The 232330-nt window shown below is 36.3% G+C and overlaps 3 protein-coding genes across 17 annotated transcripts; 1 reads left to right on the top strand and 2 right to left on the bottom strand.

The window, feature by feature from the left end:
* Nucleotides 1-40149: 40149 nt before the first annotated feature.
* On the top strand, nt 40150-156631 carry LOC121295037 (SH3 and multiple ankyrin repeat domains protein 2-like). Its single transcript, XM_041219324.1, has 24 exons — nt 40150-40224; nt 51983-52211; nt 55424-55627; nt 55996-56067; nt 57558-57666; nt 61290-61441; nt 62915-63082; nt 66387-66503; nt 69011-69088; nt 76749-76815; nt 87193-87526; nt 94151-94308; nt 95174-95287; nt 106980-107055; nt 113608-113690; nt 115323-115447; nt 133811-133946; nt 135263-135343; nt 135691-135699; nt 138354-138374; nt 140459-140589; nt 143243-143354; nt 145100-147488; nt 155565-156631. Exons 2-24 carry the CDS (start codon nt 52008-52010, stop codon nt 156118-156120), a joined length of 5496 nt encoding a protein of 1831 aa, XP_041075258.1. The 5' UTR covers nt 40150-40224; nt 51983-52007; the 3' UTR covers nt 156121-156631.
* A 6689-nt stretch (nt 156632-163320) lies between these two features.
* On the bottom strand, nt 163321-181331 carry LOC121294676 (src substrate cortactin-like). 4 transcript variants are annotated; one of them, XM_041218644.1, is made up of 16 exons: nt 181222-181331; nt 179516-179599; nt 178931-179004; nt 178503-178632; nt 175405-175515; nt 175128-175182; nt 174167-174277; nt 173528-173638; nt 172614-172724; nt 169692-169747; nt 169471-169540; nt 168956-169104; nt 167253-167357; nt 166482-166650; nt 165697-165768; nt 163321-165089 (listed from the first exon to the last, which is right to left on the bottom strand). In XM_041218644.1, exons 2-16 carry the CDS (start codon nt 179597-179599, stop codon nt 164953-164955), a joined length of 1545 nt encoding a protein of 514 aa, XP_041074578.1. In that variant the 5' UTR covers nt 181222-181331; the 3' UTR covers nt 163321-164952. The 4 variants fall into 4 exon arrangements, with proteins under 4 accessions (XP_041074578.1, XP_041074581.1, XP_041074579.1 ...); XM_041218647.1 differs by lacking the exon at nt 173528-173638; XM_041218645.1 differs by lacking the exon at nt 172614-172724 and having other exon boundaries at nt 181222-181330.
* A 1655-nt stretch (nt 181332-182986) lies between these two features.
* On the bottom strand, nt 182987-217089 carry LOC121294574 (liprin-alpha-1-like). Of its 12 annotated transcripts, none has more exons than XM_041218383.1 (32): nt 216227-217088; nt 215103-215366; nt 204934-205035; nt 204352-204516; nt 203070-203144; nt 202182-202286; nt 201467-201688; nt 201060-201206; nt 200263-200397; nt 199072-199155; nt 198695-198826; nt 198138-198200; nt 197896-197978; nt 197641-197788; nt 196798-197021; nt 196308-196530; nt 194929-194958; nt 194444-194571; nt 193958-194124; nt 193595-193688; nt 193179-193190; nt 191940-192021; nt 191506-191706; nt 190479-190541; nt 189785-189811; nt 188704-188879; nt 187679-187776; nt 186907-187082; nt 186501-186569; nt 186161-186326; nt 185669-185739; nt 182987-184526 (listed from the first exon to the last, which is right to left on the bottom strand). In XM_041218383.1, exons 2-31 carry the CDS (start codon nt 215364-215366, stop codon nt 185681-185683), a joined length of 3720 nt encoding a protein of 1239 aa, XP_041074317.1. In that variant the 5' UTR covers nt 216227-217088; the 3' UTR covers nt 182987-184526; nt 185669-185680. The 12 variants fall into 12 exon arrangements, with proteins under 12 accessions (XP_041074317.1, XP_041074318.1, XP_041074319.1 ...); XM_041218384.1 differs by having other exon boundaries at nt 193595-193685; XM_041218385.1 differs by having other exon boundaries at nt 196798-197015.
* Nucleotides 217090-232330: the final 15241 nt, after the last annotated feature.

The following is a 232330-nucleotide window of genomic DNA, read 5'->3' as shown; positions in this document are numbered from 1 at the left end:
CTTCTGGCTTCATATATATGTGCAAAACCTGCATTCGTTTTAGCTGTCATGCAATTATGTAGAAAGTAATGTATTGTTTCCTAATCAATTCACAGTGAATTAAAATACATCATAATGCTATGATGCCAGTTAAATAATTGCCTGCTGAGGTTCTAAACTGTACCGTAACCAATACATTATCACTCAGCACACACAAATAAATCCTTTAACTGTATTTGGCAGAAGGGAGTGCTGTTTATATATTCCTCATGAATTTGTGTGTCCCACTGCTATTCTCCTGGGATCCTAGGAAATGCTGCTGGATCAGCCTGACTGAGTCCCACAGCTACCCCACTTACTGCTTATTTACAGGCATGGAGATGCATGAAAGTGACAAGCAATTGCAACTGATGCTTATTCAGTTTTAAATTTGTCTAAATAAAACCAAGCTCTCCTCAAAAGATCGCATCTCATTGTGGCCAAAGCAGTACATCAAACAAACAATCTGATTCCCAAGCCTGTCTTCACACTGGACTTTCTTTTGGATTATTATTTTACTAGACCAATTCAATTTTGGTACAGTATGTTTCAAGGTCTGATCACATTACTGAAATGCCAGGGATGAATTCTTGCCTCCTTTAAGATACCATTGCTTTCCTTTGATGACACCTTGGGTGATTAAAACATGTAGCCTGTATTGCACACCGCCTATTTTATTTCATTACCAGCATTTCCATTCCTGGGACTGGATCAGTCTCCCAAATATCCCATTATAGTTCACAGTTAATGCAAGTATAGATGCGCAACACCATAATAGACCGTAGATCAGATTTAAAAATGAACACACATAGACACACCGTATATATATATTTTAAAATGACACATGCTTTTTAAAAATACATTTTCAGGTAAAAGAGAACATAGCATAGTTAGCAAAAAATGCTCAAGTTCTTTTAGCTCTCTTATGTTCCCTCCATTACAGGACCTCATAGCCATTCTGCATGCATTACGTTCTTTACTTATACAGCTGTGGCCAAAAGTCTTTCATAGAATTTACTAATTTTGCTACACAAAGTCGGATGAAACCTGTTGAATAATGATATGTTAACATACTGAATTGCATCCTGCTTTGTAGTTTCCCAAATACTTAATGAAAAACTGACAAATTGAAAAAAGTGACATTTTGAAATCTAACTACTAAATACTATACTACTGTTGTGGCTTCCAGTACTCTTTTGTGATATGATTTTGTAGTTTCTTTGATAACATGGTGTTAAATAAAACATCTTGATTATGTTCATATTTTCATTTTTTATTTATTTTTTATGATGTCTCAATTCTAAAATTCTAGGTGATGCAAAACTTTTGGCCATGACTCTATATAGATCTAAAACTGCTGTTATTACTGCTTAGTTATTGGTCATTACATCCATGTTACAACAGTGGAAAGCACATATTGTCTCTTTCAGAACTGTTTTCACAAAGATTTGAGAAACATTTTGGATCAATATCAGTGGTGCCTTGGAAGATTCAACAAATCCCTGCAGAATATTGTGTTATTGTGTATTCTGCATGGTTCTCCTTCAATTTTCAAGCAGGTCAATGTGTATTTATCTCCACCTAAACATCTCTGATCTATTCGTTTGACCTCTGGTTTGTTTCGCAGCTGGGGCAGCGCTGTGATTCGACACTTATACCCTCTAAACACACACACACACACACACACACACACACACACACACACACACACACACACACACACACCAGGTGTCTAGCACAATTATGTTTTTTAGGTCATTTAGTCTCACAGGCCCACTGGAAATCTGATAACAATTCCCTTATATAGTAGTGTGTCTGAGACATGAGATTGATTCCTTTGATTGATAAATGACAAAAAAGATTAAAGCAAGCCAAGATTAGTTCATATCTATAATACCATATTAAGTGTATTTATAAAAAAATACAGGAACAGTGGCAGTGACATCCTAGCTGTCACCAGAGGCTATAGAAATGAATCACAGACATTTCCCAATAACTGTTATTATGACTTTCAACCCAGACTCATGACTGGGCTAGGAGAAAGCATGCTCCTGTTTGTGAGCCATGGACTGGATGTCATTCATTCATTCAATCTATTTCTCATTACTGTTGCAGGCAGCAGAACCAGCTCTGTACTGTGTCTTATTATGTTTGAGTTGGACACTAGCATTGTGCATTGATCTGGCAAGAATCATTCTCCTCCCATCTCTTTTAATCTAACTCACTTTAGCTTGGTTTTCACCTCTCTGTAAACCGATGTGTAAATAGCAGCAATTCTTTAAGCAGCCACAAGATGGCAAAGTTGAACCGTGAAGAAAAACGATGCTCTTACAATATCTGAACTGGGTACTAAGCAGTGAGAGCAAGTAAACCAAATTGAATATTTACTGGAGTATGTCCTAAAATCCCACCTCCTTCGGTTCAACCAGTCCTATAGCGGTACCCCCAAGATTAGGATTTTGATCATCTACAACTGAAATTGTTATATTGTGTCTTAATTCGCTCAAAATGGAAACAGATAGGCAGCTGTAACCTTTGTCTTCATCATTTTAGTTTTTACTTTGCCAAATAGCTGCCTAAATGACAGCATCTGACACCCTACAAATCAGCACACATCATTTTACACTTTCTACAGGCTCCATAAAATATCCCACAGATGGGTTTTAGACAGATACACGCTCTCATGATGCTGGAAACAGCTGCTGAATCTAAGGTAGGATGAATTTATATTAATGTGCTGGTTTCAATAATCACAAGGGATGGTTAGGGTAACCGAACAAAGATATGCAATACCTTGGTAGAGGGCATGACTGTTTAGTTCAATGTTAAAATATTTAAACTGCCCAGTGAGTGGCATGTATAGTGTTAGATGAGCCACAGTCTATTTCAAAGATTGGAACCAGAAACAAGACCAATGCAATCTAGGCCAGAAAGAAGATCCTTTAGCTAATGTTCACCAATATTTTGTGCAGCTCCTAACCAGATTTGTATGCTTTAGCCAAGAACAAAAGGGTCCATCTGGTCACACTTATGAAAAAGCAAACATTTATTTTCAAATATATTGAAAAATATATATTTGTGAATCTATATATTTAAAATGCATGACACATAATATATAAACCTTAAATATAATAAATATTGAAAATATCTATTCTTTCTGCATGGGTTATTGGAGTGCAGCATTATTTCAATATATTTATTTTTATATTTATAATTCAATATTTCATGTGTGCATGAGTAAAGTACATCATGCAAACTGCAATGTACTGAAAACACCCCACAAGCCAATGGAAAAGGGTCATACTAACACCAGGTAGCTCTCTTATTGTTAACATGAGAAGGAATGTGGGGGCTGTGGTGATGTCCATCATTCATATGCCACTTTACCACATTGACCTCTTCACCACTGTCTGGGCTTGCTGTCTATTCAAAGTCAAAATAATAAATATTTGTTACGTGGAATGAGGTTGGACTCCTGTCAGCAATGTTTTTCATATTAAAACACATTTTATTATTATGTGTCTGCAAAATATACTTAAGCTGTTCTGTTTAAAAATGCCACTGCTTCTGTTTTGGTTTTGGCATTCTAACACTAATTGAGTCAGTGCGACATTCACTTTTTTTAGCTTTTAATGGGAAATTACTAGAATGAAAGCACTGTAAATAAATATAGAATGCCATGTACTAGTGTTGATTTCACCTTTTAATGATAAAAATAGTGGTGTTTAGAGACAGATAAGAAATAGAGAATATGCAGAAGAGCTCTATTATTCTATTGCTTTTTATAGTATTAGTCTCTCCGTATGAATGTTGTTTTCAAGTAAGGTTTGTGTATGCCAAATAAAAAATTAAAAAAATTAAAAGTAAGCAACAAAGTTGCTGGTTTTTTATTCCCATGCTGCTCACTTGGTGTGTCAGTAAGCAAAAAAATATATAAAAATATCCGCTGGAATGGTGAACATATTGATGTTTCAGCTGAGATGCATAATACCTGTGTTAAGAGAATGTTATTTACTCATTGATTTTTTGCAGCAGTAGCATCATGATCATATTAATTAGCTTAATCATGAAATATTATACTTTCTATTCTTGATCCCAGTAAACCACTCCTCTACTAATTAATATTGTGTCAGACAACGGCACTTTCCAGTCCCTAGTGCTACCATCCCAATATCTCTGAATTTCCATCATATATGGCATTCCATGTGTCCTTCAGGAGTTCAATCCAACTCTTCTCACCCAAGTTTCCAATTATAGGCTGCAGATGTATTTCACTGGGCATTGCAGAGAACATTTTTCTTGTGCCTGCTCGAAGTGCACTTCAAGGGTATGATATCAAACTTAGTCCTGCAGCTGCTGCTGACCCACTTTCTGTTCATAAAGATCCAAAGGCAAATGAAGGTGAAAACATCAGGGAGGAGGGCGTCGTGATTAATTGGCTTTCTCTACCTGTCCCAAGAAACCAGGGGCAGAAACAAAACTGGGCCACATCTCTCTCTCTCTCTCTCTCTCTCTCTCTCTCTCTCTCTCTCTCTCTCTCTCTCTCTCTCTCTCTCTCTCTCTTTCTCACTCTTGCACTCTCAGAATAGTGAAGCCACCTGGCTCCTCTGTTTGAAACTCTGCCATCATGCATCTAACATATTTAGAGAAGTTATTTAACAATGCCACATGCAAATGATTAGTAATAGGGTCAACCTAATTTTGCATAAGGAGATTCCTTCACTATATTACCCCATTATACTCTATTCATAAAGCCGACAGTTTAAGGGTCTAAGCACCTACTTATATAGCATATTCTTCCTCTCAATCCAGCTCATTAGTTTGAAGGACTGGCACAGGGGAGGCATGCATTTAGTTTAACGTAATATGTATTTTCAGAAGACTTGTGGTCTTGCATCAAGTACATGTACTGATTTATTTGAAAGGTTTCTCTCACTGAGACTTACACTGTGTGATCCAGCTTTAACATCCCTAGTCAGGAGATCCCAGAACAGTATGTTCAAAAGTTCAAGGCTCGATACATTTCTTTTTCTAACAGACTTACAAGCGAGTGGTCACTCTGATCCTTACAGATAATGTCTTCTTTAAGTCTTCATGTTTCTCTAGCATCCAAAGGAAAGCAAAGGTTTCACATTAGCTAATATATGCGGTTTAATTATTACCTATTTTATTATATGGTGCTAAGATACAACTGATTTTCACCTCACTGAAGATCAAAACACCTAGAAAGCCCAGTCATGGCAAGCAGTTTCCCAGTTTTATACAGTACAGAGAAAGACTAAATCTGTACTTGTATATGTCACTCTATTAGTTCAAACTAGTTCTTTTCTCACTTCTTACTTTTTATCAGACTTACATGATTCAGTATATTTGGTCTGTCTCCTTGCCAGGGTAAGACCTAGCACTATTTTCAGCTCTGGCCACACCTGCATGATAAGTTTATTTATTTATTTATGTATTTATTTATTTACTCTTTTACAATTCATTACTAGAGATATGGGGATAAGCAGCTGTAGTTCTGGTTCGCATGGTGATTTTGTTTTTCAAAACAAGCAGGATTTCTGGAAATTTTGAACAGGGAGCCAGAGACCCTAGAGCACCCATGTACTGTAAGGTTTGCATAAATTTGTGGAGGAATTCTCATTTCAGTTACAGATACTTTAACGATGAATGCATCCTTGCAATGGACTGGATGTAATGTAGCTGCTCCTCTTGGGACAGTGGTTTTGTCCTGCACATTGTAACTTAGCCCAGTACAGTAAGGCATTACCATATAATTAACTTTCAATGACAATACATATCATTTACCATTAGTACTGACACCTATTCAGTGATGCAATGTATCTTTGATTCTGGTGAAACTAAATAAATTTAAACGTATTTTATCTGAAATGTTGCTATCATAATCTTTGGAATGAAGCAAGTTTTTCTTTTAACCTTAAACAAACTTTTAAAGTCCATTTCTCTCTTTTTTTCCTTTTGCTAAATTTTAAATGTCACATCACTCACATTTTATTACTGACAATGCATTCCATTCCATTAGCCTTAGGATGGGGTGCAATCAGGGAAGTGCAGTGAAATACAATCCCTTGCTTTAGTTTTATTTATTTTTTGTTTAATACTTAATACTAATTAATACTTAATACTCTTCATTGTTTTATCAGCTGTTACAGACTATCAATCTGCACAAACTATAACAACTTAATTTTTTTTGTTATTGTTTTTAAAATTAAAGCTTTATATATACATCACACTGTACCTTTTGTAAAATGCCATAGTAAGTTTCAATGAAATGGTTTGTGTATGTGGTGGATTGTCCATGTGTAGTAAATATGGGAATATCCACTCCACCAAGACATTGCACCAGGAATATGAACGTACTTCCACACTGCCTGAGTGCTTTTGATTGTTTGATACGTTGAACAATGCTATGTCACATATAGCACTTACAGGATAGTCCTCGTTTCGTTCTCAAGATCATGGCTGTGGAAGCACTGGCAAGGGAACAGAAGCAAATGATACGGACCTCAGTCCAACAGGGACTGAGCAATCATCTCAAATCTGGAGCAGTTAAAGATAGGGCTTTGAAGCTCTGTGCCACCAGTTTATATTTTACTGCAAAGCCCTCAAAAGATGGTTTATTTATTAATTACATTTGCGTTTGGAGCAGGTTTTCTTTAATTAACATGTCATTTCAGGTCTAGGCAATATTGGGAGGGTGTAATAGATCTAACCTAGTTAAATAATGAGTATTTTTTTTAACAAAGTACAACAGTGTATGTGTTCTAATTCCTGTTGCCATACCATATTTTGTAACCTTCGGAATCCAGATAGGCTTGTTGTGGTTGGTATCTTTCATGAGTTTGACTGATTATTCACAATGCAGATTTATTCCTACCCTCACAAGTTACCCATTTAGGTTTATTTATCCCACTGGCAGTCTGCTTAGCTTGTTATCTTGAGCTTCTTATTATAATGATGGTTAAATTATTATTTTATTATTTTTGCTGCCTTCGGATGTTATCGGTCAGTTATTTGGGTGTCACTGTCTGTCAAGTGGGGTTTTGTAGTTTAATTAGAAACCTTGTATTGTCTTAGATTCTGGGTTATCCAGCAACACTACATTAAGTGACTCTAATTACTGTGTAGTTACATAGTTACTCAATAAACACACATGTACTTACACAAAATTACAATCTACTTATATGTACAATCTACAATTTATTTGCATAATTGTATCAGAAAATATCAGAAAATTGCAAAAAGATGTACATTGTAACAATGCCTAATAACATTGTAATTATGTGTAAGTACACATGTATTTGTAATTTAACCCTAATATCTGCTATTAACTGCTGTGTTGTTGTTACTATTTCATGTATTATGCATTTTTTCACTGTATTTCATGTATTATGCATTTTTCACTGTATTGTATTATGCTTTTTTTTTTTTTACTGTATAGCATGTATTATGCATTTCTCTGTATATAAAGTATTGTGGATTTTCTTGTTACTGCATCTTGTAAAGCACTTCGTGATGGTGGTCAGCTATGAAAGGTGCTATATAAAATAAAGCTTGATTGATTGATTGATTGATTGATTGCTTTCAATGACAGATGTATTTAATGTGTATCTGCTGCACCAGTAACGCTATAAGCAGTATTTGCCTTCAATAGCCTTATTGTGGGGAAAATGTTTCATTTCACTACCATTCACTGTTTTCTAGAGTAGCATGGATTTACAAAAGGTTTTGATGACCTCTGTGCCATGGAATCAATTTTCATGGAAGAGGAGTAAAGAGAATGTAAAGTATAGGGACATATCAGCATTTCAAATAAAGGAGACAGTGACACTTTGAAATAATAAAACACACAAATCCACATGAGTTTCATTTTATGAAGCCATGGTTATTATTTTCAAGCTAAAATCAGGAGAAATCACTTTGAATGTGTTGAAGCGGTGTAGAAGTTATTCAAATGTGATGAGACCTAAATCTATAAAAATCTGGAACATTATCGTTACATGTTATGTCTTATACTGATTATAATCAGAGGTGTTGGCCACAAAAAGTATCCTCATTAATGATTGAAAAGTGTGTAAGTTTATCATTGTTTAGGCATGCGAGAGCAAGCGCAGTGTGCTGCATACCACTTTTTACCATGTACTTGAAAATGACACTACACCAGTATCTTTACCACTATAATTATACAAATATTCTTAGTATCATGTTTTTATCTTTTCTTAACCTGTTTGGTTTGTTGCCATGAAGTTAACCTGCCTCTGAATATCTGATGATTTAAGCAATATGTTAAGTCTGTTTCTGTACACTACTAAGTATGTTTTTCAGCACAGAAGTATCCATGGAAACATGCAATTATAGCAGATTGGATCCATCTACACAAACACTTGTGCAACATCATCCCAGAAGCACTGCCTGTTTACCTACACAGTTGTGTTTATGTACATGCACAGTTAATATACAATGAACTGTGTTTAAAAGGGCAGGCAAATCACATTGGATTTAGAATGGCTTAACATGCACATGACTTACTGTATGTGGCTCATCTATAATAACTATAAGGTATACTTATATAATATGTTGGTTGCAATAAGTCATATTATTTTTTTGGATGTGAGACTGATCCTCTCAAGTCTGAGCACCAGATCAAAAGACAGCTGCTAACAATGTTTTTGTGTCACACTACAAACAGAAGGGGAGCAGAAGAAATGTGTCAGGAGGCGCACCAGAGATTTCATATTGATTCCTTTTTCCAGGGAGCCTTTCTAGCAAATTGCCAAAATACAAAGTATTAAGCATCCATGTAGATATATATATATTTTTTAAATGTCCTGAATATGTTTTTTTCTGCACACATTGGCGATTTGGCAGAAGTCAAGGATACATTAAGGAAACATGCTTGTTTAATGGAGTCTAAAAAGTTCCTTTGAAATACTGTCATGATGCCAGAACAGTAGATTGTTATTTTGTATAACTGACGGATCCCCTACCCTTGCATTCCAGCCATTAAGAATTGGATGAGTTATACTACAATAAAAGCAAGAAATATGTTAGGTTTAAAACCAGAGGTAATAATAGTACAGGCTTATGAATAGCAAACTGTGGATGCAAGTCATCAATGTTCTTGATTTGCTCAAGACCCTGATGTTGAGAATGCCTTGCTTTTGTGGTTTAAAAATGTGATCAGAATGGGACATGCGAGTTTCAATTTGCAGTTCATTTGAATGCATACTTTTTAAAAGTTCACTTACAGCTGTATTTTCAATAAAACGCATATTACTTTACATTGATCTGTAATTGCAATTTGATTCCAGTGTTCTGTAACTTCAATAACAACTCAAGGTATTCATTGGCTTTCGATTCCTGACAATACGACTTACTGATAAGACGAAAAATGTTGCTGATCCCTTGAAATTCTAGAATTGACTGCACTTAGATTTAACTCTAATCCCATTAGAAGTGCAATCGAATACCAAATTTCATTCATACTCAGATGAGCTGCAAATTCTCCCAGCAAGAAAGTAACTGATTCAACTACAAAAGACAAAATAAAAAATAGAGACAAGCTGAGTGAGGTAATGCAGGTTTGAAGAGTTTTAGAACACCTTTTTGTTTTTCTCAGAAGTCGCTATATGTTATACTGTGAATTGCTGTATGGGCTCAAACTTCTTATGGAAGAATGGAATAAAATGTGATTAAGAAAAAATACAAAAGCCTACAGATACAGTTGTCTTTGCTAAAATAATGGTATGTTTGTATGTTATTGCTAATATTACCTCTTTTATATTGCTGGTGGTAATATGTTATGATGTCCAAGAAATAAGAAATAACACAGTCTACTTTATACTTCTTAGTTAACAGCAAAAGGCCAATGGTGGCAGGCTGGCGAGTGGATAGAGGCCCAGAGACAGACTGCAGTTCAAAAACAAACAAATAAAGCAAAAACAAAACTTGTATGTTATTGCTAATATTACCTCTTTTATATTGCTGGTGGTAATATGTTATGATGTCCAAGAAATAAGAAATAACACAGTCTACTTTATACTTCTTAGTTAACAGCAAAAGGCCAATGAGACGCTTAGACCATTTAATGGTGTTGCATAGTCATGCTACTAAGCTCTTTGTTATTCTGTTAATCCTTGTGAACGCAACAATGACGAGGAATGTTTCTGCATATTCGGATTAATAAGCTCAGACCTCTGAGCAATTATCAGCAGGGGGTTCGGAAACAGAACGACAGAAACGGAAGACCCTAAAGCAATTTGACAAACGAATTCAGAGAGTGTGATATAATAGAAAGCTGGTTATGCAAAGCAGTGATGAACACAAAAGAATTTCTTTAACAATGCTTATTGCCAGTAACTTTATAAGGAACTGCCTTTCAAAACCTCAAGCAAATCCAACGAACTTGACTGGATTAATAGGAGAAAGCTTGGAGCATGTTCCAAGAGAAGAAGTGTGCTCTCACTTCATCTAGCAAGAAAACATGAGCAGCTTACATACTGCCAGGCAGCGGAAAGTGCAGTTCCACACTCACTGTGCAGGGTGCACAATCAAGTGGAATAGCTGCTGCTACCATGGAGTGTGGGAGGGTAACAGAGGTGACAGAAGGAGTCAAGCATTCCTGTGATGACATCTACACAGCTGTCCTTTGAGTGTTGTTTCCATAGAGGTAGTGTTTATCATGTTGGACAATTAAAAATGAAAAAAATTAGTCAATTGAAACGTTGAGTTTGTTCTCTAAACATTACTCCTTTATGTGGCTCTGTATCCCAGAAGATTTAGACATCTACTGTGCAGTAATTCTTGGCGAATATAGAATTTATTGAATGTTTGATTTATTTTAACTCTTTTACCATCTGTCTGAAAAGTATTGTCCTTGAGTAATTGGCAATTTGTAGATAATTCACAAATTGGCTTTTATTTGTAGACTAGGATTCCATTAATTCAATCAGAACAAAATGAACAAACTTAACAGCTGCAACCCATATGTGTTATCCATCATACTACCATGGGACACTGTTCAAAGTGTTTCCATGGCAACAGATATTCTCATAGCCCATTAAATCTGTCTAAAACCATACAAAATCCCGGTCTGAGTGGCTGACTGTACTCTTTGAATTCTCTCATACATGGAAACTCCACAAACACTCCACAAAGAGTAACGCACAGTTTCAGGAAATGGTCAATCCATCAAACAAAATGTGCTCTCCAGTTCACAATTCAGTGATATCCTCCCAGAATCTCCAGCCCCTTAACAGTGAACTTGGAAGTAGCATTTAGACTTTAAGATTCTGTAAAATGTCCTATGAGCAGTTTTAACACATGATAACACTATTAATACCATGCCAGTAGTCCTTGCTGAACAAGTTGCACTTGTGTTTAATCAAGTTAATAGAGAATGTTCTCATGTGGCCATGTAAGCAAACCATTCTGGAAACAGGGAAAACTGAAATCCATAGAACAGCTACCGATGCAGCACCATGACCGTTTACACTGGAAATACCCTTACTAGCTATTTCCATGTACAGTATTGCACTTGTTTTTATAAACTACAAAGTGTACTTGATTTTCTTTGCAGCCGCTTTCAAGCTTTGATTGCTACTAATATCCAAAAATACTTTCACTCAACTCCCAAGAAAGATGTCTTTTTAGGTGTTGGGATTGATTTGCAATTTAAATACAATGGCGTTGCAAGAACACAGCTGCTTTAATATCTATTTCCTAGCTATTCCCATCTTTCTGCTAGGAGCAATGATGTAAAGCAATGCCCAAGGAAGAATGAAGCTGTTCATTTTTCACACTGTCCCAGGAGAGCAAGAAGAAACATGTTTGCATTATATCCAAAAAGAAAGGAGATGTAAACTGGGTGCTCTAAAGGCCAGAGGAATTAAAAATCACAGCAAACCCCTATTGACCCATTTAAAGATCCTCTTATAAAACACTATTCTATTTCAACATTACAAGGACACATTACAAAATCAAAGCTTCATGACATGACATGTCTTATTCATGTCTTAGTAACATGTTCTACATTTCAAGATCACTTTTAAAGCTCGTGAAAGACAATAGGGTATTGCTGCAGGAATCAGCTTATCACCCTTTCCAGCAAACAGTTGTCTCAGCACCCAAACATTCATGTTGACGTATTGTGGAAGACATATTAAGTAGACTCTGGTACTGCAGCAATACCCCTTTCAGGAAGGAGACTACCTTATACTTTATATTATATACTGAAATAATTTTACAGTGCAGTACACTGTACATGCGGCACCCCCACACATAAATTAGCTTGCAGATAAGCGGAGAGGGAAGCCATGGGCAGGGGAGCAGGATAACTGCCTTCCCCATTATACAAAGCCAAAAAGTAGGTGCAGGTTAGGGAGGAGAAGGCGAACTCTGGTGCACAGCAGGGATGCAATGGATGGAAGTAAGATATAAATGCCTCCCTTGCCGATCACTGAATATATTTGTTATTGAAAGACAAATAAGATACTAGCTATTCTACTGACGATTTGTTTTAGGAATTGGAAGTGCCTGAACCACCACTTTGATTAATGGAGCTGATCTGTTCAATGTTGGCTTAGAATGTGCAAAATTTCTATCTTAAATATGTAAAAACAGATTTTAAAGGTGTTAAAGGAGTATTGCATGATCTTTGACAGTAGGTTGCTTTTTGTAACCACAAATATGTTTTTTATGCTTACCAATGCAAACAAACTCTCACTGTGAAGTAGTTTGGGATCATTGCATTCACTGCCTGTGTAAGATTTGCTTATAATCACCTGGAGAATATATTGCCATGTCTCTGATATGCAATTCCTCATTGCTGTCAAAAAGCAGTACATGTTATGTTGCTGCTATAGTCATATAGTCATATATATATATATATTCTCAAACTGTGTCATGTAAGCATTGTATGTGTCGCCAGCATCAAAAAGAGTTGTGTAAAAGTCATCTGATAGTAGTGGAACAGGTAAGCGAGGCACACGCGTGTGTAATTTACGGCACAGCATATCATGATCAATGCATTTTTAGTTATGATTATTGCACCTTTTTTTAAACCATGTTACCAAAACTTTATATTGCATGCAAATAATAAGAGTCAGAAATCTGGTCACATATTGGATATGTCTTTCACAAGCCTATCTTTAGGGCTGACATATTAAATAGCTTTCAGCTAGTGGGAAATGTATGATAAATCTGATTACTGGCGGCAATGTGGAGCAATATTTGTTTAGATTCAATTAACACACCACTGGTTGTTTGTGCTAGAGTACTGCACTTGGGTCTTAATGGAAAAGATATTGAACAACCAGCTCATTGCATATTCATATTAAAAACTGATTAATTATTTACATAATTATTTAAAATTACATTTAGTGATACTGATACAGAAAGGCCAGGAATCCTGTCTATAACAACAGTGTGACACAGGATTTATTAACAAGTGTCATACACCATTTCCATTAGCATAATTGTTATATGTCACTGATGGTCATAATGAAGGGATTTCCACTGTACTGTGCTTTCAAATCTGCAAAGATATGTTAATATTATACTAGAACGCATCATATTTTTATATGTGAAAGAGAGAAGACACATATTGCACATTCCTTGCAATGTCTTCGTTGCATCTGCACGTCACTTGCCTATACAAGCAAAGCAGTGCGGGTAAATAACAAAATGCGGTTCTGTGGCATATTAATTCTTTCAGTCATTATCTTAAACCTGTATGTTAAAACATGGGAGATCACACTGGATCCTCACAGGGCTCCCAGGTCTGAGGTAGGGTATATAAAATATAGTTCCTTCTTCAGCGCGACAGAAATAATTGAGGACTAAAAGGGTTAAACACAAATGAACACTATGTATTTATTTATTTATTTATGTGTATATATATGTTTTTTCCCCCAGATAAGGTAACTACATTATGCTATCATTGTATCTAAGGATTTCCATTACAAGAGAGTAGATGTTAAAAACGTCATGCTGATATATATATATATATATATATATATATATATATATATATATATATATATATATATATATATATATATATTCTATCTATCAAAACAAAATTTGTTTTGGCGAAAAGGGGATCTCTTGTAAAAACAAATTAAACATTTAAACGATCATCCACTCAAAATCGTTTTAGTCACTTTTAAATAGTGTATGACTGTTGACATTGGTCAGTAGTGTTAACCTGTAAGCCTGGTTTGTAATCCAAAAAAGCAATAGTCACTTTATACACAAGTCTATAATGAAAAGAACAAGAAAAAGAGCAATATAGCCCTTTCCATTTAATTGTCATGGTTCAGTGTTCAATCTTCTGCTGGTCCTCTACACACAATGCATACATGACTTTCAGTGTACCCTTTTCAAAGGCTTTCACTAGCTCTTTCTTGATTCAGATCCATTAATCGTAAACCTAAATGGTATCCTGAGCCACTGCACCCAACACTGCCATAAAGCAGAGAAGATATTGTTTGAATGTTCATGCAAGCATATGTTGTAATGTAATATATCAGTAGAGGAATTGTGTTTTTGTAGTGAACACAGAGGCAATTCAGCTTTTGGAGATGTGATTATAAAGCCATTTCAGTCAATGAGAGTTGGAATTTTCAATACATACCGGTAATTCTTATACTGGCCCACCACCAGCTGCTTTTCTAATGCACTATTGATTGATCAAGCTTTTACAAGCAAAATTTAATGGAGTTCTGATATTACAAGTTAATCAGACTTAAAGTTAAAGAGATCACCTTTCTCGATATTTATCTGTACACTCAGTAACACCCTTTCTCTTCCATCATAAATGGGGTGTTTTACTATGCTAGTGATAAAAAACATATAATAAAACCATTAATAATACATGACAATCTACAAAAAGAGTTACAACTTTCAGAGAATGATTAGGGATGTAAGCTAATTGTGTATATGCATTGTAGCAAGTGGGGTTTAAAGTCTTTTTTAGCTCCACTTTAAAGATAGCTTAATATAATACAAACATAGCTACAACCATGGGATTCTCTGGAGAGGAGCCTAAGATACAATTTTCTAAGAGATCTGTGACAAGACATGTCTAAAATGTGCATGAGGAAGCTCAAATAGCTTTATATGAGACCACACCATACGATGCGAAAAGTAGGTCATGAACCATTTTCTGCATGTAAGCACCAACATCTTTCAGATTCCCTTTGTCAAACTCAATTTCTCTCTCATCTGTGGATTTTGTTATCATGTTACAGTATGCTATATATGCAATCCGTTGCTTGCATTGCCAATGGCAAGACACAGAGATACTATGTAAACACTATCATTTCCCACACTTTTCACTCTCTTGAGAAACAAATACATTTTAATGCAAAGTAATCCCTAGAATGTTCACATGAACAACATTTTTTTTTTCTTCTCACTTTTGAAGTGTTTGCCCCAATGTCATCCCAAGGCATCTCCAATTAATTTTCTGTCTTGAGACTTTATCAAAGTATTTGCTTAAGGGCAATAATATGAGATTATCTGGTACACAGGTATGACAATGTCAGAACAACTAAATTAGACATATTTAAAAAAAAAAAAAAACACCACTAAAATCCATTGACCTTCCTTTTTTATAGGAGCAAGACTGATAAAACTGACATCAAAGAAAGTTTCTAAAATAAATTCCAAATGAGTGAGAAAGATTGGGTGGGGCCAGGGTCTGTTCTTCAATAACATCTGGTAAAGAGAGATAAAGAGAAAATTGTCATAGCTGATTCATGCAAGAGAATGATTGTGTAATTCAAAGAAATATCAAAGAGGATCTATTGTTTATCAGGATGTTCCACATGTGCATGATACAAGCCTTTCCATCTTTCTAGTCTCCTGTCAATTCTATACATGTTCAATAAAGAATAGGACTTAATGGCCATGACACGTTCTGAACATTTTATATAAAACTAACAAAAGATGAATTACAAATATCTTATCACAACAATCACAGTGAAGAATCACACAAAATATAAAGGGACAGCATGAACAGCATTTGTTTTGTTTTGTTTGATGTGAAGACCGTGTTTCTATTACATTTTTCAGAATGCATTAGGGATGTTAGTACTTGTAAGTGCTCTGCAGCTTTAATTATCACATTGTAACTGGTGATGCGCTTGTTCCATCCTGTTGTCATGGCAAAGTAGCCTTGACGGTGTCCCGGAATCAACGGCAGCTGTTTTAAGTACTTATTACAAAACACGCTATTTCTTTGCTCTCATAACACTATGTGGCACAATGCAGTATAGTGTAAATACAATATAACATTATTTATTTATTTATTTATTTATAACTACTGTTTACTAGTAATATCTTGGTGCATCTTTGGGCCACAGATTAAGTCCTCCTTCAAGATAAGTCCAAAATCAATCCAAAAAACACTGCACACCCACATATACTTCTACACCTAAGCACAACCTCAGTAAATAATTAGTTTGCAAGTAAAACAAATATTTAAAATTACAATTTTATTTTTGGCAGGATACTTACATGACGATTAATGATTAAAATGGAAACAATTCACTTTAAAATTTTTTTTTTTTTTTTTGAGGATCATGCTTAAATATGTATGGATAGAAAAGATATATTAAAGATAATGAATTAGTTATTTTGATAATTACACATTGTATATGTAACACATTAAGAAAACATATTGATAATGTTAAAAAGTCATGTTCAACATAATACTGAACAATCATAATAATCAATTATAATCACAACAAGCTGGTTTCTGCTGGTGAGATCTTAATTGTAACTTGTGTTATTTACATGTGAGAGGATCCCAGCTATTATAGAATAACTAGGTACAATACAGATAAGCAACCAAAAGAACTAGCTGTTTCAGTAGAACTATCTGTCATGGCACATATGTGTTATTTTAGTGAATCAAATTAATTAATAATTATGATTTTAGAGGGTAAAAATGTAATAAATATCAACAGGGATTAACCGTTATCCAATGTGAAAGGCAACAGACCCAGTTGCAACACCCCGTGAATAATTCTGTTTTTCTTTGGAAACTAAGAATTTCCTTGGGCTCTCATTTGTCATAGAATGGTTAGCTGAAATAATAAATCTAATGCATGCCTTCATGGAGAGTTATCTGTTTCAACTGGGATGTAAATATTGCATGCTGTGCCAAGGGATAATCGCAAAAAAACCCAATCTGCTGCTAGGCTATACATTAATGTTACCATTCAGAGAAGATTCTACGTTGCTATGGAAAGGGTATTCATTTTGCATCAGTTGATTTTTGACTTCACTGGGGTAACACCATTACAGCAGAGTTTTGTGGCACATCCATATCTCTGAATATATTAGCAGCCCTGTGAATCCTGCATTAAAAGGAATTACCTTGAGTGTTACATGCATAATGGATATGAGACATGAACTGAGACTCCATACAGTTGTGGATTTCCCACCGTTGATCAAAGTCTGGTGATCTAGGTCAGTTATTCAGAAATTTAATTATTTGTGCATTTGAATAAAAAATAGTGGTAGTAGGTAGTGCAATTATAATGACAACACATTTTTTATGCAAAATGCAACATCCCCTTACATAGGCATAAAGTACAAGTAGGCTGTTTTTGATTTTCAATATTTTAATTTGGATGATTTTTTTTTATACCACTGTAAGGGTAACACAAAACAAATTAAGCAATTCAATTGGTCATTGTTGTTAATATTGGCTCTTATTTTATTAATTTTTTTATGAATGAGAGGGAAGAGCTCACATTAGTTCTGCTTCATAATGTTATATAGCCTCCAGGTGCCATTGTCTGCAATAGAAAAATTGGTATGAATGTAAATAAATGTGAATGAAAAGCGATAATGGATTCAGAAAACATCCCTATGAAAAAAAAAAAAAAACACTTAAAAAAAAACTGGTTACAATCCAGATGAGTTTAGGGTCACAGGGGTCATTTGCAGGCTCTCGATTGAATGGATTTGGTGGGTTGTGTTCATATCTAGCTTGCTGTCTTGCCTCAGGCTGGTTGATATCTATGAACATTCTGTGCACTGTGCTCCTACAGGAGACTGCCGTCCAAACTCAAACACCCTGATTAAATGAATGCCGTAGTCTGGTCCCTACGCTGGACCTGGCTGCATTCAGCCTTCCATTGATGAATGCAGCCTGATTCTTCCACCGTAACGAAGGATGGATGTCCCGTCTCCCGTGGCTTCCTGTGAGCAAGAACAGGCCATGAATGACTTTGAGACCATAATAGATATGAAAATAAATGTGATTTCCCTGTAGGCTCCATTGTGAGATGAAAAAAGCAAACAAAAAACACATTGATCTTTTTCCAAGTGGAATATGTATTTTTTTCACCTATGTTCCTGTGCTAAATAGATTTTCTAAATGCTAGAAATCTACCAGAAATAGAAATACCTGAGATACCAAATCCAACCTTTAGAGAGCCTGACAATGAGGAAAAATGGTGAAGGTTATCTTTCTGATAAAGTGAATGTTAAGAACAATTTATTAAACAGGTAACAAGAATTGTATATAATGACCAATAATGGTCATTTTAGTTTTTTTTTTTTTTTTTTTTTTTTAAATTTATGATCCATTTAATTAATAATGAATTAACCTCATAGGCTGGAAATAGACAAAATAATAATAATACAAAAGTGTAGTTTTCTTGGCGGATGCAACATATGCATTTTTTCACTCTGAATTATTTTATTTAAAATACACGATGCAGATTACCTATTTTCCAGCATTAAAAATAAAACTCGATGAACAGATACAGCAGTGTGAATTACCAATACATAAGACATAATCATACATTATAGCCTTACAGTTATATGTGAAAATGAGACTGCTTTGATTATGTTTAATTCCATTCTGTTTGATTGATTTTATTTCCCCAAAATGTAGTGATTTAAAGATGTTTTTAAAAACCTCAAGGATTGTGCTGCATTTCTGCAAGAAAATAATAATAACAACAATAATAATAATAATAATAATAATAATAATAATAATAATAATAATAATAATAATAATAATAATAATAATAATTCACATTTACAACCACGTGGAAACTGAACTCGTTTTCCTGGTACAGATCTTACAGTGTGGCGATTTTCATTACTAAGCAGTAATATAATTACGTTTTCTTAATGAGTGCACCTGGCAATTTTTGATTGCATTTTCCATTGTCCCTCGAGCGCATCGTCCCACTATTAATCTTTTTTTTTTTCATATTTATAATGTCCTCCTAAATAACGACCTGGATAGAAAAAAATAACGCATAATTAGTTATATTAGTGGCACCAATACTTTTTCTGTTCTCATGCGTAAAAACTACCCTACCAAGTACAAGACTGAACTTTATTTACAGTATTGTCTTTGTTTAAAGCTATATATTTATTCATATGTTGTACAATAATACACTGTAGCAATACAGATTTCAATAAATTATAGCCAGTCTAAATGATCTGCTTAGTTATGCAGTAGTGCTGAGAACTGTACAGTCTGCACACATGTAGTAAAACAGCGGCCCCTCCTTCTACTGCATGTACTGTCAAGGTAGAGTCCGTCAGTTGTCAGGTGCGCGTTCACACAGCGTTGGGTGTCTGTTACTGCATATTGAGTTTCCAAGTGCTCTGGAGTTGTCTCCCTCCGAGACAGCTGATTATATTCGCTGTTCTCCACCGTCTTGTGTTAGAGCACCGTGGTGTTCACAGGAAGTTACACGGTTTCATTGGTGGCTCCCGGTTTTCTGCACGAAGTTGTCAGTACTGCATGGTGTTTTATATGTAGATATGATGTTCCATAGTATTTGAGTGATTTGATGAGGCAGTGAAGGTAAGTGTCCTCCAAGTACCTATGTACTATATAGGAATAAATGCATGTTAATCTATCATTCTGTGAATGCTTGTTACGCTTTTGTTAAGAACAGCCATCTGCATCTTTATCAAAAGAATAGTGCACTATATTGTGCACTTACTCATTTTTCCCTTTTTCTTAACGTTTGCCACTGCGTAATGCTATGTACATTACTCCAAAATGTAATATTTTATAGTACATTTATTATGTAAAAACTTAAGACGTTTTACATGCCTGGCATGTATTTTCACTTTGCACAAAAATACGTAAGGATGTTCCTATCGAGAACAAATTGTTTTTGGTTTTTGATTTTCAAGTTTTGACAGGATGCAAACAAACACGTGCGCGCTGAAATGCAAAGCGTTTTGGCTTAAAACTTCTGTTAAAGGAGTACATGTTTTCTTTTTTATTAAACATGTAGGCTCTATAAAGGTTTGTTTTGTAGTACAGTACTGTATGTTTTGCTTAAGCTCTAACAGAGCTTGAAAATGCCAGCTATGCGTACTGCTGCAAGTATATCGAGGTTTTCCTTAAACAAATTGGGACTCCTATACCTCGTTTCCACTGGCACATGCGACCCATGAGGACGCGGTACGGTGGTTCTCCATTGGCTATTTGTCTAGCGGAGAGAACCAAACTGTGAAACTATAGCCTCACAAGACAATCCAAGTGACAGTCCCTTTTCAGGTGGGGAGGAAATGTGCTTGCCAACAGCAAAAACTACTTTGTGGGATAAACACAAAGGAATGGCACCAGGGTCTTAATTATTTTAGCGTGAACCTGACCATGATCACTGCAGGCTTACAACACATGGGGTGCAGGGTGTGGTATTTTAAGATTGTAGATAGAGTAAGCAAAAACACAAAAGTGTAGTGTGTGTTATTCTAGTTTTTTTCTGTGCAACAGACAGTGAATGAATGAAAATGTTTCGGCGCAGCTTGTGCAATGGTTTCAGAGATACAATTACAGATAGCTATTACGAAAGTGATGGGTGATTATGGCACAGCTGTACAGCTGCACTATGTGGTGCATTAATGTATGTGATGTTGGTGACTAGTACAAATGATGTACAGTACATTTTAGGATTAAAAAAAAAACAGTACTCCACCATGAATGCCTATTATGGGTAACAAGTGATTTTATCCAGTGATGCCAATCATTGTGCAGTGTCCGAAAGACAAATACTTGCAGTTAAACAGTACCTTGTTCTAGCAGTTTATTATCCTGATTAAATATCGAGCACTGACAGATTTCACTCAGTATGACAAGAAGGACAAAGTCTTAGCGATTATTCTTGTTAAGGACCATGAGTATTATACATCCTGAGGGATGCAATGCAGAATTGCAGCTAGCTTATAAAGTGCTTTGTAATCACTTGTTGATCTTAAATTGAAGCGAGGCACTGCTTTCAGTGACCATTCTTTGGGATTTCCCACTGGTTGCGGTGGTAGTTTCATTAACAGTTTTGTGGCTGTCTGTATACAGTTGAGACATTGGCAAGTAATACATGAGTACATGGGTTGCCTTTTTAACACTGTTGCCATATTCACAAGGCTGATGTAAAGAAAATGTTGGTGGCATCAAGGGAATATTAAGCAGTACAGAACAGATACTCAGGTTTATGTATTTAAAGGTGTGTCATATTGAGAACACAAAACATTTCAGTGGTTTATACTGTAGGTTATAAGATCATGCATGATGTATTCCTCCACATTTTACACTTTGTATGGACATAAAAAATATCTGTAATGGTATTGCATTAAGAGTTGTTGGGGAATTCTCATTCATGCTTTTACTCTGTCCTCGCTTGCACTTTAAACTAGATTAATTGCCCTTGCTGATCTGGTAGGCAAAATTATTAATACAGTAACGCTTTATATTAGAGATAAAGAATTATTACATTTCAGTTGATTGATGACTGGGTTGACAGTTGTGCCTTCCCATTTTTGGCTGGCATGTGCATTTTAATAGCAATACAAAATGTAATTTCTTAAGTGAAAACAAGAAAGAAAGACGATCGAGACCAGGCAAGATAGAAACACCAATTCAATAGACCTGCTATGACAGTCCCCACTTTTCAACCACATTGGGTCATTCCCGCTTCAAGACCAAGGGGATTGTTCAACTCTTAACTAGTAACTACATCAAGAATACAAACCTTGGAGCTAATGCCATTAGACCAATATTGGCTTTCATGTAGCATTAGGACACAATTAGGAAATATTGAAAGATGTGCATTTCATTTTATGGGGGTGGTAATAAGACCACCATTGCATAGTAGTTCAAGCAATTCTAGATTTACTATGAGCTTAACCAGTCAATATTAAACACGCAATGGATCGATAATCAATTTAAGTCTTATTTATTTAAAGTGATTTTAGGTGACACTGGTTTCCATGTGAATGTTATTTGTTCAATACATAATCTACAGGCCTAATTACAATTATATGTTGTTGGCATAAATAAATTGTGAAGCATTGGACAGTATAATGAAGAAAGGACATTCTTTAATGTGTAGTACATCTCAATAAAAAATGTCGCAACGTGTGCATAGCAGGGATGGAAGTACTACTTCTGTTGCATAGCAGTTTCACCCATTCCAGCTTTTAATACAAGCTTCATTAGCCACAGTGTTTAAGGAATAATCTTGGGTGTGTTCTATTAAACACATAGTAAAGCCAGAAATTGATTAAATAGCAATGGAAGCCTTATTTCCATCCCCGCATAGTTATGGTGTTTGCCAATTTTACAGTTTGCTGTGCCATATTTTTAGATAAAATAATGTTAAATACAGTATAATCTGCAGCCCATTTTGTTAGGGATGCTTTATACCATGTATATTTTCCATATGTTACATCTGTTAAAAGCCTATTATGTGTGTTCTGTGTGATTTTATATTGTTGTCACTGCTTATATCTATGTTTGCTATTTTACTAACTATTCCAGCTTCTGAAAAGACTCCTCAATGCTGGTTGTGTGGAGCCCAGTGCTTTATCTATGGGTTTTCAGTGCTATGCTAATATGCTTTCTCACCTCGCCTCTTTTTAACTGCACAATGATAAATGGCGCTGAAGACTGCTGAAGGTAATAAAGGAAAAAAAATAGATTTTGAAACCGTAGAGACTACACTTTTAGAAAGGATAAAGTGACAAACAGATCCTATTAAATCGAATGCTGGGCCTCAGGACCAACATATACAGTACCACAAATGAATACACTGAGGAAAGAGGTGAGATATGAACCCATGACCCTTTTGCTGCAAATAGAGACCTCGATTTTTACCTGAGGCACTAGTGAAATTGGTTCTCCTAGCTCAATCTGTAGTATTGACCATATTTTCATAGATAATATAATTCTAATGCTAATGAGTTGTTTTTATGTTCCAGACAAAAGGAAATCATTTCATGGCAAAGTATGCAAGCAGGCACAATCAAAGTGTGCATTAGATAACATTTTATCCAGTCAAGACAGATTTAGGAGTTTTAAATAGTGTTGTATTGGTAGGAGATGATGCATATGCTCCAATATGTTTGGCTTTGTTTTCTGGGCTCCTGAGTGGTGCATCCAATAAAGGTGCTCTGCACGGAGTGCAGGATGTGCCCTATAGCCTGTTCAAATCTGAAGACACAGATAATATTTGGGCATACTAAATTGGGTAATAAACAGGCCAAAAAATTGGCAACAACTAAATTTATAAAAAAAGATGGAAACTTCCTTACATTTGAACTATAACTCTAAACAACATTTTTACAATACTGGCAGCATCATGCTCCAGGCTTTCATTCCAGTCTTAAGTCTTCAAGTGGCCTCAAAATGCATAAGACTGCATTAACTTTACATTAAATTACATTAACTAATTTTCCCTCAACTATAAATATATGTGTAACATGGAAAAGGCTGGTTACGAACCGGCGACACTGCACGCCGCGAGCAAGTGTCTCGGTCACAATGCAAAAGAGCCGGGCTTGTCTGCATTCTTGGATTATAAAGCTTTTAACCTCGTCTCATCTCACTGATGGGGGACAAAGTGTCTAACAGCAGTGTATCACACAACACTGGTTTGAGAATAGCAATACCATATGTACCAGCCAGAGTTGCTTACCTAGTTTCTTCCCAATCTACTGTAGTTCTGGTCACAGGACAAAGGCTTGTTTTGGCAAAACACAGCTTGACCCACATAGAATGGCAGCATGTTTGTCATTGATGCTCTTCAGCATTTGGAACAAGCTCCCCATGTACACCAGAGAAGAATAATCCATTACTGCAGTACTTTAAACCTACTTCTGGATATTCACAAGAGGAATATTGTACATGCAGTTGCCTTTAAAGCAAACTAGGAATAAGGAGATTTAGTTATAATCATTATTTCCATTGTGAGTTCTGTGTTTGAACTATCCTAATATGGTTGCTTGTTTACAGTGGATCTTTAATGAGTTTAAAATTAAAATGCCTAGGTTACTGAAAATCATAATAACAATGTATATTCTAGTAAGAGTTGTGATTGCAATTATGGGGTTTAATTGCCAGTAAACTGCCAGTCATGAATGTGTGACTGTTTTGCATCGTTACAAACGTAGGAATTTAATTTGTCTTAATAATAATAATGCCCAATGGTGAAAATCAATACTATTCATGTTTTTAATTCTTATTTTTTACAACAATCTGAAAAGCTAATGCACATTTCAACAATTTTTTTTTTTTTGCCAACCTTTTCTGTTTTAAGATTTGTATTCAAGTAATTATGAAATTCTAATTAGCCATGTTAATATCACATTGTAATATTTTACAATGTGCCTGAGGATGACATGTATTTGTAGCTAAGCTAGCTTTTTCAACTGAATCTATGAAACAATAAACAGTACATATACTTTGAATTCATGATAATTATGCACATATTAGTAGTTGGGCTAATTGATTTAACTGGACCAGTTGGGCATTATTATTATATTGCAAGGGAAATGCATCCTTTAAAATAGGTTAAAAAAGCAGTTCAGTGAAATCAATTTTAACAATTATTTGTTGACATGACACTTTAATAGATGCTTTACAATGTAGTGAAAAATTATTAATTGTACAGCGAGAGACTAACCGGTTGTGCCAGGGTCTCCCAGAAAAGTAAATAGCTAGAAGTGTTTTCCATCATAAATCTTTGTTTCAGATGCTGAGTACTAGAGGAAAGGTATCACAAATTGTGGACTGAATATTGCCCAGGATTGCGTAATGGCTCATTAGCATATTAATTAGGCCAAATTCTCACATCTTTGATGATAGAGTCAAACACACTTGCGATCCTGAGAGTAAATTATTTCAAGCAGGCGTCAGATAGCGCTACAGTTTGATAAATCAGTCCTAAAATATCTAGGGCGACTGTACATATGTTTTGATGCTTGATCATGTCTGGGTTTGGGCTATCTATACTGCTGTATGCAATGACTGTTTGAGTTTACTTCAATGGACAACCAAAACTATCTGGTCATATATTGTACTGCATACCAGATACACCAATGCCCTGTTACACTATTTATTTATTTATTTATCTATCTATCTATCTATCTATCTATTTATTTATTTATTTTTGTATTCATTTAGGTTATTTAAAATCCTGTGCAAATCTGGGTAAACCGCATTTGCATTTTATTGTCTAATTATTGAAAACTGAACGGAAGTTTTATTTGAATATGTCATTTAACATCATCTTTCAAAATAATTTTAAAATAATGAGTCAATGCTGCGCACAGCGAGGAACTCCACAATGTTTTCTTTCAGTAGTCCTGGAGATGTGAGTAAACCCCAGAGGTTGTTGTACTTCGAGAGAGATAATGATGTTTGGCTTTCTGTAGTGTGAGAAAACAGTGTTGTTTTGGATGTGTCAAGCGAATAAAAAGTACTTAAGTAGTATTGCTGAGCACGTAGCATAGTACCTAATCCTGGTCATGTTCTGATTTACAGTATTTGCTTGACACTATCTAGTCAGGGTTAATTCATTAAGGAAATCTTAAAACAGGCTTCCTTAGTAAAAACTGATGTTATTAACTCCACCAGCAATTTTGCAAATAAGCTCAGTGGGGAGAAATCTAGCAGCCCTCATTCATACTTGAAAAAGCAAAACTGAACTGAGGGATGATTGATGGCTTGCAGCATGATATCAGCTAATTGTGGATCTCCTCACACTAATATGCCAGTCACAATATTCCAGTCTCATATCTATTTATTCTGACCCTCGCACAATCTCATAAAGATTCCAAAGAAATGCGATACAATTCCCATAAAAGCTTTTGTGATACAAAAGGTTTTATCCAAACTCTTTTGGTGGCAGAGATTGAAATAACAAATAGTATTGAACAGGCTTATACTATATATGACAACATGACATTTGTTAGGGTAACCCACTGTTTGGGATAATAATGTCTTGGGTAATTGAGAGGATCACTGGCTTTAGGCTTCAATTGAGGAACTCATGCAGAGTACTGACACTATACCAAATGGACAACACTGAATGAGCTGCATTAATTGGCATTGGCTCTAAAGAGCATGGGTGGATGGATGAATAGATCGTTGGATGAAAGCTTATCTGTTTATAATAATAAAAAAGAAGGCAAAAGCCTGACAATTTCACCGGAGCTGTAAAAGACCCTCAATTGAACTCAGAAAGTGAATGAGAATTGCACATCAATATGTTATTACAATTCAAGGAATCATAGTAAAGAAAGCCATACCACTGTAAGATGCATGTCTTTAAAAAAAAAAAAAAAAAAAAAAAAAAAAAAATATATATATATATATATACTGGTAAAATGCTTATTTTTTGTAATGTGCAGTTACTGTATTTGTTGTTGGGTTTATTTATTGGTTGTAAATACATCTTACTACAGTGCTTCATTTCACTTTGCACCAGATGATAACCTCTAGGTCTGGGCTGTATTCCAAAATAACGTTGTGATTATCACATGCCATGTCTTGGATCTTTTTCTGTGTCAGCGCTGCAGACAGTTTGGGGATAATACTGCCATATTGTGCTGGACATTATTTCCCAGTAATTCTACAAGGGAGTAATGATGCTTTAACAGTTAACACATAATGGCATTTAAGTGGATGGAAATTGTGTGATTAGTTTACCTTGTTGTTTGTACCATTGCCTTGCTGATTGTATTTTGGTTGAAGGTGGTACGCAAAAGGTCCAAAGTGTTTGAAGCTTGATTTACCCACCCCTTAAAGTCATACAATGTTTTACATAAATAGTGATTGTGGAGGATTGTGGAGGACTTTCTAAGCTGCATGGAAACCCAGCTGCTGTTAGCCTCTTGGCCTAGTCAGTTAAAGCGCCTTGAAATATCATATTGAAGTATTGCACCTTGCCTACATATTGATACAGTATTTGGGCTCTTGCTTGCTAGGCTTTGTGAGATGATTGTCCAATAGATATTTGAGGGTGAATGGAGAGTTAATGCTAGCATAGTTGGCTGATTGAAGTACTGTGAATTTTTACCCTAAGGGAAGTCTTTTAGCTCTGGATAAGTGCTGCGGCTGTCCCTCCCCTTGATCTGTGTTTGACAAGGACAATTTGGAAGCCTGAGTGATTCTTTTTCCCCCCAGGATTTCTGGATTCAAGAAAGTAAACATTCTTAATGCAATGCGGTTATTTGGGAGGTTCAAATACACTGTGTTGTATTTTGAGTATACGCAGCTCCCCTCTGTAGCATGGCGTTGCAGTTGTCCAGCGCCATCTCCACCAGATGTTTTTATACTGATGGACACTCGGTCAAGACCCGTCCACCTGCTGATTGAGGACCAGCACAGCCAATCACTTGCTGCCCTTCCCCTCAACCAAGCCTAGCACGCAGCAAGTCTCAATCGAGCGCCCGTCTGTAAACAATAATTTAATCACACAATAAACCCATTTTCACATACAAGTTACATCTACACTAATTCCCACCTGTGCAGGGCAATCGCCCTGATGCACCGTGTTAAAAAAATATACCGGCAGTACTCTTATAAAGTAAGGTTTATGTTACTGATTGCTTCTGGCAATGGAAATGGAAGTGTGGCAAAGTCTAAAAGCATGCAAGGACAATGCAGGCACTAGAATAATGGTAGCTACAAAGTTAGCTGGAGTTTACAATCCAGCAGCTTGTCATGTTCTGCAAAGTATTTAAACCATAGCCCTTAAAATGCTTCTGATTTACATATAGCAGTGAACCACATGTACAAAGATGACTTCCATTAATATGTTATTTTGTTCTTTCCTTGATGTTTTGTGCTCTGACGTCAGCTTCTACAGTCCTTGGATTTTAATATATTAGTCAGGGACCAGAAATGCTGTGACTTCAATTACTTGACACTGCAGTGCAATTTGGCTGTAAGCTTATTAAAATCGCATCTTAGGATTTCAGTTGGTATCTTGAAATAGGTTTACTCTATTGAAGTAATTAACTGTAGCTATCTCTAATTATCCCACACACCTCATTGACAGGGCGTTCTTGTTTTCACGGTAAAATTGGTCACAAAGTCCCAGAGTGGCTCATCCAATTTAAGTGCTGTCACTGGGAGCACAGGAGGAGTCATACAGCTTGGACAGCGACAGTTCGTGTCCAGGCTGTGCAAGGAGGCCAAACTTTACTGGGGACTCCGAAGGGGGCTCTGATGCTCCCGGGGTGGAGGATGGGAAACCATCAGCGACTCCTTCTCCTCATTGTGCAACAGCAAACCCTACTGGCCAGACACCAAGCAGAGTGGATAAAAAGCAGGGCTGATCTCTGTTTTCTGTTATCGGTAGCCCACCCACCTCTATTCTGGATTGCTGAGCTTAAAAGCGATTCTGACTTTAGGCTTGTGAGATCGAAGGATGCTCACACGCCCTCAGAATGTTTGTACTGTGTGGGGACTCGCTGGGGTGAGGATAAACATAAAAAAACATAAAAAACATAATTGGACATTCCAAATTGAGAGAAAAATAAATAAAAATAATAATTGGTCACACTAAATTAAAAAAAGGTCAAGATATGTCACGATTAAACACAATATTTATTAATGCAGAATAAAAAATGTGTTGTCCCATTCAAAGTTTATTGTAAACCAGTTTAAAAGTTATGATGTTGTGCTATTAGGATTAAATTAAAATATGTTTAAAAGCCAGTTATGAAATGAGTGTGATTCATACAATATACATTTTTCCTACACAACAACTTTAGAGTTGTATTTTAGACTGAGCGGTTATTGCTTGCCAGAAGTGGGACAAAAGAAGTATACAGTACAAAGGACTTGCAGACAAGTATCAAACAGGTGAGGCTGAAGAGTATTTTTACGCCTCATTTCATGCATTGTTGATGATGTTATACCATGTGAAAAATTACCTCTTTATTGAAATTCATTAAACCACCTGATGATTCTTTGTATTTCTGGGGCATGTGAGGTATATTTGTGTAATAACTTGATGTCAGCATTAAAACAGGTTCCAGGGTGACAGAGAACTTGGGAGCTGGGAGAGAGCTGGGACACACAATGAGATTGAAGGATAAGTATAAGGCCCATTTTTACCCCATGGTTTCAAAATGCCAACTGATAGTTCACATAACCTTTATTCTAAAGTTAAATGCTGGTTATAATTGGGTGTTTAACATGTTATTGTTCTTTTTATTGTGATTTAATGATAACTTAAAGAGTTAAATTCAACGTTAATATAAAGTTAACAGTCAGGACACTAATACTGTAGTAAATTGCACAATTTAGTTATTTTGCAACCCTGGCGTAAGTTACAATTCTTAAACACGGTGAGCCTTTGGTAATCAATAGACAAAATCCTCCACTTTATATCCATAACAGCAGAGCAGCAATTATTTTGAACCATTGCAGTAACCTCAGGAGCATTTTCTCAAATGACTCCTCTTATAACTGAGGTTTAGGCCGCTAATCTTCTTGATCAAGTATTTCAGCAGATAAAAGAGATAGCAATATAAAGTAAATGGTGCACAAAGGACTCACTACTGGAAATAGTTTATTTCATCCTTACAAGTAAGGGTTGAAGTATTCACAGTTATTAGATACAGAAGCTTTTTGCCATCCATCCTATGACCCAGAGCAAATTTAATGTTTTAGCTTACAGTAATCTCTCGTCACTAACGTGGGAGAACAATCTAAATGGGCCATTTTATCTCATATCCTGCTTCTGGCAAGGGCGGAAAAGATCAGGGAGCAATCAGTCTTGGTTTCTTTTCCCATCTCCATAGTCCTGATTTTAAAGACCTTAATCTGTTGCAAATATGAGTCCTTATCAAACCTCTGTATGTAAGATCAAATTGCACAAGAGGGGCACACTATTAAAATCCAATCCATTGCAATCCAGTCCAATGCAATACAATACAATACAATACAATACAATACAATACAATACAATACAATACAATACAATACAATACAATACAATACATTACAATACAATACAAATGTATTTTTATATAGCACCACTCACGTAAAGGCATCCCAGAGTGCTGTACAAAATTAAAAACAAAGTAAAATAGCTTGTGCATACAATAGACTCCAGTTATAATAAATTATTTTAAAGCAGATTAAGAAAAAAAAGTATGTTTTCAATTTAGATTTAAAAGAATCCTGTGTTTTGGCCTTCCTAGAGTTCCTCAACCGAGGAGCACAACAGCGAAAAGATCTGGATGCAACCTTTAAAATGTTTCTAAGCTTAACTCCAGGTCAGGTTTCTCATTATATCTGGATAGCTAAACGGTGATTGACACCCTTGCAAATTCAGAGCAGATGATCTTTTTATTATGTGACAAGAGCAGAGTCCAGAATATACCATTAAACGGTGAGCTAAGCTTGTGTCAGAGATGGAGAGGTTTAGAATAACATAAGACCATTTATTTAGATTAATGTCAGGCTAAGCATGTTTCTCTTTAAAAAAATAAGCAGTGTGATAAATGGTTCTTGAAAGCAAGTGTGTGAAATTGTAATGGAATACAGTATGATGATGATGATGTTTCTTTTGTTCGTTATTGAATCGTTTAACTCCACAGTATACAGTAAATTGCATCCACCAAGTACCAACTTACACTCAAAGTCATTCATTTTAAATGTATTTCAGAAATGTTATCAGTTACATAAAATGAAAAGCTTTGTGCACAAACAAAACAGATTTTATCAGTGCCACAAAGATGACAGCATCTTTGAAACTTTCCAATATGTGATAAAATAAATCTTTGTACAGTCGGTACACAATCTTGCAGCAGTTGACATCTTATCAAAAGCCCAATTTGGGTGGTATACAAAAAACTGGATTAAAAATGTATGCATGTCTGAGACCTTTCCTGGAGTGCCAAAACACGCAGATGAGACATCATCACTTGCACAAAAATCCACAGAGCACCTACTGCTGTTGTTTTAGTGCAGTTGTAATACACACCCCCCCCCCCCCCCCCCCCACACACACACACACACACACACAGTTGCTGTGCATTAACTAACCAAACTGAATTAATAACCAAACTGGCTACTTGTTCTGAACAGGAGTAACTAGTGCGGTTGTCGCTGCCTTTTGCAACTGAAGTGTGTGTACTTAAACTGTATTAAGAGCAAAAGGTGAACTCGCAGCCGCATCTAGGCTGTGTGTGTACGAGGCCTAAGAGAATCAATTCAGTAACAAACACATCTAGTTCCAGACTTGCTGAATAGATGACAAACCGGGGAATAACATCTATCATTTAGTTAGAGAAATAAAGGACTCAAAAGAACATTTACGATAAATACTACATGTTTTTTTTTTTTTTTTTTTTTTATAACCCCCTTTATGCTTTATTGAAACAGGTTGATGTAACAATGCTGAAGAAGGTTTAAAGTAAACTTTCAAAAAGCCCATTTAAATATACTGTACAATGTTAATTGCAAATTGAGCAATCTACTTACTAATAGGTTTACATTTTGTCTTACTATCTGCTGTTCTCACTACACTACTAACAGAGAGCTCGAAAAACACACATATTGAACAAGATTGCCCAGATGGAACATTTGAATGGAAACAGATATGAGCTCCATACAAGTCCTTTGGGGAGAGGCTGGATTCCCGTATAAATGAAGCAATGCATTATTTATGAGGGTAACATATTGAGAATATAATTGCTGTTTGTACAGTTTCAGCTAATTTTAAAACATTCTTGTGTATTGCTACACATTTCTCATTAGGTTTGGCTTTAACTGGAAACATATTATTCTGTGTAGCCCTTTAGTGTACATTTTCTAAATAATTTATAGTGAAATTGAAATCATAAACATGTGTTTACCTTTTTAGTTATTACTGGAAATAAATACATTTTGCATAACAAAAAAAATGTTGCATATTTTAACACATATTAAAGTATTGTAGCGGAACCGGGATGGCTACAGTATTTTGAAAAAGGGCAAACATCTGCTGTTATTCTAACAACAGTGTTCTCTTGGGATATAAGGTCCTGGTTCATTAAAAATGAATGGCTAAAATCAAAGTTAGATCATTTTAAAATGTGTTCAGTTGCTACAATAGTCTGGATAGATTGAACCTTCTTGGAGCTTCCAGATGTACATGAACATACACTAAGGTTTATTCACAGGACACCTGATGCTTGAAAAATATAAGTATTGTTAGTTTTTTTTTTATATAGTGGGCCTAAGCAAATGTTAGTGTAAAGGCACTGTAAAAGAAGTCTCTTAGATTTTCTTTTTGGTTTGAAGGAATACATCGCCAGGGATTTTTTTTTCACTCCCCAACAGCAAATGCAGTGAAAGAAGAGAGAGAGACACATAATAAACACATTTAACAATTCAGCAATTCAGTGCTTTGCATTTGTCATGGGACTTCTTTTTGCTTTTCAATAAACATTTAGATGGCACACAAATACATTGCGTACACCTACACATGTTATGAGTTACACAACATTGGTTTGAATAACTGTCTGTGAAATTATGCATGAACATGTTATAAGATACATCAAGTAGTATCAACCAAAACTTGAACAACATCCCTAATCTACTTATTTGATACACCAAAAGACATTCCTACATAGTTTGGGCCATGCATTTCAAGATATTGAAGTTAGGAATGCTTATAAATTTCACCATAAACCGTCCTCACAAGAACCAGACAACTCAATACTGTATTTCTCATAGGTCTCAAACACTCTGGTTGAAACTTTCTCATGTTGTAACGAGACAGGAATTTTCTCTTGTAAATTGGAGACTGGAAATCAGCTTTGAGAGTATCTGTATTTAAGAGAACTAGGAAACTCTTCGGAGTTTGCAACTTTGTAATTGTATATTCCATTTTTCCATATAATTGTATTCCATTTTCTACACTGTATTTCAAAATTAAACTTCAATTATTGTTAGATATTGCTGGTTTCTTTACCTTCAAAATTAACATTTATAAGCCTACTTCTTACAGAGTAAGTAGCGGGGTTCCAAAAAATATAGCATTACATGTCCCCACGTGTTGCTTCAACTATATAAATAGCGTACCTGTAATTTTTCTTTTCATTGTTCACATCCTGACAACTTTTTACACTAATAGCTTGAAAGTCTGTTTCAAAGCTCTTTTCAAAATGGCTGCTTTAGTGCACTGGGGTTTGAGATCTGCCCTTTAAATCACAACAAGTGCTCTGGCTTTTCTGTTCCGTACCACATCATGGATCGTTATTGCTGTGTTACCTGTTTGACAATGTGGGCAATAATTCTTACACTGCCAGAGCTTTGAAACAGACTTCAAAGTTATAAGTGTAAAATGTTGTCAGAATTTTAACAATTAACAGAAAGATGACAGGTAGGTTATTTAAATGGAACCCTGCTGCTTACTCTTTGAAAGGTGTCCACACCGGACATAACGTGGAGCCACCTCCTTGCACAGTGCTCTGTGTTACCGCTGACCCCTGCTCATACTGGAGGCAGCAAGGGGAAAGAGTGGTCTGTTATGACATCACATGTGGTTGTATTGAACATAGGATTCACGAGCAGCATAGATGATAGAATCATCTATTTTTTTTATATATATATATTTTAAAGGAAGTAGTTGTTTTGACAGACTACTTTGGTAACCTGTACTATGTAATTACATGTATTAGAAAATGGACTCTCTTTTTTTTAATATTTAGTAAAATAGATATATATTTTTAAAACTGGGTTAATTTAACATAAAAGAAAACTGGATGTAAGTACAGCCTTTTCACCTTTATAGTATCTAAATCAGAATTGGGTAAACGCATTCAGTATTACACCAACATTAGAAATAAGAAACTGTTTATGCACTTCAAAAATCTAAGTTAGGACATGACTTCTAAACATCTGTATGTGGCATTCAGTTTGTTAGTGTCTAACTAATATGCACTGGGAGTGCTGTACCAAAAAAATTGCAAATAGGCCAGAACAAACTGACCTAAAAATCTACTTCTTACAAAATAGTACATGTATGTAATTATTGTGATATTCGGGGGAGCACTATTTTTTATACTTACTTGTGCTGTGCAAACCTGAATATTTTAACCATGTAATGTTTCTCATAAAGTATATTTCTGTATTCAAAGTTGTTTCAATCTGTGAAACAAACTGTGTATTGTGAAGCAAATGTATTTTGTCAATGTATTTGACTCCTTGATCATTAATGTGTCGTTGTGAGTTGCGACTTCTTAACAGGGAAAAGTACATAGCCTATGGACATCTTATTTAAACATCCTGGTTGGAACTTGTATGCTTTTGCAAATGTGTTGTATTTCAACTACTAGTATAAACTACTTCAGATGCTGACTGTATGTTTGCAGCATTTTTCTCAAGCAAAATCTAATGGTACTGTACTTGGACCTGTGACCTAAGATGCTACCATATTGTGTCATAGCGTGGTACTGTATTAAGATCTGCCACTGTTTAGATCATTAAAATAGACCCCTGGAACCGTGTTTTTCAATAAATCATTCATTGCCCTTTGCAGAGTCTATGCAGTGCTCTAAAAGGCAAAAGTAACTGATTAATTGGCATACTTAAAATCTGTCTGGGAATGCATGCCTTTGCCACATCCCCGGTAGCAATCAGGAATGTGGGTCACTCATTTTTCATGTTCTCTTTGACTGTACCCAAGGGAATTAAAATAACTAGCATATTGTTGCTACTTTGGTGAGCTGCAAAAGGGGGTGTCTTTGACACTAAATGAAAAGTGATTGTAATTGTGTTACAGCGTATCACTAAAGGTGTCACGGAATGAATTAGTGAATTGGTGTCTTTGTATTCCGGTCATTTAATGGCTATAATGAGGCTAAAAGTTGGTCATATATATTAAAACACAATGAATCAAAATTCTCAGGTGTGATCCTTAACCTTAAAATACTTTTTCGTACTTGATAGCTCTGCAGGTTTAGGCTCCTTCTCTTGTCCTGCCACTGGAGTGATTAATACTGTAGATCGCACTTGAAGTTTTCTGATTCAGTGCACTTTGATATGAGTTTGGATATTTGGATAATGGTAGGTCCCTCTATTGCTTCACATGGGGGGGGGGGGGGGGGTGTTTCGTTCCTTCTGCCCCAATGTTAACTAGGAAAATAAATTTAAAAAATATACAATTTATACTTCCCAACAGTTTTTGAAGTTGCTGTACTCAGTATATCTATTCCTGTAAAGGCATTCTCAAATGTAATTTTCTTTTTGAAGCAGACATGGACTGAACGTGCACTCTGCTGCTTTTATGGATCATAGAAATGCAAAGGTTTGGGTAGAACAGACCTTTGTAGAAATGTTGTCCTTATAACAGAACTGAGAATGAAGGCAAATGGAGATGCAATGGCCGGTCATTATACTGAAATCAAAACTAGACACACTCTATGTGCCCTCTAGAAAGATACACCCAGAGTATTATGTGAAACACGCTTTGGAGTTTAAGTTTCTGGATTGAAAAACAAAATGTGTACAATTACTAAACTGTTCAGCAGTGTGTTGTTTGTAAGCACGCTAGATTTAAGTGCAATTTAAATAATGTAAAGCAGATACAATCCAGAAATACTGGAAGTTAAAAAAAAAATTGGTTGTATGTTAACGGCTCGAGTTGACACTTCTATTCTACATGCAACAGAGCACTTTAAAATTAAAAATGAAGAAACTCACTGGGATGAAGAAGGAATTAATCAAAACAGAAGCTTCTGCCACACCGCCCAGAGAAGGACCTTTCTTAAAATAGCATTTAGATGTCTTTAGGGAGGGCCTGTCTAAAAGCGACACTTCTTGCTCCATATCTTCCTGACTTGATGTTCAACCTTAGTTTATGATTTATAAACATTACAGTATGAATAATATACAGTTACTGGCTGCATGAAACTATTAATCTTCCTCTGGTTAAACAAGACAACACCATATGCCAAAGAACGATGCAATGTAAGAATTAAGGAAGGCAGCTGGGATTTTAATTACTGACAACTGTCTATAATTAAGACATTTGTTTTTAATGTAACAGCCAAAGCTTGCTATTCAGAAATATATACATTTTTGTACTCCTGTAATGGCAAGATCCAAAATGTTCTTATTTCTTTTCTGGCAATTTGCCTTTGCGCTTTCCTTCAATAGGGGCACTCAGTCTGTAAGAGGAGTATACTAGCCTGTGTGTGTATGTGTGTGTGTGTGTGTGTGTGTGTGTGTGTGTGTGTGTGTGTGTGTGTGTGTGTGTGTGTGTGTGTGTGTCGTGAGTTAATTTGATTTATCTGCATAATTAAAAAGAATAGCTAGGGATTTAGGTAGGTAGGCAGATTGATAATCTTCCCTTTATAATATTACTATTGCTTTATTGAAATTGCTTTTCATAGTTTCTTAACATTTATTTAGAGCAGACCATATTATTCTATAGCAGTTGTCCGTGAATTGTTTCTAAGTAAGCAACACCATGTATTTTTCTTAAAATATATAAGACATTCAGCCTTGATGCCACATTTCCATCCACATCATTAAACTAATCATATAATGTGTCTTTACTGTGTTTTACTGTGGTTTTTACCATTCTTCAGCACATTCTGTTGTTTGCCATACCTGGCTGTGCTTCACCATACCCCCACTACACTCTGACTATGCGTTTGCTAAAGTTTGCTATGTATTTGCTAAGGTATACTTTAGTAAACTCTTACAAGAGATATACAGTACAGGTTATTCCTGGGGAAATAGTGCTGAGAATCTCTGTTGGCTTTAAGACTTTTTAGCTTCATTTTCTGTTTTGTCCTTCAGGCTGTGACTGTCGACTTCTGGTCTTCATCCTTTTGGTCTATATACTATTCTATTATTCTATTATTCCTGTCGACACAGCCGACAGTGAGGTAAATACTCGATGGTCACAGTTGATTCAATGTGGCAGGTCCCTTCTGTTTGTAATGCACATTGTAGCTTTATTGCACCAGGAACATCTGCACTCCCTAATGTTAAAACACAACTTGTATGGTAAATTGCCTTTGCCTTCTGTTCATTCTAATTAGGTGTACAGTAGAGCTGTACAGTAGGTGTACAATAAGAAGCATATTGTCCACAACAGCAGATTAATTTTAGACATCAGTGAGGATTTTCAGCAGTCAAGAATATATTTTCTTAATCAAAAACAAACTGCTCAATATGGGTCTTACAAAATAAAGTTTCCTGTGTGTGGTATATATATATATATATATATATATATATATATATATATATATATATATATATACATTATAGAAATGAAAATAATGTACAGTTTCTATCGCGCTTGTCTTTTCAGCACCCTGGAGAGCAGCTAGAAGTGAGCACATTAGAAACTTAGGGGTAGATGTACTAAAGTGTTGCTTTTGTCGCAATCGTTGCAAAGCACATACAAACCAATCGGAAGAGTAGAGTGAAATTTACTGAACAAATGCAACGCTGTTAGCAACATTTTAATTAATGCTTTGCAGCCGCAGTTCTTATTTGCGCTTTAGCCTGGGTGGAGATAATGAGGGATAAAAAATATAGCAATGAGATGGACTAAAGCTGTGGGCAATTGCGACACTTACAATTGCATCAATTTGTTAAGAACTTTTGAAAGCATGTTTTAAACATGCTGACATTTCCCAGCCCGCTTTTTCTCGTCTGTTGCCAGTTGTGTTCAACGTATTTTTGAGTTCAAGTACTTCATTTTCACTAAAGTCAGGGTGAACTTACAAGCCTTGAAAACAAATTTCAGCCCAATGTAGAGAGACTAAAAAGTCAGCTCCCAACAAGGCTATCAGTGGTTGCTTTCCCTCAGTTTCATGGTATGTTATTCATCCTTTATGGAAACCACTATTTCAGAATAAGCAGGTACATGTGGAGCTGTTTGGGTGAAATTAAAGAACATAGAAGGGTAGAATCTGTGTTCCCAGTTATGGAAAAGGGGGGGGGGGGGTCAAAGTTATATAAAACATCAACAGAAGTAGAGTGCCATTGTTGCATTTTACACTAGTGGACATAATTATTCTGTAAATGGTCTAAACTAGTAGTCCAATATGTTAGAAGAGAGTGTGAACTTTAATCTGCCTGGAAATTGGGTGGCGCAGGGAAGAGGCAGAGCAGCTCCTGGTGGGCAGCCCTTGGTGGGTCACGGCGCAAGTAAGCTACGGCTTGAGGCGCCCCCTGCCGGTGGAGGTGGTGGAGTCAGAGGCAGCTCCTGCTGCTCTCCCCTGCCGGTGGAGGTGGCGGAGGCATAGGCAGCTCCTGCTGCTACGGCGCCTGCTGGTGGAGGTGGCGGAGGCAGAGCAGCTCCTGCTGCTCTGAAGGCCCTGCCGGTGGGGTTGGCGGAGGCAGAGGCAGCTCCTGCTTCTCTACTCCTGCCGGTGGAGGTGGTAGAGGCATGTAAATATATGATAATTGAAGCCTTACTTCTAATAAGTGAACATTATTTAAATTTAAAAAATGCGATGAATGAAAAACCGAACTACAGGACAGGAATTGTCTGATTATTCTCTGTTAATTGTGATTTATTCTCTATTCTGTAAAAAAAATACTTTTTTTTTTTTTTTTTTTACTGAAATCGCTATCATTTAAAATATGTTTAATGTTCATACATCACACGGACCATTACAGCTAAATATGAATAGTCTTCCAATGCAGCTATTCTATCTTAATTAATAAAATATCATTTGAACCACTTTCTCTTACATTTGGTTGACAGTAAGGCTGTGTTTTACCATCTACTATCTGTAACTATTGTTGGGTGGGTTGAATTTGAGGTCCAATGGCTGAATGCATAATTTCACCTGCCTATAATAAACCCCACAGCCAATCAGGTAGAGCAGTCCTTATTCCACATTTCTCCAAATGGAAACATACATTTCAAGTGGCCCAAGGGACCCGAATGTTACCAAAACACACAATTAACAACCATTGCTATGGACATTACTGCTTAATTGAAATCCACACCAAGAGTGGGATTGCTTTGATTTATACATTCAGTTTGATGCTCCAGGATTGACACAGTTAGTGTCATACTTTACTGTACTGCATTCAATATCATTTAAAACGACACTGTTTGTCAATGACAGGCTGTCAGAAATTCAGCAAAATTGTCAGATTATGTTGTTGAAGAGTAGTTTGACGGATGCCTAAATGTTTACATAAATTCAATAGTAAAAAGAAGCTGGTGCCTTAGTGATGAATAAATATGTAAATGGTCTTCATTCTTTCTCTTTTCAGTGGATTTAGTGGGTGGTTTAATTTGATAACCCCCCCCCCCCTGCTAAATTCTTTATATCCCCTTCTGAGCACAGTTATCGGGCCTATTAACCCTAGCAATGACCAATCATTCATGCTTCAATACCCAGGTTTCCAAGACGACCCCAGTAGATCAGCACATAGCTGGTGTTCCTTCTCCTCAGGATTTAATAGTATGGCTGAAGAGACAAGCAGCACCCGAATGAAATTTGAAGTGTAGGTTTTGTTCTTGAGGCTTTCTCATGAATACTGCTTAATGTATACCTATAATTCCTGTGATATGGATGATTTTAAACATAGAAAATGCAGTATGTTTGTCAGGGGTTTGGCTATAGTTGAATGACCCCTTTCTTTCTGTAAAACATAGCTTAAGCAACACACAGGGGAATGTCTTGCAGTTACTTCTGTTTTTAGTTTTGACACAACATAGCCTGCAACTCTCAGTGCAAGTCAGTACAGAAGATTGTAAATGTAAATGTGAGAAGAGGGAGTGTCTGACAATGCCAGGTTATGTTGATTGGTGATGATGTCATTCTTCTATTTTTGTTTTCCTTGTTTTACTTTTGACAGGAAGCTGATATGAAGTTGTTTGTGTTCAAGTAATCTGAAGACAACGTCTATCGTCTACAGATTTTGTAAGTACATGTGTGATTATTATTATTATTATTGTTATAAAATATGTCATTAATAAGAGCTTGAAATTATGTATTGTTATGTTTGTGATTACCGTATTGGTTGTTTAATCCTTTGTGTGATCTTCGCTTTCTTTCAATTGGAATTCTAGAACTAGAATTTGGAGTTATGAATTATAAAAAAAAAAAAAAAAACTCTGTCTAAACTGTATCAAATTTAACCCCTGCATGTATTTACAGTGGTTTTCTGTACTTTGCAAAATATAGGTGTTGTCACAAAATGACAACTACCATGATGACTACCAGGTTTGAATAGAAGAATGACACTGAACAGATTCATTCAGCCTCTTTATCAAATGTAGGGATAGCTGTCATTTTCGTCTTACAAATAAGACAAAGAAGTGTGAACCCTAACCTGAATATATATATGTGTGTGTGTGTGTGTGTGTGTGTGTGTGTGTGTGTGTGTGTGTGTGTGTGTGTATATATATATATATATATATATATATATATATATATATTAAAAGCCTGTTTTTTGATTAATTCCTTTACAACACCTTACTTAGTTCTTCAAATAATCCTTTTTCTTGCTGTTTTAGATTCCATTGAGTGTTTAGAAATGGCTCTGATTACAGATTACAGACTAGAGAGATCACTAACTTATTCATAAATGTAGCAGAATAATTTTGGTAAAACCCAACTGGAAGCATATAAAAAAAAAAAACTATTATCCAAGGTTTCAGGCTCTACCATTTGTAATTTATGAAAGAAAATATACAGGAGGAAAAGGTCTAGTGCTATTTATGTATTTATTTACTTTACCTTACATACTGCAGTTAAACTGCATTTTGATCCTGTGTTCAAGCACCACACTTTAATTGACCACCCCCCAATTAGAATACTGCATACTACAAAGTGCAGTAAAAAATACCTTCCCTGCTCCATTCCACAACAATGCTCCAGAAGCTTTATATTTTAAAACCAGTAGCAATCACTGTCAAGTGCTTCTTGTCAGGAAAGAAGAGATGCATTTCCAGTAAACATTTACACAGTGTTCCTGTGCTACTACTTGTTGAACGGTATACATTCCACAGTACAGGGAACAAGGAAATGCTCTCTGAATTCCATGCTACAGTGGTTCTGCAAGTACAGTATGGCCTTTTTATTGGTGTCATTGCACTTTTGTCTACATTTACCTAAATTTCATTAACAGCCTCGGTCACCAATAGGTGATATGTTGACATAGAAAAGTAGGAATAGTGATTATCAAGAAGATATCTTGAATACTTTGAAAAATATGACCTCTCAAACATGGCACCTTTTCAGTGTCCAATCATGGGCACCCTTAAAGGCCCACAACTTAAAAAAAACACTTCTAGTTACTTCCATATGCGATATCAGATGAATGTAAGGGTGAGGTGGGGACCACTGGTCCATGTGTCATGGAATTACCCAGTTATAATGTATACACTATAACTAAAATACTCTGCTGCTTTCCAGCAACCAGTATGTTGCAGCTAAATTTTATAATCCCTGGAAAATATGTTAACTCTTTGCGGTCCTATGTCGGACCAGGGCCGACATTACAATTTCCCCTTTCCGGTCCGATGTCAGACCCTGTCCGACATCATCAAAAAGACATCAAGCACAGGTCTCTAGTTGTTTTTTCTCCTGAAAAAACAGAGAAAACCTTTCATTGGCCGAGTGAGAACGACAGGAGCCGAATGAGTCTGAACAAAAAAGGGGCGTATCTAAGCAATACACATAGCCCCTGCACCACAGAGATAACACGGACACAAACAAAAGAGATAACTGCTTCCGCATCCAGCACTCAAAGAATATCACAGACATTTGCAGAGTAATAAAATAGTGATCACATCGCATTATTGAGGAGTTTGGTGATAAAATGAGTGATCAGGAGAGGATTTATCAGTATGCACGACTATGAAGAGGTATGTGAAAAATACAGTGAACAAGGGGTAGGGCTTGGCTGGAGATGCATTACAGATATCCTTTTGCTGTGCAGGGCCTTTTAAACCTGTTTTACTCTGAAAAAAAAAATGTAAGCAGAGCATGGAAAATAAACAGCGCGTGTGAAAATAAATTGGACCTGACGCGCCCGACAAGCGCTGAATAAATGGGCCGCTAAGGGTTAAATACATAAACATAAACTTGAAACACATCAACATGTTTTTAAATAGTTTAAACAGACCTGTAAGGTTGTTTTTTTTTTTTACATGCCAATAATTATGTTATAATTTGGTAGCAGTCTCCTATGTATAAGACAACCAAAACTTGAACAGCTCTTTGTCGCTAGGCCTGACAGTCACTTGATGGATCTAATCCTTTCCTGTTAAATGGGGTTGGTTTTGTTCTGATTTTTTGACATCCTCCTGTGGTGCTGAGCTTAAGGTACTATAGAGACAAACCTTTGGAAGAAGACCAGTTTAATATTTTAAGCTAAGTTACTTTGCAGCAGTGATTAATGGGGTATTCTGTTCATTTTTAATCATACTCGTTGCTAGAAACTTTACATATTTTAAGGAGTGAAGAAAGAGATAAAGCTGCCTTTATCTAAACAAACAGGTCAGTATAATGCACTCTTATCAAAGTCACTACAATGCAGTAGCTGGAGCTGAAGGTGGAAATCATTATTTTATTGCCTTAGAGCAAAGTGAGCCTTCACAAGCTATGTTGTATCTAATTAGATTTTGTGTTTCTTAATGAGTGCACGCTGACTCATGTCTAATCAAAGGCAAGCCTTGGGTTATGTTTACTATGGACCAATTGTTTCAACAAACACTATTATGCCCAATCCTGTATAATGCACTCATATTATATGCAGAAGATGAACTGTATACAATCAATAGCTTAAAAAAAAAAAAAAAAGTTTAACAGTGGTTCATTATTTAAAAGTTTTTTTTCTGTTACTAGGGCAAAAGTTCAGGAGCAAAGAACCATTTGACCACAAGATATTATTTTGAGTTAATGTTCTACGTTTCATTATACAAATCATATTTACACTTCTGTGTGTGGAAAAAGTTCTCTGCAAAAATTGCACGTATATGTTTTTTTCTTTTTTTTTTTAGGTGGTTCATAGAGATGTTTTTCAGTGAACATGTCATCTTGTATAGAAGCACTTTCATATATATTTTTGTTTGTGTTGTTATTGTAATTTTAGTCTTTACTGTGCTCCTTATTTTAAGTAAGCTGCTCAAAAATAATTCCTCACAGCCAAGGAGCCATCTGAAGGGAAAGATTTGATGAAAGTACCAGCTGTTACATTTCATTAGAATGAGGTTTTGTGAAATTTCAAGGATGAATTAGTTGTCTGGTGATACAGTAATTGAACATGCAAAATCAAGTGCGGGGCTGTTTGATAATAGATTGCTAAATGGAAAGCCTGCAGACTTATTGCAAAAGGTAGCAGATTTTAGCAGTACAAATTGAAGTTTTATTTATTTTTTTGTCTGTATGCTACTGTTAGGAATGTGTTGCTATATCGTACTGGGACCTGTCCATTCTGCTACAAACTCACTTTTTTTTTTTTTACATTTATTCTTCAACTGATTTTTATTCATATTGAAAATCCCTAAACTAGGCTATTTAACTTACGTGAAGGTTTGTTTTTAAGAGTTTAATAATAGAAAGTGGAACATCCATTGCTATTGTGTTGCTAGGCAATCAGCTGCAAAAAAATAAATAAATAAATAAATGAAACTTGGAGTCTTAAAACTTTTATGTTTGTCTCTAGACACTAGAGAATTGAAACTGGACTTAATCCATTGTAGCTAGGGAGATAAATTGATAAAGTTTTCACATTATGTTAAGGTATTCCTCTCTCTCTTTAGAGGTGAACTACTGTGTTTGTTACGATGTGGATTACACTTTTGGGTAACAACCCTAAAAAGAGCCTTTTGCATTAAAAAAATGGTAGGGAGCTTTTTAGATAAGGCCTGTATTTTCTATCCCTCATAAGAGGTGAACATTGTGTGCATCTGAAAAATGCCATCCCTTGACCTGGTTCTTATACTCCCATCAATGCATTAGCCCCACTCAAGTTCTAAAAGCATACTTTTCATCCCACATCTCCAAGCAGCTAGTGGGGGCCAGTTATTTAAATTGTGGTGTGCTTTTGGTTCCAGACCATTACAAATCCAAGTTCAAAAACTGAAAGGTTAATCTTCTCATTAGCAAAAGGATACCCGTTATTCTCTCCACTTTCTTGTTTTTGTAAAGACTGTTGTATTGGTTAAGGGGTGCTCTTTATTATTTTCAATTGATACAGAATTGGAGTTGTAATTTTCGTAAAAAAAAAAAAAAAAAAAATAGAAAATAGAATTAAAAAAGTATACCCCTAAGCATACCCCTCTGGATTCTCAATTTATCAGTTAGCTGACTGAATGTACTGTTACACCTTCATGAAATACCTAATTAACTTGCAGCGGCATTAGTATGTTTACTGAAGAAAAGACTTTGTAATAGTTCTGACGTGTTTAGTGTGCCCTTTTTTAAAATTGGTATGACCTATTTTGGATTTATCTTGTAGTTGCTACTGACAACATATAACGTTTGCCACTCAACAGCTCAATACTGCCTTCCTTCCATCAGCCTTCTTCTGCTGAGTCAAGCAACTCACATTTATGATCATAGTTCTACTGTCACTGTTTCCATCAGCAGCAAATGATTCAATCTGCTCTCAGAAATTTAGTCAGTCCCTGATATGAATTCAGATCGCACCAAGTCACAGAAATGACAGTAACATTTGCAGTAATTATTGCAAACAAAGACATATTACAACTGAATACATTTCTGCTGTTTCCTGAAAACGAATTAGACAATTTTAACTATAGCAGCAGGGATGGATAGTCGTTTCACCCATTCAGGTTTTACTACCAGTTTGATAAGACACAGCATATAGGTAACAAGCTCAGGTGTATCTTGTAAAACTAGGAATGGATCCAAACCGCTTGAGCAATGGGAGTGTTATTTCCCATCCCTGGCAAAGATACCAATCAATAGCGTTGTATTCTAATGAATTAAGAAACAAGCAAAAAACCAAAAAAAGATTCTCAGGTCAATAAAAGCGGGACCAGTAAAAATGTTTATAAAGCTGCAAATAAACTGTTACTCTCAGGTGAAGTCCTCAGAGTTGCTTTACTTTTGTTCACAGAAACTCCCATTCCTTGTTGTCAAAAAAAAACAAAAAAAAACTAAAGCTGCTTAATGTTAGTTTTCAAGCTAGTAACTTTTAACCTTTTTAATCAACATTTTTTGACTACTGTAGAACAAGAAAGATCTTTGATTGCAATATTTGAACTCTTGTGGGGGGAAAGCTATTGTGCTCACTATGTTTGTTCAGCTTACAGTGCTTTATAATGTTAAATGTACAAATGGAATTTCTACTTAGCGGTCTGTCCAGAATCTCGGAAAGTTCTTGCTGCAGGGTTCTTACCCTTTCTGATGAATCGCATCACTCAAGGTTCATTTAAGGTTATTATGAACAGTAAGTGAGTAAGCAAATACTGTGCATTAAAATTGTTTATTCGGTTGGAGTGTTGCTGTGTCAGTGAAAGGCAAATAGGGAAGGAAAAGCGTTTTTTGGGTTGGTTTTTTTTGCTACATAGTGGTAAATGTGACATGTTTTTTTATCAGCTTGACAATGTCTATTTGCATGAATGCGCTAAGTTATGAATAATATAAATTGTCAGTTATGAGAGCAGTCTAAGAAAGGGCCTATATATACAAATATATATTCATAGCCCAAGTCATGACTAAACAGCTTTTTTTCTGTTATATTTTGGCCATGTCATTATAATTTGCTGGGCTCAGTATACTGTACCTTGAGTTTGGAGTTTACACAAAAACGTGTCTTAAATTCTTTGTTGAGGATATAGTGGCTGTCTGCTTTATTTCTTGCCACTCGAGTCTGCATTTTATGCATTTTTTTTCAGACAGATAACGTATTTCTAATGTATAATGTATTTCTATCTATGACATTTCATCCACAGAGATCCACAACTGTGACTGGCTTTGTACGCATGTCTTTTCACTTTTATTGACCTCTTCAGACACTCATGCCATTTAAATCTAATCTCTGTCAAATGGATGGCTTTTTTTCCTCAAGATTCACTTTGTATGTGTCTTTCCTGCACTTGAATAACTATTTTTTTTTTTGTACAGCAAAGGTCACAACATTGTGAAGAAGCTGATTAAATCTGACTCACCATCTTGTTTTGGACTGCCTTTGTAAGAAGGTAAACAGCAGTGTGTGAAAATCTAGTCAGGAGATACAGCAGTTTTAAATTCTGCAAACAGGTCAAAACATTTAAAGGTTACAATTTTTAAACTGCAATGATATAACAACAGGACTTGAAAGGGCAGCTCACTTACATTCTAGAGCCAAATTTAATTCAAAAGCACATTATCAACATTGTGCCATTGTCCTGTCTCTTGAATGTCAATTTAAATAAAAACGAATATGGTGCTGTATGTCTCTATATGATACTTAAAGTTACAGGAATTAGACATACCATTACGACAAAGATTGTTTGTGTGTATTAGCCCTTAAAAACCTACTGCTGCATATGTTATTGTCTTACGAATAAGACTGTAGGCTGTAATTGGTCAATCGTGTAAGTCACACTGTTTATTTCTGTTTTTGTTTGAGTGACATTTTCTTGTGTCAAAATGAAATGTTTATAAATCAGGACACAGCAGACATTATGATTTCATTTGTTGTTAAATATTGACAAATCATAAATACGTAAGAAAAGTGTTTAGAAATAGTTAAAGCTGTGTTGTTATTTGTTTTATTCAGCCTTCTGCGTTGTTCCATACGTTAGCCTTTAACTTAATGACAGTTTTACTGTAGCTGAAACCGACTTGCTTACAACTCTTATTTCTTTGAGAGAAACACTGGTTCTGTTACTACAGAGCATCAAAGAAGGTTTTACAGAATGTGACATCTTCTGGGTTTTCAAATGGATTGCTACTAGCTAATTAAAGGAAATCAACATGGGCCCAAAGCCTTCTTAAATATGTAAAAAAAACTACATATAAGCTTTTGATCCCATTAAACCAATTGCACAATGTATTTAACCTTACATTTTGATATCTGTAATATTGGTAGCATTTTTCTGTCTAGGAAAAATGGCATTTAGAGAGACATGATAAGGCTAGATATCATACCTGACCCTTGTCCACTGAGTTTTAGGTCAGTGTCATTTCCATTCTGTTGTCAGGTTACGTTGGGTGACTATTTACAAGTGTTATGGGGTAACATTTTGAAGGTGTGTTAGTGCTGGAAAGATTACATTGATATTGTGTGGTCCAGTGGTTAAAGAAACAGGCTTTTAACTAGGAGGTCCCTGGTTCAAATCCTGGCTTAGCCACTGTCTTATTGTGTGACCTTGAGCAAGTCAGCTAACCTTCCTTGTGCTCTGTCTTTTGGATAAGATGTTGTTGTAAGTGAATCTGCAGCTGATGCATAGTTCACACACCCTAGTCTTGTATCTTGTAAAGCACTTAGTGATGGTGATACACTATGAAAGACACTATACAAAGATGATTATTATTATTAGTCTATTGTTAGACACAGACCTATTCTTATCCTGCTGGTAAGTTTAGAAACAAAAACTAAAGGTTTGACTGCTTTATAGTACAGTACTCAGTTGGTGAAGTATTTTAATTTGAAGTCTTACGCTTCTGTCCCATTATTTCTATGGATCCCTGCGGTTAATATTTCCGTTTGACAGCCCTGCTATGGATGTTGGCAGGTTGAGAGGTTTTTTAAGTAATAGCAGGCTGTCAATCCTAAATAATACATGCATGCTGAATGACAGCGAAGTGTAGTTACAGTTAAACACTTATGTTAATAACTTGGTGGATACATTTTCATTTAAGGGCTGTCAAAGTGGCTGGCTATCCAAGTGAGTTACCTTGTGTTTAGATGAACAATGCTAAAGTTGCCTGGAAAAGCACTGTGTAAAATTATATGACCTATAGTTTAAGTCTGGCTATATCAGCCAATCGGTAGTCAAACGATTTGTCTCCCCAGGAAATGGCGCCACTGTGTGGTGTGCAGCCGCGGAGGAGTGCTGAATGGCATCGTAGCTGTTTCATTTGGCCATATCGGAGCCTTGTGATTCCTGTGACATACTGGTATTACCAAAAGAAAAAAACAAATACATGCATACATAAATTTCTACACTGCTGTGCAAAAGTCTTAGACATGTTGTATTTTTCTACTCTGATGCATTATAAGCATTACTCAAAGTATCCACTAGTGTTTTATACTATTATAACAACCTTGACTTGCATAAAGAAGGAAAAACATTCAGTGAAATAGCTTGCATCACTCGATTTTCAAGGTGTGGTATCCGAAGCATAATCAACAAGTACAGAGAAACATTGTCTGTAATTGACATACCCAGGACTGGAAGACCCAAAAGATGTCTAACAAGGATGAGATAATATCCTTAAGAAACAGAAGGAAGGCAAGCATTGAATTGACAACAGAAATGGCAAAAGGCACAGGTGTCATCGTCCATCAAGTCAACAGTGCAAAGGTCACTCATGAAATCAGTACTTAAAGGATGTGTTGCAGTAAGAATACCTCTGTTAAGAAAGGGACAATTCTTCCCCTTCATTGTCTGATTTTAATGGTGTTCTTGTACCTGTGCTGTGGACACGGAAGACGGTCAAGACAACAGGGTAAGTTGCTGAACAGAAGAAAGAATAAGATAAGGAAAGGTATATATATATATATATATATATATATATATATATATATATATATATATATATATATATAATATCCTATATATATATATATATGATTATATCGTATTATATATAGATATATTCGTATAATATAATTGGAACTGCACCTCTTATGTGTGCATCAGACTTTCGGGAAAAATGCAACATGTCTTAAGACTTTTGCAAGGCAGTGTACATACATACATACTGTACATTCATACATGTATACATACAATCAGGATAATAAAAACAAAATGAACCCATCCTTTTCTTTTACATGGTGTAGTTATAGACTTACTGTGTTGCCACAAATAACACATTTAAACAATCAATTCAGATTAAGACATAGTTTAAATTTTTCTCAAAAAAATGCACTCATTTATTTTAGTATTTCTATATACTGGTACTGTGTAACTGCTGTCTATTATTCTCCCCATTGTTATGCAGCGTTGAGCATGACCTACTTTTCTTGCCTGCCATGACATAGATATAATAAAAACCTTTTGAGTTCCAGAAACTCAACAACTGACTATAGTTTTTACAATTTGATAATTGGGAACAATTGTTACACCTGGAATCCCACCTTAACTTGAGTCTTCACTGTACAATGAGCTCAGATGAATTCCCCAGCACACCACACAGACCACACAGACATGCCTTTAAAGGTGAGTGGTTTGGGTAGTGGTGACTGCTGGTACAGCTATCTGAACACATGCATTAGCTGAATCAGACCAAGAACAGTTTAATACTTAAGAAATATGTTTTCCAAAAAAAAAAAAAAAATGTCCAAAAAGAAGTGATGGTTTAATGTATGGGCTAATTAATTTTGTTAAAAAAATAAAAATAGAAAAATAAAAAATTCTGAAAACACAAAAACTTAAATATTTAAGAATGAATGGAATATCTAATCAGCTTTCTGACTCTATTAGTTACCCAACAGAACATATGCCAATTGAAAATGTGTCAGATAACATCAGCATTCTTGGCTCTTCAAGTCAGAGCTATAATGTATTATTCAGAAGCTGGGATTAAGCTCTGGAAATGAGGCGGTGATAATTCTCTTTCATTAAAATTATTTCAATCTTTCACTTGGACATGTATTGCTGTAAAGGATGAGATCTTAAATTCTTATGATAGGATAATATGAAAAGTCCAGTTGAAGCTGGTTGCATCTCCTGCCATCTGAACCTGAGGAATTATATTTGACCGTTTGCATGTGTTTCTGAGGATTAAAAGGGTCTTGTCCTTCACGTACTTTAAGTGTATCAGTTTCTGTAGTAGGGAAGAATGTATTAGTTTTATAGCAGAGCTATTTATTCAATTACCTTCATTTTCTGTTTGTTGTGGAGATCAACATCTTTACTGTCAAGGTTGCTGCATTAGCTCAGCATTTTCTGGGAGAAACAGGGATATTTATATTAAATATTTGGTTCTCGGTATGATATTCTGGCAGCATCCTCCTAAGCCTCCTTCACCAGTAAAGAATGTCATTTTTTCCCCCTCAACTGGCAGAATGAAAGAAAACCAATGAACGGTAATACTTCCAAACAGTGGCTGCCAATTCACATGTTCACAATGCACTCTCTCTATTAAAAGAAGCTAATCATCTATTTCAGTAAACATTCTTAAGGATAGACCTGTAATGGCTGAGAACTGAGATGGAAGGTTGCCACCGTGTGGCTAACCCCAAATATATGATACTTGAAGCCTGAGGAGCACTCACTTGGGTAAGCCTTTGGATACAGTAATTTGAATCATAATGTAGCTGAAATCTGAGCCCCTCTTTACCTTTGAGAGCTCCTTACTTTTGGTACACTTGTTGACAGCTAAATAAACATCTAGCCACTTAGTTGCATCTGACTCTGTTACACAAAGGTTTCAAGCACACTGTATGTTTGCTTATTTTCTTCTTATCAAAAAAAAGAAAGGAAATTAATAGGTGTGAGTGCAAGAGAAAATGTGTTTCAAACACTGATTCTGCCTTTTTTGGGAGAATATATAATGGCTTTTTTATCTGTTTGTTTCTGTTTTTGTACAGTTTAGTATGTTCTGCCTGAAATAGACTGGATACCCCATTTATATGATCTAACTGTTCTGCATTATGACCCCAGTCATGTTCACACATTTCTGCCAGAAAATTACAGTAAAATTGAGTAGTTGTATCATTCTTAAGATTACAGTGTTTATGCGTTTATTCTGTATTCTGTGTCATTAAAAAAAAAAAAAAAAAAAAAAAAAAAATTATAGTGGCATTCTCAAACAATCCTGCACGTGCTGTCAAGTCACCCACTGACACATATTTCATTTCACGTTCAAGCGTGTTGAGGCTGTTACCTGTCAGAATACATGGCAAGGCTTTCAATAGCCCATTGTCATAGGAACAATCTTTTTTTTGGTGAGGTGTTTCATGAAGAAGTGAAATACATTGGGAATGATGTCACATTTTTGCAGCATGACTGTCGTCAAACCAAATGTAATTAAACAAGGGAACCAATTTCCACTCAGCAGTAGTCTAAAGTAAAGCTATGATTTTTTTCTTGGTAAATTTTATTTCAGGGCTTGTTTTTTGTGATGTGGGTAATCAAATTAGGATCAAGAGGTGGAGGATCAAATGCCCTCTGCAGCATCTTTTTATTTGCCTCTGTCAGTTTTTATTGTTCAAGTGATTTTGTGAGCTCTTCTGAATTACTTACATACGTATGCTAAATTACAAATCCAGTCCAATATTAACTCCCAGAATAAAAACTGACAATCAATCGAGAATGTACATATGCTGTCAACAGTAAAGTTCTAATCACATTGAATGTTCCTGATAGTCGCCACTTAATAACACAAATGATACTTCGGTGATATAAAACCTAAAATAATTTTCAAATGGAGGTAGTGCAAAAAATTAGTTAAAATAGTTTTTCTTTCTTCTTTTTTCCAAAACCCTTTTTTTCCCCCTGCAAAGTGATACTATCTGTATCGTTTTTTCTTTGCGCTCATTCTCTAACAGCTTGATTCAGCCAGAAAATCTGAATATGCCCCGAAGTCCAACGTCAAGTGAAGATGAGATGGCACAGAGCTTTTCCGACTCTTCAATGGAATCAGAATCTGACAGCGCCAAAGAAGAAACCATCTATGAGACTATAAAAGCCACCACTGAGAAGCCAGTTAACAGAATGGAAGACATACAGAACAACACTCTGGTCATCCGCATTATCATGCCTGATCTACAGCAGACGGTAAGAGTGTGATATTTAAAGGAACAGTTAGCAGGTCCAAAAGCAAGCTTTGTACTGATAGGGCAAATAAACCGGTGTCTACTGTATGCGCATGGTTAGAAAAGAAGCAGGTCAGAGGCTAGCTTTTTAAAATACCTTCACATTTTATAGGAGAGTAAGGTTGAGGGAGGTTTTTGAGTACCCATATTTGCCACAATAATATTTTAATATCATTCTAAAACCTGTTTCTAAAATCATTTTAGTCAAAAAGAGGGTTCATAATAAGTTAATAAGTATTACTGTGGGCATTTTTAAGTTTAAATGTGTTAATTACATTTTAAAATAATGTCACAAAACTATAAATAAATCATTTATTTTAATTTTTTTACTTGTGTTTTATTGTGTAACACATTTACACAGATGCTGTAATTGTAACTAAAGTATCCTAACATCTGCAGTGAATAATTTTTCTCCAAGGTCACATCTAGAAAGTGTTGGTGAAGGAGAGGTTTGCCTCATAGAGTAGCTCAAGATTGGTGTTCCTGTCACATGCAGGTGCATCTGCATACATTGTAAACTGTGTCCTTAACTTTATGTAGATCTATCTCTGTTTAGTTAAATGGAATAGTCCCCAGGATATTTGAGCATGCCCATCACGATTAGCTAATTTCAAAAAGGGTTACATCTTGAACCGTATTCAATTTATTTATTACACATGCTGATTGCCAACTAATGCATCTGGCATTGACAAATAAACAGCGTTACTTGATATATTGGTGTAGAAAGGCCAGCTGCACAGCTGAACATTATGGAACCGGATGATGAATGTTTGAAAAGATTAGCATCTGATTATTTTCAAATTGTTTTTAAACACTCACACAGCCATGCATTCTCACATTTATAATTATTCAAAACTAAGTGGTTTTTCAGTGGTTTATGTATAGTGTTGTCACTCACAGCTGCCTAGATTATGTTTGCAACTTAATATTGTGTGTAATCTGTCAGTAGCAGTTAGCAGGGAAATGAGAGAGAAATGTAAACTGATATATTGAGAGTAAATAAGTTCCCACAGACACAGAAACATTGTGCCAGTCCATATTTTTTCAACTTTCCAACCTAAAACCGTATCTCACACAACTCGACATTGTGTAAAAGGATTGTGATTGGGTTGGTTACACTGAAACATCAGTGAATCAGCAGATGACAATGGGGTTTCTAATTCAAAGTTATACAGTGACATCGACGTGTAAACATTTCTGTAACCTAAGCAAAGGATAGACCTCATACCCAGTCTGTAAGTGTCTGCGTGGCCTTTGTTGTGTGCCTTAACTGGACTGCCAAGGCTAATGTAGTTCTCCCTGTGGGTCCTGGCCAAGATTGACAACAGCACGATTCACATTGCATTCATATGACAGCTTACATTTTCAACAAAGTGTAAGACACAGGAGAGTTTTTGAATAGCAACTAATGTATTACTGAACAATAAACAACACTTCAAGTTTCAGTGCTTAACTGTTCTTAACACAGAGATGCAGTAAATGATATGGATTAAATACACCACTTGTCTTCTATGAAATATTACAGTATAATGTTAAAACATTACAGTGTTTGCCAACTGTAAAACTAAAATACAAAGAACCTTAAAGCTGTACTTTTGTGTGCTCCTTCACCATACTGTACATCATTTCAATTAACCGTGCAACACTGCAGCTAAATGGGTTTCACAGTACATCGGTTGCAAGTAAAATGTTCTACATTTTTACGTATGTGTTAGGGAACACTAATTGTTTAATTATGTAATTAAATCATATGGTTAATGCATCATTTCATGACAGAGTTTCTGCTTATTCAAGTGAAAATACTGTTTAATAGGCAGTTTTTCAGGTGAAAAATAGACTGAACAGAAATCTGGCAAACACATTACCACCTGTTCCAATCAAACTATCCCGGAAAAACCGGTGTATTAGCCACAACAGTGTTCAAACAGGTTTTAGCAATAGAAAAATCAAATCTATGCACTGGCTTTCCTATGCAGTCTTCCAGGTTTTAAGTGCACCTCATAATTGTGGGAGCAACATAAGATCAGTGCTGACAGATAAGTACCTGCAGTACAGGAGTTGTAGAACATGCAAATACATGCAAGTACAGACATGCAGTGGGTTATTTACGAATGCATCTGGATATTGAGTGCGCAAATAGCCCACCCGAGGCTCCCCCTTTTAAATATTTTTTGTTCAGGTAAAATATTGACCTTTAATTTTGCTTGTAATTCATTTATGTCAAGATGCAAGTAATTCTTGCAATATGAATAGACAACAATAGTTATGAATAGAAAACTTAATGCATTTGAGGCCATCATTTGTACAAAAAAGCTTTCTAATGTAGATGCAGTGCTGCATCACTTTGTTTTGTGCAAGAATGAACAACGTCTTAGGAAGTGTTCAGTTTTCATAATACATTTTTCAGAATGGTAAATGGTAGTCAAACTAAGTCTATGGTGGTACTTTTTAAAATGTTATCATATCTATCGTGGGCTAGCGATTTACAAAATGTATTCATTGTGAACTGTTTTCTTGTTAACACTTCCACGTTGAGCTAGCTATAATGTGATTTCATGTCATGATCTGTTAATGGCACACATTTTTCAGAATACGTTTCAAGATTCATTTTATCATGATTGTGCTTTACTTTCTAACTCTAATCAACACAGGTCTGGTGAGTTTTTGGGTTAGGTCATTAGGGACAATGTGGGTGCGTTATTTCTGCACAAGCAGCAGTAGATACAATGGTAGGTTTAAAACACGCTGAACAAGTGTAAAAGAATAAACCTTTTGGGTATATAGCCTTTATCAAGCCTGAAAAAACAATGCATCTAGTCTGTAAAAATAGTGAATAGAAATGTGAGAAAAAAAAAAAGTTATATTTCAAATAGCAGGGCTAATGAGCTGCAGTTAGTTTTTTTTAAGGTCCACACAATTATACTTACCCACACTAAACTTCTTTACAAATACTGAAAATTAGTTTTATCAGTTGTTATTCAGGAACCCAATCAGATGTATTGCAATGGGCTTTGTAAAGACATATCCATGCAGCAACAGCTATTTATATATATATATATATATATATATATATATATATATATATATATATATATATATATATATATATATATATATATATATATAGACTTTGCAAAAGTCACTGTCTGTTAACATTTGCTCTGTGTTGAACAGAAATGTATGAGGTTTAACCCTGATGCTACAGTGTGGGTTGCTAAGCAACGGATCCTCTGCACGCTGAACCAGAGTTTAAAGGATGTCCTGAACTACGGTCTGTTTCAACCTGCCAGCAACGGACGAGATGGGAAGTTCTTGGATGAGGAACGTCTCCTTAGAGAATACCCACAACCAATCAGCAAAGGAGTCCCATCTTTAGAGGTAAGGGTTCGTGGTAATTCTGCTCTCTTTAAAAGTTAAATATTGTTATTTGTAAAATGTTGAGGTGTTGATGGAATTGAATGAAAACAATTATTCTGTTAGTTATTTTAAATGGACCCTTTGTCAGAATTATAGTACTAATGTTACAGGGTGAAGGCTGGGTGTCTTGGTTTTAGAGCTTTCAACCTAATTTCACAGACAGCAGACATAATCTATAATGGCAGTGAAAACTGTCCATTACACTAATATGTTAGTATTTTTTCTTCATTATGATATACTGTACATCCTGGTATAGCCATGGCCTTTTTTATGGCATCGTTCTGTTCCTTTTGAAAATATGCTAATCACCTTTATTTTTTCTGATTTAGTTCCGTTACAAGACGAGAGTCTACAAGCAAGCAAATATTGACGAGAAACAATTTGCCAAACTGCACACAAAGGTTGCTAAACTTTTCAAAGTTCATTCTGTTTTATTTTTTATCATGCGTTAGAATGCTGGTAGCAATCCACTGATTCAAAAGAGAGACAAGAACAGAGCTATTGCATTCAGGACAGCAAGCAGGAGCTTAATTCAATATCAGGTACATTAGCATCAAAACTAATGTGCTAAGGCTTTGTAATTAAGCCCCAACACGCATCACGTTCTCCAAAATTGTTTTGGCAAAGCTTACAGAATGGGATGCATCATGCAGTCTTTCATCAAGACCCTTTCACCAGCTGATAAATACAAATCATCTTTTAATTTAGAAAATTGTGAAGGAAGATACTGCCAACAGCGCTGAGTTGTAATCATAGAGCAGAAATAGGTAGAGAAGGAGGACGTGCTAAATCGGTGTTAGATACAGGAACACACTCTTAACTTGCCTTAACCAATTCATTCCTGGACACAAGGAGCAAAATTAACATATTAATTGAAATTATTATCTCAGTGTGTATACAGAACGAGATTAGTTTGTTCCAATTAAATTCAATAATTTGTTTGCAAAAACGCCATGCAAATATAGTAAACAATCTCTGAGCTTGCTATTAATTAATTATTTAAACAATGTTATCAACCTCTCACAATAACTGCAAGTTTAAGTTGAAGTTTCTATCTAATGAACAGGATTTGTGTGTGTGTGTGTGTGTGTGTGATCTCAATATCATTGCATCTGGGGATTATATATATTTTTTAAACCTACAGTATTAGGTGAACGTCTCGTACTAGCGTCTGATGGTCAGGGATGCGTTACACCAAGGTCATGTCACATGAGTGCAGTTGACATTACCGGGTTATATGTTACAGGGCCCAATTAAAGGTACTGTGGCAAGAGTGGATTTAACACACAAATTTGAAGGTACTTGGCTCAAGCTGGCCCAGTGTGGTGGTTGTTTCACATTACAGTATAAATGATTGAAGCTCAAACTTTCCAATACTCTGAAATAGCTTTCACGGTCTGACTCACAGCCAAAACACCTTGGGTTCCTGTGGGTGTCATCAGACAACATGACAAACTTGACATATACAGTAAAATAACGGTGAAGTTGTATGGCCCTGTGTTTCTGTTAGTGCTTGAAATATTTCATAAAGCTGCATTAAACTGCAACCTGATGTCTTTAAAACCACATTGCCATGCTTGTTTAGGAAATGTGATTTAAATATGCAAAACAATAATAATTTTGCAATGAATGGAAATTTCAAGAGTTTCTAGCCCATCATGACACCACCTTACCAAGGTGAAAACGTGGCCTAAAGCAGCATTGAGGCACTTCCACTTGTATCATCCTGGGATCCAGCCTCTAATCTGTTTTAAAATGGCCTGAGATTCAAAAGGAGAATTTGTTCCTGGAATATTTGTAATCAACTCTGCATGTTGTTGTGGAGAAGCTGCTGAAAACCTTCAGGCACAGCGCACTTACCCATTTTTCTTTTTATCTTTATCTTTTGTAGGCCAACTTAAGAAAATTTATGGACCACATACATCATTGCCAGATAGATAAAATTATCAAGATGCTTGAAAGAGGACTGGACCCTAACTACCATGACCCAGAAACTGGTGGTACAAAAAGATTAGTTATTATTATTATTATTATTATTATTATTATTATTATTATTATTATTATTATTATTATTTGTTATTTATTTGTCCTCCAATTTGAAATGTTCAGTTATGTTTTTTCCTCACCACAGTGAGTCCCCACACAGCACAGACGTTCTGAGTGCACATGAGCATCCTCCGATCTCACAAGCCTAAACCCAGAATCGCTTTTACACCGAGTAATCCAGAGCAGAAGTGGATGGGCTACCGATCCCAGAAGACAGAGATCAGCCCTGCTTCTTACCCATTCTGAATATGCTGTGTCTGGCTAGTAGGGTTCGTGCGTGATGAGGAGAAGCAATCTGTCAGCGCCATCGCTTTAACTGGATGAGCCACTATAAAATTACTACTACTACTACTACAGAGTCCCCAGTGGGAGGCCCTGTACTCCCTAGAGTCCCTAGAGGAGCTGGGAACCTGTGACGGAGGGTGCTGCACAGAGCATTCGCGTCAGTAGCGATCCTGCATCACTTTTCCGACTCGGACGCCGCACGCCCTTTCTGCGGACAGTCCGGGTCGGTGGATCACATTTATTTTCTGTGAGCCTCCTCCAGAAGAACCTCCTGCTGCAGTTCTGACTGCATTTTTCACCCACTCTTTTTTATTTCCGGGCATCCTGTTCATGACTCCTGGTGAATCTGCTCCTTTGCTCTTGGTAAACTTGCAATTTACAAAACCAGGAAGCGCAAGATCATCGGGGGTGTTCGGGGACCTGATCCCTGGTTAATTTTGAGCATGCCCATGCAGAGTCTGCTGGTCACATGATGACCTTTGTTGACCAGTGGGCTCTAAATGGCAGGCTCTGTACCATCGATTTTGGATCTATTTTACAACTGAACATTTAATTTACAGTCCTTTACTGGTTATTTTTGTTAAATTTGGTAATTGCCTGCCTTTGTTAGCACCCTCCTTTTGAGAATTTCTTTTTTCTCCAACTGTCACTCGACAGCTGGAGTAGTCCTCTAAAGGGTAATTAAATAGGACTACTACTACTACTACTACATTGATTTTTCTGAATTAAACTACAGAATAAAGAAAACTATCCTAATGTATGTACTGTAAGAAATACATCAGTAAGAAATACCTCAGAATAAATGTGGCATTTCTAATATCCTCTAAGGTCAGTGTGTTGCAGGGGGACAGGTTAATGGTTAAACTCTAGTGTACCAGTTGTACTTGGAGGTTATACATGATTCTGAGAGCTGCATTGAGGCCACAGAGGTACGTTAAACTTCTAGGTCCCCAGGATGTGGTGAAATAATTAAAAGCAAACCAGAAAAATAATGCATTTATTTAAGATTATCCAATTATCCAGATAATTTGTACACATGCACATAAGGTGCTCTTCAATCCTATAAATTTCTTTGCTGTATTTCATTGCAAATTAAAAAATTATACAAGCACAAAATAAAAAAGTTATTTTATGGCTAGTCTACATATATAGTTAGGGAAACAATACGCGTTCCAAGTGATCTAGCCCACATTCACTGGAGGGGTATAACAAGTTAATGGTCCAGAAAATTTGAATTTGCTGGCATTCATACACTTATTAGCTTTTTTCCAAATTTTACAAAAGGTTCTGCTGCCTAATGAACACAGCTTTGACACAGTATGGATTATTAAATTAACAGGGAGATCAACTGAACTTTGCTTATTTGTTGATGTAAATGGGATGCTCTGAGTGGGTGTCCACAGAAAAAGCCTCCCTTTGTGTCCGTCCTGAAATTCTGAAGTTCAGTCCATTAATATACCGTAATGTATTGTTGCATGCAGTCAGGCTGTGTTAAGCATGAGAGACAGCAGAGGGAGAAAGGGGGAAGGCAGCTGGTACACTTCAAAACAAATACAGGCAACACAAATAGAAAACTCCAGGCTCCTGTACTCATGCACTGAAATTCTAATGCACCTGAACAGCTGAATGCGCAGTTAACTGCTGGGAGGAATGGAACAGATGTTTGGAAAAGTAACAAGTACAACTGATTCATATGCCAGTTAAATCTGTATGTTTTTTTGGGTCAAGAACAGACTTGTATTTGAACAGTAATTAAATGCCAGATAAGTTGTTAGAAAAGAAACACAGTATCATAATTCAACCAGAAGGTATGAATTTCAAATGACAATGGCTGCTTGTCGGAGCACACTGTTTCTTCATCTTCAGTTGGTTTCCTTATCAATGTTTTCGATAGCTTTTATTTAAAAAAGAACTGAGGGTAGGACTTTGACTTTTTTGTGGCCCCACTACATCCAGTTAGGCTTTACTGTGCCATATCTGTATGAAACTGGAGAGCTTCATTATTTTAGTGTTGTCAATCCGTTAAGTACCGCATTCCTTTGAATTTAAGACGCAGCACAAATTTCCTACCTTCAATTTGAGGAAAAAATAAAACATAAAATAAAGATGCATTGACAAAGATACAGCCTCAATTATGCATATAAGAAAACGACGTATGGAGTCAGTTTGCAGCCGTCTGCTGTCACACAGAGCATTACAGTTATGCGTTGCTTCTCATTTCCAGTCGTGATCACTCGCACCTGTTTTTCTCCCATTTTGTGAACTGTGGTATTTAAAAAAAAAAAAAATGTGGTCACATAAAACCCTACGGAGCTTTAAAAAAAAAAAATATATATATATATATATATATATATATATATATATATATATATATATATATATATATATCAAAATCAATCAAGTTAGAACCGATTGGCTTTTGTTGGGTGTTGTCAGGTTTGGGTATGATGAAGTTCCTCTCCAACTGCAACTACAAGTTGAATTCACTGTGGGATCCCTTCTGCAGTGACACCCTTAGGGAAGACTGTCGAAAATTAAATATTCGACTATCTGGTTAAATCAGGGACGTAATAAATGCAGTAATCAAAATCGACAGGGCGGAAATTTATGACAAACCAGATGATTTAGTTGGGTACCGATGGGAGCTTCATCTTTTCAGCAGTGCTAATTCCTCAATAAAACAAGAAGTTGGAAAGCTTGTTGTGAATTTTGAAGCTTAGACCATTATCATCAGTTAATGCAGATGGTGGTATTTTGGCATGTCCTCTATTAGTTTATTCCAGAAACATTATTGTTTTGGAATGTAATTTTTGTATGCAGACTGTATAAGTGAAGTGACTATCTTTAATTATGTGTACTGTAAATCTAAACAGTAAACTATGACCATAGATTTGACTACTTAACATGGAATGAATATGGGAAACTAAATCCACATGAATTAACAGGACTTAATTCAAAATTAATGACTTCAGAACTCAGAGGAAGTGTAAAAGATATTCATGTGTTATTTCAGTCAGAATTCACTATTAATTTGTGTCCATTATTTTAAAGTGTTACCGTATGTTGTGTAAAGGATTGATTTTAAATGGAATTATTTTTTAAATGGGCAATTTTGGAATTTAAACTTTTGGTTTTACATCGGTTTCTGGCTTCAGATATGTATTACCTTCATAGAATAAATGCTATCCACGAAAACTCAAGCTGAAGGGTTCAAAATATTGATATTTCTTTATTCTATAGACATTACACAAAGAAATTATTCTAATCATGTCATCTTTTTTTCTCTGTGTAGAAACTCCACTGACCTTTGCAGCTCATCTTGACAACACGGTAGAAGTCATAAAAGCTTTGAAAAACGGAGGAGCTCATTTAGACTTTAGAGCTAGAGATGGAATGACAGCTCTGCATAAAGCTGCTAAGTCAAAGAATCAAGTGGCTCTTACAGTAAGTTGAGTATTTTTATGGAAACTAGATTTCAGCAAGTTTAGCTAACTCTGTTGTTTAATGCCTCTACCAAGTTGCTCCTTAAATCCTGTTAGAGCGGCACAAACCCTTATGCCAAGCCATGAGCAAGGAATAATTCTGAAACTGAGTCCTCTAATTAAACTATTCAAAACTCAAACAAAAGCAATTCAATCATTTCCACGTACAAACACCTGGATTCGTGTTCCCGTCAGGGTTGAATATGTTTTTTTGTTGTGTTGTTAGTCAGTAAGTTAGCTGATTATGCTGTACTTGCGAGTGTGTCTGATGTCCTGTGAATGTGTTCTAAGTGAGATCATTGTGCATGTTGAAACATGCTGTCTGCTCAATACCAGCCATAATGAATTAAACTGTTTTAATTTCTCAAATTGGTGTTTTTAACATGGTTCTGCGATGGACAGAGCACAACCAAAACACAGCAAATGCACTAATTGCATTAACAGGCTGATCTTAAAACCAATGGGTACACTTTCTTGCAGGCTAATAATATTGGTTAATGTTAGAGATCTAAGATAAAAACAACTTTCCTAATTATACTGTGTGTGTATGTAACATGCGACAAAAGTGGATCAAAAGTTGTAAAATGCTTTTTGAAAATTAACCTGTAAGAGTCATCACATATGCCTTTGACCTTCATTTATATATAATCTGAGTGACTTAAAATAGGAGTGCATAAAAAATAGGACCAGTGTAGCGAGTTTCAAGTTACAATAAGATAGAAGATTAACTAGATGAGCCAATTATGTGTCAAAGCTTTAAACATTTAAACGCTACAGTGATTTGCAAACTTGCATACTGCTTGTCTTATAGCTTTTCTAAATGCAGTGATTTGAAACTAAATACCCTCTCAATTAAAAAACAATTTGCAAATTAGCCTCATTTGCAAGCAATCCAAGCGACTAGAGCTTTGATAATGGGCTCAAAAGTATTGTGGCATGACAACTCATGGCACTAGGAAGATTTGAAAATGGTGCAGAAATACTGGGTATTTGAAAAATGCAAAGGATTGATTGGGGAAGCTGGAAGTAGCAAGCTACAGTATATATCCTGGACCTCTTGAGCAGTTAAATCCGAACATTAGCGTGTCTGGGCTGTCTCCAGAGACACACATCAAGTTTAAGCTTAAAATAAGTACGTAAAATACAATAAAATCTGTATTCATTTTCAAATCTGATTAGCAGATGGTACTGCATGCCAAAGATCCATAATAAAAAATTAGGGACTATTTCGCTTTACCCACTTCCCCATTTAGAGCTATCATATATCTTTCATTGATAAGGTAGGTGCAGCTAGTTTCTGTTTCTGGGATTAGTTGAATAGGTCTTGCATACTCGTATCTTGCTTTTCAATATGCTGGTGTGATATTCAGGATATAAAATGCTGTTAATTTAAGACCGGTAATCATCTTTCTTTCTTTTTTGTTGTTTGTTTTAGACACTTTTAGAATTGGGAGCTTCCCCAGACTACAAAGACAGCCGTGGGCTTACTGCTTTGTACCACACTGCCATGGTAGGGGGGGACCCTTATTGCTGTGAGTTACTGCTGCACGAACACACCACTATTAGCTGCAAGGATGAGAATGGATGGCAGGAAATCCACCAGGTAAAGTAGACAACTATGAACATATAACAATTTGAATGTAACCTCGCCTGGATGTATCAGATTAAGTTCTGTAACAAGCACTGGAAAACTGTGTATTGTTTGCATCTTCAAGTTGACTGTTAAGAAAAGCAAGATTGTATTGTATGTGAAACTATGCTGTCTGGCCAATCAATACTGCACTCAGAGAATGAGGTGCAGCTAAATTATATTGTTGACGAATGCCATAATTGGCCCCGTAGGAGATTGATAATAAGATGTTTCCAGAAAAAAAAAAAAAGTTTGAAAGTAAATAAAAAAGGTGGTCAATAATATGTTATGGCAATTACATCTTGGACTTGTAGGGAAAATGTGTAGGATACATTAAGGGAGAAAATTATAACTTTCTAAACAAGGATAAAAGCAGTATCAGAGTACAAAGGAAGATGAATTATGATCTTTTCTGCAGAAGATAAATTGATGAATAAAATGAAAAATTATGTAATTCTGCATGTGAAAATGGAATGCTGACACCATGCTTGAGATTACTTCCATCCACTGCTTTGGCTGTCCTAGGAAGTCATTATTGGTAGTAATTAGTGCAATGATAAAGGGTTTATGTTTCATCATTCTGTCACATTCTCACAGGAAACAAATCCTTGGTTTTAAATCAATGTCTGTGTCTATTCTACTCTGGAGTCTGAGCTGATCTCAGAAGTTAAGCCACAGCTAAAGGGGGTCACGATGGTGCTGGGGGTAGGATCTAGGTGGCCTATTAGATGTTAAATGTAGGTCTTGTTAACTCTGGACTGGAAATACCATGACACTCTTTCAGTGAAGAAGCAGTGGTAATAATACCACTTTAAATGAGAAAATAATGCATTATTTGTTGGTGTTCTGTCACTTAAATAGTACCGTACACAGGAGTAACAGCCTTATTAAATGATAGCCTACTTTCAAAATTGAGTTCCACAAAATAATGTCAATTTTATATTCTCTCAGTGATATCATAACTTGTTCATCTTAGCTGCAAAGTTACATTATTAAAGAAGAGTGCTGAAGCATAGTATTTTTAAGTTTAGCATTATTATACTCTAAATTGGTGCACATTTTGAAATCAAGTTTGCTATTTAGCTTTTAATAATGATTTTTATTTAATTTTTGTAGGTAATTATCTTTTGCTACAATTCATGGCACAGCAACAACATATTAAGTTACTGCAACTGTAGTGGAATAAAGCAAGCCCTGTAGGATTCTGTACAGAGTAATTCTTTCTTTATTGATGTGTTTGTTTATTTTACATCCGGTGATATTTATTGCTTGTTGCAGAAAGATCATTTATTTATGATTAGAACAGTAATAAAAAGAGCTAGTTATAGTTCTAACCATGCAACAAAGCATAACAGTACAGATCATGCCATAGTAACCAGCATGAAAAGAAAAGATCCTTCATTGTTGCCTAAGGCACATCAGACACAATTGAGGCTCATAATGTTCTTCTTCTCTCCAGAGCTTTACAGTATCTCACTGCACTCCATGTGTTTTAAAGCGCATGCAAAATCAATTACAAAGAAACATAGCCATTGAAATACAGTAACTTGTTATAACACACAGAGCACGAAAAAGCCCTAACTTCAAGTGCAAAGTGGAGGAGCGTGCACTGTGTGTATGTGTGTAGTGTGGATGCATGAATGTATGTATTACAGTATGCATGCCCAACTGATATCAGTCCTTTTACCAGTTTCAAATGAATGGTCAGAAACTAAAGTATGGGTTAACTATTGTAGTATTAGTCTTCCCATTAAGAATGACTTTTTAAATGCTGTAATAGAGCTACAGTTTATATAATATGAATTGTCATTACTAGTTGCCCTTTTGGCAGTCCTTGAACTTGTAAATGCCAGTCAGTCGGTAACTAATTGAATGCTGTAAATGCTGTGTGAGGAAGCAGGGAGATACTGGAGCTGTGTAATATAATAGCAATTAGAAAGACAGTCTGAAGTGTGTTCTGGTGACAGAAAAGTTTACGCTCTGTGCTGAATGGTATCTCAAGCATTGCAAGGACTTATAATAATGGAGTATTGAGTCTGTAATGGACTATTTAACATCGCCATTGTTAATTGAAGTAGCGCTTTTTACAAGTCAAGCTGTGGCAAAAAAGCGTCTGAAATGACAGACAGCCATGTGTTTTGCAAAGAGTTGTCTGTATGTATCATGCTGTTGTAAAGTGCTGAGGAATGTTCATATTGTATGAGTGTTACTGGAAAGAGAAACTCGTCTACAAAAGAAATGCTACCTATTTTGTTTCAGACTCAGTAGAAGGTGATATTGTACAGTATTCAAAAACCAATTAAAGGAGAGTATTAGTATCTGGTTGGATAAATCCTATGGCGCAGCAACTGCAATTGTTTTACAATCGGTAGAGTTTATCTTTAAGTGTTAATTCCATCGAATAAAGGTAACGTACTGTGTTGCAACACACATGTCTCTGTTCTGTTATTTTTTTCCTCTTCCTCACACAACATAATTGCAAACTGCTACTGTTTTACTGTCTTTAAGTAAAAGTCAATTGCAACATACATATATTTATCTTTACACAGTACTCCAAAGCCAGTTAGCCAGTTCACCAGTTCACCTTTGACTGCCTGTTGTGTAAGATATCTGCCATCTAGTGGACATCTGTAATATTTCAACAGCAGGAAACCTAATAAAGCTAAATACACCCGCAGCTGAAATAAAACATCAAGTGCCTGTTTCACAAAGCACTCATAGGCAACTACTAAATCCAGATTGATTCTATAGAAGTTAACCCTAATCACACTTTCATCACACAAAATAGCCTGTTGTATTTACATAGTCATCCCTGTAGTATTCTGTTCTGTGCATGTAAAATAATTGCCAAATTGCCCTTGTTCTAGAAGGTTTTTTTTTTTTTTATTGTTAGTTACCACAAAAACTCCTCTCTTAATAATCATAGAATATTTTCATAATTTAATGAGCATCCCTCTGGGGACAAGCGACTGCAGTTGCCTAGCAACCTAAAGCACAATCCTTGCATGTTTCTGTGGCATGGGGGAGGCCCGTCCCTCTACTGTTGAAATTCTGAAAGTGCAGATTTTCAAATTCAGTCAAGTTACAGTTGGCCTAAATTAGTTCAGAAACTTGTGGAAGAGCGCTCCGCAATTAAGTTATTTTCTTTTGTTTTTTAATCCGGTAGAATTGCTAATCAGGTCGTTTTGGTGTGTAACTGAAAGCATTAATGATGGTAATGGATGTCAGCATGCTTGAACAATGTGAGTGGCATCTAATATGAATCTCTTTCTCACAGGCATGTCGTTATGGGCACGATCAACACCTGGAGCATCTGCTGTTTTACGGGGCTGATATGAGTGTTCAGAACGCATCTGGAAACACCGCTCTGCACGTCTGTGCACTTTACAATCAGGTGAGAGGCGAGCCCCCAAATCGAAATAAATATGCAGCGACCAGTGAATAAAACAGATGAAACCCGAGACTCTTCTTTTCCCGATAGTAATTATGAAATGTATTTTTGAATCATTTGCCTGGTTGATCAGTACTACCTGATGGAGATGTTAATTGGAGCAATAGTTACAGTGTGATGATTAACTGAAATGCATTTGACCCTTTGCTCACAATGTAACAGTTAAATAATGCACAGTGTAGTTGCAGTGTATTTACTGTACCTGTGTTTTGAAGTATATCTGAGATTTCCAATGTATTGTGTGGACTTTCCAATTCTTTTTGCTTTTCCCTTGCATGTTCTTATGTTCATGTGTGGGCAGTACATTCCACTGTAAGTGTGGGTGGATGCATTTAATTAGATGGTGTCAGCTTATACTGTAGACGATCACACACTGTAAGCTTTCAACCATGAGCATTATGATTTCCTACTAAAATGTAAGGCAAAATGGTTTGAAAACGTAGGTTAAAATCTATTTAAATGCTAAAACGACCATCAATAACTGTTTTGTTTTATGTAATAGGGAACATTACATTTATCAGTAATGGGTGTTTACTGGAACCCTGTAAGTCTTGCTGTTAAAATTATCATTAAATTTAGCAGTAAATGTTTCAGAAGCAGCTGTGTTATTTGAATTACTCCTCTATACTGACTGCTCTGAACTAAAGCTTATCTGTGGAGTGATGGCTGAAGAATCTAATTACTCACTCCACTGGTAATGCTGCTAACCCAGGGGTTAAAGTGCTCCAGAACATATGTCAGGAAAAAAGACATGAACATGTCAAACGACAATGGGCTTTACATATTAAATGTTTATGTTCTGGCTCAAAACCCATTGAAGCAAGTACTAACCCAAAGTTAGTAATGTAATGGTTGATTGTCTAGACCTACCATCCTCCCTTGGTCACAAAACCAAAACACAAATTATCAGTCTCTGCTTGTGAATGTTCAGGGCTGTAAGAAAAGGGTGTTCAGCCACATGTCGGACTGACTGTGCCACCCTTGTCTGAATTTGAGTTTTAAATTCAAACTAATTTTAAAGGAAATCAAGAAAATCAAAGGTTAGCCTTTTGATTAGAATATCATTGTGTTACGCATCTGTAAAAAAAAAAAAAAAAAAAAAAAAAATCCACCTTAAAGGCTTCAGACAGAGATGTTAAGTGATACTGCAGATTGATTTCAGTTATCTATTGGATTTATGGTTGCTAAGTAACGTGTGTTCCAGTGGAAAAAACTAAAATGTTGTTCAGTGTGATTCAGTCTGGCAATGCACAATAACACCAATTGTGACTTTTTTTCTTTAATGAAACATTATTAGCTTCAAATTACATTTGCATATATATATGTATAGTGAGACAAGGAGCAAAGAAAGGGTAGTTCTGTGGAACACAGGACTACACCTCCCAGAACGACACAGGCTGAAAAACGCTAAGTCGATTACTGTTTAATGACAATTGTTAATTTTTTTTTTTTTTGTAATTATCCCCTGCTAAATTAAAGCCAGGTGCAGGGTATTTAAAGAGAACTGGGCTGCTGGTATGTGTACAGCTGTACTTATAGAAGAAAGGTAGTGTGAAACATTTTGTTTGAGTGTGCTGTGTAAAACAATATTAATGCTGTTCAGAAATGTGCTTTTAGGCCTTTGTTTATGTAATGTAGTGATGACACTTGTACAAGAGTGAAAAGTTTTCCACTCAGCTTTCCACTGATAGCTGCTTCTTAAAGCATGTTCAGTAGGGGTGGGAGGTTGCTAGTATTGTTTGAAGCAATTTTGGCTTCGCACATTTGTTACAATCATTAGGGCAGTGTCTTGTAGTTTGTTGATCAGATTCTCTGTATTCAGCACGTCTGGCTACAGGAAAATTGTCCTGGGCTCATTCTTGCTTACCCTCCCATGCTTTATGACATGTATTGCACCCCAGCTTTTCAGATGAGAATTAACGTATATTACCTGAGTTCTTTTTTGCAGAAGAGCTGATTCTGGTAACTAACAGTAGCAACCTCTTAATTTCACTTGCTTTAAGCATATACAGTACCATAACAACACTATATTTAAAAGATTTAAATGGAGCTGAGCTCTTCTTTCTATCGGTGCTTTGAAATCTAATTTGCTGTGTATGGTTTTAAAGGAGCAAGAAGAGAAACTGGTTATAAAAAAGCGCAGACTGAGCAGTTGCAGCAGCAACAGCAGCATGGTGTGATTTTAAGTGTTCATTCGTGGGTGGGATGATGAATCTAGAAGTAGGTGTTGCAGTGCTAACATAACAGATTTACCCAAGATTGTGATGTAGTCCTGGTTCTGTTCAGTAAGGTGATTGCCATGCAGGCTATACTGCAGGTGTATTGCAGCTGAGAAGCTGAAACAAACACCACCCTTAGTAAGGAAAAGGGGAGATGAGAGTGGGGGTGGTAGTGGAGGCTGCCAAAGATAACATTTGTTACCAACCTCCAATACTGTTTCTCATTCACAGGATAACTGTGCAAGAGTCCTTCTGTTCCGTGGAGCCAACAAGGAGATTAAGAACTACAACAGCCAAACCCCATTCCAGGTACTGTAACTGTTTTTTTTTTTTTTTTCTTGTCTATATGTTTAAAAAAAAAAAATAATTAAATGTAAGAGGAGACAGGAATGAAATGCAGTAAATGACTCATTTTGCTTTTGAAGTTGTTAAATAATTTGTTTAGGCTTGATAGCAGTTTTAACTGAAAGTAACAGGTTGAAATTCTCTTTGACCTTGGGAAGAAATCTGAAACTAACTGCCCGAGGGTGGGAGATGCTGCTTTATCTATCCAGGACAAGCAGTACTGTCTCTGGTTCTCTGCTTTTGGTGCTGTAACCCCTTCAGTACCGAGTACATTTTATCTCTAAGCTATGGTGTAACACTCACTAACTTTCTGCATCTATTTCTTCATAAATATTACTAAAGGTAAATCTGTCTTTTTATATTAATTAATATGCATATTATTTTAATATCAAGAAAAAAAAATATTCATTGTTACCCATAGGGGGCGAACCAGGATGTTTTGAATTATTATTGTTTTATTATTATTTGGCCAGATTTCTTAACTACTGTAGCATCTTTGATTTTTTTCTTTCATATTGCAGGATGCGATTGCAATGGACAGCTAAACAAATAGTTTGAGGGTTCAGGTGCTATGCAAACTGGAAGTAACTTTTTAAATGTTCAATCTGCTTATATGACATCCTGTATATTTTTCACTCTGAATAAACCTTCCATAATACTTGTGTGCAACAATACAAGCACAGATTGGTCTAGTTACACCTATTATATTCTTTATATGAGTTATGCCCAAGGAAAATAGTTATCAAGGTATAATATATCCTACCAGTATCATGTATATATCTCATATAATTATATATCGATATATATATATATATTCTATATATATAGAAATGGTGATACACACACACACACACACACACACACACACACACACACACACACACACACACACACACACTATGATTTCATTTTTTGTTATGGAACAACTGAATGTCCATGTGGTAAAATGGTAATAGATTTAGAGACAACCTTTTCATTTTGATGCAGTATCTTTATCAATGCTTTAAAACCTGAGCTTTTTGTGACACCAAAACCTTTGTCCTTTCCTGAGGCCTTCCCCATGTCATGGTATCTTACACATTAACAAAATAATTTTAAATGCTCCTCATAGCTTGTAAACAGTTCACTGATAGATAATGCTGTAATTAAGGATCACCGTCAGGGGTGCTTTATTACCTATAAACTGCATTAGATGGCAACTTCATATTTTCAGTGTTTTGGAAGCTCCTCTGGAAAATCCAGTGGCACCCTTCACTTTGACCTATTGCTGCCATATAGAAATATTGGCTTAACACATGGTGCATAACTACTCTGTTATTATCTGGGTATGATCATAGATATTGTACAAAATACTACAGATTTCTGCATGGTAGAAACAGCACACTTTTAGATATTGTCTTCATATTCGGTACATAGATATCATCTATGATTCCCCAAGCATTGCCTCTTTGTTTCATTACAATCTGCAGGAGGAATGCAGTTCATTAAAAGTATACCAACATGCATTATAGACTAATGACCTACTAAGCTGACTAATCAGTTTGAAACATCTAGCCAGTGGTTGTTTCAAAGAGGTCAGAAGAATATTTTCTGAAAAGATTTTCCATTTTATTTTCCCATTCTGGAAATCAGACAAACTTTTCTATTGCTATTTTAAAGTTTCCTTATTTTAATGTCAGTCATGCTTCACTCATTCTGCACTGTCTTAAGCCCACACTTTTCCAATTGAGTGGGATTGGAGTCGCGATAGGGTTACGTCTTTCTAATATATATATATGTATATATATATTTGAATTCGTTCCCCATCCTATATATATATATATATATATATATATATATATATATATATATATATAGCTTCTGATATATATTCTCCATAATAAAGGTTTTAACTACAATAAATTTAATTGAAATGTTTCTAAAATAAAACTTAGAAATATGTATTTTTCTCTGCTATGAAAGAAACCCACTGAAAAATACAGTTAACCTCCAGGTTGTTAGAAGTACAGACCAATAGCTATAACAGTGATACATTGAATTTAGCGAAGGTTAGGTGTTACTGAACAAGAGATTTGCTGGCAGATCTTACTCAGTTTGATTTTAAGGTCTCTGGTTTCAATTTTGACACACAAGGCACACATTTGGTATTGTGTTGTACCACAGAATATTTTAAATCTTTCTGTTGAGTGTTTTTTTTTTTTTTTTTTTATCCAAATTACAGTACCTTATATCCTTTCAGGCATTTTAATGAGGGTAAAGAATGCCACTTAATTTTTGTGCTGTGTGTGTCAATAGGTTATTAGTGTCTTTAACTCCATTAAATGAACCTAATAATGAGACCATAATAAGGCAATTTGGTAACACTTTGTTACAACAGTGGAGGTAGTCTATTCATTACTAGGTCTTAGGATCTCAGTTTGTTTTAAATGGTGAGCAAGCTGCCACGAAATACAGTGTTTCTATTTTTTTTTCCCCAGATGTTTGGTAGTAAAACGTTTGACTGCATTCGTTTTTATGTAGGCAATAAGCCCTCAGCTGGAGATGCAATTCCCTAGTAATATAGTGAAGGCATCTGTTTGTCCAAATCTATGCATATAACATGAAGTATGCTGTGTAACATATATTGATAGAGCTACATATCCAACTATAATGGAGCGTGGTTGGACATCCTTTTTGAGGTGCTGAGTGCCACAATATGTGTCACACATTTTCACGTCTATCTGTAACATTTTAAAGGAATCTGTATATTTGTCACACTCACATATTTCCATGTAGAAGTCCCATCTTCCATCCTGCTGGGCAGTCACAGAGCTTTATTAGCATCAATGTCTGAAAAAACAAAATAATAATAATAATTACCCTTTTTTAATATTGTTAAATGTTATTTAGCAGAACAGCTAAGGTACATGTGTTATTTTTACACATTTGACTAATTGAGACATTCTATCTTGCTCCATTATAGCCCAAGACAGACTGTCACACTGTAATGAAGCAATTGTGGTTTATTTTATGGTGATTCAGGGTTATAGAAAGGTGATACAGCCCTTAACAACTTTCCGGATAATTAAGTCTGGTGGAGAAGGAAATGCTATCTAATTGAGAAACATATTCTTGTGTAAGAGAGACTATTCATACTCTTTAGTGTTCATTATCTTCTTTTTTACCAATATTCTTTCCTGTACAGAAAGCCCGGCTATACAGGTTGTTAAAAAGCTAAAACCACTAAGATATTATATTAAATGAACAATCAAATATTAAAAAAAATTATCTAAAAAATACCATTTGCTGAGCTGTTAATATATCATTTTACTGTATACAAGTTATTACACTGTGTAACAATTTTTTTTTTTTTTGTTCCTGGGTAGTAAGTGTTATTTCCTAATTGCTTATGCCTCAAAAGTATAGAAAAGGGCTATTATTCCCCACAAACTTTGCTTTTGTGACCAGAACCGTGATATTTCAAAATATCACTATTTCCAATGGGAAAACAAGCTTTACAGTATAATCGTAAATCTCGAAAAACTACTCACTTCTAAATCTTTCATAGTCATTTTTGTATTACTTTAGTATAAATACATGTTAATTTGGATTCATATGTTGTTTTTTTCTGACTTTATGTGAACGAAAAGACACACATTTGCCCGTTTTCCCATTGGAAATAGTGATATTTTGAAATATCACTGTCCTGGTCACAAAAGCAAAGTTTGTGGGGAATAATAGCCATTTTCTATACTTTTGAGGCATAAGCAATTAGGAAATAACACTTACTACCCAGGAACAAAAATTGTGTTACATAGTGTTATTTTAAGGATGCTGTGTTTCAATTTTGCACAATCTAATTGTACATGCTCAAGTCATTGAGGTGAACCCATGTTTTTATTAAGGACATTAATGTAGTCCCTGTAATTCAAGTATGAGTCAGGGTACATAGCAATTGAAAATAAATTCCCTTTTCAACCACTTCTAAAGGCCAGGTGGTTTTAGAAATGGTCACTTTGAAGTCCATCTGTATTTTATTTCCTCTTTGAAATTGTGATTTTATAAAGAGATTTTCTATTCACTAACACAGTTGCCAACAGCTGCAGGGGAGGGGTAGATTTCACACCCCTAGAACTACAGAAATGCATTCTTTTTACCCTTTCATGCATGACAATCTCATAAGGGGATGGATGAAAAAAAAATCTTCTAGTCTTTACATGGGGATCTATGGAAGACGCAGACACATGATGACCTCACATGACAATGCCAACCCCCCCCCCCCCCCTATATAGTTACTTTTTTTTATACCCTTTTTTACATTTCATTGAAACAGGTGTTTTTTAAATAAAGTCGATAAATTGGGTAGGAAAGGGTTGATCTGGTAATGTTTTTGTTATAATGTTAGGATCAATGTTTTGCTTAAGGGACAGAAAACAAAAAAATGAAAAGTGGTTTTGTACAGTATCCACTATCTGTACATGGTCTTCATATTTTACCTCCAGCATTTATAAAAACAGTGGGTGAGCCTTGTGTGTTCTGTGGGCAAATGATAATGTTGCATTTTGTAATACTGTCTAGATCTTTTTGTGTCCAGGTTACTGTACCTCATTGTAACTCTTAGCAGGAGCTAAGGCTGTCAACTGATGATTAGCACAGAAAAGGAATCTCAAGCAGCTGTTTGTGCTAATGAGTTTTTGCAACATTACTGCAACGATGAGCTGCTGTGGCATTTCCTCCAGCTACACAGCCCGTTCTTCATTTTACTCAGATACTCTCAGTTTCTCCTGATTTTAATGCATTTTGCACTTTTCTTTCTAAGTATAAGTGACTGCTGCTTGCAGTCTGTTTCAAGGAAACAAACTTATCCGAATGAGATTTATAAATAAATGATTAATGACACCCCCCCCCCTTAAGAATAACACTATGATTATTTGAAAAAAGAAAGAAAAAATCAAAACCTATAGAATAATTAAATTGAATGCCAAATTAACTCAGAGTGGGTGTGTAAAAATGTAAAATATTAATACAAATATAGCGTATAATGGGCATTAATTCTGTGCTCCATGAGCCCAGAACGAATGATTGAAAATGCATGTAAAGCACTCATGTCCGTCACCACTGCTTATTAAGTAATTATATTAGATTACAGACAGATACAATTAGCATTACCCTTGCATAATGATGAAAAAGCATCTCTCATAATTGGGAAAAAAAGGTTTCTGGTGATTATGGAATTTTTTTAAGCTCAAACAGAGTGCTCATCTGAAGCTGGGATATAAATGTCCTTAAATCATTGAGTTTGTCGTGGAAAAAGGCTCTTCAGTACTTTGGAGAATAGGATGGTCAATGAAGTGCTGAATTTAATAGGCAATTGTGGCAAAGTGGTTAACAGTGTGCAGGTGCAGGTGATCATTGAACAGACATAGAATTATAATCCAGGTGCAATGTTTAATGGTTTTTTAAATCCAATGGCCTGATGGCAAAACAGTAAATAATAACAATGTCAATGAGAAGCAATACAGCGGCCTGCATTGCTTATTTGTAATCCGCGGTATGGCAACGAAATAATAACAGTCTTGTTTCAGTTCACCCACACTTAACATTTATACAAACACCAGTCCACAGTGCATGCTTTAGTGCTCATGGTGAATACAGTTCTTTAGTTTAAAACAAAGTGCAGTGTTTTTGATCCTGGGAATAAACTGTCGTGCCATTTAGTGCAGGGTATTGTATGCAGCTGCCTCGCAGGTCGGAAGGGACATCTAACACCAAGAATCATTCGATCTCTGTCACAGTAATACACACTATACTCACACTATAGACCTAACAATCCCTCTTGAAATATATGAGAATGTATCAAAGAACCATAATGTTTGGGGCTTATTGAATAGTTTAAAACCATTTATGTACTGTATATTTGTGTAATCCTAACTAAAATATATATTCAAACTTATAGTAGGACTGTATTATAGTAGCTTACAGCTTCTGGGATTGAATTCCAGGGTGCAGCAGTGGTGTGGTGGGATTAATTGGGGGCAAGGTGGTGTTGTTGGTTTTTGCACCTTCCACCTCAAAGTCAGGGTTCAAATTTGACTTAGCAAGAAAAGTAATTGTGCTTTTAACTCAGCCCTCAAGGTAACATTGCTGAAAGAAAGTAATTTGGTTAGGGTTTTACGCGTTGTGACAGACACAGCTGTGGAATGCTTTTGAATGCAATTTTTAAATGTTGCTTTCTTACACTAATATAATTTGGTCTCGTATATTAATATAATTTCTGATTAAGGCAAGAATAGACTTCAGCATATGAGCAGAGCTATGTAACACCATTTAGAATAGCTGGCATCCAGTAGGATCATACTAATGCAGTGGGCAAAATTTGATTACAGGTAATTCAATATATTATCTCCCTTAAGAAAAGACTGGACATAATTCATCTTGTAGTCTTGCCATGAGCCATACTGTACTTCTATACACAACAAAGGACTTAAAACAGCAGTGTATGCGGTTTAGATTGAGAAGGCCTTCCCCCATGCAGCCAGTAATGTGTCAGACCACTCTATACCTCACAGGGAATGAGTGGGCAGAAACCACAGATGGGTAGGGGGTGGATTCCAATAAGGCATCAGGGCAGTGTACACACCATACTGCATATATTACACATTCAGAAAACTAGATGCTGGATTAACTCGGCTTCTTGGTCTTTCACAAGGGCCTAATGTTATGATCTGAAACAGAAATCAATAATGCATGACATTTTGTCCTACCCTACACGTGTTGCACCTTTCACATTTCAGCTGGTAGCGTTCAACAACAACCTACAGTAAGTCTATAATCACTACTGTTACAAATGGGAACACACTGTTTTCTCAGCAGCATTTCTGTAATGAGCCATAATAAAACATCATATCCTCATGATTTCTAGATGAAAGCTGCAACCATGAAAGGGCGATATCTGGATAAGTAGATATTTACAAAAAAAAAAAAAAAACAGTCCTAACACATGGTAAATTAGACAGGGCAGAGGGTACGCCTATCCATCCATTCAAAGAGCTAGAACATGAAAAAGCTGACACAAGTAACCATTAAGTGTGCTGGGAAAGCTGAATCAATTTTATAAGCCCACTTTGACGCAGGTTGTTCTCACAGTGTAAATGTGATGAAAGGTAAGGATTCTGTACAAGCCAGCTTTCTCTTTTGCCCTCCGGTGGAGGAAATGATAATCACACTTCTTCAACACCATCACAATAGACCAAAGACCTTACTAGAGGACTGAATAAATAAATATAGAATAAAGACTGACTTTGTAGTGCATTAAAATACAAACTGCACATCCTTACGTCTGTTTACTATATATTAATAATATAGCTTATTAGCTTCTAAAACATTAGTTGAATCAACATTTACAGAATGAATCACTTCTCCTTTGGCATTGTTTCTACAGAGTGCTAAGTGTTCTGGGTATTAAAGGGAGTTGTCCCTTAAAGGAGAACCCTGAGCATCTGGGACACTTTGCCTGTCACAGTTAGTTTACCGTAAATCACAACATAAAAATAGTTCAAATGGTCAAGAGCATACCAAAATACCCGTGTCTTCTCCTGTGAGTAACCTTTTTCCAAGGTCAATCTCTCGCTTTTGCCTTTTTCAGGTGGCTATCATAGCAGGGAATTTTGAACTGGCTGAATTCATCAAGAATCACAAAGAAACGGATATTGGTAAGTGAAAATGGGTTATCACAACAGAATGAAATGCACTTGAAAGATTTCAATAAGCCGCTGTCTGTGCTCAGAATTGTGATACGTCATAGATTGCTGGTAATCAGGATACATGAGACCCGTGTTGCATAAGGAATATATCTGGGATTTTGCAGATGGTTCGGCAATATGACCTAATGAATGCAAAATGCTGGCTTCACTGGATTGAGCTGTTTGTCTAGCTGTTTTTGTTCCCTGCACAACAATTCTTTTCATACTTTTTTCTACACTTTAGCAATCATGATTTGTTTCTTTGACTTTTTTTTTTCCTCATAATTCAAAAATTCCACATACTGTTTTTATAACTGCAGACTGAAAATCTTTATGCTTATTTTTTAATTGAGTTTTTATTTAATTGTGTGAGGAGATAGTTGGAAGTTGGGTGGAAATATATATATATATATATATATATATATATATATATATATATATATATATATATATATATATATATATATATATGTGTGTGTGTGTTTAAGGTTACAAAGTTTTAAAACCATCTACCAATCTCCAAAACATGAATCAGTAAACATCTATTTCAAAAGTGCCAACTGCTGTTAAATTACAAAACCTTGCTGATTTCAATGATCAATTGATTTCCATAGCGTTCCACGGAGCGGTAAATTAACAATTTCATGATTCTGAAACTGCTAATTAAGAGTCAATTATTAAGCATGCATTTTAAAGCAGGGAATGATTCAGGAGTTGTAACGTACTGCTGCTAAAAGTGACTGAGGGGCTTGATTGATTGGATCATTTATTTATGTGTTTGTTTCATTAATGTCTGGAAACAACCAGACACTGTACAATAAATAATGGGGTCTTGAGATGCCATTTAAATTAACTGCACTGACTGCATTTGTATATAAAGTCTTTTTAAATATTTTTTTTTTATTGTATTTATTTTTGCAAATAAAGAGTTTGGAATAGGATTGAGCAGACTGACAAATATACAAAATATAATCTGTGATTGTTTCCCGGCAGTCTGCAGCTGTCTGCAAGTAAACGAGGAACACTAGAGGATTAGGAAACATCTGCTGACCAACAATTATTATAGAATGGAGGTACTAAAACTCACTGTAACAATGACATTGTGGAGTCTTGAGGCAATGCAGAATAATACTGTTCATACAACACCAGATAGTCGAACGACATTTTCCTTTGGATAACTCTTTTTTGTATAAGCTCTTTTGTTGATTGTGATGGGACGTGTTTTCCAGTGGATTAACCGTCATGGGTTGTGCTTGCTCAACACTAGAAGAAGGTCTGTGTTTTCAATGGCTCCACTCCTATGTGCTTCTGCTAACGTAAACAAGCATACAGCTATTTTAGTTTGTAAGATAAGGCTAATAGATTCCTTAGACACTGTTGCTAGCTACCAAGTCACTGTATACTGTGTGAGCCCTATGCAGATTACTGTGAATATGCTATGACTGTGGCTAGTTGTACAATGTAATTAGTTGTTATTGCAAATGTAATAATGTTATATACAGTCACTGCATATAAGCATCACAAAGATCATGCAGTTTAAAATATGATGCATGTTTTTTTTTTTTTTTTTATTCGCAATTTTGTTAATGTTAAACTATTTTGATAAATCAGAAATGTTACACTGATCTGGATTACTTTTTTTTTCTGTTTTTTTTTTTTTTTATGATGCCTTCTGACTGTGGGTTTAAATCCCTGTCAAATTATAGAAATGAAAGCCGTGGAACCATGTCACCTCTTAATGCAGAAAGGTGGCAGTGGGGTTGTAGCAGCTGGAAGCATACCCTGTTAATCATACATTTAGAATGTAATTTATAACAACTATATTTTTGTACAAGAATACATTGCAAAAAAAGGCAAAATATGAGTTTAATATCAGTAACAACTAAATTATGCCTCTAAAAATTTCCTGTTCCTGCAAAATGTCTCTTTTGATAGAAAAAGAACCATTTAAAACACATTACAAGCATTGTTATTTGTAAAAGTCGCACCAATTTGTGGAAGTTTTTTTTTTTCCAGCGATATTCGACCTGCACTTTTGTTTCAATCAAGTGTTTACAATCTGGGCAGCATTTAGGTTTGACTCACAACAACCTTGATTGAACTATCTGAATCATTTTCAGCAATAGAGCCGCACGTTTTAAATAAACAAATAGAAATTAACCAGGATGATGGATCACAGAGATATCTCATATTGAAAGCTGTCCAGGAGGTTAAGTTCCATATATCAAAAATAAGACTGAGTGCTTTTTAATGTAATGTTAGGAAAAGGCTTGATAGATGAAGTACAATACTGTGCACTGTCCTTGCCATGCAAGAACTTCATTTCAAAATTGAATCCCAGGCACAGTCCCAGTGTGTTTCTCTTTAATCATTATTAATACTTGATGTATATTGGATTAGGAGTATGTGGGGGGGAAAAAAAAAGTTCCTTGTGACTTGTATTATGCTGATATCATTAGCTAGATTTAAACTACATTACTCTCATCCATAATACATTCTGTTTGTATTATGCCTCATTAGTAAAGTGAAAATCATGAATTTGAATCCATGAAATCTTGGAAATGGATGTAAAACACATTTGATTCGGCACTGCCTTTAAGTACTTGCAGTATGTCATGCACTGAAAATACAAAACATGCTTCTAGCCTGAATACGCTTCTACAGGACTCTACCCAAACCCACAACCCGCTGCAACACCGTCTTCTTACCTGCCACCCGACTCAAACTTTAATACGACCTGCAACCCGACCCAAAGCCAGAAATGTTTGTCCTTTACCTACTGCCTGCATCAACCGACTCTCAAGATCTTACATTCACACACAGATGTCTCTACTGTTCTCCACAGATTGAGTTTATACAACAGGTTATACAGCGTGGTGGCTTTCTCTAGTGGTCTGGATATATTTTAACATTGTAACATATTAACTATCTCTACCTACGTTTACTATAAAATACCTCCGGCTGTTGTACACAAAAACATAATCCCAAGTTTTACAAACAACAAATCCAGTCACATGTTAATTATTTTTATTCGCGAATAAAAAAATATAATTACAAAATAATTACATGATATCAACCCTGAGCTATCTTTTGTTTCACCTAGTCCACAGACATTTTTAAAATCACCCAGCAGATGTGACAAAAGGATCAAGCATTTGGCAATACAAACGGAGAACACTGCTTAGTCAGCTGATGCTTTAGCGCAGGAATTACCACTACTTTTACCTTCTAATATGTTATTTGGGAAAGGGTTACAGATGAGTACGCTGAAAGGGAAGAAACCCGAGCCTGACCCTAAAAAAATTTTGACCCACACCGGAATCGCAAACCGCGAGAAGTTAACATTCCGACCCGAACCCAACCCACTTTTGTGGGTCACCCACTGGTACCCCGTGGTACCTGACCCGATGCACGCAGCATTTACGTGTAGTTATGTAGGTCAGCGGATTATAAGAGATGCTCCAGGGCCTTGAAAAAGAAAACATTTGCTTTTCAGTCTTATTGTTTAAGCTTCTGAGCAAGCACCACCTGTCTTTCTTAAAGGGCTTTGGCTATTGTTTCCTTTTTTTTTTAATATAGAAAGTTTTATATCCAATGTAATTTTGCAATTATTTGATTGCAGATCAAGGCTAAAAGACGTAAATCTGAAAGAATGTTTCATTAAATGTTTTAAAGGGAAAGCTTGATCCAGGGTAGGTTTGTTAACAGTCCTTAGTAGAGCTGCTTTAACCCTTTTGCAGTCCATTTATTCAGCGCTTGTCAGGTGCATCAGGTCCAATTTATTTTTACATGCACTATTTCATTTTTTTTTTTTTCAGAATAAAACAGGTTTAAAACACATTGCATGGCAAAACGACATCCGTACTGCAACTCCAGCCAAGCCCCACCCTTTGTCCACTATATTTCAACTGTATTTTTACAACAGTATAACAGGTATTGTTTTAAGAATCACTTAGGTGAGAAAAGGGGGCGGGACTTCATAATTGTTACGAATACTTGTTAATACTCTTTACTTGACACACCACTAGTTAATTTATTGACACACCAGGATAAATGCAGATGCCGGAGGACAACCATTACATAGACTACTCTTTTTTTTTCTTTTTTTTTTTTTTTACCATAGAGTGCTGAGGTATGCTGCCTTGCAAATGCATGGATGAGAGTTTACAGTGCCCAAAACTCCATGTACAATGCATTTGCCTGTCTTTGTGGATATTTGTGAAAAAATGAGTAATCCACAAGAAAAAAAACATCAACTGAGTGACTGCCTAAAGTGTTCATTTGTTGGCTACCAAAAAATCCAGTAATTTCTAGTAGGATAAAGTCATGATTAATTTGTTAATCTGTTATGAGTAGTGGATTAAATCCAATCTGATGTGATTGCATTTAATCTAAAAGGTGAGTTATTTGTTGACCACAGACGTGGTGTGCTGTTCATTTATATATTCAGTATATCAAATAACCGACTGGAAGATAATGTATATGCACAGGTTATATAATTCAAAAAAAGCCCATGCTTCCTTAAAACAGTCCTTTGTGATTTGTGCCATTAATTCATTTCTGATGCAGACGTGTGCAATGGAATGATCTAATTCTGGTCTCCCCCACTTTACAGAATCTTGCTATTTTGGTAGTATAATTCATTCAGGTTTAGCAGTACAGTTAGTTGAAAAAGGTTAGATTTAATTAAACCGTTTGAGGTGTATATTTAGAGGTATATTTTTAGAAAGTCTTGATTTATTATACAGCATTGCATTTCTCAATCAAAACCGCATTAGATCTAAATATATCTACTATTTGAACTCCCTATAAATATTTCTGGTGTGTTCCTTCAGGAGTTATGTATTAGCCTTCTTATTACCTAAATACAATATACGGGATCAGGATACACTTTATGCAATGTTTAAGCTTTTGAGTGGCGGTAATGAGATTCATCTCTATTTAGATCATTTGTGTTATCTAGCATGCAAAAATATAAGTTTGTTGAAATCAACATACCCTTATAAAACTGTAATATGAACCTGTAAATGTTAATATAAATATAGATTCTAGGAACCTTTATTTTCCTAGAAGGACGTTGCTTAATATCTTTGCCTACAATATATCTAGTTTATATAGTGTACGTGTACAGTATCTTGAAAATGAATCCCAGATTTGCATTTGGTGCTTGTGGCTCAGAATGCTTCTGACCTACTTTTCTAATTGCACATCCTTTAAGGCAATCAAACTGAATAGTACGTTACAGAAACAAAAATCTTTAAGGTTCTTAAATAAATCTTGTTAACTGGTATTAAAAGGAGAATGACCTAATTTTTTATGTATTATAAGCTTTTTCTCTGGTTTTTGTAGTGCAGTAACCTTTTTCAGTTGATTGCAAACATGTTCTTTGAAGCATTTTATAAAGAATCACTCAATTTGTCTTTTATTGGCTATTTTTATCTTTGCAGTGACCATGAAAAAAGCACTTATCGTATGTACTTGGGTACGGCAGTGAGGGCTCTAAAAAGACTTGTGTGCTGTAGCTAAGTATGAAGGTGTAACACTGTGTACTGAACAACGAACAAGGTCTCAGGCATAGTACTATACCACCAGCATTTTTATCTAAGAGATTGAGCTAAGGATTGGTTCTTCATAGTCTAGATCGTAATGATGTCATAGTCCTAGATCGTAATGATGTCATAATGCAAGACCCCCAAGCGATAATTATTGTAATCTTTATTTATTTGTTTTTTATTGCAGAGCTGTTTTTGCTCTTTTTTAAAACATTGGTTACACTTACAGTACAAAAAGGATTTGCATTTTTAATTTGGGGAATTGATCTTAGGATTCAGGTCTGATCATTTCTTTAGCATGTGCATCATTTAAAAAGTATGAATACTGAATAGAGGTTTCACAGAAATGATTGTATTGAAATAGTGTATATATATATATATATATATATATATATATATATATATATATATATATATATATATATATATATATTATAACATGGGATTGCTCAAAAATGTACATCTCCCCTGTTTCCTTTAATAGAAGCGAGTGGTTGCCATGGAGCTCAGAATTATGTGATAATTGGTTTTAGTTAATCTTGTTTGTTTTTTCCATCTCAAATGTTTGACAGGAGAGATGGTTATTTTTTCTAAAATACACTTTTAAAACATTTTTGTTGAAATAAGAATAAGAAGAGTGACTATGCCCTGTATTGTATTTTTTTTCTGTTAAAGGCATGTTCATTTCAGAATGCTTTAGTTCAGATGCAAACAAGCGTAAATCTGTACTTATACATAGATTGCTTCTCCTAGAGTTAGAAACACCATAGGGCAAGCTCTGTGTTACAATACATCTAGCAAGCATATTATAAAGCATACAATAGCTAAAGGATACTAGAGTTGGTGTTAAAGTTTAGGCTGTTTCAAAACTGTCCAAAAAAAATTCCCATTCCCATCCCCCCCCCCCCCCCCCAGTAAAAGTACTCACAAGCACTAACACTAAAAGTCCCTGTTTTTGTTTTTGTTTTTTGTTTATTTCATTCGTCTTTTCATAATTTAAAGACATTATATATTATTTTAAGTAGCCTGTGTCACTATTCATCATTTATGTTCATTGTCTAGAATTTCTTGACTGGAATGTGTTGTGTTATTAATATTGTGTTTTTTAAATGGTATGAAATCCCATTCTTCTCTTTAGAAACATCAAAACAATACACAGGTCTGGTGATGTAAAATACAGTATATTATACAGGGAAATTATGTCCAGAGGATATTTTAGTCTTTCTAACTCGATTGTGCATTGTGCAGGCTGTTATAGACATTTTTTTTTTTTTAAAGTGTGTTTTTTTTAAAGCTGTGAGTGTGGGAATAAAGTTTACAGGACTACTTGAGAGGAGGTGATATCATTTGATCTGAATACTGCATAGAGGACACATACAGTATTTGTCAGGTTCAAGCATGCCCAGCACATCACGTGCCATTAGTTGGTGCAGTAGATAAATCACGGCAGTGTAGAGCGGGCAGTCTGGTCTCATGACCCCGCGGAGTGCTGGAGTGGAGCTCAGTGTTTCAGCGGGGTTCAGATAGCAGTGCAGGTGGAGAGAAGTCAAAGTGTTCTGTTAGTCAAGTTTAAAGAAAAGCCTTGCTAGTGGTACTGTTTGAGGGGGTCCCTGTCTAGCCCCATAACCCTAAAATAGATATCTAATGTTTTATTTATTTATAAATATGATTTTCCAATAAATTACCAACATGCTTAATCATGTGTACCAACTAGTTTCTACTTCATTGTATTCAAGCTATAATTTTATTGTTTTTTACTCCAATGGTACTGAAATAAAATCACACAGGTTTGTTTTTGCTATAGTCACTGCCACACATCAGTGGACGACTCATTTACTTTGTATTAGGCCAATGATGGACACTGTAATGCTACCCAACAAACCTTATTCTAAAATAAAAAAATTGCTCTACAGAGCAACCTTTAAAGACGGGTTTATGATCCTACTGAGGAAGCTGTTGCCAAGCAACAAGCAGTGTTTCTTTCTGCTGCAGTCATTTATGGCAAGGGAAGGGTTAAATACAATTTAAAACATTACATGGTAGTATTGGGAAATAAGGGTTGTTTTTTTTTTTGAGAAAACAAGGGTAAAGACAAAGTGAAAGTGTTTCAGTTAATTGTAATTTAATCACAGGAAATATAAAACCAAAAACAGCAAAATAAATACAAGATCAGTAGGGTGCAGTGTACATTTCTTAGTGAGTAGCTCTGTCACAGTATTAAGCCTACCAATTATATGATTGATCTCATTTGAAAAATAGATGAAACAAAATCTGTGTCTAATAGTTGTATTGCACTTAAAATCAGTGAGTTTGTTTTCACCTTTTGCTCATTCCTATTCGCAAATTTGACAGTTGTAAAAGCTGGAAAAGAATCCAGTTAAAGAAGAGAGTGGTGGTAACATTCACATGATTAATACTGTGAAAAAATAGGCAGTTTTTTTTTTTTTTTGAACAGTTCTAGTCTGCGCGCAGTCAGCTCCCAGCTGACAGACAGAATTATGTGGGGTGGGCTTTGTCACCAGAACACTGGGCACTGCATGCACAACAATGCTTGCAATTATTCTGTGCCCAGGAACCAGCTGTTTTTTTGTAGGGTGCATGCAGCTAAGTCACACAAAAACCGGGGGATTATTTTTGTGCTTTTTTTTTTTCTTCTGTTTTCTTTTTCCGTTAAACCAAGAAATTATATTGAAGGGACTGGAATGAAAGTAAGAAAAGGGGGAAAATGAAGTCTTTATTGAATGCCTTAACAAAGAAAGAAGGTAAGAGAGAGAGAGAAAAAGAAAGAGAGACAGTCATTTTTGTGTATGGGAATTTTAGTTCATGGGAATCATAGTTTTGACTATGCAAGATTATTGTTAATTTTTTTTTTTTTTTAAATCTCTGCATGTGACACACAGAAATACTTGCTGCAGCTTTAAATGGTTTCTACTGCCATTTGTCTTATACCTGAGTGGTGTTCTGTTTTAATCATGTATTTACAGTGGTCTGGTATGCTTCTAGCTCATGTGTGTCTTCTTAATACACAGGTGCAGGGGGTTTTCTTCCTGAATCAGGGCATTGAACTATCTGATTAAACCATTTTAAATAAAATATTTTTCATTAGTATCTGCAGATTAAACGTGGTTTAATAAGTTAGTTGCTACTAACATCTCTTAAGGTGTAGAGATTCTACTTTCATCTGTCAAAAGAAACAAAATGCAAAAGATGTTCTTTTGAAGTAGAAATTGCCCACAGCAGGCAAAGATGCCAGTATTTGTAAGAAATTCTTTCTTACACCTTAAAAGTTTCCTTTTTTGTGGCACAGACAGCAATCTTCTACTGGTAAGCAAAAACAAAAGATGATTGTAACAGTTAATGCAAGGTTTAGGGGAGTGTTGTAATCTATCTTGAAGTTATTTGTTGAGTTATTAGTTGATAGAGTTCTAAAAATGTCTAATTTGATTTAATGAAATGAAGGTTAAAAATACATTTTGCAGCTGAGAAAAGACGCCCACCTACATTTCTCTGACGTTCTTTAAAAAATAAAAAAAACACAGTGCTGCTGGCGGATATGAATCATTTTTAGATGTAATTTGTTTATTCATTCTTAAATTCATTCTATATTTGATATACCTCATTTTTGAAGTAGACAGAGACCCACACATGTAACCATAAATTACATATAAATGGATATTTCCTTTTTCTTTTTTTGTGCTTGTTTTTGTTTGTCATTTGTATGCAGAACTGTAAATACTATATACAATACTGACTGAAATCTGCTATTTCATAAAGAAAGGGTTAATCAACTAAGATTACTGTTGCTTAACAAATATTTCATTTTTATTTTAATATATTTTTTACATAATCAAAATTCTGTTTTATTTTTTCATTATTATTTTTTATTTATTGTCATACTATATGTTTTCATAGATCCCTTATCTGCCTGTTCAATTCATTTTGTATAGCTTCTCAACACTATGCACTGAGTTGCGCTTGATCTCAAAGTCAATCAGAGGTCCTTGTGCCACTGTGCTTGTTAAGTGTCTGCTGCCTAGCTGTTAGGTTGTGTGTTTCAGATGTGCAGTGCACACAGATAGTTAACTCAGTGTAATTCATTGTAGAACAGATGAACTGGAGGCATTGAAAGTTGTGAGCTGTAATGTGCAGTTCTTCTGAGATTCTGATAATCATTGGGATGTGTGTACCAGCACACAGCTAAGTGTAGGAACATGTGTTTGTTTTTAAAAAGCAAGTAACTTCACATGTATTTGCAATGTGTTTTTCATCCCCCTAGTTCAGGGTCTTTACTGCCATATTTAATGCTTTGGGGTTTTGTTGTTCCAATAGTGAGTTGCGTTTTCATTAACTGCTTTGAGCTTGCATTCCATTCAAATAATGTGACAGCGTGACCATTCAGCTCTGATAGGTCCACAGACTCTTTGTTTCTATGGATAGATACAAAGAGAGAGTAGGTGGAACTGGCAGAGTTAAAAGGTCATGCTGTCACGTGATTTGAATGATGATGGCTGCTCTGTCCTGGCAATTATCATTCTCCAAGCAAGCTAAAAGATGGGTAAGGAAAATTCACTCTAGATAAAAATGCTAATAAGTCAATATTACAGCAACCAAACCCATAACCACTCTGAATTATAGAAAACATCATAAAATCGTTAAGCGTCTTACCCTGAGAAAAAACAAAACAAATAGGGCTAACCTGGGAAATTCATTTAAACTACTACTTTAAGGCTGGAGACGTGAACAGCAGAAAGTAGAGTTTTAACTTTCTTTGGCTTTTGTTTTTGTTTTTGTTCAGTGCCTTTCCGAGAGGCACCTTCTTACACCAATCGGCGGAGGGGACCCCAGAACACTCTGGCAGCGCCCCGAGTCTTGCTGCGCTCCAACAGTGACAACAACCTGAACATCAATAACATCCCGAACTGGTCGGCCTTGTCCTCCTCCTCCTCCTCCTCAGCAGCAGCAGCATCTTCACACCGCAGCCTTTCACCACAATTGCTTCAGCAGATGCAGAACAACCCCAATGGCACTGTAAAGACAGTCGGGAGTGGTGGCAGGGGGCCTCGCAGCCGCTCACCATCATTAAACCGACTGGGGGAGGAGGCCAAGAGGCAGCCCCACAGGCAGATCAGGTAAGAGTCCACATGTATCCTCAGCAGACCTTTTAAACAGGTTTGCTGCACTTGTGTATACTTACATATAGAAGGCTTTGCACGTCTCGTGCTTAGTGATATCAGTGACAAGAGGACACTCGCTGCTGTGATAATCCTATTTGATGCTTTAAAATTTTCTGTCAGATTGCATTTATATATATATATATATATATATATATATATATATATATATATATATATATATATATATATATATATATATATAACATTTGTATTGTTGTTGTTATTGTCGTTTTTAATTTTTATGTATTCAGTTCAGTTCAGTTCATGCCTTTCACTTTGGCAGCCTGGTTTCCATTCCAGCTCAGGTTTTGAAATTGAATACATATGGCAGTACCAATATTGCCTCCAGTGAACAGTGGACAAAACAACCAAACAATCAGGAATACATTAGTACAGAACTATCTCTACACAGCCTCTCCCTGTGCAAGGCCTAGTACAGGGGTTTCCAATCACAGTCCCAGATAGCAATTCCAATCCAGGTTTAACAGGTAAAATGACATAATTAACTACTTTAGGGTCTGAATGGTTCAATTAAACCATTTAGAACAGGGTTGGAACAAAGACCAGGACTGGAAGGGCTGACTTTGGCCACAGCTGGCCTAATACTCAGGAGTGAGGGGGACTCACAGAGCTATGAGTGCAAACTGTCAGTAAGCCTACTGGTACAGTAAGTGAAGCTTCCTCATGTTATTCCCACATGAACATAGCAAAATAAGAGTATCTAATCATGCTTGAATTGTACTTCCATTGTTTGTTGCATTATAAAAGTTACATTTCTAATAATATAATTGCTTTACTGTAGTTCAATGTTCATTTTCACAGTTAGTTATTTCTTTCCATCCATCCACCCACCTATCTTATAGATTCTGGGACTTTTTATTTTCAACCTTGATCTTAGAAAAAAAAAAAAAATCCTGCCAGAATGCTACCAGTTGAAATACTTTGCTGTCATTTTGGAAATTCCCATGGTATTATTTTCTTATAAAGGTCAGTTATGTAGTTTTAAGTGCAGTGTTTTCACACTGCCACAGCCCTCTATACAAAATTGTTAGGCAATTAATTAAATTCTGCGGAATGCAAATACATTTGGAGTTCAAACTGAGCAATCCCTAATGTTCTGGCTCTATTAACTTTATTTCATAAACATTTACTAACACAATTCTGAACACAGTTATTTACACTGCATTCACATGTGCCATTTATTCCCCATCATCACGTTCAGTCCAGCATTAAAACCAGTGTGCCTCAATCTGAATTTTGAGGGGGCTGATGGGATAAACTAGTAGCGATGAAAAGGAAGGATGATTTTTTGATTGCTCAACTGGTTATGGACTCAGTCATATATTGAGACACACAGTATCCTGTAGATTTCTCTTATTATTTTTGGCACTAGACTGAGCACTTTCAAGAACGGAAACGTACCTTGAAGGAAAAGAGTAGTGAAAAGTGAAATAAATTAATAAATGTGATATCTCCCGAATTTTAATATAGATCTCCAGGACAACACCATAACAACTGTGTTATCAAGACAGATTGTTGCAGTGACTCATTGCAGCTACTATGTGTTTTTGCCTAGACTAATTTTGCTGAAGCTGTAAGGTTTTATTTATTTAAACCCCCTAGGTAATAGTTCTATATATTAAATGCATATCATTCTTCTGCCGCTATGATATAATTAACATGACAGTCTATACCAGTGGGGATGTATTTAAACCATTTACCCAACGTGTGTGAATGAACTTTCGTAAATTAGTAACAAAACAAAACTAGCATTAATTAAAAATATGTATGAATTCATTCTGAGTAACATTCTGAGCTATTTAAGTTTTGTAACATACTTTAAAAAAAAAAAAAACTCAAACAAAGAGAATCTGGCATAGTATCATACAGACTATCTCATTCACAGGCAAAGAGGTCAGAAGTCAAGTGAGGTGTAGATTATCCACAGGTGATTCTCACACTGAAGATATGCTCATATCCAATTAGCATAGAAATTAATCTGCCATTCTTGTCATGTAGTTTTAATAAGAGTAATAATTGTGTGTTGTAATATCTGGAAAGGCAGATTAAAGGTTTTTTTTGGGGAACATTTTTCAAGTCTTACTGACAATTATATCATGAGATCCTGTGGTATATGTTATTGGATCTACTCCTGTCAGCTTCACCAGGGTCATACATTTCAGTGGGACAATGACGAGAATGATATTATTAACAAAAAAAAAAAGGAACTTTGACTTATACAGTACGGCTCTTTTCATGTGAGACACACCTCATAGCACTACATTATATATGATAAATACTATTCAGTGAACCACTTGCAAAAGCACCACATAATTGGTTACAGTGATGCCAAGTTGGCAGCCTTCCTGAATCTCAGGCATTGTCTTTCAGGTCAGAATTGAGATGCATTGGCACCAGATTATGAGGAAGCTTACGTAATGCTGTGTCTGATTATCGTCAGTTTGCTCTGCATTTACAAACTCCAAATGTAAGCATTAATTCATTAAAGGACCTATTTTAGAAACAAATTAAAGTGAATAAATCAAGAGGATGGTCCTCTTAAATCTTCATAGATGTATACAGAATCAATACATGTCTCCCCAATAATTTGAAGATGAGGCCCAAAATAAATAATTAAACACAAATATTATTTTTTTTATAAACACAAAAAATAGTAAAACACAAACGTTTGGCCAACTACCTGAATTTTGTCCTGGAAATGACTGGATTTTTTAAAAATAGTAGCAATATTTCACAAACCCACACCAGATTGAAGATTTGATTCCAACTCTCTGCAGATATTCATATGTTAAAAGAGTGCAGTTGCTGTCTGGAGTAAGGGCAGATATAGACACTCTAATAATACAGTGTGAGTCCTTAATGAGACACGTTCTTAATTACCTGTGCTGTTTTGATGCACAACTCAGAACATCAAGGAATAGCACAAAAGACCATATAGCACAGCTCTCTAAGTGCAGCTGTGGAGATGCCCTTATTAAAATTGGGGATCAGAGGACATCTATAATGCACATGCATGGTATATGAGAAATGTGTTGTACTTGACAATCAGTTCCGATCCAGAGCGCCGACACTGATGAAGCCAAGAAACAGCATCAAGAGAAAAACTGGATGTTAACAGGCTGTCTATATTAATTTAATTGGATTTTGAGACCCAATCCCAACCCAACAAAGTGTGTTTGTTTTTTCTAGTCAGCTCATGGTTAGTATTATGCCAGTAGTATGTTATACAGTACATACAAGCTGGTAAATGACTTGGCTTAAGAATGAGAAGACCCTCTCTGAGCGTGTTGACTCTACATGGGTTATTTAGCAGCTTTGTAACACTCCAGTGGTAGTGTAGATATAAAAAAGAAACTGGGAGAACGAAGAACAACTTGAATAAAGCTATTGATATTGACATTGCACAGTTGGAAACTGATGAATATAGTACCTGTTCTCATAAACTAATTCCAATGGCGATTTGCACTGGTGCAGATTACATTTTATACACTGTTCTGTATCAAGGGAGCTCACTTATCTTGATATATGCCTTGAATATTGGATAATGGACAAAGTGCTCCTTCAATTCACCAGTATTAAGCGGTTCAGTCGCTTTTTCACATTTTTTTTTTAATTGCCAGAATATAATTACCTATTTCAGCTTCTCTGCATTTCGTTTATAGTTAAATAGATCCAGAGGTACGGTACAGTTCTGGTCTGTGAAGTATGAGATGTGTAAATGTGCTGACTTCAGCTCAAAACTGCTAGGCAGTATCACCTTGTCAAAAAGCCGAGATACTGTGTCAGAGTGTGAAAAAAGCAGTGCTAAAAATGTTTAAGATACTTGCTAGAATGAAAAAGGAAAGGTTAAAAGCAGTTCTTCAGCTTGTAGGAACCTTTGAAAAGGAGTACGACTTTAAGGACGACTTTAAACTAGACTACCCATCTAGGCACACATATGTACTGCTTTAAATAATTGAATTTTTAGCTGTTAAAAGCGTTGTTTTGTTTGAGTCATATGAAATGTCTATAAATGTCTATAATTGAAATGTGCTACACAATGCTTATTGTAACATTTGAGAAATAAGCTGTTCATATCAGAACTTCATGCTTCGATTTTTGCTATAATATAAATATGTTATTTGATAACATTAGTGCTGTGTTTTATTTGGCTCACCATAAAGTGTGAACTTCAGTTCTGTAAATAAAATATAAATGGTTCACAATTAAAAGTTTTTGACCCGTCTGGGTTTAAAACATTGTGTAAATTAGATACAGTTAGTATTTTAAAACAGCTCCCTTGCCATCCATGCACCTTCCATAATGCTTGACAAAGAGGGCATTTAAAAAGCGGATTTTAGCTTAGTGTTATCAGAATCATGGCTGTTACTGAATCAAGGGTTTTTGAAATGCAGTGTTACCTATAGCTGGGGACAATTCTACCCACTTGTTTTGTTGACTGGCACAAAATGGGCCATAGCGAAAAACATCAAAAGGTTATCAAAGATATGATTGACATTGCTTTTGCCAGCTAATCAAATCCAGGTCACAAATGTGTATACTCACAAACTTATAAGAGTTTATAAGGTGCAAGTGTAATAAAAGCAAGGTTTGTGAGACACATTCCAAGCTGCCCTCAAACACATCCTTGTTTTAGCATCCCTAATGTGTTTTCTAATATTACGCTGCTCACAAAATGTCAGTGGATTGATGTCACAGTTTTTTTATTTTTTTATTGCCCTGTTGTGATAATGGGATCTTAGATTCTGCATCTAATTTGATCATACAGTGTGACATTCCAATTATCTTATCACACACGCTTTGGCCACTTCTCTGTCAGGCTGTCTGACGATAAACAGATGTTTCCATCACACATGGCATTTACCTGGAATGGATTTTCACCTGTTATAAATCTTAAAACCAAAATACAAACTTAGATACAAAGCCTGTTTCTCACCTACTAGAGTGCTCTTGAATTTTAAGATTCTGTCTGCAGGGTAATACAGGTGATTATTTACATAGTCTCTAAGTCACCTTGGATAAAGGCATCTGCTAAATAAACAAATAATAATAATGTATACAAGAACAAGTGGAACTGTGCTGAAAAATGAATGCAACTATCAATGGCATTAACTTTTAGATGTATTAAACTTACAGTGTGAGTTAAGTATTAATGATATTTAGAGAAGAGATACCTTGTAAGAGTTTGGTCTGGTTTGATTATTTCTTTGTAAAGAGACCAGGCCCAACAATATGTGGGCTTGCTATGGTAATTCAACTCCAGAGCCGCCATGTCAGACAGTGTATTGGAAAGCTGTCTTTTTTGGCTACTTGGTAGATCTGACAAAAGTGATGTTTGTGTGTTGTTTTGGGTGCTGACTGAAGTGTCATTATGGGTGGATGCCTGCCAATGTCAAAACTGATGTGACAGCCTGTGCAGTCACACCACTTTGAAATCTGAACATGTTTTTCACAGTTTTTGGGGCGGGGGGTAAGCTTTGCAAAGGCACTACAGCATGGAATGCAGGGTGAGTGCAACAATTGGAGTTGCCAATGTTGACTGTGGATCCACAGGAAGGACTGTATTGGTCTTTGCACTTCCATGCACTAAGGAGGAAAATCGTCATGGTTGGTTTGCCTCACCACACCACAGCTATCCCTACAGACTAGAGACCGGCCAGAATGGGTCTTATATCTAGGGTTCAATCTCTTTGCAAAATAGGTTTTTGGCAAGAGTGCATGTAGATGCCCATTTATCTTTGGTCAGCGTTTGGGTTGCAGCGGTGAGGTTATATTTGAAATAGGGGATTTCGGATTGAAGAGAATCTGGTAAACTGAGATGCTTTTTTTTTTTTTTTAACTACCAAAGAAGCATAGGGGCATTAGCCGAATTGCCCTGGATAATTTCTGTTAACACTTCATAATTCAGAGTTAGCTAACCCTCCCCTGCTGTATTAGTTAATTTTGTTTTTAAATGTATTGAAAAAGTCTTTAATTCCCACACTCCCAAAACTGGGACATCTGCAGAAATTAAATACATCGAAACTGTCCAGTATAATTATCTTCAAAGCTGGTGATAAATGACCAGCAATACATATAAACTACCTAGCTGAATATTTTTTGGAGAGTGGTGTATATATAGATTAAACTGAATTGAACCACACTGTGTTCTGTGAATGCAGATTTATCCTAATACAGTATTTAGACAGCATGCTGTATTCCCTTTCTCAGTAGTGTCAGTGTTTTTGAACGCAGGTCAGTAGTGTTTCTGTGTATTGCCACCTGAGGGTGCTGTAATGTATTTTTTTTTTTTCTGCAACATATACAAATCAAAAAGATATGGTGAATGTACTTGAAGCACCAATTGAGTTACCTATCGGTTGAATTAAATAACTTGCAATGCCTTGAGTAAACACATGTCTCTATGCTGTTGTAACTGTAGTGAATAAAAAAAAAAATGCATCAGATAATTTCTACAAATTGATATACTCTGAGTGGTATTTAGGAATGAAAAGGCATGTTTGAACTTTGAGAGAAAGTTGCTTTTCCTATTTGTAATACTTTTGAATTCATCTACAGTCCTAATGCAAACCAGGAGGCACTGTCAGGGCTGGATTACCAAGGACCCAAACGCAAGCTTTACAGTGCCGTGCCGGGAAGACACTTTATAGTTGTGAAGCCATATCATCCTCAAGAAGATGGGGAGATATCTCTATACAAAGGCGACAGGGTAAAAGGTTGGTGTCACATTTGCCTACCCATATAAGGCTTTCCAAATGTTGTGCTTCCGAAGTTGTAACAAATCCTGTAGATGACATTCATAACCTGCTATGGTGGCAGTAGCTTCATTAGTTTAATGTCGGTTTTCTTGAAAGGAAAAGCTGCAAGGAACCGTGTAACAAACACGTCTTGCCAAGTCTTTATGGAATATTGTACTGCGGTAAACATATTTCAGTATAATAGTGTCAAATGTTAGTGTGCAATGCAAATAAAAGATTATTTTAAATTGAAACTAAATGATTTTAGTTTTATTATTATTATTATTATTATTATTATTATTATTATTATTTATTAACTTATTACAGTGGCTAACAGCATTGCGCATGTTTAGTACATTTCACCCTAGACTTCCGACTCGTTTGCAGCTGGTTGCGACTATTGTGACCGGCGCAACACTTTAGTACATCTACTGCTCAATGAGGAAGTTACACACCATTAATTGTTACTCAATTGTAAAGATGAGGGAAGGACATATTTTCTTGTTTTGAAATCAACACATTAATGAATGGATATATTAATACCTGCCAATAAAACACGAAAAGTCTGCAGTCTTTAGTGATGTTTTCAGAAAACAGTTTCACTTTAATGAATTGTTACTTTGTTTTTCATTTTGTTAAATTAACTAGTGTTTTCTCTCAGAGTTAATTAAGGGCTCCCGTTTAAAGTGTAAGGGCATCAGAAATGTATCAGTGATGATAATATTCCAATGAATCAGGAATGTGATTTGTCATATACAGGTATGTGTGTTTGGGGAAAATGTTCACTGTTAAGCCACAGTGATTAAAATGTCTGTGTAACTCTGTTTTCTCCTTGTTGTCCTAGTTCTCAGTATTGGCGAGGGAGGGTTCTGGGAAGGTAGTGCTCGGGGGCGAATGGGATGGTTTCCTGCAGAATGTGTGGAAGAAATCCAGACAAAGCCAAATGAAAGTAAACCAGGTAAGTGAACCTGTGTATGACTTTAAATCTCGGAACGAGTTCTCTTTCAAGCACTTTCATTAAGATCGGCTGAGCTAATGTGACAAAGTGTGTGAAATCAGTGGAGGCGGACTGGTATGGATTTACTGTAGTGATCCTTCAATATACTTGTTAAGGTATTTACTTTAATGTGGAATACTAAGTTTGCCTAAGCTCAATAACTTAACGTGGCAAAAAATAAATAAATACTTGAATCGTTATGTACGCATTTTTAGAAATCAATATTTTTATTCTTAATAACAACAGAATAATTTGTACAGAATGCGTACGTTTTTAAGTGGTGAAAATGTAAACAGAAAAATGAATCATTGCTGAATGGTATTTTTTGCCATATAGAAAGCCTAACGTTTTAAGATCAAGCTGGGGATTTGTAATGTGGGCATTGTGTAACCTGCACATTGACAGGAACAGTAATCTTCTGACTCTTTAATGCCACTAGGCAGCACAGTTTTCCTTCTTTTAAAAACATCAGTTCTTCTTTCAAGGTCTGCATTAATGCCTACTGACTAACCCCCATCATCTACAGTGCTGAAGAACACTGTATAAAACTAAACGTGTATTTTTGTATGTATTATTTACTGTTATTTGTAATTCAATTCTGGGCAAATCAAGACTGAAAATATGGGTGTGGAGATAGAATGCTGGATGAAGCTTCTCTAATAAATAGTTGGCACCAATTCTAGAAATAAAAAGGAAAAACTAGACAAACTACATGCCATTTATTCAAGCACAGTTTACTCAAGCAAATGAGTGTTATTATTTGTTAAATCAAAGATTAAGTTTTGAAAACAAAGCGTGTCTTTCAAAGTGTGCAGCAACCTAGTGCTTTAGTCTTCTTCCACAGATGGGACTCAGCATGCATTTGGGCAGTTCAGTCTGTAGCTGACAGATATCCACCTCAGAGCAAAGAGAGGAGGGTTAATATAATCACACCTGCTTAGTCCTGGCAGGGCCTGGACATGCCTGCCTGCTGCCCAGCTGGACAGTGGAACAAGGACTTGGCCGACCAGCCTTCCTAAATCTCTCTAACTCCTGGATCATGCTGATCCCGTTGATTGCATCCCCCTGAGCTGGTTCTGCTGTCCATTTTTCAGATATCAAATTGAAAACAAATCCCAGCGTGCAGTTTCGCCCCCTGCAGAGCTGTTAAGAGTGATTTAGTGCTAATTTAGTTTGAGCCATTATTGTAATGCCACCTTTCGATTCCTAGTGAGAGAAGCATTTACAGTAAGCGGTCACTAAAATAGTTTGTTTGTCACATCTTCCACTTTGGAATATTGATAGTTGAACCCTGATACAGCTGTGTAATTATAATTGTACCATGTAATTGTTCAATTACAGTTCAATTATGCATTTATGTGCAATATGATCATAATTCTTGTATTTTCAACCACTTTAAGTGGCCCCATTTGTTTGAAAAAAAAAAGTTATATAGTATGTTTCTGTATTTATATATATATGATTATTGCTTGGTTATTGAGAATAGAGTAAACATGTTAATGTGGGTAGTTGTTTATGTTTTTAATCAACTATGTTAAATATGTTTTTAACCCTTGAACCGAAGACAAAAACTATTATCCATCATTCATGTATTGTAACTAAATGGAACTTAATAACTTTTTTGCTACCCATGGTGACAACACAGTAAAAGTGGTTAAAATTATAGGACGCATAAAAAGTTAATTTTATTGGCATATCATTCAAGCAGTGACGATTTTAAAGATTGCTGAAGATTTTAAGAAGAAATGTCATTTTAAAACTTTCAGGCGACCTAGCTGCAACCCCTCTCAGCCACTTTCCCAGTCTACTAACTGTTCCACAGTGATCTTAGATTAAAAACTAAAATTCAGCCCTTCAGTTCTGAAAGATATCGTTCTTTCATACACGATTGCCTAAACCCAATGTTTCTGTAGATCTCGTTGTTAAATCATCCTTTTCTGATTGAGGGTGCTGAAGGTCATGGAATATGCAGTCGAATTCTACATGGAGGTTTAACAAAAAGAAAGAAAAAAAAAACCCTTGCCTTTATGTGGCCGATATACTTTGATTAAAGTTTGCATGGCCCGACCAGAAATAGTTATCTGCTTCTTCTCAGAATGTAACATTAAGGCTTACTGCTGAATATACTAAACATGCCTACTGCACTATGACTTCTTTAAAACACCAACAGTTACACGTGTGAGTGGTTCAGTATTTAAAACTTAAAAAAATACCCATTTTGGCCTAATAATGTATGACCCTGGCCAGGCATTTGGCTTTACAAGTTTAAAGTCAGATCCAAATCACGGATACTCATTACAAAAGTCAAATGTTTTTAACATAATGTGCGTACAGTTACATAGAGTCATTAGCCACATTTGTAATATTGCAAGAACTAAAACACAATGAATGCGTTCATTTTGATTTCCATCTTGTATCTCTGTTGGCTGTGTTTGATTCCATAGCATTTGATGTAATTAATTTAGTGTGTAATAAGCTGGTTAAATGGAGCTATTTCAACAACAAAAAATCCTGGCAGCTATTGTTGCTTGGAACAAGAGCCCTGCAGTGAGACGGTTTTGCTATCGCACACACAGATTCAGTAAGTCATGTGTTTCATCAGAAGCTGTGCTGTTAAACAGTGGAATTTAGAACTGATTTATTGTTGCGATTTGTGTTGTCTATGGTTTGCATTCTTTTCACAACTGTTTTCTCTGATCTCTGTAATCCTGACCGGGAAATTAATATAAGAGCCATTGTATTCTGCAGTAGTCTCTAAACTCTGTTTCAGTTATATGTTATTTTTTGTTTCTTTACAGTAGAAACATGTACCATCGTTGATGCATATGTAACAGGAAAGGGATGTGAATGCCTGCAATATGAAAAAGGAGTGTCTGTTTTTAAGCATTCAAATCAAATCTCAATATTTTTTTTTTCTCCTCACTGCAGTTGTCACATTTAAGCAAAAGGTGATACAGTGATACCCCTTCTGTTGCAAAAAGACATCCCTTAACCTGATATGAGAATGTCATGTTTTAATACAATGTATAAAATAACAAAATGACAGCATGTCAATTATACAGATAATAGAACAATACGTGTGTGATATGGTGACATGCTGAAAGTGTGATTGTGAAGTGATATTGTAAGCTGAGGTCCTGTCCATTTGATGCTTTTAACAGACTGTTGAGAAGTAGCAGTTGATTGAAATCTGCAACATCTAATGCTCACTTGAATACTGATACAATTTTTGCCTTTCAAACGTTTATGTCACTTAACACAGTAAAATAAACACTATATCCTGTGTATAGGGTTCATAGCTCTGTTAAGGTTTATGTTAGAGTTAATAATGTAATAGATTCAAGTTACCCGTTAGGGAAATTATGGGACACAATACTTCTAACACATCTAAAAACAGTAGATCTGCATTCAATTAAAACTTATGCTGAAACTAAGATAAGAAGAGAAGCATTTGGGCTAGCACCTTCTTAGCAGGCTGGTGTTTTCATGATCTACGCGGAGAGAAGTAAAGAAGTTAGTTTGTTATTTTACATTGACCAAGTAATTGTTTGGGCTTTCGAGGTACCCCTTTTTCTTTTCTTATAAATACATACATATTCAAATAAAACACATTTTATTTTCTATCAAAACCCACAAGAATTTTACCCCTACAAAAAAAAAAAACCTTCATAAATAGGGATTGAACATCACTTCAAACTCAATTTCCCTTTGTGCTTCAAGGACCAATAAATCATTGTCAAACAGAAGTCACAGTAGATACTGAAAAATGTGGGACACGTGCAGCTGAGGTCCCTCTTCCCTTTCTCTCCAACTGCCATTTAACATTGCAGAACTCTGCTGCAGGATCTGGGACTACCTGCTGATTAAAAGAACAAGCTTATTGAGTGTAAGTAACCTTTTTGGCACAAAGGCTGTTTAAGCCTTCTTTTAACAAAAGGTTGCTCGCATTAGGCCTGGAGCAGCAGTCTGTTAAGCCACAGCATCTCTCATGTATCAAGCAGATTATTTTTTGACTCAAGGACACCAAATACTGGCTGCGGCCAACTGTCTCATGTGTGACAGACCCAGGTGTTTCATTGAGCATATCCTATTGGACCTTCATCTCTGCTCCCTAAAGGACAGGGTCCTGCTCCGGGGTATTGAGCTGAAATAAAATTCACGAATATCATAGAAATCCATACAATGGTGTTAAATTATTCTTTCAAGACAACCACTTTTGTTTTACAAGATAGCAATTAACTATGTCAGGTTTAAGTCTAAACTGAAGTTCAGGGAGTTTCACTATCGGTATGTGCTGCATTCTTCCACTTTTTAGACTGTGAATTAGTCCAGTGCGTGAAATTAATGTTTAAAATATGAAGCAGTCTCTGTTGCGTTTTACTGTTAACTGAAACTGTGATCTCTGTCAGATTGGTATATCTTCATGCACCTGTACAAACAGTGTGCAATACAGCATCAGTTCGGAAATGTTATTCAGGAAAAAGTCCTGTCGAAAGTGTCCTGTACAAGAGTATGTAAGTGCCCTAGAATATAACTGAAACATGAACTATATTTAGTAGGTAGGATAAGTGCAGAAATGCTTATCCTTCTAATGTTATACTGTAAACCTTTGAACTATTCAACTCCAGTGGAATGCTTTGTGCCTGTGCACAGTTAAACAGACCATGTTTTTAGTAACCTATGCATACTGTATAATCCCAGTGATTTTTGTGCTAGATATTGTCTGTGCTAAAAGCTTGTGTAGGAGTGAAGATGCGCAGTATGTTCTCCCTCCTGCTTCCGGTGAAAAAAAAAACAACTCCTGTTGCTCTCTCCTGCCCTTGTGTAGATTTCCATGGCTCCCTCCTACTTGTTCCACCTCCATCTAGCCTCACACCCACAGCTGCTGTATTGCATTGCCTCTCTGGATTAGACCAATACATCTAGGCAGGTGCCTCTGCTGAATCCAACTTCTACTCAGCATCTTCAAATAACAGACCTTCAGTGATACAGTGAATGATCCGGGTCCATCCTGACTGTTGGAAATTGGAGCTAATCAATTAAGACTGTAACTTAAAAAAACAGGTTCAAGTCGCTTGCTTCTCTTAGTCATCCGATTGGTTGAAGTGTGCATAATTATTAGTCATGTTATAGCTGCAGTATGCTCTACACTTCCCTACATCTTCAGGCACGACCGCCTTGTCCTTCCAATGCTTCCCTGCAGGGGATCCTACACATCTCTTGTCAAACTGTTTAATGTACCATTGAAGGTATCGATAGGGATCCTGCTGTTGTAGAGAAAAGCATGTGGATGTATGTGTCAGCCATTGTTTGGCAGCAAAGAAAACCTGCTGGAAATTATTATACAGCAGTGTTGCACTTGAAACGGGCAATGTTGTGTAATACACTGCCGTTGCAGATTCTGTCCTGTCCCCTGATTGAGATGAAACCACGAATGCCACGAATGCAGACGAGTCCGGCTCTTATATAATATTTGCTAAGTATAGTAGATTATTTGCTATACTGATGCTTTTTAATAACAGCAGTACATGTTATAAGTACAGGAAAAGATGTCTGCATGTTTAACTGCTATTCTAGTTATTAAGTTAACGTATTTCAGTAATAGGCTGGAAAAGTGAATGACTTAAAGTAAGGTTGTGTATAACGATGCATACAGTGTTTAAAGTAAAGCAAACATGCAAAATTGCATACCTCACTATGCAGCATAAACATAGATTAGGGTGATCCATTACTGTTAGTACTGTCTGGCGAATCAGGCAATTGCAACCCCTATTCATATTGTGAAATGTATCGTACTGTGTAGTGAGGTCATCAGCTACAGTGGGACATAAGGAAGACATTTTTTATTTTGAGATAACATTTATTTCAAGATTCCCATATTCATTTGCACTTCAGCGCTGATGACAAGCCACTTCAACACAGCTGTACCTTCAAGAGGGAATCCATATGCTAAATACGCTCTCTAAGAATAGGTTGGTCTTATACAAGTAACTAAGTGTCCCTGTAGCTTTTTCATCATGTTATCTACACAAAATGCAACAGCTGTCTTTTCTGTGATTGCTTATGAAGCTGGTGTAAATAGTGAATATATTACAAAAGTGTTTGTGAAATCTAATGGAATGAAATTGAATGTTTTGATTTGTTTTTATTTAACTGGAGCAGTTACGTGACTCAAATACATTGTGTGGTCATGTTGGCGTGGTGACAGTCTTTGAGTATATGTTAAAGGTACTACCAGGAAAGCATGCTGCATTTTCCACGTCGTTCATCAACGCTCTAGGTCGTTACTTTTTTTATATAAAGAACTGTGTTCATTCTAAAAAAGTCTTGCTTTTCATAAAAATACATATTTAAAAAAGTGTTTTCGGTTCATAGTGCCAGCTACTTCAACATAAGAAATTGTTTGGTAAAAGCAATACAGCCTTTAGCAGAAAAACTGCTAAGAGAAATCAATACTTTAGTTCGCTGCAGCTCCTGTAAGTTGATTTTCTTTTCTATTCATCTCTAATGGCATGGGTAATTGCTTTGGTTTTGAGGCACCCTTCACTTCAACACTCATGCAGATTCCTGATTGATGCATTTCCATGGAAACATTCTCTACACTGTAAAACTCTGTTGCTATGGAGTGGGCCTTGGCATGATGTAGTTTTTTTTTCTTCTTCTTTTTTTTTTATTCCTGGCTCTAAACAGAAGCAAAATAGCGTTTCTCAGTCCGTGGAATTTGCTGATTTTTGGTTTTGTAAGATTTTGCTTAATATGGATTTAAATATGCAGATGTTGTGGCAATTACAACTTTTTTTCTAGCTGTGGATTGTACAGTTGCTTAAAATCAAAGGATTTACCTGCATGGTGTGTAATTTTTTTTAACTGGAATCTAAGAAGATCACAAACTTCAGTCGCTTACTGAGGGCAAATGGATGAAACACCTAGATCAAGGAAGAAAGTTCACTTTGGAGGTACTATACTTTGATTGTCCAAAAAAAATAAAAAAAATGAATGTAATTAATCTAAATTAGGTGATCTAGCTTATGTATATATATATATATAATATAATATATATATATATATATATATATATATATATATATATATATATATATATATGAGCACTAAAACCTTCACTCTGTTTGTTCTTATGATGGTCAAGTTTTAGCTTCTCTGGGCTTTCCTGAACATGCCTAGATTGCATTGCTTGCTGTGCTATGTAGGTTCAGACTGCAAACGAATGCTTCATGCTGCTACAATGCATAGTGAACCCTGTAGCTTGCATTTCAAACAATTGAATTTTAAGTTCCAAATCCAGATTTTTGCCAAATTACCCTGTTCTTGTTCAGATAAAATCTACGATTTTAATAATAGCTGTTTAGTGCATGGCTAGTATATGGTTATTTTCTTTTTTCTTATTCAAGAGGTAGTGTTGCATGTAATATAGTATGTGTTGAATTAATGTGAATGTGTGGCTAATGCAGAAAGGTGCGTTCTGAAGTCACATATTAAAATTACAGAAATTGTTGGGCTGTGAAATCGCAGTTCCACTTATTACTACTGTACAAGACTCAAAACCGTTGCCTGTCATTTCCCTGCTCAAATGCTCACCTTGCAATTTACATCATCCATAGAAAAGAATTAAACTTATCTTCAAAGAGCTGTTAATGGAGATGCTGTATATTATACAGTCACAGTGTAGGGTTTGACAGTTTGCCTTTCTGGGGGACTACGAATGTGGTTATAACGTGAATATTTCTCTAATCTGTGTGCAGCTGGGAAATGTATTTACTTTAACAATTCTCAAAGGCATTCACTATGCAAAGTTACTGTGTAGTTTTACTATGTAGGTCATTTACCAATTCATATATACTCTAGGTATGAGATAAAAAATATTTATGTCAGTCTGTTATGGATATGGGCAGGGCAGTAACATTTGAGACCCTATTACAGGTAAGCAAAATGGTTTATATACTAATTTATAAGACAGCAGTCATAGATGTGTAACAGGGCAGTATATATATAGTGTGTGTGTGTGTGTGTGTGTGTGTGTGTGTGTATGTGTATATATATACTTTTATCTGTATAAAGGGCATTGTTATCAGCCATTTACCATTTACAGCGCAATATAAAGTGTTAGTGCTAATGTTTTCTCATTTGTTATGTTTAGCTTTTCATCATAAAAAGGGAAATATCTTAGGTTTTATTGAGGGCTTGGATATGTCTATGAATCAATAGGTATGCAGCTACTTAAGTCAAGTGCAAAGCATTGACAATGCAGCACTATATGCAAAGTGGTAGTGGGCTGGCATGAGTCATTATTACATGCATTCACATAGCATGAGTGTGGCAGAGCCCCTGGCAGGGAGAAACACTGATCTGAAGCCACTGTGCGGCTGACTCAGGTCAGCAGTGCATCATGTACACTGCATACCTTTTAAATATCAGGCCATCCGTTTATATGTCTTTACCTGCCAGGAATTATTGTATTTATTTATTTCATTTATATAGCACCTTGCATACTGAAGTATCACTGGCACTGTACATAAATACATAAAAATACAATAAAATACATAAAAATATAAGAGCCAAGACATTTTCAGCTTATTAAATGTACAAATAATAATAATAATAAATAATAATAATAATAATAATAATAATAATAATAATAATAATAATCATTACATTTAGCAATTATGTTGCATTAAAACCACTAAGATAAAAATGCCATTTTATAAAAACGTGTTTTAAGTTTACACTTAAAAATACCCACAGACCCAGCTTCCCTAACACATGGAGGTCTTGCATCCCATAGTTTAGGGGCTCTAAAAGAAAAAGCCCTCCCTCCCGTATTGATTTTAATGACCCTGGGAACAACAAGCAGCCCTGCTTCCTGTGATCTAAGAGTGTGATTTGGGAGATACGCAGTCAGCAGCTCCTGCAAATAGCTAGGTGCTGCTCCATTCAAGGCTTTGTAGGCCAATAATGAGATTATTCAATAAAATCAGTTCTATATTGTACAGGGAGCCAGTGCAAGGAGGCTAAAATGCGTAATATGCTCATTTTTTTTTGTTTTAGTCAAAATTCGAACAGCGGTATTCTGAACAAGCTGTCATCGGGACACTGCACGTTTTGGGATGCCAGCGGAGTGCATTACAGAAATCAATTCTTGAAGAAACAAAGGCATGTGTTAGTCTCTCGGCATCAGATAAGGAGATAACAGCTCTCAGTTTGGCTGTTTCTCAAGTGAATTTGATAACTTCCCTAATGTGAGACTCAAATGATAAATTAGGATCAAAGTTAACCCTCATTTTTTTTTTTTCAGTTTTAGGATTTGGTAACGACTGCTAGGGTAAAATTCATGCAGTTCTATATTTTTTTTGTTGGCCCTCATGTATTAAAACTCAAATCATTGCAACAGCACTGGAAGTGCCAAAGTGTCAATGTCACGGTTGTTTTAGCTTGTGCAGAGGGCTGTGGAATTATTATTATTATTATTATTATTATTATTATTATTATTATTATTATTATTATTATTATTATTATTATTTTCTCTAAGCAGAACTGATACTGTGACAAAGTCCTGCATATTAGTTAGTGACTTGTAGCGTTTGAATTTAGTGCATTCACAAATATATCCATTGTATATTGTCGATCTCATATTCCAGTAACAAGTGAATACAGTTCTAAACATAACCGAAAAATGCCAATAATATATACTGTATTTATATACTGTAATGAGAGAAGCAATTCTTTCATTCACACATTTTCATTCAAGTATATTAAGCTATTGATATTAGTAGTTTTTACTTTGCTCATGAGGTTTGTGTAGCATTTTACAGATTGTGGATTTCTTAATCAGCCATATATCTGCTAAACTTCTTCTCTTCAAAGCCACACAGCCACTTTTAGTTAAAATATTCATAGAATTCATCAATTAATAGATCAAAGGGTGACATCACAGAAATGTTTTCAGTAAAATGATGCTTTGGTGCTTTTACATTCAGCCAGGGTCTTACCCCTGAAAGGGTCTCAGTGTTGTATTGAGCACATTATGGTGGTTTTATTTTGCATGCAAAACACTGTGCCCCTGTTTTAACCCTGAAACCGCGCTGATCTTCAGGGATCTTATTAATTCAGGATGCAACTTCATTTTGTACTAATATAGAAGAAATGAACTGTGGCAGATTTGTAAACGTTAAGGCAGGAGTAGATGTCTGCTCTATTAAAGTTGATTTTGCGACTGGCTCAGAAAGGGATTTTGTTTGGCATAAACATCAAAACAATTCCCTGCAAGGAATTAGTATTGTCAGATGGGACGTGCAGCCAAGGTTGTGAGGAAGGTAACAATACAGTGAGAAAGGTAACAGTACAGTTTGACTTTTTCCAGAGGTTTCAGCATGATGCATCAGTCATGCATTTTTCCTGTCAAATATTTATATTGCAATATGATATAGTTAACAAATAGGGCTAGATTCTCAAAGCTGTTTACTCCAAATGGTAGATGTAGCGAGGCAGACGGATGTTGTTAAGTTTGACATTTTTCAAGTTTCAAACTTAAACGACAACATCAGTCTACTTAACAATTTCTACCATACCATCTGAAAAAGGTGGAAGCTGAAACATTATACAGTGGCTATTTATTAAAATAGGTTCTCCTTGGATATAAAGCTGTTTGCTGTTTTTGAGTTCACTGTACTCTATAGTGTATACTTACTGAGTAGTACATACCACAACTACAAGCAGAATACAGTATGTACTGTTTACTGTAGTACACATTCGCTGTGAAAGAACAGGAATGCAAATAGACGAATAATTACATAGATCTACAAACAGACAGATCTGGAGAGATTTATAACCTAGGAATCGGGGGTTTGCTGATGTGCTCGTTATGAAAATCAATGTGATTGACTGATGGAAGGAGTTTATCCTGCAGGATCAGACCTTGACATTGGCAAAGCAGATTGTAGGCTATGTCTGAGATTGCACAAATTGGTGGCAAAGAGGTACACTATTTATAGCTTTACCTTTTTTGCTGATGATGACTCAGAAAGAAGGGATGGAAGAAAATTACTCAATGGAGTTTGTGTTTCCAGACAAAGGGCAAAGAGTGACTCATGTAGCTTGTTGAATAAGCTGAAGTAGCGCACTGATTACAAACTTATTGTTGCATCGAGATCAGCAACATATACAGCACAATGGCTCCCTTGGTTGTAACATTTTTGATTAATTGTTTGGAGTCTTTATTACTGGAAAACACCATAGATAGGATGTTCCAAATATTTTAGTATTTTCAGTTAAATTGGAAGGAAACCAGATCATATAAAAACAAGATTCTCCCTTGTCTTACACATTTGACATGCATTGAATGGTTTATATATAGTAAACTGGCTCCCTTAAAAGGGAATAAGTACAATTAACGATTTGAGGATAAAGTTTGAAAAACAATGGAGAAGTTTTAAGTTTAGTCCCCAGCTAAATATAATATGATGTATATTGTTAACTGAAAGACATGAGCAAGTGATAAATACACCAGGTATGTTGATTTCCATACAAACATAAAGGAGTCTTAAATGCCTGTATAATGGGTCTATTTGTGCTATTATAAATCATACACATTGCAGACCTAATGGCAGATGGATTCTAATTTGTTTTAATCTTCTCGCAGAAACCCGAACGGACAGATCAAAGAAGCTTTTCAGGCACTACACTGTTGGATCCTATGATAGCTTTGATGCATCAAGGTAAGACTGATTTCTGTTTTGTATTGCAATATTAAATGTGTCTCTCTATGGAACATTAAAATAAGGCTTAAGCACTGAAATTTCACTTCAGTGTTTTTAAAACTTAAAGTGGGGCTAGAAACATTACATAATTCATGAAAAGCATGCAAACAGTACTGAGGTGATGTTGTTTAAAAGCCAAGAACTGTAGAGGGGAGCCATGCTGCAGTTAAGACTCATGCTATGTATGTTGTAATGCAAGTGCTAGTGGAATGCCATTGTGGGGAAGCTGGGATACATGACCTTTACTGCCTCATAACAAGGGCGCACCATGCCACCTTCAGTCACCTTGTCAACAACTGATGCCCATGCATCTTGAGTGATTGTTTGGTTTCATGACAGGGCGCCAATGCTAGAGATTTCAATAAGACACACAACATCCTAGTTTTTATTCTTCATTTTTCAATGTAGACAGTTTCAGGTAAACGCAAGTAATGTGTAGCCAGTGCCTTTGTGCCAATAGGGGAGGCCTTTGCTAGTGTGTTAATGCCCATGCTGTATTGTATCAGTACTACAGGCTGTATTGTTTACATCGAAGTGAATGAAATATATTGTAATAATATGGATAGACCAAAACAATGTGCGTCATACAAAAAAAATCTTGTAATACCCCTGAATGTAAAGTGATAAAACTGTCATTGCAAGGTGCTAACAATATTGTTTAGCCCCAATGATACTATCATATAAAATAACATGCAGAGTGGAGCCAGCTTCCAGTCTAACCGCTGCCCCAACCCGAAAGCCGACTCCCCACTGGAGTGAAACCAGCAACATGAAGCAATGGCGCTCTCAAAGGGAAACTGTGGTACCAAAGAAAGACTGGATTTTGTCCAAAAACAAGAGAATCCGAACACCATAAAGAAAACAGTTTTCGACATTCGTCTACTGCAGTCCTACCTGTCAAAAATGAGTGAGTCACGGGAAATAGAAACCATACCCACCACACAGTTCAACGGTATTACAGCAGACTTTATTTTTCAATTAAAAAAACAAGACGGCTCTGAATATGAGCCCAGCACCATTAGAGGAGTCCTGTGCAGCATAGACACACGCTTAATAAAAACAAAATCCAGAGTCCCTTATCAGTGTTCAAGCTGACCCTGATACCCTTATAGCTGAACGTCATCTACTCAGACTCAGAGTCTGAGTAAACAAAGTAAAATGCCAGCGCCGATCAAAAAAAACTTAAAATGTTCAGAGTTTCCGGTTCTTGATCGTGTTTCACAGCATTTCTCAATTTCCCACACTCCTTGGACAGTGTTAGGGTTTGCCACAATATATATTTTTTCCCCAACTACTTCCTGCTCTGAGAGCTGCATCCTGTTGTCTGTATCTCCCTACACCTGACTGATAAATGTAACTCTCTCCCACTGTCCCCAGAAGCCCTCAATGGTATTACTCCCTGGTATTACACACTGAACCAGCCATTATTCTGTTTATCTACAAGTGCATCAATTATACAGAAACAATATTAATACCCTAGAAATGTATCTTCGATTGCACTATGAGCAATTTTACATCACACTTGTCACCCAGCCATTTGGTTTGGAAGAATGTAGTGTCTTGTTTGTGAGCTATTAAACTGAAGATTTGGTGTCTAGAGGGAGCAATATATTGGCAAGCCCTTGATCCCAGTGAGTTAGCAGCCCGTAATGTAATCAGAACTTGTACGTTAGTTTGACACCTACTGTATCAGCAATACGATGATTATTTATTTATTTTTTTTGGTTTGTTTCTTTCATTGGTCTTACAGCTCACATCATCCAGTACCTCTGCATAGTCTATTTTCCATATCACAAAGGTAACACTCAATCTGTTAAGAGCTGGGCACAATGGGCTTTGCTTCCAGGAGTTCCTGGTTGTACACAAGTGTTGAAAGACCTTGTCCTTTCATAGCAGGTTTGAGGGACAGTGACGAATCAGTGGGAGGGTGCTATGTGATTTACATAATCGCTACTCGTTCTGTGAATAGAATCTGGAACTCTCTCCCATTGGGGGTGGTTCATCACATCTTATCATTATATTAACAGGTACAGTACATGAAAACACATCTAAAAATCTGTGTTCAGTAATTGACATTCTGTATTTGGCTTATCATGATGGGGGCTGGAACAGTTTATATTCATTAGGAGTGAATCCAAGTTATTCAGTATAGGTAGCAAATGTTAAGTACAGCATAGCAGTATTCAGCTTGTTATTGCATACAAATCATTGCAAGGTGTTGGTTAAAAATACATAACCAATCAAGGTACTGTTGATAAATACTGTATTGTGACTTGTATGCAGTCCTTCCAGTCTAATGTTAGCATTATCTAGAATGCGACTTAACCTGCTTTTTTATTTATTTTTGGGTAGAAAGTCTTTCTGATGTGCCATTAAAATACTATCTGAAACTGAGGATACACCTAATTCCAAATGCAAAATAATTTCATCTCGATAAGCTCCTCAATTCCAAACCTTCCCCTGCCAGTTTGTTGATGCAATTGTAAAGGAATCCTAGTAACAGCATGGTACAAATGGAAACCATATTGCTTTGACTTCAGTCTTGAGAGATTGCTGGTTTGTTACCTGTAATATACAGTACATAATCTACATTTTTCTTTTTTTTTTTCGCAGTGGCAAATAGGAATACTGTGCAGGGCTGGTTACACACTGCAGTGTCTTGAGTAGTGATTGGTGCTTGGCGATACATCCTGGTGCATTCCCTATGGGGAGGGGGATAAGGAGCTAACCTTTTTAGTGGTTGATAAAGTTCAGCCTATACTTGTTTTTATCAAGACCCACTGATAACTGTGCAGTTAGTGTCAGTAGCATGAGATAGGGATCAGGGACATAACAGTTGAATTACAGGACAAACAGTTGCCACTAGGTAAATAAAGTAGATGCTGAATCACATACCAAAAAAACCACAAGGATCATGCTGGGACCAATGCAAGTGTAAAGCAAGAACTTTGCCATGTATTGCAAGGGTGATGCAAGTTTTGTATGGTTTTGCATGCATGAAATCCTTCCTTATCCTTGTATCACACTTGCATAGATCCTGCTTTAAACATGCTGTTTATGGTCTTGTTCTTGGTATAGAATCCCAGACATACAGTACAAACCAGGAAACTTTGCAGTACCTATGTCAGGAACTGTTATGGGCTTTTTTTTTAGTCCAACAGACAACTCTCTGGGATGTAAAAAATATTATGTTTTAACAAACCAGCTGGAAGTGTATATCAACCCTGAGGAAGTAAGCATGTGACGTTAAATTATGCAAAGGGACATTGCTTCCAAGATTAAGGTGCTATTCACTGAGGAGTGAATTTTTGCTAACAGTCGCTGGCAGTTCAGTGGAGGATGGGCAGGAGTGCTTTAAGACAGATTAGGCAACATAGCTACAGACACATGCTGGTGAATTTGTGAGCTTTATCTCTCATACGGGTGCAAACATACAGTACCTTCAGATGAAGTCATTGTTGATGTATTGAATGTATTGAATGTATTGAATCTTAAAAAGTGTTATTTGAAGAGGAAATATCAGTCTGGAATATCATTTTTTATTTTTTATTTCGTTGGTTTTGTTTTCTATGTTTCCAAGTTCTAATTGTTTGTGATTGTGTCACCATTTCTTCTCTAGTTTGAGTTTTTTGCTACCAACGATGTGAGGAATTGCACATGGGTCTAGGACCACAATGCTCCTTAAATGAATTATAAAGGTGCCTAGCAGGGGGCGAAGAGTTGCTCTCAATCTATTCTGCTTTGGGTAATGCAAAAGTATTTTAAAACTTTTTTTTTGTTTTGGTGATTGATGGATAAAGACATTGGTTTCACAGCATACACAAGAGCACGACGGTGTTGTGGTACAGCGCTCAAAAAAATGTGCTTTCATTGTTAACCTCTTCCATGAGGAAGTTGGTCAGGGAACACATCATTGAAAAAGGATAATCTTTTTGGCTTCTAATGCTAAGCTAAGTATGTATTATTGATCAGTCAGTAATAACATTTATAAAACAGTAATTTGTTTTAAAATACTGATACAAGTTTACCATAGTAAAAGCACAGCAAAGTGCAATGAAGCATAGTGAAAGCAAGGGAAAGCATTTTGTAGACACACATTGTAAAGAGTACCAAGGCAAGGTAAAGCATATTAATAAACATGGTAAACCAGGGTAAGTTAAGGCGATTACATAGTATGGCCATGGGAAAAGCATGGAAACACTGCAACAGTACTGTGCAAAAATACTGTGATAAACTTTTAGAAAGGCACTTTTGCATGAATATGTTGTACTGTACTGTATGCATAAACACGTGTTTTTTTTTTTTTTTTTTTTTTACAATTGTGTGTATTAAGTGAGACATATGTTTATTTTGAAGTTAGTAACCTTTTCAGTCCATATAGATGAAAGGTTGTGAGGTATTTACTGTAGTTACAGCAGTACAGCAATTATCAACTGGGGATTTACAACACAAAGCAATGTTGTTGACTTTCCTTTTACGGATGAATAAACATAAATAGACACAAAAACGAAGAGGGGAGGAGCAGGAGGTTGGGGGGTGGGATTAGGACTAAAACCAAGCCTCACAAAACCAACTCATTTTCATAACGGCGTGGAAATAAAATACAGTAAAATGAAATGGTGTATTGTAAATATGCAAAGGCTTAATCAATCTTTCTCCAGATGATTTTGAGATCTCTGTCACAGAGATATAAAAGATGAACTGCTCCAGAAATAGCAACATCTCCGGAAGTTAAGGAGGTTGAATGTATCACCGTGAGGTACAAGTGTTCAGTAATAAAAAATAATAATAATAATAATAATATTCTGTACAACCAAGGACCGTCATTTATCACTGGCTCTGGATTATAATAACCCTACTGCACTCTGACAAGCCCATGGTTACTACGGCAACTCAGCATTCCATGGTTCTGCTGCTGTCTGTTCGAGTCAACTCCCTTTTAATTTCAATGCTAAATAATTAAAACAATTATAAAAAACATATCTGTTAATATACACATGTACTGGCTAATTTGATTTGAGAGTTAGAACAAAGTAAGTAGTTATGTGTACATGGCCAATATATGCTAAAGGCCTCAATGTATACAGACATTAAAGAGCTTCATTACTATACCAAGCAGCTGAAGGTAGATTAGCATTCTTTATTGAGAGATTTGACAAGTAAATATTAATTGCATGGACGATTAATTGTGTCTCTTTTTTTTTTTTTGCCCAAGGTATTTTAACCGAAGCTAATTCTGTAGTCTAAAATAATGTTGTTTGTTGCAAAAGCAACAGTACTGCCACAGTTCTCCTCTAATTAAAATACACAAATGATTAAATGTATTTATTTAGTTTTCCCTCTAGTTTTTTTTTATTATGATGTATTTTGTAAAAGAAAGAAAGAGAAAGAACGTGTTATTTATAAACACTTCCAAGAAATCAATTATTTCTTTTTTTTAATTTATTTCTTTTTTTTTCTATAAATTAATCAATGTTCCCGCTGCACTTGAATTGACAGGATTGTTATCTTCTATAGTTTAATTGATGGGTAAAATACTGGTTTGACAATCCACTGTTTATGAACCACCCTTTAATAAAAAATAAAAAAATCTATTGCGCATGTACATTACATTTATTTACCTGTAATATCAATTTTTCTTGTGCTAATTGAATGATGTAAATCTCTAGTGCTGTACAGGAGCATGTCTGCTGACGTTAATGCAATCTGCTCTCTATTAGTCGTGTGGGCTGTCAAACAGATCATGTGAGCTTTGGGCAGCATGCAGCATTCAATAGGTTGAAAGAGATGTTTAGTGCAAAAGCTCTGCTCTCTGGCCATGATCCTGCTCTTTCGGTGGCTTGCATTGGGACTTAAAGGATAAAACAACCACTGCTTTTGAATAACAGACATTAAAACAGCAGCAGCAGCAGCAGCAGCAGCAGCAACAACAACATGCTGGCTCAGTTTTCATTTGGCTTGCTTGTCTTTTGCTTGACTCGAAAATGCATCTGGTACATTCACAGTTGAGGATTATGTTAATGAAAATGTCATTCAAATCACATGCAGCCTGGGTTCCTCAGGCTTGCACAGCAAACTCGCTGATGACATGGGAGCTTACATCCATTCAGTCATTCACACACGGCCTTACAGCCACCATGCTTGCTTTCTGAAGCAGCCTCTTTTTTTGTTCTATTTATATATCAGCGAGGCGCTCTCTTTTTTTTGTGTATAATTGAATTATTTATTTGGTTGTTATGTTGTTTTACCACGTCACAGACTCCTGCAGGCTGAGGCCTCTTCTTTCTGCTCCTTGGTTGATAATTTCTTCATTTTTGTATCTGAGGTCTTTTTCTTCGGAGCTGGTGGTGTTGTCATATTATTCATTTGAGTAAATGATTCATTTGCTCTCGTGGTGGTGGTGGTGGTGGTGTTGATAATGATGAACCTTCACTCTGGAAGAGCAGCTGCAGCAATGATGAGAAGGAAGCTGTGTAATAACGGTCGCTATGGTCGGAATTTTCTTCACAGTGACTGCGTTATTGATGAGAAGACAGTGGTCCTGCAGAAAAAGGACAATGAGGGATTTGGATTTGTGCTTCGAGGGGCCAAAGGTAGGAGGAATGTTTTTTCTTTAAAGAACCCTTTTGATTGCCCCCCCCCCCTTTCCCTTATAGTGCTTTGCTTATAAATAAAGGTTTATTTAGCCAAGAATACTTGCATCAATACTTGAACTACAGCCTCATTGTATTGGTGGATGTCGTGGAGTCAAATAATATAGATATATATTATATATATATATAATATATATATATAATATATATATATTATATATTATATAAATGTTATACGGCCGGGCCGTTAGCCCAGTGCACATATACACCAAGCAAAACCAGCAATACAGTGCAGAGTAAGTCACAGCTTTGATGTCAATCAGAGTGGAGAGCTTAAAATATGTGCTGCCAAAAGGTTCCATTACAAACACTTTCCAGAAATGTAGACTGATCATTATATTGAGTGCCCAGCACATGGTTTAAAGCCATGTCATCTTGTCCTGCCCTTCTAGAAATGTAAATAACCTGCTTGTTTTTCCACTAAGTGAAATGCATCATACATGAACCTACAGTATTTCAAATAAAGGGTTGTAATTATAGTTAATGGCAGTAATTACTATATCGTCGTTTTGTTACATTTTTTGCATGTACATACACATTTGTATATGAGAAGTGTAAAATAGCATGGCATAAACCATATATCACACAGTAATTTTACAATATAATATTCTATATCTATGGACTAATTTATGCTATAGGTGCCTGTCTAAATGAAGCCCACTTTTCTCAATGTGTGTTCTATCAAATCTTTTATTTATTTATGCACGTCATGGACTGGATGACTCCAAATTTATTGATGACGTCAATCAATGAAGAATGAATTTGAAATGTCAACTATAAATCATGAAATATAAGCAGTGACATAGCCTGAGTAGAGCCTCTGGCAGTCCAATGTTTAATCCTAGGGATGATCTGAGGGCAATATAAGGGTACGATTGTACAATTGTGTATAAAAAAAGAGAACCACTTTCTTGAACAGTTTGTACTCGTCTGAGGAGAAGTTCAAACACACACAGTGGAACATGGCTCTTACAGTAAAAATGGTGATTCATTGAAAGTGTCACTTGTCACCACTGGTGTCTTATTGCCATGACGACAAAATTGAATATTAAGGCCTGTGGTGGATGAATGAGTCTAAGCAATTACTGCATTTGTGTACGTATGGCATCTATTGGGACATGAGGTGTTGTCTAGTGTATTTATTAAATATTAGGAGGCCACAGTTATATATTAAATCCTTATATAAAGCGAGCTATAATGTACCATTTTAAACCTGTGCACCCTTGCTGTTCACTTTCAGATGCCTTGCTGTTTTGTCATTTCCCTATGCAAAGTTTTGTTCCATTATGGCCGCAATCACATTGCAGGTGCATTTCCACAGATAGAGCAAACAAACTTTAAACATTTTGTCCCATATATATATATATATAAACATTATATATATATATATATATATATATATATATATATATATATATATATATATATATATATATATATATTTTTTTTCAGTCAACTGACGTCATAAATTGCAGTCAGCAAATGACTGCAGTATTTTGTGTAGGAAACAGGTTGATTAATGTGATTCACATCGTTTTTTGGTTTCCTTCCACCTTTGCTGCCTGTGTCAAGCTGATACCCCCATTGAGGAGTTCACCCCGACTCCTGCTTTCCCTGCACTGCAGTACCTGGAGTCAGTCGATGAGGGTGGGGTGGCCTGGCAGGCAGGGCTCAGGACCGGCGACTTCCTCATCGAGGTAAGGCTGTGGTTTATTTCCTATGAGCCTGGTCATTACCTGATTCCTGATTGATGCAATATTGAAAGCTGCCCACCGCAAGGTGACACAGAGGATTTGCCATACCTATTCACATGCACACACACACACACACACACCCACATCTGTGGGATGGAGGGGAGTGGTTTTGAAGTTAAGCACTGTATCATCTTAAACTTGGATTGTATACACCTAGACCTGGATTGTATATACTTAATAATAAAACCAAAAGCACTTAGGGTGCACACAATCATACAACTGCCTCCATAATGTCTCACGTTATTGAACTATTGAGTTTTTTTTTTTTAATTAGAATGGAAATTGAGAAGTGTTATAGTGCAGTAAATCTTTGCTTTCTTGGCAGTGTTGAAGGCACAAGCATTTACGCTTTGCTTCAGGTTCCTGCCATGTGTTTTAGTTTCAGATTTCCTCTGGTTTTTGACTATCCATATAATGCACTGTTTTTGGTTTCGAATCATTTCAAAGATTCACATATAGTGTTGTTGTTCTTGTGGAACTATTTTGTACATCTTCAGGAATTGATTGGAGACTATGGTAGTTACTGGACATGGTCATGAGTTGTTATTTTACAGTATAAGCATGAAAACAATGTAGCAATAAGGAGGTATAAGTAATGGGCTAGTCTATATATACGGGAAAAAATATATTTATATATGAAATACAATATATTATGCAATTCAGAGATGCACTGTGGAATTTAAGCAGATACAGAACAAAATACAGAAGTTGTTGCAGTGTGATATAACCAATACAAATCTCCATATGATCTTTGATCATTTTCTTAGGACATGCCGTACAACTTCTGTACTATTTATAGAGGACAAAATAGCATCTTAAACAGCATGATGGAGTGTGGTTTTGCTTATGCTCTTGCTAAATGCGGTAGGAAATGATCAGGGAGAGAATAGCTGCATCTCTCTCTCTCTCTCTATCTCTCTCTCTCTCTCTCTCTCTCTCTCTCTCTCTCTCTCCTGACTAATAACACCATACCACTTCTGGAGAGCACTTTGTACTTCCTCTGCTGTGACATCATAAAACAGACTGTGTCGTGTAATGAACAAATGCAGTTAAAGAGTATTATGGGTTTTTTTTCTAAATAACAAGCATAAATCGAGCTACATTATCTTGTTTTAAAATGAGTGTGCCATTGAAATAAATAAATAAATAAATAAATAGATCCTTATCCGACTGTGACCTGGTTCAAATCCATTTTTTATTCGATTTTTAAACCTGTATTTAGAAAAAAAAATAAAACATTAAATGTACAATTTCTATCAATTCATAATGTGCTTCGCTTTCCTTTTTCAGTCAGTTTCATGTATTATCTTCCCCCTGGTTTATCCATAGTCTCTAAATAGTGAATGCAGACGTGCATTCTATATGTAACTGTGGATAACAGGGAACTGAGAGCATGGCTCATTAAAACCCTATACTGCATTTCCAAAACCATTTGTTTTTAGTTTTAATATTTAAAACTATATTATTTAGTCTGTTGGAATTAGAGAGTGTGGTCGCTCTTTTATCGTTTCATTAAGAACTGTTAGGAGGCTGTGTGGTCCAGTGGTTAAAGAAACAGGCTTATAACCAGGAGATCCCTGGTTAAAATCCCAGCTCAACCATTGATTGTGCTCTGTCTTTCGAGTGAGATGTTGTTGTTAGTGGCTCTGCAGCTGATGCATAGTTCACACACCCTAGTCTCGTATCTTGTAAAGCACTTTGTGATGGTGGTCCACTATGAAAGTTTCTGAAATGCTGTGAATTGACATGGTTTGGTATTCTTGGATTAGTTCAAAGTGGCTTTAATAATGGTGCATATCACACCATTTCCAAAGTGCCATTATGATGCTGAACTACATTTTCAACTAGCCATAATGTTTTTTAGACAAATCCTTCTAAAATAGAAGGAGCATTTGTTGAATTATTTAATCAATTGCATTGATTTATACTCCTTTAAGTGATCTTTACTTTGTGACTGTTTTCTTTTGGGGGGGGGGTGACACTGACTTTCATTAATTGTTGTGCTATTTTTTTCCCTCAATTGGGAACTGCAGGCTGGTGAACAAGAATATATCTGATTTTAATACTATGCAAGGTTTGATTCAGTTTCTAAACAGAAGGGATTGTTTGCCATATGTTTTTTTTTTCTGATTTAACCAAGAAGTATGTGTACATTATAGATACTAAAGGTGCATGGCAGCATTGGTGGATTAATTTAGAATCATCCTATAAAGATTGAGGATTAGGAATAAGCTGTTCTTTACACACACAGTTAAAAAGCAAAACTGACTGAAAACTATGTCACACACCTAATAAATGGCATTACATATTTAACAAATATATATTCATCTGTGATCTGTGGCCCATGAATTAAAACAAACAGATACAATATCTACTTGACCTAAATTTCAGATTGCATTTCTAGATTACACATTTAGCTTGTTTAATGTCCCTAACCATCATGGGACAAGACTTTAAATATTTAACAAATGTTTAACGTGTTAAAATTTAAGACACAATGCATTTTGTGTCAGAGATCAGATTCAAATGGATTAGTACTCCAGGACTGATGCGTTGTTGAACCACTGCATAACACTTAGTGAGTGAGAGAATGGGTATGGATGGCAGTGGTGTTGCTGTGCATTATGTAGTCAGATGAAAAGCTGTAACTGATTTGACAGGCTACATAAATCAGAGCTATAGTTCAAACTATGCATTTTGTACTTGATTAGTTTGGAAATATATTTGTAAATTATACTATTGTGTCCAGAGCACAGAAAAAGGAATGATTAAACTAAAGCAGCTGGATAGTCTATTATATGCACTGATTTTTTGTTTGTTTGTTTGTTTTGTATTGCTGCTATTTGTTATTATTACCTGTGGTCTAACTATGTTGAATATGTAAAAACAAGAATGGCTGTATCTGGTTTGCACAGTCAAGTTGTGGTGTCCTTGTCTAGTATATTGTATACCTATGGGACATTAATAAGTTGCAGAGATAAGCCTAAAAGAAAATGTAAATGTGTGATTTGTATACGAAGCAGCATCAACCAACTGGCTGCATTATTACTTCAGTTACATTAAAGTGCCAGACTGCATGAACAGAAAGTCATAATAACACAATATTAATAAACTCTGGCTCCAAATTGACTTCTTTATTGTAGGGGTCATTTCTTACAATGCAACTGATTTATTTCTCTTCCTTTGCCTGTATTTCCCTAATTGCTTTTATATGCGGCCAGATAATCTCATCACATCTCTTCCACAGTCAGCATGATCCATGTGCTTCCCTTCCCTGCGTGACAGCTTGAGCACAGCATGGACCGGAGCACCTCAGCATCCCAGCTCAATCTGCTGTTTCTATACTGTACCTTTCAGCCTCCCCAGAAACGCTTTTCACTGTGACAAAGCAAAAAAAGAAATTTAAACCCAAATTGATTTACCGCTTGGGCCGAATCTCAGAACTGACCCATTTTCTGCAGTAGAAGATGGTAAATGAATACAGTGTTGTGAGAATAGTACATTTGGTGTTCTTTTCTTTTTTCTTGAGAGCTAAATCCACTCTGCCTTCCCAGGAGACTATCAATTATGGAAACTGTACTTTTTTCAAGCCACAACACACACACACACACACACAACACACACACACACACAATTATGGGAGAAACTGTACTTTTCAGCCACAACACCCACACACACACACACACACACACACACACACACACACACACACACACACACACACACACACACACACACACACATCTCAAGTTTCATGCAGCTGTTTCCTAATAGAGGATAATGTTCCTCCTCCCCTTCCAAGTAAGTGACTGCGGTCAGAACCTTACTAATCCCAAAACTGACAAAGCTAATGATCTTCCTAGTCACCACATGTGAGCCTGGCCTTTTTTTTTCATTGAACCTTTAAACTGTTGCCGTCTTCCCTCCGCGGTACTGTAATACACATTTTTGTTAGGTTTGATCTGTTATGTAACTGTTTACTGTTTTCTTCCTCCGCGGTAATGTAATAAAGTATTTTGTTAGGTTTATCTATATGTAAATGTTTACTGTTTTCAAGGGATATATATTCTTATTATTATATAATATATATATATATATTGCTATATAGTATAAATGTTTATATTCAATATATATATCTATGATATATGATCATACGAATAGTTTTATATCGTATATTCAACCGGTTGCTATATAGTATGCTCATGAATATTATTCTCATACATTGTTAACACCGTTATTGTCAACACTGTATGATGTACATATGTGTCTGCGGTTAGCGTGCCAGTTTTGTTCTTGTACTGTAGTGCTCATGAAACACCACCAAAAATATACTGCAGTCGTTATTATATTACTCTGCTACAAATGAGTGAGAGCACTGTGAGACGGAAGTGTAAACAGAACAAAAATAAACAGGATTAGACAGATTTGTGTAGTTTTTCCCCAGCTCCCGCTTGTCCTGTGTGGGAAGGTATTCTGTCCACAAAACCCTTCCATTTTATCAAGCAGCTCCCTTACCTTTTATTGCCCGTTCACTGCCTCTGCTCTTTTCTGTTCTTCCTCCATCTTCTGCAGCTTCTATCTGTTGCTGCATTCCAGCACTGTCTCACTGGACTGGATTTGCATATTAGCCAATAACAGCACATCAATATTTTATCCTTGCATATATATATATATATATATATATATATAATTTTTTTAAGCTGTTTTGAGATTTTTGTATTTTAGATCATAATAGAAGCAGTCTATGTATTTAATTTATTTAAAGCAGTGTCTTATTTTAAGTTCTGTGTCTGCTTTTAGGAAGAAGGATTATTATTAGTGTGTAGGTATAGAGGGGAGATTTGAATACAAGATATCTCCAAGTGCTGTCCCCAGGGCAGCTGACATTAATGCACCTTACGCTGGGTCCACACCTGAGCGATCAGCTGCACAATTTAGTTTCATGCGAACCAGTTGCTTGAAGTAGAGCCATGGTCGACTTTCCAAGCAACCGTCTGAGAGACTTCTGTAGACACAGGCGATCACGTAGCAATTCGCGAACTCTGATTGGTTCTTACAATGCTGACTGCATTGCTTACATATCCTGTCATAAAGAAGTGCTAATTTAAAAAAAAAGCTTTTACGTGGGTGGCTTTGTTTTTTCTTTAGGGAATATGGCATTTAAAATACAGTTGAAAAAATAACAGCCAACTCTTCCTCGTTAATTACTGGACACATTATGACTTGACCAAAAAAAGTCACACCTCAGTTGTCCAAAATTTAATAAAATAAATTAAATCCTAAACTTGTAGACATGGGACAGAAAAAAAAAAAATAAAAAAAAAATTTCAACTCAGTTGTCACAACCAAAAAAAAATTGCTTGCAACTGAGTTGCACGATTTCTGATTGCTCAGGTGTGGACCCGGATTTAAATTGAATCACCCACCTATATAGTGCAAGAACTTTCCCAAAGCTGAGCCCATAACACAATCAGAGTTGAATGCATCTTTCCTGATTACTGCATCACCGGTACACTATAAATACTGTTCTGAATGTACTAGCACTAACAACTTAAGTATGCACATTTCTGTTACTGTAAAAACTTGTTGAAGAGGCAGGTTGAGAGCAGCAGCATCACATTGATAATTCATGAAAAGAATATGACTTGGTTTCAGCATAGTTGCAAAGATGGAGGGACTGGAAGTCTTTATAGGGAATTTATAAGTCTTTGTAGGAAATTCTCAAGGAATAAGGAGAGAAAGAATATCACGAAGAACCATTTGTGAGAACACCAGCAACATTATCAATTGTGTCACTGCATTGGTTTGTGACAGTTCTGGAAGACTGATAATTAAAAAGTACTCGTACTGTCGCTGATGCCTGTTCATAAGCTCAGGGGAATGTACGGCTGTTGTGTAGTTCAAGTAGCAGTACAGTAATTTTTACTGTAAAGTTACAGTACAGTAAAGTTATGTGTCTTCAATGTTTGTTTGTTTAGTATGCCTGTGTCCCTTGATCACTGCCAAACATCCTCCAAATAGTGTGTTATCAGTGTGACTGTAATGGAAGTAGATACAAATGGTTTCATTTGAAAACAGTACATGTGAATGTACAAAAATAAAAACCTGAGGATGGCCTTCCTTTTTTTTCTTTATTAAGCTTGAAGGGTTGAAGCTTCATATAAAATAAAGATCAAGTTGCACATACTATGAAGAAAAAACAATGCATTAAATTTAAAAATGAATCACGGCTCCTTGGAAAGTCATAAGAAAAGGACTGAGAAAGATCAGCATAGTGATTTTTTCCGTGATTGGGTGAGTCTTTCCAATATTCCCTTGAATGTACACATTATGAAAACAAGGCACTCAACAAATATTAATGTTCTTTTTTGTCTCAACAAACCCAACTTGTTTTATTTTTATTTTATATTTTTATGAAAGAGAATAAAACCAAGGAAGGCCACTTAAAAGGCACTTCTTCCAAGGGAAATAAAAACGTGTTTGTCCAGCAAAAATGCCAACCTGAGCACCTATTAAAACAACAATGCATGTGGTGACTTTTACCTCTGCTTAACACAGAGCAACGGTCACCTAGCAACCAGCAGCACATGCTCTCTGCACAGTGATAAAAGCAGGACAGATGCTACAGCTTTAAAAGCATACTATTGAGTTGGATGATTAAATCTAAACATGTGCAAACAGGGGGTGGAGGGGAAAAGTAATAAATAAATGTAAAATTATTAGGTTACCAGGTACAGAACAAAAGCACCCGCCCCTGAAGCACTACATATATAGACACTGATCAAGAACAATGATCCATGTTTATAATATTGTAGTCGGCAGCCATAGATAAAATGCGCACATGCAATATATTCCAATGGGATAAACAGTATTTAAAATAGACTTCAGCATGATACACTTTTCTCGCCTGTTAACACACCAACCTCGAGTGAGCGGTCCATGCCTCTTTATATACAGCTGTGCTAGGACTCAATTGCTATACAGTGTACCCTTTACTCCTAAATTAGTTAGTAACACAGCAGCAAACATTCACTACCCTTATGAAAAAGTTTGAAAACCATTAGGATACAAATGTATTGTATAGATCTGAAATCAATATTTCACAGTAGCACTGTAATGGTTTACCATGTGTAGGTATTTGTGGTACCATTTTATCAATGGCTCCTACTGTTGTATGTTATAAGCTATCACTCAGCAAAGAACCAACAAATTGCCATGAAAGATCATATGTGTCAAAGTAAAGCACATAGCCTATCAGAAACATCTTTAAATACACACATTTTAAAATCGAGAGTGACAGATATCAGCTCCGCGAGACAGCCAATCTTCTCAATCAAATGCTGCAGTATGTTTGTTTTGTTTTGTATATGAGCTCTACACATTTTGACCTGAGCATCTTTTTTTTTTGTAAGCATTGCTGTACCTTTTCCAAAAGTTGATTCTTACAGTTGTTTTACCTTCGACTGGGTTTCCTCTAGTGAGTGAGTGTGGTACTATCAGCTTCAGCAAGCAGGATAATTGATTGAAACCAGAAGTATTAGACTCGGCTGCCCTCTGCGCTCTCAAGAATAGAGATGACTCTTCATCTGAGAACCTTATTTAATTTGATAGAGCCATATTTAAGTGCTTCCACACAGTAAATCTCCTTTGAATAAAGGATAAGATACAGTGCAATGGAGGTATCACTTTAGATTCAGATGGCACAGACAACAGACTGGTTGGGTTCAATATTAATAAAGTGAAGTTTCAAAAGAAACCTGAACATTAATAACTGTCCATCACATATTTAATTAGTCCACTAGAAGCAGACTGATATTCTGGTATTTTCTGACCTGCAGCTTCAAGTGGCTTCTTATCTTGATTGCTGTTAAGACTCCAGCACACCATATTGCAGGCTGCAGGATGTACAGCACTTCTGCTTCTTTCACTTCTGACCATTTGTGGTTAGGTAGGTTAGGTGTGTGTGAAACATAGGCCGTTGTTTTCTCGTTCTGGAAAGAGCTGTACTGGCTCTTTTGAGAATTCCTTTATTGTTTGTTTAAATAACAAAAGCAAACATTGGACCAAGCACACAATTATTATTTACACAAACAGTGGATTTTTAAATTGTTACGATGGGAGTCTTTCATGTGGGAGACTCGAGAGATCAGTGCAAAACAAGGGGGTAGGTTTGCTAAGCCTTTGCTTAAGTTTGTTCCACTTTTTTTTTTTATGTAGACTTATTTTTTTTAGCAATACAAAACTAGTAAACAATATCTCATATGTAAGTGAAAAAACATTTCAAACACCCTAAGCTGTTTGTCTCTAGTAGCTTTTATTCCATTTAGAAAAAAGTGTAGCAACCTCCATGCTGGAGCAAATATATTATACTGTAAGCCCACAGAGTTTGATTCATTTGCCTGGCATTCTGCTACCACAACTCATGGTAAAACCCTCTTCAACGTGTATTCCCAAACATACAGTAATTATTTCATCCTGCACATACTGTAACAAAGCTGGAGACCCAAGTGGCAATTGAAGAACATACATTACTAGTTTACAAAATGTGACGTAAGGATAATAGATTAATATTGTGTTTCTATACATAATTCATCAGCTGGTAAATTAAATGGTCTACTCTTTTGAAGCTGCCCATCAGGTAAACATGTCACACTAATTGATCGTTTTTTAAGAATACTGTGCACTGACAGAGCTTGGCTTGTATGCTCAAATGCAGATGTTGGGTTCAGCAGGGCGAGGCAATCTAGTGCACCACACGGATCAGTCCGACGTATTTACTGTAGATTACTTTGAGTTGCTACTGTGATGTTGAAACACAGGACACAGGAAACACTGACTTCTTTAGGAAGTCAGACATTTGAAATTAGAAAAAGAATAATGCAAATAATAAGAATACTAAGAATACATTATCTATAAAACATAAATCACAATATAGCCTTTAGATTGTACAGGCTATTGTTATATAAAACTGATACAGTCTGATGTTTAAAAGTAATGTTAGTGGCTTGAAAAATTTGTTTTAAAAGGTATGCAATGGGTAGGCTGGTTGGTGATTTCAGAGTAGGAAATTATTGACACAACAGGCAGTACTGAGAGGTATGATGCGCTGTTGCTCGTTTTTAATAATAAATACAAAGGTTGAATAAAAAACGAAACCCTTGTGAAAGTAAATGACACATTGGTCAAAATAGACAGACAGATACCAGCACTGAAAATACAACAAACAGTGCACAAACCCCAAACAAGTATCATGCTGCTCCTTCCAGCATGAGTAGCAATTGTTGTTTTATATTTTCAACTTTCCTTTCCTTCTCTAGCTCCCTTTCTCCACTGCGAACACACCAACCACCAATCAGTTCTGTATAGCAACACAATCTGGATATTAACTACTGTTGTAATCAATACATGGATATTGTACTGTGGCACTAGCACTGCATGTAAAAGCATGCTTAAAAAAAAACAAAAAAAAACAGCTTGCCCCTTTTTTATGTTTTCATCCAATAATCTGAGAAATGCCGCTCACTAGTACTACGTCCCTTCTTGGATTGTTTCTTCTTTTGTTCCAGAGGAATATATACATACCTATGGAAATTACTTTAGAACCCATAAATATGGTGAAAATTACGAACGTTCCGGAACCCGTGTGACCCATTAAAAAACAGCCCTGTAGATGCATAGATACTTGGTGTGCAGGTTAAGGTTGAGGTTCCAAACCTCTGTCACTTGCAGTCTTTGATTAAATTACAGGTGAGACAGTGCCTGCAACACTCCCTAAAGTGGTCTGTGCTACAGTACACTGTACTTCACACTACATGCAGCACTACTTATTAACAAACAAGATCTGTTCCAACTAAACAACATCCCAGTTGTTGTTTATTCATCTGTTCTCATGCTAGGCCTAATCAGTCAATTCTAAAATTCTCTCCTTTAGTTTTAGTTTGGATGAGATTTATTTTGTGTTGTCTGGTATCAGCTAGTAATGGAAGCAATTTAAAACCCAGTTATGAAGTAGATGAGTTTGACCACAAGGGGCAAAGCTCCTGTGGAAAGCTTACATAGTCAAACTCTTCGGATTTACACTCAGGTCAGCATTGATTGATTACCATGCATTTTAAGATAAGAGCTCCGGTGTGCAGAGTGTTTAATCAATACCACTGTGTGAAATTAAGGACACTGCAGCGATAAAACCCAATACTGTGCAAATTCTTAAGAAGCTTATTAGGAAGAGAGCTCTAGTTATTTACCTTTCTGTTCATTTCTTTAAACAATACCCTGGCATGAGCAGTCATGTATATGATACACAAATAACATCTGCCTGATGCTCCAACACTACAGAGATCATATATTTGTTGCAGATTACATAACAGTTTCATTGGAACTCAAGGTGGTACAAGGGAATATGATGGATACCTACAGCAGGAGTAACTGGGTTGAAAACTGTAAAGTTCTTAAAGTCATTGTGCCCTTAATTGCAGGGTTCATTACTAAAGCTGTGGTTGTTAGAAGATATCTACAATAGTTGTAGATTGTATAACTAAATGTAAATGTAAGCACATCACTAACATAAAAGTACGTCAGTGTGGGGCTGGAGCAATAGATCGGGTTAGATGGTGCATGTGTGCTATGTATTTCAAAACATCGTTTTCACAATTAAAGGAACACAGTCTGGACTTGGCATTTTCAATTCCAGACCAGGATCAGACCCCTGCTTTACAGACTCTTGTACTGTATTGGAACTCATGGGCAGGATGGTCTCTTATGCAGCCCTATTTAATTTTTGACCATTTTCAAAGTACTTTCATTTAGAAGGTTCACAGCTGTACTCTCTCTGACTGATAGCTAACCCACAAGTAGGACAGTGGATAATGTTAAAAAGTTAGCTTGTCATTCATTGTTGCATTCATTGTTGACAGTTACATAAAAGAAGCCTTAGGTCACTAGCCCCAAAAAACTGATTTAATTTGAAATCAGCAGGACTGGTTCTATAAGAATTCCCAAGACATAACCTTGCTGCAATTGTGATAAGAATGTTTATAATGATTGCAACAAGGGGGTATTTAAATTATTCCAGAGTTCTACAGATCTCTCTTTAGTTAAACAATGAAGCAGAAATGAAGAGGACGAGCCAGGAAATGCCTTCTTCAGTTCCTAATATGACTGTCATGGGACACCAGGGAATTGTGTCTTCACACATTGTATGCTTCACTTCCATCCTTGCTTCTATTCAGCGTTGTTGTGGTCATGGTGAAAAACTCAATTTATATCTAAATTTCATAGCCCCTCATACAATTAACTTTATGCTATGAATTGTGAGCTATTTGTTTTTAATGTGAATCAGTAACCATCCAGTTGATATTCCGTAGATAATCGTGGCTATCTAATGCTATTAATTTAATTTAAATTTTTTTGTTTTCTCCTCAACAGATTGTGGGATTCCTCTAAGGATCTATTACATAATGTTACATAATCACAGGCTGATATAATGTACAGTAACCTATACAGTAAAAGCTGCAACTGTATGAATCTCAGTGTATAGGCCAGAGTTGCACAGCACAGCTGATCCAGCAAGAACTGATATATTTATGTGATCAGCCTGTTGGAGCCAGTTCTGAAAAAGCCACAGATCATCAAAAGCTTCATCATTCGTTTCCTCTTCCTGGATTCGTGGAATATATAGATGCACAATCAATGGAAGTCTGTCAAGCTCAAAAGGGCAGACTTCTGGGAGCGTGTGTGTATCATCATTTCTGTATTAGTCTATTCTGCATTAGTCTACTTCTGGAGAAAAAAATAAGTTTATATTAATATGAAATACCCCTAGTGTAGCCAGCCAGTACAACATGTTTTTATTCCTAAAAATGTGTCCGTGCTCCTATAAAATGCAGAAAAAATGACACAGAATCTCAGTGTCAGTAATGTGCCACAGGACATATAGTATGTGAATAAAGTCAACAGACAACTACAACAACTGCACTGAATGACCCCATACTCTCTCTCTCTCTCTCTCTCTCTCTCTCTCTCTCTCTCTCTCTCTCTCTCTCTCTCTCTCTCTCTCTCTCTCTCTCTCTATATATATATATATATATATATATATATATATATATATATATATATATAGTATAATTTCAATGGAGTCTGGAGTTTGTTTGTAGAAGCATTTCAGCTACAACAGAAATGAAAAATGAAAAACTAAGCTATTTCTGTTTTGCTTTACTTAATCTTTTTTCTTTTTCAGGCTATTTTTACAGTGTAAATAAAATTGTTGTTAATAGAAGACTTGTGAGGACAGGTTTGTTAAATAATTTATTTTCAAAAAAGTGGGGGACGTTACTACAGTGAATTTTTGCAAATGACTGTGGGGAAATCAGATTCCACAAGGCTCATCGGCTATTGATAATGCGTGATTGTTGAACTTCTCCTTCTTATTGGATTTAGCAATTGTCTACCTCTCCTCATATAGACTTCTCTGTCTTCTAAATTCCTAGGAGGCATTGTATCAATAGTCTTTACTAGGTTGACTGTGTATGCAAATACAATGACAATACCAGTGATTTATGTTCTGGTGTGGTAATAAAGTCTGTTATTATTGATTGCAGTTTTCTAATATGCGTTGCGTACAGTATGGTTGTTTACACATTTAGATTACATTATAAAGCATTGTAATGTCATTGCCCACTTCAAAGAGTTATTCAGTTTATACTATTAGGAAAGATTATATAAAGATTATATCCCAGTATTCCATGGAACTACGACTTCCGATTTCATATCTTAGAGCCATAAAATAAATAATAGGTATGGTAACTAAGTTTGAGTGAATAGAAGTTTAAAGACGCTACCAGAGAAACAAACTCACCAGCATTAAATTAACAGGTAAGCCTATCTGTAATATTTTGCACAGCATTATAAATAAACACTGCTTTACATATTTTTTTGACTGACTACACTTTGATTTTCCAACTTCCTCTGTAGAATAGTGCCATTTTGTGATCGGATAACTCATCCTTTCTCCATTTCTCATTTATTATCTTTAAACACTGGGACTCTAGTACATATTGCCATAATTAGAAAATATATACTAAAATGACCATGGTTTTTGACTTTTTATGAAATGGTTGCTTGACAGATTTAGCAGAAATGCTGTCTCATGGATTGCAGGGAGAGCCAAGCCTGTGTGGTTTGGATCCTGCAGTTCTGTGCTGCAGAGCCACAGGCAGTGCTCCATTGGACTTTGCAGTCGTGCTATATTAGAGAGAAATGTCGGCTCAGATAGTTCTCCTTATCACAGTTCAGGAACCTCTACAGGTCAAGTGATTGACGAGTCTGAGCAGAGACTTCCCTTGCTTGGCCTTGGTAACATCCATCTCTGGTTCAGCTGGTGAAATGAGGTTGACAGGAGGAGTGGAGGTGGCCTATTGATCTGCAGTGCATCTAATAATTTCTGCATAACTGTGTTTTTAAGTTGGTTACATTTTTTCATAACAGTTATGAAGTATTATGGATGTTCTGGTTAAAATTGAGCCAGCTAGGATGGGATTAGAGCAGAAGTAATTGAATGAACTGACATCAGTTTGACTCTACATCCTTTACTAATTTAATTTATTAAATATCTGCCAGCATCCACTGGAACAAAACAGATCCAGTCAGGGCAAAATAAAATTCTGTGTACAGAAATGTAATTATGAAGCCATTGCTAAAAACAAATTGGTAATTCATTGCATATTAGCAGCAGGGGATAGGTAAAGTTACAGTTTGGGTACATTTGCAGTTTTCTCCTGGATCAGTAAACTTTATGTAGCCCTTTCAAAGCTGTTGTATAAAAAGATATTAAGGTCAGACATATCAAGCAGTAGAGAGCAAGATACTGGCTTATTCTCTGGTGCATTGACTTTGTATTTTACTGCTGGTTTCTGTCATTTGACCTACCTGTTAGGGAAAATAGTGTTGTACTATAAGTGTTTTGTGATGCAGACTTGTTGCAGTTTCACATGGAAGCTGTTGGTACTAGAGTCCCCGAGTTTAAAGATAATAAATGAGAAACAGAGAAAGGATGAGTTATCCGATCACAAAATGGCACTGTTTTACAGAGGAAGTTGGAAAATCAAAGTGTGGTCAGTCTAAAAAGAAAATGTAAAGCAGTGTTTATTTATAATGCTGTGCAAAATATTACAGATCGTTTGTGTCTCTGGTAGCATCTTCAAAATTCTATTCACCCAAACTTAGTCACCATACATATTATTTATATTGTGGCCCTAAGATATAAAATTGGAAGCATCTATTAAAAGATATTTTTATGACTTTATAAATTGTTGTGAACATTTTTTGTCATGTTTCACAGGTCTTAGGCAACTTAACCATAGATACTGTACTGTAAGAGAGATATTTCCAAGCTGTCTCTAGAAACAAAATAAAAAGAGCCTTTCAACAAAGGCTACTGTGTTTAGTTTCCGACAAACTGTATGGGAACATTAATCACAACACTGAGCTAACTGCTTGTTAGTGTTTCAATTCAATTGTCAACATTTGCTCTAATCAGAGCCCATTATAGATTAGTTGTGGGGGCTTTTCACCTAGGCAGTTCTGAATCAAAACCCCATTGGTAGAGAAGCCTGGGAAAACCCAGAGCAGCCCCCTCATCTGTGGAGCAGAACAGAGGCTTTTCATTTGCATTCCTGTTAACCCTTTGACTTTCTCATGCCCCACATCCATCAGAGAAACAGAAAGGAAGATTTCTAAAGAAAGTGGAAAGCCCTTTAAAATTCCATCGCCATCAATAAATGCCATTCACTTCATCTAATTGGGCCTCAGTAAACCATTTCAGTCCAAATGCGTCTATTGAGTAGGAAGGACCAATCAGCGCCAAGTCACTGCCAACTTTGCCATCCCTTCTGTGCTTTTCTTTTTTTTTTAAATACATAATTTCCATATGACTTGCAACTGGTCTTACTGTGCTATACTGATTACATAAGTGCTATCCAGCTAATTAATGGTGCATACCATTTGGTTTTTACTTTGGGGGGGGGGGGGGGGGGGGGGGGGGGGGGGGGGGGGGGGGGGGGGGGGGGGGGGGGGTTGGGGGGGGGGGGGGGGTGATCTCCGTTGCTTGCAATTCAGAATGTAGACCAGATGAGATCTTCTAATCTTCTATAGTGACCATACTGATAGAGTGTATTGAGTAAAAGACAATAAATGTATTTGTATTGATCCCAAGTAGCATCATAAAATTTCTCTGCTGGAATCTAGCTCATTCTCATTCTCATCTGTTCTTTTTTTGGTTGAAAATGTGATCATATCTGAATCTGATAGAATTTCTTTGAAAGACACATACATTATTTATTTATGTATTTATTTTAAGGAAATCCAAATTCAGAAAGTGTATCAAGTCAGAAATTTACTTTTTATTTTGTTCAGGTGTCTGTGACAACCTGTACAATAAAGACAGTATGTAGAACGGAACATTTATTAATGATAGCAGATTACTCTACTGTAATAGAAATCACATGCTATGTATTACTTCTGAAGCATTTGGTATTTGGCTATTCCATCTTATTTTCCTGACCGGAGTTAGTACGTCAACAAGTAATGCTGGCTGTGTTTTGTGGTCCTAAAACATCTTCTTTAACACACCTTGGGGGCCTTAATTGCATCAGGTCCAAGACACTATAATCAATGGATAGATATATGGCATTGGTGTTATTCTTAAAAGTGTAAATTAGACCTCTAAAGTCAACCTAGAGTAGAAGCTTTTTTCTTTTGTTAGGATGGTGCAAGTAAATAATCTCTCCTTGGTGTATGCGATACTAATTTCAAGGCATGGTTAATAGAGTGAGATAGCTATGGACTGCAGTCCTTTTTTTTTTTTTTTATTAGATGCAGGTGGGCCATGAAGGACATGGGAGCGAGGGTTAATTTAATGAAATGTCAAGCACATAAACGCTGACTGATACATGAAACGTACTGAAAAGATCCCAGGGACATACAGTGAGAGTGTTCACGGTAATGTCATATAGACTGGTTTAGAGTACCGTGCCAGAGTGGGGAATCCGTCTTGTTTCCATGAATAACTGTACCATTCCATTTCGAAATTCCAATTCACTTTAAAGTCAATGCCAAGACCAATTGAAGAGCTAATATATCCATCTTTTGTACAAAGCAGCCATCCTGCATTGCATGGTTGCCATCAGCTCTGGTTGGAGCCCATGTATCTTAGTCTCCTTTATACTACCCAGCCTCAGCTCTGATTTCATGTGCCAGTTAAGTCCTTTAGGTATTTAAATGATTTTCTGACAACAAGTTTGCCTGTACCATTTGCACTTCTCCCCTTCTGAATTGTGCACTTTAGACCAGCCCTCTCTTCATTGTTGGCTCACACATATTCTATTCCCTCGTGTTCTCTTTGCTGGTTAGAGTGGAATGCCTGGGACAATTAAAACTATACTCAACATATGCTGAGTGTCAAAATAACTTGAAAGAGTACATTGTGGAATTGTAATACCTAAAAAACAAACTAAAGTATTTTACCGTCAGATATTTCAACGTCTCTTAAATGTATAAGAAATGTAGAGTTGAACAGTTGAAAAAAAGATCGAAAAGGGTAGAAGATTAAAGAATGAGTGGTGGAATGGGAATTTGTTTAAGCATCTTAATGATTGCAATGGAGTGGTAATTTTGTAGCAAGGTTGCTTGTTTCCCAATGCTGATGTGTGAGCCCAGACAAGAACTTTAATGTCATGATGATCTGGATAACTCCCAATCCAAAACAAGTCATTAATAATGCTCACCCTGTAGTGAAAATAATACAGGTATTTTATTAAATCATACACAGCTATGCAGCAAACCTACACCCATTCAAACAGCCTGACCTGTATGTTTTGAAACATGTGGCTAAATACAGTACATCAGTACCTAGATGAAAGCTAACCATCCTCTTTTTAGAAGTGTGTTGGTGACGGCATCACCCATGACTATAGAACACTCTCTACACTGTCTCTGAAACAATAGGCACACATATCCAGATAAGAGTGGTATCTTCAGTAACTGTTTTGCTACAACTGCCACGGTTCTGCCAGGTTTCACAGTGTTTAACCAAAAAGAGTAAAGGCTACATGTATTTTAATAGTGCTGTTAAAATACTTGGCTACAGCAGACTTTTATGCATTGTCTTATAGGAGTGAAAAATAAAAAGAGTTCAGGCATTTAGAGTTTTAGGAAAAGTGAACTTATTTCTTTTAGAAGACGTATAATAATTTAGAATGGATTATAAAAGCAGATTTGCTCCAAGCCATAATACAGTAGAGATAGCAATGTTAAACAGTACAAGACAGAAATAGTGAGGTAATGTCTGTAAAAAAATAAAAGGTTATAGTTTAGTTTGCATGTATATGCAGCATCGCGAAGTGAAGCCTGATAATCCACAAGGGACTAGTAAGCTTTCCTCATGAGAACATGTAATTGCGTATCCCCAGGTTGACTAGTTTCTGGTTGTGAAACATGCTAAATATTTTCACTCTGGCTTCAGCAACACGAGTGTAGGTCAGTTAAAATGGCTCTTGTTGAAAGGTCGTGGCACGAATTTAGTGTTTTCTCTATAAAGCATGCATTGTAATTGTGCCTTGCAGGCAGACTTTGTCAGGTCTGACTTTTCATTAAGCGTGTTGGTTAAACATTGAAACAATAGTTGTAGTTAGCAGTTTTCACTATCATTTTGACCTAGAATACCTGTAATACAGTATAATTGTAAATCTCGAACTACTCACTTCTAAATCTTTTGTAGTCATCTTTGTATTACTTTAGTATAAATACATGTTAATTTGGATTCATATGTTGTTTTTTTCTGACTTTATATGGTCGAAAAGACACACATTTGCCCGTTTTCCCATTGGAAATAGTGATATTTTGAAATATCACTGTCCTGGTCACAAAAGCAAAGTTTGTGGGGAATAATAGCCATTTGCTATACTTTTGAGGCATAAGCAGTTAGGAAATAACACTTACTACCCAGGAACAAAAATTGTGTTACATAGTGTTATCTTAAGCTTGTAATATTTTAGTGGAAACAAGCGCATGCAAAGTCTACGGCCTTGGCCTGTGGATTTGAACCCAAGCCCTCCACAGTATTAAACAAAGAAATACATTTTAAAAGAATTGCATTTGTAAATAGCTTCCTCTCGTTGATAGAAATCAGTTCTAAAAATATGTATTATGTTCATAGCCATGCAGGTCTTTTCGCTTGACACATTGCATAATGGTTCATTCATTTTCTTGTGAATGGGTGGTTCCAGCACTTACACTCTGTATTTTCAATTGCAGGTTAATAACGAAAATGTAGTGAAAGTTGGCCACAGGCAGGTGGTCAACATGATTCGGCTGGGAGGGAATCACCTGATTATAAAGGTGGTGACTGTAAGCAGGAATATGGATCCAGAAGACACAGCTCGGAAGAAAGGTAAAAGCTCCTTTTTATTTTGAATAGCAGAGCTAATGTACTTTAAAAGCATGCAATAATATACAGTATATACTGTTTCGCTGAACTACTATGTCTGGATAGAAAGGATTTTGCATGTCCTGAAATAGGTACAGTAGGAACAGCTGTCTTTCCTGTAAACGTGCCATGTGAGTGAGTGTTGGCTTTACTCGACACTTCTTCATATGGACGCCAATCTAGAAAGCCAAGCCCAACAGTCACCTTCAGGTTGACACAGTGATCTTGCTGTTTGGATGTTACATTGTTGATCTTCTTACTTGACATGGTTTAATGCTGAGTCATCTTAGCAGAACGGCTGACCTAAACTTGGCTATTTCAATGCATTTGCTCAATCTCCTTCAACATGCTTGTCAACACAACCAGTCATCTGTATTGTTGGGGGAGTACATCGCTCAGGAACTCATAGTTTGGTATAAAGACTGGCAGAAAGTTAATGGATGAAACCTGCATGTTGGCCAAAACCTGATGGTCACCTGAAGCTAGAAAGAAAAAATCCTGTAATGCTAAAATCATTTGTAGACAGCACTTCAATACAGCTGCAGTAGGATGGAGCCTGAGGGACCTTGTTGTTTCAAGGAAGGAAGATTATGACAACACTTTCCCCACTGTCCCGGTGGAACTAAATGAGAAAAGACTTCTCTGTGCATCACCAGGATCTAACAACATTATACTGGCTTCAGACACTGTGTTGAGGGAGTGTTTGCTTGCTGCTGTACTCCACTCTGTCTTAGTATGATTGTTCACAGAGCTTAAAATGTAATTAAACATTCACTAACATTTCAGCTAAAGCTCAAATAGAAACAGTAACAAGTACTATAAGTATCCTGGAAGTTCATGTTCTATGCATAGTGCTTTTTGAGAAAGCTGCTTGCAGGTGATAATGTTAGAAAAAATGTGAAAATTAACTGAGTTCACAAATCCAGTGTATTTATAGCTTAAAAACTGCCATGTGATGTGTGTGATGATTCTACTGGAATCTCTGAAACGAATGAAAAAGATTTGGTGAAATTAAACTGAAGAAAAAACAGAACTTTTTCTTTCTATCAGGACGAATGGCAGTTATTTTATGTGTTAACAATATAATACAGGTGCTGTGTTTGTTACCGAATGAAGACAAGTTATGCGCGTTTAAAAAAAACAAAAAACTCTTCTAAACACTCCAAAATGACAAAGTTGGTTGCTACTATTGATGTTTTGCAAAGAATAAAATGGTTTAAAAAAAAAAAAAAAAAAAACTATTTCTCCCCCACCCCCTTGTTTCTGGTTTATTATTTAAGCACCTCCACCTCCAAAGAGGGCTCCATCAACTGCATTGAGCATGCGGTCTAAGTCTATGACCTCAGAGCTTGAGGAGCTAGGTAAGCAAGATTCCATTTAAGAAAGCGCATGCTTTATTGGTAAAAGAGCCCAAGCACTGTGCAATATTGCAGCTGCTGCATTTACCATGTGGTTAGCATGGAAGGAAAAGTGCTATAGAAATGATGAGTCACAAACAAATTGCATGCATCATGGGGCAACCCTGATCTGATCCAGTGGCTGCTGTATTTCACGCAAAAAAAGGACCATAACCTTCTACCTTCTACTGAGTGATGCTATTAATCACTTCACAGATATTACTCATACTTAAAACACTAGCTTTTAAATGTGTCGTTTATTGTACACGCCTAATACTGCTTTATTTTTAAATTTCTATTTGCCCCATCAGTGGATAAAGGTAAGCAGCAGGCAATGTTTTTTTTTTTTAACTCCCACCATGTTTGCATTTGTTCTCACATCATATGTTAAGACCCTGCTGTAAATTGTAAAAGCAATGTTTTGTGCCTAACGATATCTATCTATATGTAGATATTAATATAAAAAATAACGTACGTATCCTATTTTATATTATAGTATTATATAATATAGGATAAGTGTGTTGCACGAATAAAATAATGGTATAGCATCACAATATGGCGGAGTGGTTTTCAGAAAAAAATGTCTTTCTAGTCTCTTTCTGTCCTCAAGTGTTGTACCCGTTTTCTAAGTATTGTGTGAAAGAAGTACCTACAGTTCAAATTTGAATGTTAATTCTGTACACAAGTGCTTCTGATTGCTTAAGTGTCTGAACTGCAGTGTTATTGGTTTGTTTTTTTAACTGCGTCATTTTTTTTTTTTTTTTATGTAGTCAGTATTTTCTTGTTCCACTATTTCATTACTGACTTTATTGTTGCTTGTTAGTAATTTTGGTAGCTGGCTTATGATTTGATAGTTTATTTTCCTTTTAGCAGGATTGTGGCATCCTCTGTGACACTTATGCTTCTTTCAAACAGTCCATATATGCATCTGATGTCAATTTGCTGATTGTTGTAGCCACTATAAATTATATTTTCTTGCTTCAACTTTATTATGATTGGCTGAGTCAGCATTTGTGTTATCTCTTGTGTCCTAATATCTTAACATATCAATGTATGCACAGTAGTATAATCTAACTTCTTGCCTTTTGGGAAAACTACCCATTAATAAAAAATGACTTAACTTTCTTACATTATATATTTAAAAGGAAAAAAAAAAAAAAATGTTAGTATTGTAAGAGGGCACGCTGACTTTTCACTGCAATATTGCAGGTCTTCAATTAGGGTTGCTGAAACTGCAGTGCTTGAGCAATCCCTCTTACTGAAAAATCCTTAGAAATCTTATAGTTATATAGTAACGGCGTATATACCAGCACTGAATATGCCCTGCATGTGCTGGAAATTCAAAAGGAAAGTTACATACACAAATTACACACACACACACACACACACACACACACACACACACACACACACACACACACATATATATATATATATATATATATATATATATATATATATATATATATATATATATATATATATATATATAATATATAAATACGTTGGAATACATGTTTTAAATTGCAAATGTTCTCATATACAGGAGTATAAATTGTATTAAATATAGTCTTAAAACAAATACATTTAAAACTACTTGATCCCTTTGTTTCAGTCATTCCTGCAGTATAACCTTCTGCTGTAGGTGGCTGCAAGGAAATGTCTGTTACACTAGTTAATACATACATCCTGCCAAGCAGGTTTCATGAGGGAGGTGGAATACAAAGAAACTGAACAGTCAAGACTTTCTTTCGGATTAAAATATGGAATGACGTTCTACTACAAGACATTATCTTTTACTCCTGGTCTGCAGCAGTTCAAATAATTCTTGCTTGTTGACTCAGTCGTTGCCCGATTTGTGGTCAGCCTGTGAAGATTATATAAAGAGCTGGAGTCGATATGATTGGTAGATTTGTTAAACTGAAATGTATTTAGATCTTTAATTATTTCATAGACCTAATCAATTCACTGTAAAAAAAAAGAAAATCATTTAAAAAATACATATGTATGTTTTATAGTCAATTAGCTAGCAGGTATTGTCTGCTGCAATGGTTATTAACACTTAATTAGATCACTTGAGTTCCCATTAGAATACGTTATACATTGCATCGTAAAGTATATGGATTTTGCTGATCTCAGCTTTTACCCTGGGATTGGATGCTATCTTGGCACCACTGTACTTATTGTGGCTCTTAAAGTGCCCAATAACTAAAACTGTGAGAAATTTAATGCTGACACTTTAATGTCGGGGGGGGGGGGGGGGGGGGTGCAAGTAATTTGGATTCAATTCAATTTTTTAAATTTTAAAAAAAAGTAGGTAAACGCCTCTGTTTGGAGTTCAACAGATAGATTGATCAGATAAACATGAACAGATATATTGTTGTTAACCCTCAGCCAACCAAAGCCCCCACATACAGTTATTTCCCCTCTGAACACTGACAGGCCCAATGGTGCGCTTCACGTGAACAGTTCTATGAGGCTACTAAAACTGCCTTGCGTGTCGAGTGTGCCTAACAGAACATAAACAACCAATCACAGAACACACAAACAAAAAGAATAGGCAGTCCAGTGGCCAGGCCCCTCCACTGCTCGTGCCACAGTTATGATTGAGAGCTCTCAGCTCACAGTTAAAATATATTGTCTTCAACCCAGGATTTGTATATCACAGGAGAGTAGAAATGAGTAAACTCTGTATCCCTTACACGGGAAGTGGGTAAATGCTACATTGCCCAAATTAAAAGTGGGTAAACACCATTTACCTGCTATACCTTAACACCACTGATTCAATCGACAGGTCATTGAGGATGATTCACAATACAAAATGGATCCACATTTTTCTTAAGTCTTAAAATTAACTTTTAGCTGGGAAAACTTTCCCTGGTAAATGTTAATTGATTTTCCACCCCTAATTGCTTTCTCCGAGTCCAGTGCTTTATGAAAATCAGTATTACAATTTTTTTTTTTTATTTTCAAGCCACCATGAGGAAAAAGAAGGGTGGTAAGTTTCTTAATCTTGTTTTTAACTCTGTAGTTTTTTCTTTCTTTCTTGTAACTAACAAAGCGTTGTTGAATATGTATTCAATGTGCTATTGTAAAACACTAATAATAACATCATACAGAAACCTCAGATCATCACATTTCCAGGGTTAAAAAACGCTCAAGAGGTAAACACCCCACCCCTCCTTTTGATTTTGGGAGAAAATGCCTCTTTGCACATTATTACATTGGATTTTAGATGATAAAAAAATGAACAAAATTGGATTAGATTCATTTGATGTGTTTTCTAAATTTACACTAATGTTAAGATGATAGATTTTTCGATTGGTCGACATAAAAACCACATAAAAATGACTGTTAACAGAAACGATCTTAAATGAAACTTCACACTTTTGCACAATACAGATTTGTGAGTCGAGGATAACAGTAGTTCAGCATAATAAAAAGGATAAAAAAATAAAGGATACAAATTAAAGCTGCCTTAAAACCTTTTCAACACAGGGTTTGAATGAGTTCTTGTATAAATCAGTCTTGTTTTAATAGTATAGTGTGCAAGAATGCAGTCAATGTTCCTTTAACCAGGAAAAATCTGACTTTTGTTGGGCATAGCAATATGTTGTCCTTCTTGAGTAGGCATTGACTCAGTAGGAGGCAAGTTGTTGCCATGGTAATTGTGCTATATTTGTTTGATATAGAAACATTCCACCTGGAATGCATAATCAAAGCCTCTCTCTCTCTCTCTCTCTCTCTCTCTCTCTCTCTCTCTCTCTCTCTCTCTCTCTCTCTCTCTCTCTCTCTCTCTCACTCCCCAAATATAACAGCTGGAAGTGCACCTTCTAAAACACTGAAATACATTACAGTACACACATTGAAAATTGAGTTAGTGTCTGCAGCACAGCTTAAAGGCATGTGTCCGGAAGCATGTGCCATCATAGACAATATAGTGTGCAAACCAAGGCTTTAACTAATCCCATCCTGTCTGTTCCAAGCTTTCACTTTCCCATTTTACATTTCAAAGAGTAATTCTATTCTGATAAGTATATAGTAAACAGCATTTCTAACATTTCTACTCTGTGTTACTATTTGAGTAGGTAAGCGTTCAAAAAAATGAAAGCTTTATATAATGAAGTGCATGGGGAACTTGGAGAAATGGTTCTGTTTGATAGATAAGCAGACCTCTACAATGTCTTTGAGCGTTTTTAACCAGGCATGCCAAGTGAAACTATGCTAGAAGCGTGTGTAGACACACATACCATGTTATATTGTATATTTGTATCTCATAGAAAAATAATTCAGAAATCCTTTTTTTATTGAATTCAGCAATGCAGTACCATTTTGCCTCTCCTGTTTAAAGTGACTGTTTTTCTAAATGCAGTACTGAAACCCACAATATGCTTTCATTTGTATATGATGCTTCCATGTCCCACATAGACGTGCAATGCATATCAGTTAGCTAGCACAGGAGGGTCTTCATGAATTTTTTTTCTTATTTTAGTTCAATTACCTATTACTAAAATTCATCAATTAACTTATAGCTTTAATATAAGTTGCTAGAAACATTTTTCTTTGGTACTGGGGAAATGCAGTTCAATGTTAATTCTAAAACAAAGCATGATGTTGCGTATAATATGTGTATAAACACAGAGCTCAAAGATGTGTTATAATCTGGATGGATAACCTCCCGGTCAATTGAAACGTTTAGTGTGATTCTGTATTGATTTTCCTGTATAGTATAGCTAAGGATGATCTTTCATATCTCCTCTACGATACTAGGTAATTAACTTCTTTTCTTCATTTTTGTGTAGATGCTCAGCCTTCAAATATTGAGGGTCTGAAGAAGAGGATTGTTTTTCAAGTCACACTAAGTAAACATTACATGCATGGAGGCTTAGAAACAATGCAAGCATGTTGTGGAGCAGCAGCAAAATGTTGAGCTTGCACGGCTTTTACATTAAGAATGTCAGTTTTGTTCTGTAACCTGCATTTTGGAAGGAATGTAAATTTCTTGGCTTGATGATTCATTGACGTTATCTTGTAGCAAGCATGAGCATCAGTTCACCTGAGTGTATTTGTATTTTACAGACAAGGTGGATGAAAACATGTCTGCCTCTAAGCCTAGCAGAACTGGAGACAATGTGTCAGTAGACATGAGGGTTGCCACCATTAAACAACGTCCCTCAAGCAGGTGTTTCACGGCTGTGACCGACATGAATGTAAGTATACACTGTAAAGTTGTCTCCCTTTCTTTCTGTGCATGATATATTTAAAAACTGTATTGCATGGCATGCATGTGAAATTGAATAGCTGCTGCAAATGTATTAACAACAAAGACTGACGTGATAGCACTAGTTTGTTATTTTCAAGAATGCTGCAGTGGTTATGTCTAGCTGAATGGGTATTGACTTGTTGAATGAAAGCTTTGAATTACTCACAACTGGGGGCTCACTGGGATTGAAGATGCTGTATATTTGACTGTTTCATAATCAGAACACTGGTTACTCCTGAGCATAAGTGATCTATTTCTTTCAAGGCTGTTCCATACTTTCTATACTTTTGTATATATATATATATATATATACACACACACACACACACACACACACACACACACACACACACACACACACACACACACACATATATATATATGACTTGCATTATTTCCTTTTTTTATTACTCTGTTACTAGTGAGTCTGAATACTAAGTTTCATTCATTGTGTTGAGTTTGAAAAATAGTTGGACTGACTACACAAATAAAAGCTGTAAACCGGATTCATTCTCCTGCGTCTTTTTGAGAACAATAATTTAGCACAAAACAGACCTCATTTTTGTTTATTTTTTCCTCCAACATAAGATGGCCAAATAAATAAAGTTTAACATAGCTTAACTAGCTTGTACTTTAAAAGATGTATTTAACCAAATTAGAAAAACAGTAAGGATAACAAGCTGCACTGTTTTTTAAAACATTTAAATATGTTAACCTTTCTGCAGTCCTACTGTACCTACACCAATTTCAAACATCCAATTTCCATCACTTCACACCAATTTAAATCAATTATTAATACTGACTATTAAGCTTCTAAACCTACTATCGTACTTAAAATCAAGAGTCATTCAATGTATTTCATAAGGTACAGTTGCAAAAGAAATAACTGCACTCTTGCCGTAAACTTTCAAATATCTATATGGGGCTCAGATTGGCGGGAAGGGAAATTAAACCAGCCAAGCATTGTCTCCTCGAATGACATTGAAATTCAACTAAGTCCTGTATTTCTGGACCTTGGTGATACTGCAACAGGACCGTCACAGCCTTGTTTACCTGTGTGTCTGAAAACTGTCTTTGGTAAGCAAAACCATTCATTTTCATCAGAATATTAAACTACATTTTCATATTTAGAGTACAGTAAGCAGACAGATGCGGTTTTCTGCTTTCTTTGCAGACACTTTTCAGAAAAACCTGCTTTCACTGAAAATGGACTGAAGGACTGGAAAAAATCTAAAGAAAAAACTTCAGAAACATTCGTAATATGGCACCACAAACAATGTTCTGAAAGGTGGCATTTGTTCAAACAGTTGAAGGAAGTAGGTTCTGACTGTAGCGTCACAGTTATCAAATTCTCACAAAACAGTGGTGCTGGAAAACCGACAGTATGCTACGAAAATATTTTGCCACAAGTTGGAACAAGCTGTTTGTGTAGATAACAGAAATTTGAATAAATGTAGACATTTTGAAGAGGCTGTTCCAGGAAAGGGAATGAGCGAAAAGGATTCAGAGTTTTTGTTGGCTGCCTCCTGCAGCAGTATGTGGGGCTCAGATCAACGGGTAGAATGGACATTAAGCCAGTCAAGCATCTTCTCCTTGAATGACATTGACATGCCAACTAAATCCTGTTCTACAGTGTTGATTTTGATATCCCAGCTGCCCTAGCAGTCTGCCGGTTGTGCAGTAGGAAAAGGATAAATATGTTGCTTTGCACGCTTGCAGGAAAAAAAAAAAAACATCTTTCACAAATATTTTTTATGTTGGTCACAACAATTTCTTGTGAGGGTTTGGCCAATTTATTTTGGGGAGGCTTAGCCTTCCCAAGCCTCTTATACGCACCACCTATTATAAGGCACATATATGTAATTCTTAAAGCTGCAGCGGTATAGCAGTACTCAAAGAGTGCAAATTTGCAACTATGAGCTTAATGCAGTAGAAACCCTGAGTTCAAGAAAATTAAAGGTTTAAATCCTAGCTACTGAACTTGGACATACCAGCAGCCCAACAAGATATGTAGATTCATTGTTTTACATAAAGCAATTTGGATAAAAAAATAAAAATAAATAATGACTTTATGGACATTAGTCATACAAATATAATTACCACCCAGTTACTGGTGTTTTAAAAAGCATCATTTCACTACTTCAACAGAAATAACTTTAATGTAAACGAATACATTTATGTGACAATTCTCAAATTGCAAAGAGGGGAAATATTGTCCTAAATTAAAAACAAAAACCTTGTTATTTGAATTTTGTTTCTAAGAAACCAAATATATTGCAGCAACATATTGTAAAACTAGGAACATACTGAGGAATATACAGTCCTGGGGCAGACTTGGTCACTTGTATAAAAGAATGTATGAAGCCTAACAAATCCCTTTGCAGTAAGGTGCTTTATATTCTTTGTGAATACTTCAGACGTCTTTCTTGTTATTATACTAAATGTGTACCCTATTGTTAATGCCACAGCATTAAAAATTAATTAAAATAATGCATACTTATTTGTACGATTCTTTCATTTTCTGAATACAGAACATCAGTCTACTAGGGATTCTCCCCAGCTGGCCAGGAACTATAATGCTTTCTTCTTCTGATTTGCAGTCAATGTATGATCGACAAGGAATTGCTGTGATGCCACCCACAGTCCCAGGAAGTCCTAGGAGCCCTTTTCTGGGAGTGCCGAGGGGCACCATGCGGCGGCAGAAATCAATAGGTAAACTCTCCAAGTTCTCTCAATACGAACCTGGTGTCTTAAAGCAATGCTAGAACAAATAGCTAGAGCAATTCTTGAATTGCAATATGTTGACCTCTACATGTTAATTTGTTGAATAAAGGTAGATAGCATTCATATAGATACTGAAAATAACAACCAGTATAGTTGTCTTTCTAAGGTTGATAAATGGGTGGATAGCAGGCTTGCTAGATTAACGATCATTTGATACAGTTGTGTGTGTAATCAATGACTAACGGGAAATGCTTTTATTAACAGTGATTACCCTTTATTTGTTTTGCACTTTCCCTTCCGTTGTTAAGCTTTGCATTCATTGTAATTGGGAGCTGTGGGGTTTTAACTGCATAATCTTTTCCTTTAGGACTTGCATCTACAATGCCAGCTTTTGGTCCAACTAGGTGCCATCTGTGTGCAAAAGATGCACATATGACATTCAACCAAAAACAGATATTTTAGAAAGCCAGGGAATTCCAGTACTACTGTAGGTCTTAAATGCAAAGGCTTTAGAAAGGAACTCCTGTCGAAAGCTATGCATTGTAAGTCATAACAGTGTAGAAATGAAATATTTGTATTTGTGTGTTTAAGTCAAGGGTGTCATGGTGTAGCTACAGCGATCTACTTAGATCAGACTACAATAACAAATAAAAAATAAATATGTAAATAAATAAAACTGCAATATTGGAGGTATGTGAGGTTTTAAACTTCTTTACACATTTTAATATATAGCAAAGCAACTGTTAGGCATCATACTGTACTTCCAGACAGCAAGCAGTTGAAACAGCAATTCAAATATGTATAGCTCCTGTGCTTGCCTCCTCTGTAAGGGCTACAGATGCCCCCTGATGCTTTTTAATGAACCTAAAGGGTTTTGATTGTGTTTTTGTCCCAGTAAATTTTAATATCCCAGCTGATTACCCATGACTGATTTAGCACCTGTTGCGATGTTTAAAAAACGTTACAAAAAAATAACACACCACCTGCTCCTGAAATGAACTTTATTCTTAATACCTGCAATAAATTTGAATAAGAAAACTATTGATCCACCCGCTTGCATGCTTTACAAATTATTTGTTTTAGTTATTGATTTCATGTTAAGTTCTGAAATGTATTTGTGTGTGACCAGGCTATTACAAATTGTTGGAATGCTCTGTACAGGGTTTTGTGCCCAGAAGCTGATTCATTAGTGTACTTAAATGTGCTAGCAAACAATCTTTTTTTTTTTCTTTTTTTTTTTTCAAAACCCATAATAAAATATAGAGCACAGTAATCCTTTAGCTGTCAGTTTGTAGAGTAACAGTATACATTGTTAGCCACAATCATAGCTAGATCAAAATTATAGTTGTCAGAGACACCTTGATGGTCCGTTTTATCATCTAAAACTAGCATTTACTGTTAGAAACATATCTTTGTTATGTTAGAAACATGTCACTGTTGAGGAGGCAGTGTGTTCCAGTGGTTAAAGTCCAGGTCTTGTAACTTTAAGATCCCCTTTTTCCACATTTTTTTATTAAGATGGTGTGGCAACTAGTATAAATTTACTAGGGACAGATTTGTTTTAGTTATCTGGATTTGGATCATATGCCTCTTCTACTTAGACATTGTAGAAGGGCTCTTTATGGATGATAATATTTTGTGAGAGATTAGTTGGATTTTTATTGCTTTCGTTTGAAAACGAACTGCTGTGTGTGCTGCAAGTTAATAAAAGTCCTTTTTTCATCTTTAACCAGGAATAACAGAGGAGGAAAAACAGTTCCTAACCCCACCATTGCTGAAATTTACCAGGAGCCTTTCCATGCCAGACACGTCAGAGGATATTCCACCTCCACCAGAAACCTCCCCACCATCCCCACCTTACAACTCCCCCAAATCTCCGACGAGAGGCTACGGCACAATCCGGCCTGGCTTCACCCAGAACTCTTCACCCAGAGGCCCCACTTCCAACAGATCAGAAAATGCTGGGACCATGAGGAGAGACAAAGGGATGTACTACAGACAAGATTCTGAACAATATGACGCAGAGGAAACTTATAAGCAAAATGCTTCTTCGCAGCAGAACTTCAGAAACCGAAAGGGACATATGCCAGAAAACCCCTATTCTGAAGTAGGGAAGATGGGGAACAAGGCAATGTATGTGCCCGCCAAGCCAGCGAGAAGGAAGGGAATGCTGGTTAAACAATCTAAAGTGGAGGACAGCCCGGAAAAGACGTGTTCGATACCGATTCCGACTATCATCATCAAAGAACCTTCCACCAGCAGCAGTGGGAAGAGCAGCCAAGGCAGCAGCATGGAGATCGACACCCAAATGACAGACCAGCCGGGGCATCTCAGGCCTGACAGCTTGAATTTCACCAGTCCATTTGCAGCTGCCATAGCTGGGGCAGTGAGGGACAGGGAAAAGAGACTGGAATCCCGTCGGAATTCGCCAGCTTTCCTTTCCACAGATATGGGAGATGAGGACATAGAACCAACACCAACCCCAAGGCTGAGGCACTCCAAATCCATCGACGAAGGAATGTTTGGCAATGATGAACGTTTAAAAAATCTGATGACGCCCGCTCTGCTGGTGCTCCCTCAAGGTAACGTTACTGCATTCAGCACACCTGAACCTAGGGAGCCTAGTAACACAAGGACAGTAAATACTTCTTCTAAAGCTGAGAGTTCAGAAAACAGTGCGGGAGCTAAGAAAAATTACAATACAAATGGAGGTAATTATGTGCATCCAGTAACAGGCAAGGTGCTGGACCCTAATTCACCCTTGGCTCTTGCTCTGGCTGCAAGGGACCGCGCAATGAAGGAGCAAATGCAGCCACCCCCTGCCAAAAATGAGCCCGGGAAGGCAGACCTTAACAAGCCACTCTTCATCGACACCAAAATGAGGTCAAATATAGAGAACACCTTCCCTGTGATGGCCACCATGAGCCGGCCAACCAAGAAGGGAGGTCTTCGGAGGCAAATGACTGAAGCCAAGTACGACACAGAGCCAGCGAAAGAGGAGAAGCCAGAGGAAAAAAAGAACATGCTGATCAACATTGTGGATACCTCACAGCAGAAGTCAGCAGGGTTACTGATGGTGCACACCGTGGATGGAGCTAAAGCAGAGGAGAACAACCTCTCAGAAAATGAAAAGGAGGAAGAGGCTGTGACTCCTGATAATGCACCAGCAGAGCTGCGAGACACTAACCAGGCGGTAACGGAAAACAAGCAGCAAGGGCTAAACCCTCAAGCCGCTGCAACTCCTGCCAAAACCATCATCACTATTAGCTCAGTAGACGAGCCGGTCGTTTTGCCCTTCCGTATCCCGCCTCCCCCTCTGGCCTCAGTGGATATCGATGAGGAGTTTGTTTTCACAGAGCCCCTGCCTCCCCCGCTGGAGTTTGCCAACAGCTTCGATATTGCAGAGGACCAAGCAGCAGCCCTCTCATTAGCCGATCTGCTAAAGCAGAGGAAAAACGAGGCATCTGGCCCGACCTTGGCACCGTACAACCCCCATGCGGTGGCATCGGCTAACATGATGGAAAACAAAAAGCCTGTTGGCCTCTCGAACTGTGTGCCTCCAACCTTTGTGCCGCCGCCCCCCGAGAATTTTGACAACGTCACAGACTCTGGGATCGAGGAGGTGGACAGTCGGAGCAGCAGCGACCATCACTTGGAAACAACCAGCACTATCTCAACGGTATCCAGCATCTCCACTCTGTCCTCTGAGTGCGGAGAGAACCTGGACACCTGTACTGTCTATGCAGATGGGCAGGCATTTCTGGTTGACAAGCCTCCCGTTCCTCCAAAACCAAAAATGAAGCCCATAATCAACAAAAGCAATGCACTTTACAAAGATGCCCTAATTGAAGAAAATGTTGACACTTTTGTGATCTCTCCCCCAGCCCCTCCCCTACCCCCAGGAGGTGCTCAGGCAGATTCTCTTAAAACCACACAGCAAAGGACCTCAAAGCTCTGGGGTGACCCGCCAGAGGTACAAAGCCCACCTACCCCAGACCCCAAGGCCAATATCATTAGTGAACTGAACTCAGTATTTCAGCAAATGAACAGGGACAGGACTACCAAGCCAGGAGATTCTTTGGATTCTCCCACAGGGTCCAGAGCAACTAACTTTGGAGCAAGGTAATGAATCCTCTGCCCTTTTAAACTGAATTGCATTTAATTCTTTTGGAGTCTGCTTTCCTACTTAACTTGCTATGGTCTGTTGGTTGACACAGCCACTTCCTTTTCAGCACTTGCTGTATCCATTTGTTTACAAATTTAAATTTAGCTGGTGCCGTTTTCCCGGAAGCTGTTTCATGACTGCCTAGCAACAGTGGCTGTGTGCAGTTATTACAGGGGAACTCAAGTGGGGGGATCTGTTAACATTAGCAGGGAAAGAATTTTGAGCCCTAGAATGAAGCCTGTCTTCTATTCATACTATAGCTCATTCAATTTCCTAGCCACCTGTAACAGACAGCAGTGTCTGTGGAGATAAAGAACTGCACATTGAGGAGCTTTGTGGGCCAGGCTGTCAGTCTTATTAAATTGACTAGAGAGGAGGATGAGGTTTCAGTGACATCAGCTTCATGTTTGTCACTGTGTTGCTAGCAGTTGAAGTCTATGGTGCTTTTATCCAGAACAGCAAAATCTGAATAGGCACATCTGGTACTGACCTCGTCTGATCACAGACCTCATCTGAGCATGGAAACTCTGGTATTTCAAGAGCCTGAAGGACCTGGAAGCATTCATTATGTCGGCATGCGTTGCTTACTGATTTCTGTTGCTTCCCCCAGTCATGGCTGAGATCAGGTCTGAATCTGAGACTTTAAACCTTTAAAAACGCTTCATAAATAATAATAATAAAAATGCCCCCACTTTAAAAGCTGTGCCGTTTTGATTGCCTCGTGTTCATTTGAACTGCAAGTGAACCTAGTTGTCACTATCTGGCTTTATTACTAGCTGAAATCTACAGTAGTATCTTGCACTAGTACCTTGTATGATTGGTGTACTGTATAATTATGCTTTCAAAGATTTTTGACAGTACTAATATAATTAAATTATCCAGAATTTACTTAACTCAGCTGAAGACATAACTACAGGGTGATCTTGGAACTATTTAAAATAACTGTCTATATTATGTATAAGCATTTCCTAAATTAAGAGCTCAAATTATATTTCATGGTTTTGATTTTCTGTTAAACAAGATATCTAATAATAATAATAATAATAATAATAATAATAATAATAATAATAATAATAATCTCCAGTGGCAAGCTACGGTCATTTCTTTTTACATGGCTATCAGCTTTATACACACTTAACCGACTTCAATTTAATTTGACATTGTTTGCTTGGGTTCAATCAACCATAGCGTTCTCATTTATTTAACATTAAGTTCTGAAACATTTGATGATGAAAGTGTGATATCGTACTGTAATTTGACCAAGCAAAAATAATAAAGAAGAAATAGTTCACTGGCTGAATGTGGTGTTAAACAAATGTCTTGCTAGAATAACTGCTTCTACTAAATCAATATTCTCTACTTGTGTTCTAGCAGTAATACTTTACATACATTTTAATGGCGGAGAAGGCATGTTTTACATCAAAAACATCACTGTTCCTTCACTGTGAAATTGACATTACAATTCATTCGAGCCCCCGGTGAAAATCTGGTTCTTAATAAATCCGAGGCACCAAGTTCTGAACCCCGGGCTGTTGCCTGTTGGGATGAGAAAGGATACACTGGTGCCACCACTGGGGCCTCTCAGTGAATTCTGGGCATGTTTCACAAAAGCTGTGTAAACCTGGATCATTCATTAAACCCTTTTCCTTCGACAATATTTTAGCTTCAACCAAAATTGGCACGACCTTAGTGTTCAAAATGGCATTGAGCCCCGCTATGACTTTATATTTGTTTTGTCAAAACTGTATGTTTTAATATACGGTACTGTGTGTACTGTAAGCTGAAATATGTTGGTGGCCTGGTACCTGTTTTTCTATATGTAAATTTATATGAACTGCACAAAGCTTTGCAGCACTGTAGCTCACTGATTATCTTCAGCTGGCCTTGTCCCAGTAACCTGAATCTTCTATCTTCAAAAACACAAAATGAAACTGAGAATGTATTTAAAATGTGTCAGCTGAAGCAGGTTTAAGAGCAAGACTTAATTGTAACATCGAATTGTTTTGTGAACTGTTCTGTTCAACATGTACGGTATGCGCTCTTCCTTATCAATGTTTTGTAAGAGGGCAGAGGCTGGACGTGAACCAGTGACCCGGGCACAGGAAGTAAGCATCTTTACCATACTGCAGAAGAGCCAAGCTCGTTTGCATTCATGGTTATAGAGCTTTTAACCTCATCTCATCTCAGCGAAAGGGGACAGGACAAAATCCTTAACGACAGTGCGTCACACAACACTGCCTGTTAAATTTATTATTAATAACGAAGAAGTAAAGATACAGATTAACCTTAAAGAAATCTCTGAACTGGTGTTCTTATAGGTTTGTCTGGTTTCAAGGGAGTTTATTCATGTTGATTCATGTTGTTTATGCTCTTTATACACTTTGGATTATGATGAGGCCTACAGATTTTGTTAGTAATGCAATAGTCTCATTGGTCCGTTAATCACCTTAAATTCGGATTTGAGTAGGACAAATCACCCACCCAAATGAGACTGTTCTATTCAACAGGGTTAAAGCCTCTGACATTGTTTTTGACTTCATGTATCCCAGTCACCTTGGGTTCTTTCAAGTGCTTAATCTGTATTTTAATCATATTTCTCGGTATTAAACGAAGATATTTATAATACAGGAGTTTTTTTTTTTTTCTATTTTGCCGGTGAACAAAACGGTTGCTTAGCAACATAATGATAAGAGCAGCCTTGAGGATTGAATGAATAAATTCAGTCCGATTAACACAGGATGAACCACACCGCTCCAGGGTTCTGAGGAGTTAGCTACAAGCTAACATATATTTCTTGTATTTATTTCATTAGATTAGATTTGATTTGATTTTACCTGGGATTTAATTAGTTAAGGGGTAATATGCACTGCAGAAGATCTGTGTGTGTGTGTGTGTTGTATAAAAATAGACGGATATAGATACAGATGCCCTGTGCCTAAAGCTGTACCTTCATCACGGGACCTGTACTATCCTGTAATATTAAAGCAGAAAAAAAAAAGAATCACTACAAAGAATTTGCATTGTAGTTCCGTATGACTATTTAAAGAACTGCAGCTTGTGTTTTTGTATATATTTATGTATTTATGTATCCCAGCTCTGGTGTTAGAAGAGAAGCTGATTCAATAGTATAATTTAAACGTAATCATGGAACCTAATTTCTTAGTTGCATGCTTCTTTTGCTAACCAGTTTTGGTGATGTGTCACAAACTGTCTGTGTGAGGATGGTATTATATCACTATTATATAGATGTGAATATTGTTAAATGTCCTTCACAATGATTATTGGTATGCTTTTGGGAGCCTGGCTCACTTATTGGAAACTCTGACAGGCCTATTTCAACCCACTCAAAGTACTGACTTTACAGCGCAGAAGCAAACATGCAACCCTCTTGCTACTGCATTTATCATGCGAAAGATTCTGTATGAGAATGGTGATCTTAACACCTTTTTATGTTCGGTGTTTCTAGCAGTTAGATTAATTTCATTTATTCACAAAGGAACTAGGTAAAGCATAATTATTTCAGTCATGTCCATTTTTCTGTCTTCATGCATAAATGACTGCATTATTTTATCACTTTGTTCGTGGTTCTCTCATCTGTAAGCTGTTGTTCATGTAGGGCCAATAGATCAGAGCACCCTGGACCCAACTCATTGTGATCTCCAGTTAAACAATGCCATTGCTCAGTCTGCACTGGGAGCCTATGAGGAGACAAGGATTGTGTGGGCTCATGGTCTGGGGTCAAGAAGCATAAAAATCACACCCAGATGTTTAAATGTATAAAACATTATATAAAGCACGTTGTAAAATGCCATCCAATGTGTCATGGTACTTGCTCTTATTGTATATGAGAACATACAGCACAAATTAAATTAATTCAAACCTAAGGAGTACAGGTGGAGCATTTTCAAAGCACATGGTTCATCCAAAAATTTAAATTCTCACGTCATTGTCAGCTTTTGGATCTGCCTTCAAAACAAATAAATTGTGGAGATAAATAAAACAAATTTTTGTAGACGACTTTTGTCTTTAACAATAATGGAATTACTTGTCTCCAACCAGGACAATAGTATAATATATTTACTGCATATGTATTTTATTTATTATGGTAATGCTGTTTTATTAAAAAGCAGAACATTTCAAAAAGTTAATTGTTTTGAAGGTAATTAAAGCATATTCATCATTTGATTTCTTTATGTTTGTCCTCATTTTATATGACGATTCTTTTTTTCTCATTCCATCCTGTTACTTCTTGTTTGTTTCCATGCCCGATGCATATGAAGAGGTTCATGTTGAAGAGAGGTAAGTTCACATTTCAAAGCACACAAGGTTGGTAACTTTGCGCTTTTATTTTGAGAATGTTCTTCGGTGTACCCAGATGTTGTTTTTTTTTTTTTTTTTTTTTTTTTTTTGCCGTTATTGTTTAGTGAAAAGTGGTGGTGAGAAGCATTTTAACTGATTATTCATTATTCATTTGTCAAAAAAAAAAGAATTCACTTTTGGAGAAAGCAAAATAAATAAATAAATAAATAAATAATATTAATGGTAGGGGCTGTATTAAAATGATCTTAATGATAACATAAACCAGTGGATCACAGTACACTTTCCCAAACTATCCTATGTTGCACTATTGGCACTGGGGCATTAGCAGGCAAAGAAAGGTTTGGATGTGCCTACAGACTGGACTGCTCCCTCAGCCCCCTAAAAGGATAGATCCACCAGGGCAGATCCAGGGCATGGTTGCAGGGAATGTGGGGTAATTGCTTGTGCTATCCTGCTCTGGGGATAATTAGAGAGGACTTCAGTCTACTGTTCTGAAATCCACCACCTTTCATGAGCACAAACAAACAGTGAAGTTACAATATATGACCACCTAGTGGTGCCAAACTCCAAATACCAATACAATTTCAATTGAAGCTGAACAATAGCACTTAAAGTAGGAATTGATTGAACATAACTAATACTATAAACCCTTTTATATCTACAACTGAAGGACAGTGTAGAGCCCCATTAACCATTAACATCCATTATAGACTAAACAGACATCATGAAAGTAACTCAATATAATGGCACACAAATAAAAGGGGTTTACAGTAATAGTCTAGCTTATGCTTTCAAATGTGTATGGAGGGTTACATAAACTGTTAAAATGTTATTTCCCAGCACAGTAAAACAATTAGCTCACTTTCTACTATGCTCGGAATGTCTTTTGTTAGGAATACTCATCAAAAATAGATGACAGTACAATTGCCATTGTATGTGAGTTCTATTCAGGTTCCAAGAAATGTGAAGTTAAAAGGATTTGCCAAAAATCAGTGGATGAGGGGGTGAGAATGAGACACATATACCCTTTAGAGAATGCTGGATGAACAGGGTGGGGTGGGTGGGTGTAATAGGGTTAAACGGATTGACATTAATGTACACACTTCATTGACATTACAAAAAATGATGTGGATATTATTTTAATTGACATTAACCCTTCTGCTGACGTATGACTAGAATGCTAGCTGCTGTGCCACAATGAATTGTAAATGCTCCATTGTTCCAGTAAGTCTTTTCATTTTACAACATGCAAACATACAGCAAGCATTGGTAAAACACTGAAAGAGTATAACAAACAGAAGCTTCTAGAGGCTTCTCTAAACTTCTATTTGTGTTGCTAGTTGAACCAAAAAACTTATGAGGGTTATGATTTTAAATGCATTACTGATGACTGTGTCATTAATTGAACTGGAATGCAATAAGAAACCATAATGGGGTTCACACATTATTATATTGAAATTAAGGTTTTTGTTTTACTGCTGAGTGAAAAGTGTTGGCAACTTCCATGAGGTATTCATTAACGTAGGACTGAGTGAATGAAAATCTAGCACCAATCACCTGACAGTTGTCCAGGTGCCTAATCGATTGATACAGTTTTAAATAGTTTTGTTCCATTTTTTTTTTTTTTTTTTGCATTTTTTTTTTACTCTTCGCATTAAACGATAAATAAGCAGTGCTGGGTTTTGAAATGCGCCTATTGAACTGGAGGCGCTGCAGCTGTAGGACTGAACTGCACAGCTTCCCGTCCCTGCTAAGATCCCTTTGATCTCGCAGCAGCTGGGTCACAGAAAGTTTTTTCCGAGAAGCATCCAAAGAGAAAGGGAGTTCAAATGAAACGCAATCTTTAGATAGAAATTACAAAATCACAAAGTGTTTCAGAAATGTTTACCGACCTCTTTTCTTAACCTTATCTTTATAGTTCAATTCAGGCTTACTGAGGTTCTAACTCAATTGTGACCATTATCAAACATCTGTGATTTAGAATTCAACCTATAAAGAACAAGCTAGTGAAATGTAACTCTACAATTCCAAAATTGCAAGCTGTTCTCTTCCAACTTCATCTCTCTACTTCATTCTGGCAGTGCCTCAGGGGGTGATAACTCAGCCAAATGATCCCATATACATAAGTATTAGATAAGTGTTGGCAATGATCACAGAAAATAGGGAAAGTATTTTAAACCATAATGCTGAATAAACAAGGCACACAGTGACCCAAATGGACATTTTGAGAACTGCAGTATTTTAACTGCCAGTTGAAGTTTTAGGCTTTATGACTCAATATTAAGTAAACAAAAAAACAAAAACAAAATCAAGTAGATACATAACTTATTTTCTGGCACATGCAGAATGTAACTGCTTTAGTGACATCTTAAATATTGAAGTAACTCTTCGGTGATGGATTTAGGTGCTAATGAAAGGTTGCTTTAATCCATCAGCTCTTTTTGAAATGGCTAGTGCCAATTATAATTATGTGGGGGGGTTTATGATATGGACTTCTGTCCACTGGTGGCATACCCAAGCCTCCAAGCACCATTGTGAAAACCTACAGTATTACCATTCTCCCCCTGAAAAAAAACTAATTTATACATTTTTATGCCATGAAACCGTAGTTGAAATTAGTTAAACTACTATCATGCTGCTAAGACAACAGCGTATATGAGGGGTATTCAAAAAGCCAGATATGTATTCATTATTCTACTCCCCTATCTAAGATTAGTGCACTGCATCCAGTGCTGTTTAACTGCCTTCTGGTTTCTGTACCAGTCTTCTATGACTGTCTAATGTGTCTTTGAAGGAGATATCTGTTTTATAGCCTGACGAATCACCTGTGAGTGGTTTTCCTTAGGACAGTGCCCCACTAAAGCTTGTCTTTTTTTTTTTTTAGCAAACAATGACAACACTTCAAAAGCAATGCACCCAAGGTCAGAGGCATTGAATGTTAAAAAGGGATAACTGCTAGAGAATAATCACAGATTGCCCAGTCTTGATTCCTGACGGCCATCGAACGGTCGTCCTTCAGAGCTCGACTACGAACCCCCCCCCCCCGCCCCGCCCCGCCCCGCCCCCCCACCGCACGACAGAACACTGACCCCACTTGAATGTTTGAGTGCAAGTCTCCATCTGTCTGTGTCTTGTGCTCCACTTAACCTCTGGGTGTTGAGCTCTGGCAAGAGAGCAAAGGAAATGAATGTTTAATGTCCAAGCGCAGTCACTGTTTACTAATGGAAGTTTTAAATGTATGCTATGATGTTTTATTTTCATTATAAACGAGCATGTGATAAATAATACTTTTTTTTTTTTTTTTTACAGTAATGATTTAAAAGATTACATTTGACTAGTAATACAAATAATACAAATCCATACAGTACTGAGGTCTTAATGCATTGTCCTTTACAAACTTCTGCTTGTATTGGTATACAATGAATAATGGATTTTATCTAATGAAAAATGTGGGAAGAAAGGTTTACGATTTAGTAGTGTTTGCCGCTCAACAAATTCCAGCTTTAAGCATGAGCTAAATTAGACACTTAAGTTTAAATAGACGCATTACACACCTCTTGATGTATTTTACAATTAGGGCTTACAGGAAAACCTGGCATGGCTCAAAATGCTACGCAATGACAGTCTTAAATTATTCCTGTGTGTGTGTGTGTGTTTTCTACATCAGTCTGTATCTTTTATTCTAATTCCCCTTTTCTGGTTTCTTCCCTCAGGGGTGCAGATGGAACAGTTACTGCCTCAGGTACACAGCGGAGCACAATGGCCACTTTCACAGTCCGTCCAGGATCAAACCAGCCAGTGACAGCGCAGAACAGGAACCCGGATAGCAAGACAGGAACGAGAAGAGCACCCAGCCCTGTGGTCTCGCCAACGGAGTCGATCAAGGAAGTGAGGGCTTCCTCCCTCCCGCCCTCGGCCTCCTCACCCACACTGACAGACATCTTTGGCACCTCTGCCCCACAGACTCCCGTGGAGAGGTTTAGCCTGGGTGCAGGTCGCAGCAGGTCCCCTTCTCCTTCGACTTTAATCCAGCCACTTTCCAACAAGCCTTTTTCAACCAAGCCAGTCCATCTATGGACTAAGCACGATGTAGCAGACTGGCTGGAAAGCCTCAATCTGGCAGAGCATAAGGACACCTTTATGGACAACGAGATTGATGGGACCCACTTACCAAACTTACAAAAAGAAGATTTAATAGATCTAGGAGTGACTAGAGTTGGGCATCGAATGAACATAGAAAGAGCATTAAAACTGCTTTCAGACAGATAGGAATGGGTGATTGTTACCTTGTTACCTGCAGGACTCCATGCTTCAAAGTTCATCCATCGTTCATTTTTTATTTCAAGTGTGTAATTATATTCACATCGGTTCATATTGGAGCATATGAATTATCATATCCTTAAGAACTGCAATTTGAAATAATTGTACAGTTCATAAATAAGCACAATAATTCTAATGAAAGTGAGTGGTTGTTACATTGAGCAACCTTCCACCACTGCAGAGGGAAGAAAGAAAAAAAAAACCTGAAGTTCCTTTTTAGTGATTTAATAGAAACTTTTGCTTCGGAATAATAAGGACTTTTTAATCAACCTCATTTGGATACACCCGAACCAGCAAAGCTGTGCTACATTTTCTATCTTTGTTAGAATTTCTTCAGAATGAGAATATTTCTTCAACGAAAGGGTCATATTTAACAATGCAAGCTGTTCAGAAAATTGTCTCGCTCCTCATCTATTTCTCTGGAAAGAAAATCCAGCAAAATATATATGTTAAGCTCATTTATTTTAGGGTCTTAAGCTCATTATTTTCCCAGAATTGTGGTGTTCTACAAGATGTGTGGGGGGGGGGGGTGGGGGGGGGGGGGGGGGGGGGGATTGTAGTGAGTAATTAAAACGTACTCATTAATATTTTTGCATCTGTTTCACAATTATAGGGGCACAATTGTAGCAATTATGCTTTCTCTTCTGTTTTTTCTTTTTAGTTTGGAGATTATGTTTTCAATTCAGTTTATCTATTCAAGTCATTTGAGTCTCTGAAAAGTGTAAAATGTAAATGAATCATTATTGTCTTCCATAAGAGCGCAGGTGAATGAAAAAGAGTAGTGAACTTCAAGGGCCATTCTTATCACTTTGGTTTAATTTTAAGTATGACATTTGATCTTCAAAGATGTGCCAGAAAAAATGTATTATAGTAAACAGAATGGTGTTTCCTAGATATTTTTGCCCCCCCCCCCCCTCCCCCCCCAAGCCTGATCTGTACTGTACATTCTGTTATTTTTAGTCAGACATGTTGCTAGACAATTCAGTGGGTGGCCATATACCCTTCTAGTTTAGTTTTTATTCTGTAAAGAGATTTGTGAAGGCAGGAACTTTCTGAGATTGTAGATATAGAGAGACCACATACTAACTTTGCTTTTTCATTCTTTAATGCAGCATTATAGAAAATATTGATAGTTACAATCCCAGTATATAGTGTTCTATAATCCAAGTCAAATTTTCCAGAAGTCTCAAAATCGATTTATTTAAGGCCAGTGCAGTATCGACTGTCAGTTGTCAGTCTGTCCTGGGGGATACACCTACACTATACTGTGCAGCTGCTGTGTGGGTTTGGAGTGATCTTGTGATCTTATGCTGCAATCCAAACATATATAAAAAAATATTCACCAGATGTTTACTGCTTCCACCCTGTAAAGCATTGTGTTTATTGAACTGATGACTCATGTTGAAAATGGAGGTCTAAGACAATGTTCTGTGAGTTCAAACAGGTTTTTACAGGAGAGAATAGCTGTGTGTAAGAGGTTACATGTTTCTGTTGATAAACTACTAGAACCACACTGGAATTTGCTAGGTGACTTTTTGGCTTTTTCACTTTAAAGATAGCTCTGACCCAAAATCCTTGGATCAGGCTTAAATTGTTGAATAATGCATTGTCAGTTCTCAAACACATTGCATTATAATTGCAAAATCAGTTTACACAAAAATAAAAAATTAAAACACAGAACATGTTCAGCTAAGAACAGTTTGTGTTAAATAAAGCACACACTGAGTTGTTCTTAATTGAGATTTAAAACAAAGTGTTTGGGTTTTTTTTTTTTTTTTTAAATGTCCCACTGGCGAGAAAGCCCATGTTTTGGTTATTTCTGAAGAATTGCATGTGCAGGGCACAAATGTAAACTGCTCAGTCCTTTCTGTGTCAAAACTGAGAATATTGAGCAGTATTTCTAGAGTGTGGCATCTTTGTTGGTTAAGAAAGCAATGGGTATGCAAAGCATAGGCATGTATCTCAAAGCCATACAGATGTGGCTCTTGTGATAGTTTTTACATTTGTGTTATTCATTTGTGTGCTCCATTGGAGAAGGAAACAGTCTGGTTTTGAATCCATAACAGAAAAAAAGGCTTTTATTAAATATACTGCTTTTATATATAAAGGCTCCTCCAGAGATTCAGCACAATAAAAAGGCATGAAGCTAGTTGTTATCTGAGCTGTTCTTTAAAAGCGTGCAGGGTTTTAACAGGCTGTGTTCCTTTTCCAGGTCTGAGACAACAGTAACTTTCAAACATGTCCCTTCTGTGTGAAAGGTATTCCTGCTGTGGGTTAATCCAGGGGTTGCCAAACTGTGTGCTGAAGTTCAGAGTGGGCCACGGGAGCAACGCCACGGGGAGCAACGATATATAATATATAATTATATATATATATATATATATCTAATATATATATATTATATATATATATATAAGAATATATATATAATACATGTATTTCCGTATGATTTAATTCTTTTTTAGTTAAGTTACTTTTTTTTGGTTAAATCTGAAAATCTTGGTAAGACCAATTTAGATTTTAGAACCAATTTAGAAGTTTATTTACAGTGTTGCAAGGTTTTAATTTGTAATTTTTTTTTCTAAGAAATGCTAATAGTGGGCCACAGTGCCTCATGCAGCTGACAGGTGGGCCTCAGGTAATATAAGTTTGGGAGCCCCTGGGTTAGCTGAATTACCCATGTGCACTTTTAATATACTGCTAAAAAGAAAGTTTTCTCCGTAATGACATACTGGATGTAAAAGTTGATAGATGTAAACAACACCATTCGTAACTGTTATAAATATTAATCCTGGAAAGGGAATACAGCCCCTACTATAAGAGGAATTACAAGTTAAGCTGCTAACTAAATCATTTTTAAATAGATCTTATTTTAAAAACAACAGAGCTTCAACAAAGCACAGTATTTTTAATGATTTATAGTATATTATATGGAAATTGTGTAAAGGTATGTGGAACTAATCGTTCTGCATTCACTTATAAGTATATATTTGCCATATTATAATATATATATATATATATATATATATATATATCTATATATCATATATAGATAGATATTTATATATATATTTAAGCTAAATGTCCAGAAATACTCTGGTACAAAATTTAGAAGCAATATTTATATTGAAAGGCTCAGTCTGGTCATTATTTTGAAGTTTATTCATTCTGTCTCCAAATGTTACAACCCCTAATTTTAACTATTTTTGAAACACATGACACAAATTTTGATATATGACACATTGAAGTAAAATCACTGGTGATGCTAATTCACCTGCATCTTTTACATATTGTAATTACAATTTGAACATTAAAATTGCTTAGTATCTGTATAATGTGTGTATAAATTACCAAAATCTCACAGGATGTAAATTATGTATAACCTTCCAGGCCCCTTTTATAGCAAAGGGTCTGGGTACATTTTACGCTAACTTATATATTTAAAGAAAATGACTAGCTGTGACTGTTGACAAATTGATTTTTTTGGAATTACAAATTTTAGAGCAAAATAGTGGAAGTGTTGAGTTCTAAATAAATTAACCATCGCCCAGTTGATCTGGCAATGATTACGTCTGTGAGTCACAAATCTCATTGCTATCCTCTTAGAGGACAATTTAAATTTGGTTTCTTCTTTCTTTTACTGATTCTTCATAGATATTAAGATGTTTCTCGCTCTATTTTGTGTAAAGACCTGTGTTCATGTTATCTATGTTGCTGTAATTTTGTGCTACAAAAAATCCTCTTTAGATTTAATTTATTATTAAAAAAAGAAAGAAAAAGAAGTTCCTGTAACTGCACTTTCCCCCAAATCCTCAAAACTACTGTATGGCAACCAAAATTACTGTAAGAAATAAATATAATAATGCACTATGGTTGTATTCCTTTGCTACCTTTTTGGAGATATATGAGTTAATTAGAAATACAAACAGAAGTTGGAAATCACTTTGATTAACTTTTGTTCAAGGGAGATAGAAGACTAATTATAATATTCAATGTACAGCACTCTTGGTGTAAATGTATACCAGTAATACGAGCTTGCATTTAAAAGCTATGAATTTGTATTTCCTCCATTGTTTATAAAACATTTTTTTCAATAGCTACCACAAGAATATTTAAAAGGCATATTAAATGGAAGATACAGTACATTCATACAACAACATAATTAAGAAAATACTGTTCCCCTTTACACTATACAAAGTACTCCAGTTTCTGTATAATTAATCATCTAAGCACTTTCTTTAAGTGTCAGATATTGATATGGTCCTTTCAGTGTAAAGAATATCACTATAAAAACACAGCTTGACATAGATCTTTGGAGTCATGCTGTGATCTATTCAAGTAGCACGCCTGGAAGAAGTAAGCTTGATTAGGTTTCTTGGGTTGCATTATGGCAAGAGGAAAGTATATAGTCTTTTTAGCTTTTGACTTGTGTGTGATCACTTACAAGACTTTTTTTTTTTTTTAAATCAGAGCCTATTTAAAAAAAAAGACAAAACCCTAAAGAGGTATTTAAAGCTGCAGTGTCTCACAGCCATGTTCATGTTCACACTTAAAATGTGTGTGAATATTTATTTAGCTCACTCCCCTCCCTCCCTCAGCAGGGCGGTAGACAGACGGGGAAAAGGACCATGTTACAGAAATAGCCAAGCACAAAATCACGTAGAGGTTTGTGCATGGAATCCCTTACGAGACATACTGCAAAAATCACAGGCCCAGTTAACATGGTGCTTGCTGCAGGACCGGCCTGAAGCACATCAAGAAAATAAAACAGTAAGCTGTGGGGTTCAGGAGGTCATTCTAGGCATATATCATCTGAAACTACGGGGGGTCAAGAAGAGCTGCTTCCTTGTAGTGACCCCTGGGCAATGTCTCTGACGGCAAAAAGCTCTTCAAATCAAACTTACCATGCAATGCTTAAGGAAAGCAATGTTGGGCTTGGTTAGTACTTGGATGGAAGACCACCAAAAGTGTAGAAGACAGGACCAGAATACATGGCAATTAAAACATATTGCTAGTTTAACCAGTGAAGTTCAGGTTTTATTTAGCTGGTGCCAGCAAGCCCCAATAAATAATACACTTGACTATACTGTTGGTTCTGCAATTGCAGCATCCTCTCTGTCACTAATGTAAGACATATGCCAGCTCCCCAGTGTATTATATAGACACAGGGTGTTCTAATTATAGCACCTTCCAGCCATCCTCTTCCTCCCGGAACACCATACATCCTCTTCATGTTAGAACACAGCTGGCTGCTTTCATGGTAGATAAGCCGGGTTGTTTAAATAGACTGAAAGAGGTACATGCATGGAGAATCAAGAGCAGGGAGTACTCATTTTATTAAGCGACAAATCAGTTCTTCTGTTGTGAAAGACGTGGAACGAAATAGTGGCAATGCAGCTTTTACTGTTCTCAGCAAACAGATCAGAATGGTGCTTAAGTGTTTTTTTTATAGGGTTGCACAGAATTTATTAGACTTGTTGAGGTTAATGTCATTCACTTGTGCAATTTTTAGTTTAATCTTGTGTTCTAAAGCCCAGCTGGAATGCTTTTTTAATGATGTTCATTTCGACAATGATACTGATTGCAGTGTCTTGCAGGTAAGACTAATTAAAATAAAAGGCTTGCGGATAAAAATTCCTTTGCAGTAGAACGAGAATACCCCCAAATTCTGACTCGATAAGGAAGAGCCCCTTTAAACTTGAGACTGATCGCACTATCGCCGTACTTCACAAATAACTTAAAACACGGAAAGATTGCAACCCTACACATTGACATTTAAAGGGAATTGTATTACTTCACAGCACACAAGCCATGAGAACTAGTTTAGAGCTCCATCTCCTGGTGAAAAGGAGTTCAAGTCACAAATGAAACTTGAGAATCACAATGCACTCCCAGATGCACATCACAAAATGTAGTACTGTGTTTCATGCAGCAGGTGAGCCCAGCTGGCTAGCTCTGTTGGTGGGTAGTGGGTTCCTTTCACTTTCAAAGACTTTGTTCTTTTTGATAGAGTTTTACACAATAGTACAAAGTCTTGAGCATAAAAATAACATAAATATGTTGATATAAGATCTTATATGTAATGCAAGACTCATAGGGCCTCATTTACTAAAGGTTCTTAAAAGTGCTATGGAAATCATTAGCATATTAAGACGTGCCTTATGGCAGAAGATAAGGCACGTCTTAACAAAATGACGAAACAGGGGCTATAAAGGAATGAGCAGAGCCTGAGATAGGCAGTTGTCTGTTCTTCTGCATATAGACATACTGCATATATTATATATATATATATATTATATAAGATATTAATATATATATATATATTGTGTGTGTGAGGAAACCTTTCCGTCCTGGCGTATTTATTCGTTATTATTAATTTATTTATTGAATATCACATATTTGGTTAGGCCTCGTTTAGATACCTAGACCACTATATGAAAAAAAAAAAATTAGGTAGTAACCGAATCTAGTTGTAATGTGGTGATTAATGAAACTGAATTTCACAACGGTTGGCATTTAGACCAGGTGAATATCATTAGCCCCATTAGTGCTCTTATGCTATTATATTTGAATACATCACCATGCATTTTGCATATTCAGCAGATGCTAATGGACCCATTGTGTTATTTTGAAGGCGTGCGTGCTAACTTGCGCCTTGTGCTTTAAGTCGCACTTTATTGTGGTTGATAAATATGGGATAATCTAGCATGAACCTTATCCTTGGAGAACACGCCTGTTATCGCATAAGAACCTTCCGTAAATGAGACCAATACAGCTAACTGGTGCACTATGATAATTCACTAGTATGTGGTTCTGTTTCTCCTTGGGGGACTCAGGACAACTGCTGATTCCTTCCTTTTTTCAAAGAATTGGTTAATTCCTTTATAATGATAAAAAAGCAAGTTCTTCCGTGGAAGTGAGATAACACAGTGGGCTAATTCATCAACATGCATGTCTTGAGTGAGTGAGTGAGTGGAGTGGGGGGGTTGGGGGGCGTATATGACCCGAGATGTATTAACCAACGTTGTTATTTCTAGTTTAAAGTTGCAGGGATTCTCAGTGGGACTAGCGAAGTTGTGCTCTACTAGCTGTAGGAAGAGATAGTAAAACTATATATTTAAACAAAACAAAAAAAAAGTGACAACTGAATACTGTTAACTGAAAACTTTATTCACTTAGAAAAAAAAAAAAAACATCAATTTTCTGTGTATTATGCAAGCTGATTTAAAGATAAAAAATAATATACTGGAAAAGACAACTTTATTATCAAAACCCAACCCAAGAATGATTAAACAAAACACAGACCTGTAATACCAACAGAGGCACCGCTAAAACTATAAGGTAATGACATGTACATCAACTGTTAAGGATTGTCCTTAACAGTTGATATAAGTTGTTGATATAAGATCTATCAAGTTAATCTATGAAAACATGTATTTTAATTAAGCTTGAAGATTAAATGCAACCTCTTCCCCTTTAATTTTTACTCTCAACATTAATAACATGTTATTGGCCAAAGTTTATGATTGGTCACACTGAATTATAGGAAAATGAAGTGGCCCAATGCATGAGTGGGATGCCCACCAAAAGATAAGACATCATAGTTAAGTAACTAATTCTATTCATGGGTATACTGCCTTTATGTTGATTTAAAAGAAACATAAACCTCAAATTTTTTAAGTTATGATTCTTAAATATTATGTTCAGTGCCACAGTATTTTAGGATGGGATGTTTTAAAACCACCTGAAATGTCACTGTATAATACCTTGCATATTCAAATACTTTTTGTTTTTGTAAGAGCAAGACATTTCATTAAAGTGTTTGATAGAACGTGCAAATTAAAACTCTCATACTAAATTTTAGTTTTCCATCCCAACTCAACAACAACTCATCATTAACTTGCAATTAGTAACCCGGATACAGAACAGAACGAAAAATCACCTATCCCAGCTAGCACAAGTATTACATAGCACACTGTGCTAAAGTCAAGTTAAATTAATGTCAACAAGCAATATACTATTTTAGTTCACCACAGGTCTTTTCCACAAGCAACTGTGTCTGTTCCACATTTATTCAATTACATTAAAAGTACTGTTTTCCACATTAATGCAGTATTTCCAATGAAAATGTGCAATATAAATTTAAGAATCTTTGGTGATAACTTAATTCTATATTAACCCTTGGCTAAAAAATATATTATTAAATCCATGTCAACTTTTGGGACATATAAAATTATTATGCACATGCAAAACAAAACTGAAAATGACATCCCCAACTTTCAACAGTACATTATTTACTTTTATTAGAAAAAACATGAACTTTAACTGGAGAAAAACATTAGCCTCTGCTATATGTTCCCTAGCACCTAATAAAGTGATTATGTGTATCTTCTAGAGCAATATAGTAATCTCTTTTACTGCAAATATATTGCTTTGGACACATTTCAGCTTGATTTGGATGCACATTATTCCTTACTGCAGATATATTTATTTGTTTATATTGTAATGCATTTTCTTTGATACAGAATGGCATGAATTTGGAAGCAGCATTTGTTGGAGAGAGAAAGAGAAAATAAGTCCAGAGCCTTAACTCGAGTGGAAAAATGGGACAGAAATTAGAAATTACACACATTACAATACTGCAAGAAGCACAGCCAACATTAAGAGCATTTCTAGAATAATGGGGGAAAAAAAAAACATTTGTTCCTGTTCTTCCTGTTGAGCTATAGTCTTAGAACTGCAGATAGTAGTTAAGGCAAAATCATTCAGAAGTTAAGCGCTTCATTGCCTGAGCTCAACGTAATTGGCAGGGAAAAGCCCGTATGCAGTTTTACACACTCCCCTCCACCAGCCCTCGTCAATCATTTCAATGTTAGTGATGATGTCATCAGGGTCAAAGGAAATCTCGTCATCGCCAGCTGAAAAAAAAAAAAAAAACGCACAGCTTTCAAATGAACGCAAAAAAAAAAAGAAGCAAATAAATAAATAAATATATCTCCAAGATCCAAGCTTCTGACATTTGTAATTGAACAAGAGGCAACCAGCACTGGTTGGATTGTGATTGCTGATTGCTGCAAAGGGAGAGATACAGAACAGTAGGGAATATGCCATCCCGCATCTTGCAACAAGAGTGTCCAGCACAAGCCAGAACAACCCCAGGACCTAGTCCAGTTCTGCACACTCCTTCTGAACAGCACATGGGTGCAGAAGGCTGGAAAGATTTTGGGACGAGCAGCCAACCTCATGAACACATCGCAGCCCCAGATGTAGGCAAAGACAGGCAAGGGCAATATGATTCTCCATCTGGATAAACTGGAGGCAGTCGTTCACTTCACACATGCAACAATAGTGGTCTCTATCTCAATCCTAAAATTCTCTTGGCAAGACAGTTCTCAAATCGGGTTGTGCAGCAATTTTCACATATCGAAAATATCTGTGCCTTTATAAATGCACTTTCCTTCCATCAAAACAGACCTGCTGAATCCTAGAGCAGGCATTGTGAGGAGTTAAAGCCAGGCTACTCACCAGCTTGATAGTCGTACAGAGCCACTGCAGTGAGTCCAAGGTCATCCCCACACTCTGCATAATTCGGTTCGACTATTAAAAGAAAGACATTTATGTAAGTCTAACCCAGCGAGACTGCAGTAAATCAACTCTATGCTAAAAACGAGGTCACTCCATTCCAAAGACAAAAATAGGGAAAAAAAAAAGGCTTCAAGGTTTTCTTATCAAACACTAACACTCATTAAAATATAGATTTAAAAAATGTTAACTATAAAAGGTCAGGTCAAAAACACATTACCACTTACAATAATATTTAAAAACGAACTAAAAGGAGACCATATATTTATGAAGGGGGTAATGTGGTCTAAAGTGAAGCACTTTCAATGCTTCCTTTTACTCACTGAATTATGTATATTTAAAAAAAAAAAAAAAAAAGCACTTTTTTTTATATATCAACACCATAGTATTTTTGAGATTAAGAAAACCTCTGTCTTAGTGTGCAAATATTCTGTAGCCACAGTTAACCTTGCCACTGACCACTGCCACATTAACAAGTGTTCACTTGCTCAATATACAATTATACAAAGCAAAATTATTATTATTTGAAATACAACAAAGAAAACTTTGCAATACTTACACACCAATAAAGTACAATAAACTTTCAGGAAATGACCCAAATATGAAACAAGAATAAACTAGGTTGGTTCGACAGATGAAGGTTTCCTCCTCTCCAGAGAATCCTGTCAAACTTTAGGAAGCAGCGAGAGCATTAATATGAAGCTGTTATCCGAGCAATGCAACGTTACCTCCTTGATACTGCACTTCGTCTGGATTCTGGTAGGCTGCTTCTTGCTGGGGCTCATATGTAGCATCCTCATACTCTGGCTCCTGTGCATTCGAAGGGGGTTCTGCTTCGTACTGGTTTGAACTGGGAGCAGAGTCTCTGTCGGATGGCTCTTCATACAAATCTTGTTGCTTTTATATATTAAAAAAAAGGTGTCAGACATTTTTCTTTATGATCCCCCTCCCCCCCTGAAAAAAAAATCCATGGGCATTAAAATGATTGTAAAGATTGGCTACTACCGATACAAAGGCAATATAGCTAATAGCCAGCACAGATCTCAGATATTTAAAGGACAAACAATTTTGAATAATGTACAGCTATGGCCAAAAGTTTAGGATTGAGGCAATAAAAAAAAAAAAATAAATAAAGTATATTTAATGTAACAACATCAAAAGAAACATGTAAATCAAAAGAAACTACAAAATGATATTGCAAAGTCTACTGGAGCCATAACAGCAGTACAGTATTCCAGGTTAGATTTTAAAACTTGTTGAAACTTGAAACTTAGAAAGGAAGTTTACCACATCAACAATATGGGGCGTCACCCTTTATGTGGAAAATTACAAAGCGGGATGTAATTCAATATGTTAAAATAACATTATTCAGAAAGTTTCACTGGAACTAGTCAATTCTATAGAGTGTGGCAAAACTGTTGGCCACGGCTGTATGTTTTGTAAAGGTTAATTTAATAAAAAGAGAACTGGGAATGGTGATACAGTAAGTGTTGGCTGACCTGGTATGCTGGGCTGGGTGGCTTCTCTTGGTGAGCGGGCTGGGGGGCAGGATCTGGTTCTGGTGCCCGTTCTACAGTCCGCTGCTTTTCAGCTTTGGCTTCCTCCTGTGCTGGAGCAAATGACACGCAGCAGTTAACAGCTTCTAGAAACACCACAGATCAATCGAAATCTAGGCGATCAATGAATCCCTTTTTTTCCCCCCGGGACCTAAAAAGAAAAACGCTTCATTTTGGACACCCTGCCATATGGCAAGGCCAGACTACAGAAAACCTGTCCGATGTTTGAAAAATGACCAATAGAGTATTCAGTATGCTAGGTAAGGCTGAGTGTTTGTAATGCAACTGTTAAGATATAGAAGGTTGTTTTTTTTTTAAGAAAACATAATGGTAGCAATGAAGTTCCACCACTCCCTCTGGAATGATCAAGAGTAACACAAACATGAACAAGAGGGAAACAAAAAAAAACCTGCAACTTCCCAAAAACATAGCTTTGTTTACTCTACAGTCGCATGCTAGTTTTACTGTCGGCAATGTACATAAGCAGAATTACTTGAACTTAGAAAATTGCTACATTCAATAGATGACCAAGAAATAAAAAGTACTGGCATGAATACCTTTTCACCCAGACCGATATCCTTTAGCCTTCAAGTTTTAAACCACAAACCTTGTTTCCCGCGCTACGCCCTTGGGTGGTCCGGTACTGTCCAATACCGCCCCCCCTATTGGGTCTTATTGCTTACATTGAAAGTGTTGTGATATACTACTGGTATGCAATTTAAACTGATTGTTGCATACGGGTGTTTAAATGGCAATACCTTCTGTACTTTTAATAAAAGCAAGAAACTCCGCAACATGACTATTTCTCTATACAACAGACACAGAGGACAGACGCCTTACATATTACAGCTCCAGTGTGAAACATTTCTCTATGTGAAAAAAGTTAAACCTTTACGGTGTGTATTTCCATCACACTTTAAATATCATAAATCAGTTATTGTATTTTAAATAGCTCCTCTGAGCCCACTGCCATACAGCATGCATTTTCTGGCAGCAACAAATAGTTTAGGGCCTGGGACGTTTATTAACTGTAGTCTACATGAATACAAAACTATCATGTGGGTTAAGCCACAGGCTTTTTGTTTGTTTTAGAGCATTTTACAGTCGCAGGAAATTCATCCAGATTGATCATCCACTTATTTTTTTGGGGGTCATCTCGGGTTAACCATGGGTGAGTGGGTGATGAAATTCACAGGAATTCCACAGTTCTGTAAACAGGGTTAGGATCAACCTCTTCTTAAAATCAATTCCAATTCCTTCGAAAGACACAACTGCTCTCACTCGAATTCCAGTTTAAGTATTTCGTGCCACTTTAAGATGCTTGTTTTAACAGAATACTGCTAATTGCAATCTTGGTCAACAATGTGTTAGAATTAATTAAAAAGGGAATTTGAAATTGATTTTAAAAAGGAACTGGTATTGAAAACCAGGAATTGACCCCAAACCTGACTGTAAAATGCTCTAATAAAATCCAGCTGTAGCTTACCCCTGTAAATCAAATCAAGACTTGGAATAGGAGAATAGCTTGGAACAGTTTAAAGGATCTATTACCTTATACACAGGGAAACCCAACAAGAAACTACTCAACTACATACCTGTAGTCAAAATGCACCAATTAAAACTGCATCTGAAAACTCTGCCTGTACCTCTATCTTCCTCCTGGCCTCGTCCTGCTCTTGCTTCTCCTTGGCCACTCGTCTGGCTCTCTCTTCTTCACCCCTTTTTCTGTCCTCCTCCTCCTTCTGCTTGGCAATGTTCTCAAACCTGGCTTTGATGCTGCTAGCACTGCTTCCAGCTTTGGGATACAAACCGGAGCACACTTTTTCACATGACATAGATTTTTATCCTGACAAATTAGGTCTATACATTATTGGGTTATGCAAATGATCTATCTTACAAAACCTTTAAAACCATAAGATGGGAGGCTCGCTAAGAGCCCTAAGAACCAATCTACCAGGGAATTCAGAACTATCAAATTCCACTGATGAAGTAGGATAAATTCATTTTTTTTTTTTAAATAGTACAAATTATCTTTCAGATTTAGCAGATTAGAAATCATTAAATGACATATCTGTGACTTAAACTGAAGTGACTGCACTGCATAAGTGGCATTGCCAGCATAGTGTTGGTTTAACGTGTACAAACAACAATGACAACCTACCTGCTTCAACAGGTTTAGTCCTTTGATAGGCTGGAGCTGGCTTTTGAACATCATCAAAGGTACCTGCGCACTATTAAGACAAAACAAAGTGAAGATTTGTCTATATACATTGTACATCCAGAAGCTGTGTCATCTATACTTAGAAAACTACTGTCTGTTTTTGTTTAAAGTAACTTTGTTAATAAAATAATAAGAACAAAAAGAATATGTAAAAAGTGTACCTTATCCATTCTGTCCTGCTGTACTCCAAACTTCCCACCAAATCCCTTTGAATAGTCTAAAATATCAGATCGTACAGTTAAGTTCAGAGAAAATAGTTTTTCTTTCTAAAAATACCTAACATGCAAACCATTATGCGCACAGCCAATAGTAAAATGTATCATAGAAATGGCTCAGGTCCACTTCTTTCTTGCAGCTGGTTTCGATTGCACATTTGTAAAGCTGATGTGCGGTGATGCACTGAGACGCTGTAGGCTGTGAGGGCATGCACCTTTAAAAAAATAACAATAAAATAACATAACAATAAATAAAATAAAATGTTATATAAAAGTGGCAAATAAGCAAATGGTCACTGGAATAAAAGTGGTGTGAAGACATCCAAAGATCAAAAGAGGGACAGAACAAAGAGGAAGGCACTTTTTAAAACTGTAGCACTCTGCAAGCACAGATTAGGATTTTGCAATCTTATAACTGAATTTGATAGCAATCTAGTTGCACTCCACACAGAGATGTATAGATGGTTATCCTGGATATAAAACAGCTGCTATTTGTAATTACATGTACAATTCAAACAAGTTACTGTTTGATTTGACATGTTATCATTTGACGAAGCTCGTAGAGGCAGAAAATAACCTTTTGCTTAAACCCCACTTTGCATGTCCTCATTATATGTGGAAGAGAAAATGTGAATCTCAGCATTTACGATCTCTGAAACTGTGGGTGGAGCACTGCAAGGAATTCCTGGGACTATTAGTAATCCTCTAGTGCCATCTTCAGTTGCAATCAGTGTCGGACAGTCACAAGCCTAACACTGAAAAACGGTCAAGTAAAAATAAAAAATAAAAACTGTGCATTTTGTTTTTAGCTAAAGGGTAAGCAGTGTACAGCAAAAGTATTTTTTTATTATTATTAATTAAAATAAATAAATGTAAAAAATCTGCATGCTTTTAAAATTTTAATTTTGGAATTGTTTTGCAGCTTGATAGCACTTTTAACCTCAGTTCATCCAGACAACTTACAATTTGTCTTTCCGATTTTATAAATGTTCTCTGCCGCCGCCCCCCCCCCCCCCCCCCCCCCCCATCCCCCACCCCTTCAAGGAGTATTTGTGACCCAGTACATTTATGTCACAAAACTAAAATACGTACGACAACATTTTCTAATGGATTTACAGCCTTATCAAAAACAGAGTCTGTGCTTGAAGCTGCTACAGTTTTGTCATAGACTGGAGTGCGACTGTGCCTTGCTGGGACTCGTGCTTGGCCAGTTTCTCCTTGTATTCAAAGCCCATGGCAGCTTTGTCCTGCCTCTCCATCTGAACACCGTATTTCCCTCCGAACCCTTTCTTATAATCTGAAAAAACCACAAGCCACAGCAAGAGAGAAAAGATTCAACAGAAAAAAACCAAAAATGACAAACAAGGTTAATACAACTGAACCTGCAGTACTCTTTCAACAAAAGGTCTCTCTGTTAAACTGTACATACTATAAAAGTTACAAACAAAGAGGACATGGTGTGTTCCTTAGCTATACTGAACCAATACAGTACATATAGAAAGCTTAGAAAATAATAACTTGAATTTACATTATAAAACAACGGCACCCCTAGGGCAATTCTGTACTGTTTGTAAGTGAGGTTATGTATGCACAATTCATACCACACAAGTTAAATGAAAAACAGCATTGTTCAGATACCACAGTTTCTATGTAGTTTGCTTTTGCATTTACTTTTGTGAAAGGTACTGCATTTTCCAGTAAAACAGGCGAACCCCTAGAAACAGCATTCTGTCTCCTATAGTTATTAATCTAAAATATTTGAAAGCTTCCATAGCTCAACTCAGCCAAGTGAAGATGCTCAAAAAGGTGACAGCGTTCAAATAAATCTGCAGCAGTGAAAGAGTTAACAAAAAAAACATGCACAGAGTGCACATGATCCAAAAACCTGGGATCTACTGAAAGAGAATGTTCAGAATTATGCTTCTAAGTAGATAAGGTGCTAATCCACCTAACCCAACTGTTTAACAAGGGTTAAACATACTTTATTTCAATTATGAGGACTGTTATAACTAAATTATACAATGGACGTGTCACCGTAGCAGTAGTGGGACTGAAACACGGCTAAGTCTTGCAATGCACTGATATGCCATTCCATAGAGCCACTTGCAGGAATATTTCATGGTTTACAGTGTTATTCATTGCAAATACCTGCAACAGCACAAGTCAAAAAGATGCAAACATTCTAGAAGTCTTCCTTTTAAAATACATGTACCCCGCGTTTCCAGATATCTTAATATCACCACGGGACAGTGAAATGATGCACCTTCATTTGTAACACCTATGACAGCAGTATGTGAATTCAAATGATGATGAGATCATTAAATGTGCCTGTGTAATAAAGCCTTGCACCCAGGTTATGTTGCTTTTTTGACTCATTCACACTTCCAGACCTTGAGGCAACCACCACCTACTGGAGCCAAGGAAACATTCCCATCCTTTCAGCACATATCCTAACTTATTGTACTTCTAGGTTTGCATGCATAATACCTTGAATGGCTTGGAAAGAGTTTAGAGAACAAAAAGGCATTATCAATTACAACAAATATTAAATAACGCAAAAAGGCTTTTTTTTTTTTTTTTTTTTTTTTTTTTTTTACAGAACTTAAGCAATTGTTCACTGCTAGGTTTTTTTTTTCTGGGTCAGTCCGACTGTTTTTGATATGGCTTCCAAATAACTGGAGATTCAAATGCAATTGTATTTGCTTACTAGGAAGTTGGTGGAGCTATTTACTTCTTTGATGCTGCCTCTTTGCATTCAATTCCAAAAAACCTTCAGAAAACATTAAATATGAAACAAAGAACACCCATTAACATGAACATAAACCAGATTATCTGTTGAGCTGGTATGGGACACTGGAGTGCAAGTACCTTTCTGAGACTCGTGAAGCTGTAATTTCTCCTGGTGATCCCAGCCGAGGGCAGACTTGTCCTGTCTATCTGTCTGGACACCAAACTTCCCTCCAAACCCTTTTACATAGTCTGCGCACATAATAAAATCACCAGGGTTATTATGTGGCAAGTTAAAGAGGAAATAAAAGGAGGACCTGGAGAGTAACTAAAGACAAGAGGTTAAAGCAGAATAAAGAGCTGTATAGTTTCATACCCCTCTTCCCCATGAACTCATCAGGATCTTTATTATTTCTACAGCTATATCAACATCCCTATTCCACCTGGCAGGTTATTTAAACACATTTCAATCAAGTCAATTTAAAGGTATGTCATTAAAAGTAGTCCTGGAGTGTTCTCCCCCTCACCCACACCCTCACACCCTCACACCCACAGTGCAATACTGACTACGATGCAGTCAAACACCACACAGTATTCAACAGCAAAGTTTGCTTGTAAAGGGGTACTTTGGCACCGAACGCCTCACAGTATATTATAACATTAACCACTTATCCAGTTTAAATTTAGCCTGGTAATAAATAATAGCTTTAAAAAACCCTTGAAGGTCAATTCTGATGAAGAGTAAAAAAAAAAAAAAAAGGTGTATTAGAAACTCCCCAAAGTATATCCCAAACATGCAACAGAGCCCCTGTACCAAAGGCCCTCCTTCACCCAGGTTCATGAGAACAAAACAAAGTCTAGCAGATACTCTGATACTAGGTAACAGGGCTGGGGCTGCGCTTGCTGAAAGGATTCTCATTTGGGTGACACGCAAGGTTTATGTTCGATTAAATGGTAATTATGGTCTTGTGTGGCTCCCAGGTGAGTACACTTAAATATTTTTGACAGCATAAACACACTTTGATGTGTTCATTCTAGTTGTACATGTGGCAAACCTTTCTGGGACTCGTGCTTCTCAGTCTTCCCTCGATACTCGAAGCCAACTGCGCTTTTGTCCACTTTGTCCGTTTCCACTCCATATTTCCCACCAAAACCTTTAGAATAATCTGCAAATCACAAGAGAAAAAAAATAAAGTTTCTAAAGTTTCTAAATACGTGTTACTCCATAGTTTCAGCATCTTCTACCTATTAGCCATAGACACAGAATCAGACGTGTGGAATTAAATATCATTTTTATTCTCTTTGTAGATGTATCAGTTAAGTAAACAAGTTGTTCCTCGCTAACCCTGTGAAAGTGCAAAGGCCAATACAGCACCCAGCCAATATCTGTAACTGGGCACAAGAAAGATCTGAACCAGGCTGGTACGACTCTGGGTTAACATGTTATGTAAAAAAAAAAAAAGAAAAAACACACAGAAAGCTTTGCTGTAAAATTGTCCAAATCCTTGGTCCCAATCAGCTTTGTCCAACGGACAGTTGTCCTAGGGTAGGCCTTCTGTTAAATGACATATTGCCTAAAGCGTTAATAATAATAATATTCTGAGCATTAAAAAAAGCTTTGAAAAAGTTATAACAAAAACATACCTGAAACCTAGTTTGAAAAACACTAGAAGAAAAAAAACAAACAAACAAACCTTTCTGGGACTCGTGTTTTTCGAGTTTTCCCTGGTAATCGAAGCCTACTGCACTCTGGTCAACACGATCAGCCTGTACACCATATCTCCCCCCAAAACCAGATGAGTAGTCTATGTGATTGAAGACACAGCAAAGCATCAAGCTAAAGTAAAATAAAGCTACTGCACGGCCATGCACGGTTCCACACAGACCCAGCAATGGAAAAAAACCCTCAACAACTTGATTAAAGCAAAAGGTGACATATTAGAAAAACAGAAATCAACAGAGACAACTGAGGGCACTGTGGTGTTGCAAAAACAGATTGCACAGCCAGCCAACCAAACCCAGGGTAAGTGGGCAGGAAGATGTGTTCTTTTTCATGTTACTAATTTGAAAAATAGAGTATCATTTTTTTTACTTTGTTAAGTACTACAGTTGATCTCAGAAACATTTTTTACTCTCTAATGCAATTTGATTTGATGAAAAGGTAATCGTTATTAAAATTAGGCATTTGTAAAACAAACAATTATTTGTTAGCTGCAATATCTATGCGTAAGGAATAATATATATATATATATAATTGTTTTTGATTAAATGAAATGCATTAGTATACAAAAAGATGTAATAAAAACACTATTGACATTTTCACACACAAAAAAATATAGATCGACTTTACATAAGCAGAAACAGTATTGAAGTTCAAACCTCATTTCAGATTAATACACCTGTTATGTATATAAAAAGGTGTACATTCATATAAAGCATTATGAAGTTAAGCTGTGCTGAACCCAACAGGCGAAGTGGTGATTGAGTGGCAAAGTGGTGTCGCTAATGCATGTGCAAGCGCAGTAAAATACCCACAAGTGCTCTCAAGCCATCTGATCTACAAGCGGAACATAACAGAAAATAAAAGCTTTACGGGAAATCACTTACTAACACAGCACTGACCTCAACAAAAATACACACACATAGAAGCATTACCTTTTTGTGAAGCATGTTTCTCTGTTTTGCCAGCATATTCGAATCCAACAGCAGACTTGATAAGACCAAAAAAAAAAAATGATAATAATAATAATTGCAAACGTTGTTTTATTGCTAACGAATTTATAGATCTTGTTATGTCCAAAAAAAAAAAAAAATCAGTGAAGTACATCATCACCTTCAAGCAACCTCATTTAAAAAACAGAAAGTGCACAGGACTGTGTGCCAATGAAACACAGTATTAAAAGTAGCCTGTGTGTAAAAAAATGTGCGGTACCTGGTCAACTCGGTCTGCCTGTACACCAAACTTCCCACCAAACCCCTTGACTGAATCTGTCTGGGAGCAATGCTTGGAGAGTTTGCTCTGGTACTCGTTGCCTACAGCAGACTGCAAAAAGAAAGGAGTTGATTTTTCAAACATGATACTGAGCTTGTATTGTCCGTTTCATTAAGTTGAAGGGTTCTGCTAGCTTTAAATTTGCCTTTAGAAATGAAAACAGAACAGCGCGGCTCAAGGCTAGCGAAATCCACGCTCCACTGTTTACATTTCATAAAAAAAGAAATACATTCCACATCTTTTACATTTTGAATAACCGCTAAATTGTTTTTGTTCAGGACAGATACATTCTGTGTCAAGGTCAGTGACGATTAACTGGAAAAGGTAGCCAGGCTATTTGTTTAAATGTGGTTTGAATCTGAACCAGCTGAACTAGTGGGGTGCATCTGATTGTGTGCGAGTCTTGACACTTCAAGACTGTCAAACTGCCAAGCTGCTCAGCTGTTAGAGCACTCGGCAGATAACCAAGGGACCTCGATTTATTACCACAAGGCAATACACATTTCGTTTCACAGAACGAGAGATACATATGTAGGTCAAACAAGGACGTAAGGTTCTATTTCATTTCTGTACAGTATGGTGGTCGAGCGAAACATCAGCACCAGTAATGTCAAGGTTGAGTACCCTTTTCACAGCTGGATTAATTGTGGGCAGGCTTCTTGTGGATGCTTATGTCAAGGGGCAAGCCAAAAAGCAGGGGGACTGAGCTGCTCTAATAACCTGTGAAAAATCGATCTGATTAATTATTGTATTGCAGTATATGATTTCATTAAGTCATGCCAGGATACCCTTCTTAAACGGGATTTGGAGTTGTTTTTCATGTAGAAAGGTGTGAAATGTAAGCACTCAGGGGGTTTTGTCCTGGCACACCCTGTATTATCCGGTTCACACACACAGCCAGAAACCAGAACAAATGACTGCGGCCCATTATGTTTAACTTGGCTCCAGCTCCCCTAATCCTCCGATCAGGTGGCACACAGAAACAGGAAAGATTTTTGCACCAGGACACTGGCAGTTAAGATTAGCTGAGTGTGAGAGATGGAAGTTCTGAACTTTGACAAGTAATTTAGAACACAACAGGCATCAAACTGTGTCAATTATATCAGTCGCACTTGCCGTTGCTGGCCGTGCAGTCGAGGAAAGTGTGAAGAGATAGTTGATTTTTACTAATGGCATTTCCTCCTAGTACTCGCAAGAGGAAATTAAAAAGTACTGAAATTACACAGGTGCTGCAAGACCTGGGAAATCACCTAATGCTCTAATTATTTGACCTTGTCATCTCAGAGTATCTACGTTAACTATACCGGGAAAGTGATCCAAAGCTTTACTGCAGAATAACAGCAGGACTGAAATACAGATTTTCTACAAATCAGGTTTCCCGGTCCTAACATATTTAAGAAAACTGAATTCCTGACTATATTTCCAAGCCAGCCTAACCATGTACAACACCCTTGTAATGAACCCATATTTAGCTGTTGGAAATACAGACCACCACATGTGCATGTCTGAGGGTGTGTTCACAAACAGCAAACAAGCAAAGAATTTCCAAAACAGAACATTTCCTTTGCAAGCTGCATTCTGGACCCAGTCCACAAGGACTCATAAGCAAACCTTTGGGGCTATGCCATGTAATAGGGCAGGAATAAAAGTAAGTAAATTGTGAGTGGAAAGTAATGGGATTCTATGTCATTCTAAGGCAGTACTAGACATACAAACTCTGAGTGTATTCCAGTAAGCTGCATCACCTGGGGGAAGGGGGCTCAAACTATGTTTACAGGCACAGAAATCGACATAGAAAACAGGTTTAGTCCCATCTAATTGGAATCCACTCATGTTGAGACACATTCTCAGAAACAGGATCCGCCATTAGGCAAATAGACCCATAACAGAAGATGCATACACAGTCACTACAGGTATACCTAATAATAAATAACATCTATAGACCCTTTCTTTCAACACTCTCTGGAACCTGGCTCCAAAGAATAAGTAGCTGTCATTTGTTTCAGTTTAAAATACATAAATCAAATAATAGTAAATGTTTAGTTATAAAATATGAAATACAGTACACCGTTGCATATCCGACCCCCTGTGGACTGAGGTATAGGCGGATATGTGAAAAAGTCAGATTTGTGAACATCTACAGAAAAATCATTTACACATTCATAAATAGTTTAGTGAACAGAAACAATATTGAAACTGCTTTAAACATGGGGGAACGTTTGCTTTAAAAGTAAGCAAAGTTAAACAAGATTAATTAGGCTACATACAGTGTTGCTATGTGGTTTGCAATAAGCCATCTCCACGCAAAGCTTTATAAAAAAATAATAATAATAATAATAATAAATAATAATAATAATAATAATAATACAAAATGGTAAATGTACAGTAACCTGCAACTGACGGCTTCTTTCTTAACTCTAGAAGTCCCTGCTTCCCTGATTCTGCTTTCTTAATAATCTCTCTCATGGTGCTTTGCGCTCTTCCTTGATATTGCCAACAGTCATTAAGCAGGTCGGTTTGAATATTGCTTCGGCTATTTTAGACAAACGGCCGGTAAGCACCGTGTTTATGAAGCTTGCTTTGATTAATTCAAATGCATTTAAAAGTACAACAACACACTGCCAATATCTGCAAGCGTGCGCTCCATCATATAAACACATTGCACACACACAAAAAAAGCTTTCTCGACTGGCATATTGAAACGTCACTGCTACGCGCAGCTGATTGACACACACACAAAGGCCACCCCTCTCATAAAGGGGAACACACCAAAAGGCTGACTACTATAACATTTTCTTTCTGTTTCCATCACGGAAGCTGCATTTGCTGGCAATGCCATTACTCTCGTAGCTTACTTTTAATATTTATTTAGCAAGGCGGTTAATTAATCAGGGCGGAAAAGTGAAGGTTGGATATGCAACGTTCCACTGTACTTTTCATTTGTTGGCAACGTTTTAAAAGCACTACAGCAATATGATAAGTATGGGGTTTTTCCACCTGTCCTCACTGACATAAAATATCCAGCAGTACTGCAGTACCTTATCCATTCGGTCTTGCTGCACACCGAACTTCCCCCCGTAGCCGTGGGATGCTTTAGGCATGTTTTCCAGTTCCTTCTGCTTCAAGCTGTGGTGCTCGTCAGAGACGTTCTCCCGCAGTTTATGAATGCTGCAGCCAAGCAAACCGAGCATGAAGAAACGACTTTGTTGGAAAACATTTGATTTCTCTATATCAGGACTAGCCCATAGTGTGAATACTTTACCGTTTGAACATCGAGTACATTTGTGGTAATGCAGTTCCATTGTTTATTTTTTTCAGACAAAAAATAAATACATAGATCCAAACTTTGCAAATAAATAGAATAGCGGTCACAAGCGTACTGTATAGAAAATCCTTGAGCTGGAGCAAATATGTAACAGTTACGGTAAATCACACCACACAGGTTTAACAGTCAGGAGCAACTTACTTAATATGTTCCTGATGTCCAGACCCTTCGATTGTCTTCGCACCCCATCTCTGTTCTTTCTCAGACACGTCGTTCTGTTTTAAACAATCACATGTAAACAACTCATTTGGCCTAGCTGACTAACAACACAAACAAATGAATCACTGCTCACTCCCAGATGTTTGGTGAGCTCTGCCTGGCCAAACCTTTACAACAACTCAAACAAAAACGATGCACGTAATCACATCTTTAGATTTAAAGTAAAAAAGGAATAACATAAATAAAGGCAATGTGTTGGATATTATTCAGATTCCTTTATTTGCAGCGATCACTATATCAGCAGCACTGGCTAGTGCTCCTGGCATTTAACGTCTTTCAATGCACGTCATGGTTCTCATGGTTTCTCTTCACGGCAGTTAATATCTTTGGTGCTTATTCGCTTAACCCACGAACAGAGCTTAGAGCAGATGCAACAGATATTACAGCATGTGCAGCACACTATTCGTATAGCCATCTGTGTCATCCTTCGAGAAGAGTGGCTATAAAATTATCTGGACCAAACTCAATTTAGACAATACCAAAAAAAGAAAAAAAAAAACGACTTGCCTCAAAGTCAGGATCTGTCTCCCAGTCATCACCTGCATCCTCCTGCTGGATGGAAACTGATTGGCCTGCAGCTGCTTTCCACATCTGGAACAAAAGAAAGGATTTGTAGGCAGTTCAGCTAAACAGATGAATCATATGTTATGAAGAAAATGTCTACCTTTTATCATTTTTTTTTATGTTGTTATAATGCACCTATGAATATAATCCAACACCCACACAAGCACTGCCTTCATTTGGCATTAAAAGGCTTTAAACATTAAGCATACATTTCACAGCCTGGTCAGCAGAGGATAAACCACATGACAAGACAGGCTCTTATGGCCATATATCAGCATGACAACTGTATCATGACTGCATTTAATAGTAACTGTTGATCTTGTTGATGATTTTTGGTGATCTTTAACTCTATGTTCGTTTATTATTATGATAACATGTAGTTCTTCACAAACTTATATTTTGGGCTTCAAACATGAAGCGGAAGCGGAAGCACACATACTGCTGGCGCTGGTCATAAATGGTAAGAGGTGTAGCATATTTTATTATATAAACAAAGATAACAATATAGGAAGGTCAAAAGCAGAAATCGACAGTATACAATAAGTGTCTTCCAAAACTAACATTTCCCTATCCATAAACATAAACACAAACACACACACAAAAAACACCTTTCTGTTGTAGTTGCAGACCTAACACGTAGTCTGACTATATAAAACTTCTCAACTCTCATTGCGCGTAAACCCATGACGGGTCTTGGCTCTGATTCTTGTGCAAAATGTGGCATATGTCTCCAATGCCCGTGATGATTCTGCACTCTACGTGGCTTTGACCTGCAGTCCGAGTTGAGGGAGGGCGAAAAAACAAACTTTTTTTTTTTTTTTACCATTTGCTGTCGAAGTGTTACAAATGAAACGGTTTTGGTTCCCAATTGAAGGGATTTCAGTCCATGGGTTAACCTTAGAACGTTTTTTTGTTGTTGTTGGGTTTTTTTTTTTTTTTTTTGTTTTTTTTTTGGTTTTTTTTTTATGCAATGTACTTCCTTTGCAGGCATTGTCCCTGCTCTGCTTTTTATCGTTCTTTTTCATACTGACACAGTCACACGCACCACACCATTTGGTCTGCAAACGATTCCGTGGCAATACATTAAAGACACAGTGTTCACGGCAGAATTGTAGGCCAACAAAGCTAGGGTGTACAGTTTAGGCAAACTGCAATAAAAACAGTTAAAATAAACTCAAAGCTCTCTAGATTGAATGCTACGTCATTACAACTCTAAATGTTAATGATAGAATATTTAATCAGTCGTTAATAATATGTTCACAATCGTGCTTTTTTTTTTTAAATTAAATGCAAGATATATAAATATTTTCTCCCTCAATCATTTGCTCGAGGTAATTTACGGTATATGTTCATCACCTCAATGACCAGTCAAGCACGTTGCATTTTGAGCTGTGACATATAGCATTGTAACTACTGTAATTCCAAATACATAACATTGTAATTCCAATATAAAATGCTACACATGTATGTCGAACATTCATATAAAGCGATACATTATTTCCTGTTCCACAATCCCACCCTGATCTCGTTCATATCATGATTTTTGGCTGCTGTGATTTTGCATTCAGCTAACACTTCTACCTACAAATCGTTCGCTGGCTTTACTTATTCTAACAATTTCTTAGCGATCCCACGCTAGTTATACTTACTTCTTTGCTGATTTACTTTTCTTTACAGATAATAAAATACACTCCCACACCCCTGGACAGTCCGTCTCAATTGTATCCCTGCAGTTACCAGTGCTCTTCCGGCTTTCCCAAAGCCTTACTTCCTGTTATAAAGTCAGCAGGAATCTGGGTAGGACGCTTTAACTGCGTGGCATTGACCATCCACCAGTTTGCCAGTCTTTTATTCGGGTTATCGTTCATTTTAGCCACGATCAACGTCACATAACGTTGTACACACGACTCAATACAAATAGCAAACCTGAGATTTGAGTTATATATTTTTCTTGCTTACGCTGAGGGTAATGACAGCAGTGTTCAGCACGGGTGTACTCAATATACTGATCAGTTGTTGAGGCAACCGCTGGTAGTCCAAGAAAAATAGACCCTTTAACCCTCCTATTATTTTCAGAATTTAGGTACAGTTGTTATGTTTTGGGTCATATTGACCTGATGCAATTTCAGACTAATTTAAAAGCCTTAAATATGTTTTTATTTGCAAAGGTGTTACTCTTTCATGCTCTTTTAGTTCAGGAGCTGTGATCAAACTTGTTTGACTACCAACCTTGGAGCTCCTGATTTTTGAACGTCTTTACCAGTGAGATGCTGTTGCAATACTGACTGAGAAAATTAGACTCTGCCTTATATCTCTCTCTCTCCAGACAGGTGCAGCCATTTGCTAAGATAATACAAATAATAAAAAAAATAACAAATCGAAGAAGTTTGTTTTATTCCTGCACACAAATCAACATTGATAAATGCCACGGGTCAGTGGCCCGAAACATCTTATTTGTATACATGAGCTGTTCTTAAAAAAAAAAAAAAAAATATATATATATATATATATATATATATATATATACACACACACACATATACACACACAGAAAAATATAAATATACAGAAAATGAAAATAGCATTTAAACTATTTGGAAACTAGAGTTGGGTCAAATGGACCCAAAACCCAATTGGAGGGTTAAAAAAAAAAAAAAAAAAAAAAAAAAAAAAAGCTAAATTTACAGTAAAGTTTTAAGCCAATATGTTTGTTGTCTACATTTTTTTTCTGTAGACTTTATCAGGGATTTTTTATACCTGCTGCTGCCAAGCCAGTAAGAGGCCAGTAAACATTTGTTCTAATTCTAAACTCTTTGCTAGTGTCTACAACTCAGTAGCAGTTGCTGGAATTATTAGCAGGGCAGACTTTTGTTCAAAGACAATGTTACACATTAACTGTGAAATAGTGTTGGTGTACATACTATAATAAGATGTATTTAAAGTACCCTATCGAGTTAAAGTCTTTTAGGCTGTTGCAATGTAAAATGCCCCACAATCAAGTTTATAATAAAATACAGTGTATTTACAGCACAGTAGTTTAAGCTGTAGGAAAAGTATCATTCAGCTTGCAGACGTTTTTATTTTATCATCAGTACAGCAATGAATACAATAAAATAAAAAAATAAAAAAAAGTTACTGGAACATTTGAAAATGGTTTATGACCACACTACTAACCCTGCACATCTCGGACTGTGAATCTGATTGCAGCACATTAGATTGTGCCTAGAATAATGATGCGCAAAACCCAAAACATAGCATTTAGTTGATAAGAGGATTCTTCTGTCACTGCTGTCTTTTAATTACCAGTATTTTAAAGGTTTTTTTTTTTTTTTTTTTTTTTTTTTTAAACTGTTCGTCTGCATTTCAGTGCACATAATTCATACAGCTCTTGCAATAGCACAGAGACACTCAGTCTTGTTTGTTTGTTTCTTTATTGGCAGTGGAAAATAAATGTTTCAGTATTTTATTGAAAGAAAGCAATAAATTATACTGTGATAAAAATAGTTCAAAAAGTACTCACTGTACATAATATTTGTTACAAGAAGATCAGAAGTTTAAAAGAAGGAACAGAAAAAACATTAAAAAAAGGTATGACAGGAACACATGATTCGATTTGTACACACACTAATAATTGTGTGTGTATAATATTATATATATATATATATATATATATATATATATATATATATATATATATATATATATATATATATCACACGCAGAGGACAACACACAAATGTCAGTAAATAAAAAACACACCAGGCCTTATAATGGGGACTTGTTTTGTTGTTGAATTTCCCCAACATTAATGTATAAATACTGAGAGGCCTGGTGTTGCGAGACAATTGAACACATACTCAGAAACACTTGAGCCATAATACGTTCTTACAAAAATGACAATTAACAAAACATGACATACATAAAATAATTCTAAACTAAAATAAGGCTTATTTAAGTCATACAAATTGTGCCTCCTGTGACTAAAACTTCCCCTGTTTGAAGTGAGGCCACAGAGATCTGGAATTGGTCCTTTAAAAGAAAAACAGGTTGCATTAACTCCTTTTAACACATGCCTTTAATGAAGAAGAGACAGGAATGGAAACTCTACTGTTTGTATTAAATTACTACTTGAAGGGACTTTCATGAAACAATGCATCACATGATTGTGTTTCTCTTCTTCACAATAAACTCCATGTATGGCTTTTAGAAGGTACATTTTGGTATCACAGTGAACGACTTACAAAGTTAAACAAATTCATGGATTTAGTCTCACTGATAATATATATAATCTGTGTGGAATCTGACATGCTGAAGGTTTAAAACACACAAAAAAAATATTACAAAAAAACAACAAAAATAAACATTGAACTGTCAAAAGATTTTCTGGCTGAAAATGAAATGATCTTGACCTGCATAATATATAAATATATATTGCAGAATCACGAAAAAAAAACTTGACCAACCAACTAGTTTAAGTCAATCTAACTTAAACTGGATGCTTATAATAGCATTCATTTAGTGTTGATAGGATTATGAGACAGGATAACATCTGTAGGTACATATACACACAGACTCCAGACTTGTGGTTCATTTAGTTACATATGCAAAAACTGCATTTGAAAAGGACAACAGTGAAAATACACATACATTTTAAAAATGTTATTTAAAAACTGGAAGGAAAAAAAAAGGCATGTTGAATATACAGGCAAACAGATACATATTAGAGCTAAATAAATGAAACATCCCATCAGTTTATATAAATATAAGAAACATTTAATCTAAAATATTTTCTCAATGGTATCATGAGATTTGTGAATTCACCAATTAAACTCTGTAATAAAATATTTATAGTATCCTTTTAAGTTTCATTACATCACAGATCCCATCGTGATTTCTGAAATGTCGTCTTCTGATTTAATGCTGCATAATCATCTATAGAAATAGTGGGGGTAAACTGAAATAAGGAAGACAAAAAAAAGAATTAGTTAGCCAGTGTTGTGCTAGTACCCTGGTCGGCAAGATGTTAAAAGATCTTTAACCATGAAAGCACACGAGTCTGGCTCTTCTGCACTGTGGTTAAGACACTCTCTTGCAGTTCGTGGGCAGTCTTTGCCTTTTTACACCCACATTACATTGTTTTTACTGTCGGTTCTTCTTGCAATTAGATTCTCTTCACTTATTTCACCATAATAATAATTAAAAAAAAAATAGACACAACATGTCCTTCATTTGGAGTGTGTGTGATATATATATATATGTGGTAACTTCACTATAACAAATGCCCCTGGGACCTGGACACATGTTCATTATATAAGGTGTTCACTATAATAGGGTTTGGCATTTTTCTGTATCAGAATTAATGACAAAAACAGCAAATTTGAATTGACCATCTTGATTCAACATTGATCAACATTTAAACAGTATTGTGACAAGGTACTTGTGTCACATATGTGGGTAACCACATTGCAAGACAGAGGAGTTGGAGTTTAAAAATGCCAGCACAGGCACACAGGATTTATTAAACACAAAACAAAAAGTAAAAAAAAGGGTCATGTGACACTACCAAAGATGGTAACACACAAGGGACACATGCAAGACAGGCAGGCAGCAAGTCTCAAAATCAAGTGCCCGTCTGTAAACATCCACTTAAACATAACTCCAAAAAGCACACAAAAGAAACCCGTTTCCACATATAAAATTACACCACACTAATTCCCCTCTGTGGTATGTTTGAGAAAACAGTACAGAAATGAAAAAGGAAAGAATGTACACTTACATGCTGAATACAGTAATTACATGACCTTTCTCTTGGAAAAACAAAACAAAAAAAAATAAACTATCCAGTGTAGATTGCTCCTTACATCTGTTGCCTGATTGCAGTTTGTGTGAAGATGACTGACAGGCAACAATTGCATTCGTCATGCACGATTCGTACGACGACAGGTCATCTTTAAATTAGCGTTATCTTTTAATTAGTCAACCTCTTTGTTTTCACTGAAAGAACATACTTGACACAAGAGAAAGTTCAGCGTCAGCCAGTCATGACAGCGTTGTGTGTGTATATATGTATGTATGTAGTTTTTTTTTTTAACTCACCAAGAGAAGGCATTAACATGAGTAGGTTCTTACTGTCGTAGAATCCATTCTTTGCACTCCTGTGACATTGCCTGTTTTCATCAAATCAAAATCAACAGCATGCAAAACATGCAGTTAGTTAAAAATCCAAAATGTTAGAGGAGAACGAAGCATTTACATAACATTACAGATTTTTTTTCTTCTTATGCATGCAATCAAATGATAATCAAATGTCAAACGGTTACATTAAAAAATAGTTTCCAAAACATTTTGGAACATCAACACTGGCTTTCCTGGTGAAAACCCAAAAAGAAAAAAAAAAAAGAAATCCAAGACTACTGGAATACTTCAGTATTTGCAGAATCCAGACAGGAAACTAAAGACCAGGTGGTTTTGATTTGAAGGACTCTCAGTAACAATAAAAGCTTAAGAACATGGCATTTTGACAACATTGCAGTACAACAAATCATGCCATTTGCATTCCCAAGATGAAACAGGGAGAGTGTTACATACCATCCATCTGCATTTTCTTTGGCTGCATAGAAGGTGAAGACATTGCGGTGGTAACCCTGAAGTTTGCAGGAAGAGTTTCTGCTGACCCAGGACCCATCCCCCGAACGTCTTTTGGTCGAAACTTCTTCCTCCAGGAGGGAGCTCTCCTGAAGTTCTTATCGTCATCCTGAAAGCAGTAGATGTACACATGTGAAATGGATTATTGAAACTGGCACTTGCTGTACATCCGATAATTTGTCAAGGTTATCTATTTTACTATAAGTACTACATTGCGCATTAAATAACACTTGTGCAAACATCTTTACACAAAACAATCAGTTTCTAGTCATTCAAGCCTCACCTCATCAAGTCTTCTTTCAGTACCCAGAGCAAGAAGATTATTATATTCTCTTTCTAGAACGGCCCTTGCCTATTAAGTTAACACGGACAAAACATTAGAAACCATTACATTGACTGTTGTATGTTACAAACACGTATAATTCCCCAATACTTAATAGGTTATTTTCAGGCAGGTCCACGGTGAAAGTAAAAATGACCACAAACATGAGGTCAAGCCAAACTTCAGTTAAGGCTACTTACACTACATCCAGTAGGCCTATATATTTGATTATACATTTTGGCTTAACTTTTGACATGAATATAAGTTCACATAGTAGCCCGATAAGTCAACATTCTTCATAAAATCCCATTGAAAATAACCATTTGTTTTCCCAAAATGAAGCCATTTACAATTTGTAGTTATTTACCTGTGTATTTTGGGTCGGTATCTGTAATAGAAGCGCTAATGCATTGTGATCAAAGGTTTCATCCAAGGCAAGAAGCGCACCGTGGACTCCACTTTCCACCAGGTTACTTGCATATTCCTTGAGACCAATTGACTGCACCCAGTGAACTACTCTGTCATTGCTCCATACTAGAACATCTGAGGAGGCAGAGAGAAACATTTTAGCGAGTTATCTACTACTAGTTAACTACTAGAAATAAATCGAGTGTCATATTGTACAAATCATGTTGTCATTGTGAGTGGGAATTTATAGAAGTGCGTCACAACAGTGTACAAACGGTCCTACTGTTTTCAAAAGCAAAGTTTAAACCAATTTATAGAAAAAAAGTATATTTTGGTTGCTGTGCTTCTAAGCTGGTCTTCTGTGAGTGTAATGCAAGTGTAAGAACGAACAGCCAAGTAGAACTTATCAGTTAAAATTGCCAACGCTTGCGTGACAACACTATAAAACCTCAGAGCTACAGCAACTGAACATAAGTTAAAATAGAAGCATTTAAAAAGTACAAACTGATTATAACAAGAACCTTATTTGACACACTCCTTTTTGTTCTGATAAAATGCCCTGACAATTTAGAAATACATCTACATCAAAGCAGCTAACAACATGCTATAAGTTTGGCTATTTTTTTTTTGTCTCAAACTGCTGTATAATGGGAGTCTATCCATCTTTGCTGTGTTTCTTTATGGGCAACATGCACACACAAAATAAAATAAAATGTAATATTTCAAATTACCTTTAACTTCAACTTGGCATTCTTCTCTTTTCCTTTCAAGTTCTTGTCTATCATAATTCAGCCTTCGTAGACACATTATACCGCACTGGAAGCTGTTTCTGTTACAAAACAGAGAAAGAAAGTAAATAAATAAATAAATAAAATCAGCAAAACCAAGTAATTAAAAGACTTGGCAGCATGCTATTTTCATTCAGTTTGTCAACCAAAAACCCCATTCCACTGAGAGAAGGAAAACTATCCCGAATAAGCAGCTGTCCCAATTAAAACGAGAGGCAGTTGAGACCTGAGGACATACTGTTTCTTAAATGAAATGAAAAAGAATGAAAATCACATTGATTAAATGTTAAATACATCATTTAAAATGAGTCTTTATTCTTAAACATATGCAGAGGGGAAAAAAAAAAAAATGAAATCACGAGGCAAGGCACCTGCGATGTTGACATGCCAACTTTCTTTGGAACAGCAGCCTAAAAAACTACAGGAGACTCCTCCTTCAAGAGTTCAACATGATTTACGGAAGTCACAGTGTAATCGCGTACTCGTTGCACCGTGCTACGCAACCTGTCTTGCTCTGAAAAGCAATCTCCATTCATCATTTGAAAATACTGTATCCCAATTAAACTAAGTGACATCCCAATTAAAACGACATGAATAGCACTGGGAAGAACCATCTCCCAGAGTTGTATCCCATTTAAAGAAGCAATCCAGATTATCAGGATCCCAATTAGGCAGTGCCAACTGTACTGCAGAAAATAACCCTATTGTCCACAAGAAGAAGCCAGCAGCAAAGCAGTGCAATATGTACTGACCTCTCCATTCACTGCTACTGAATTTAAATACATTGCACTGCAGTTAACTTATCAATGTACTACCCCACATCAGTGAGATGGTTTAGCCACTACTCTACGCAATTAATATCCAGCACTATCATGCATGGAGATCAATACTGTACAGAGAGACACTTCTCATATAAGGAATACAATCTACATTCTACTGTCAATTTATTTAAGTGCAGATTGTCTTACCTGTGAAAGCTATCAACCATTTTAAGTTGCCCCCGTAAGTCCTTCTTTGTCAAATGATCCAGCATACGAGCATCAACAAGGCACTCCATAAAGTAGCTTCGGTACTGAGGCAGCCCCAAACTTGGGAGCCATTCGTTACCAATCCACTCGTGGTTCATATCACCATAAGCTAGTGTCTACAGTAAACAAGATTTACAGAAGTATAATAAAAAATACTTTGGCTTGAACTCAATTTAGGGTAGATTTAATTTAGGGTACAGTTGGAACAAAAACACAATACACAATAGAGGACTACTTGCATAGGAAGATTTAAAAAAAAAAAAAAAAAAAGGGTTGAACTTAACTGTCTGATGTGTTGTTATCTTCATTTTTACAATTACCGTGAAGAATAAATCTACAGGTGCATAGATGTCACGTAATATAATATTATATATATATATATTATATATATATTATATATATATATATATATATATATATATATATATATATATATATATATATATATATAAATATACACACACACATATACACAGCTCTGGAAAAAATTGAGACCACTGCAAAATTATCAGTTTCTCTGGTTTTACTATTTATAGGTATGTGTTTGGGTAAAATGAACATTTTTGTTTTATTCTATAAACTACTGACAACATTTCTCCCAAATTCCAAATAAAAATATTGTCATTTAGAGCATTTATTTGCAGAAAATGACAACTGGTCAAAATAACAAAAAAGATGCAGTGTTGTCAGACCTCGAATAATGCAAAGAAAATAAGTTCAGATTCATTTTTAAACAACACAATACTAATGTTTTAACTTAGGAAGAGTTCAGAAATCAATATTTGGTGGAATAACCCATATTATATATATATATATATATATATATACACATATATACATATATATATATATATATATATATATATATATATATATATATATATACACACACACACACACACACACATACATACATACATACATACATATATATATATATACAGAGAGAGAGAGAGAGAGAGAGAGAGAGAGAGAGAGAGAGAGAGAGACACACACGGTGTATATACACTTAAATGCAAACCTGGGCCCAGCTGCCCTCCTCATCCTCCTGATGTTAGCATTGTTAGCAAGTGCAAAGAGAAGACATTGAAGAATGTTAGTAGATGATCAGTATTTCGTGCAACACACACATTGTGCAGAAGCGGGTCAGTGACATTTGTTGCAAGAAAAGTTCAACAGGGGTTTTCATTAGTTCAAAACAGGCAGAATTGCTAAATAGGTAACCTTGATTTAGATTATATAGTGAACACCCCTTCTATTAAGTTTTAAAATCACAACTTGATGCATGCAAGACCTTCTGTGCCCCACCCACAAAATATAACACCTCCGAACAATTGCATAAAAATACTGAGTTCTGGATATCCCTATAATGGTAGTTGCTGTTATTACCTAGGATATAATATAGCAGTGTTAAATAACTGCAACACAAACCCATCTTTTGTTGGTAAAGAACAGCAAACAAAAGGTCAGAACTCTTAAATGGAGTAAAACAAGCTACTAATCCAGGAAAAAATAAAAAGTTAAAAGGAAAAAAATGAAATGATTTGAACAGGATGTTACACAACAGTAGATGGGTCAACTTGAAAAGACCCCCAAACCAACACACTGTATTTTAAATGAAAGACTTACTGTGTTACACAAAGAGTGTGGAAATTAAAAGTAGAAGCCAAAAGCACCATAAAAAGGGGAGAAGAGATAGCAGTGCAGGGACTAACCGTTTGAGGTGTGGCAGCAAGGTTTTCCATTTCTTCGTGCGTAAGCCACACATTCCCAGTGGACTAAATCGCATGACCCACAGTGAGTGACCCAATCACAATCCATTGTGAGGAAATCAATAATACAAAGGAAAGGTGGCAGAACATTTAAGCACAAGATATGTTAATTTTGTAGCATGCATTGGCATAAGCAATTTTGTGATCCCCAAAGGGGAACAGCATTCAGAAAAACACAGGAATGCGCACCATGCTGCAGTAGTATTTGTTGATCAATACATTCATTTAATAAGTTAAGGTGTACTAAACAGAAGCATGCGTTGTTGCGAGATGCTTGAAATATCTTAGATCTTATAGGTGTAGGAAAGGGTAATAAAACATCACAAACATAGTATAATTGTAGTGCAAAAAAAAGGTTAATGTTCTGTCAAACATAGCCTTTTCAGGCAGTTTCCCCCTAATAGTCCGTTCCTACAAAATAATTTGATAATTTGTACTTCTGTAAACTATTAATAACCCTACTGAGAAAAATGAAGACTGCTGGGAACACCGTCCTTTGTTAAAATATGCGAGAAGACAGAAACAAAATGTCAAGGACTTCCTTGTAATGGAAAGTTTTTATTGGTCACATAATGGGACACAGAATTGTTTTCAGCAAGCGAATGTATAGCTGGAAAGCTGCCAGCATTCTAAACAGCAGCAAATGGGTAAATGGAGAAGGGAAATACAAGCATTGGGAAAAAAATGGTTTCTCTTGGTTTCAGTCCATTAGTGCCTTTCAAACAATGCACTAAAGATTAACAGAAAAACATCCTACTCAAGACTCAAGTTGACCAAGTTCTAGGAGTGCTACAAACCAATTTGTTTTGAAATTGAATTATATATTTTTTTAAATACTGTACAAGTTTCTCATGAGACCAAATTAGAATGATCTGTAAATCAAAATGTTCAAATATTTTTTTTCCTGCATGCCCTCCCAGTTTTACGCTTTGTTCCTTTAATAAACAAAAGGAGTGCATGTTGACCTTACCGTTCTGGAGGTTGGCGGTGCAGACGGGCTTGTTAAAGACATGATCTCCTGAATAGCCAGACGTAGCTTTAACCTGTGTAAAGGATTGCTAATTCCAATCTCCCGCTGTATTTCAGTGTCAGACAAAGCTGACATAATAGCACCGCTTTTCACATTGGCTCTGCAAGCCGCTACGTACCAGGCTGGCATTCCAACCCAGAGCTAAAACATGAAGCAGGAAACAATGTCAGCACCAGCACCTGATCACACGATGTACAAGTATTTCTTTATCTGCATGTGTTACAATAACCGAGGACATACAGAGGGAATAAAGGTCCAGCTAAATTTTACATATTTTCAGGTTTTACCATCTACAACAAAATACTCAAAGTCCTTTTGAACACAATCACCACCATTAATTTACAAAATCTACAGAATATACAAGATCCTCTTACCTCCAACCACACAACTACTGTCGGACCATCCCAGTGTGCAAACGGTAAACCTTGCCTGCGAGCCTCCTCGAGTAGCTCATGCCTAAAAAAGCAAACGTGGTTAGAAAAGGACCTTTAAAAACAAAATGTCATCACTTTAGAGCATGAAAAGGACCCAAATGCTGCTTCTTTTAAAATCATACAACTTTAAGAAAACAGAAACCCACACATTACAAACAAGGACAAAGCTAGCAACTGAAAGCTGCTGTACCCCCACTGCTTGCACCTTGAGCAACAAGCATGTTAAATGACACCCCATGCACACGTTTCCAGTTCAGTTATCAAGTGCTGGTTGAGTTGAAGTGTTAGTTGAGCGAAAGCCCCCCCAAAACATGAACAAACAGTACCATAACCACCCAGTGTTGAGTACAAAACAAAAATTCACAAGCAGATTCCTGACTAAAGGTTCACATTTAACAAAAAAATAAACTAAAATTTAATAAATTATAGGTTTGACTACTAGCTTCATCAATACAAAAATAACTGCACGTCTACTAAAGCGGGAATCAAAACTATTACGGAACCAAGCCACGCCAGTGTTCAGTCATGAAAGGATTTCCTTTCAATAGCTAGATATTGAAGCTGCAACAGTAGAATTGTGGATCCAATGAATTACAGAACTCCATAAAATGTAATACATTTAAGAGGCTTACAATTAGTTTTAAAAGTGTGCAGTTATATAAAAGTGATTTTAATGCAAACTAAAATAGAGCAGCTGTTTGGTTTAACGATCACATGGTCTCTTTCAAATGATTACACAATTAAAGTTTTTGAAAGTTAGACAAACTTTAAAACTAAAGCTGAATCACCATGTTTGATCTTCACATCGTTTTGTAACTTATACAGAAAAGCCTTAAGAGGGCAGTATATTGCTCTTTATGCAACGCATGGATGTTTGTAGATACAAAAGCTAAGATCTTTTAGGCTTGTTTCAGTGAGAAAAAAACGTAATACTTCACTTGGTAATCTGGAGACAACCTAGTCTGTGGGAGATCTTGATTATGCTTTAAAAACTTTTTTTTTATTTTTCTTCAGTCCTTCCTATCAAGTAACATGTTGCTCAAACAAGCCTTTTTATAAAAAAAAAAAAAAAAAAAAAAGGAAAAATTGCAACAGTAGAGCTGCAGAGACAAAACTACCTAACAGCTTTATAAGTGTTAACAGAATTCACAAGGGTAAATAACGAATAAATTAACTTACCCTGAATTAGCACTATGATATGAAAAGGTGGGGGAAGGGGTGAAAAATAAAAAGGAAAAAAAAAAATCAGCAAATAAATGAAAAATAAAAGTGGTATAAAGCAATCTAAACTCTAAAAAGCAAATGTTCATGATATTAAGAGGACTGGGTATACTGGTTTAGAGAGGCTTTACAATTACCAAATTGAACCAGCAAAAAAATTAGCAAGTCAATTTAGCAAATGCCATTTCCAGTTTTAATCTAATAAAACCGGTCAACATTATTACTTATTTTAATAGTCACAATTCTGCTTTGACAACTGATACTGCATGCATAAGTAAAAAAAGGAACATACTATAAAACTAATATTTACTAAAAAAAGAAAAAAAAAACTTGCAAATACATTATTCATACATTACATATATAAAACAACTTACTTTTTCTGTAATTTTCTATTTTTTTCCACTTGTCCTCCCAGTTTACTAAGTCCTAAGGCATCTTGAGGAGAAGTATCCCCTTCTGGAGTACCTGCTAAATTGAATTATTCGAAAATAATTTTATAAATACATACAAGTAATGAAATCACCAACAATTATAACCAAGGTTTGTTGGCGTGAATAGATGGCTGCTCAATTGGTTGTTTTTGACAGTAAAGAATAGAATAAATCTGGACTATGAAAATGTACCAGTTATTGCAGTCATAGCCCTGGAAATAGCAAAAACAGTGTAAAATAGCAAGTATGATACAGAAGCTAACTTTATCAAACACTGTTGAATTCGGTTTCCAAACCAACCCTGACCCATATGTTCTTTGCCAGGAAGTCCAGGTCGACCCTTCTCTTTTTTGCCAAACAGTCGGCCAATGGAAGATTTGATGCTCTTCTTTTTGGGGGCTTTGTTAAGAGAATCTTGGCTGCTGTTGCTGCTGCTAGGGTTACTGCCTTGGCCGTCCTGGGAACCGGTGGAACTGCAGGAAAGCAAGTCATCTTAGCAGAACCATTTACAAGAGCGTACACTGTTTCATACACTGCATTGGCATTTTAAATTACAGGCAAGTGTTTAAAAAGAGAGAGACTGCCCCCAAAAACCACTGTAGTTACTGTAGGGTATATTCCAAGAACCAAACCCAAATAAAAAAAAAAAAAGCACCAGTCTTGTTAATTATTTTCAAATGCATATTATATATCTCCATCCTTCCATCAACTCTGAGCCACTCCTATATTTTCCTTATTATCTATCAGAAAGTCAGTCTTTCTAAAATGACAGGTCCATCTGATTACAGTTACCTTCTTATATCCCTGATATCTTCATGGCTGGCGGCGTGGGTGGCTCCTTTGTGTAAACGCATAGACCTGGGTGTTGGAGGGGAGGTCTCACACTTTATAGTAGCTTTGTCATCTTGCGATACTGGGGACTGATCAGCAAAAGGTATGAAAACAGATTAAATAAATCATTCTTAAAAGAACATCTCTAAAAACCACATATTCGCTGACCAATTACCCTATACAAAATTATTTACATTTAAGTGTAGTAATATTTATTGTTACACTAATGATTACACTAATTCCAAAGTTTCCCTTACTCACTAAATTAGAACTTTGTTACTGCATGATGTTACATTTCTAAATTAAAATGTTAGTGTCATTCAAACTTATGCCAATTACAAAACCTCATGGTCCTCTCTTTCTGCATTAACAGTACACAAATTCAGTTCACAAAAATTGCAGGGCCCTTAGAGCGGTGGCAGGACGCCGTTTATGATTTGATTTACCTTCCTACGGTGCTTCCTTAAATCACTAGGCTGATAGACGCGTGTAAAGAAAAGAAAGCTGGGTTAGAAAACAAATCCAATAATATTCAGAACCAAGCTGTGAAACAGTTTTCAAAAGTAAAGGATAAAGAAGCATTAAAAATGTGAAGAAAGCAAGTACCAAAGGCTAAAGCAGAAGTTAATCCAACATTACAGATTGAAAACAATGGGGAGCATTTGCAGTAGGTGTTTTGAGAGATGAAAAAGTAAGGAAGTAAAATCTCTTTTGGTCTAAAGTGGCAACCAGTACTGTTACTCTAACCTGGGACCACATTCATACAGAAGTACAACTAATTTCAAAAAGATTTTGGTGGAAATCATAATGTTTGACAGGTAACTTTAAAACACCGATATACACATTAGAATCCCCCAAAAATCTTTACTGAAATCCCCAAAATAGTTACTATCAAGAATTTAAAGAATACTGTGTTCTTCTGAGCAGTTAATTTCCATTATAAATAATATGTAAGTATTTGGCAGACACTCCCCCAAAATGTTTTCTTTTAAGGGTCAATTAGATATATCCTCTTTTATCCAGACCTTAAATTGCTCACAGGAAGAGATTAATATAAAACAATTACAAACCCACACAGGATAAGGATATTAAAAAATAAATAAATAAAACTTTAGAATGCCACAAAACCCCTGCTCCCTAAAACAAATCGCACACAAATGCTTTCACAAGGGCAAACACTTGAGTATTTAATACATTAATGAAGTAATTAATAAATAAGTTACCTGATTACGTAATTACTTTGTAAAGTAGATCTGAAAAGAACATGGCCCCAGGTTTTGGCACACCTCTAGAGATTACTTTTCTGTGTACCTGAGAGCTGTGTGATGAATCACTATATGATGGGGTCGAATTAGGAGAAGTGATGGATGAATAAGCTACAGTCTGATGGGGAACTGAGGTCTGGATTACAAATGTATAGTAGAATGCAGGCTAAAATAAAACAAATTATATAAGAAAAAAACCAAAAGGGGAAAAAAAAAAAAAAGCTAAAACCCTAATGCTACAACGAGTTACTTCATGCTTAGTGTACAATTTAATATATTAAAAAATAAACATGAAGGAAAGTGATTTTGCAAAAAGTAGCGTGTGTCTTGCACCAGATTGTCTATTAATCCACACACTGATCTTTAGCAAAAACACTGGACAATCCCCCCCCCCCCCCCCCCCCCCCCCCCCCCCCCCCCCCCCCCCCCCAAAAAGAATAAAATGGTATGTCGTTATTTGCGTTAAGAAACAAGACAAAAAAAAAAAAAAAAAAAAAACACACCACATTTACCGAAATGAGGAAAAAAACACACATAGCAAATTTAGGTTTTCAACTTACCAGAGTCATGCTGCCGTGGCGGTCTACCTCATGGGCAGGACTGCGCGGTACGCGGCGAGGGGTAGAGTGCCCGCTGCCTGGGGGGGAGGAGCCAGTGAAAGAGGGAGCAATGGAGCTCATGGATCTGAATTTGCTGCCAAGATTTTCTGAACTCCCACCTCCCACTCGGTTTTCAATCTCCTCAGCCCGCTGGACAGTCGTCTCCTTCTCTTCCTGAATCATCCTGAATATAAAGAGGGCACATTTTACACATGTATATGTACCAACATTAAAGATTAACAAGTCACATTAGTTAAGGATGCACTCCAGTGACGTGACTGCCATCATTATGAAGACCAACATATTGTACAACATTGCATTTCACTATGCTGCTGGTGTACTAGGGAGGTCAGAAAGCTGGGGTCGCTTGTTCTTTCCTAGTTTATACAAAACCCTTTTTAAAAAAAGTGAAAAGTTTAAAAAACTACTATTGATATAAACTAGGACATGCCTAATTTCGTTGTTGATGGCATCCAATTGCTCCTGAAGCATCATAGCCAGAGTTTGGGCATCAGCCTGACCGCTCGGGGACATCAGATCAACAGAACTGAAAACAGTCTCTCTGTCGTCCTCTACGTCAGACACATCCACATCACTCTCAAATGCCTGGGCCACATTAGCCAAAACGTTGGCTTGCTGCACTCTCTCCCACTCCTGCTCGTTCAGAGTCTGCACCTGACAGCAGAACAAGATCATTTGTTTGTCATTTTATTAATCTCAAATAAAAAGATGGATTGTACTTTGATCTACATTAAAAACGATTGCACGTAGGATGCCAAAAACAGAGGTGGCACCTTGCTAGAAAGAAAGAAAGATAGGACATTAAAGTTACTATTTATTTATTTTTAATTTTCAGTATACAGTGAATTGAATGAAAACAATTTAACATGGACTAGCTGGTACTACAAAGACTTTGATTGCATTTATCCAGGTAATAAAAACAAAATATAAAAACATACACTTAACACGCAAACTTACATGCTTCAGGTATCCAGAGAGAAAGCAGGGGTCAAGAAGATGAGAACAGAAATTAAATCTCAACCAGTAAAAGCTCTGCCACTTGACACAAATGTATGTAAAAATGAAAGAATTTCGGTTATCCTCAACTCAGCCTACCGATAGTACCTAGAGCCCTGGTACACAAGCCAAAACTGCAGTAATTTACAGCACTGAAATATACAGTATATTTATACAAAATAAATTGCATCAAGCACTCAATTTAGTACCCATTTTCCAGAATATACTTCACTTCTAGCTGTAACTTATCAGCTATCTATAGATATCCCCACCTCACCTTTGAGGGCTCGTCTCGAAGGGCTGCCATACGGCCTTTTTGTGGCCGCCGCAGCACTGATGTGTTGAAGTGGTCTGTGTGACTGTCCATCATAGAGGAAGCAGATACAGGATACCTGAAATCAGGGGTGCTGCCCAGATGTGAGCGACTGAAACAAAAATAAAAAGTAGTTTTGAGCGCAATCACGCTTCTTGACTGTGCTTTTTTTTAAATTTTATTTTTTTAAACAAAAACTGCTATTGTTTATCCTCTTACCCATGGTGCAGTGAAGAAGTGCTTCTCAACCTTGCCTGCTCATTTTCAGTCCTCATAGTTTCTATTTCAATTAGAAGTTGCTCCTAAAAAATGAAAGATCAAAAAACACATTTCACACAAAAACAGATACATTTATGGTTGATCAAATCTTACACATATCACGAATAAAAACACCAAAACACATTGTAGTTTGTGAATTGTTTAAAAAGCAATTCCATCTGCATAATATAAAATTCACATACCTTCTCATGATGTGCTTCTTCAATTAATTTTTTTGTGTTCTCCAGATCACGAATGAGAGCATTCTGACAAAACAAACAGAAATCGGACAATGCAACCAAATCCCTCTTATAATGCAGTTTAAAGATGCAACATGCTTCAAAAGAATAGAGCAATCCACTCCTGAGGAAGTTTTTCTTTTCTTTCTTGGCTTTTGTGAATAACCTGCCAGGTGCCTGGTATGGCCATTTCCACATCTGCTTAAGAAAGACGCTGTTTTGTAGCTAAATTAGCTTTGTTTCAATTAAAATGAAAACGTGAGGAAGGCACGCACAATGTGTAATTTACAACAGTGATGTGCTCAATTCCTTATAACTTTGTTTCAATCAACAATACAATACTTGAATATTTTGAGGGAGAATAGCTAGGTTTCTAGCAGTTATGGGTTTCTGACTACTGGTATAGCTATAATCCCCAAATGGCTAGACTATGCTGTAGAATTCCATAACATCAACTTGGATTGCCAATGCAGTGATTCAAAACTACAAAAAAACACTTATTTTATTTATTTATTTATTACCTTATCTTCTAAAGCAGACATTCTCTCCTTCAGATGAAGTTGCAATCTTTCATTTGACTCAGAAAGCAATTTGTCCACTGTCTCTGATAATCGTTTATTGTGTTCTTCATTCATCTTTTCCCTCTGTCGAGCCTTAAAACAAAACACACGTGACTTTGATGTTGACCCACTTTCCCAATAGTGTCCCTCTGCATTAAAGAGGCATTCAAGTGAATAATTAGGGGCATTCAAGTGAATAAAAAAAGTAAACCCTTTAGCTTTCCTTTTTACACAATCGTTAATCTGGGTCTTCAGTGTTTCTAATTGATAGTCAACTCCAACAATGTGACTTGCAGTAAGTTAATTTGTCAATTAAATCCAAATGCAATATATCATACTCTCTGTAGTTCTTGGTTCTTCTCCTCCAGATGTGCTTCCATCTGCCGTAAGCGCTCCTCAATGTTTCCATGTCTCTCTTCAGCCTGCCAATGAAACACACTGTTATATAAAAAAAGTGATGTCTGCAAAACAGATCACATAAAACAATGCTCAGCGGAAAGCACACTGCAACAGAAGCATGGAACAGTCCTGTATGCACAGTGCAAAACTTAGCCCGGCTTACCAAAAACAAGACAAAATAAACACACTTTAATGGTTTAGTAGGCATTTGAAATTAAAGGTTAGCACAGATGAAATAGAGGTCTAGGAATGCACATGCCTCTTCATTTACTTTTACATTAACTTTATGAATAGAAGACACCCCTGCTCAGCCAACTACCTTTAAACAAATGTGAAAAGCTAAATTTGTTTCAACCAAAACAATTACAAAAACACAAAAAATAAAAATTTGCTAAAGACAGGCATTTCCTGAACCTCTGCGTAAACTTAATTCACTTTCCCGGTCATGGTTAGATCACAAAAAACAGCAACAAGCAGCAGGCAAGCAAGGTACTGTATCTGGACATTGTCTACCTTCCTACGTATGGAGGCAAGTTCCAGCAACTTAGCTTCCTTAAGGATGGAGTCATCAGAAACAGCAGAGTCAAGCTACAGAAGCCAGAATGGATCAGTGTATATAAGCACAAACAAGAAATAGAGTGCAAAAAAGTAGCTTTAGTAAAAACGGCAACTGGGCACCAGAAGGAAACAGAAGAAATGTTATACTATGCAAGTGTTAACTGTCTGCTGGTGGGTGAAACTCCAGAAGAATATATATTTCCCCCCTTTACAACTGAAGTTATATTACTCACTGAATGTTAATTAGGTGAAACATGCAAGTTAGGTTATTGGGTTATGTTTATTATATATATATATATATATATATATATATATATATATATATATATATCCCACACACAGTTTCACACAGTTGACTCATCTGCTATTTAACTCTAAAATGAATGCAACACTTGTCATGTGAAATACAGAAAAAAAAACAAAAAAAACACACACAACTGGAAAGAAACCATTTAAATGAATCACCTCGTTTACAAAGGTGACAGGGGGAGGAGTGTGCTATCACATGGCCCACCATCTTAATCCTTATTAGGCAAGCATACAGGATTAACAGAAAAAGACAGAAGACACACCTTGGTAAGTGCTGCCACTCTCTGCGCCAGCTCCGCTTCCACCTCTGGAAGGGTCTCTGCTTTCCTAAGCGTTTGCTGTAGCTTCTGTTCAGCCAGTTCCAACCTCTCCTGTATTTGCCGGTTCTTCTCTTCACTCTGGTAAATAAATGTAAAGATTTAACACTCAGTGTTTCCTGGATTCCAAATGTTGAAGAAGGTACATTTATATTTACAGATTGCCTCACAATGTAGTTAGTATTCACTGTGAAGCAGGATTTGATATGGTTACAAATCTTGACTGCTGCAAATTTTGAAACAAAGATTGAATTGTGCAGTTTAAAATAATAACAGTTTGCAGTTGTGAAACAGGCATACATTAACTGAAAACATGTGTCATGAGTTTCAAAATTGATGCCAAAACACCACAGGCTTTTCCTGCTTTAAATGGAAACTGCAGTGCAAGCCTCTTTTATACCAGTACTGGTAGCAGTTCAACTAGAGAAGGCAAGCATTTGCATTTGAACAAGCATTTGCATTTCTTTCACAACATGTCAAATTCAAACCCTGTTTTTTTTTTGTTTTTTTTTCTTAAAGCCATTTAATTTTTTATGTTGGCAGTAGTGCAGCAAGGCAAAATTTAGCAGAAACCACAGTTTAGTGCAGGCATCTGGTGCTGCATCCACTTCACAGCAAGACAATCAAAAGACATGAATCTCAGCTACAACTCATTTTACAGTCCAAAGTTCAGGGCCCAAATTGTTATCTCTACAGATGCGCCTTGGCACCTAAATAAGAAAGAAAACAAACACGTTATTTACCTGTCTAAACATCGATTCTTTGTTTGCAATTTCATTTTCAAGTTTATCATTGAATTCATGTACAGATGTGGATTCACGTTGTGCAGCGAGGTAGCGTTTTTCAAGGGTTGTTATTCTCTCTTCCATATCCTCCTTTTGGGCCATGACCTAGTTATTCAAAAGGGCGGAGAACAAAAAAGTTATCTATAGTTCTCGCTAAAAAAGAAATAAAAAAAGGCACCAACGAAAAAAAGCTGAAGGCTAAAATAAAGCAATTAAATAATAAATTATTTTTAGACATTAACTTAAGCCAAAGGGTGTGTGGGGGGGGGGGGGGTAATGAGCACATGTATAGTAATGAGAAAATATTGGAGGAGCAGCAATTCCTTTCTGTCCATTACTAAAGATTCGGAAAATGCGATCCCTACCTCCCGAATGTCTCTCTGATACTTGGTGTTCATTTCCTCAGACTTTATGAGATCTTTACGAGCTGTATCGAGATCTTCTTCCAATTCAGTTATTCTGCTTGAAAGAGCAGCTAATCGCTCCTTCATCTGACCCGCATCCTTGGTCTGTCTGTCAATGACCTCCTGAAGCTCCATAACTTTTGCTAGATCTTCTTCATGATTAAGAGACCCATCTGATGATCTCTACGACAAAACACATTTTTTATTTAAAAAAAAAAAAAAAAAAAAAAGAGAGAATTTCAAAATAATTTATCCTGTAATTGCCCAATTACTTTTATGAGGGCATAAAATGTGTAATCCAGTGCAACTCACATTTGTTCATTAAGTTTATATATGGGATCATGTTTAAGACTAATGAATATGACACAACTTTACACGTGATCACCAATGAGAATAAAGGTGTTTTTAATTCAGGTGGCTGACTAACCTCAGCGAGCATAAAATGGTTCACACCTGTATAATTAACTAATTCAAATGGTTGTCATCTAATTTGACATCTAAAAAACAGTTATCCAACCAAACTGACATGTCTTTACTTGTGTCACACTGTACTACAAAGCTGTGGCCAGCTGGCTGAGTGGCTTGCTGCACAGAGGGTGCTTAGCAGAATTTAACTGGTACATTGAGGTATACTGCAAGGTGAAACAGACCTAGGAATAGCACATATGATTTTTACCTTTCCGTTTGTGCACGGGGTGTTTTCCGAGTCGTGGTTCATTTCCACTATCCCATCGTTAATCAAAGCTTTCTTTTGGATATTCTGCTCTCTCAAAATAGCCAACTGTAATTTGAAAAGTTAGAATTTAGATGAATACACCGATGCTTTCTCTAAAAGTTAATCAATCTTATGTTAAACCCAAGCAGATAAAAAGTGTGCACTCTTAAAATAATTCATGTTGGTTCCTATAGCTTGCAACTATGACCACAGCTATGCCTGTGACCCTGCTGTGTACACTAGCTGTAATTAAATTCAGCCACTAGATAAAGTTTGGCATATATTTATGGAGCAATCTACATAACTGATTTACCAATCTAAAACTTGGAAGGGTACTTGGAAGGCTACCATTAATACAATGCAAACCACTGGTATTGTTTGTGTTAAAAGTAATCAAGGATCAGATCCCATCTCATGGTTTTAATTACATTTCCTCCAGAGTTGCTCCTTTAAGCAGTTTTGCATAACTTGACCATGTACATTCCTGGGCTGGTGGGACAAGGGAATATAACACAAAAATGTGTCCCCAGTATTAAATTAGTAATCTAGCTCTAAAACAAGGGCCAAATTAACATCTCACTAAAAGGACCACCACAACTAATTTTCACAGCACTCAGGAATGGGCTACATGAATATGAAATTTAAGAATTTGAAGCCAATTATATATATTACATATAATAATAATAATAATAATAATAATAATAATAATACAACTAATTCAATAGTTATTTTGTAAGCAGATTAAAAGATCATCAGGTATGCTGGGTATTCTATAGCTGTATTTCTTTATTTTTAGTACAACTTTTAAAATCACACAAGTGTGTTTTAAAGCATGTTCAATATACTCACTTCTTTATGAGAACAAGCTAGCTGTTCTTCCAATGCACTGCATCTTTCCAATGCAACTCGTAACCTTTCCCTTACCTGGTCAGAAAAGTATTGTAAACATCAAAAATACAATTTACAGTATTACTTCATTTGCAAAATAACAAGCGATCAGTGTATGTCGGTACTGAATTTGTTGTATTTATTTTAAAAAGATCAAGTGAATTTGATGAAATCACAGCACTTCGTATTAAAACTATATACAACATTTTACCAGGAACCAATCCCGTCCCATAGACTTTAATGTTAATGGAATTCTGATCTTAGCAACTGCATGCCCGCTTATTGACAACTTTATTACTAGGTGCCAGGGCAACGGAGCGCACTTGCATGATTTATGCACATACTGTATGCAGCTTTTTTAACACACTGACTTCGCAACTGCATATTTCTGGCGGACTGAGGAAGAATCGTGGCTTTGAAACTTTCTTATTTTAAAAAAGTGTGATCTTTAGAATTGATTGCAAGTACAACACATTTTATGTTTGCAAATAGTTGTGTAGCACAATTTAAACCCACTCCCTTCTGTTTTACACATGTGTGAAGAAAACAGTTCTATGTTTGGATATTGAGTTTTTCGTTTTCTAACACAAACATTTAAAACACATGTATTTCAGTGCCATATTTTATTTCTACAGTATATTTCATTGTTCCATATAAATACACTTAAACAGGGGCTTTTCACTTATTGGCAACTTTTGGTTAATAACAACTTTTTGCAGTTAAGCAGCATCTGCTGTGATTATATTTATATATATATATACATACACACACACACATATATATATATACACATACACACACACACTATATATATGTGTGTGTATGTGTGTGTGTATATATATATATGTGTGTGTATACACACACACATACATATATATATATATATATATATATATATATATATGTATGTATGTGTGTGTGTGGTATATATAATATGTATATATATATATATATATATATATATATATATATATATATATATATATATACACACATATATACATATACATACATATATATATATATATATATATATATATATATATATATATATACACATACATACATACATATATATATATATATATATATATATATATATATATATATATATATATATATATATATATATATATATATATATATACACATACATACACACACCTAAATGCTACTTCATATATAAATGTGCTGCTTTAAGAAATTAAAAGTGTTCATATAATAAAATCAATTCCAGAATTACCTTTTCATCTAAAGCTTTGTGGTGCTCGAATAAAGACTTCAGTGCTTTGAGGACTTCCACTTCACTGGATACCCCTGCTGGAGATTGTGCTTGTCTCTTCACTACTGTCATTCTGAGAGAGCGCTCGTGCCTCGAGACAAGGCATTCCAAGTGTTCTAAAAGCAGCTGAAAAAAATCAAACCACACAAAGAAGCATTCAAGTAGGGTGGGCAGCAGGCATCGGGAGTAGCCTTCACTACATGAGAAGAGTCAGCGGAGATTTAAGTAAAGGTTAGGTGGTACACAAGCCAAAATAAAATGCAGAGTTTAGGCAGCAGTAATTAAGATTCTGTCACGTATCCCTGTTTAAATATATTGGTCTGCACAGTTTGTCTTTACAACGGATCAAATCTCTTGCAGTTCAATTCCTTCCTTTGTTTAGATTTACTTATTTTCAATGTACAGTAGAATGGCAGATACAGCAGTCACATGCAAGTTAAATCAGTAAACCCCACCCCAGAACCAACAGCTACATGGATGAACTCACCAATTACACAAAATAAAAATAAAAGTTATGTTTAACAGTTGGTAAAATGTACTAACCCGTGTGTTATTTCGTTCAGCCTTTAATTCAGAAATTTCTTCTTCTCGTTCTAGAAGGTGCTCTCTGCATATATTAAGTTCTTTAGTAAGTGCAGCAAACTCCTGAAAGAATAATACGCAAATTATATATTTCAAGAAGTTTCAAAAGGTTAGGCAGTGGTTATATGCAGGTTTCTACACCGCAGGCCAAACAAATACACACAGCCAGCCTACAGATGAAGTACTACTATGATAGGTACAATTTAGCCCAAATGAATTAGGAAACTGTACTTTACATCTGAATTCTGTAAAGAAAGCTATGCAGAAGAAAAGTTATTATCTACAGAACACATTTGCTGTATATAATAAAAAACAAGTACAAGTCTAGCAGATACGACTGTTTATTTTATGTAACTACTGCAAGACATGTTAGATGAGCATGAATTCAGTATGATGTAAATTATAACGAAGCCCTGGAAATGAGTAAACGCACAAACAAAATCTGAGTAAATCTAAACAGACATCTTAGTCTAGTAGACAAATGTTTCAACGCTTGAAATTGTTTCTATAGCAAACAGGGCTATTTTACACAGAGTATAAGGGACTACTGGCAGGTTTATGACACTGTTACATAAAGTAGTACTGTACATTTGCCCATGTGCATATTTTAATAAATTAAATGCATGGTCTGCCTCACAGAATGTGACATCTGAATTATCCCTTTGGGCAAATTCCATGTGGGGAGCAAATAGAGAAGTAGGAGCCCAACAGAGCCACAGTCAAAAGAAACCAAGCAAAGTCTTTCTATTCATAGTGCAGTATGGAACTCCTACATCATTTTCGATTAACAACTGGATGTATAGTTAAGGTACATGCTCTTCTTTTTCAGACCTGGAAAGTTAAAAAAAGATCCTTCAGTCAGGAAAAGGATTCTGACAAACTGTACACACACGTCTTGTATAATAGAGTAATCTGGAGCCCCAAAGCCAGGATGGCAAGGATGGAATTGTAGAGTCTTCGACATACTATATCCAGCAGATCTTAGTACATTTTCAAGTAAAAGGTATAAGCAAACATTAAAATGGTTTTACTTTGTTAGAGAGAAAAAAAGAAAAAAAAAAAATCAAATCTAAGTAAACGCAAGAAGCTTCTCAAAGCATGAAGTTTTGTCTAGACATCACGTCTGTATATTTGCAATCATGTATGAGTTTAATTGGTAGAGATTGCAGGCTTCCTGAAATTATACAGCCTACATAACTTAGGTTTGCCATCTTACCTTTGCTGAGGAAGTTATTAGGATAGAACAAATCATGCAAAAGGAACACAATCTGTTTCTCGTTTCAAACAACTACTAGTTTCTGCTTGCTGACGCAACATGTTAGACCAGCAGCTTTAATTAAATTAGCATAGTAACTATGGTATATGCTGTATAACCGATTTGTCCATCAAAAAAAAAAAAGAACAAGATGCAAATATACGGAGAAGGGAACTTACTTGCTCATTCTTTACTCTATTGTGGGAGAGAGCAATGGCGTGTCATTTAGAGGGCACAGAAAAGTGTGTGAGAGAGAAAGAGCTACAATACTAACAACAGTAATCAACAGTGGAGAGCCAGTCAGTGAGGACTGAATGTCATTATGGTCCACCCTCATTTGTTCTGCAGTACACAGATATATTTTCTACAGCGGTCAAACCCTGACCAAATAAGAGATTTTCAACTCATTGCAGAAACCACTTGCCTATTTTAAGTGACAAAACTAAGCTGCATTCGATTAAATAATGTTGTAATTACTCCAATTATACCCACAGCCGCCCCAGAATGAAAGACTACTACAGCTGGAGCAAGGGACTCAAGCAGGAGAATTGGAACAGCAGCATGAATAGCCTAGTAGAGCTGTACCATATAAAACACTGAATGCACAGTAAATCCAAACACTGAACACACAAAACTGCATCAAGGAACATTTAACAACTTCCTCAGTTGGAGGAAAATCCTGAATTTCAGAAGGTTAAACCATGCAGAAATACTACTCTTCATCAGTCTACAAAGTGGGATTGGAGAGTGAGTTTATGGAACATGTCTGACCCTGGCAATGAGCCAGCAGACAACACTTAAGTATTCATGGTATGTGGCAGAGAAAATCTACTCACTTTTAAAGACGGTAGCAAAGGGTGTTGTGTCTTTTAGTGCCGATCTGCCAAGTAACCCAAAGGGAATGAACAAGGCGTCAGGCTTTCAAAGCACCAAGACTGTTCCACATTACATGGGTTACACTTTGGAGCACACCCTCGTGCATTGTAATGTAGGCTGAGAACTGGGTGTAACACCTTTGTTTTTTTTTTTTGTTTTTTTTTAAGTTATATATCCAAAAGCTTCCTAAAAGAAAAACATTTTCTAGATTCACCTAAAAAAAATTAAAATAAAAAAAAAAAAAAAAACACACAAAGGAGTGATTTACAGAGTCCTTAATGTTGCTGTAACACACGTAATGTGGAATGGGCCAATTTAATACTCCTCGCAATCACATCATCTTGTCTTTAAAAACCTTGCACGACTTTTTTTAAAAAAGTAAATACGTGTCACTGCTTAGAGCTGGAAGATGTAAACTCCCCCCCCCCAAACGTATAAATAAATAAATAAAACAAATTACATAAAGTTCTAACATCCACACTAGTAAATCACAAAACATTTGAGGAGTCTACCTCCAAGTAAACCTGATGCTGATAACTACAAAACTTTCCAAAAATAAGTGGGGGGGGGGGGGGGGGGGGGGGGGGGGGTATCTAGGACCTATATTTTATTAAAATTTCTTCCATATACTACAGAGATCTGTGCAAACTTTACCTGCAGGTCTATAATTCGCATTAAATGCTAGTTTTAATTCAGTAAAATGTTCAACATTAAATGTTTAGGGCAAAACTAGAAATAAAGGTCTCAGGACTTGATAGAGTCACAGTGATTACTGTTATCAACACTGACCTTTATATGAATGTAGAAATTAATTCTTGGTATAGGTAAGCCTAACAAAATGAAAATACAGCAGCAGTGAGGGCACAAGTGAAAGCAAGCTTCTCTTCTGTCAGTGCAGACTCTCTGGTAGATTAAATTCACAACTGTGTACGACAGATGATACTATACTTAATGCTTTAGTTCCTTGCTGCTGGGGATTCATTACATAAAGAAAAAAAGAGCAGGAGGAGACCATGCAAGAGGAGGTGTTGAGGATCAGTTTCCTTTACACACCCAAGGATCAGGGTTCCAACCCATGCATTTTGAGGACACACTTAGATTAAAATGTTGCCTTTAGATTCCTGCAACATACAGTACAAGGAGAGTTCAGTTTTAAATGAAGGGGAGTTTGCTACACACTTGGAAGCAATTTGTTCCCTCTGATGAGGAGTCAGGTTTATTAAATACAATACAGCACCCTTTATAAAATATTCATGGACGAGCTTATAAAGATAATGAGGTAGTTTTGTCTTGACTCCACGATACACAGCTGTTCTCCAAGTTAGAGTGGTTCTAAATTACACAGCTGCAGTATGCCGGACAGCTCAGCCCTACAAGTCAGAGTTCAAACATTGAACAGAAATAATTTTGGGGTCATCAAATAAGCAAGTATTTGTTAGACCAGCCTAAACACTTGTCTTTTGGGGGTAAATGATACAGTAGTTTAATTTCCTTTCTCTCTTTGCCGGTTTAATTCCAGCCCAGTTGAAATCGTTGCTATCTGACGGCAAGGCATTCTATATAAAAACAGATCTGGTGGCTAGTTCAACAGCTGTCCTTTTTGGGATTGACTGCTTCAATGTTTTCCAAACAATACCAAATATAAATAAATAAATAAATACACACATACATAAATAAATAGTTGAACAAACAAGGAGAGTCTTCAGCAGTTAAAGATGAGGCTGCTAATCTCAGCACTCCTTATCTTCAGTCTCTCAGAAGCCAAGTACAAAACTGGAGGTCAAATGTCCCCAAAACCCTGAAAATGTCCAATTTGTTTTTTTTTTTTTTTTTTTTTTTTTTTAGAAATAGTACAAAAATCACTTCTGCTTAATTTTTTTGAAATGGTTGCTGCTGTAGGATAAAGTAAAACACAGAGATACTTAAAACAAAATCGTCAGCTTCCACAGGGACAAAAGGTTACTTGTTATTTGAAGGATTCAAAATTAAGGTAGCAGCTCCTGTCTGAAAGCATTATTTAAAACCAGATGTTCATCTCAAGAGCAAGCCAAACATAAGGCAGACAAAGTGCAACATTTACCTATTAACCTGTTCACCTTCTGCAAAGTACAACTTAAAGCAGGGGACACAAAACCATAAACCTGCTTAAAAAGAGCATCCCCCCCCCCCCCAAAAAAAAAAAAAAAAATACAACATTTAAAAAAGCCCCCAACTCTCTGGCATTTAACACAGTAATACTGCACTATTAAAAGGTTTGTTCAGATTGAACTACCCCCACTCCATTCCTATTTCCATTGCCAGAACAGAACTTGAGTTTGAAACATTCCACAGGTCCTCAGGATGGGGCCAGCTGTTTATTACAATGTCTTTATTGATGGCTAATGAAGCCCATGTGGATATGCAAGGCAGTTTTTTGGAACCCAGGATTATATAAATATCTAACAAAGCCTTACAATCCAGACTTCCAGGAGCAGAGGGCAGTTCATATTGAAGTCACACTGCACTTCAAGTGGCCGTGAATTGAAATGGGAGCAGCATAGGAGTGGAGTAATTCAAATCCATAAAGCTGAAGATGTACTTGTGCTGACAAAAAGTACAACAATACTGTAAAAATATTTCAGTTCAGTAAAGAACAGTGAAAAGTTAACGCCCCACATTACTAATGAAGAGAATGACTCCTTGTTACTCTAGACTTTAGTTTAAAGAGGGCAGGAAAGTAGCGGGATGCTAAAAGCCTGAAAACACACTTTCCTTTAATACAGTCACTGTGAATTGATACAGTCAAAAAATGACCTTAGACCTCTTAAAGCCTGCATTTTCTCTTACTGTTTTTGTATTGTAGCATACTGGTGAATTACTAGTTATGGCCAAGACAGCAGCCAATTTGCTACTCGTACAGTAGCACACTGTGCAATTGTGACCTTGAGTACATTTTACACCACCACCAGAAATCCATCAGAGCTATTTTGGAATCAGTCTGGTTTATGGAGTCTCTATTTTTGGCACTGTAAGGCGCCTACGCTTAGTTCAAAACAGGATCTATGATCAAAGTGGCAATCACTAATACAGTTAAGTATGCTCCTGAAAGTTATTTCTGGGTTAAAATGCGGTTTAATAATAGAAACAGGTGAAATGCATTTCTGTACATTTGTGTGTATGCCCAGGACAGCGATAATTTTGGAGGGTACAATAGATACTATAGTGTGTTTCAAAACTTGAGTATTTAAGTAGCAAATTAAAACGTGCTTCTTTGTCCAGACACAGTTCTTAATGCTACATCCTGTCTAGATGTTAGACATCAAATCACACTTCTGGGACCTTATCAAATACTTCCATCACTCTCACTGGCTGGGTAGAGCATACACTATCAGTGTGCCACAGAGACTTCCCTTTCACCTCCCTCTCAAATAAAACTTAAACAGAAAAGGAGAAAACACCATCTCCAAGAAAGATGCGCAAAGCATGCACGGTTTCCGCAATCAAAAGAAAATTGCCTCTCCAGTGGAAGCAACATTACAAAACAAAGATTGTACTCAATTTACGCCGGTATGTGTTCAGACTTGTCATGACGACTCCAACAGTGTAAGAATCAAAAGAACAAAAAGACAATATACCTGCACAGTTACCAAAACCCAGCTTTGTTAAGCAAATGGCTTATTAGTTCCTTTAAACGTGGTGGTACTGTAGTTTTAATTCCTGGACAGTTTCACCTTGTAACAGTTAATGGGATGGATTTGAAGTCTGGGAAAATACATTACACCATGGGGGGCAGGGGGGGGGGGGACGACGACACACAACCACCTTACTGTCTTAGTTTTTGCCAGTCTGGACTGTCTTTGTGGTTTATGGAGGGAATACAGGACTGCTTTGAACAAAGGGCCAAAAAACAAGCCATTCAATAACCAGATCACACAGCAGAAACAGAGCTATTGTATGCTACTGCTCTGCATTACAAACTGTACAGCAAGACGTTTCTGTTCCTTAATAAACCTACCAACTAATATTTAAAAATACATGAATGTGTAAACAAACAGGAAATGGAACAAAATCTACAGTAGTTTGGGTATTTTTACTTAAAGCTGTGTTCTTTTTTTTAAACTAAAGCAGTAGTATATAATGCATCACATTAGGACTAGACATTTATATAAAAAAATAATAATAATAATAAGAGTTACTTCTTTGCATAAAAAATGTTCAACAAATATGCGGCCTGAAAAAACAAGATTGTGGTTCCCAATGCAGCTGTCCATTGCAGTTTCTAGTGGTGAATGATGAAATGCAATATTTACATAGCCCAGGCTGACAGAGTTAAATAAACACCTGGCTCCAGCAACAGAGGTAAAGCTTCACATATATAAAAGTATTTCTCTGTGGAGTCTGACTTTCTGTAGTTTTGATGTATTGTGCAAATAAATATCCCCAAGACTCCCCCCCCCCCCCCCAAAAAAAGCATGTTTCTTAAAAAAAAAAAAAAAAAAAAAAAAACCCTGTCACACAAGAATGCAAAAAATGGGCAATTTAATGTGTGTACTATTAACATTTCTCAACCATTACACTTACACGCTCAAGAATAAATCCTCAAGTAAAACATAGTGCAAGTAAGAAGTCTTTTCAAAAGCTTGATTTGCTGAGCAAACAATTTTACTTCTGTTCATGCAGACACTTAAATGCCTAATAGGATTTAGGACAAGCCAGCTAAAAGTACAATTTGTCCCATTGTCACTAAAACCATGATAAATGAAAAAGCCATCTGTCCTGTTAGGCTATAATAAAATGTTCTTTACTTCAAATTGTAATTACGCTAACTGATGCAAACTAATTCAGTGACATCAAGACTCCACACAAATCCTTAAAACCATTAAAATGCTTTTAAACAGAGACTAAAAATCAGGAAAGTTTCCCCCCCCATTTGTTCCAAAATTATATTTCTGGTGGTAGCCTGTCCAAGCTTAATATCTATTCACTGCTTGTGCCACAAGATTGAGATAAGCCGATGGAACTTGTTACACGCCCCCCCCACACAATGAACCCCCCCCCCCCCCCCCCCCCCCCCCCCCAACCCCCCCACACACCCTACTCAAACAATGTGGATTTGTTAAACTGTCCAGTTTGCACGTCTAAAAATAAATACATTTTAAAAAAAATCCAATCATTAGTACTATATTCCTCACAAATTAAGACCTGTCCACACTACATAAACAATCTTGAGAACCGTTCTCAAAAACATTTTAAAATTAGATCCAGCTCAATGCGTCTACACTAAACTACCGTTTCATGCTTAATTCGGACTTAATGCGTACAATCACTATTAAAATAGTCTGGTTGCAGTTCCGTGGAACGTAATGACATTTCCCACCATGCACTGTATTTGATTTTTACCACCCGGCAAATAAGGAGCCCGTGCCCACGGAAGTCATAGCGCATCTTAGCATGAACGTTATGGCTTTGTTACTTAAACACAAGATAAATTTTATTTCATTTTGAACTCTGAAGTTCTCCTTGACTGATTTCTCATCGCTCCAAATGTCAATTTGCCTTAATTTTGGCATCTGATCACGTCGCTACATCATCCTGCACGTACTGTATCTGCAACATCAAAGGATATACATTATGGCAAATAATTCTGTTACAGCTCATATCACAAGATCAATTAGCTTGTTCCCTCCTCTAGTTTATAGAAGAAAAAAAAAAAAAAAAAAACTGCAAAGTGACTTCCCACAGGCACAAAGCTTGCTCTATACTGCCCAACATTTTAAAAAACATAAATCTCTGGACTGGAGGAAATGTGTTTCCTTTTAGGAGACCCACATTTTCCATGAGCTTACTATACATTTTAGGAACTCTAGATCCAAACAAAGCTTAGAACTCACATTTTCACATCAAGCAAACCTTTACAAGAGAACACAGACCATCTCTACCATACAGGACATTCGAGGAGGTCTCAAACACAAAGGCCAATTACTTGCAGATTCAGCAAATGATATAAAAAACAACTGAAGAATTCCACATTCACCATGATCTACTTTTACAAGGAATGCCCTGGGCATAGTTTTCCTCTGTGCTTTTTATATTGTCTTTTAGAAAACAGGGATTCGTTTTTAAATAAATACAGAACCTGATTCAGCTGTTGCATACACAAGCTTTGCCATTACTACAACTTCATGCAGAAAATATGTAAAATGATCAAATGTCCTAATTATTTGACACCTCTACCATTATATGTTTAGAGGTGCCATGCTATTAATGCAGTAGATTACTCATCTGGAAAAACAATACCTCTCTGCAATACACCACCACTCATGCATTCCAACTACAATTTAAGTATGCACTGATAAAAGTGCTTTAAAATGGATAGACTGTTTAAAGGCAAATGGTTGAATCAAAAGGCAGTATTCCCCAAGGTGCATGATAAACTTCTTTTAAAACCCTTTATCTAATAAGAGAAAGGAAAAAGGAGGATGGAAGGAAGCTTAGCACCACTTTGTTTTCCAAAGCTTCTGCTGTACAGCAAAGATATTCTTTTCTCCTGTAGGAATCTACAAAGAGAGTTATATCTATCTATCTATCTATCTATCTATCTATCTATCTATCTATCTTTTATTGGACAGCAGCTAGATCTGTTGCATTTTGATTTCCAATTTTCTATATAAAAGTACTAAATATATTCCATGTTCCACCAGAGATTAACTATGAAACATTAAGCTGCCCACCCACTGAACTAAATAACGCATATTTTTACACATACCTTTTGTATCATTTCTGTACTTCTGTACTGTTGAATTGGATACAATTATACCAACTTCTGTAATAACTGGAACAGAAAGTGGAACCTCTATGGCTCTGGAGACATGATTTTATTACAAAGCTGCAAACAGACAGGTTTACAGTAAAACAAGTCAAATTCTTAGGTGATGCCTATTCAATCACACACACCCCCGACCGACCACTAATTATCCAGTTCTGCAAAGAGTTAGACATTTTTATAGTAAGACATGAGAGCAACATACATTTCATAGGCATTAACACAAAAGAACTGCCCCCCAGCAAACACATGCTTGAGGTGGAGCAGCCGGTTTCCAGTGTGGCCTTTCAACAGACACTCACACGCCAAGAAAATCAGGCCACCTTACTAACAACATGCATTAGCTTTGAGGCATACTCCAACAAAGCAAAAGGCAATAAAGATCCCCTTGTGCACTGACCACATCCACAAGGTAACTTTAATTAAAACATTTCTGCTCAAATGCCTGTTTTAACAATAAAGGGGACAGGCAGCTGTATTTGCATATGTCTCCAAGCGACCTTTAATGACCCCTGCAATAAACGAGAAAGCTTCTTTCCTCCCCAAAGCATCCACTACCTTTGGGACTTCTACCAAAATACGGTTTAACTCAAGGCTACAGCTTGTGTAGGATTTAAGTCAGGCTATATTACAAGGGCTAAATTCTTTGTCCAAAGAAAACACCAACCTATCCAAGCCACAAATATCTTCAAGAAGGCATTCTTGCAGCATGAATGCGTTTCTTCCACTTATATTTGTATGGTTTCCACAGGGCCACTAAATCCATCCTTTACAGTAAATGGTTTGTTGCTGAACTTGACCGAGTGAAATAACCCATCCCACCCCCAAACTGGACATGCAAACTCCAAACAAAGAAATGTTAAAAGGAAAACCTGCACACAACTGGTTATTTTTCGTTTTGCATACTAAAGGAGATCCAGTCCATGTAATTCCCTATGCACAAAGCATGACTTTAAAAACTTCATCTTTACTGTAAAGCCACAAGGTTAACTCCTTGACAGCTTACAAATAAAGTAATCTTGCTGTACCAACATGTTCATTACCATAAATATAGTAAAATCCCTTGTGCAGAAACATCAGATGTCAGCATTCAAAGCTCTGCATTGGAGAGCCATGCACCTTCTTGAAAAAACAACAGTGTTTGTATGGCAAGGTTCTAGTCTGGCGTTGTTTAAAACATCTATTTCAATCTGTTACCTGTGGAAGTGCAGTGTTGAGCTGTCTCTGTAGCGAATCCCTCTCATAGCTGACCTCATGCAGCTTTCCCTGGGTCAAGCCTAGGGTATCCTGGGTCTCCCTCAGAGTGTCTAGGAGCCGGTCCCGCTCCTCCAACATTGACACCATCAGCGACTCAAAATGACCATCAGAGTCCGACTGGAGGGGAGAGCCCGTCCCCCCACCCCCACCTCCGCCTGATGGAATCTCGGCCTCACTGATCGTTGGCATCACCTCGCACATCATCTACACCATTAGAAAAATGAGGTGGCACAGTAGACAGAGGGACAAATCAAACAGAGCATACATTTTAAAAATCAGTTGACAGAGTAGTTCCAGGATCCCCCATATATTAGCATTCAGGGGACTGATAATAACATTTCCAGAATGCTACAGAGCCTAATACCCTTAAAAGCATACACATTTGCAGCCTGTGTGAACATGGTAACCACAATGACAGCTAATTCGTGACATTTCATTAAACAATGTACATCTCCACTAGTTTTAGTAACCAAATCACAAGGCAATCTTGATACATTGTTGTCACTTTTTTGTAATTTCAAAAGTGATTGTCCAACCATTATGATTTTAGGGAGGAGAATAGTGCATGTACTATCCTTGCTGCCCTGACGTATAGATATATGGACTGTAATCATTATGCGCAGGACATGACTTAGAAAATCGCCAGAGCCAAAACCCGTATTTGCATAATTTATTGCGCACTAGCAAGGCATAAAGCCTGTATTGATTCGTTCCATTTGCGTGCCTGGGGCCTAGTAGGTAGCTAAGCAATTAAGTTTCCCCAATACCCAAGCTACGGCTTTTTTTCAAAAAGATTTGCACAGCACGTTAACTTTGCAACCTTTTTTTAATTTGAAATGGGTTTAAATACATAAAACAACGAAGTGCTCTATAACTGTCACTGCATGCATGCATATTATATATATATATATATATATATATATATATATATATATATATATATATATATATATATATATATATACACACACACACACACACACACACACACTATATACTAGGTGTTTGAAACTACTCTAGTCATCACGGTATACATGTGCAATTCACAGCAACTGTTTATTTACCTTGCCAGAAGGGCCGATTCGACTTTGTCAGTTCCACTTTCTCTCCTCCCGATTTGTTGTCCTGTTTTAATCCCGTGGTTTTATTTTAGCAGCTTCAAAAACAACAGAAAGCAGCCTTTAAACTGAAGATATCACGAGGTATCCCCAACGCAATCCAAGAATAAATCCATTAAAATCAGAAACACAAAAATAAAAACGAACCACCTAGCTACCGAAGAGCCAAAATCCAAAGGCCCACGACAATGGGTCAGTTATCCGTCCCGTCCTGATTCTTATTTTATACAAAAAACACGTACATTATCTTAATAACGGTATAGAATATATCTATCACAATGAATCATAACATTTAAATAAACACCAAAGTATCATAATAGACGCATATGGATAACAGATGTTAAAATAAATAAAAAGGGAATCCTGGGATTTTATCTGCTGCCTTATTTTTAACCCAAAAGCCCCAAATGCGCTGTAATCCAGTTTGTATTGGCTGGGAATTAGCAGAAACACAAAAATGAAAACACCACAATGTTATTTCCTCTTCTTCGCCTCTGTGTTGTTGAGGATCTCCTGGTTTAGCCGCGTCACCAGCCCAAAAAGAAACCCAGAATAATCCAAGAGAAACCCGCTGAGGGACGGGGGCACTTTAAATTCTTCTGTCAAACCTAATTTATCATCAATTGGCTGTAACTGTGCCCTAACCCATCAGTTCCCAGGATACTTGGGGACAAATATATCCAGTCCCCGTTGGTATTTGAGGTTTATGTAAGGTTTATATCTCGGCAAATCCCGGTTTCAATCGACCAGTCTCTCTGGTCAGCCTAGCTCCCTCCCTCCCTCTCTGCGCTTGAGTCTCTTGTTATCTCCCGTTTCCTGCTCTCCAATAAATCAGTGTGGACGCTCCCAACATGCACCGTGCGTGGAAATCGGCTGCTGGAAACTGCAGCGCCCCCTCTCGTTACCATAGTTGGGATGAAATTCCAGGTTGCTCAACAAAAGCCCAGGTGAGCATCTGATGCAAGTCTTCCACAAACAGTGTATTTGTTAGGTAGAAGTTTTTTTTTTCGAACCCCAGGCCCTGCTACATCTAAGCAGGTCAATGAGCAGGCACTCATCACTATTCAGATAGTGTAAAGAAATACCTCATGCAAGCATAAAGACTTGCAAGACCAACAAGACTTTCAGCTGTTCTGAGAACTACTCCATTATAGCCTTAGGTTAATTTTAAACCGAGTATTTATAATCTGCTCTGTCCTGACAGTAATGGGGCAATGTCAATGGGACATTTCATCATGCTGGCTATTTTCTTGGTATATATATATATATATATATATATATATATATATATATATATATATATATATATATATATATATATAGCTTAACATGCAGCCTACAGCCCTCAGTATTCACAGGTGGTCTCCCATCCAAGTACTAACCAAGCATTGCATGGTAAGTTTGATTTGAAGAGCTTTTTGCCATCAGAGATGTTGCCCAGGGGTCACTACAAGGAAGTAGCTCTTCTTGACCCCCATTTTCTTGGTGATTGTTAGCTACTGTTCCATTAAGGACTCTCTTGCAAAGGAGATTTGACTCTCAGTGGGTTCTGTCCTGGTTAAATAAATACAGAAACAAACACAGTATTATTTTGTGTTGTTTACTGGGGAAAATAGGGCATGTATTATTCAGAAAATGTCAAATATTATTCCAGAGTGCCTGTTTAGTAGTATACATTACCACCAGTCCCTGTACTCTGATAGAATACAGAGGAAGCAAGCAGCCCCAGGGAAGTGCTCTCGCTCAGATATCCACTCAGCATGACTTCTTGCCCTGCCAGGACAACAGTGTGCCCCCATGGTCTTTCTCTTTCTTTGCTCTCTCCTCCACCCGCCCACCCCCTTAAAAATAGTTGAGACATATAAATATACACCATCTGCTGCATGAAAAAGAAAGCAATGTTTACATAAAACTCAGAGCTGAAAATACTTATTTATTAGATGTTAAATGTTTATTTATTTTTATTTTTAATGCAGACTTATGTTATTCATTAATCTTAGATTATACCACGTATTATTATTATTATTATTATTATTATTATTATTATTATTATTATTATTATTATTATTATTATTATTGTTATTATTATGATGATAAATGAACAAGGAATGCACATTTAAAAGTCCAGTTTGTCTATTTGAATGAAGGCTTTGATTGTAGATAAACCAACAGGTTTCATTATTTTAGAATGTACTCCTGTAGATTATTGGTTTCTATTGGTAGAAGTCGGACGACAGGATTGTCCCCTGTAAAGTGACACTTCACTGATAATATGCCATGCATGTGATAGCAGCTAGCCTGTATTCCGTGAATTTGGACTTGCAGACAGGACCAGCTTATGAAGTCAGAGCATGTGAACTAGCTGTACACAGAACTGTCCAGATTCAGCTTAGACTGTTGGAACACTGCTCCTTTCTGTTCCTTTCACTCGTGACTTATCTGCTGACTCACATTTGGAATAAGTCTGTTTACTGGCAACACTATAGAACATATATTGTCATTAAAAACACTTACCATGGTTTAACCATTGTTAGCCTAGTCACATAATCTGTAAACAATGGAACACAACTAATTCTAGTGTATTACTTGTCAACAGAATTAGTTGAATTCTTTTTACATTTAAAGTATGTTCTGATAGTGTTGTTACATATAGGCAATAATTTTAAAAAAGGTGCTTTTCAATTATTTTTAGGTTTTGGGTTCAGTGTTTAATAATATTTACTACATTATGAATTCATTTTGAAATCTCAAGTGTGATTCCATTTCAGGTACTGAACTTATGAAAGTGTCACGTGTGTTTATTATAGAATAAATTGTTTTTGCCCGTAAGTTGCTAGAAGGAACAAATCATATGACTTAGGAAGCTCCCAGGAGCCTTTCACCAGTTAGCCCTTAAGCTGCAAGTGAACAAACAGACTGGTCTTTCTACTGCTAAACAGTCTCTAAACAAACTGACCCAAGGTTTTCACATTGTTGTTACACCATAGACCCCATAGATCACCCTTTTCAGAACCTGCTGTTGTCTGTATTCTGAGGGATTCTACAAATTTATTTTTATTTTATTTGCAGCTCTGGGCTACTCTTACAATCATCCCAGTTGCATTTGCTGTAAATCATTGAGACACAGGGGAAGTCCAGGTTCTGGAATCCACTGCACAAAAAAGACAAGACCATGGCTAGAAATTTATGACTTCTTTCAATGGGGCAAACCAGGGAGTTGCTCTGTGGGTACTGAACAGTGAGAAATAGAGCAAGCTAGTTACTTGCTCACTCTTGGACGAGACAGTCGTTTCTTTTCATGAACTTGGGGAAATCAGTGTAGGAGATCATCTCACGTTACCATATTACCCAAACCCTAAACCCAGCCTTAGTGGGAGTTTGTATACTATGGGATTCTGTCCTGTGTTATACAGAAGTCAATCTGTTTGTTTAATTGGTTATTAAAGTACATACAAATAACATAAGCTGACAGATCTACATGCAGTAAGTGGGGACTTGGTTTTTGCAGTGAATATCCATTGCCACGTTAAATCTACACGCAAAGCAGCCAGATGTGTTCTTGCAGGTACCAGTAAAGAATGTGAGGTATGCTTGGAATTTCACGCATTATCTTCTGTCAAGCAGAACATAACTTAAACAGTTTTTTAATTGGAGTGAGACGAAATTTGAAATAAATTCAGCAGACTGCAGATAAACAAGCGCCTTGATATTTTATTGGTTTAAGAAATGTATTGTTCCTGTTAGAGATTGTGCAATGTTTAAGACAGTAAACCTTTTACAAACACAGCATTTCAAGCTGTTGACAAGTGAAACTTGAATAAAAGAATGAAAAGTGAAAATAGCAAGCAATTAATCTTAATCGCATACAATTCATGATCCTAAGTAAAATCTGTTATCTTAATGTTTTCAAAATGATCACTCGCGCTTTACTGTAGACACCCGTTTCAAAATCCAAAAAAAATAAAATAAAAAAAGAACCTGTGAAATTGTTAAAAGTGCATTTTTGCAGTTTCAGCAACAGTAATTAATAAGTACTGTGTAATATGGGAAGAAAGATAAAGCCACTGTATTTATTAAAAAATATTTCCCTAAACACAGTGCCCGAGCATGTATTAGTGGTTGTGAAGTTTTAATTCAACTGAAACCCAAGTGCTGCTCTGTCGGGCCCCACTGCGTTCACCCCTTTGAACGACTCAGCAGGCTTGGATAGCCTAACCTGTCCCTTAGTGATGTAACCCAAAACAAGCCAATAAAAATCCACAAAAACCTATGAGGAAATGTATGAGGGATTTCATTCAATTGGCTTTCTTTGCACTTAGAACCCACAAAGAGGTTAAAATACACACTTTTCTTCTAATGTGTCCCTAGGGTGACCAAAAGGGTGTGGATTCTGATTTGTATGTCCTCCCCCACCGTTTCTGAATACAACTGGTTGATGATCAGACATTGAATGCTTCTGTCAAATCCTACTCTTGCTGTAATTGCCAGTCAGTCAAGTGCTCAGCTACATCACTGTAGTTACTGTACCTATTACTGGTGACTACAGACCAGATCACTTTTGATTAATTTCCTCTTTAGGATTTACATAAACCGGTCATACTAGTAGCATTCCTTTATAAAACCCTAGTGAGATTTATCATATAGGCTAGGGCCATAATATAGATGTATTTTATATACAGTTGATCTCGGTTAAGCAACATGAGTTATTTGATTAGGGATTGATTAGATTTGTCAATGTAGAAAGTAAGCCATTTATACTGGAATGGTGGCTCCATGTAGTGACTGTGTAACCCTGCTGAAGATCGCAGCAACTGTTGATGACCAGCAAGAGATGACATTTGAAACATATCTTTATTGGTTTTCTGATGGTTACCCAGCTGGTCTATAAAAACGCTGCACGTTTACAGCAATTAGATCTATTTAAAAGTGCAAACAGGTGGCAATGATTTGATTGTAGAATGTTCCAGTAATTTTGTTGTGTACGTTTTATGTATGTTTTATTTCATTAACCAGATTAACCAGCTCTTGAACAAGCATTGCACCCTCATTGCAAACCTGCTGGAAACGAGCAGAAAAAACAGCTCTTAAACCCATTGCAGGCTATGACAACATAGTGTATGGGCTGTGGATAGCCGTGCAGAGGCAGTGAGGTCATTGCTTAAACACAGTAGAACATAAATGTGATTGGAATGTTATTTTGATTTTTACGATTGGTCTGGGTGGGTTTTTTTTTTTTTTTTTTTTTTTTGGTACAGCTTTCCACTATCTTTTAATGTTGTTCTTCTGTACTGTAGGATAAACCATGCTTCAGTGACACCTTTAAACAGGATCTGCAGAATCTGTGTGTAAATGCACTGGCTTTCGAGAGCACAAAATCCTCTTCTGTCCAGAAATGGAACCTAATGCTCAAGAAAGTTCCTCCGACAGGTAAGTTCAGAATATAAATGTGTTTTCTTTCACATTTCCCTGCTTTTTACAGACATTCTCTGTTGTGATGTACTAGAACAGATAAACAGAAACAACAGAACCACCAAAACCTGGTAATGTGCAGGTAAACAAAGCCAGACCGGAGTCTATTGATGCGGGTTGTTTCAAAGGTCTAGACCTCAGTCTCATTAATGGGTTCCATGTCACACTCCATTCACTGCTGCAGACAACAAGTGTGACACTCCTCCATTTGCTCAGCCAATACTACTGCAGGGGTCTGTCACTGCTGAAGTGGTACCCATTTAGAGTATCACTATCTAAACCAATGGCTTCCAGAACAAATTGATATTTCTTTTATTCTGTCCTTCTTGCCTTCGCCTCTTAACAAATGAGTTCTAGCGTACAGTAAGATGTTTTACAACTAATTTGACTACCAAAATGGATGCACTTATGCGGTAAGCATAATCTCATCTACTGACAAATGATTACCTAAATATAGTAATAAAGACACCTTGTCTTTACTTATAACTGGAGTATTTTGATCAGCAGGAAATTAATACATTCGCGGAAGCATCTGCCTTTCAAATACCGTACATTTAAACCGGAAATTGGTCACATTTTAAAATGGTGGACAACAATGTATACTGTAAAACAGGATTTTTTAATTTCGCTAATGGCCTTCAAGGTCAATTTTTGCTGCAATAAATGTGCTTCTTTTTCTTTTAATGTACAGCACATGCATGAATAATATATTTCACGACACATTAATTTTGCGGATTTTTAATAAATGCGAAATTAGCAAGCATTTCTTGCCCGTGAAATATTCGTGTTTTACTGTAATACTACAGGAATTTATATTCCTTACTTGGTTGAGTTGGGTAAAATACAAGAGGAAAAGGTAACTTCAGTGCAAATACAACAGATTTTGGGAGCACTGCAATTTCATACTTACAATTGTAGTTTGAAAAGAAATTTCAAATTGCAACAACTATGTGAATAGGTTGCATGTTTCTTAACATTTTGAAAGCAGTAAGTCTTATAAACACTTGCCTTTCACCTCTGTGATCCAGCTTTGATTCTGTCCTTGAAGACCTGTGTGAAATGAGTTCTGGTGGTCTCAGATTCACTTTTTGGTGGATGGGTATATAACTCTTTAAAAACAAAAAAACAAAAAAACAAACAAAAAAAAAACTGTTGAGCGTGCTGAGACCGAATGTCTGGCACTTTCTTACAAAAGTACCTGCGCTTCAGTGCTTGGTCAGGGACTATGTTGTACAGTGTTTTGCAAACCACTTCGATATCATGTGTGGATGACAAGCCCAGTATAATAAATGCATGTTTGTTATTCACTAGCTCCATTCCATTAAAAAGTGTGACTTTGTTAGTTAACGCTTCAATACATGCTGAGGCAACATAGCATACAAAGCTCATAGAACCTTCTTTCTCTGTCCATTTCCTAAGTAGGTAAATTCAATGCTTAATTGACGGCAGCTTTTGTGATTCTGTACCCCAGAAGGGCTAACCTATATTTTGTTACGGAAATAAACAAATTTGCCCAGTGAGCAGTCTGGTTCTACTCCTAGCAAGTAGCTTTATGAAAAGGCTTCTGTACCACACAGAATCATATTGTGTTATTTATGTAAGGGCTAAGAGCTGTTAAAATATGTTTTTACAGCTTGGAGTGATCATGCGGGTTCCTGTCATTCAGGAAAAGGGGTGTCATTTGTATTTTTCTTTCACTAGTAGGGGTCGTCTTTTCTCTCTACATTTTCTCTGCAAGCTTCAAGGTTTTTCTTTTTTCAGACTATTTTCTTTATGACATAATTGTTTAGGATATGTTTTTAGCTCTTACAAAATATTCATGATTTAAAGTGCAAACTAAGAACAGGATTACACAATTCAGCCTAATCTAGAAAAAGAGAACCCTTCATTTTTGATAAATCTGAGTATATTCAAAATCATGATTTGGGCAAATTATTTCCATGTGCACTGAAGTCCCAATCACGTACAAACTGTTCTGTGAACGGCACAAGTTACCATCTGTAGTATTTAAGAAAATAAATGGTCAGATCAATTACACACAGGTCAAAGGGTGGTGATGTAATCAATATTGCTGCCTGATCCGTACCATATGTTCCATCACACCTTGAACTGCCATACGTTTTTACCAGCACATCATAGATCCCTTGGAATTTAATTCATCTTCAAATGTTATGTTTTTTTTTTTTTTTTTTTTTAATGCTTTGTAATGTACACATTGACTAATTACCGTAGTTCAAATAGAGGACTGAAGAGAAAATCATATGTAACCTAATTTGATTGAAGTTGGTAGAGTAGAAGAAAAACAATAAAAATGTGTTAACAGATAATACACAAATGCAGGCCTTCACCTATGACTCACCAATTTCGTTATTTTATTACAATATGCTCAGTATACCTATGGTATCAAGCCCTATTCATAAAATGTTTATTTAAAGCCTGATTTTATTCATTTAATTAGGGCTGAGGTTTTCTGAACTTTTCTCTCTCGTCATGTTTACCATAACCCCATTATAAAGTACAGATACCTAACTAAAGTATCTCACTGTATTTTTTCTGAAAGATATATACAAGATTAGGTCTGCTGTGTTGAGTGAAATTACATACTACAGCAGTGATCTGAAGTGTTAATAGAGTATATAAAAAGTTTTCTCTTAAAAATAGGGCCACTGTGTTCAAGTATAAAGGGATATAGACAGACTGTTGTAATTATTTCAGCAGAAGTATGCCGCTAATTAAATGCACATAATCAAAACGATCAGTGTAATAGTGGCAAACCCTCAGCTGTCATGGATGCTGTTGTTCTTGTGAGGCTGCAATCTGGAGGTCTCATTCCACTTGCGCATGTTGTACGTGGCTTTGCCCTGTGTAGAGAACCCTGGAAATATATACAGTACAATTAGTCAGGAATGATCTATGCTTAACAAGACACACGCCAAGCCATCTGTAATGTTGTAGCCCCCTTTTGCTTGTTAACCAGCTAGGTGCGTTCAGTCTGCACAAGAGCTCACAAGATGGCTGCAGTTAATGTTCTATTCTAATTCCTGACTTCTGAATTCAGATCTGACCTCAATCAGCTCTCCACCCGATCAGGTCTAATTGAGTCGAGCAAATTCTGACAATGTTGCAGTGTAAACAACTCCAGCCTCCCCCACTTGGAGGAAATGGCTGTAACTTATGAGAAGCGAAGCAAAAGATTTAATCAAAAGCACAGTGTGCAATTAGTGTCTTTTTCTGGCTGTATTCTATAAATAGTTTTTTTTTTCAAATAAACATTGCAGAACCAAACCTAAAAGACAGGCTTGCAGCAGCCCGTCAACTGCAATTGGAACTATAGAAACATGAAATGAAACTGCAAAAAAGAATACAAATTTAAATCAATGGGATGTGTTTAGAATAAATTGGAATACAAAAAAAGAAAAGTGACATATAGTATTGTGGGAAGCTTCATCTAAAATTAGAGAAGCTGTTTTATGTTTGACATGTGACAAAGCCAACCTATAGTTCTCATTATTAACGTCCTACCTCAATGGGCAGCTGTTGAAACTTGATTGTAATTTAAAATAGAAATCAGCCTGTATTTTAATGCTATAGCACTCCCAAACAGACAGGAATTTGGGGCATGCAGTGTTTTTACACTGGTGTATTCAGACATTCTGTTGTTGGTGGAATGATAAAAAAAAAAAAAAAAAAAAAAAAACAAGAAAAAAAAAGTATTTTCTTCAGTATGATTTACTAAAAAGTTAAACATGTAAATTAATGTGTGTAGTACACTACACCCCTAAAAAATTTTTTATGATTTACTATAGTACAGTTTAAAATGCCACCAATGAATTGCTGATGATTTAGAAAAACTGATGCATTTGACATTTAATTGCAAAAAAACAACAAAAAAAACTCTAGTACAATAGACCAATTTAGCATATATCTATATCTATATCTATATCTATATATATATATATATATATATTTGGAAAGCAGCTGCATTTTCTGCCTGTGGCCCCATGCTTGCCTAGCCAGCTGTATGAATCTTGCAGAAGACTGGGGCAATTATGAGCACCAGCACCCCTAGTGTTTGTGAAGCCGAAACACAAAGAATAACAATAGCATCTGGAGCTCACTTTTAGAACAGTTAGACCGCGATTTATGTTGCTGCCAGTGGTTTTCAATACAGTGTGATGAATCCGTTGACTCGAGCGACACTGCTCAGCTGGCTGTAATTGTTCGAATGGTGTTTGAGGACTTTTGTGTAAATGAATCATTTTTGACATTATTGCAATTAAAAGCTAAAACCAGAGGGCTAGATATCTATAATTAAGGTTAAAATGATTTTGCTAGAAAGGACACACAGCTCGAAAAGCTTGTTTCAGTAACAACGAAGGGAGCCCCCACCTTGACTGGATGTCACGTGGGTTTCACAGCATGTTGCAAGACAGACCCCCATTTCCCGTTTCCCTCAACTACCACAGTGTTTTACATCAACAGGCACTTTGTGGCAAAGTAATGGGATTTGACCATGTTTATGCCTCCTGTCTCTCAATTTGAACTAGAGCCCTACAGCACAGCCAATTTCAAACACTACTCAATGAAGTTTCCGCTGAGTATGGCGATCTTTTGCCATATTAGGGAGAGTACTGTGCCAATTACTTTCTTATATCAGAAAGTACAACTTTCTTGGAGTCAGGAAACGAAAGCTGTGCACAGTTGACTGACAGTTTGTTGCCTGCTTGACTTTTTTAACTGATGTCACAGAACTGACGTCACAGACAAATGAAACAGCCTGAACTGTGAATTGCAATGAAAAAAAAAACAGCAACAGATGCAGAAGAAAAAAAATCTGGTTTCCGGTTGTGCAGAAACGTTCCAGGGAAATTAAGCCGTGCAGAACTTTTGGACTCTGGTAAATACTGCAATCTTGTGGCCAGACCCAGTAAATACTGCGATCTCGTGGCCAGGCAAGAATTTAATGTCAGATTTCATGATTTTTCAGCAGCTGGAGCCCTGTGTAATGTTTGCTTCAAATCTCTTTATGGATGTGGATGTAAGTGACACTTCTGAACAAGTGGGGACATTGTTTAATCTGGATTGTATTGAACTGCAAATGGAGATTCTTAATCTGCAAAACGATATTCAGTTGAAAGCAAGATACCCAGTGTCTGACTTCTAGACTTTAGTGGACAAAAATCTCTGCACAGCAGCAATGAGTGGCGTCCTTATTTGGTTCCACTTATCTATGTGAATCTGCCTTTACAGATATCATATCAAAATTTCAAACCCGCCTGAGTGACGAGCATGCCGTGCCAAGTCTGACACTGAAATCTAAGAATAATATTTTTCTTTATTTTTAGCTTGGAGCTCTTTGAGGAGTGGCTTGTAAATGTTTTTTTTTTTTTTTTTTGTTCTTTTTAAAAATCACAAGTAGCTCTTCATATTAAAAAGGTTGGAAACCCCCGTGTTACTTCATAAGAATTAAAAAAAAAAAAAATAATCATGAATTAAAACTTTTCAACTTGTTCTGAAAAAACAATCAGCCCTATTACACAATTGAAACAAGAAAGGAATTGATCCAGTTGCAAATTCTTGTTCAATTAATAGAATCAGTTCTGCATTGTTCTCAGTTGTTCGTCTACGTTATCAGCCACTAAGTTCAACCTGCAATCCCGAAGCTTCCTTATTAACTCTGCAGCGTTGGCGTCCTTTCCTCGCACATTCTGCCACGTCTTCAAAACCTGCCTGATCTGCTCTCTCATGTCACGGGGGTGCCTATCCTGGATTTGGTCTAGTCTGGCATCGGAAACACCGATTTTTCAGGCAAACATTTTCCATTGTTTTCCCAGGTTGTCACAAATGACTTCAAATGCAGTTTCCAGCTGTTCTGGAAAAGAAATATCCAATTACTCATCATTTAGTAAACGTTAGTAAAAACATAAAACTATAAAGTCAATTCAATACAATAAATTAACAGTTGTGGTTTATTGCTAGTATTATACAATTAAAATAGATGTTATACCCTCCAAAAAACCAAACTATAAACAGTTCAACTGAAAAGCTTACTTTATTGTTTAAATAGGGTCCAATAAGACATATGGTGTGGTCTTTGGTACAGTAGTGTCAAACAATTTCTTACATTAAACAGTAAAATTATTTAGAATTAGCTGTAAATGACCTCTGTTAAAAAAAAAAAAAGTGACTTCAATTAAATAAAACATACATATATATATATATATATATATATATATATATATATATATATATATATATATATATATATATATATATATTATTGAGGGTTAAGGTTAATGCATTCCTGTAGGCCGACTACCCCAGCAGGAAATGAGTTATGTGCAGCTGGTTTGGAGTGCATTATCACTGTGTAATTCAATCAAGTGAGTTCAGATTACGGCATGAGGGCTAAGTTTCATTCAACAATGAGACCCCCTGGACTGTTAATGCTCACTGTCTAACCTTATCCATTTTATGTACACAAATTCAATTATATCACTAGTCCTATGTCTATGCACATACAGCATCCCTACTTTTCAACATGACCCCTAATTTACAGCGTTTGTATTTATTTATTTATTAACTTTGGCTAATTAGACTGAAACAATAAATTAATTGTTTACTAGTTATTAAGAACGATTTTTATAAACTACAGGTGCAATAGACCTTCAGGTTATAAAAATACAATCCGAGAAATATTGGAGATACTGTCTGTTGTGTTATTAAATTCACCAATGTGAAACGCAATCTGATTAGGCAAAATCTACACGTATATATAGTTGGCTGTGTTAACCACCGACCTCTTTTCTTGACATCAGGTACATCGTCTTGCTCACCAGATCCGTACTTTTCAAAGTTGTCCAGCTTTTCCAAAAGGTCTTTCCTTTTAATATTAGTGAGGAGTAAACGAAGGAAACCTGCATTGTCTGCAGAGATCTTCCCCTTTTCCATCAGATTTTTGAACAGATCTGTCCCATTTGAAATATTTTCAAGCTCCTTTTTTCTGATGTCATCCCCGCACAGAAATTTCAAGTTTTTTAAGTTTTCTGAATCTAGGCTCCCAGAAATCTGACACAACAAACCCAAAAACTCCCATTTCTAGTATTTTATATGCACCTTTTCTGTACGTTATTTTTTAAAAACAATAAAAAGGCAAAGAAAACCTTTACAAAGGGAAATGCTCTCAGTCGGCACGAAAAAGGAACCCCCGCTGGCAAAGTTTAACTTTCACTTTCGAATTTTTGCGCAAATGTCTATATTCACGCTGTTATATAATAATAACACAGCCTTACAGATATAATTCAACTTAACAGAAAAAAAGGTATATGCAGAATAATTAGTTTTTAACTGATTATTTAGTTTACTTCCTGATAGTTGAATCACTCACTGGTGATGTAAAGTACTTCCTTTCATACCACTTTTGTTTTGCTCTTCGTTTCTGTCAAGGGAATAGTGCCACCTGCTTATAGTGTTGGGGAGATACACCCAATGGTAACAACCGGTGAATTTACTAAAAAGAACAATGAATATCGTAGTTAGTTGGTTACAAATAAATTGCCCGTTAATGTCGAGAATACGTTAACAAAAGATGTAAAGCTGGTACATTCGAGAAACTAAACGGATAATGACACTATTAAAAAAAAAAACAAAAAAAAAACTGTACTGCTGAACCTCGTCGTCTTTAATATAAGCATCACAAGGGTATCCATGTATTACATTATATAAAAAAAAAATAGATCAGGAAAACAATTCCATCTCGTGTTTCTGTGACAGTTTATAAATTACGAATGTACCAGCTTTACATCTGATATTTATTTATTTATTCTCAAGTTGTTGATCATTAATAAAAATCTCTTTGTTGTGGTTGTTGTCGAGTGATATAAAATGAGACATTTTGTGTTTGAATTGAAGGTGATGGTCTCGAGGAGTCGAATGGGTCGAAGTTCAAATATATTTTCCTCCCTCACGTCACTACTGTGGTAGTATGCCTTTTTTTCGAATGGCTCAGGATGCAAATATAGCCTTCATCCATATATATATATATATATATATACTTGCGTAGAATATGGTGTATGACTCTATAGTGGTAAAACCCTACAGCAATTAAATACATTCCTACAAATTCCAAGAAAACAGAAATGTCTTTTTTATAAACCTTTAATATGTCATACTTAATGGCTACCAGCAGATGGCGCTAGATGATTAACTATTTACAGCAAAATGGCGTCATAGCTGCTAAACTTGAATAAGAAATTGGAAATTTCCACCAGGCACTGAAAAGTAGTGTCACGAAGTAAAATGACTGCCTTATATATAAACGTTTCACATTTTTCTCTGTTAAACATTATCTTATCGTACTAAAGGCCATTGGTTGTTGTTCCCTCTGCTGGCTAAAGGTGGTATATATTCTTTTTTATTTTTTGTTCAGGTTCTGATTAGTGGTTTGACTTACACTATGAATCATTTCTAAAACGCTTATTGATTTGTGAACAACAGTTAAAACCTTAACAACACAGAGAGGTCATATTTAAATATCAGCAATATGCAACAAAGTTCTAACTAGGAAAAGGTAAAGAGTAACATGATAACACAAAAATACTTTACACAACTTAAAGGTTAAGATAGCATATATGCATATTAATTTTCAATAGCTGAAGTTTTCATTGAATAAACAAACTAATAAACTGTTCTATACTGTCATACTGTTATTAAAACACAGCTATTAATACTACAGTATAGCTATTTGGATCGGGGCATTAGCTTGAGGTTTGTGTTTGTTTATTTAATTTAGCTGTAAATATTATAGATGACACTGAATCTGCAAAATAAAATAAAAAACAGCTGCAAGTTTTAGACCTAATTTTAAGACTTACCAACGCTTTCTATGGCCACAAAGTTTAGTCTGCTTTTCCAGTAACATATACAAGCTGTAAACGGAAGACTAAATAAAAGTGATGGATTTCTTTACGCCATCGAAAACAATAAGATAGTGGGTTTGTTTGAGAGATTTCCCACTTACTTTGGGGTCTTTTGGCAGGGTTGTCTTTTTTATATTTCTTAAGTGCTTATCAAGACGAGACAGTGCAGTGCTGTGAAGGGGAACGGCTCTGGCTTTATTTATATTTCCTGTGGCTTTTACCCTCAGTACTTTATTTCCTGAATGCACTTCATAACGTGTCTGTCCTATTTCAACAAGGTACTTGAAAATATGTTGCATGTCTTTCTGCCAGCATCTGTTCCTATACGCAGTTTAATAGACACTGAAACAACAGAGCAAGAACCGGCGTCTTCAGTAGACATTTCATATACAGAAGGTGCTGTTTTTAACTGAGCTATGCTATACTGGAGCATTACAAGCAGTACTTATGTGCTGGATAAAATGGATTCAATCCAATAACGCATTTATGGAATGAATGATTTGAATTTATCTGCTTGTAAGAAAAAAACACATGTTAAAAACTGTCCATATTATTACGTTTATTTATTATGAATAAATTTTCCCTCAAATCTAAAAAGTAGATCTGTATACATTTACAACTTCTTTCTGTTTTGTTACATACAATAAAAAATATTATGCAAAGAAATTGTAATTATTGGATTTGCTACTTACAGATAAAATAGTTGGCATATAAAACAGCCCCAGTTTATCAGTTGCCAGAGCAAAGCAAGCAAAAAATAAACACATTTCAAGGTTTACCAAACACCAGGATTAATGTACTGTAATTAAGTACTCCTATATGGTAATTCAAAGGTTTAAACCAGAACAAAGTTTGTGTTTTTCTAAATCTTACTAAAGAAACTGTTGGTTTTATTATTTTATTTTAAAAAGTACACAGTAATGTGATAATGGAGCGATGGCAAGTATTTTCATATCTAGTGTACGGATATATTGTGCATATTTACAAATATGAAATGTTAACAAATCGTAGCAGATTTGATGTGAAATCGCAGAAAGGGACTCGCAACTGTTACATATTGTGATACTTAAAATCAAATCAACAGCTTTTCAATCAGGGGAGCATATATCTATGTCCACAGCATAGAAGGTTTGTTCAATATGGAAGGTATAGCACCAACTTCTGACAAATGTATCCTCTTCCTAATAATCAAATGGTAAAACAACAAGCCCTTAGTAAAGTTGTACTGCACTGGGGCATATATTCTATTCATAATCATATCATTTATACATATAGTTTTGCTTTGCAGATTTCAAATCACTTTTAACAGTTTAAGGAAACCATTTGGGAAATACCCATTTGCCAACCGCAAATCTACTGAAGCCAAGGACTGTATCTACAAGCCCAATTGTATTAACTTGATACAAGTAGAACATATTCATATTTAGCAAAAATCTGAATAACTGTATCACTTGCCAGATTATTTAACCTAGATAGTGAGCGCTTCTTGGTAATCAAGTCAATTATTGCATTTTGAGAATTTTGTTGGATTATCGTTTATAAAAGATGTCTTAGACTTCCTCATTGCTCTACAAACTCCCATTCACAAATGAATATGACGTTGTGTGCGTCTGTCCAAAGTCAAGCTTTCTTCCCACCTAGTCTATCTATAGGGTCAATCCAT

This window comes from Polyodon spathula, chromosome 19 (genome assembly GCF_017654505.1).
Source record: "Polyodon spathula isolate WHYD16114869_AA chromosome 19, ASM1765450v1, whole genome shotgun sequence".
Lineage (NCBI taxonomy): Eukaryota > Metazoa > Chordata > Actinopteri > Acipenseriformes > Polyodontidae > Polyodon > Polyodon spathula.
The sequence above is the reverse complement of the archived record's forward strand: the minus strand, read 5'-3'. Positions and strand labels throughout refer to the sequence as shown.

Bases quoted from the DNA above. Each gene is read 5' to 3' on its own strand.
- LOC121294574 (XM_041218383.1), bottom strand. From the start codon at position 215,366: ATGATGTGCGAGGTGATGCCAACGATCAGTGAGGCCGAGATTCCATCA. The intron at 197,022-197,640 runs GTGAGGTGGGGA...TTCTGCTGTCAG, and splicing joins TTCGAGACGAGCCCTCAAAG to GTGCAGACTCTGAACGAGCA. The intron at 189,812-190,478 runs GTTAGTCCCTGC...TGCTAACATCAG, and splicing joins TTGCTGCCACACCTCAAACG to GAGGATGAGGAGGGCAGCTG.
- LOC121294676 (XM_041218644.1), bottom strand. From the start codon at position 179,599: ATGTGGAAAGCAGCTGCAGGCCAATCAGTTTCCATCCAGCAGGAGGAT. The intron at 173,639-174,166 runs GTTTGTTTGTTT...TGTGATTTGCAG, and splicing joins AAAACACGAGTCCCAGAAAG to ATTATTCTAAAGGTTTTGGT. The intron at 169,541-169,691 runs GTACACTTTTTA...TTGTCTTAATAG, and splicing joins AGCAGGACAGAATGGATAAG to TGCGCAGGTACCTTTGATGA.
- LOC121295037 (XM_041219324.1), top strand. From the start codon at position 52,008: ATGCCCCGAAGTCCAACGTCAAGTGAAGATGAGATGGCACAGAGCTTT. The intron at 52,212-55,423 runs GTAAGAGTGTGA...TGTGTTGAACAG, and splicing joins TGCCTGATCTACAGCAGACG to AAATGTATGAGGTTTAACCC. The intron at 94,309-95,173 runs GTTGGTGTCACA...TTGTTGTCCTAG, and splicing joins CAAAGGCGACAGGGTAAAAG to TTCTCAGTATTGGCGAGGGA.